The 203,704-nt window shown below is 48.9% G+C and overlaps 3 protein-coding genes and 1 non-coding gene across 13 annotated transcripts; 2 read left to right on the top strand and 2 right to left on the bottom strand.

Moving 5' to 3' along the window:
- Window positions 1-56,144: 56,144 nt before the first annotated feature.
- LOC121475871 lies at window positions 56,145-56,251 on the bottom strand. The gene has a single exon (XR_005983822.1). It is a non-coding gene; the product is annotated as a U6 spliceosomal RNA (small nuclear RNA).
- Window positions 56,252-100,095: 43,844 nt separating this feature from the next.
- RSPH14 (radial spoke head 14 homolog) lies at window positions 100,096-177,499 on the bottom strand. Its single transcript, XM_041729553.1, has 7 exons — window positions 177,377-177,499; window positions 175,052-175,310; window positions 173,905-174,007; window positions 170,632-170,750; window positions 104,134-104,359; window positions 102,070-102,206; window positions 100,096-100,345 (listed from the first exon to the last, which is right to left on the bottom strand). Exons 2-7 carry the CDS (start codon window positions 175,248-175,250, stop codon window positions 100,107-100,109), a joined length of 1,023 nt encoding a protein of 340 aa, XP_041585487.1. The 5' UTR covers window positions 175,251-175,310; window positions 177,377-177,499; the 3' UTR covers window positions 100,096-100,106.
- On the top strand, window positions 110,692-161,746 carry GNAZ (G protein subunit alpha z). 2 transcript variants are annotated; one of them, XM_041729550.1, is made up of 3 exons: window positions 110,692-110,851; window positions 132,606-133,756; window positions 159,900-161,746. In XM_041729550.1, exons 2-3 carry the CDS (start codon window positions 133,034-133,036, stop codon window positions 160,242-160,244), a joined length of 1,068 nt encoding a protein of 355 aa, XP_041585484.1. In that variant the 5' UTR covers window positions 110,692-110,851; window positions 132,606-133,033; the 3' UTR covers window positions 160,245-161,746. The 2 variants fall into 2 exon arrangements, with proteins under 2 accessions (XP_041585484.1, XP_041585485.1); XM_041729551.1 differs by lacking the exon at window positions 110,692-110,851 and adding an exon at window positions 118,739-118,798.
- A 4,909-nt stretch (window positions 177,500-182,408) lies between the features above and the next one.
- On the top strand, window positions 182,409-198,260 carry RAB36 (RAB36, member RAS oncogene family). Of its 9 annotated transcripts, XR_005983678.1 has the most exons (12): window positions 182,409-182,597; window positions 183,302-183,384; window positions 186,428-186,519; window positions 188,105-188,170; window positions 188,598-188,699; window positions 190,872-190,936; window positions 192,473-192,524; window positions 193,036-193,117; window positions 193,429-193,519; window positions 195,043-195,140; window positions 195,658-195,864; window positions 196,550-196,677. XR_005983678.1 is itself a non-coding variant. In XM_041728347.1 (11 exons), the coding sequence occupies exons 1-11, from the start codon at window positions 182,528-182,530 to the stop codon at window positions 196,993-196,995; spliced, it is 1,269 nt and encodes a 422-aa protein (XP_041584281.1). In that variant the 5' UTR covers window positions 182,409-182,527; the 3' UTR covers window positions 196,996-198,260. The 9 variants fall into 9 exon arrangements, 6 of the variants coding, with proteins under 6 accessions (XP_041584281.1, XP_041584283.1, XP_041584282.1 ...); XR_005983679.1 differs by lacking the exon at window positions 196,550-196,677 and having other exon boundaries at window positions 193,433-193,519; window positions 195,043-195,162; window positions 195,658-195,796; XR_005983680.1 differs by lacking the exon at window positions 196,550-196,677 and having other exon boundaries at window positions 193,433-193,519; window positions 195,658-195,680.
- Window positions 198,261-203,704: the final 5,444 nt, after the last annotated feature.

The following is a 203,704-nucleotide window of genomic DNA, read 5'->3' as shown; positions in this document are numbered from 1 at the left end:
GCAACACGCTGTTCTGATCCGTTCTCTTTCAAAATGGACTCAGCTTAGTCTTTCCCCCATTACAAAAAGAGATTCAAAGATTCTTTTACAATAAAACAGAAGAGGGCCCGTGGGCGGCTCAGGCCGTTAAGTGTCTGCCTCCGGCTCAGGCCGTGACTGGGCCCTGGGATCGGGCCCCGTCGGGCTCCCTGCTCACCAGGGACGCTGCTGGTTCCTCTCCCTCCGCCCTCCCCGCTACTCGTTCCTCTCTATCTCTCAGATGAATTAATAAAATCTTTAATAAAATAAAATAAAACAAAAAAGTATAAATAAATAAATAAATAAATAAATAAATAAATAAATAAATAAATAAAAAAATAAAATAAAATAAAATAAAATAAAATAAAATAAAATAAAATAAAACAGAAGAAAAGCATGAAGACGTTGCCAGCACAGCCTGGAGATGGTTCTGGTCGTAGCAGACGTGTGGCCTTCCGGGCTCGGCTGCTTTTCACGCAGACGACGGATCGATGACGGGTGGCGGTGACGGGGCGCGGTGCTTTGTCACCGGACAGCGCGGCCACCAGGGCGGGCCCGCGGTTAGTGGCACTCGCGGCCGGCCCGGGCCCGCAGGCCACTGCTCCATGGACATGCGGCCGCCTCCGCCTCCAGCCTGTGCGGGTCCCACGGGGCCCTTGGGCTGCGGCCGCCTGAGGCCCTGGAAGCCCGGCCCAGACCGGCCTCTGGCAGGCAGCACACCCCCCTCAGGGCCCCGAAGTCCCACCTGGCTCCCGAGGAAGGGCAGCCTGGGGCGGACAAAGGGGCACCCTAGAGCACCCCCACCCGCCCCACCCTGACCTCGGCTCTGCTCTGAGGCCTTCCCCCCAGCTCCGAGGGCACCCACCCCGGGCGGCCCCTCCTCAGGAGGTCTCAGACCCCTCACCCCAGCGCCGACCTGTGTCCCCTTGGCAGCACCGGCCCCAGGAGGGAGGGGAAGGCTCAGGGCTGTGAGCTCGGCCTCCGGCTGCTCTGGGGGTGCTGGGAGGGTGTGAGTGCTGGAATCGGGGGCTGTGGACCCACATGTGTGCAGCTGCGGGAAGGCACGAGAGGCCCTGCCGGAGGTCCCCACAGTCAGGGCCCGAGGAGGGGATTTGGCCCCCTCTGCCCCGGATACCACATGGCAATCAGTTTCTGAGGCCAGAGACCCATCTGGGCTCCCCGGGGCGGCTGCCCTTGGTGTGGAGGTTGAGGGGGGACCTCCGGCCCCAGCACCTCCTGCAGCAGGGCCTGCAGCCCCCACCCTGCGAGGGGGTGGTCTCAGAGCCTGGGTGCCAGGCCCATGAGGGGTCCTGGCTGCCCCAGGAGCCAGAGAGGAGCTGGAGGTGGAGGTCACTGGGCAGGAGCAGGGACCTTAGAGATGGGGCTCCACCCACTCAGCTTTCACAGGAGAAACTGAGGCCTGCAGGGGGGCAAAGGGCTTGCCCCGGTCACTGTGAGCCCAGCTACCAGCCTCAAGGCCAGGGCTCTCCTTCACATGGCAGCCACATGCCCTTGGCCCTCAGGGGGCCCCCTTTCTACTGGGCTCCAACCCTGTGACCTGTACTTGAGGCTCAGCATTAACTACTCTGGGCTGAAGATCCCTCAATGTCTGCAGTCAAGTCCACAAAGTCAGCCTTCCCCCTTCCAGGCCTCCCAGCCTCAGGCCCCAGCCTGGCCTTCACGCAGAGTCGGTGCCTCCCTGCCTGCCTCTGGGCCGGTGGAGCTGAAGCACACTCAGGAATGAACCTCACAGCCCAGTCTCTGCGGCTCACTCAGGATCCTGCCAGCCGGGATCCAGTCTCAGGGGAAATGCCCACAGGGAGCCACATGTGATCTTTCTGTAAGTGGGTCTCTGTCCCACCTTGAGCAGATGGCACACGGGGGGCACCACAGGGTCTGGGGCTTATGTGCCGTGAACAGTGTCTGAGAGCAAGAGCAGTCCCCTCCTCCAGACCTTTCTTCCAGGCCTCAGGGAACCACACCACCTCACACCTCACATCTCAGGTCCCTTCTGACAGGCAAGCACCCCACCAGCACCACCACCACTGCCCAGCATTCCCCCAGCCCAAGGAGGGTGGTGCCACTGCAGAGAGGAGCTCAGGCCTGTCAGGAGCTGACCTCAGAAGCAAGATGGCCGAGTGGTTGGGAGCCCAGCCTGGCAGTCACCATGCACAGGGCAGAGGCGTCACCCATACAGGAAATGTCACCACCTCTCCTGACATTCCTCCATGGGCCATAAGGGGGGTGCCCTGGCTGCATTTCTGGTCAACATATTCTGAGTATCTCTGTACAGTGCAACACATACACTGTTGACCACGGGTTAGCTTGTGTTGCTTCTGTGTGGCAGGTCTATGTCAGTGTTCTTGGTACACACTCACACTCATGCATATGTACATGCACACACGTCACACACCCTCACACTCACACATGCTCCACATTCAGTCACTTGATATGCACCAAAGCTCGAACTGAGGCCACCCTCTAATGGCTGCTGTGGTCACTTCTCTAAAAGGTCAGTCAAACCAGGAATAACCACAGGCATGTTCATCAGAAATCCCAGATGCCCAAGTCAGGGAAGAACATTCTGTCCTTTCTTTTTTTTTGTTTTAAGAGTTTATTTATTTATTCATGAGAGACACACACAGAGAGAGAAAGAGAGAGAGAGAATGAGGCAGAGACACAAGCAGAGGGAGAAGCAGGCTCCATGCAGGGAACCCGACACAGGACTCGATCCCGAGACTCCAGGATCACTCCCTGGGCCAAAGGCAGGCACTAAACCGCTGAGCCACCCAGGGATCCCCCATTCTGTCCTTTCACAGAGGGGGATGTCACTTGTCCAAGGCTATACAGCGGATAACATGGAGGCCAGGCCCCTGACTCCCAGGCCAGTGTTCTTGCCCCCTCCCACAGGGCCTAGGTGTTCAGATTCCAGTTCATTCCAGTTCCCAGAGTCCTGCTAGAGCCCAGAGGCAGGGTCTTCCCCCAGGGGAGGGACTGGGGCAGAGGAGTTGAGGGTTTCATACCCCCACTCCCTCACACAAAGGGTCCATGGCCACCCATGAGAGAAGAAGGTCCCTTGGGGGAAAGGAATTTCCAGACCAGAGGATCCCTGAGAATGGTCTGCTCTGTGCTAGTTGGGAGGGAGTTGGGAGGGAATTGGGAGGGGAGGGGGCTGCACTTTCTGGAAACATAAAAATACCAAGAACACTGACATAGACCTGCCACACAGAAGCAACACAAGCTAACCTATGGTCAACTAGCTCACATCTTTCACTAAGAGAACAAAAACAACTGGTCACTTGTTTCCACCCACAACCCCAAGTCCAATGTTTTCCCTACTTCCTGGAAAGAAAACGAGCACCATTCATTCCCCAGGTAGAAGCTGATCTGCTCCAAAGCCTGGCATTGCTTTATGACCTGGGGACAGGACTGTGGCCTCAAAGGCCAAGTCCGAGGCAAAGTTCCAGTGGGTCACCAAGGCCAGAACAGACACGTTATGCTGTGATATGTGGTGTGATGAGTTCCTCCGGGGAAGGAAGGGGTTAAGGGGAGAGGGTGACAACTGTGGGTTTAGATGGATGGTCAGGAGAGGCCACCCCTGAAGGAAGGGAGAGGACCAGCCCTGGAGGGTGCTTGGGGCAGGGCGCTCGCTGCAGGAAGCACAGGAAGTGCAAAGGCCCTGGGAAGGGATGACCCTGACAAGTCGCAGGAGCAGCGAGGCGGCCAGTGCGGCCCCACCAAGGAAGGGCAAGGAGGCGGGCCAGGGGCCAGTGCGTCCCTGGGGCCTCGCCGCTCCTGCTGAGCACCTTGCCCTTTGCTCCAAGTTGTCAGACGCGCGCGAACATCGCGTGGACAGGGCTTGCTCCTTCTAGCTTCTGGGGGTGCTGGGAGGGTGTGGGTGCTGGAACGCGCGCATAACGGCTGGATCCCACCGCGGAATCCTGGCTCCGTGCGAATCCACAGGGGGCCTGGCCCTCCCGGTGGGTGCACGGACCGGGGGCAGATCCGGCTCCTCCTCACCCACACGCGCGGTGCGCACGCCCCAGGCCTGGAGCCGCAGGGGCGCGGGGCGCCTGTCCTGCTGCGGCGGCGGGGACGCGGCGTCCGTGCGCACTGTCCCGCCGGGCCGCAGCCGCGGAGGCCACCGCCCGGGGGCCCATGCAGCCCGCTCGGGGCGACCCGGGCGCTCCAGGTCCCTGCTCCGCTAGTTGGGGTCCGCGCGCTTTTTATTGGTGTTCATTTGCCAACATATAGCATCACACCCAGTGCTCATCCCGTTAAGTGCCCCCCTCAGTGCCCATCACCCAGTCACCCCCACCCCCGCCCTCCTCCCCTTCCACCACCCCTAATTCGTTTCCCAGAGTTAGGAGTCTCTCATGTGCTGTCACCCTCTCTGATATTTCCCACTCATTTTCTCTACCTTCCCCTATAATCCCTTTCACTATTTTTTATGTTCCCTGAAAGAATGAGACCATATAATGCTTGTCCTTTTCCGATTGACTTATTTCACTCAGCACAATACCCTCCAGTTCCATCCACGTCGAAGCAAATGGTGGGTATTTGTCGTTTCTAATGGCTGAGGAATATTCCATTGTATACATAAACCACATCTCCTTTATCCATTCATCTTTTGATGGACACCGAGGCTCCTTCCACAGTTTGGCTATTGTGGACATTGCTGCTAGAAACATCGGGGTGCAGGTGTCCCGGCGTTTCACTGCATCTGTATCTTTGGGGTAAATCCCCAACAGTGCAATTGCTGGGTCGTAGGGCAGGTCTATTTTTAACTCTTTGAGGAACCTCCACACAGTTTTCCACAGCGGCTGCACCAGTTCACATTCCCAACAGTGCAGGAGGGTTCCCTTTTCTCCACATCCTCTCCAGCATTTGTGGTTTCCTGCCTTGTTATTGTTGCCCATTCTCACTGGTGTGAGGTGGGATCTCATTCATTTGGGGAATATAAAAAAATAGTGAAAAGGAATAAAGGAGAAAGGAGAAAAAATGAGTGGGAAATATCAGAAAGGGACACAGAACATGAGAGACTCCTAACTCTGGGAAAGGAACAAGGGATGGTGGAAAGGGAGGTGGGCGGGGGGGTGGGGATGACTGGGTGACAGGCACTGAGGGGGGCACTTGACGGGATGAGCACTGGGTGTTATGCTATATGTTGGCAAATTGAACACCAATAAAAAATAAAATTTTTAAAAATAAATCCAATAAGACAGAGGCTAGCTGACAAAAAAAAAAAATCCTCTCCTTCTTCCAGTAATAGGTTTTAATAATTTTGTTTTTTGGTTTTTTTTTTTGTTTTGTTTTGTTTTTTTGTTTTTTTTTTTAATTTTTATTTATTTATGATAGTCACACACAGAGAGAGAGAGAGGCAGAGACACAGGCGGAGGAGGAAGCAGGCTCCATGCACCGAGAGCCTGATGTGGGATTCGATCCGGGGTCTCCAGGATCGCGCCCTGGGCCAAAGGCAGGCGCCAAACCGCTGCACCACCCAGGGATCCCGGTTTTAATAATTTTGAATGAAGTTGTATGTAGACTTTTCCCCATATACAAATGGCTTGGACATCTCTTTATTTTTTTTTTTTAATTTTTATTTATTTATGATAATCACACAGAGAGAGAGAGAGAGGCAGAGACACAGGCAGAGGGAGAAGCAGGCTCCATGCACCGGGAGCCTGACGTGGGATTCGATTCGATCCCGGGTCTCCAGGATCGCGCCCTGGGCCAAAGGCAGGCGCCAAACCGCTGCGCCACCCAGGGATCCCCTGGACATCTCTTTAGATTAATCCCTAGTTAACTGATATTTTTAATGCAGTTGTAAATTTTATCTTTCTTAAATGTCATTTTCTATTCATTGGCTGATATATAGATATATAATACATTTCTGTATTTGAAATTGGATCTGGTAAATTTGCTACACTTTTTTAAATAGGTTCTACCAATTTATCTCTACATTCTGTGGGACTTGCTACATACTTAAACATACCATCTGTGAATGACAACAATTTTGTTACTGTTTTCTCAATTCTTAGACATTTCATTTCTCTGCCTTGCTTACTCCCTCTGCTGGTAGCTACGAGTGCAACAGCAGGGAAAATAATCTGCATCCTTGTCTTGTCACAAAGGGATGTTTTTAAACACTTCATTATGAAACATGATGCCTGGCATAATTTTCTTTGAAGATTCTCTCATAGATCAAGAAGGTTCTGAGGACACCTAGGTGGCTCAGTCAGTTGAGCATCAAACTCTGATTTCTGTTCAGGTCATGATCTCAGGGTCATGAGATCAAGCCCCGCATGGGACTCGCACTCAGCTCAGGGGGAGTCTGCTTGAGATTCTCTCTCCCTCTGCCCCTCCCCCCACTCATGCTCACACTGATTATCTCTCTCTCTAAAATTAATAAGTAGATCTTAAAACAAAGTTCTGTTATATTCCTTGTGTAATGGGCCTTTTAAAGTCATTTGTTGGATTTTATTCAAAAGAAAAATACTTTTTTTCTGCATGCTATTATACAGTAGCTTCTTTTTAATGTTGCAAATTTACATAGATTTTTCTAGGGTCAAACCAATCTTGCCTTCTTGAAATACATGAACCAGACTTGTCCTTTATGTAGTGTCCTGCACTATAGCTGGACTTCAGTGTGCTAATAAAAATATTTGCAAGTTTAAGATGTTTGAGTTTATATTCCTGAATAAGAGAGAGCTGTCATCCTTCATTTGCTGCCCTTGTTGGGTTTCACAGTCAAGACTGTGTTCATTTAATAAAGTGGGACAATATTTATACTGCATAAGAATTGTTTTCTTCTCTGGAAGAATCTGGGTAAGGTTAGGATTGCTCACCAGTGAAGCTCCCTGAGCCAATTTTCTTCGTGGGAAAATTTTTGGCTACTGATTCAATGCCTTTAGAAGAACTGAGATTTTCTATCTCTCCTTGAGTCAAAAATACGTGTTGGGTTAGATTTTTCTAGGAATGTTCTTATTTCATGTCAAATGATTGTCATCATGCTGTAATAATCGACTGCCATCATCCACTTTGGTTATGCATGTCCAGAAAAAAAAAATGTCCCCTTTTTTGTTCTTGATTTGGGTAATTTTTGCCTTCTTTCTGCAGTTCTTAAGAAATTCACCAAGTCTTTTTTTTTTTAATATTTGGTTTATTTATTCATGAGAGACACACACACACAGAGAGAGAGGCAGAGACACAGGCAGAGGGAGAGGCAGGCTCCATGCAGGGAGCCCGGCGTGAAACTCGATCCCGGGACTTCAGGATCACACCCTGGGCTGCAGGCAGCCCTAAACCGCTGGGCCACCTGGGCTGCCCTCACCAAGTCATTTTTAATTTCAGTCATATCATAAAGCAAACAATTCTCTACTCTCTTGTTTCATCATACCCACTGGATATTTATCATCCATTTCTTCAGTATTTGTTCTCCTCTTTGTATCTGCCTTCATTCTATTCCTCCTTGAGATTATTTTGTTCTTTTCTAGCTTTGCAGAGTATTTGCTTGGCTCATTCACTTTCAGCCTTCTTAACTTTCTATCAAATTTCAAAATACATTTTAAGGTTATTCACTTCCTCTTGTGTACCACATTAGTTGTATTCCTTAAGGCTTTATGTAGGGATTTCATTATTGTTCAGTTCAAAATGTGGTCTTATATCCAGTTTGGGTCCTTCTCTAAACCATGAGGGGCATATTTATTTATTTCTGAACATAAGAGGATATGTTTTATTTATTTCTGAACATAAGAGGATACCTAAACATCATACTCAGTGGTGAAAAACTGAGAGCTTTTCCCGTAAAATCAGGAACAAGACAAGGATGTCCATTCTAACCACTTTCATTGCATATAGTACAGGGAGTCCTAGATAAAGCAATCAGACAATAAAAAGAAATAAAAGGCATCCAAACAAAAAAACAAACAAAAAAAAAAAAGGCATCCAAACATATAAGGATATCTAGTATCTCCTTGTCATTGATTTCTAGCATTTTGCTTAGAGAACATATGCTGAATGATTTGTCATTTAAAATTTATTTAGGCTTGTTTTTTGACCCAGACCCATTGACTCAGTTTTTGTCAATGTCCCTTTTCTGCTTGGAGGGAATATACATACTGTAATTTAGGATTCATGTCCCATAAATAAATCCTTTAGGTCAGGTCAGTTAAGTCTTCCAATCTGCTATCTTCTTCCTCAAGTTTTTCCAGTTATTTCGAGTTATCACCTAGCCCACCATGCCTGAAAACGGAAGTTCTCCTCTAAATGACTTTCTTCAGGGATGCCTGGGTGGCTCAGCAGTTAAGCCTCTGCCTTTGGCTTGGGGCACAATCCCGGGGTCCGGGGTCGATTTCTGCATCAGGCTCCTTGCAGGCAGTCTGCTCCCTCTGCCTGTGTCTCTGCCTCTCTCTGTGTGTCTCTCATGAATAAATAAAATATTTTTAAAAAAATAAAAAATAAATGACTTTCTTCATGCAACATTCATTTGGGAAATGTGTACCAAGCATTTACATTGTACAAGAGTAAATGTCTGGGCTCCTTACATTTCCAACACTTTAGTTGCCTTTGTATGATGGAACCTCTTGGCCTTTTCTCTGCTATATTTGAGGCTGAGGCATAACTACTGGGCAGCTCTCCAAGCTTCCAGAGCATGTGTGGGGACCTCTACTCTAGGTGGTGTTGGTCAGTGATCCTGTGGAGCACATCAAAAAGTAGCCTCAAGCAAGGAAGGAATTATCAGCCCATATAATTGGGAATCCAGACACGGGACGCTCAGGGCTGCCTGAACCCAGAGATCCTGGCCCTATTCTCCTAGAATTCTCCCTTCTATGTCCTTGTCCCCCACATTGACGGGGTTCCCTCATGATGCAAAACAGCTCCAGCAGAGCAGGACTTCACCCCTGCATATAACACATCCAAGGAAGGAAAAGGTCTTGAACCTGGTTTTTTTATGGGTCTGCACCATATGCTGGTACCACTGGAATTGGACAGCTGCAGCACCACAGTCCCACTCAGGGGTGACCCCGAAAGACAGCAGTGAAGGACAGCTTTCCCAGGAACAGAAGACTGAGAGATACATTTCAGGTCTTGGCCTGGATTGAGAGATGGCAAGAAATATGGGTCCATGGTGATTCATAGGAGTTACCAGTGGTTTGGCTGATGGTCTGTGTTATGGGCTAAATGTTTGTGTCCACTCCCAAATTCATATGTTGAGGGCCTAACCACCAATATGATAGTCTTTGGGAGTTAGGTTTTGGTGAAGTCATGAGGGGACCCTTGTGTTACAATTATAAGAAGAGGGAGAGAGGGCTTGCATGCTCTCGCTCTCTCTTCTTTCCCTCCACACATACATGCACATACCAAGGAAAGGCCCTTGTGAGCACACAATGTGAAGGCAGGTGTCTGCAAGCCAGAAGAAAATCCTCACCAGGAACTGAATCTGCCATAGTCTTGACCTCTGGCTTACCAGCCTCCAGTAAGACATAAATGTATGTTGTTTAAGCCACCCAGTCTATGGTATTATGTTACAGCAACCCAAGCGGACTGAGACAGTCAGGGACTCAGAAGGATCAAGTGTCACTATTTGAAAATTATGACAAGGAACGAGTGAGAAGCAGTATGGAGATAGGCCTTTTAGAGTGGACCTTGTGAAGCCAGTCTCATCCCATATCACCAAGTGACATGTGAACACTCTCTGCAAAGGAGAGCTCAATAATCATGTGGACAAAATGACACACTTCACAATGTCAGTCAGCTTCATTCCCAGCCATCCCAGTGTTTGCCCAAGGGGCTTATAAACAAATGGGCCCTGGTGACAGGCTTGGAGGCTGGGCAAGAGCACAACAGGGTCTATCAAGGCTGACCTGGCTACTGCTGCCACCTAGTGGTTAATTTGTTGAGACCAGAGACCAACATGACAGCACCTTGGCCTGGGGAACCAGCCAGCCACCTGGTGGCAGGTGGATTCTATTGCACTTCTTCCATCATGGAATGGGCACAAATTCCGGATATGGATTTGCCTTCCCTGCCTGTAATCCTTCTTCTAGTAACACCATGCCTGGACTCTTGGGATGCCTTAAATACCATCCTGGCATTCCCTTACAACAATGTCTAATCAAGGAAATTATTCCACTGCAAAAGAAGGGCAGCATGGAATTACTGGTCTTACCTCATACTCCATCACTCAGAAGCAGCTGGCCTGTTTAAAAGGGAGTGGCATTGACGGGATGAGTACTGGGTGTTATATGTTGGAAAATCGAACTCCAATAAAAATAATAAATAAATAAATAAATAAATAAATAAATAAATAAGAGTGGCTTGTGGGCTCCTGGGTGGTTCCTGGGTGGTTGGTTAGGTGTCCAATTCGATTTTGATCTCAGGGTGGTGAGTTCAGGCCCAGTGGAGTGGCTTACAAAAGACTCAGTTATGGCACAAGTTGAGAGAGAGCACCATGAACTACGGGCTTCTGTCTTATAGGATGCAGCTTATGCTTTGAATCAAAAACGCTTATATGATTCAGCCTCTCCCTGGAGCCAGAATACACAAATCTGGGAATCAAGGGATAGAAGTAAAAGTCGCTTCTCCCACAATTAATCCTAATAATACACTCAAAGAATGTTTTTCTCTATCCCAGAAGCTTTTAGCTCTGCTGCTTTAGAAAACTGAGCTCCCAAGAAGATAATGCTTCCAGCAAGGCACACTACAATGCTTCCATTGAATTAAAATCCAACAGGCAGAAAAAGGAGCTACTCTACTAGTTGGACAGATTGGCCTGGATTTCTAAGGAGAGATCAGGTTGGTGCTACACAGTGGGGGCGGGGAGGGCTTTGTCTAGAACCCAAAGCACTAAGCATCTTAGTACTCAGAGACTTTAAGAATGAAGGTTTAGATCTCCCCCCTAAACCACCAGGTGAAGATCCGTCACCAGCTGAGGTTCTAGCTACAGACAAGAAAAATATCGAATTGGCGGAGGAATAATCAAAGATATCAACTATGGCCTCATGTCTAGGGTCACCAGACTTAGCAATTAATGTCCATGCTTGGTTACATTTGAATTTCAAGTAAACAACATATATGTGTTTTAGCATAAGTATATCCTGTGCAATATTTGGGGCATACTTATACTAAAGATTATTCATTATTTGGGCATCCTGAATCTTATCTGGCAACCCTGTTCATGACCAATGGAAAAAAAACTGCGCTTTTTTTTTTTTTTTTTGCTTGTTATATGTATTTGCATTAACCATTTTCTCTTTTCTGCTTCTCATGATCATTTTATATACAAGTTGTTGGAGGTTAGCAGAATATTCAGTGGAACTGTGATTGATTTTGAGGAGAAATTAATATAATTATCTATGGATACAATGTCTCTTGGAGGTGTATGTCTCCTCATTTGGGAGAGAGACTATAGAATAGCTGCGTCTTAATTGGGTAGAAAGTTCTTTTGTCAGCTGGTGCAATGCTAAAGTTTGCCAATAGAGGGTGCTGGAGGGATGTTTCAAGGCTGTAGCAACAAAAGGGCACCTCACTCATCTACCAGATTTCCTTCCTTTTTATGGAGTACAAATGTCACTGGGTGGATGGGTAGATGGCCCATTTTCGCTTCAGCAGCCCTGATGACCAGCTCCAGCCTCTCGAATTTTCTGGCCAAGGTGTGCCACTTCCAGAGCCCTGGCCCAGGCCCTCTGGCAAGATTCCAGCTTGCATTGCCTGAGACCAGCCGATATTACACAGCCTCCTCTCTCAGACTACATCTTTTCCCTCCTGAAATATTCATTCGTTCATTCAAATATTTAATGATCATTTACTACTGCCAGGCAGTGTTCTAATAAACACTTGTGTATGAGTCTTTGTATAAACATGTGTTGTCTTTTCTCTTGGGTATATCACTAAGGGTGGAATGACTGGATAATATGGTAGATGTAGCTAGTTGCTTAACTCTTTTGTTTAGGGTGGGGAGGGGCAGAGGGAGAGGGAGAGAGAGAATCCCAAGCAGGCTCCATGCCCAGCACATAGCTCGACACAAGAGCTTGATCTCACAACACTGAGATCAGACCTAAGACAAAATCAAGAGTTCAACAATTAACCAAATGAGCCACTCAGAAGCCCCAGTTGCTTAACTTTTTAAGCAACGAACCAATTGTTTTCCAAAGTGAATGTGCAATTCTACTTTTCCACGAACAGTGTGGAAACAGAAGTGGACACAGAAATGAACACAACAAAATGCTTGCCTTACATTTAAAAGAGGGAGAGAGATCATAAACTTATACACTTAAATAACAATAGGTCATGTTAAGCTGTGATAAGAAATCTGAATTTATTTCCAAGTTTTAGAATTTAAATGAATGGATTTATGCAGTATATATTTTTAAAGATTTATCTTAGAGACACAGAAAGAGTGTGTGCATGAGCAGGATGAGGGGCAGAGGGAGAGGGTGAAGGGATGCAGGCTCCCCGCTTAGCCCCACAGGGGGACTCAACCCCATGACCCTGAAATCATGACCCAAGCTAAAACCAAGAGCCAGATACCTAACCAACTGAGCCACCCAGGTGCCCCTGTACATGTCACTAGCCATATTTTTTCATTCAAAGTTATGTTCTTGAGATCTACCCATGATAGTAATATAAACACATCAAGTTTATACATCCTAATTGCTGAATAGTCCATCATATTAATGTACCACTATATATATATATATATATATATATATATATATAATCTTTTTTAAAAAATGTATATACCTTTGGGGGGTGTTAAATAATAAGATCTTTTTTAAAAAAGATTTTATTTATTTATTCATGAGAGACACACAGAGAGAGAAGCAGAGATACAGGCAGAGGGAGAAGCAGACTTCATTCAGGGAGCCCGATGTGGAACTCGATGCTGGGACTTCAGGATCATGCCCTGAGCCAAAGGCAGATGCTCAACTGATGAGCCACCCAGGCATTCCCTGAGCCACCCAGGCATCCCATAAGATCTTTATTTATTATCACACAAACTAAAGCAACATGAAGCATAATTCTCCAGGTTGCATAACTGGAGGCTAGAAAACCTGTAATGAGCATAACCTAGAATGAATGAATATATATATATATATATCACTATATACATATATATTGCTATATACATATACTTGACACTATATACATATATATCACTATACACACATATGTATACCACTATCACACATATATATACATAGGTATATATATACAATACTAGTATACATGGCATATAATATATATATATATATATATATAAAGTATATACTAGGCATTTAGGTTTCCAACTTTTTACTGCTACAAATAATGCAGCAGTTAGCAAATAATGCTGTTCCAAATATACCCAGAGGTGGAGCCACTGAGTAAAAACAGAATGCATACTTTTCAGTTTCACCGCCCCTCTTGTGGCTGCACTGATTCCACCAGCAGCAGGGAAATCCTACTTCCCTAAGTCTTTGCAACAGAGGGTACTGCCAGGCTTTTTCGATCTTACCCCCTGTGCTCTTACAACAACCCTCCCTTACAGCTCTGAAATAATGCAGGCAAAATGCCACTGGTGTGCCAGATGCCAGGTTAAGGACCCCACCACAAGAACGTGTGGAGTCTTCCTCTTCAGACTAGGCAAGGGTGAAGGACTCATTCACTCTTGGCTTCTCCAAGCACACCTAACACAGGGCTTCACACACAGTAGGGTGCTTTAACAGTTGTGCCACTAATAAACTCTCCAAGCCTCATTTTTGCCGGTTCGTGCCTCTAAGCTGTCACTACACCCGGTACTGTGCTGGTAAATGTTGAACAACCAACTCAGAGGGTGTTTGTAGACGAGGGGCTGGGGAGATACCTAATTTGCAGCATTTGGCAATTTCCATGGTGTAAATACCCCCATCATGGTAGATTCTGAGCTACTAAGTTGCATCACTGAGGAAATATGTTCAATCAATAATTCCCGTGAGCTGGTGCAAGCAGTCTCTGACACACCACCGACTAAGGCTGCAGACGCCTGGTCCTTCACTCTCGAGTCTGGGCTGGCAAAAGTCAGCTTCTGTGCTTCTGTACGAGTCTGACAGCGACATCTGGTGGTAGAGCCAAGCAAACCCCAAACCACATAGAGAAGGATCTAGAGTGTGGGGAAAGAAATAGGAAACCCCATCCCCACCCCGCCTCCCAAAGGTTTCCCCCTTTGCCATGTTCTGCCCTGGGGCCCACCATCTCCAGAAAAGACTCAATGCCTGGGAGGAACCATGATGGGGACCCCTGCAGATCTTCCTCCGGTTGGGTGGAAGTGGCTCCAGGGGTCGGAGTAAGAAGCGACTTTATAGGGCTGCCAGCAGGTCACCACAGCAGATCAGCAACCTACCCCTGATGGAGGATTATCAGAACAGCATATCACCCCGAAGCAGTCACCACAACATCCCTAGAACAAGAGTAACCCAGCTAGCATACTTGGAAGCATTTGCTCATGACGGGTCTTCCCTCCAGGGACCTGGAATTTGGCCCCATACTCCAAGGTTTTTTCTTTGCCCCAAGACTTCCCTGATTTCATGTGTAACCCTTGGCTCCCAGATCCTAAAGCCCTATAGCCCTACCTGTGGTAGGAAAGGTGGGAAAATGAAGGTAGCATCTGGAATAGGAAAACCATTACACTTAACCTTTGGCCACCCCAAACCCCAACAGATTGCTGACCACTAAAGGTTTATATTTGAATCCCTTCAAGAGTGTACTCTTTTTTTTTCAATAGTATATTCTTTTAGAAAGCTTCTGCTAAGTGCAGAAGTCCACTTTTTTCCAGATCCCTGGAGGGTAATGGGGAGGAAAACTATTAATTCAAACATAACCCTGTCTGGTACAGGTAGAAATCAATCACCATTCACTAAAAAGAGAAATCCACTTCATAAGAGATAAGGCTGATCATTTGGGGGTAATCTTGATCAAAGACTTCTTGAGAACACTGCCTTCCTGCAGGATACAGTCCAATATTTTGCATCTGGATTTCCCCAGAATTCCTGGGCTCACTCTCTCCACTCCATTCCATGTCCACTGAGTTCTAAAGGGTGAGGCCTCCAGGCACTGGGTCCTGCAGAATGCAAACAGCCAGCTGCCACAGGGAACAGCAAAAAGCAAATGTGATGACCAAACAACCCAATTGCTGATCAGCCCAATCCAAACTGGGGATAAACCGGACAGGACAGATGAGCCAGTAGGAACATAGGCAGCTTTCTTTGGAAAGGTCATTGCAGGGCCAGGGGGACAAAGAATGGATGCGGGCATTTTCCCCCTCTCCAATGAGCAAAGTCAAGTACAAGATCTCCTAGGATTTATGAAATTTAATTCCAGGAAAGCTAAGTTAGAGCAGCCTTCCAGGAGTGTATAAAAGAAATCAGAAATTTCTGGTGGACCTAGATGCTGTGGCAGCTTGGGACCAAATATAAACACTCTTGCAAATGCCTCAGGCCTAGCTCTAGTTAAGGACGCTGGGCTGGGCATGCTTCCCAGAGCACACACAGGCTGTGTCGCATATCAAAAAAAGCAAACCAATTTTCTTTTACCCTTGCTCCTTCCAGAGGCTTCATGTGATGAGCCCAAGACTAGATGTTCAGCTACTCTCTCCTTAAACATTTCCCTTCAGGGATCCCTGGGTGGCGCAGCGGTTCGGTGCCTGCCTTTGGCCCAGGGCGCGATCCTGGAGACCCGGGATCGAATCCCACATCGGGCTCCCGGTGCATGGAGCCTGCTTCTCCCTCTGCCTGTGTCTCTGCCTCTCTCTCTCTCTCTCTCTCTCTGTGACTATCATAAATAAATAATAATAAAAAAATTTAAACATTTCCCTTCAGAGTGTAGAACTTCTGACCTCAGGGACAGCCTCCCACACGATGGCCCCCAGTGTCATGTTTTCAAAAATGATTATCAATCCCAGTGTATGCCTTCTCTGTTGGAATCAAATGGATGGGAATCACTGGCTTCCAACCAATACAGTGATCCCCTGCTGCTCTGTAGGATGGGGGAGAAAAGGTCTAGAATCATAGGAACCCCAACAAAGGAGGGATACGGATGTGTTGCGTCCTTTGAAGGGCGAGGTGTAAAACAGTAAGCCCCAGATCAGCCTCTCTTCTTTGTCTTTTCACTGCTGGCCAGCAAAACTGTGACACTGCCATTATTATCCTTCCTAGTTACTGCAAAAATCTGCTGAACTAGCTTCCTGAATCCAAAACCATAGAGTAACTCTGGACACTGATCTGGCAGGAATACTAGACTGCAGACCTAGGGAAGTACATGTCTTAAATGTCCTCATAGTGAGACCAAACCTGACCCACATCCAAGGGAAATGCCAGCCAGCAGCTTGTGGACATGCATATAGGCTGCTTACTTTGGCCTTTCAGCCAACAAACTCCAAATTTGCTTCCTCAGTGATCCTTTGGGTGATCACACTCACTAGGTCAAAAATCACTTTACAAATTAAATATGATCAAATGACTAGAAATCACTGCACTAATATGTTTTGTCACTGGAGGGTGCCAGAGACCACTAAATCTAATCCAGGCTCAAGGTAGTCCATACAAAACTTGCTCACTGGGTGGCGTGAATGCTGGAAGAGGACTGGCACCCTGAGCAGTCCTGTTCCCCATGTGCCCCAGTCCCTTGCCAGGTGGAGAGAAGGAATCCAATCCTAAAAGAAGACTCCCTTAGGAGCTAGCTAGCTTATGAGTGCCCTTTTACACCAAAGAGGTAGGAAAATTAAAATTCAAGATAATAAGAGTTTTATTTTGCAAATTAATGTGTGACCAGCAAAAAAAATTTTAATTAGAAAGGTGAGATGTTTGACTCACTGGGGCATCCATCCTCAAGTCTCTTGTGCAATGGAAGTTGTGTAAGCATCCAGCTGGGCATCCATTTCCAGAGTTTCAAAAACCATTAAGTGAGAGGAAAGTTTCAAAGTTTTTGAAATGGCAATATGAAGAGCTCCACAGATCCATTCCCCAGCAAAACTGGTAAAATGTTAAGCTTATATGTAAATTTATATTTATTATACATGCTAATTCTTAAAATACACCTAAATTCTAAGAAATAATACACATTTTAAGGGCAGCCCGGGTAGCTCAGCGGTTGAGCGCCACCTTCGGCCCAGGGCCTGATCCTGGGGCCCTGGGATCAAGTCCCATGTTGGGCTCCCTGTATAGAGCCTGCTTCTCCCTCTGCCTGTGTCTCTGCCTCTCTCTGTCTCTCATGAATAAATAAATAAAATCTTAAAAAAAAGAAATAATACATTTTATATATAAAATATTTAAAGTACATATACATATATGTTTGTGTATATATACATATATATAGTCCAGAGACTATATATATGTATGTGTATATATATATATATATATATATATATATATTCTCTGGAAACAGACCTGAAAGCATACAGCTAATGAAATATTTATTCAAGAAAATCTACTAAAATGTGGCAAGAAAAAAAAATGTGGCAAGAGCAGAGAATCTGTGGCATTTCAATCATAACCTGTTCCCTTCTTCCCCTCCCCAACCCAATGTGATGGGAACTCCACTCCTAGCAAGTGAAGCCAAGTAACACAGGGCACTTAAAGTGATAGTATTTCCCAGAGAAGGGCAGTTCATCAGTATTTTTCCCACCACACACACACCCAACTAGGGAAGTACATGTCTTAAATGTCCTCATAGTGAGACATAAAATGTCCTCATAGTGAGACGTAAAATTCCAGGTGAGTGTGGCAGGGGGTTGGGCCTCTCTCCTGCTCAGCATTCATTGTGACACAGAAGCTCTTCCTTGGAGATGGCACACTGAAAATACTGGGATGCACATCACTCTTGCTGAAGCTTACCCATAACGTGGAGATTCCATGCTGAGAGCAGCAAGCCAGGAAATTCAAAGGCCCCTGGATGAGTGCCCAGTTCCTAAAGCAGAGCTTTAGAGAAGAAGAGCTTCAGAGAAGAAGAGCTTCAGAGAGAAGCCATCATTCACCCTGCCCCAGGCTCAGAGCTATGGCTTAGAGATTTTACCCAGGGGGGAAAGCAGGACAAAACAAAGTTGTCTGAAGCCCTTCCCAAGTGAACTGGCTTTATTTGCAACTGAGTATGAGGAAGCTCAAACCTAAAGGCACTCTCACAACAATGGAGCTTGTGGTGAAATGCAATTAAGAGAATACTGTTAACTTCATTAGAGACATAAACTAAACTGTAATTTACCAGGGAAAATAGGGAAGAAACAACTAAGAAGAGCCCTCCTAGGGTCAGAACAAATCTCAAACACTGACCTCAAAAAGTATCCTGGCAAATGAGCCTAAATTTAATTGGATCAGTCTGTGAAGCAATGCATACCCCCTGGGCATTGTTGAAAATGAAAAAATAATCAGCTGTAATGAGTGAAGTTTATCAGATGGGCTTGGTCAGGGAAAGAAGTTGTAGCCAAAGCAATTAGGCAAGAAAAAGCAAGGAAAGGCATCTAGACTGAAAAAACAAGAAGTAAAAACTACTTCTATTCACAGATGACATGACTTTGTATATAGAAAATCCTAAGGAATCCACAAAAAAACAATACTAAAGCTAACAAGAAGTACAGCAAAGTTGCAAGATATAAGATCAATATACAAAGAATTAGTTGTGAGATGTTGGTCAAAGTGATGAGGGAACAGGGCTAGCTGCGGACAAAGCACAGCTGGTATCCCACAAATGACCCCCCACTCAGGGGTGGGATATGTGTGACATTCTTCAAGAAGCTTCCAATCATCTTAATGTTAATGCCTCACTAGAGGGAAAAGCAATCTTTACCTTGACAATGGCAAGGCCTCCAGTATCTTGTAGGTACTCCTTAGCATATGAAAATCCTTTTGGAATCTCCCTTTTGCTTACCTCCCTCAATTCCTGGGTATATAATCAGCCCAGGGCAGCAGCTCTTCCTGACCACGGGTCCTGTTGCTGTGTTTTAATAAAACCACAGTTTTGCACCAAAGATGTCTCAAGAATTCTTCCTTGGTCGTCAGCTCAGAACCCCACCTATATTCCAAAATTTCATCAAAATGGTACAAAGTTTCAGTTATTCAGGATGAATAAATTCTGGATGTTATTCAGTTATTCAGGATGAATAAATTCTGTATATCTAATATACAGCATGATAGCTGTAGTATACTATATCATATACTTAAGATTTGCTAAGAAAACATCTTAAATGTTCTCACCACACACAAAAAAATTACAGCTATGTGAGGGGATGGATATGTTAATTGGCTTGATTGTGGTTGCCATTTCACAATGCTTACATGTATCAAAACATCACACTATACACTATAAATATGTACAATTTTTAAAAAGATTTTTGAAGATTCTATTAAATATTTTTTAAAAGACTACAAATAAAGATAGATTTATTGATTTGTTGATTTATTTTAGACAAGGGGCACAAGCTGGGGGAGGTACAAAGGGGGAGGAAGAAGAAATGAATCTCAAACAGATTGTGGGACCCAGGAAATCTAACAAAAATCCCCTACCCCTGGACAAGCAGAGCAGGACTAACTCCATTTTATGCTACACCCGCCATCTCATGTAAAACCCCCCATACCACCTGCCTATTGTTTAAGGCACTCCCTCACCCTGGTTTAGCTATTAAGCACACCCTTATCAGAAACTAGCACACAGGGGATCCCTGGGTGGCGCAGCGGTTTAGCGCCTGCCTTTGGCCCAGGGCGCGATCCTGGGGACCCGGGATCGAGTCCCACGTCGGGCTCCCGGTGCATGGAGCCTGCTTCTCCCTCTGCCTGTGTCTCTGCCTCTCTCTCTCTCTGTGACTATCATAAATAAATAAAAGTTAACAAAAAATTAAAAAAAAAAAAAAGAAAGAAACTAGCACACATTGGAATGCGGGACCTCTGACCTTTAACTGCCAAGGAATGAAAACCCCTCTTTTGGCCTTCAAATCTGTGCGCCAGTTCTAACCAGAATAATAGGCTAGTTCAAATGGTCACTATAGGGTGAATCGTAATTCAGCTGGCCACCTGCTTGTGGACAGACATGACTGTGCAACTTTCTACGTATGTTACAATCTCATTGGCCACGGACCCCTATAACACTACTATGCTTCTTAATCTCAGGGTCAAGTCTCTGCTCTGCTGTATGGAGTATACTTGGACCCAAGCTCAAGCTTGTAAATAAACCCTCATGTACTTGCATCAGTGTCGGCTCCTTGGTGGTTTCTTGGATTTGCAATCTTGGGCACAACACAGATCTGGGACTTGATCTTGCAACCCTGAAATCATGACCTGATCTGAAACCAAGAGTCGAACACTTAACCAACTGACCCACAAAGGCATTTCAAATACATATAATTTTTGTTTGTCAATTATACACAATAAAACTGGAAATATAAAATTGTATTTCTGCACACTAGCAATGAACAATCCAAAAATGAAAGTTAGAAAATAATTCTATTTACGGTAAGATCAAAGAGAGTATATACTTAAGAACATATTTAACAAATGTGGTGGAAAATTTATACTCTGAAAACCACTAACCATTCTGGAAAAAAATTAAAGAGGATCCAAATAAATGGAGATATATCCTATGTGCATGAATCAGAAGACTTAATATTGATAAGATGACAATGCTCCCCAAAGTCTATAGATTCGGCTCAATCCTTATAAGAACCCCCATCTGGCTTCTTTGTAGAAATTAGAAAGCTGCTCCTAAAAATAATATGAAAAACTCAAAGGATCCAAAATAGTCAAACAATCTTGAAAAAAAAAAAAACAAGGTTGAAGAACTCACAATTCCCTATTTTAAAACTTACTACAAAGCAACAAATCAAGACAATGAGGGATAGATATATAGGTCAGTGTAACAGAATTAGAAGTCTAGAAATACACCCATATTTCTATTGTCAGTTGATACATGATGAGGTGTCAAGACCATTCAATGGGGAAAGAATAGTCTTCTCAATAAATGGTGGTGGGAAAACTGTATCCACATTTAAAAGAATTACACTGGATCTTTAACTTACCCCATATACAAAAATTAATTCAAAATATGTCAAAAGTCTAAATGTAAAAGCTAAAACTATAACACTCTTAAAAGAAAACGTATGGGTAAACCTTTATGATCTTGGATTAGGCAATGATTTCTTAGATATAGCACCAAAAGTATGAACAAATGAAAATTATACATAAATTGGTCTTCATCAAAATTAAAAACTGTTGTGCTTCAAAGATACCATCAAGAAAATGAAAAAACAACTCACAGAATGGGAAAAATATTCACAAATCATACATTTGACAAGAAATTTGTGTCCAGTATATATAGAGAACTCTTACAACTCAAAAATAAAAAGACATCCAACTAAAAAAAAAAGTACAGGAGTATCCCTGGGTGGATGAGTGGTTTAGTGCCTGCCTTCGGCCCAGGGCATGATCCTGGAGTTCTGGGATCGAGTTCCACATCAGGGTCCCTACATGGAGGCTGCTTCTCCCTCCTCCTATGCCTCTCTCTCTCTCTCTCTCTCTCTCTCTCTCTCTCTCTCTGTCTCTCATGAATAAATAAATAAATAAAATCCTTTAAAAAATAAAAATTTTAAAAATGTACAAAGGACCCAAATAGACATTCTCTGTGAAAGATACACAAATAACCAATAAGCAAATGAAATGTTCAGCATGATTAGTCATTTTTATGTTAGATTAAAACTATAAGATACTACTTCAAACACATTAGGATGGTTATAATCAAAAGACAAATAACAAAAAGTGTTGGTGAAGATATAGAGTAATCAGAACTTTCATATACCACTGGTGGGAACAACACTGTAAAAACAGTCTGGTATTCCCTCAAAATGGAAAACATAGAGTTACCATATGATCCAACAATCCCACTCATAGGCATATACTGAAGAGAAAGGAAATCATGTGTACACATAGAAACATGTACATGAATGTTCAAAACAGTAGTAGTGGGACACCTGGGTGGCTCAGTGGTTGAGCATCTGCATTCAGCTCAGGTCATGGTCCCAGGGTCCTGGGATCAAGTCCTGAATTGGGCTCCCCATGGGGAGCCTGCTTCTCCCTCTGCCTCTCTCTGTGTATCTCTATGAATAAATAAATAAAATCTTAAAAAAAATGTTTGTAGGAATACAAAAATACCTAGCACCCAACAAGATAAAATTCATAATGTCTGGCATTCAACTGCAAATGACCAGGCATGGAAGAAGTAGAAAAACATGATCCATTTCTCCTTATTTCTCTATAATAAGGAGAAAACTAATCAAACTGATGCAGAATTGACATTGAAAATAAATGAATAGACAAGGACATTACAGTAGTGGTCATAACGCCATTCCAAAATGTGCAAGAAGCTTGAGGAAATATCAAATATATTGGGTAAATACAAGAAGGTTTTTTTAATTAGTCTTTAAGAACTACAACATCTCTGATGAAAAATACACTAGATAAGGTTAATGACAGATTAGAAATTGCAGAATAATTGAAATTTGTAATTGAATTTAGATTGAAAAATAAATAAACAGAACATCAGTAACCTGGGGAATAGGTTCAAGTGATCTAATGTGCATATATTTGGCATCTCTGAAAGAGGAGAAGAGAGGCATTTCAAAAAAAAGGCAGAAATTTTTCTTAATTTGATGAGAACTATATACTAACACATGCAAAAATTCAACAAACGTAATCACAAAAAGCATGAAGAAAACCCTATCAAGAAACAGCATAATCATCACATTTCTTAAACCAACTCACTTAAGAGAAAATCTTAAAAGTGGTGAGAGCAAAAGTACACATTATGTATAGAGAAACAAAGATAAGGATGACAGCAAATGTCTCATCAGAATTAATGAATCTAGAAAACAGTGGGCAAGATCTTAAAAGTATTGAAAGAAGAAAGTGTCTTTTACTAGGAATTCACCTAGTAAAAATGTCTTTCAAAAAGAAGGCTAAGTTAAGATTTTTCTGATGTATAAAAGCTGAAAGATGTATCATCAGCAGACTTGCACACAAGAAATCTTACAGGAAGTCACTCAAGCAGAAGACACAAGCTGGAAGTCTGGATCTACACAAAAGAATGAAGAATGCCAGAAATAGTAACTATGTGAGTAAATATAAAGATTTTAAATTTATTATTTAAATCTCTTACAAGGAAAACAAACTATACTAAAAAGAAGTAAGATATAGAAGTTAAACTTTAAAATTTATAATAAATCTAAAGTACAATATATGACAGTATCATAAAGACTAGGGAGGAGAAATGGAAGCATACTACTGTAAAGTTCTTATACCATATATGAAGTGAAATAATATCACTTGAAGGTAAAGTGGATTAAGTTAAGGATGTATAGGACAGCCCCGGTGGCTCAGCAGTTTAGCGCTGCCTTTGGCCCAGGGTGTTATCCTGGAGACCCAGAGTCCCACATTGGGCTCCCTGCATGGAGCCTGCTTCTCCCTCTGCCTGTGTCTCTGCCTCTCTCTGTGTGTGTCTTCATGAATGAATAAATAAAATCTTTTTTTTTTTTATTTTTATTTATTTATGATAGTCACAGAGAGAGAGAGAGAGAGAGAGGCAGAGACACAGGCAGAGGGAGAAGCAGGCTCCATGCACTGGGAGCCCGATGTGGGATTCGATCCCGGGTCTCCAGGATCGCGCCCTGGGCCAAAGGCAGGTGCCAAACCGCTGCGCCACCCAGGGATCCCCCGAATAAATAAAATCTTAAAAAAAAAAGTTAAGGATGTATATCATAAGCTCAAAAGCAACCATTGAAATAACACATCTAAGAGTTCTAGCCAATAAACCAACATGCATGAACATGAACATACACACACACACACACCATTTAATCCAAAGAAGAAGAGAAAAAAGAACATATGAGATAAATAGAAAACAATGACGGGATGAGCACTGGGTGTTATTCTGTATGTTGGTAAATTGAACACCAATAAAAAATTAATTTATTAAAAAAAATAGAAAACAAATAGCATGACGGTATATTTAAACACAACCACATCAATGTGCACATTAAATGTAAATGACCTAAACATGCTAATTAAAAATAGAGATTATCTGGTTAAATAAAAAAGCAGGACCCAATATATGCTGGCTACAAGAAATTCACTTTAAATATAAACACAAGTATCCTAAAAGGAAAAATGATAGAAAAAGATAAATCATACTAACACTATTTAAAGGAAAGTTGAAGTGATTATAGTAACATAAAAATAGATTTCAGAGAACAAAAGGGGTCATTTCATAACAACAAAGGGATCAATTCACCTAAAGGACTTAATGTTTACGCATCGTGCTATGGAAGAGCTATTTGTTGGGTATGTAAAAAAGTTTAAATAGAGTAAACACTATAAGAGGGATTTTCAATCACTACATAGTGAATTTTATTTTTTTGAAGTTTAACCATTGAAAAATGCTTTTTAAAAAGTTGTAAAATTAGTTACCTGAAATCAGAAATAAATATCAAAAAAAACTGTAATTGTTTTTAACAAAATTTGAGTTTTCACTTTTTGCCAACTTTGAAACAGCTTAGATTCTTTCCTTAGAAAGAAAAACATTTTAGATGGAAAGATGACAAAGAAATTATTACTTTAGTTATGGTAATTTTTTAGAAAACTATGAAGAAAAGTTTTTAAAATATATTTTACAAAAAAAGTGAAAGATTTTTCTATTAAGCCCTGAAACAATTGCCCATAGAAGGCCTTTCTAACAATGCCAAAAATGAATGGATTCAAAATTTTAAAAATTTAAAAAAATAATTTTTTTAAATTTGCAAGTACCTTTCCTTAGGTTTAGTTAATCCGTGTGATATGAAACATTGTTCAATTGATAGTTTGTGTTTTTAGGGTTTGGTTTTGTTTTTTAAGTAGAATCCATGCCCAGTGTGGAGTCCAATGCAGGGTTTGAACTCACAACTCCAAGATCAAGATCTGAGCTTAAATCAAGAGTCAGACACTTAACTAACTAAGCCACCAAGTCACCCCTCAATTAATATTTTGAACACATTTTGTCTCAAAAGATATCAAACCTATAAGAAATGTTGCCAATTAATGACCCAAAAGATCAAACTTGAGACATAGATATTTTTAACTTTTTATATTTATCAAAGAAGAATTTCAGCTAAATATGAAAAAAAAAAGTTAATATAATAGACAGTGCTCCAGCTCTGTTAGGTCAAAACTCCAGATTTAATGGGATTTTTAAATAAGAGATGGATGTTTATTTTATTGCTTTATTCCACTCCATGATACAGTTGTTAAAATCATCCAATTTATATGTGCAAATAATATAAATAATCATTTTATACAACTGTTGAAGGAAAAAGAAAGCAATAAATTTAATGATGTGCTTTTGTCAATGCTCATTGGTTGAGTCTTGGAAATTTTACAAGAATTACTGTAATGTCAACTGTAATTCAAGATTTTCTTAAAAGGAATGTTTATATTCCATATTCAGTAATCAAAGACCAAAAAACGGCAGTCTGTACTTTTCATTAGTATGTACAGTATATGAGTTAGCTAAATTTGAATAGTCAAAGACAGGAAAAGCTTATTTGTAACCTAGCTAGCCAAATATTAAAATTTATGTTGCATAAAGACTCCTAACTCTGGGAAACGAACTAGGGGTGGTGGAAGGGGAGGAGGGCGGGGGGTGGGGGGGAATGGGTGACGGGCACTGAGGGGGACACTTGACGGGATGAGCACTGGGTGTTTTTCTGTATGTTGGTAAATTGAACACCAATAAAAATTAATTTATTAAAAAAAATTTATGTTGCATTGGAACTTTATGATACAAATCAATAATAATGATCTTGGGGCTCCTGGGTTGCTCAGTTGGTTAAGCATCCAACTCTTGGCTTTGGCTCAGGTCATGCTCTCATGAGGTGGAGGCCCATGTCAGGCTCTGTGCTCAGCAGGGAGTCTGCTTGAGGTTCTCTCTTTCCCTCTCTGTCTGCCTCTCCCCTCTAAAATAAATAAAATAAATAAGCAAATCTTTTAAAAATAATAATAATAATGATCCTATGCATTCTCCTAACATGACTCAATATATCAAAGATTTTAATTGTAAACTGGCTGTGGTGTGTAACTGGCAGCAAAAACTATAAAAAAAATTGAAGAATGCTTTGTGCTATCCATCAGTTTAAATGTTTTTCAAGCTATATTAATGCCTGTTTGAATGCAACATTAATAATAGTGAGTTGACAACAGAGTTAGTGACTTACTTAACTTGGACAGATATAATTTTGAAAATGATATCCTTTTGCTTCCAAGTCAAATTCTTCTAAAAAGATAAGCCAGTTTTGTCATTAATTTAAAGCAAAATGAACTTTGGTACTTAATTCAGTTACTGCAAAACTTTTAAGTAGGTTTAGAACAACTTGGTATGTGAATCTACTTTTTCAACTGTAAATTTTAAATCTAAATACAGATCAAGTACTTCTGGTGAAAAGTTAGTGTGTGAACTGAGATGTGCTGTAAGTGTAAAATATATATCAGATGTTGAAGACTTAATGTAGGAAAAAGAACATATAATATTTCAACAATTTCGACATTGATTATATTTTTATATGGTAATATAAAAATAGGTAATATTTTGGACATAATGCGTTAAGCAAAATGTATTATTTAAGTTAATTTCCCCTGTTTCCTTTACTGTTTTTAATGTGGCAACTGGAAAATTTAAAACTATATCTGGGATAAATAGCAAAGGAAACAATAAAATGAAAAAGCAACTTACAGAATGGTAGGAAATATTTGCAAATCATATACAGGAAAACCTCACGTTTTTGTGCTCCACTTTATCGCACTTCATCATAGATACTGCATTTTTTGCAAATTGAAGGTTTGTGGCAAATCTGAGTTGAACAATTCTATCAACATCATTTTTCCAACAGTATTTGCACACTTCCTGTACCTATACCACATTTTGGCAATTTTCACAATATTTCAAATTTTTCATTATTATTATATTTGTTATGGTGATGTGTGATTAGTAATTAAGACTCATTAAAAACTCAGATGATGGTTAGCATTATTTAACAATAAAGTAGTTTTGATTAGGTTATGTGCATTTTTTTAGATGTAATGCTATTGCACACTTAAAAGACTACAGTATGCTGCAAACATAACTTTCATATGCACTAGGAAAGCAAAGAGTTCACTGGATTTGCTTCATTGCAATTTTCACTTTATTGGAGTGGTCTGGAACTAAACCCTCAATATTGCCAAAGATATTCCTATATCTGATAAGGGGTTAATATCCAAAAGATATAAGGAACTCATCCAACTCAATATCACAAAAACAAATAACTCAATTAAATATTGGGCAAAAGCCCTGAACAGAGATTTTTTCCAAAGAAGACATACAAATGGCCAACAGGCACATGAAAAGATGCTCAACATCACTAATCACCAAGGAAATATAAATCAAAACCATGATGAGATATCGCTTCAAACCTGATAGGATGGGTATTATCAAAAATACAGGAGATAATAAGTATTAGCTAGGATGTGGAGAAAAGAGAAAACACTACTGGTAAGAATGTAAATTGGCACAGCCTCTGTGGAAAACAGCATAGAGGTTTTTCAAAACATTAAAAATAGAACTATTACATGATCCAGCAATCCCACTTCTGGGTATATATCCAAAGGAAATAAAGTCAGTATCTCAAAGAGATATGTGCACTCCCATGTTCATTGCAGCATTATGCAGTAGCCAAGATATGGAAGCAACCTAAGTGTCCATGAAGAGAGCATGGGTAAAGAAAATATGGTATATATGTATACAATGGAATATTATTCCACCTTACAAAAGAAGAAACCCTGCCATTTACAACAACATGGATAAACCTGGAGGACATTGGGATGCCTGAGTGGCTCAGTAGTTGAGCGTCTGCCTTCAGCTCAGGGAGTGATCCCAGGGTCCTGGGATCGAGTCCCTCATTGGGCTCCCCACAGGGAGCCTGCTTCTCCCTCTGCCTGTGTCTTTGCTTCTCTGTATCTCTCATGAATAAATAATAAAAAATAATAATTAAAAAAATGAAGGACATTATGCTAAGTGAAATAAACCAGGTACAGAAAGACATGTTATGATCTCATTTATATCTGAAATCTAAAAAGAAGAAGAAGAAGAAGAAGAAGAAGAAGAAGAAGAAGAAGAAGAAGAAGAAGAAGAAGAAGTCAAATTCATAGTAACAGAAAGTAGAATAGAATGGCTTATTACCAGATTACCAGAACCTAGGCAGGCCTGAGGGGAAAGGGGAGATATTGACCAAAGGGTACAAACATTCAGTTATAAGATGAATAAATTCTAGAGACCTAGTGTATAGTCCTAGCTTAAGTTTAATGCTATTCGGGACACCTGGGTGGCTCAGTGGTTGAGCGTTTGCCTTTGGCTCAGGGCGTGATCCCAGGGTTCTGGGATCGAGTCCCACATCGGGCTTCTTCCATGGAGCCTGCTTCTCTCTCTCTGCCTCTCTCTCTCTCTCTCTTTTATGAATAATTAAATCTTTAAAAAAAAGTTCAAAGCTATCCAAAAGAAATATACTATGAATCACAGACGGTATTTTATTTTTTTCCAGCTTTATTGAGGTATGATTGACAAAAATCGTATATATTTAAGGTGTAGGTGATTTTGATAAATCTCTATATTTGAAATAATTACCATGATCTAATGAACATATTAATCACCTCACATCATTACCATCTTGTGTGTGTGTATGATAAGAACCCTTGAGATCTCTGTTAGCAATTTTCAAGTATGCAAAACATTAGCTATACAATTTGTGTCAATCATACCTCAATAAAGCTGGAAAAAATAAAATACCATCTGTGATTCATAGTATATTTCTTTTGGATAGCACTGAACTTAAACTAGGAATATATAATTCTGTTCCAGAAGCTGCAATCATAGAACTCTGGCTGGTTACTGGTAGGTACAAGCCTCCCCCTCCTCGTGGTCATAAATTCAATTTCCTTATTGTGGGAATCAAATGGATTAACACGTGCAAAGTGCATAGAAGGAGGTCTAGTACCCGGCAAGTACTATTATGCTAGCTACTATTATTGTTATCATCATTTTTGGAGTTATTAGTATTATTAACCAAAATTTCTAAAAAGACACTTTTTTTTTAAGATTTTATTTATTTATTCCTGAGAGACATAGAGAAAGAGGCAGAGACACAGGCAGAGGGAGAAGCAGCTCTCCGCAGTGATCCTAATGCAGGACTCATCCCAGGACCCTGGCATCACGCCCTGAACAGAAGGCTCAACCACTCAACCACTGACCCACCCAGGTGCCCCCTAAAAAGACAGTTTAGCAGAAAAACACCTTTTGCAGAGACAATAAAGGAGAGTAATGCTTGGCCCAGATTTTAAAATGCTCACATCACCTGTGAAAGATCAGTCACCTGGCCCCCACCTCAGGTCCCGCCCCAACCCAGGACCCTCTCATCCCTGCCTCCCGCCTAGGCACAGCCCTCGGCAGAGACATCTCCACCCTCCCTCTGCTTAGCTACTCCCCACCTTCCAGACAAAAGTAAATAATAAATGCAGGTCCCCAGTAACGGAGCCATCCTTGACTAACCCCACGTTTCCTCACCACCCTCCCCCAAATAAACAAGCAGGCCCCCATCCCCCTGCACCTGCTTGGAACCTAAGCGGTGTTTGGTAAGCAGTCGTTGTTAGGATCATCATGATGATGGTGGTGATGATGACAACTAGTGCTGATGAGGCCCGTAAGCACCAGGTCCGTCCTGAGTGCTTTAAGTCCATCACATCCTCCCAACCGTGCTGTGGATAACATGATGTCATTCCCTCCAGTTTCACAGTTGAAGACTCTAAGGTTCAAAGAGGTTCAGTAACAACCAGGGAATGAATGATTGGGTTCAGTTTTTAAAAAAAAAAAAAAAGATTTTATTTATTTATTCATGAGAGACACAGAGAGAGAGAAAGAGAGAGAGGCAGAGACACAGGCAGAGGGAGAAGCAGGCTCCATGCAGGGAGCCCGACGCAGGACTTGATCCCGGGTCTCCAGGATCAGGCCCTGGGCTGAAGGCGGTGCTAAACCGCTGAGCCACCTGGACTGCCCATTGGGTTCAGTTTCAAACCTGGAGCTGCCTAATCTGACTCATGAGGTTAATTAACCCCTTTGCCTCGTTAGCAAAATCCCAAAGGTCACATGTAACTTGGGGCTCTAAGCATTCCCTTCAAATTTGACTGAAAAGTTTGTATTTTTTGTCTCTTCTTAAGAGGTTGGAGACCATGTCTCCTTTACTGCCATCCGCCCACTAGAACTTGGCATGTAAGCACTCATGTCTTTTCACCGTACTACCCAGAGACAGGCCCTCCTCCCTGCCTAGGAGGAGCCTGCCTCTGTTCCAGTGAAAGACCAGATGGATACGAAAGCTTTGGCCCGGTGTCATGGTATCACCCCTCCGGTAGGCTGTTAACCGTCAGAAGCCTCTGCCTGGCCCGCTCCACCAAGCAGGAGTGGCTGTGACTGCCACCATTCACTAACCAGGGGGAAAGTTCTCGTTCTGGGTGGCCCCCACCCAGCTGAAGCTTTCATGCCTATGTGTGTGACCTTTACTTTGGGACATTTCACCAGTTCATGAACAGGATCTTACTGTGCAGAGTCTGGCCTTTCAAAGTGCGATCATTGGACACTCTTTTTGAAGGCTTACAGTAAGTCATTATGCTGCTCGTAAGCAGACAGAGCAATGAAGACATGGTCTCCATCCTGTTAAGAGAATTTTGTACCAGAAGAGAAAATATAGGGCCTTTATGCCATACATAAGGGAGAGATTTGGGGGTATTTTTCCAGATAATTCAAACTGAAGATTTTTTAAAGATTGGCCTCAATTATGAGAAACATCCTTCCAAGTGGCCGATAGATACAGGGGCTCTGAGTAATGAGTACTTGCTTTGGGATCCTTCCCCTAGGGCTTTTATTGAATTAGGAAGCCCCCACCCAGCTTTCTTCCAGGCTTTGTTGGGGCCTATGTCTGGCCAAGGTCAGAGGACTAGTAAGCCATCTGGTCATTTCCAAAAGAAACCTGCTATACTTTCTGTTCATCTGGGAGCCATAAGATGTGCCCAGCTATCTAGAACACTTCAATCTTTCTCCTTTTTTATATTATTATCTTTCCATTTGTTCTTTTTGAAAATCATTATTTTTAATTAGGAAAATATTACATGCTCATTGTAAGAAGTAAAAGATGCATAAATAAGGAATAAGGTAGCCATGGGTGGCGTATCCTTCCTCCCCTTTCTCATTGCTTATGCAAACATGCTGATACATAATGAGTTTTTGTCTCTGGTCTTTATGGAAGATGTGATCATATCATACACATTACTCTGCAGCTCACTTTTTCCCCACTTACTATATATGGAGAGAGTCTTATAGGTCAGTAGATAGAAATTCAGCTTATGTTTTCATTAGCTGCCTAGTATTCAACTCTTCCCTACCGACACTGATTGTTGCCAAGTGTTGTTTTTGATATGTTGGTGCTTTTAATCTGTGTAGCATGGCTTCCCAAAATTAGAACTGCTGGGTCAGAAGTATATGTTTACTTGAAATTTTAGTAGATATTACTCAATGCCTACCTCCAAAGCTTATTGAGATTTACTTTTACTTTTCTCACAAGCAGTATATGATCATGCTTTTTTCCCCAAGACTTGGTTGTTACTGCTTGTGCATGTATGCGTGTGTGTGCATGTGTGTGTGTGTGTGTGTGTGTGTGTGTGTGTGTGTGGCCAGCCTGATGGATGAATAGTGGTTGTCATTGTAGCTTTGATTTGCACTTCCTAGACTCCTGATGAGGTTGAGCATCTATTTATGAGTTTATTGTCCATGGATTTTCTTCTTCTGTGAGTTGCCAGTTTGCCATTTTGTATTTGGGTTATATGACTTTGCTTTTATCAACTTCTTTGTCATTTGACTTGCTCATATGTTTTCCCCAAGCTATCATTTGTCCAGACCAGTATGTACTGATATTTGGAACCAGATTGTGGTCATCTGTCCTGTGTGTTATAGGATGCTTAGAAGTACCCTCAACCCTTACCCATTCACAACCCAAAGTGTTTCCATCCCCTGGGTGGATGGGGCAAAAATCACCTCTGGTTGAGAATCACTGGTCTGAACTGTTAATGGTGTCTGTCATTTGAGTTTTTGTTAACTTTGAAGAAGTCAGCTATCCCTCTTTTCCTTTGTATCTTCTAGATTTCCTGCTTTGGTTAGGAAAGTTTTCTCCCATTCCAAGGTCATACAAATATTATCCTAAATTTTCTTCTAATGCATTATAGTTCTTTCATATTTAAATCTCTAGAACATCTGAAATTTATTTTTATATATGATGTGATGGATGAGTCTAGCTTTATTTTTTTCCAGTTATTAAACCACCCTTTTCTCACTGAACCAATTGCCCACAATTCGCACAGATGGGACTCCTTTCTGAAAACATTCATCAATTCCTGTCTGCCGAGCCCCCCAGAGAACTGGTGCCTTGGCTCTTACAGGATGGTAAAGGGGGAAAAACTTACACTTTTTTTGGTTTGTTTTCTCTTTTATCAGTCTGAGCCCAGAGATCTTTGAGAAAGTGTTGGATGTATCTTCTTCCCCACCAACCTGGCTGCTGTGGTTGTGTTATTATTCCAGAAAGACAGCAGGGAGGAAGGAAGAGGCAGGGACAGGCGCTTAAGCCACCTTCTTTCCAGGATCTCCTCTTCTTACTGTCTGATCCTCTCTTTCCATAAAGAGAGGATGCTTTTATTCATCTGAGGACATTTTGTAAATTCCTTTTAAAAGTTTTACTGCTGATACCTTCCTTAGAAAAGCTCAGCTCTGCACATAGCAGCCCCTAGATAAATTTAGTGAATAGATCAAGTGAGCCTAATTTAAATCTGATCTGGAGAATTGTTTCTTTGGCTTAGGGCTTTATGATGGGAGGGGCCCCATTATAATGCAGATACCTTAAATGACAGAAACAGTTCTGTCAACCAGCTGTCATCCTTAGGTCCGTCTGGTCCCAGGCAATCTAGGCAATCTGCAGGATTGTCTTTCATTCACCTCGGGGTTGGGGAATCAGAGCTGGGAGCCTGAGGAAATAGGAGTTGGATGTGTTAGAAGGACACCTTAGTAACGGCAGACTGACTGCTGTCCTGGAAGATGATGCTAGGCGCATGTTCAGGTCTGCCATTCCCGACTGATCCATACATTCACTTATCTCCCAGAATCTGCTGGAGACTCTGGCACTGATTAACTAGTTGGGGAAAAACTAAAGCAACATTATTTTCCCAAGAGTGTAGAGAAATGGAAATGTCCATGCAATCAGAGCTGAAAGAAACTGTAGTCTCCAGCCAGGCAGCCATGAGCCTTCATTGTAACTCAGTAGGTAGGGGCTTCTACTCCTAAAAAGAAAGAAGGGGAGAAAGGATTTAGGGATCTCTGCTAAAGAGATTTACCCATAAGTGAAGGTGATGGTTTGAGAGATCTGTATCTTTGGAACAGTTTATTTCTTGTTTTCCTTTGTTTGTTTGTTTTTAAGGCTATCCTGTCAAGCGTCTGTGGGACAGTAGAAGACTTCTTCCTGGCTGGCCACAGCCTAGCATGGTGGCCGGTGAGTAAGCCTTGCATGTGGCAATCCACTCGGGGGGCCACATGTTAACTTGTCTGTTACTTTAATGTAGAAGTCTTATACCCAGAATAATTTGAAGTTGCTAAATCTGCAAAGTCATTCCGTTCAAGTTTGCCTAGCTCTGAAGTAGTTTCTTACTGACATGTTTCCATTCAACTCTGTTTAATTCACTAACCATTTATTAGGTGTTTCATATGTACAAAGCATTGTTCTAGGGTTCCAGGATACAGGTTGGAAATAGACAGTTTTACCCTCTGGAAGCACCCAAGCTAGAGTGGGAGTTAAATGTGTATCCAGCAAATTATAGCATTAATGATGCAGTCCAGTGAGTCTGGCAGGAGGTACACGGGCCAGGTACAGATGATAGGTAAACTCAGGCTTGCTAGGTGAAGGTGGTGCAAGACAGGAAAGGTCTTACAGAGACAGGGTTGTTCAAGCAGGATTTGGAGGTGGAATGGGTGTTTGGCAGGTAGAGTATAAGGGTGTTCCAGGCAGAGGGAAGAGAATATGCCAAGGCTTAGCAGTGTGGAACAGCATGATGCTGGAAACATTTTTTGTCTTTCATGTATTAAATAATGTATTCTTATTCAGAATGATTTCATCCAAGAGAAGTGCCTCAAAACTCCCGCAGCAGGAGAACCAGCTGGCTGTGCATGACCCTATACTATACCATGATGGAGTGGGTAGGGGTGCCTCAAGGAGGAGGAGGATGTAGGTAACCAGCAGGGCCCAAGGTCTGAGGACCCAAGTCAAGACTGAGCCAGGGCTGCTTTATAACTTATTATGTTAAAATGTGCAGGTATTTCCTACATAGGAGTATAAGGTACATTTGGAGCATTGTGTAAGAAGCAGGCCCTATTCACCAATATTCTTTGCCTTCAAACATTAATCAGTCTTATGGCAAACATTGGTCTTTCACACTGGGGTAACACTTCAAAGAGAGAAGTCTTGTCTCACGAGGAGAAAGCGCCTTTATTCAAAGGGATGAGGAAAGTACACTTATTAACTCTGGTGGATCAACAACCTAGCAGAAATGGCTTTGCCTCTTAGCTGGGAGATTTGGGGAAAAGTGGTTTCCTGATGTTAACTCTCTGAGTTATACTTGAATCTTCCTTTCTTTCTTTCTTTCTTTCTCTTTTCTTTTCTTTTTTTTTTTTTTAACTGGTTTAGAAAGAGATTGAATGCTGCAAAGAAATAATTTGCAACGTGCCTCTCCCTTGTTTATTTTTCTACGGCTGATTCTAACAACACAATCTCTTCCTGGGCTGTGAGATACCCAGTCTTTTGCCTGAGACTCTTAGGCCTTGTAGTCATGTTTTACGTACCCAGAAAAATGGCAACCTGCTTCCCATGTTATTTTGTGTAACTGACACTTGTAATGGTTTTCAGGAGACAGCCCCCCAATGTTTATGTATGTTATGATTTATTAATTTCTTTGCTGTGAATTCTCTTTTCATTGTTTGGATTGTTGCCTAATGAACAAAATATATTACAGTATTATTAAAGGAAATTGTAGTAAAAGAATGATTTTTGCCACTCTGATTTTGTTAATATTTTTATTCAATTAGCAGATATCTGATGGATACCAGTTGCTCTTGTCAAGGGCCTTCCACATGAGTTATTCTTTTCTTTCTTTCCTTTTTTTTTTTTCTTTTTTCTTTATTTGTACATGGCCTATTCTTGTGGCCAGCTGGCTTGGCCGTAGTGAATTTCTGAAATGCTCAGTCCTCCCTCCCTCCCTGTTTTGTCACCTTGCTCCCCTCCTTTCCAGTTGCCTCCCCAGCTGCTCATGGGCAGTCTCCCTAACTGGGTCTCCTCCATCTCCCTTGCTTAACGCTGGAGGTCCCTAGGGCTTACGCCTGGCCACCTCTCTCCAATTAGACTCACACACGTGGCAACTCACCTAGCTCATGGCATTGAATACCAGTTACATGCTAACAAATTTCAGTTCTCTCCCGTGAACTCCCAGACTCACTTGTGACACCGGCACTATTCAACACCTGCACTTGAGAGGTCTCTCAGGGATCTCAAAGTGAACAAGCCCCAGAGGGAGCTCTGGACCTTCCTCCCCAAATCTACTCCTCCCACCATCTTCCCTATCTCCTGAATAGCAAGCCCATCCTTCTAGTCGTTCTGGCTGAACAAACATGGAGTCTTGTTAGACACTTTAGTCTCTCTTATACCCAACATCCTATCCATCAGGAAGTCCTGTGACTCAATCTAAAGAATATATTTCAAATCTGACCACTTCCCATCAACCCTCTAGGTTTGGGCTGTTCTTATCTCTCACCTGGATTAATTATAACAGCCTCTTGGGCTCCCTCTTTCTACCTTGGCTCTTCTTTTTTTTTAAGATTTTATTTATTTATTCATGATAGACACACAGAGAGAGAGAGAGGCAGAGACACAGGCAGAGGGAGAAGCAGGCTCCATGCAGGGAGCCCTATGTGGGACCCGATCCCGGGACTCCAGGATCACGCCCTGGGCCAAAGGCAGGTGCTAAACCACTGTGCCATCCAGGGATCCCTACCCTGGCTCTTCTATATCCAATCTCAGCAGAACAGCTAAAGGGAGCCTATTAAAACACAAGCCAAATCATGTCACTTTTCTGCTTAGAGCCCTCGGGGGGCTCCCATGTCACCCAGAATGAAAGCTCCACTTCTTATGATGGTGTGTATTAGGGCACAGAGAATCTGCATCTTGTTACTTCTCTGACTTTGCCTCTCAGGATGCCTGTCCCCAGCTCTATCCAGTGTCCTTGAACAACCCAGCCGTGCTTCTGCCTCAGGGCCTTTGCCCCTGCTGCTCTATCCAGATGGAGCATTCTCCCCAGAATGTCCTTGGCTTGCCCCTCTACTTCTTCTGGTCTTCCTCAGTTCTTCTCTTAGAGTCTACTCTGACCACCCAATTTCCCAGTACTTCCTATATACTTTCCCACCTTTTTTTTTTTTTTTAACTCTATAGTACTTATCCATGTCTATTATGCTATAAAATAATCCTTGGAGCACCTGGGCACTTCAGTCGGTTAAGTGTTCAATTCTTGGCTTAGATCATGATCTCAGGGTCCTAGGATCGAGCCCTGCATTGGGCTTAGTGGGGCATCTGCTTGAGATTCTTTTCACTTCTCTCTCTCCCTTCTCCCTCTGCTCCTCCCTGCACTCAGACAAACCTTCTCTCTCTCTCTCTCTCTCTTTCAAATAAATAAATAAATAAATAAATAAGTAAGTAACTTTAAAATAATTTCCTAATTTATTTTGTTTATTCTTTTTTCCCCAAAACAATGTTAGCTTCATGAAGGCAGGGATTTTCATCTATTTTACTCACTAATATATCCCTAATATCTAGAAAAGTGCCTGGACATAGTTGGCAATCAACATTTATTGGTAGTTATTGAATTAATGAATGATGCCTTTTAAACCGACCTTTTAATTTAATAATGTGCTAGTATCTTCCAACATCTATATAAACATAAATAGGTGGATTTATTTTACATTATATACAATCACATAGTGTTATATCATATGGACATTCCACCATTTATGCATCATATTGTTGGGCAATTTAGACTGTATATAACTTTTCACTGTTATGGTAAATATAGTGAACATGCTTAATAATAGAAATGACTAGTATTACTTGAGTACTTACTATGTGCCACTTCTAAGACTTTTATTGCCTTACAGTTGTCACTGTTAAGGTATTTGGTGTCAGTATGTTTTCTATTATGTCTTATTAGTGCATTTTTACCTTTTACAGTTATAAAAAAAAATCTTTGTTTAATGCCTTTGGTCTTGAATGCTACTTTTTCTTACATTGGTATTGTTAATGCTGAGGTGTCTGGTGTTTCTACCTAAAGAGGTTTGTTATTTGCAGCCTCTCTTGATAATTTGGTTTTAAATATATCTCATATCAAAAGCATAATAGTTGGATTTTGGTTTTGAATGGAGTGGATATCTCTACTCAACTGAAAAGCTGTTATTGGTTTAGGAGGGATTTTGCTCATTTAAATACCTCTAGGATTTTTTCTTCTGAAAGTAACAGATGTTGATTGTAAAAAACCCAAAAGTTACAGTCTAAGTATAGAACTTGAAATTTTCTCCTCATTCCATCTCTATAACTATCATTCCAGAAATATTTTGTTATATGTGTATGTGTATATATATATACATATATATGCATATATATATGTATGTGTGTGTGTGTGTGTGTGTGTGTGTGTGTGTGTGTATAGCCAGGATCACTCCCATGCATATATCTGCACAAGTGTAAGGTGCACAAATAAAATTTTAATGAGATTATACATACTGCCTACCGCATTGTTTAATGAAAAGCTCCTTTATTCTTTTTTTTTTAAGCTCCTTTATTCTTTCTGCATTCTACATTATTTCAGCATATACATGTGCCTTAGTATTTTAACCGATGTCTTATACCTAATCAGTTAAATTGTTGATATTTTTAAATTATTTGGAACAATGGTGAAATCACCATCCGCTAATATTTCTGCAGTAGGGAATGGCAAGGAAGTCAGTGGGGCAGGTGAAGGGTGGCTCCATAAGAACGGCCATCCTGCTCTTTTGACTTTCTCCCTCCTCACTGAGCTTGTAACTTATGGTTAGGGTTTGAGTAGCAGAAACACAAATGAGGGGACTCCTGGGTGGCTCAGTGGTTGAGCATCTTCCTTCTGTTCAGGTCGTGATCCCGGGTCTGGGGATTGAGTCCTGCATCGGGCTCCCTGAGAGGAGCCTGTTTCTCCCTCTGCCTGTGTCTCTGTCTCTTTCTGTGTGTCTCTCGTGAATAAATAAATAAAATATTTTTAAAAATACAAAAAAAGAAACACAAATGGGAATTCTGCCCAGGGAATAATCCTTTTTGAGAAAATGTGAAAATCAGTTTGAGTTTACATTTGTGAAAATGATTTCTTGGAGTTGGTCTGAGAGTTCTGATAGGTGATCACCTTTTGGTTTTCAGATAGGTGCCTCTCTTTTTGCCTCAAATATTGGCAGCGGCCACTTTATGGGCCTGGCTGGAATAGGAGCAATGTCAGGGATTGCAGTTGCGGCCTTTGAGTAGAACGTAAGTAATACCTCATACAGCCACCAACCTCCCTCTCTACCCATTGTGCCAATAAAACTCACACACATAAAAACTGCTTCCAACCTCCAGTCAATACTGAAGACTTCTGGAGAAGTCATGGAAGAAAGGAAGCAAGTCTTTGATTTCTCAAAAAGATGGTGTCAGTTTTCATTGTTCTTAGTTACTGAAGTTAATGAAGAAACAGAGAATGTTTACATTTTAAGGGCCATACAAATGCAGTGAACAAAGAACTCTTAGGAGACTAATCAGGTAGGGAAAAGAGAAAAGATCATGTTAACATTTAAATATACGTTCACATAGACATTTGTGCTTAGGTATACATACAGATATATATAATTGTATGTGTGTTCGTGTAGACACAGATATATATATACACATATGTGCCTATATGTACACGTATGCATGTGTGTATATATATATATATGTATGTATATATTTGCAGTATGTATTGAGAATGGGATCAACTGAGCTCTTCAAGATATTTAACTAATTATAACAAAACTCCTAATTGACCTCCTAAGAATACCAGGTTTCAACTATAAAACTTATGAAATGGATTATTTATTTAATCTGTGGGATATATTTACTATAGGACATGGAATTTGTTCACTATGTAAGTTCATTATAAGTGAATTTATAAGTGTTGGGCTTATTAATTTAACTCTATATAAATCAGCTGACTTTTCTGGATAAATCAGAAAGCTCCCTACTTTCTGAGTCTTGTCTTTCTACAAAAATAAAGGATACTTCTAACAGAGTCAACTTCAAACCTACAAGATGCCCTGATTTTTGCCACAATATACCTCTCAGAATTTACTGGCATTGGCTTTATATATTCAGCTTGCCTTATCCCTTCTTTGTAGGAAAGCCAGAGCCAAATTTATTACTTAATTTCAATAACTTCCATGAAATTTTGGTAAAGCTTTTCCCTTATTTCTCTGAATGGTTTCTGACTTTTTTAAACTATCTTTTATATATAACCCACCTTTACCCAAATTTGGAAATAGGCAAACAAATTAAAAATAAATTCTCTGAAAACTGGCTCAGTTAACCCCTCAAAATTGAGAATGCACTCTTTCATAAGCAAAGATCCAATGCCTGTAAGTAGTTTGTTTCACTGAAAGGTGTGCACTTGGGCTGTTGTTTGTAAGGTTCCCCAGTATTGATATATTTGTTAGTCTTAAAACAGATAGTCACTGAGATTGCATCTCATTTAAGAGCATGGCCTTAGATGGGACCCTAATGTAATTCTTTTTGGATTCAGGTTCCATTTCTGCTCTGTGTTCTTGGTTGGATATTTTCTCCTATTTACATTAAGACTGGGGTGAGTGTCCATTATCAGGTAATCTCTATAATATTTTTTCTTACAAATATTGCATGTGTACATAAAAACATCCTGGAGGACAAGTTAAATTTCTCAATCTTTTGATCCTTGTACTGACTTCCCTAAATCCTGAGAAATGCCTGAAATGACATCATTCTATGTTAGGTACACAGATGCCAATAATTGCCCACTGTTTTACTCCAGGCCTCATTCAAGGATCCACTTTTTATTTTATTTTTTTAATAAATTTATTTTTTATTGGTGTTCAATTTGTCAACATATAGAATAACACCCAGTGCTCATCCCGTCAAGTGCCCACTTCAGTGCCCGTCACCCAGTCACCCCCACCCCCCGCCCACCTCCCCTTCCACTACCCCTAGTTCATTTCCCAGAGTTAGGAATCTTTCATGTTCTGTCTCCTTTTCTGATATTTCCCACTTATTTTTTTCTCCATTCCAAGGTCCACTTTTTAAAGCTTTTATAGAAAATGTTTTAAAACTTTATCTAAAAATAAGACCCAAATAAATGAAAAGAACAAATATGTTAATGACTAGAGGACAATATCCTAAAAATGTTATTTCTTTTCAAATTGGTCTGGGCTTGGAATGAAATTCCAAACAAAACCCAGACAGGATTTTTTAGGAACTTGACTGATTCTAAAATGTATGTAAGAGATAAGGGGACAAAGATGTGTCAGTGTCCAGCTGAGAGACACAGAGACCATCTAGGCTGCATATCTGTGAAGATATGTGGACTGACATCAACATGGTGGAATAAGAGCTTTCTACCATCTTCCCTCAAAGAACACCAATTTAGACAATCACCCATAGATAAGAGGGCTTTTGTGGAAGTCCACTGGAGAAGTTCTAGCACATTCTTGGAGAAAAAGAAAATCCAAAATTGGATGTATTGAAGAGAGTGAGAGGAACAATTTCAGTGTACCTATGTTACCCTTCCCCCAAGGTGGCATAGCTTACTGCCAAGAGAGATGTTCTCAGCCTGAGATTTCTCCCACAGGGGAAATTGAGAGCATAGGAGTAAATGCCCAGCTATCCAGTTGCACTGGAGTCAGCCAAGAAAACCCACTTCTTTCTCACTCCATCCAGAATATAGAGAGTTATGCTGTACATTGAGGGTGAGGGAGGGGGAAGATAGGGAATGGCTGAGAAAACAGTGACCAGGGCTCTCAGATGGCATCAGAAGGACACAGATCCTACTTTGCAAACTTATCAGGAAGCCTGCCAGTGAGCCACTGGGGTCTCCTCACCTACAGATCCCCCCAGTTGGCCCAAGGGCACTTCAACATGCCACACACCTCACCCACATACACCTACATCTGTGGCTAGCTCCTTTTGTGCACCCCAGATGGTGTAAAGAGCAAGTCTTTTTTTCTGCAGAAAGTTAGTGAGCATTCACAGAAAACCAGACTGACTCTGTGGAATTGGGAGAAAGCATAAAACCTTGAGCATTCAGCAATGCCCTAGGAAAAGCTAGCAAAAGAGAGGCTGTCAGAACTTGGCCTGGCTTGCAGGATCAGGAGAAGATATATAATCTTAAAAATTCCCACCAAAAAGGGAACAGGAAGTGTGGAGCAGGTATATCCACAAAAATGTTCTGAGAAAACCTCAGAATTTCTGGCAAGGCTTACAGAAGGTATTTCTCTCCAAAAGCCAGTCAATAAAGATGAGGAGATGACTGCTTTCTCAAATACAAAGACAGTAATACAAAATTTGAGGAACATGAAAAATCAAGAAAACATGGCACCACCAGAGGAATACAGTTTTCTCATAACCAACTCCAAGGAATTGGAGATCTGAGATTTATTTGATAAATAATGCAAAATGGTTGAAGGAAGCTTAGTGAGCTACAAGAAAACACAGAAAGATGATTCAATAAAATAAGGAAAACAATACATGAAGAAATGAGAATTTTTTTTTAAGAAATGAGAAATTTAACACAGAGATAGAAATCATGAAAATCAATTCCAGGATGGGAGAATACAATGACTGAAATGAAAAGTGTAATACAGAGCATAAATAGCAGACTGGAGCAAGCAAAGAATCTATGAAGGAGAAGACAGGTCATTGGAAATTATTTAATGAAAAAGAGTTGTGAAAGCCTACAAGACTGTAAGATACCATTACGATGCAAAATCCACACACTATTGGGCTCCTAGAAGGAAAAGTGAGGGCAAAAGGAACAGAAATCTTATTTAAAGAAATAATGACTGAGAACTTCCACAATCGGTGTGGGAAGGAGGGGAAGATTTGAATATCCAAGGACATGAAGATCATAGGCCCCCCCCCAATTTCAATCCAAAACTATATTCTCCAAGACACATTATAATAAAATTGTCTAAACATGAAGAGAAATTTTTAAAATTAAAAATTAAAAAAGAGAAAAATCCTTACATACAAGGGAACCCCCATAATGCTATCTGCAGATTTCTTAGCAGAGTCCTTGTAGGTCAGGAGAGAGTGGGATATGTTCAAAGTGATGAAAGAAAAAAAAAACTACCAATCAAGTATACCTTATATGATAAAGTTGTCCTTCAGAAATGAAGGAGAGATAAAGACTTTCCCAAACAATAGATGAAGGAGTTTAACACCACTAAAGCTGTCTTACAAGAAATGCTGAAAGGAGTTCTTCAAGCTGAAATTGAAGGGTGCTAACTAGTAACATGAAAACATATGAAAATAAACAATGGCCTGATAAAGACAAGTATATAGTCAAATTCAGAGTAGTCTAATACGGTAAAATGGTGGTATGTTAGTCACTTAAATCCAGCTTAAAGGTTAAAAGACAAAAGCATTAAAAATAACTATAGCTACAATTATTTGCTAATAGATAAAAATATAAAAAGAAGTAAATTATTTCATCAAAAATGTAAAATGCTGGGCGAGGGAGTAAAAGGATACAGTTTTTGTATGTGATCAAAGCTATCACCTTAAAATAGACTGTTATATATATGAGAAGTTTTATGTAAACTCCATAGTAACCAAAAAGCAAAAAGTTACAGTAGATATACAAAAGATAAATGGGAAATGAAAGCATACTGCTAAGGAAAATCATCAATTCAGAAAGGAAGACAGCAAGAGAGGAAGGAAAGTAACAAGGGAATTACAAAACTACCAGAAAACAATTAAGATGGCATTAGTAAGCCCTTATGTGTCAATAATTACTTTAAATATAAATGAATTAAATTATCCAACCAAAAGGCATAGAATGGCTAAATGGATTTTAAAATTAGCATGGTGACTGTCATTGGCAATACTGTATTATATACTTAAAAGCTGCTAAGAGAGTAAATCTTGAAAGTACTCAGTATTAAAAAAAAAAAAGGTAATTACATGAGGTGATGGAGATATTAACTAACCTAACCGTGATAATCATTTCACAAGTATATTTGTATCAAATTGTGTTGTACACCCTAAAATTAGTGTTATATACCATTATAGATCCATAAAACTGGAAAAAGAAATGAAATATATGTAAAAAAGCAAAATCATTAGAATAACAAAGATACTCCTATCAAAGAAAAATAAGAAGGATTTGCCTTGCCAAATATCAAGACTTACTACAAAGCTATAGTCATCAAGACAGTATGATATGGACACAAGGATAAAAACATTGACAAGTGGAAGAGGAAAATAACCCAGAAACATTCATATATATGGATACTTGATTTACGACATCAGTAGTACTGCAGATCACTGAGGAAAGGAGGGTCAATTGATTATCATATAAAAAAATCAAATTGGATGTCTGTTCTACACAAAAATAATTTTAGGTTGATTAAAGACTTAAATAGGAAAGGTAAAAGATTTTAAACTTCATAAGAAAGTATAGGATATCTTTTATGTCCTTAAGATTGAGAAAGATTTTAAAGTAAGATAGAAAAAGCTCAAATCCCTGGCTGACCACCAATGTATACGTGCATGCATGAGAACCAAAAAAAGGCAGAAACTACAGGGAAGTAGTTTGTGGAGACAGAACTAGACCTGTTAGATCTGTGACTTTATAGTGCCTAGGACTGAGTACCTTCCACAGCCCACACAATGTAGGCAGTAGATAGCAGAAAGCTTACTCATAACAGAAGAGAGAACAGAGGGCTGACAAAATAACAGGAAACTTCTGTGGGAGCTCCAAAAACAAGGATACCAAAGAGAGGATTAACCTTCAAATCTGAGTATAAATTCTGCACAAAACCTTAACTGACTGCCAGACCACTCAAGGGCAGGGAAAACCTCTAGACTGGGCTAAGCAGCAGCTAAAAGTGTAAAGAAAACAACCAGAGACATCAGCTGCTACATACTGAAGGGTGAGGGCAGAAGGTGGGGTGACATGAAAGATGTTGCAGTTTGAGTCCAGGCAAGTCAATTGCCTACAAAAACAAGAAACAGCAATCCTCAGAACAAAACAGATTCTAGAATGCAGCATCATGAGATCAATGATGGCCAGTCTGCAACCAAGAATTATTAAACTTACAAAGAAATGGAAATATACATGTGACCCACACTCCAAAATGAAAAGTGATAAATAGAAACAGACTCTGACAAGGCCCACATGTTTATTTAACAAACAAAAGACTTCAAACCTACAACTATGAATATATTCAAAGAAGTAAAAGAAAGTGTAATACTAATGAATAAGCAAAGAGGGTCTCTCAACAGAGAAACTGAAACTATAGAAAATAACCAAATGGAAATTCTGGAGTTGAAAAGCACAGTAGCTAAAATGAAAAATTCACAAGAGGAACTCAACAGCACAGACAAGATGGCAAACAAGAGAGTCAGTGAACATAAGTGTAATAGGAGTTAACTAGGAGAACAGAAGGGAAAATTTTTGAAGAAAAAGGAAGAAAACCTCAGAGACCTATGACACAATATCGAACAGTCCAACATGCATGTACTTAGTATCCCAGAAAGAAGAGAGAGAAGCAGAAAAATTTTTTTTGAAGAATAACTGAAAATATCCCCAAGTTTCATGGAAAATGTTAATGTACCAAGGTAAAAAGCTTAACAAATACCAACAAACACACAAACAGCTACACTTAAGTTTACATCATACTCAAACTGCTAAAAGCGAAGATAAGAAATTTTGAAAGACGTAAAAGAAAATACATTATATGCAGGGGAGGAATGATACAGTTAATGGATGACATTTCATCAGATACAATGGAGGCCAGAAAACATTTGAATGACATATTCAAATGCTGAAAGGAAGAAAAATCTGTCAACCAAGAATTCCATATCCAGCAAAAGTACTCTTCAAAACTGTAGATGAAAAAAAAAAACAAAAAACAAAAAACAAAAATGTAGATGAAATGTATATAAATTTCAAATCATTTGTGCACCTAAAACTAATATAAGGTTATATGTCAATTTTACCTTAATTTTTGATTGTTGCCAAAAAAAGGTGATGAAGGAGGGAAAGATTTTTCAACTAGGACACAAAAAACATAAATTATCCACAGAGGAAGAAATTGATAGGACTTCAAAATAAAACTTTTAACTTTAACTCTATGAAAGATATTTTTAAGAAAATGAAAAGGCAAGCTAGAGACTGGGTGGGGGGAATATTTAGAATATATTTACAATAAAAGACATATCCACAATGTATATTTTGTTTAAAAAAAAAAACTCCCAAAACTCAATAACAAGTTTGAACAGCTGTTTCACCAGAGAGAAGAGACAAGTGGCAAATAATCATGTGAAAAGATGTTCACTACAATTGATCATTGGGAAAATGCTACACCAGATAAAATACCACTGAGAGCCATAAGAATGGCTAAGAGGAGAAGCACTGATACTAGCGAGAGCTGGAGAGGGGGTGGGGCAACTGGGACTCATGCATTTCTCAAGGGAATGCAGAATGGCATAGCCATGTCAGAGAGGACAGGTTGGCAGTCTCTTCACAAATTAAACCTGACCACCCAGCCAGTATTTCCCTAGATCTAGATTTTTATCTAAGCCCCAGAGAAATGAGGACATACATCCACACAGAAATTTGTACATGAAGCTTCATAGCAGCCATGTTCCTACTAGCCAAATCTAGAAATACATCATCTCAATTGCACTCCAAGAGTAGATAAACGGTACATGGGATCCCTGGGTGGCGCAGCGGTTCGGCGCCTGCCTTTGGCCCAGGGCGTGATCCTGGAGACCCGGGATCGAGTCCCACATCGGGCTCCCAGGTGCATGGAGCCTGCTTCTCCCTCTGCCTGTGTCTCTGCCTCTCTCTCTCTCTCTCTCTCTGTGACTATCATAAATAAATAATAAAAAATAAATTAAAAAAATATTAAAAAAAAAAAGATAAACGGTACATGATGTGGTACCAAGCAGCACTAAAAAAGAGTCCTGGAACCATGTGTCTGAGTCTTAAGAAAATCAGGCCAGTGAAGGAAGCAGGCCATTAAAAAAAGTACATAGCATATGATTTTGTTTAGTTAAAATTCTAGAAAAATCAAATCTGTGGGAACAGCTAATACTGGTTGTCTGAGACCAAGGAGGGAGTGGAGGCCTTGACCGTGAAACCTTAGGAGCTCTGTGGGGGGGTGTTAGGAATGCTTAATATTTCGAGTATGGTGGTGATTACATATAACTATACATTTTTCCCAAGCTCATCAAACTTTACACTTAAAATAGGATAATTTCACTGAATAGAGCTACCCCACAGCCCAGCAATTACACTACTAGGTATTAAAGAATACAAATGTTGTGATCTGTAGGGGTACCTGTACCCCAAAGTTTATAGCAGCAGTGTCCACAATAGCCAAACTATGGCAAGAGCCCAGACACCCATCAAAGATAAATGGATGAAAAAAAAAAAAGATAAATGGATGAAGACGGTGTGAGGTATATATATATATGATATATAGATGTAGATATATACACAACCCACAGTGGACTATTACTCAGTCATCAAAAAGGATGAAATCCTACCGTTTACATCAACATGGATGGAACTGGAGGATATTATGCTGAGTGAAATGAGTCAATCAGAGAAAGACAATTATGTGGTTTCACTCATACGTGGAATTTAAGGAGCAAACAGAACCATAGGAGAACCAAAGAATAAAATAAGATGAAATCAGAGAGAGAGAGAGAGAGAGAGAGAAACCATGAGAGACTCTTAACCATGGGAATCAAACTGAGGGTTGCTAGAGGGGAGATGGGTGGGGGGCATCAGGTAACTGGGTGATGGACTTTAGGGAGGGCATGTGATGTAATGAGCATGGGTGTTATATGCAACTGATGAATTACTGACCTCTGCCTTTGAAACTAATGATACACTATAAGTTAACTAATTGAATTTAAATAAAATAAGTTTTAAAAACTAAAAATTTTAAATATTTGTAGAGGCATTAAAAAGGTGAAAGGTGGGATGCCTGGGTGGCTCAGTCAGTTAAGCGTCTACCTTCAGCTCAGGTCATGCTCTGAGTTCTGGGATCAAGCTCCCTGTTCAGCAAGGAATCTGTCCTCTGCCTGCCACTCCCCTGCTTGTGCTCACACATGCTTTCTCACCCTCTCTCAAATAAATAAATAAAATCTTATTTTAAAATGTGAAAGGCTTGTCATGCAGCCTAGCATCTGCAATGGTGAAGCCATAGCCCAGGAAAATTACCTTGGATGGTGATTATATTTTGGGATAAGATCTTTTAAAAAGTAATTAAGTTAAAAGGAGGTCATTAAGGTAGGCCTTCATCCAGTAGGACCTTATAAGAAGAGAAAATTTGGACAGAGACATGTATAGAGGCAAAAGGATAGGAAGACACAAGGAGATGACAGCCTTCAGCAAGCCAAGGACAGTGGCCTGAGATGGATCCTTCCTTCACAGGTCCCAGAAGGAACCAAGCCTGCTGACACTTTGAACTTCCAGCCTCCAGAACTGTGACATGGTAACATTTCTATTGCTTAAGCCCCTTGGTCTGTTGCACTCTGGGACAGCAGCCCTAGCAAACAAATTCAATTATTAGCAAGTGTAAAAGAGCTTAGAATGTCACTGAGAAAGAGCCATATGTGGCAGTATATGATTAACAGAAGGTGAAAATATTAAAGCCACAGGTGTTTAGGAGAAGACACGTGGTCCCTATGAAATTTGTAGATAAGTTTTCATAAAACAGATGGAATCTGAAGTAGAACTTAAAATAGACACATGTGAGCAGCTGGACAAGAGTCCGTGAGGATACTCAGGACAGAAGATGGGACAGTATACATTTAGCTCTTACTTGTTCACCTACCATGAGCCAGGATCCAGGAATCTAATCAACAGAGGCGCACTCCCTGTGGCAGGGTGCCCACAGCCTGAGACAATGGAAGTCAAAGTGAACAGGATTGTTGGGGACAGCCAACATGTGCACGAGAGCATGGGTACTGAAGACCAGATCGGAGAGCTGTTGAGTCAAGTTCTGTCTCTCCTGAGCACTTGTTATATTTATAATATGTGATAAGGCATTTGATTTTGCTCTGTGATTATTTCATTAAGGTGATTTATCATCATTAGACCGATTCAATTAGCCACATTTCCTTCTACATTCAGGAAATTACACAGGAAGCTGGGTTCCAGGCTTCTTGAAGGCAGCACTATTGCTTCTCCTTTCTTATTTCCCCCATACTAACAAGTGCCACGGAATGCAAAGCCAGAGTGGGTGACCCTGCTGCACCTTATATACTTGGGCCACTCCTGCCATCGGCTATGTCTCTGTGACAACCAGCATATTGTGCGCAAGGCACATCCTTGCAGGTGTGCCTCTTCTGGCACTCTGTCTGGTGGTGACTTCTCTTATTGCTTGTGCAGGTGATGACGATGCCAGAATATTTGAAGAAGAGGTTTGGTGGCTTTCGGATTCAGCTCCTCCCTGCTATTCTATACTTATTCCTCTATATCTTCAATAAGATCTTGGTGAGTTGTGTAAAAGCCAGCCCAGAAAACAAAACAAAAGACAACAAAAATTCAGTAGGCGGGACAGTGCTAGATTGGTCTCAGCAGTTCACTCTGAGGCCCCATAAGTTACTTCTGGCCTCTGCTGTCTGAACGAGAGTAGAGAAAAAAATAACTCAATAATACTTTCCAAAAAGAAAAAAAGGGTGGAGGCATCTTATTTGTGTCCCAAGCCTAGGTTTCAGGTCCCTCCTTTGTATTTCTAGAGAACCGTGGGCTTACCTGTGTCATGCCATTAGACGATGTCACTCCTCTGATTAAAATAGTCCAGGAAAAAAAAAATAGTCCAGGAGCTTTCTACTATCCTTACAAGAAAACCTAAGCCCCTTATTATGATCTGTAAGGATGGCCTCCTCCCTTGTTCTCAGCAGGCTTTGACCACACTGCCTGCCTTATTGTTTCTCAAACCTAACGAGCTCGTTCCCACTTGAAGCCCTTGACACTTGCCTTATGCTGTGTCTGGAATGTTCTTTCCAGAACATTATTTGCTTTTCAAATATCACCTCCTTGAAGAGGCCTTTGATGAGTATGCCCGTCAATCTCTCTTCTATTACTGGGTTTTAAATTTTTCTTTGTAATATTTGTTATCATGTGAGAGGAATTTTTCCATTTCCTTGCTTATTATCTGTCTCCTCCACTTCAGAGCAGGCTTCTCAAGGCCCAAGGCCTTGCCTGGCTTATTCACTACATTACCCACTGTGCTGAGAAAATGATCAGCACTTAAGGCACTTCATAAATGGTTTTGGGTTTTGTTTTTGTTTTTAGTGACCAAATGAGTGTCACTTACCACACTGCATAGAAATTGCCTATTTAGTCTCTGTCACTAAATATAAGGTCCCTGAGGACAACAGCTGAGTCTTAGTAACTCTTGTGTCTTTTAAACTCTGTTGAGTATCTACTATATTGGTGCTCAGTAAACATCTGGTGAATAAATGGATAGATGAATGTTGGGAGGATCTCTGCCATTATAACCCTGCTTTGGAGACCACAATAACAGAATAAGAGACCAGCTGGCTGAATGATGTGCACATGCTTTAAAGTCAGTACCACCTAAGCCAAGGATCAACAAATCTGGCCTGCAGGCCAGTCAGCCTAGTGTTCTCCTTTGTATTGTCCATGAACTAAGACTGGTTTTTTACAGTCTTTAATGGTTGTGAAAAATAGAGACAGTATGTGGCCTGCAAAGCCTACAGTATTTACCATCTGGTCTTTTAAAGAAAAAGCTTGCCAGCCCCTGATGTGCTATCCCCTTTACCTTTTCCTAATGGCAGAACTGTAGAAATGGCTCTCTCTGAGCACACTCCCTGCTCCAGGTTTCCAGGGAGTAAGAGGCCAAGTTTCTATGAACTGAATTAATTGGATTAACCCAAACCCTGAAGGTGCTAATCTTGCTGAACTCATGGGGCACAAACCTTTTTGCCCAACAGAACCTGGGTAGACCTCAGTCCATGTCTATTAGTGATAGAGTGGATGTGCTAACTATAGACCACTTCCTGCAGATGGCTCTAGGGTCTTTACGATGTTGCTGTTGAATGAGCTGGAAATGCAAATGCAGCCTGTCACCTTTTACTCATTTCAGGTAGAGATCTGTACTGGTGCCATGTTCATGAGACTGGTTTTGGGGTTAGATGTCTACCTGGCCACCATAGTCTTGCTGACAATTACTGGCATTTATACCATCACAGGTGAGGTTACTGTAATCACACATATATTTATATTGGCACAAAAGTTCTTCTCATAGTGGAGTGCTAGTAGACATTTAGGCAGGAGTCTCCAGATTTTGCATTTTCCCTAAGTCTATAGATCACATTACTAGGCCCAAAGGGGTGGAACAGTGAAAATAATTGTGGCAGGGTGCCTAAGTGGTGTCCTACCTCTAGAAATCAGGTCAGGCCAGTGGAAGGCTTTCTAAGGACACTGGCGAGGATGGCAGTGATCATGTTTGGGGTGGGCCAAGGCCTGACACTGCAGACTGCTAGCTAATAGCATAGAAACAGAAAAGGAATGAGGAAGAGGCAGCAGCTTGAGGAAGAGCTCAGGCATCTTGGTCACCTGGTAACCTGGGCAAGCCATCAGATGGGATCTTCTATGTAAGCGGTCCTGTCCAAGAGGCTCTGCCTAGATTTTGAGAGTAGGGGCTCTCGTCACTTGTTTTTTCTACTCACAGTGCAAATCTTGGACACTGTTGAGTGTCCCTGGCAGTTCATCACTGTCTGAATGGGGAGAAACAGAGTGGGGAGTGGAATGCACTCAGTCAGTGACTGTCAATGCACCAGGGAGTGGGAGTGGGGGTTTCTTCTCAGGGGACATTTGGTAATGTCTGGAGACATTTTTATTTGTCACAACTGGGCTAACTACTGGCATGGAGCAGATAACAGCCAGAGATGCTGCTAACCATTGCTTCCAAACTGAGATTTTGTGATTAAAGATGTACTTTTTTGTTTAGGAAAACTACCAGCTTTTCATTCATCAAAAAAATGGGAAGTAAAGGGAAATTGGGATACAGAAGGGCAAGATAAGAATCCAGCAAAAGATCATGAGGTATATTAAAGAGAGAAAAACCGTATGTACAAAGACTAAACATTGTATTGTAAGACCTACTGACTTACAGGTACAAAAGGTGTGAATGGAGCAATCTTGGAGGAAGCAAGCATGTAGAATAAGGATACAGAAGTGACTTTCAACAGAGTCTCAAATGTGGTTTTTGTTTCTCTTTCTCCTCTCTATTCAGGTGGTTTTGCAGCTGTGGTTTACACTGATATCTTACATGCTATTGTTATGGTTCTGGGATCAATCTTGGTAATGGGCTTTGGTAAGTCAATCTTGGCAGACTGGACACCATGAATGGAATCTTTGAGTCTGATTGTTGCCTAGGGCCACTTCAGGACCTTCATCTCACCAATGAAAAGACTGAGGCCCTCAGAACCCAGGAACATTGTCTCAGATCACCTGAAAAGTTGAGGGCAGGCTGAGGGGGAAATTCTGCTCACTTTGAAAGACAGAAGAGTCAAGAAATAGGAGTGGCAATGATAAACTCTAGTCCTTTGGGACAGTGTCAAGTGGCCTGCCACTCTCATCCCCATCTCTATGCCTCTGTCAGTGCTCTTCCTCTCTAGTTAGAAGCCCCTTTCCTTTTCATTCACACAGTTAAATCCACCCATCAAGGTCAACAGAAGGCACTTCCACCCTCTGCCAAAAGTGTGGTTTATATTTATTCCATTTACATGTCTTTTTTTCTGTGGACTCACATCACTACTACATATGACTTAATATTTTTGTGATACATACCCTGATTGTTCATTGATTGTATCACATAAATAACTCATACCTCCCAGCTCCAAAACTTCTCAAAAACCAAAACCATTGTATCCTGAGGCACATAATAGTTGCTTACTACTATTAAGTAGTAAGAATGAAAATGGTAGCTAATATGAATCAAGTATCATGTACTACCAGGTAGCCATTTATCCATATTTGCTTCATTTAATCACCATAGCCACCATGATGCATAACTGCAATGGTTATCTCCATTTTACAGATGAGGAAACTGAGTTATTCAGCTAAGTAACTTGCTCATGAGACACACCAAGAGCAGAACTCATAGCTGAGTCTCTAAACACCAAAGCCCAATATGTGAACTAACATATTACAACACCTGTAATGGCAAGTACACTTACTTAAAATGGAAGATTCCTTCCACTAGGATAATGACCTTAGTGATAATAACCTTAGTGAGGTTGGTGTTATGCACTGTTCCACGGGTCAGAGATTAGTCTTACATAAATCTAGAAGGAACAATTGTTGGCTCGGGTATTGAAAAATTATTGAAATAATATGTGAATACAGTTGAAGGACTACGGCTCCATAGAGCATGTTGTTGAGCCCCACTGAATGAGAAATTATAGAATCAATCAGAGTCACATAATCCTCAGTCTCACCATTTAGTAAGCATTAGTGTGCCATCGAGTGCACTCAGTGCTATATTACTGGAACACAAAATACATGTCAGACATGAGTCAAGGAATTTTTTAATAAGCTGGGAACCAACAACTAATTTGAGTGACAAAACTTTATAAAACACACTAAGCCATTAGTGTGTTTAATGTTTATTAGTATTAAATATCAACATTTTTTCAACCTGTCAAGTTCACCTCAATAGTTGCAAATGACATCCAATTAAACTTTTGCAGCAGGTGGAATATTCCATTTAATGTTAGCAACTCTACCTCTAAATGATTATATATTCTTTACTGTTAGACTGAATGTTTGTCTGCCCCCACCAAAAATTCACATGTTGAAATCTTAACCCCCAATTCTGATGGTATCCGGAGGTGGGACTTTTGGGAAGTGATTAGGTCTTGAGGGCAGAGTGCTCATGGATGGCATTAGTACTCATAAAAGAGACTCCAGAGAACCCCTTCACGTTCCCACCATTTGAGGACACAGTGAGAAGATGGCCACCTGTGAGCTAAGGAGATCCTCACTAGACATCCACTCAACCAGCACTTGATCTCAGACTTCCTAGCCTCCAGAACTGTGGAAGTAAGTATTTGTAGTTTATAAGTCACCCAATCTATGGTATGGTATTTGATAGTAGCCCAAACAGACTGGTATTTTCTGAGAAAAGTAATGATATTTTTAAAATTGGAGCATTCATGCTCCTTCAGTAAGTAAACTATGTTAAAGTCATGGAATAATGGTTTTCTTTTCAAAATATACAAGAACTTGTACATCCAAATGAGTGTTGTTGTAACTAGTCACCATGAGACCCCCCATATACAATATACAATTGCAATTTTTGATTTTTGATTTTTAGGTAAACAAAACAAAAATGAATGCCATAAAATACTCATTGCCCTCAGTTTCTCAGTTGAACTCCCCAAAGACAACCATTATTAAGAGTTTCGTGCATATCCTTCCAGAGATATTCTTCATATATACAATCATTTTTTTAATCTATGAAATAGGTATATAGATAGAAACAAAACAAAATGTGTGGCCTGTTTTTCCACTTATGGTACTAAACCTTGGGCAAATTTCTATGTCTGTGAATAGAGATCTACTACGTCTTTTGGGTTGTGTACTTGTAATAAACTTTATTGAAAAGTGCACAAGTCAAAGTGTGTAGCTAGATGAACTATCACCAAGTGAACACACTCTGGTAACAAGCATCCAGGTCAAGAAGTTACCTTTTTGTTTCCTCACTTTCCAAATTTTTACCTTTTGTATCTTTTTCTTGACTTAGTACACTGGCCAGGGCCACTGGTACAGTGTTGAATAGAAGTAGAGATAACAGGCATCCTTGTCTCATTCCCAATGTAGCGGGGAAACCTTGGATATTTCACCATTAAATAAATTATTTGCTGTCAATTTTTTGTAGATACTCTGCCAGACTAACAAGTTTGCTTCTATTCCTAGTTTGCTACAATTGTTTATCATGAACAAGTTTTGAATTGTAGCAAGTATGTTTTCCACTTCTACTGAGAAAGGTACATTATTTTTCTCCTTCATCCTTTTAACACAGTGAATTATATTGACTTGGTTTTGAATGTTAACTCCATCTTGCATTCCTGGAATAAACCCAGCTTGTTGAGGAATACCCCAAATTTTTCTCCAAAGTAGGTATATTAACTTATAGTCTCAGAAATATATGTGAGAATATGTGTTCCCTAAATTTGCAGCCAAAAATTGATGTTTTAAGACTTTCTAAAAATTTGCCAAATAGGTAAAAAATAAAGTATCTCATTCTTGTTTTAATTGGAAGTTTACAGACTGGTGAGGTGGAATATAATTTCATACACTTGGTGGCCATTTGTAGTTCCTCTTTTGTGAATGACCCATTCATATCCTCTACCATATTTTTTCTGAGTGGTTTCCTTTGCCTGTTGGTGTATAGGAGTTCTTTATACATGACACAAATCTCATCTTTTAGTCTGACAAATTTTTAACTTGATTTCAGTCATATAAATTTTAGATCAAATTTATCAAGCATCCTTTTCTTTTTTTGTATCTTGTCTAAGAATGTGCTGCCTAACTCAAGTTCATAAAAATATTCTGGGTTTTTTTTCTGTTAACTTTGTACTTTTGTATTTTACCTTTTTTTAACCCACATGAAATTCATTTGTAGAAGTGCCATGAGGTGTCTTATTCATTTTATAATCAGACAGTATTCTTTCATTGACTAGTTTTGACTTCAAATGATTCTGAATGCATTTCAAAAATCAAGTCTATATCAAAGGAACATGATTTACTATGCCAAAATAAAAGGGCTTAAGTTAAGTAACTGGAATTATGGGTGTTTTGTGCCCTTTAAAAAATATTTTTCTTTAGGGACACCTGGGTGGCTCAGTTGGTTGACTCCTGATTTTGGCTCAGGTCATGATCTCAGAGTCCTAGGATCAAACCCTGTGCCAGGCTCCACGGTCAGCAGGGAGTCTGCTTGAGATTCTTTCTCTTCCTCTGATCCTCCCCCACTCACGTTCTCTCTTTCTCTATCTAAATAGGTAAATCTTTTAAAAACTACTTTTTATTTAATGTTAAAATTGTATAACACTTAGGATATTGAGAGATAAATGTCATAGACTATGAGGAAATTTTCAAGTATGACGTTTTATAAATATTTTATTGGCATTGCAGGAAAGTGAATATTAACTTTTATTTTAATCAAGATTATTTAGAGAGCTTGTGATAGCACTTTAGTTCGAAACCAATATAAGCAAATAAGTACCTTCCTGGCTCATGTAAGTATGGGACAGATTCCAATTAGCCCGTATCCATTCCTGACACACCAGTTGCTGCCCATGGGTCAGAGAGCATTGGCCAGGCCTAGGGCACACACCAGATTGGACTGGTGGACAGTTTGACGAGGCCCACCTAAGCCACACAGTATGGCATTCAAGTGGGAAGAGGGACTCTGCTTCTAGAAGTGAGAGGAGGGGTGTGGACACACAACCACCAATGTCCACTATACTTTTGTTTCTCTTCGGAAGACATGATGTCTTTTCTTTTTGTTGTCATTGTTTGTTTTTGTTTTGTTTTGTTTTTGTTTGTTTTGATAGAAAGGATCAAATCTTGATTTTATTCTTTTAAAGCTTTTATTTTCTTTATTTTTTTAAATTTAAAAATATGGAATGTTTCATGAATTTGCATGTCATCCTTGTGCAGGGGCCATGCTAATCTTCTCTCTATCATTCCAATTTTAGTATATGTACTGCCAAAGCAAGCACAAGATGATGTCTTTTCTTAGGCACATATCGTCTTGACTATTGTTTAGTCCATTGTGCTTTTTATACTAGGTACAGACAATGAAACTGGGCCTCACTTCATAATCTTGGGTCTTCAAACATGTATTACTGTGTAGTTTAAGGTACTGATAAATTTTATGATGTTTTAAGCCTTTCAGGAAGTGGGAGGATACCAGGAGCTACTGTATAAATACCCAGGCAGTAAGCCAAACCTAATCCATGAAGGAAATTGGACTGCCAAGCCAGAATGTTTTTTGTCTCACCTGGAATTTTTCCATATCTTCTTTCCATATCCCATCACTGGAGACTTCCCATGGCCTGGAATGTCTTTGGCGTCCTTACCTTCTCCTTGTACTACTGGTGTACTGATCAGGTAACTAGACAGTGCAGTTGTAGCAACCGCATTGGAAGCTGGTGGTTCTCAGTACATTCCAGACTTTCCCAGTCTCTTTTTTTTTTCTTTCTTTCTTTTTTTTATAATAAATTTATTTTTATTGGTGTTCAATTTACCAACATACAGAATAACACCCAGTGCTCATCCCGTCAAGTGCCCCCCTCAGTGCCCGTCACCCATTCACCCCCACCCCCTGCCCTCCTCCCCTTCCACCACCCCTAGTTCGTTTCCCAGAGTTAGGAGTCTTTATGTTCTGTCTCCCTTTCTGATATTTCCCACACATTTCTTCTCCCTTCCCTTCTATTCCCTTTCACTATTATTTATATTCCCCAAATGAATGAGAACATACAATGTTTGTCTTCTCCGATTGACTTACTTCACTCAGCATAATACCCTCCAGTTCCATCCACGTTGAAGCAAATGGTGGGTATTTGTCCAGTCTCTCCAACCACAGGCAACAGTCAGCCTGTCTGCGCTCAGTGATCAGGTGTCCTTTCTAGGCTTTATTTATTGCATAAAGAATTTGATAAGAAATTCTGTTTAAAAGGAATTAACAGGTTAAACCTGTTAAAAGGAACTCACAGCCCCATCTATAACACATCAGCTATTTCCTTTTTTTATTATTATTTTTAACTATCACTATCTATAAAACACAATCCTTTTGGGCATGAAAAATATGTCAGTTCTCCCCAACTGAGCTTATAACTTAAATGTAACCAACCAGTATTTCAATTGGATTTTTAAGGACTTAAACATATTCTAAAAATTATATATATATAACGAACACTATATATATATATATATATATATATATATATATATATATACTATTGATGGTAGATCATTAAATTAATTGTGAAATATATGGTAAAAAGGCAATGAAAAATAAAAAGGAAGTACAGCTATACACAATAATATGGATGATCTTCCATCTTGATGCCAAATTAAGGAAACTAGACACATAAGGCTAGGAACTGCATGATTACATTTTAAAAATTAACCACAGGCAATGCTAACTTATGTCATTTAGGAATACACAGTAACTGGCAAAAAAAAATATAAAGAAAAGCAAGAAAGAAATAAAATAATCATGAAAGCAGTCATTTCTGGAGCAAGGGAAGGGGTTCAGATAAAAAAAATTCAATGTGGCAGCAGTATTTATAACTACCACAGGGTGGAAACAACCAATATGTTCACTCATGAATGAATAAATAAATAAACAGAATGTATATCCATTCATTGAAACATTACTCAGCCATAAAAAGGAATGGAGTGCTGACATATGCTATAACTTGGATGGATCTCAAAAACATACTAAGTAGAAGAAGCCAGACACAAATGATCACCTAGTGTATGATTCCTTTTATATGACATGTCCACAGTAGGCAAATCCATAGAGACAGAAATCTAATTAGTGCTTGCCAGGGGCTAGGAGAGGAGGAGTGGAAGGGGGCAGCTTAATGGATATGAGTATTTTTCCAGGGTGATGAAAAAGTTTTGAAATTAGAAGTGATGATTGCATAAGATTGGGAATACACTAAAGGCTACTGAATTGTTTAAAATGGTTAATTATATATTACATGAATTTCACCTCAATTTTTATTTAAAAAAAAGAGCCACAAAAAGGTTTCTGGGGTACCTGCAAAGTTCCATCTGAATTTGGATGATTGTTACAGTATATGCTTTTAATGCTTTTAATGTGCTATAGTGTACTTTCATGTGTTATATCATGATTTAAAAAAAAAAAAGATTTAAACATTTTGTGGAAGAAGAAAATCCCACAAATCACTAACCCAAGTTTGAAACTGAAGAACAAAGAGGGGGAACTTGCCAAACCAGATTTTAAACATCTGCAAAGTAGCAGTAATGAAAACAGTTTGAAATAGCCAAGAATAGACACACAGACTAGTGGAGCAGAATAAAGAGGTCAAGACAGATTCTTGTACTTGTAGGAATTTAATATGTATCCAAGAAGGCTTCAGAAGTCAGTGGGGAAGATACATATTCTTTGATGTTGTCAGAAAACCAACTATTTGGAGTAACAAAACTTCACCTACTGAACACTTAGTATAAAGGTGGTCAGGGAGGTTAAAGATTTAAATGTGGAAGGATGCCTGAGTGGGTCAGTGGTTGAGCGCCTGCCTTCAGCTCAGGTCATGATCCTGGGGTCCTGGGATCAAGTCCTGCACTGGGCTCCCCACAGGGAGCCTGCTTCTCCCTCCACCTATGTATCTGCCTCTTTGTGTGTGTGTGTGTCTTTCATGAATAATAAGTAAAATATTTTTTTAAAGTACCATAGGCAAAGTTGACAGATGACAGATGAGAGAGGTTATTAGAAATGTTTATCATAAACAAGAGACTAGTAGCAAATCCACAAGAAAAAGAAGTTCCAGTGGAAATGTGAGTAAAAATAATGACAGGCAATTTATAAAAAAGGAAATTAAAACAAGCATAAAATAAGCATATAACCCAGAGTTTTGAGGGAAGTGCAACTTCAAACCACAAGGATACTGGCAAAAATTAAAGACTGATAATGCCAAGTGTTGGAGAGGATGTGGCTGTGGATATGAAACTCTTGTGTACTTCTGGTGGACATATAGACTGGTGTAAATCCATTCTGGAGGATAATCCAGCAGTATTTGATAAAAGTAGGTATATTGTACTCTGAGCTAGCAGTGGTGTTCCTCAGAAGCTACCTAAAATATCCTCATGCAAGTTCATGAGGGACTATACCATCAATCACAGTGTTGACTGTGCTTGTGACTCCAGAGTGGGCAAATGAAATGGCAGGGGGGGCAGTGATACTATGGAATACTATGCAGTCATAGAAGCGATGGACTAGATGAAATGTAGCAACACTAAGAGGTCTTTAAAATGTAGTGAGTGGGCAGATAAGAAACAAGATGAGATCCAGAGTACAACATATGGGTATTCTCTATAATGTAGCTCTGGGTTTTTAAAATTTGTATTCTTGCCCACTTATTTATTATATGTTTAATGATGCTACTTAACCTAAAAGATAAGAAAAATCTTTCTATATTTTTCTTTTCAATTTCTTCTACAGCTTTAAAAGTTCTCCCTGGCCTGCCACATCTGAGAGTAGGCAAACAATTTCCTGAACTACCTTCAAAAACAAAATTTTCTAGTTATACTGGGTAAAATGTAACAAGCATCTTTTTATATTCATAGGAAAGCTCATAAGAAAGGAAGAAAGTCTCCGGAGATTGAAAAAAACAAAGAGAACTGAACTCAAGAGAGTTAAACTGACAAGGACACTGGACACCAATGGTCCCCTGACAGCATTTACTAAACCGGGATTTCCAAGGCTTAGATTTAACTGGCCAGGCAAGAACAGGAGGAAGGCCTTGAATTCATGAGCAGTGAAGAGTGAAGGCTATAAAAAGTGAAAAGATAGACCAGTAAAATAGCTGGCCACCAGCAAAGAGAAACAGCAGTAAAACAAAATGCCTCAAGTGGAGTCCCAGGAGGAGGAAAAATGTCTCCCCTGAAAATTCACAAGGGCAGACCAGCTTCCCTGTACATTTAAGGTTTTTATTTATTTTTTATATAAATTTATTTTTATTGGTGTTCAATTTGCCAACATATAGAATAACACCCAGTGCTCATCCCGTCAAGTGCCCACCTCAGTGCCTGTCACCCAGTCACCCTCACCCCCCACCCACCTCCACTTCCACCACCCCTAGTTCGTTTCCCAGAGTTAGGAGTCTACCTTTGAGGTTTTTAATTTAAAATTTTAATTTAACTTAATTCCCTGTATGATCAGGGAAAACTTGTGGGAAGAAATGAACATACATTCATCCAAAATTTGCTACACACTGACCTCACGGGAGTAATGGCAGATTCTCCCTGGAGGGTTGCACCCTTGACTTAGATCTTGCAGGATTCCCATAAATGCCTGTTCAACATGAGCCCCTTAGCCAAAATGGAAAGCATAGATGCATCAAACCACCTTGAGCAAGAAACAGCAGAATTAGTACCCCCTAAACTTCAGAAAATCAAGGTATTAGATGCCAAATACAAAAAATAAAGCGTGTTTAAATAACTAAAAATGGAACTGAAAACCTTAACACCATTCTATCAAAAATAATCAGATTTGAAAACTCAAACTTCTGAAAGTGAAAAATATGCTCATTGAAACGTGAAACTTAGTAACTTAAAATAGCAGATTAAAGGGGCACCTGACTGACTTGGTTGGAGGAGCATACAACTCCTGATCTCAGGGTTGTGAGTTTGAACCTCACGTTGCATGTGTAGAGGTTACTTAAAAAAAAAAAAAAAAAAAAAAAACTTTAAAAAATAGCAGATTAAATACAGCTGAAGGAAAAAAAATAGTGATATGAAAGTGAGAACTGAAGAAATTGAAAGCACAAAACTGGAAAATGTGAAAGAGAAACCAAGTGACATAGAAGAGAGAATCAGGATTAAAATATATTTCATTAGAGTTCCAGAAGGAAAGGAGAGAGAAGCACTCTTTTAAGAGAAAATGGCTGAGAATTCTTACAATTGCTGAAAGACAGGAAGCATCAGATTCTAGAATCATGGTGAATCTCAAGCAGAAATAACTTACAAATCCACACAAAGAAAAAGAATGAAACCATAATGAAAGTTCAGAATATCAAAGACAAGGAGAAGACTTTGAAAGGCACCTAAGAGGAAAGACTACCAATAAAAGAAGACAGTTTGGGGGTTTTTTTAAACATATTTTTATTTTTTATTATTTTTATACTTATTTTATTTTATTGGAGTTCAATTTGCCAACATATAGAATAACACCCAGTGCTCATCTCACCAAGTGCCCCCTTCAGTGCCCATCACCCAGTCACCCCCACCCCCCACCCACCTCCCTTTCAACCACCCCTTGTTCGTTTCCTAGAGTTAGGAGTCTTCATGTTCTGTCTCCCTTTCTGATATTTCCCACTCATTTTTTCTCCTTTCCTTTCATTTTTTCATTTATTCCCTTTCACTATTTTTTATATTCCCCAAATGAATGAGACCATATAATGTTTGTCCTTCTCCGATTGACTTATTTCACTCAGCATAATACCCTCCAGTTCCATCCATGTCGAAGCAAATGGTGGGTATTTGTCGTTTCTAATGGCTGCGGAATATTCCATTGTATACATAAACCACATCTTCTTTATCCATTCATCTTTCAAAGGACACCGAGGCTCCTTCCACAGTTTGGCTATTGTGGACATTGCTGCTATAAACATCGGGGTGCGGGTGTCCCGGTGTTTCACTGCAACTGTATCTTTGGGTAAAATCCCCAGCAGTGCAATTGCTGGGTTGTAGGGCAGATCTATTTTTAACTCTTTGAGGAACCTCCACACAGTTTTCCAGAGTGGCTGCACCAGTTCACATTCCCACCAACAGTGTAAGAGGGTTCCCCTTTCTCCACATCCTCTCCAACATTTGTTGTTTCCTGCTAAAAGAAGACAGTTATACCAAAAACAGACTTCTCAGTTCCAACAATGTAATCCAAAGATAGAGGAGTAAAATTTTGAGTCATTGAGGATAATGTCACCTCTAAAGTACATGCCTATTAAGGAGAGCACGTGAGGAGATGAGCACTGATCGTTATACTATTTGTTGGAAAATTAAATTTGAAAAAAAATAATAAATGAAAAAATAAAGTACATGCCCAGCTAAGGTATTATTCATGACCAAGGGCAAAATCAGGACATAACCTTCCCTAAAGAAGGACTGAAAGAGGTACATAAAGAAAAAGGAAATACTCATGAGCAAGAAGGAATAGTTAGCAAAGATATTAACAGATACATGAGCAAATTGGTTGAAGAATAACAATTACAAATACAAGAAGTGAAAAACAGGACAAAACTAAAATATTGGACCTCTGTTTGGAGTTAAATCTGTCCATGGACTCAAAATTATTCAGAAGGGTGGGGATGCTGATTTACTTTAGCCTTGAAGTTGTGTCTTTGTCAAAATTTGAAGGGCCAAAAAAAAAAAAGAAAGAGAAGCAAATCTTAAACATCTTGAAGAATACAAAGAGTTTCTCACTGGTTTCTCATGAAATCAAGACAATGGAAAACTCTTTACAAAACTCTTTATATTGAAAAACTAGTTAATGACTGACCTCACTTCAGAGTACTAAAATTTAATCAGTTCACAAAGAAAACCCAAAATGCCCAGATTATGGGTATTATCACATGCTGATAGAAGCTCAGTAAAGAGTCTGTCCCACATATGACAACAATCTCAAAAATTTAGATAGTGTCACCACTGATGACACGTGACACATCCCTTTCTAAACTATGGCTAAGAAAGAACCAATTTCTCTCTTCTGTGTAAGAAGGAAGCTGAAATCTATTTTACTTGTTCTATAGAACATATTAGAGGGACACCTGGGTGGCTCAGCAGTTGGGCTTCTGCCTTTGGGTCAGAGCATGATCCCAGGATCCGGGATCGAGTTCCACATCAGGCACCCTGCAAGGAGTCTGCTACTCCCTCTGCCTGTGTATCTACCTGTCTCTGTGTCTGTTATGAATAAATAAATAAATCTTTAAAAAAAATTGAAGGGCCATGATTAAAAGCATAGAAATAGTGGGGCTCCTGGGTGGCTCAGTTGGTTAATCATCTGACTCTTGATTTCAGCTCAGGTCACAATCTCAGGGTGGTGAGATGGAGCCTCAGGTCAGGCTCCATACTCGGTGTGGAGTCTGCTTGAGATTTTCTCCCTCTCCCTCTCTCTCTGCCCCTCCCCTTCCCCTCTCTCACATAAATAAATAAATAAATCTTTAAAATAAACCCACAGAAGTAGAATATAAAACTACTAACTGGTAAAGAAAATGACTAAAGAAAAATTGTTAATTAAAAGAGGCAAACAAACTGATGGAAAATCGTTGACTTTGGCCCCCTGCCATTTTGAAACAATAATCCTCTCCTTGCCCCACTTTGTAATATATGACAACATACAAAAATGCTTAGGGCTTTCTACATGGGATTTCTACGTGGCTTTTATGATCACCCTTCCCTCAGAATGAGAGTCCAATTTCTGCCCTTGCCATCATCGTTCATCCCCTCCCTTGAGAGACTGTCTCTTCTGTGCAGAGGGCTAACCAAAAGCCAGGAAATGCAGCGTGGCTGCCCACCCACCTGCTCTGCAGGAGCCCATGTACACTGAGAGGTTAGCAGCTGGGTGACAGTTGCTAATCTCTCAAGAAGCAGGACCTGTTGCTTGAGGAGGACAGCTTTGGAATTCCTCCTCCTATTATTAAAATGATGCATTTGGAAAAGAAAGAAAACCTAAAGAGGAAAATGATAGTCCTGCCTGTTAATTTTACCATGCCAGCATGAATCACTATTACCGTGCTGGTTTATTCCTATGCACTTTTTTCTTGGTGTAGACTCACAGTATATATGCTGCTATTGTATCCTGTATGCCTCTTAGTTACCATCACACTGTGAGCATTTTCCCCATTATCTAAATGTTCTTCAGAAACATACATAGTACATACATAAAACTGCATTGTTGTGATGCACTGGACCATATCTTTGTTTGCTTTCTTAAATGCTTCTCCACCTGCCAGCTGTACTGCTCTGTTCGGCTTGAGTGCACACCACTTCTTACGGCAGGAGCACCATGAAATGGGTTGTGAAACATCTCCTAGGAGATTTTGCATTTGAAAGTTCTCTACTATTTCATTTCAATTTAGATGAATGAAATTGGCCCCTGTTCTGAAAACTCTTTTGGTGCCAGGAACCCACCTTTGCTTTAATTGATGTCACAAGGGCCCTCTTCCTTCTGCCTGGCAGGGGCAGTCTGTGGCCTCCAGGAGGGAGGCTTGTCCTTGCCAGGGGACAGCTTGTAAGCACTGTGCCTCCATAATTGGCGTGCAGTGCTAACAATGAGGCCAAGGTCACACACACCATTCCTGTCCCCTCAGGCAACTGTGCGCCGAGCAAAACATGCTCATTGGTCACATGCACTTCCTCTGGCCCTGGATGCCCTGGAGATGCCTGGATGATTGGGGCGAGCAGCTCAGCAGAAAACCCACCAGAGGGCACATCCTGCTGCCACAACAGGGTCACAATTGTCCTGTCTGCTGTGCTGAGATGACCCAGGCTGGATAGACTCCAATAGAACCATCACCCCCACCTCACCCATCTGTGTTAACTCGGCAGATTTTTGTTCAGCGATGCCTGGCAGGGAAGAACATGTCTCACGTGAAAGGTGGCTGTGTCCTCTGCGGGTACCTGAAGCTGCTGCCCATGTTCAGCATAGTGATGCCAGGAATGATCAGCCAAGTCTTGTTCCCCAGTAAACCCTTAATGCTGATGTGTTCACACGGATCGCCTTCTCTTTTCTTAGAGACCTGGAGAGTACTGGGGGGTGTTGAGATGCCCCAGATTGCTTTCTAGGGAGCTAAGGGGTTCAGATTAAGGGTGCAGCCAAACAAAAGTCTGGCAGGGACCATGGACGTCCGTGGCAAGAGAGAAACCCCACGAGAAAAGCTCAGCTAAGGAAGAGCCAACCAGGGTTCTATACACCCAGAGCCCAGCCTCCACCAGGGCTTGGGCACATGATCCATGGGAAGGCTTATTTGCTCCCCTTGAGTTGTGGACATAATCATGGCACACATGCCTGTGTGCCAGGTGCTGTGCTGGAGACCTGACAGCTGTTGTCCCTGCTCACTCAGACCTGTAGCCCTCGTGAACAGAAGAGGATTGTCAGAGGGGGAGCTTGATGTAAACCCCCAAAGTGGGTATGACTCAGGCCCATGCTCTTTCCATTAAATGCTATTAGAAATCTCTGTTTCCGCCAGGACACCTGCACCCCGCTGTTTCTAGCAGCAATGTCCACAATAGCCAAACTGTGGAAGGAGCCTTGGTGTCCATCGAAAGATGAATGGATAAAGAAGATGTGGTCTGTGTATACAATGGAATATTACTCAGCCAGTAGAAACGACAAATACCCACTATTTGCTTCAACGTGGATGGAACTGGAGGGTATTATGCTGAGTGAAATAAGTCAATCGGAGAAGGACAAACATTATATGGTCTCATTCATTTGAGGAATATAAATAATAGTGAAAGGGAATAGAAGGGAAGGGAGAAGAAATGGGTAGGAAATATCAGAAAGGGAGACAGAACATGAAGACTCCTAACTCTGGGAAACGAACTAGGGGTGGTGGAAGGGGAGGAGGGCAGGGTTGGGGGTGACTGGGTGACGGGCACTGAGGGGGGCACTTGACAGGATAAGCACTGGGTGTTATTCTGTATGTTGGCAAATTGAACACCAATAAAAAATAAATTTATTATTAAAAAAAAGAAATCTCTGTTTCCCTTAATGAGCTACGATAGATAGCTCTGTGGACATATCTCATTCCTATTTCAACCTAGTTTTACTAGCTGTGCTGTCTCTCAGGGTACCAGGTTTGTTTATTCATAGAACCTACATGGGAAAAAAAAAAGAACCTAAATGGAGAACTTTTTCTCCTAGGTGCAGCCACTGGAACAAAGCAGGTGGCTTCCACGGGAGTCTGCTGCTGCTGAACTTTGACAAGGCCAAGCAGAATCTAAAACAGTTTTTATTGCTAAGTAACAAGTGTAGGAGATATCTCTAAGCCTTATTCACCTTTCGGTCTGCCCCAAGACGTGCCTCTTTTTAAAAAAAAGATTTTATTTATTTATTCATTCATAAGAAACACAGAGAGAGAGAGAGACAGAGAGAGAGAGACAGAGAGAGAGAGGCAGAGACACAGGCAGAGGGAGAAGCAGGTTCCATGCAGGGAGCCTGACGTGGGACTTGATCCTGGGACTCCAGGATCACGCCCTGGGCTGAAGGTGGCACCAAACCGCTGAGCCACCCAGGCTGCCCCAACATGCCTCTTTTTTTAATCCTAATTCCCCTCCAGCTTTAACAGAGAGAAAGGCTTTGCTTCAGCATTCCCAGATTTGGTCTTTGGCTGCAGGTGGCGTTTGGGGGTCTCAGAGGCGATGCCTCCTCATAGATTAGGAAATATGCCGCTGTGCTCTCTAGGACCCCAGAGTGCCCTGGGCTTTGCAGACTTGCCTCTCCGTCCCATCCCACTCCACAGCATGATCACCTTGCTCACTGAGGAAGAAGACCCAGCAGAATCACATATATCTTGGACTCTAGAGAGGAAGCAGCTAAGGGAGAGGAAGAAAGAGTACAGAATGGCCTCTCCCTCCAGCTAGAGTGGCTTCAAGAACCCAGACTTTCTCCAGCCTTCTGACCAAGGGGTAAATAGATTTGATGGAGCATACTGGTAGAGAGCCCTTGGGGTGAGAAGAACCTGGAACCACTTGTCTCTAGCTCTCAGAAGTGGCCAGACTCACATATCCATTTGCACATGCCAGGCGCATAAAGCCAGGAAGCCATTTATCATAGAAGCTTGGCACCTCTCCGTGTTCCTGGAAGAGTATACCTTTCCAGTAACCCAAATGCTCTTGGCCCTGGATTCTGGGTCTCTCCTCTGGCCAGAGCTAGGGGCCAGACACTGCCAACCACTAAGGTGTGATTCTCAAAATCTGGTTTTCCATGTATACCACTGTATTATTTGGGGTTCTTGATGGAACATGATGTGTACCTTTTTAGCTCCTCTTCCTTTGGAGTTAGTGTTACCCTCAAGCCATCTGGTAGCAAAGTGGTTGCCAGCAGCACCAGGCCTCTAGCCCACCAGCTCAACAACTCCTAGAAAATGTTTCCTTCCCCAATAGTTCCAGTAAAAATCCCAGATGTGTCTTAGTGAACTCAGTTGAGTGATAGGGACCAGTCATTGTGGCCAAGGAGAAGGAATTTCCAGAACAGCCAGGCCTGGCTCCTGGGTCCTTCCTATACTACCCTGACTGTCATGGAGGTTCTGTTACCCAAAGCAGGAGGCAAGGAGAGTGGGAAGATATAAATGGATGCAGCTGCCCCCCAAGTTTTTAGTCTCAAGATGTTTGGTAACCAGTGCTTAAGCTGGAGAGCTGTCCCCAATCAAATAGCTTGCTCTGCCGATAAACTGGGGCAATATCCTGCTTCTTTGTCATCTAAGTTGATTTGTTGTTGTTTTTTTTTCTCAGATGGTAGCTACTGAAGGACATATCACATTCATTCCCTTTACATCCCTTTGTCCAGAATTTCTTCCCAAATGCTCTGAAATAACACCCCCATGAGGGTTAAAGCAAGTAAGGTTATGAGCTGCTCACACATTAGTATGTGGGGATGAATAATCTGTCTGCTTTCCTGACACCTAGTGGCGGTCCCTGGAAGGCTTGTCTAGGTCACACTGATGTGCTTGGAGGTCAAGCAGTAAATGGTAGAAACACTGATTCATCTGTCTCCTAGGTGCCTAATTCCCAGCCCCAAGCTCCTGAGGAGTGTGTAGGATCATGAATTAGAACAGTCACCAGTAGATCAAGAATCTGACATCCACACAGTGTTACCTAATTTGCTCCCCTTTACCTCAACTCAGATTTTAGAGCTCTGAGGCAGACACATTGGTGTGACTGTTATCTCTCTTACAGATAAAAGTGGCATGTGATGTACCTTCAATATGTAAGAACTCTTGTGGCATCAGAACTGGCTGCAGCTCCATTGCCCACCCAGTGCTGGTGTTGAGCTGCTGCCCAGAAGTAAGAGGTAAACCTGACATAGAAACCCCACCATCTGTGACCCCATTGGAGGCTGTGCCTTCAGTCTTTAAGTGGATGGTTAGTAGCAAAGATAAGGTGGCTTATCTACCAGGCAGCCCATCTTTCTGAGTAGAAATGTTGGCCGTTGAGGTGGGGGGGGGGGGGTATATTAGTGAGATAGAGGGAGCCTTGCTGGCCCTGAGGGAAGGAGCCAGGCCTCCTCTCTCTTCATTTCTCACACACTCTTCATTTCATTTCTCCTCTTCATTTCTCACACAGTTATACGAAGTACACACCCTCTCAGAGGCACAGCCTGTGCCCATGATTTGCATTGTTCGCTTCCATGGCTTAGCTGGTGCCTTTGCTCATTCATTCCACAGGAGGGCTCCACTCTATGCCAGCATCGCCCTAAGCCATGAGAGTGCGGAAATGAGCAAAACCCAGTCCTGCTCTCAAAGAGCTCATTTCCAGTGCAAGGCCAGGGAGGTGGGCAGTTCACCAAGAGGGAGATGGCTTTCGCCTCAGCCATTTCCCCAAATCCCCGAAAAAAGGCCAAAAAAATAGTACCATTTTTTAATGGTACTCTATTAGCTCAAGATCAATGGGAGCTTTGGAGATCAAAGTTGAGACAATTCCATAAAATCCAAGAGAGATGGAATCTGACCAAGGGAAATCCTGACCATTCCCACAGTTCAGGAAGGAAGTTGTCCAGGTTCTGCAGCTGAGTCTGACCTAGAGCACCCAGGGCTTCAAATGAGGGTAGGCTGCAGGGCACCTGAAGGGAAGTAGATGCAAGGATACCAGCCTTTGCCTGGCCAAATAGTGTACTGAATACAGTAGGAGTCTTGCTGAGGTGGGCCTCCAGCTCAGGCTCCGGTTACCTTCAGGGTCTCCCATCAATACATAGAAATGTCTCTGTGGAACAAAGTCCCTGCAGTAAGACAGTCTTTCAGGTGAAAATACTAGACTGTTATGTTTATAGTTCACACTTCAGGAGTGCTTGCTCTCTGTTAGGCATTATGTTAACCCATCTGCTTAATTTAACTTAATAACAGTCCTGTGTGGTAGGTACTTTTATGCCCACTTGACAGACGAGGACACTGAGGCACAAGGAATCACATCCCTCGCCTCCATTCCAAACCTTCTCTGAGCTTCTGACTTCTTATCTGTACAAGTGGGACAGCAGTGGTGTCCATCTCACAGGGCTGTAGGACGATCCAATAGGCTAACAATGCCCAAGGAAATAGACTGGTACAAAGTAACTCAAGAGATGTTAGATCTCCAGGGCGCCTGGGTGGCTCAGCGGTTTTGTGCCTGCCTTTGGCCCAGAGCGTGATCCTGGAGTCCCAGGATCAGGTCCTACGTCGGGCTCCCTGCATGGAGCCTGCTTCTCCCTCTGCCTTTGTCTCTGCCTCTCTCTGTGTCTCTCATGAATAAATAAATAAAATCTTAAAAAAAAAAAAAAGATGTTAGCTCTCCTATGACATAAAGATACAGGAAGAAACTAGTAAGTCTCATCACAAAGGAAGACAAATGTAATGCTTTAATCTATCTTAGACAGAATGCCACTCCAAAGAAAATTTGAATGTTTTGTAGGAGAAAATGTGGTATGCAGAAAAGTGCCTTGGGAGGCCTAAGGCATCTCCTGGCATGGCCAGAGAGCTGGCGGTCCTGGAAATATCCCTTCTCTTCCAGGCATACGAGGCTTGATGCTGTCCGCACTATGTCTTCCCTGACTTCTATTTTCAACTGTGCCAGTGCCTTGTTCACAATGGACATCTATAACCAGATTCGGCCTATGGCCACTGAAAGGAGCTCATGGTAACAGGAAGGTGAAAGACTCTTCTAACCACTCTAGTTACTGCTGTCAAAGAAAACAATGCCCACCAGAAGTGGGCAACATTTAGGTTGGGAAACATTTAGGTTATCATACTGTATATAGAATTATCTTGTTTAAATACAGTATAGTTGTACCTTTTTTGCTGCAGTTTTGTGATGAAGATGTATTGTTTTTATAACCACAAAGAAACACGTTTCCATTTGGGAAAAAAAAAGTTATAATCACGATGACTTAAAAAAATCTAGCATAGTTTAATGTATCCCCCAAAATAGTCCTTGCATGGAAATTTACATATTTCATTGTCTCATTTAGTCCTCGTGACAACTGTAAAGGTAAGTTTTACTGTTCTTTTTCTCATTTGTACCAATGTGGGGGAAGTGGCTCAGAGAAGGAAATCCACCTGAGATCACATAATATAAGTAAAAGAATGTGTGCATGTCAGGGCCATGCTGTTAACCATGATACCACATGGCACCATGATAAGCACAGGGTAGGGGATGCATACGTATAAAACATGGTTCTCATCTTTATTCCATGGGATTTTACATTGGCTGCCCACAAACCACACACGTTTAACTTCACCTACATTATGTCTAACATATTTCTTTTATCTCACATCAGCTTGCATGTTGTTCATTTATTTTATCTTTAGCCCCTGCACTTGATTTTGCTTTTAAATGTGATTAGCATTCCATAGGGGTTTTTTTTTAAGATTTTATTTATTTATTCATGAGAGACACAGAGAGAGAGGCAGAGACACAGGCAGAGGGAGAAGCAGGCTCCATGCAGGGAGCCCGATGTGAGACTCAATCCCAGGACCCCAGGACCATGCCCTGAGTGAAAGCAGATGTTCAGCCGCCAAGCCACCCAGGTGTCCTGCATTCCATAGTTTAAAACCAGTTTTTAAAAATAAAATAAAAATAAAAAAATAAAACTAAAACCAGTTTTCTGAGAAATTTTAAGGAATAGATACTAGGATACTAGTTTTATTTAAATTGTTATGACATAGAAAAAAAAGGAAGGCTTAAATTCATTTTATGGAACTCAAGAAATTTATGTACCCAAACCTAACAAATATAGCATAAAAAATTTAGAACTAAAGACTAATCTTACTTTTAAATACCAATGCAAAAATTGTAAATAAAATATTAGACACAGATCCAACAATATATAAGAAGAATGTTAAAAGAATGATATCTCATTACCAACTGGGACTTTTTTCCAGAAATACAAGATGGTTCAATATTAGGAAATCTAGAATTATAATGCCCCATATTAATAGATCAGAAGAGTAAAATTATGTGTATCTGTTCTCTAAATGATGAAAGTATTTGGTAAATTTCAATGTGATAAAACATGTCTATTTTACCCTAAAAGACAACATTATACCTAGTGAAGGAACTAAAATGGAAGAGGCAAGAATGTCCTCACTTACCACTATGTTTATACTAATAATATATATAATAAGACCAACAGGTGAAGTTAGCTATCTAGGACTTTAAAATAACCATGATTAACATATACAAGAAAATACAAATGTGTACAAAACAGATGAAAACCTTGAGAATTTCACCAGAAAATTAGAATTCATATAAGTTAAAAAGGCTTTTCTAGAATTGAAAAATAAATATCTGAAATTAATAACTCAATGGATGGGCTAACAACTGATTGGATATAGCAGGTTACGTGATTAATGGATTGGCACTGGATCGAGTGACAATAGCAAAACTGAAACACACACAAAAAGAAGATATACGTGGTGTGCAATCAGAAGAATAATATATATGTCATTGGAATCACAGAAAGAGAAGAACAATTTGGGTAGAAGCAATTTTGAAAAGATAATGGCCAAGAATTTTCCAAGACTGAAGGATAGTTGGCCAGAGATTCAAGAAGTTCCACAAATTATGAGTAGGATAAATACAAAGGAAACTACTGGACTACATTGTAGCGAAACTGATAAAAATTGAAGATAAAGAGGAAATCTGTAGAGCAGCCAGAGGAAAATAAATCACATTACTCTCAAGAGAGCATCAGAGAAACTGATAGAATTTCCAACAGAAACTGTAAAACCTAGAAGACAATGGATTGACATCTTCAAGTGCTAGGGGGAGAAAACCCTGCCAACCTAGAATCCAATACTCATCAAAAATATTCTCCAAAATGAAAGTGAAGTAATATATTTTCAGGTAAACACAAGTTGAGAGAATTTGTTACATTAGATTTTCAGCATAAGAAACACCAGAGGAAGTTCTTCCAGCTAAAGGAAAATAACCCAGATAAAAGAACTGAACTTCAGAGAAGAATGAGGAGCACCAGAAAGAGTAAATATGTGGGGAAATACAAATGTAGATTAGCTGTTGAAAACATTAATAAGAAAAAAAACTCTCTGGGATTTATAACATATGGAAGCAAAGCATAGCAACAAGAATAGCAGAGAAAATGAGCAGAGGCCAAATGGAGCTTAAATATTTGCAGGTTCTAGAGTTATTTGGGATATGGTAAAAGATAAAACTTGTACCAGACTATGACATATCAAGGGTGAGTGCAATCTGATCTCTAGACTAAGCAGTAAAAGAATAGTTCAATAATGTTTAACTGACAACTTGCTTAAAGGAAATATGGAATAACTCCAGTTCTGTTGAGATATAATTGACATATACTGGATTAAGTTTAAAGTGTATAACATAATACTTTGGTATATGCATATATTGTGAATTGATCACCACAATACGTTTAGTTAATATGCATCACCACACATAGTTACAATTTTTTTTCTGGTGATGAAAATTTTTTAAACATCTTAGCAAGTTTCAAATACACAATACAGTGTTGTTAACTATAATCACCATGCTGTACATGACATCCTCAGAAGTTATTTTCCTTATAACTGGAAGCTTTACCGTTTAACCTCCTTTGTCCAGCTCTTCCATATATGCTTCACCTCTGGCAGCCTCCAATCTGCTGTCCATTTCTAGGAGTTTGTGATTTTAGATTCCACACGTAAGTGAAATCATATGGTATTTGTCTTCCTCTGTCTGATTTCACTTAGCATAATGCCCTCAGGGTCCCTGTATGTTGTCACAAATGGCAGAATTTATTTCTTTTTGGGGGATGAATAATAATCCACTGTATATACGTATCAGCTTCTTTATCCAAACATCCGTCAGTGGACACTTAAGATTGTTTCCATGGCTTGGCTATTGTAAGTAATGGTGCAATGAACCTGGGTGCACAGATATACTTTCCTAACGGTAATTTTTTTCCTTTACGTATATACCCATATGTGGTATCACTATATTATGCTAATTCTATTTTTAATTTTTTGAGGAACTTCCATACTGTTTTTGCATAATGGCTGCAAAAATTTACATTCCCATCAACAGTATACAAGGGATCCCATTCCTCTACATCCTCATAATACTTAATATTTGTTATCTCTTGCCTTTTTGGTAATAGCTATCCTTAACAAGTATCAGATGATAGCTCACTGTGGTTTTAATGTGCATTTTCCTGACTATTAGTGACGTTGAGCACTGTTTCGTATATCTATGGGCAATTTGAGTAACTTCTTTGGAAAAATGTCTATTCAGGTCTTTTGCCTAGTTTTTAATTGGATTATTTGGCATTTTGTTTTGTTTTGCTTTTAAGTTGTATATGAATTCCTTATATATTTTGGATATTATCCCCTTATCAGACGTGTGGTTTGCAAATATTTTCCCCCATTCTGTGGTTGCCTTTTCATTTTGTTGTTTCTTTTGTTGCACAGAGCTTTTTAGCTTGACATAGTCCCTCTTGTTTATTTTTGCTTTTGTTGCTTGAGATTTTGGAGTCATATCCAAAAAACCATTGCCAAGACCCATGTCAAGGAGCTTATTCCCTATGTTTTATTCTAAGAGTTTTAAAGTTTCAGGACTTGTTTTAAGTCTTTAATCCATTTTGAGTCTTTAAGTTTTGTGAGTGGTATAACAGAGGAGTCTAGTTTCATTCTTTTACATGTGAATATCCTATTTTCCCAGAACTGTTTTTTGAAGAGATTGTCTTTTCTTTATTGAGAATTGCTGACTCCTTTGTCTGATATTAGTTGATCATGTATGCATAGTTTATTTCTGGGCTTTCAATTCTGTTCTATTATTTTATGCACCTGCTTTTATGCCAGTGCCTACTGTTTTAATTACTATAGCTTTGCGATAGTTTGAAATCAAGAAGTGTGATACCCTGCTGGGGATTTAACCCAAAGATACAGATGCAATGAAACGCTGGGACACCTGCACCCCGATGTTTTTAGCAGCAATGTCTACAATAGCCAAACTGTGGAAGGAGCCTCGGTGTCCATCGAAAGATGAATGGATAAAGATGTGGCTTATGTATACAATGGAATATTCCTCAGCCATTAGAAACGACAAATACCACCATTTGCTTCGACGTGGATGGAACTGGAAGGTATTATGCTGAGTGAAATAAGTCAATCGGAGAAGGACAAACATATGGTCTCATTCATTTGGGGAATATGAATAATAGTGAAAGGGAATAGAAGGGGAAAGGAGAAAAAATAAGTGGGAAATATCAGAGAGGGAGACAGAACATGAGAGACTCCTAACTCTGGGAAACGAACTAGGGGTGTTAGAAAGGGAGGAGGGCGGGGGTTGGGGGTGACTGGGTGATGGGCACTGAGTGGGGCACTTGATGGGATGAGCACTGGGAGTTATTCTATATGTTGGCAAATTGAACACCAATAAAAAATAAATACATTTTTTTTAAAGTGTGATACCTCCAGCTTTGTTCCTCTTTCTCAGAATTGCTTTGGCTATTCAGGATCTTTTGTCATTCCAAGCAAATTTGAGGATTATTTTCTCTATGTCTATAAAAAACACTATTGGGATTTTTTTTTTATTTTTTGCTATTGGGATCTTGATAAGGAGTGCATTGAATCTATCGATGGCTTTGGGTAGTATGGACATTTTAACAATATTAATTTGTCTAGTCCATGAACACAAAATATCTTTCTGTTTATTAGTGTCTTCTTCAATTTCTCTCATCAATGTCTTACAGTTTTCAGCGTAGAAATCTTTCACACCTCCTTTCTTAAATTTATTCCTGAGTATTTTATTGGTTTTGATGCTATTGTAATTGAGATTATTTCCTTTATTTCTTTTTCAGGTAACTTATTCTTAGGGTATAGAAACACCAGTGATTTTGTATGCTACTGTATGTTGATTTTATGTCCTGAAATTTCATTGAAGAGAAACATCTTTAAAATAAGACTGAGGGGGATGCCTGGGTGACTCAGTGGTTGAGCATCTGCCTTTGGCTCGGGGTGTGATCCCGGAGTTCTGAGATCAAGTCCCACATCAGGATCCCTGCATGGAGTTTGCTTCTCCTTCTGCCTGTGTCTCCACCTCTCTCTGTGTGTCTCTGATGAATAAATAAATAAAATCTTTGGGATCCCTGGGTGGCGCAGTGGTTTGGCGCTTGCCTTTGGCCCAGGGTGCGATCCTGGAGACCCGGGATCGAATCCCACATCAAGCTCCCGGTGCATGGAGCCTGCTTCTCCCTCTGCCTATGTCTCTGCCTCTCTCTCTCTCTCTCTGTGACTATTATAAATAAATAAAAAATTTAAAAAAAATTTTTCAAAAAAAATAAATAAATCTTTAAATAAATAAATAAATAAATAAATAAATAAATAAATAAATAATAAGACTGAGGAAAGCTTAAAGAAAATGTGGTGAAATGCATATCATAGCAATAGAAATACAGATGCAGAAATTTTTAACAAAATATTAGCAGGTCCAGCAACATAGAAAAAGAAAAATACACCTTGACTATCTGTGGTTTATTCCAGAAATGCAATAGTTGTTTTTTTTTTTATTCAAAAATCAATCAATGTCCTTGACCATAAACTAAAAACTTGAGAAAATCATATACTCATCACAATAGATGAATTTATAATTTAGAATGTTTAATACCTCTTTTATTTAAAAAAAATTCTTAGAAAATTTAAAAGAATTCCTTTACACTGGTTCTTTTTTTTTTTTTTAAGATTTTATTTATTGGGGAATCCCTGGGTGGCTTAGAGGTTTAGTGCTCGCCTTCAGGCCAGGGCGTGATCCTGGAGACCCAGGATCGAGTCCCACATCAGGCTCCCTGCATGGACCCTGCTCCTCCCTTTGCTTGTGTCTCTGCCTCTCTCTCTCTCTCTCTCCGTGTGTGTGTGTCTCTCATGAATAAATAAATAAAATCTTTAAAATAATAAAATTAACAAAATTAAAGATTTTATTTATTTATTCATGAGAGACACACACACAGAGAGAGAGAGAGAGAGAGAGAGAGGCAGAGACACAAGCAAAGGGAGGAGCAGGGTCCATGCAGGGAGCCCAACGTGGCCTGAAGGATCCCCCTCTGGCCTGAAGGTGACGCTAAACCGCGGAGCCACCAGGGCTGCCCTACACTGGCTCTTATATATTGAAAAACCTGTAGCGCATATCATACCTAATGTTTACATCTGAAAATCTTTTCCTCTGAGTTTAGGAACTAGACACATATGTCCACTATAACCACTTTTATTCAGCATTGTGCTGGAGGTGCTATGCTACACAAAAGGTAAGAAAAGGAGACAAATGGCCTGAGAATAGAAATAAAATTATCATAAAATACTTTACAGACAAACTGTTAAGAGTTAAAAGTGAATTTAAGACTCATATCAAGACTGATATGTCAATTATATCTCAACAAAACTGGAGTTATTCCATATTTTCCTTTAAACAAGTTGTCAGTTAAACATTCTTGAGCTATTTTTTTACTGCTCAGAGATCAGATTACTCTCACCCTTGATATATCATAGTCTGGTACAAGTTTTATCTTTTACCATATCCCAGATAACTCTAGAACCTGCAAATATTTAAGCTCCATTTAGCCTCTGCTCATTTTCTCTGCTATTCTTATTGCTATGCTTTGCTTCCGTATGTTACAAATCCCAGAGAGTTTTTTTCTTATTAATGTTTTCAAAAGCTAATCTACATTCGTATTTCCCACATATTTACTCTTTCTGGTGCTCTTCACCAAAAAAGAAAAGCCAAAGCAATTCTTCAAGATGAGCCAAGCTGGAGAATTTAAGTTAAGAGATTCCAATATCTATTGTAAAGTGACACTAATTAGACAGCATGGTTTTTTGGCACAAATATAGGCAAATCAATGAAACAAAATACAGAATACAGAAGGCCCACAGGTATACAGTCACATTATTTATGGCAAAGATTTCAGTGTAATACAGTAGGAAAAGTGAGAAGGATTTTCAATAAATGGTCCTGGGTGATTTGGCTATTTATGGAAAGAAGAATGTTGATTCTTACCTCACAAAATCTGTTTCTGTTGTATATCAGATTGTGAAAGATAAAACAATAAAGCTTTTTTAAAAAGAGATGTATTTATTTATTTATTTAAGAAAGAGAGAACACATGTGAGTGGAGGAGGGGTAGAGAAAAAAAAAATCTCAGGCAGACTCCCTGCCAAACAGGGAGCCAGATGCAGGGCTCAATCCCATGACCCTGAGATCATAACCTGAGCCAAAATCAAGAGTCAGCCACTTAACCTACTGAGCCACCCAGGTCCCCCAAACAATAAAGCTTTTATAAGAAAAAAATGGGGGGCACCTGAGTGGCTCAGTGGGTTAAGCATCTGCCTTCAGCTCAGGTCATGATGCCGGATTCCTGAGATTAAGCCCCATATTGGGCTCCCTGCTCAACGGGAAGCCTCCTTCTCCCTCTTTCTCTGCCTCTGTCTACCACTTCCCCTGATTATGTGTGCTCTGTCAAATAAATAATTAAAAAATAATAATAATAAGTGGTCAGGATGACACTGGATTGCCAATCACATGTCATTTGTATCAACTGTACCTTTCCTTACAAATCAAAACCACAATGAGATACCACCTCACAGCAGTGAGAATGGGGAAAATTAACAAGACAGGAAACAACAAATGTTGGAGAGGATGTGGAGAAAAAGGAACCCTCTTGCACTGTTGGTGGGAATGTGAACTGGTGCAGCCACTCTGGAAAACTGTGTGGAGGTTCCTCAAAGAGTTAAAAATAAATCTGCCCTGTGACCCAGCAATTGCACTGCTGGGAATTTACCCCAAAGATGCAGATGCCCCGAAACGCTGGGACACTTGCATCCCAATGTTTATAGCAGCAATGTCCACAATAGCCAAACTGTGGAAGGAGCCTCGGTGTCCATCGAAAGATGAATGGATAAAGAAGATGTGGTTTATGTATACAATGGAATATTCTTCAGCCATTAGAAATGACAAATACCCACCCTTTGCTTCAACGTGGATGGACCTGGCAGGTATTATGCTGAATGAAGTAAGTCAGTCAGAGAAGGACAAACATTATATGGTTTCATTCATACGGGTAAGATAAACACTAGTGAAAGGGATTATAAGGTAATGGAGAGAAAATGAGTGGTAAATATCAGAGAGGGAGATAGAACATGAGAGACTCCTAACTCTGGGAAACAAACAAGGGGTAGTGGAAGGAGAGGTGGGCAGGGGGTTGGGGTGACTGGGTGACGGGCACTGAGGGGGGCATTGAGGGGTCACTTGATGGGATGAGCACTGGATGATATGCTATATGTTGGCAAATCGAACTTCAATACAAAAATATACAAAACAAAAAACAAAAAAAAACCCTGGGGACACCTGGCTGGCTCAGCGGTTTAGCACCTGCCTTCGGCCCAGGGCATGATCCTGGAGTCCTGGGATCAAGTCCCACATCGGGCTCCCTGCATGGAGCCTGCTTCTCCCTCTGCCTGTGTCTCTGCCTCTCTCTGTGTCTCTCATGAATAAATAAATAAAATCTTTAAAAAAAAAAAAACTGTACCTTTTTTAACATGGCTTAAATAAATTTTTACATCATCTAGAATTGTGGTCACACATCAGAATACAAACTCCAACATCTGATTTATGACTTTTGACTTGTATATTCTGTAATGTCAATACCGTTAAGGATTTTGCCGTCATCCGTGCATCTTTTGGCATGCTCTTGGGAGAAGCCATCTTGCCAGATTGTATCTGGTAATCAGACTTCTCAAGCTAAATCACCCCGTTAGTGTATTTCAGTCCTGATCTTGGTGCAGGTTATTTGTCTAGCTTGTTTTTGCTGGTATACTTAATGAGTAGGATGTCCAGAAGCATCTTCACTATGATGGCTCTGTTCATCTCCCATACTTTCATTATCCTTTCAATATCTGCAATAATGATCCATCTCTAATTCTTGATATCAGTAATTAGTGTGTGGAGGGTTATCTTTATTTGATCAAACTTGCCTAGAGGGTTGTCAATTTTAATAATCTTTCCAAAAAACCAACTTTTTGAATTGTTATTCTTTTGATTTTTGTCTGTTTTCCTCCATTTATTTCTGTTTTTCTTTCTCATCTTTTCTTTTCCTTCTGAATTTACTCTACTCTTCTTTTTTTCCATATTAAAGTGGAAATTCAGATCATTGCCTTAAAGCCTTATTTTTTATGATTACCTTTTAAAGTTATAAATTTCCCTCAAAGGCCTGCCTTAGCAGCATCCTACAAATTTTGATATATTGTGTTTTCATTTTCATTCAGTTCAAAATATTTTCTAATTTGCTTGTGATGTTTTTACTCTATTCATGGATTATTTAGAATTTTGCTGTTGGATTTCCAAGTTTTTGGTACTTTCCTTTTTTATTGTTATTGATTTCTAAGTTATTTCTATTGTGATCTAAGAATACACTCTATATGACATTTTAATCTTTTGAAATTTGTTGACATTTCTTAATTTTTGTCTGGAATTTCTGTTATATATTGTATATATAGCTTTATATATACACACACACATACACATACATACACTCAGTATATTCTATAATGAGCAAGGGGTATTAAACTCTTCAGTTATGCTTGTGTAGTTGTCTATTTCTCCTTTGCTGCAATTGTTTCTGTATTTTTGCTTCATATATATTGAAATTCTCATATTAGGTGCTTGCACATTTATGCTTGTTATGGTTTACTGAGGAATTAATGCTTTCATCATTATGAAATGTACCTTTTTGTCTCTAATGATATTCTTTGTCTTGAGGCTCACTTTGTTATTAATATAGCCCATCCTGGCTTTTTAATGCTTAGTGTTTGTAACATCTTTTACTTTTAACCTTTAAATATATTTAAAGTGAGTCCCATGTAGTTGGATTTTAATTTTTTTTATCTAATCTGACAATCTCTGCCTTTTGAAAATTAAGTCCATCTGCATTTAATATTATCATTAATATGATTGGAAATAGTTTTTAATATTCCATTTTAATTTCTTTTGGTTTCTCTAGGCATTATAATCAGCATTATTAATCTATCTTAGTCTACTTAAAGCTAATACTGTATCATTTTATGTAAAATGTAAATATCTTAGAACAGTATATGTCATTTTTCCCCTTCCATTTTTTGTGTTATGGTTGCCATATATTTTATACATTGGTGCATAATACAGTGATAGCAATATAATTTTTGCTATAAGCAATTGCCTTTAAAATAAATTAAAATAAAAAATATACATACAGCATTTTATATTTACCCATATGTTTTATATTTTTGGTGCTCATCATTCCAACCTTTAGGATGGAGTTTTCAATATGTGTTATTTCCCTTCACTCTGAAGAATTTTCTTCAGCATGTCTTATAATGCAGGCCTGCTGGTGACAGATTCTCTCAGTTTTTGGTTATTGGAAGATGTTTTTATTTTGTTTTTATTTTTTGAAGGATTTTTTGCTGGATATAAAATTCTGGGTTGACAGTGTTTTTTCCCACCACTTTAAAGATGCTCTTTCATTCTCTTCTGTCTTCTTATTTCTTATAAGAGAGAAGTCAGCCATAGCTCATAGTGCTGTTCTTGGTATGTAATGTCTTTTTTCCTATGGCTTTCAAGATTTTCTCTTCATTTTTGGTTTTCACCAGTTTTGTTATGATGTGCTTAAGGGTATGTGTGCATGTACTTATGTTTATTCTGATTTGGTTTTGTTGCACTTCCAAATCTGTAAATCAATGGCTTTCACCAAATCAGGGGAAATTTTTTATCATTATTTCTTTGTATATTTTTCCACTCCATCTCTCCTCTTCTTGACTTTATTTACACACAGATTAGTCCTTTCTACATTGTCTCACAGATCACTGAGGTGTATTTGCTTTACATTTTTAAAATTTGGGAACACCTGAGAGGCTCAATTGGTTAAGTGTCCAACTCTTGGTTTCAGCTCAGGTCATGATCTCAGGATCATGGGCTTGAGCCCCATATCAGGCTCTGTGCTCAGAGTGGAGTTTGCTTGACATTCTCTCTCTCTGCCTGTCTCCCCAACTCATGTGCACACTCTATCCCTCAAATAAATAAAATCTTAATAAAATAAAAGTTAGAGAACTCTATTAAAAATTTGTTTTACATCAGGCTCTCTGCATGGAGCCTGCTTCTCCCTCTGCCTGTGTCTCTGCCTCTCTCTGTGTCTCTCATGAATAAATAAATAAAATCTTTAAAAAAAAAAAAACTGTACCTTTTTTAATATGGCTTAAATAAATTTTTACATCATCTAGAATTGTGGTCACACATCAGAATACAAACTCCAACATCTGATTTATGACTTTTGACTTGTATATTCTGTAATGTCAATACCATTAAGGATTTTGCCGTCATCCGTGCATCTTTTGGCATGCTCTTGGGAGAAGCCATCTTGCCAGATTGTATCTGGTAATCAGACTTCTCAAGCTAAATCACCCCGTTAGTGTATTTCAGTCCTGATCTTGGTGCAGGTTATTTGTCTAGCTTGTTTTTGCTGGTATACTTAATGAGCAGGATGTCCAGAAGCATCTTCACTATGATGGCTCTGTTCATCTCCCATACTTTCATTATCCTTTCAATATCTGCAATAATGATCCATCTCTAATTCTTGATATCAGTAATTAGTGTGTGGAGGGTTATCTTTATTTGATCAAACTTGCCTAGAGGGTTGTCAATTTTAATAATCTTTCCAAAAAACCAACTTTTTGAATTGTTATTCTTTTGATTTTTGTCTGTTTTCCTCCATTTATTTCTGTTTTTCTTTCTCATCTTTTCTTTTCCTTCTGAATTTACTCTACTCTTCTTTTTTTCCATCTTAAAGTGGAAATTCAGATCATTGCCTTAAAGCCTTATTTTTTATGATTACCTTTTAAAGTTATAAATTTCCCTCAAAGGCCTGCCTTAGCAGCATCCTACAAATTTTGATATATTGTGTTTTCATTTTCATTCAGTTCAAAATGTTTTCTAATTTGCTTGTGATGTTTTTACTCTATTCATGGATTATTTAGAATTTTGCTGTTGGATTTCCAAGTTTTTGGTACTTTCCTTTTTTATTGTTATTGATTTCTAAGTTATTTCCATTGTGATCTAAGAATACACTCTATATGACATTTTAATCTTTTGAAATTTGTTGACATTTCTTAATTTTTGTCTGGAATTTCTGTTATATATTGTATATATAGCTTTATATATATACACACACACATACACATACATACACTCAGTATATTCTATAATGAGCAAGGGGTATTAAACTCTTCAGTTATGCTTGTGTAGTTGTCTACTTTCTCCTTTGCTGCAATTGTTTCTGTATTTTTGCTTCATATATATTGAAATTCTCATATTAGGTGCTTGCACATTTATGCTTGTTATGGTTTACTGAGGAATTAATGCTTTCATCATTATGAAATGTACCTTTTTGTCTCTAATGATATTCTTTGTCTTGAGGCTCACTTTGTTATTAATATAGCCCATCCTGGCTTTTTAATGCTTAGTGTTTGTAACATCTTTTACTTTTAACCTTTAAATATATTTAAAGTGAGTCCCATGTAGTTGGATTTTAATTTTTTTTATCTAATCTGACAATCTCTGCCTTTTGAAAATTAAGTCCATCTGCGTTTAATATTATCATTAATATGATTGGAAATAGTTTTTAATATTCCATTTTAATTTCTTTTGGTTTCTCTAGGCATTATAATCAGCATTATTAATCTATCTTAGTCTACTTAAAGCTAATACTGTATCATTTTATGTAAAATGTAAATATCTTAGAACAGTATATGTCATTTTTCCCCTTCCATTTTTTGTGTTATGGTTGCCATATATTTTATACATTGGTGCATAATACAGTGATAGCAATATAATTTTTGCTATAAGCAATTGCCTTTAAAATAAATTAAAATAAAAAATATACATACAGCATTTTATATTTACCCATATGTTTTATATTTTTGGTGCTCATCATTCCAACCTTTAGGATGGAGTTTTCAATATGTGTTATTTCCCTTCACTCTGAAGAATTTTCTTCAGCATGTCTTATAATGCAGGCCTGCTGGTGACAGATTCTCTCAGTTTTTGGTTATTGGAAGATGTTTTTATTTTGTTTTTATTTTTTGAAGGATTTTTTGCTGGATATAAAATTCTGGGTTGACAGTGTTTTTTCCCACCACTTTAAAGATGCTCTTTCATTCTCTTCTGTCTTCTTATTTCTTATAAGAGAGAAGTCAGCCATAGCTCATAGTGCTGTTCTTGGTATGTAATGTCTTTTTTCCTATGGCTTTCAAGATTTTCTCTTCATTTTTGGTTTTCACCAGTTTTGTTATGATGTGCTTAAGGGTATGTGTGCATGTACTTATGTTTATTCTGATTTGGTTTTGTTGCACTTCCAAATCTGTAAATCAATGGCTTTCACCAAATCAGGGGAAATTTTTTATCATTATTTCTTTGTATATTTTTCCACTCCATCTCTCCTCTTCTTGACTTTATTTACACACAGATTAGTCCTTTCTACATTGTCTCACAGATCACTGAGGTGTATTTGCTTTACATTTTTAAAATTTGGGAACACCTGAGAGGCTCAATTGGTTAAGTGTCCAACTCTTGGTTTCAGCTCAGGTCATGATCTCAGGATCATGGGCTTGAGCCCCATATCAGGCTCTGTGCTCAGAGTGGAGTTTGCTTGACATTCTCTCTCTCTGCCTGTCTCCCCAACTCATGTGCACACTCTCTCCCTCAAATAAATAAAATCTTAATAAAATAAAAGTTAGAGAACTCTATTAAAAATTTGTTTTACATCAGGCTCTCTGCATGGAGCCTGCTTCTCCCTCTGCCTGTGTCTCTGCCTCTCTCTCTCTCTCTCTCTCTGTGTGTGTGTGTGTGTGTGTCTCGTGAATAAATAAATAAAATCTTTAAAAAATAAATAAATAAAAATAAAAATTTGTTTTAAATTTTTCCCTGTGTTCTTCAGTTTAGATTTCTATCAGTCTGCCTTTGGGATTATTGGCCCTTATACCATTTCCAATTCATTTAAGCCAACCAGTGAATTTTTCATGTCTTATACTGAACTAGAATTTCAGTTCTAAAATTTTTATTTTGGTTCTTTTTTAAAGTTTTTATAGTTTCCAGTTTTCTGTCATGACTTCCCATCTATTCACTCACAACCTTCATTTCCTTTAAGTCCTTGAACATAGCTATAATAGCTGCTTTGAACTCCTTGTCTGGTGATCTTAATATCTGATACATTGTGGGATCCATTCCTATTGATTACTTTTCTTTTCTTGACTGAAGGTCATATTTTCTTATTCCTGTACCTAGTAAATTTTATTGTATACTGAATATTATGAATAATACATTGTAGAGATTCTGATCATGGTCTCCTAAAGTATACAAGCATGCAGGTAAATTACCAGTTGATCACCTTAAACTCGTAGAGTCCTGGTTTTATACTTTATTAGAGTGGGTCAGTTTCTGTCTCACTTAGTTTTATGGCAAATTCTTAGTCTTGGTATTTAGTCTCTACTTCTAAGTCAGGCTCTTTAGAAGTTTCAGGGAAAAGCCTAAGTTAGGCCCTCTAATTCAATGAGATTCAAACTCCCAATTTCTATCTTTCCCACTGTAGGCAGCCACTGAAGTCTTTGCTCAACTTTTTCTACTTTCCAGCAGGTGCTTGTTGGTAGATTATTTGGAGATTCTCCCACACATGAATAGTCCAGGGATCAGCCAAAGGCATAAGGGAAGTTTATACACAGATTGGATCTCCTTGCTCTGTGGCTCCCTCCTTTCTAGAATTTCTCCCCAACATTCTCAACCCACAATTTATCATTGTTATCTGTGGGAGGGTTAGTCCCAGGCAAACTATCCTGTCATTGCTTGGGTGGGTATTCACATCTTGTATCTTCTTTGACTATCAAGGAATTAGTCCTTTATAACTTAGAGTCATTCACTCTGAATAATAATGTTTAAGCCCTTGTTTACTAAGAGCTAAGATTTATTCATCTTTGGGATGATATTTGATTTAGTGTAATTTTATATATGAACACATTTTAAAACTTTTACTTAGAAAAAGCAATGAAAAAAAAAAAAAGAAAAGAAAAAGCAATGAACATTTGGAGCCTCAACTCAGTTTCATAAAATTTTCAGCAAAATTTAAATGAGTTTCTGAACTTGTTGAAATTCTCAAAATCATGTGCTTACTAATCTGTCTGAACTATCTTAAAATGTGTTACCCTGAAGAAATTAACACTCTAAATGTGAAAATCTATCCATGATCTAGTAACAGGCAAATGGACACTCAGTTTTATTTGTCCAGAAGTTAAAGAATTTTTATTTGCATATATGTGGCTTTCTTCTCTGCCCCAAACTTATGAATGGGCATTTGAATTTAACCTAATGAATAAATGAGCTAATAGTTTATGGCTTGTAGATATTTTTATTGACAGGGGGAGGAAAGCTCATCAAATTGTCTTTGACTATTGGTTTAATTTACAGGTTTTTGTTATAATATTACTTGCTGTCACCATCATGTGGGTCCCTGTTATACAGAGTACAGTGAACGACTGTTTGAATACACGCATGCAGTTATGAGTTACCTGACCCCACCCATTGCTGCCATCTTTCTGCTTGTCATATTTTGCAAGAGAATCACTGAACAAGTACATAGGTGTTGGCATGTGCACTGCATGACACAGTGTGAGGGCTTGCCTACATATCATAGTTGTCTTTGAAAGACCTGCCTTGGGCAGCCCTGGTGACTCAGTGGTTTAGTGCTGCCTTCAGCCCAGGGCTTGATCCTGGAGACCCAGGATGGAGTCCCACGTCAGGCTCCCTGCATGGAGCCTGCTTCTCCCTCTGCCTGTTTCTCTTCCTCTATTTCTCTCCGTGTGTCTCTCATGAATAAATAAATAAATAAATAAATAAATAAATAAATAAATATTTTTTAAAAAGAAAGAAAGAAAGACCTGCCTTAGAGGAATCTCTTGTGCTTCAAGAATTCACACCATTGTATCATTTGCTTTCCAAAAGATAATTTCTTCCTGGGCAGATTTGGTCTGAGCTCCCTTATGCATGCAGGAAAAAGGCAAGCTCTGATTTGTTTTCCTCCTTTTGCAATGTAATCAACTTTCAACTATGCCATAGATGATGCAGTGTGCATGCTCCTCCCTCACACATATCAGAGTGTAAGAAAATATTATTCTGTTGCCTCTGTACATGGATGTGTCATATTTAGAGATTTCATACCCACAGGGAGATGTACAGTCACAAGCTCCTTTTGCCTTTCCTTCAGTGAAGACCATCTCTACCAAGCATTCTTAAAACTGAAGATTCTGAGGTGCCTGGGTGGCTCAGTCAGTTAAGCATTTCCTTTTGGCTGGGGTCATGATCTCAGGGTCCTGGGATGGAGCCTTGATTTGGGCTTCCTGCTCAGTGGGGAGTCTGAGTTTTTTTTTTTCTCCCTCTGTCCCTCCTCCCACTCATGCTCTCTCTGTTTCTGTCTAAATAAATAAATAAATAAATAAACATCTTGAAAAAAAATAGGGGCACTTGGGTGGCTCAGTCGGGTAAGTGTCTGCCTTTGGCTCAAGGCATGATCCCAGAGTCCCCAGTTTGAGCCCTATGTCTGGTTCCCTGCTCAGTGGGGAGTCTGCTTCTCCCTCTACCCCTCACCCTGTTCATGCTCTCTCTCTCTTGCCCTCTCTCAAATAAATAATTTTTTTAAAAAAGCCTAAAGATCCCAATTAATGATTCAATCATGTTATACATAAGACTTTCTTTTTTAGAGAGACAGAGGGGGAGGGGGACAGAGGGAGAGAGAATCTTAAGCAGGCTCCATGCTCTGTACAGAGCCCTTCACAAGACTGTCTCACAACCCTAATATCAAGACCTGAGTCAAAATCAAGAGTCAGACACTTAACCAAATGAGCCACCAAGGTGCCCTTATCCATGACTTTGAAAGCATAGTTTGCCAGAAGGTTTTTATTTGTTATTTGGATCATATCTTAATTTGTTTCCCCTAACAACACTGAGTAGTTGGGCCTGATAAGTTCCTGAGTACAGTGTATGAGATGCTGTGTGATCTGGCCCCTGCCTAATTCTTGGCCCTTGCCCTCTTGATGCACAGCCCCAGGGCTCCAGCCATTCCTAACCGTTTACAGTGCTGATTGCCTAACTGCCATATGCCTTCTCTGGCCTCCCTTCACTTGCATAAACTGTTCACTTTATCAGGAATATCCTTTTCCTCTTCCACCTGGCTGGTGCTTCCTAAGGGCCCATATCAGGTATCCAGTCCTCTAGACCAATCTAGTGCTCCCTGCTCTGTTCAGCTCACCAAGACTCAATTGCACACCAAGAATGTAGGGGGAAGGTGACTGGCTTCTGCAGATGCCAGAACTGCTTCTCTCTGCTGAGAAGTGGCAGGGGCAAGAGGAACAGGCTTGTGATAAGAATCTGCCTCCCACTGATGACACCAACATTGAGGTATTAGGGCCTATTGCCAAGGAAAACTGGGGATCTGGTCAGTGGTTCTCTGCCCCTGGTCCAAGGTTACAAGGACATTGAAGGTACCCTCTTTGACCTAGAGAGTTTCTCTAGGCCCTCTCTCCCCCACTCTGTTTCAGATGGCATTCTCATGTGGCTTCTGCTGCCCATCTGTTTCTAGATCTTCCCATTCAGCACATCTCCTTCCTGTGGATTGTCCACCTGTCTTTTGGTTTCAGGTCTTTCTCCAAGATATTTGCCCACATACTGTATCTTCTGTCTCCTCTGACATCCATCCTCATCTAAGTCAGGCTCCAAGTACAGCTCCAGAGACAAGGTGATGTTCTTACTCTAAAGAGTAGACAGTCTGGTAGGAGACAGATGATACCCAATAAGCAGATAAAGATTTCTGATAGTGATGCAGTATTACTTAAAAGATAAAAAAAGGATTGTGAGAAAAAAAAAAAAGGATTGTGAAGGGTATCAAGGCAGGCTCTGGGGGCAGGGGGTATACAAGGACCTTAGCCAAGATGGTAGGGATAGACTTCTAAGAAAATGACCTTGAATCTGAACCCTGAAGGGTGAGCCAGAAATACCAAGATCTAGGGAGACACCCAAGCAGAGAGAAGGGCAAGTGCAAAGGCCTGAGCCAAGAGCAAATAGGCAGGTTCAACATGCAGGAGGAAGGTTGCGCACAGGGGCTAAGTGGAATGACCCAAGGGGAGACTGGCAGAGCCAGGTGAGGGCAATTCGTGGGCAGGGTTGAGATTTTACTCTGATGGCAGGCCACGAGAAGCCATTGGATAGTTTAAGCAGAGGCATGGCATTTTCTTTTTTAAAAAAAATTTTTTTAGATTTACTTATTTATTCATGAGAGAGAGAGAGAGAGAGAGGCAGAGACACAGACAGAGGGAGAAGTAGGCTCCATGCAGGGAGCCTGATGTGGCACTCGATCCCGGGTCTCCAGGATCATGCCCTGGGCTGAAGGGAGCCCTAAATCACTGAGCCATCCAGGCTGCCTGAGGCATGGCTTTTTCTAATACATGCTTTGAAGAGCTCACTCTGGCTTCTGTGAGGATAGTGGGCAAGCAGGAGGCCAGGAAGAAGGTCACCTATGTGAGAGAAGATGGTGGTTCAGGATTAGGGTGGCAGCCATAGGATTCTGGACACATTTTGGAGGCAGAGCCAACAGGATTTGCTGATGGGTTGGTAGAAGGACAGGATGGAAAGAAAGGGAGTAGGGATGACTCCTGAGGTTTCAACCTGAGCAACCAGGGGGATAGAGGTATCACCCACAGCCCATGTTGGAAGACTGGGGTCTTTTTGAACACTTGACATTTGAGATGCCTATTCATTATCTTACTTAAAAGTGTTTCCAATGTTTCTTAAGTTCTTTGATTGGCCTAAGAGAGAGTGCAGGTGTCTTAGGTGTTTTTTCAACCCAAGAAGGTATGGCCTCCTCACTGGTGCTTACATTCTGCTTCCTTCCACAAGGTATTTAAAACCTTTGTTGTGATGAGTTTAACTTCAGAACTCAACTAGTGGGGAGGTGAGGCTGAAGGTTTGTCTCACCACCCATCTCCCTCCAAGTGACTCCCTTGTGGCTCCTCCTTTGGTAGGGTGCCTTCTGGGGGCTGACCAGAGGACTTCTGATTGGCTTCTCTCAAATGTTGTCTGAGTTTGCCTACGGACCTTGGAGCTGTGAGGCAAACAGCAAGTGCCCCCTGATCATCTGCGGCGTGCACCACCTCTACTTTGCTGTAATTCCCTTCATAATCAGTTTTTTCACCATCCTGGGGACTCCTTATTCACAGACCTGATTCCAAATAAACATGTAAGTGTGGCCATGAGATTGTTCTGGGGTCAACCTTCAGTCCCAGCGTCCCAAGGAGCAATAACTTGGTTCCACTAGTTTTGAAGAGTTATTGAATTCCTGCATTCTTTTTGAAAGTGGGAAGGCTGGGGGCTGGGAGTCGGGGGGGGGGGGGGGGGGGGGCAGAAATAGGCAAATAATGGAGAAAGGGCCCTGCCTCAAAAACAAAACTCAACTGAAAAGCTTCTCAACAATCTACTATTTAGGTAGCCACTTAGAATGAGAAGTCTGGCTTTTAAAATGCAAATTTTCCTTAGAAGTGTTAAGTTCCCTAACCTCGGTATGAATTAATGTAATCAGGGCAGTCCCAGCTGCCACCTACCCTCAGGGAATTAAGCCAGTAGGAAGGGGGAGGGGACAGGAATACAGGTGGCTGCCTGTGGCCAGCTCAGGGCTGGGTGCCTCTCAGTCTTCTCCTGCAGGCTCATTCCCACATCCCAGGAGGTAGGTATCAGTCACCCCAGTTGGAATATAGGGAGTCTAAGCTCAGAGAAATTAAGTCACTTGTCTAAGGTACCAAAACTAGGTAAGTGGCAGGGCTGGGCCCCACCCTGGCTCCACTACATCACTTCCATCAGCAGGACCAGCAGGCTTCACAGGGGACCTGGCCCAAGCCAGAAAGCCCCGTCACCTCCCAAGTTTAAAGGGGAGATGGGTTTGTGAGACTATTTGCCTGTCTGGTAATTTTTCCTGGGGTCGGGGTAAAAGCCATAAATGTGGAAGGCTGCCTCCAGTTTCCCCTCTCCTCCCCCGCCTCAACTTTGTGCTTTCCCTATGGTTACACTTCCTGCTCCGCAGTTTCTGTTTGATTCATTCCTCTCCTGTGCACAGAGCCCAGTTGGAAAAGGGATGGAGCACCTGGGGAGCACAGTCAGGATCATCTGGGATGTGCATACCGACTACATCAGTGACAGCAGAGAGACTTCCCTGATCCCAGTACCTTGAGAAACTGGCGGTGGGTGGTGAACTTGATTTCCTGTTACTCAGGGTCTTAATCGCTTAGATTGTCAGCTGTTCTCTTCCTCTCAACTTTTTGGTTGTGCCCACTTCTCAGGCAGCCAAGTACCTGTTGAGTGTTTCCCACCTGCCTCCCAGTATGCCAGGTGCTCTGGAGAACACAAAGCAGCTGCCAGTAGGGGAGGGAGAGATAAACAGGAAAATGAAGCTTCTGGATCAATGTCAGTGGACCAGGCCCTCTGCTCACCACCTACCCGGGGAAGCAGGACAGCAGGCACACAAAGCCAGGCTCTTCCAGCGCACCCAGCAACCTCTTCCTCAGAGGTTGATAGTGTCGTTGGGAAGGCAAACGAATACATATGGCATCACAGGAAGCAATTAAAGGCTAAACCCAGTCTCTGTCATTAACGCAACAGAATGTTAGTTTTGACATTTTAGTCTGAGAGGTGGGGCTGGGGCAGGTCTCGGAGTGGGCTGGCTGGGGAGGGGCAAGCCCAGCCCACTCACCTCCCTGCCATATGTTGGAGGTGGGGGTCCTGGGATTCAAATATAGTGAAGCTAGTATAATAGATCAAAATCTGTTCCAGGATAGGCTTGGTGGAAATGTTCACCTAGTGGACCCTTAAAAAACAAGCAACAACAATTGGCTGGATTTTGTTACTTCCCAAAGTTTCCATGTGTGTTTTCAGAATGAGAACAAAATCACAAAGCAGAAAGGAAAGGAAATCCCTACAACATCTGCAAATGCCTTGTTGAGTTTGAACAACTCAGCTTAGCTGGGAGGCCAGGTAAACCTGATAAAGCCTCTTCTGGGCTGGGTTAGTGCTCAACTCTGACAGCCAGGAGGACCTCCTTCTCCACCAGAAGCAGCAGACCAGAGAGGATGGGCAGCTACTCCCACCCTGAAGGGCACAGTTCCTAGACCCACAGGACTGGACAGGGCCCAGAGCTCATTGCCTCCCACCCCTTACTATACACCTGAGGCCCAAGCAGGTTGTGTCACCCTGTGCCAAAGCCATGGAAGCACATGGTACCAGAGCCAGAACAGAAACCCAGGGTTCCCAAGTGCCATGCTTTTCCCCACTCGCCTCTGTTCCTTCCGTCTCATGTTGAGGTTGAACCACCAGGTCTTGTCTCAGTCCTTGGAGACCCTGGTGTCTAGCTGCCAGCCGTGGCTGGCTACGGTCTGTGACAGAGCCCTGGGTGGCGACGTGCCCCTGCTCTCCCCCCAGCTCCACCGTAAACTCCAACAGAGTTTACGAGATAGCCAAGACGAAAGGATAGATTTGAATGCAGAAATACAAGGAAAGAGACCCACACCCAGAGCACAGCTAGGTGAGAAGGAAGACCCAAAACCTGCAGGGGGGTCCTCTTTAGAGTGTTCTGGGTGGGTGTTGCCTGCACTGTCACCCTAGCACCCCTGCTCCACAGTCACCCCTCCCAGAAATGTTCTTCCAGGCTCTTCTGCCCCTCTGGGTGTTGAGGTTGAGGTGTCTCTGGACTTCTGTGTGGAGTCTTCTGGGCTGAGGAGAAGCAGCAGATGCAGTGAGCCACCCTTGGAGGGGCAGGGTAGGGCGAGGAGACAAGGGGTTGGGCCTGGGGGTTGGGCACAAGCATGAAGCAAAGGGCACTGCAGGAGATGAGGAGCCGGTGGAGGGAAGGCAAACAATGATGCGCCCAGCAAAGTGAGGCCTTAGGACTAGTCACGGGATTAGCCTCACAGAGATGATGCTGTACCTCAAGAGCAGTCTGGGGGAGAAAAGGGGGAGAGGGCTCTGGGGAAAGAAGTCTGAGGACAGTTAGCTTTGAGTCTCAGCAAGCAAAGAGACAATGTTCCATGAAGGGGCTCCAGAAGGCCCAGAGGAAGGTTTTCAGCAGATGGGTCAGAAAGGGAGTGTTGGGGCCACAGGGGAGGGTGACCTGAGTGTCTTGGGGCCCTGACGCAAATAGGGATAAAAGCCTAATGAGATTAGTCCTGAGTCTCAGGCAGACAGTGCCTGGGGAGCCTGTGAGTTTAGGGGAGGAGGCAGCAATCTGCCCCCCCCCCCCCCCGCCCACTCCTGCTAAGGAAGTTCAGAGCCCAGAGAGGCCTCAGGCTGCCTCCTGACATCTGTAGAGGAGGCCCTGGGCAGGTGCAGAGCAGAGGAGTAGACTCTCCAGAGTAAGGCTGCCCCACATACCTCGTGGATGCAAGGCTCCCTGCAAATTTCTCTTCTCTGCATGGGGGGAACAGGCTCACTGGGGGCCAACAGTGTGCTGGGGGCTTATTGTTGGTGCACCTCCTAGTTCCTCTTCTCCCTCCACAGTCGTGGGAGGAGGATGACAACAATGATAATGACAGTGGCTAATATTTACTGCCCACGTGGGATGTTCCAGACAGTGTTTAAATTATACCTTTGTGTGATAAGTACAATTATTATCCCCATTTAGAGATGGGGAAACTGAGGCACTGAACAGTTAAGTAACTTGCCCCAGGCTTCACAGATAACCAGGCAGTAGTGGAGCTGGGACTTGAATACAGGCAAGTCTGACTTCAGAATGTGTGCTCGTGGCCAATGGCCCTCCCACTCCCCATCACACACCCCGTGGGCTGTCGTCAGATGATCAGTTGCTTTTTACAGACAGAAGCCTCTTGGGGTCTGGCAGCTGCATGACTATATAACATGAATGTGGAGAGTGTGACACTCAGGACTTCTCAGCACTGACAAGAGATGGGTCCCTGGCTTTGGAGTCCTCTGGCTGCAGCCGCCCTCCCCTTGTAACAGAGGTTTCTCTATCCCTGGCCGACGGGTTCCATCATCCCTGGTGCCACCTCAGCCTCAGGTCACAGCTGGCATGGAGGCTGCCCAACAGAATGAGAGAACAGGTCACAGCGAACACTGCCGGGTGCCAGCTCTGGGACCAGGCGGCCGCGGCCAAGGGACCCGCTTCAGCGTGCGGGAGCTAGCCGTGGTGCTGATCTGCGCCTCCGCAGGCCCCGCAGCAGCCCGCAGGAGCTATCCTGACAGACTCAGCGACGTTTCAGCCTCACAAGGCGTTTTCGCTAATTTGAACGGAAGCGTTCCTGTAATTCAAGTGCCCAGAGTGACTTACTTTGGGACAGGCCGTGAGAGTGATACATTCCCTGAGAGGTTGCCATGGAGAGCAGTGTCTGGTTCCAGAAATCAGGGGTTTCTTACAGCTTCTGGAGAGTAGTGACTGGGGAGGCAGATTTAGAGGAGCAGCCACTTGCTCTAGACCTGTCTAGCTGTGTTCAGCCATGTGCCTAAGACAGAGAAGGGTGGGTGCTCCAGGACCGGGACCCAGCTGAAGGCTCTGCCAGTAGAAGGCAAGCATGGCCCCAGGCAGTTCCCACCCCACCACCACCGCACTCCCTGAGCCCCCATCCCATATCCCACTCTCCCAGGTCTCTGAGGATGGTGGTAGGGCTTCCGTAGCAAGGGCTGAGGACTGACCCTCATATTGGAGACAGTCTTTTGGTCTTCCTGTGGGACTGCCCGCTAAGATGGGGCACCATAGAAAGTCCTCCTTCTTGTGTCCTCCTGACTTTTGCCTGTTCCTTCTATTCCAGATGTATTGGAGGAGGCCGAGGGCTGCCTCTGGAAGGTGTGGGATGTGTTCTGTGGACTGGAGCCACAGCCAGGCCCCAAACTGGCCCCAAAAGAGGTAGCCGAGAAGAGCATGGAAAGTGCTGCCATATCTGAAAGGATAGAGCACTTGTTGGAAGGCACAAAGTGCCATGACATATCTGAAGGGACACAGCGCGGTGACGTGTTGGAAGAGACAGAGTATGATGACATGTCAGAGATACCCTTCTGGAGAGAAATTGCCAATGCCAGCGGGTTCCTCTTGATATCGACTATAGTCCTGTTGCACATCTACTACTACTAAGGCATCTGGGGCCCACGGGCATCTGGGAAGGGCAGGCAAACTGCAGCCTCTTCCAGACTGCCTTCTCATCCAGTGGAGAAAGTCTTTCCTACAAGGAGACCCCTGGATATGGGGCCAGAGATTATACTAATGTAAACACTCCTTCAGTGTCACAAATCAAGTGCCACCAGCTGCAGGGCATGCGTGCTGAGGGGACAGGGTGAAGTCCATTTGCGACTCCAGAGACTATGCAAATGAGAACATCTGTTCCTCTAAGAAATGAGTCATTTTCTCCAAATGGCTCTACTGCATAAACACTGACTTTCACTTTAAATTTAATTTTGGCTTTTTATTTCTAGATATATTTGGGATTTTTGCTTGTGTTTACTTCCATGTAACCATTTCCTTTCTATATCCAACCTCCATTTGCTTTGTTCTCCTTTTTAAAGGTATGCCCTGCTGGCAAAGATGCTATGTAGTGTAAGCGCCATCCCCATGCAGGGTTCCCACCCACAGGTGCTGTGCCCACTGCTGATGACCTCACAGGCCAGCTGGAGCCAAGGCTGCCCATGGGTGGGACTTTGGCTCCTGCCTGGACCAGTGGTGGAACTGAGGCAGTCTCTGCTCAGCGGAACAAGCCTCCCAACAATTCAGCACTGTCTGGCTACAGTCAAACTGCACCCTTGAAGGACAGGTGGAGAGGAAAACTTCCTCCTTGCTGAGCTCTTCCTAGTCCCTTCCAGTCTACCTGCGATAGGCATGTTTTGGGCATTGGGCCCAGAGCTAGACTCCCTTAGCTATCAAGTATAGGCCACCCTGGGCTGTGTTTCTGCAGGGACTCCCTAAGCTGTTCCTTCCACTTCCTTCTTCTCAAAAATAAATCATTTGTATCTTTAGAGAAAGTTCCAGGTGCGTTGAAGTGATTTGGCAGGGGCCCACCCAGCATCACAAAAATCACATTCTGAAGGCACATACAAATGCGGTCTCTTCTCCCTAGTTTATCCCTTCGGCTGACATTTTTGAGTGCCTACTATGTGCAAGCTCCAGCAAGGAAATAGCTGCGAACAGAGCATAGGCAGCAGACAGTGAAACTCTAGCCAGGACAGTCAGCATTTATTGTGGCCTGCTGTTTTGCTGCCCAGGGTAAGTGCATTATCACATTCAAGCCACAGAACCGCCCTTTGTGGAAGGACTAGAATTAACCACATTTCACAGGGGAGAGGACAGACCCAGCAAGGAAACTGAGTACACTGAAAATGGGCATAGGGCCCAGAACAGCCCTGCCTAACACCAAGGCCACACGCTGCCCTATCACGTACTGTGTATACAGCAGGGAGGCCCACCTAGTCTGAAACAGGGGAAGCCTCCTATGACCAAAGGAGAAGGTCAATTAGCTGGACAACAGAAGTGACGATGTGCAGAAAGACACAAGGCAAGAGTGCAAAGCATCTTTAAGGAAGCCAAGACATGGCTTGTGAATAGGAGAGTAGTGGGAGATGGGGAGAGCAAGGTGAACAGGGGCCAGACTTGCCTTATATACTTTGGGATCTTAAGTTCCTGGGAGCTTCGGCAGGAAAGGACAGGATCACATTTGCTGGCTGCTGCTGGAAAGATGAAAGGGAAGCAGGAACACCCACCAAGAGACTGTTTAGAGCAATCCAGGCAAGTTGGTATCAGAGAGGAAAAGAGAAGGGAATGGAATCAAGAGAAGCCAGCAATTAGAAATAACAGAATTTGACTGATTAGACTTGTGGAGAAAGAGGCCAGAGTGACTCTCTGGGTTGAGCATGTGGGCAAAGGGTGTGCCAATTCCAAAGATAGGCCGTGTTGGGAAAGGAGTGGACATTGGAGAAAAGTTGAGCACCACTTGGGGCATGTTGAGTTTGAGTGGCATGAAGATACTACTGCCATTTTGACAATCGTACACAAATAATTGTTGTACATGACAATCTGATCCATGAACATGTGGTGTCTTCCCATTTATTTAGGTCTTCTTTAATTTCTTTCAACAATGTTTTGTTTTCAGTGCTCAAGATTTTTACTTCTTTTGTTAAATTTATTCCTAGGTATTTTATTCTTTTCGATGCTATTGTAAATGGAGTTTTGTCACCTTTGCTAAACTTGTGTCTAGTTCTAATACTTTTAAAGTGTATTCCTTGGTATTTTCCATATATAAGATCACACTGTCTGCAAAAAGACAGTTTACTTTTTTCTTTCTAATCTGGATGCCTTTTGTTTTTCTTTCCTAATTGCTTTGGCTAGAACCATCAGGACAATGTTGAATAGAAGTAGTGAGAGCAGACATTCTTGTCTTATTCCTGATCTTAGGGGGAATGCATCCAGTCTATCACCATTGAGAATGATGTTAGCTGGCCAACAAGCACATGAGAAAATGCTCTGCATCACTTGCCATCAGGGAAATTCAAATCAAAACCACAATGAGATACCACCTCACACCAGTGAGAATGGGGAAAATTAACAAGGCAGGAAACCACAAATGTTGGAGAGGATGGGGGAAAAAGGGAACCTTCTTGCACTGTTGGTGGGAATGTGAACTGGTGCAGCCACTCTGGACAACTGTATGGAGGTTCCTCAAAGAGTTAAAAATAGATCTTCCCTGTGACCCAGCAATTGCACTGCTGGGGATTGACCCCAAAGATCCAGATGCAATGAAACACTGGGACACCTGCACCCCGATGTTTCTAGCAGCAATGTCCACAATAGCCAAACTGTGGAAGGAGCCTCGGTGTCCATCGAAAGATGAATGGATAAAGAAGATGTGGTTTATGTATACAATAAATATTACTCAGCCAGTAGAAATGACAAATACCCACCATTTGCTTTGATGTGGATGGAACTGGAGGGTATTATGCTGAGTGAAATAAGTCAATCGGAGAAGGACAAACATTATATGGTCTCATTCATTTGGGGAATATAAATAATAGTGAAAGGGAATAGAGGGGAAGGGAGAAGAAATGGGTAGAAAATATCAGAAAGGGAAACAGAACATGGAAAACTCCTAACTCTAGGAAACGAACTAGGGGTGGTGGAAGGGGAGGAGGGCAGGGGGTGGGGATGACTGGGTGATGGGCACTGAGGGGGGCACTTGACAGGATGAGCACTGGGTGTTATTCTGTGTGTTGGCAAATTGAACACCAATAAAAAAAATTAGTATTACAAAAAAAACATTGAAGAAATTGTGGTAGGAATTTTGAATAAGTTGAGTTAGCAATAAAAAAGAGAGAGAGAGAGAATGATGTTATCTGTGACTTTTTGCAGATGTTCCCCTCTAGTTTGGACTCCTAGTTTGGACTTTTTGGATTTATTTTTTTAAGAAATGGATATTGGATTTCACTAAGTGCTTTTTCTGCATCTATTAAGATGATCATGTGATTTCTGTCCTTAATTGTGTATGTGTGTGTGTATCTATCTATCTATCTATCTATCTATCTATCTAATCTATCTATCTATATTGGTATATAACATTGATATATTACATTGATTCATTTTCAAATATTAAACCAACTTTGCATTCCTGGAATAAATTCCAGTTGGTCATGGTATATAATGCTTTTTTTTATGTAGCTGGATTTGGTTTGCTGATATTTGGTTGAGATTTTCCTTCTCTATTCATAAAGGATATTGGTCTATCGTTTTCTTATGATGTCTTTGTCTGGCTTGGATATCAGATAATTTTGAGTAAAATTAGCCTCATAAAATGAGTTGGGAAGTGTCCCTTCCTCTTCTATTTTTCAGAAGAGTTTGTGAAGGACTGGTATTAATTATTGCCTGGAGACATTTAAGGGTAGATATTCAGTTGGATAGAAGGGTCCAGAACTCAAGAGAGAGGATGGGGCTAGACACCGATTTGGAGGAGACAAAACAGTGGGCAGGCCTAGCTAAGAAGGGAACCTGCTAGAGGAGGCCCATAGCCAGGTAGGTGAGATTGTGTGGGAGAACAGGAGGAGAGAGCACCTAGACAGAGCTGTGAGAAACACGAAGGTTACTGGTCATGTAGAGAAAGAGGGTTTTACAAAGGAGACCAAAGAGAGTACAGCCAGATTCTTGAAAGGAAGCCCAAGACAGTGGCTATGGGAAGGGAACATCCATACTTGGGCCACAGCATGGGTCAAGAACAAAGAGCACAGGGTCTCGGCAGCAAGATGATCAGGAACCTTGGCCAGTGACTTTGGCCACAGCCCTTTGGTGAGGCAATAGAGGAACCAGCATACTATGGGTTGAGGGGAGATGGGTACATGAGGAAGTAGAGGTCTTCAAGCACTTGTTTTACTGAAGGAGGAAAGGTTTCCTCTTTAGGTGCCTGTTTTAAGAATGAGACTTACCTGAAATCCCAGCTGGGCTTAGCAGCCAGTCCCTTTCAGAACATGAACATTTACTTGGGCTAATCCTCTAATTCCAATGATGCCAACTTCTCTGTTTCTTTTAGGAAAGGGAAAGCCCCAGTCACTGAAAGAACTATAAGAAGGTGCTCACTTGAGGATTCTGGTTATGCTGATGCTATTTACTCTGGATGGACTGGGCATCGCATAAGCCTGGGAGGTTCTGTCCCATAGGAAATACTGCTGTTGGTTGGTTCTATACAGAGGAAAACCTCATTTGAGGCAGAGAGCCTCAAAAAGCTCCCCTCCTGAGCTTTTCCAACAGAAGTCAGGACTGGTTTGAGAACTAGCATCCTGCCAGACCAGATAGGGAAGGCTGGCAACAGTTAAAGGGTCCCCGAGCCTCCTACCCTCTACAGCCTGGATTTTCCTCCAACCCCTTCAAGCTCTCCAGCCTCCTTTGCCAGTTTCATTTGGGGGAGAAGAGAGGCAGGTGGAGGCCTACATGGAAGGCTGGTCAGAGAGCTGCTCCAGGGCTGGTGTAGTTGGCCTCAAGCCAGCTGGGAGCTTACTCTTATGGCTTCTCTGTTCTAGGGGAAGATCCCCGTTCTGGGCATGCATTCCTAGGGGGCCTCATACAGTGCATACTCCTCCTGAAAGAGTCCACATGGGCTGGCACTTTGACCTTCCTTCCTGCCACCCATCATGAGAGAGGGGCAGAACTGGCTAAGCAGGGCAGTGCTCAGCCACACCCAAAGGCCTGGTCACTCAAGTGTCTAAAGTTTGGGTAGTGCCTGGTCCAGCTGTGTTCCTTCCCCCAGTATAACTTCTGCCCTCTCCTTTTCCCTGGAGAGCTCAGCCCTGCTCTCTACCTTCTCAGGGGACACTTGGTCCCAGCAGAGAGCCAGGATATCACCCTTCTATCCCTGGGCCTTGGATTTAGCCCATGCCTCCTCACCTGGCCACCATGACCCAGTCCTTTGGGGCTGGGTGCTTCCCCTTTGCAGGAGAGAGGGGAGATGTGACCACACTCCAGGAACCTAAAGGGCCATTCAGTCCCAAGATAAAGAGATTCAGCCATTTATTAGGTGGGGAGCTTATTAGGTCTGGCCTAGCAAGAGGCTCAGGGTTTCCACTCGATGACTTTGATAGCAGTCCGGGCTGCCCGCCGCACCGCCTCACTGGTGTCTTCCTCGAGGGTGCGGAAGACGGGCACGTGAGATCGCAGAAACTTGCGGCCCTCAGGGGTCTCGGCCAGCATGGTGAGGGCCTTGGTGGCGTTCAAGCGTGCCTTGCTCAGGGATGAGCACAGCAGGTTCAGGAGCGGGTGGATGGCTTCTGCATCCAGGGCAGCATATTTCCCTGTGGGCCACCAACACCAAGTGTCCCTCAGGGGGCTGTCTGTTCCATCTCTGTCACCTCAGCCCAACCCTGGCCTCTGGTCTGTGTGGCTGCAGGAGAGGTGCCTTCTCTCACTCCCCTGTAGGCCCTGACACCTTCCTCTGGCCCTCCAGCCCCTCAACTGGCTTCACACCACCCTGATGCCTGTCCTGCAGTCCAGTTCTCTCAAGGAAACACACAAAAATTAAAATCCAATTGACGTGGCAAGTATTTCTGGAATACCTGCTCTGTGCAAGGCACAAAAACTCATAGGTCTTTCCCTCCTGATCCTTACGGTTTATTGGGGGATGCAGACATTAATCTGTAAAGGAGATGCCCCCTCCTTAACCTTTGCCACCTTCCTGCTGCCCTGGCCTGCTAAAAGGCCAGGTGATTGCCCCCTGCTCCCAGCTTCCTACCATGCTCAATGCACTCTGTGTGCTGAGATCCTGGTGGCCGCCCTCTGCCCTGCTGTTTCCCGCTGTCCCTTGGGTCAACACCCAGGCCCCTCCCAGAGGAGGCTTGGCCGCTGTCCTGTGCCCACTGCATTCCATGTTAATCCAGTAGGTCATCAACCCTTTGCCACTCCTACCAAACTGTTCTCCAGAGGCTGAGACCTGAGGGCCAAGTCCCCACCACCCAGCACAGGGTCTGCCCCATGGCAGGGGCGTGGGGACCCTTGGCTGGAGTGCCAACTTTGTGAAAAGTGGCCTCACATCCCAGCTGTTGCCTGGACCTGTGGTCACCTCTCTGGTCCTCCAAGAGCTCCCACAGGAAGCCCAAGCAAGACACTTCACTGAGTATGCCCTGTCTGAGCAATATGCGTACAAGAAGATGTCCTGCCCTGGAGGTCAGCATCCTCACTGCACAATCAAAAGGGGACTGTGGCTCTGGAAAGGCCCCAACCTCTCCTCCTCTGGTATGTCTCAAATACCACCATTAGTGTCAAGTGGGGAATGGCTGAGAACCCCAGTTCTGGGGGACTTTGCAGCATGCTGATTGAGAATCAGAGACCCAGTCAGTCCTCCGTGGAACACCAAGAAGGCACAAGGCATGGGGCTGATGCAGGCATTTGTGGGCACAGGGAAGGATAGACAGCTTTCAGAGGTCACGTGGGATGGCCTAACCTGGCCTCCAGGTGAAGAAACTAACCCCAGTCATTCCTGTGGCCAGGACTGGAGGACTTTGCATGGAAGTCTGACTGTTCCCCAGGTGGGAGAGGTCATCTCATACTCTTATTTGCTCCCCACCCCCACCCATTGAAAAAAATAATTTCGATAAAAAAAAAAAAAACACCATGGAAGCAAGGGCTCCAGTGTTTGCTTAGGTTTTAGGATAACCAAACCAAGGATGGCAAACTACATAATTAATCCCAGAATCAAGGCTTACAAGGGGCCTGGGTCGGAAGCAGGAATTCCAGGCCCAGGGAATAGCCTGGCATGAAGGGACAGAGGTCCTAATGGGAGTGACCAGGGAGGGGCCACAGGTAGTCCCCCCATGGCCAGGAAGAAAGAGGGTAGAGCATGGGCCCAAACTTGAAGGGACTTCAACAGCAGGCCAGGAAAAGTATTTTGGTAGGGCAGGGAAGGGGCAGTACTGGGATGTTGAGCACAAAATGAGCGTTCTGGAAAGCTTGCAGGAGACCCCCACTGCCCAGTAAACTACCGCCTGCATAGGAGATGCACTTGGCCAACAGGCCACCTCACCTTGGGTGGTCATCGTGGCATACATGAGGGCCCCGGCGGCATTGGCCTGCACCTCCTCCATCTTGTCCTTCAGCAGGTGCACCAGGATGGGGATGACGTCATGCTGCCACACCTGGTTCTTGCCCTCCAGAGGGATGCTGGGCCAGAGAGGGGACAGCTGTGTGGCTTCGCTTGGCAAGGAGGTGGGCAGGGCCGAGGACTACCCCAGGGGACACCAGGAGTTTGTGTGTTGGGACCATCGCTGGTGGTCTGGGCCTGGCCAAGGGGTGCCAGGGTACAAGAGAACACTGGTGTGAGGTTTGGGTCTCACCCCCATGCTGGGATGACCTAGGAGCACAGCTTGGGGCCACTGAAAGCAAAATCGCAGAGAAGCCAGGGGCTGATGGACCCTTGCCCTAAGGTAATACATGAAGACACCAGACGTATCACCCCAGCCCCAAAATGGGGAGCAGCAGGGCCCAGGGGTGCGACCCACAGGGACACATGTTTTGACTCCATGCAAGAGCCAGAGCTGCCAGAGATGGGCTAAGACCCAGGAGCTGCACCAAGCCGCCAGGGAGACATCCGTGCAAATCCACCCTCATGGGAGAGAGGTTGTAAGTCACTTCTAATCCTGGCACTGTGTGAAGCTGTGAAAATAAATGTGATGGACTCCCCACGAGCTCCCTTTGGGAACTTGATCAAAGATGCAGAGTCCTGGGCCATGCCTGCTGGGATTCCATGTGTTTGTTCATTCCCACGGCCAGGGCTGACCGAACACTGTGGCGGACCCTGGCCCAGACGCTGAGGCCAGTGCAGGGTTGCTCTAGCTCAGCACGACTGACACTGGGGCTGGATGATTCTTTGTGGTGAGGGCTGTCCCATGCATTGTGGGATGCTAAGCAGCATCTCCGGCTACCCGCCCACCCCTCGACACCAGGAACACCCTTCTCCCTCAAGTTGGAACAACCAAAAATGTCTCCAGACAGTGCTGCCTGTCTCCCGGGGGACCAGAGCTACACCGCGCCCCCCCCCACCCCCATTTTGAACACCTGCTCTCAAGCAGCGAGCAGAGCAAAGTCCTGCCATCAGGAATTCCCCTCAAAAAAAAAAACCCCTCAGGGGTGACAAATGAAACAGCAGGGAATGGTGAAAAGCACAGGCAGGCCTGGTGGAGGCCGTCGTTGTCTAGAATGGGTATGGTCCTCAGAGGCTTCACTAGAAGGGGACCTCTGAGCAGAGACCAGGTGGTGATTGGTCTGGAGCAGGGTCCCGAAATCTCCATGTTCACAAGCTCCCAGGGGTCTGGATCAGGGGCCACACTCACAGAAATGCTGGCCCGGGTTTCTAGAGAGAATCCCAGCTGGAGAGACAACCAGGGCCCAGGGAGGCAGGAGGTGCCAGGACGAAAGCAGGTGGCCATACCTAAGGCATGGACTTGGGGGGACAAGGGACCATCGTCCTGGGGAACCGTCTTTGTCTGGGATCACACACTGCCTCCCTTCCTCCCTCCCAGCTCTGAGGCATCACGTGCTCCCTCAGGTTCCAGGCCAGGATTTAAACTGTGATCCCCTGCGACCCTGGGTTGCCAGTGACTGGACACATTATGCTTCTGCTTCCTTTCCTGTAAAAAGTAATCAAGCACCTTCGGTGGAGGACTGCCGTTTGTAGACAATGCCTGGCACCTACAGAGCGCTTAGTGACTGCTATCACCGCCACACTTCTGTGTTTGCCTTCTTCACGGGGAGGTGGGCGGGGGGGGGGGGGGCGGGGACCAACCACCTCATTTTATCCAGGACTTGGGGGCTTCCTGGGATACAGGACTGTGAGTGCTAAGCTGTCGGGCCAACAGGACAGAGGCCCCTGCCCAAGAGGACAGGGTCCTCCTTCCACAAGGCCCAAACAGGCTGGGGCGGGGAAGCCAGCCCTGAGGTGGATTCCTGGGAGCTCCAGGGCAGCCTGGCTTGCTGCGGGGCTGGGGGTGCTCAGGTGCCTCTCTGAGCCTCGGCAGAAGTGGAAGCCTGGGGAGCCAGCTGCTCCTGCCCTCCCTGCACTGTCCACCCTGTCCACGAGGGCCGGGCTCACCTGACCACAGTGAGCATGCAGGCAGCTTTGCTGCGAATGTCATCATTGGTGCTGAGGAGCTTCTGCTTCAGGAAGGGCACCACGCGGTTACTCAGCGCCTCAGTGGCATCCTCCAACAGGCAGGCCGCCAGTGTGTCCAGGAGGAGCCCTTGGATCTCTTCCTCCTCCCTCTGCAGCTTCCACACCAGGGAAGGAATCAGGCCGCTGTTAACAATGCCCTGGGCTCCTGCGGGACAGGAAAGGGCACAGAGGGTGGGCCAGTCCTCCCTGCCCATTCTGGTGGCCAGTGGGAGAGGGGAGTCCTGCAGAGCTGGTGGGGGACGGGGGTTGCAGATGCCCCTTGCTGCCAGACCCTGGAGCAGCTAGCTGGCCTGTGGATGACAAGCTAGGGTGGGAACCATGCGGCCCTGGAGGACCCCCAAACTTTGGTCACCTATAACTGGTGGCGGGATATCAGCCTTCAACAGGTGCTCAGGAGCCTGCGGAGCAGCAGCCATCCCTTGGAGAGCACAACAGCCACCCCTGCAGGGCCCAGGCACAGAAGAAAGTCCCTTCCCTTTGCCTCCTTGCACCAGAAGGAAGGTGGCGGGGGGAGGGACAACCAACCTCCTCCTTCTCACCCACGACATCTTTAAGCCACTAGAAACCCCAGGCCAATCTGGCCAGCCTTTGGGAAAGGAAAAAGAGCCAGGTATCAGGCCTGAGGCAGAAGTGAACAGGCCAGCATCTTACAGACAAAAAAGAGCCGTGCCTCTAAACAAAGGAGATAGGAAATCCATAGACTCTTGTGGTGGTAGGGGGGGTGGGGGTGGGGGGGGTGTCTCAAAAACCTGCAGGAAGGGGGCTCCGCACAGCTGGGGCACCAGGCTGGGAGAAGGTGGTGAGGTAAGGCTCCCCAAGGATACGTTCCCCCTCCCTCCTTCCAGCTCCTCCTCTCTTCCTGAGGGATGTCTGGAGGGGAACCCAGAACCAGGCCAGACAGCCCTCCTGAGGGCCCCAACTCCCCTGTGTCCAGAATTGCTTCTGAAGCAGCCATCAATGGGAAGTGAGCAGGCCGGTGCTGGGGAGGGCAGCCCCCCGCCCCATGCCCCCAGCCTTCCTCCTGGCCCTTTTCCTGGCCTCCTCTGTGGCCCACACCACCCACCAAGAAGGCATATATATATATATATATATACAGCCCCCATGGAGGTGGCCACCAGCACCACCTCTCTCTTCCGCCTCCCCAGCTAAACCCTCTAATTTACCCTAGAGAGACAAGTAAACAGGTTAATTAGCCTAAAGGTCTCTAAGTGCCAATTAGCACCAGGGATTTTGTCTTTGAAGACATCACCCCAGCCTTCCTCCCTCACTTCCTGAAGACATCAAATGGCAGGTGCCCTGGAGTGAGGGGGATGGAGAGGCACAGATGCATGTCCAGTGGCTCCCAGTGTCCCTGACCAGCTTCTCATTGGGGTGTCATGGTGGAGCAACTAGCTCTGCCCCATTCTCAGGATACTCCTGACACAGGAAGAGCAGTTGCCCATTGCTTTTAAGGGCACTGCACTTCTTAAGGCTAAATCCACACAGATTTCAAAAAACGCTTAGCTTGGACTCCTAAATGTATCCAGCTGTGTGACCTTAGACAAGTTATTCTACCTCTCCTGAGCCTGGTTTCCTCATTATGGAAACCAGCCTAGTGGGTAGGGAGTTGTGCAATGCCAATGGGTAGTAGGTGAGAACATGATCTCTGTAAAGAACTATTATGGGAGACCAGAATGCTTGGGCCTAGCATCCTAAGGAATTCCACCAACACTGAGACTTGGTTACAAGCAAAGGCCTGTGGGGTGAGGGTGAGAGGTGAGGTGTCATGTACAAAGACAAAAGCTGCACAGTCCCTGCACTGCAGGAACACAGCCCCTCTCTCCCCTTCAGCCTCTCCCTCCCCATCAGGCCATGGCTGGACCACACACCTGGCCTTCGGCTCTAGCTCCACTGTGCACTCAGGCACCTGCCCACAGGCTCCCTACTTGCCCCAGCCATGGGTCCAGCTCAGCTGCAACCTAAGGTGGAAACCCTCTCCCCAGCTCACCATGGAGAGGTGACAGTTGGACTTTGCAAGGATTTTGCTGGCTGGAAAGATTTTGCATAGAGGGAGAAGGTTCCTGGCTGGGGGACACCTGAGCAAAGGCCCCGGGACGAGGAGTTTGCACGTCATCAAATTGGGGCTTGGTTATGGCCTCACTTGCACCTAGGTCTGGACTTTCCAGAGACCCCTTCCTCCCAAATGTGTTGCTGGGCACAGGCTGGGGGGGGGGGGAGGTAGAGTTAGAGAGTCGAAATCAAACTGCCAGAGGTAATCAGCTCCACTACTCCCTCCCTGGGTGAGGAAACCAAGGCCATGAGAGGCAATTCAAATGCCTGAGGTCACACAGCAGACAGGGGCAAAGCCAGGGCCCTGAGCTACTTGGGTTTTCTCAGGCATTTGTCTCGGGCTTCTACTCCTAGAAATGCTGAGCACCAGGACCCGGGTTCATTCTGAGACAGAGGGAGAAGATTAAAAATAAAACGCGTGCCGGGTGTGCCTCTCTGCTCGTTCACTTTGCTTTTCAGCTAAAAGGAGAGTTGCAGGCCTGGCTATTTATAACTAACCCAGATCTGCAATGGTTTGTTCAAGTTGGGACTGGGGGGTTGCACAGACCCCAAGGAAACAAACTGGAGAAACCCACTCAGCCCCACCACAGCCTGAGAATTGGCCAGCGGGGCTTTGGAGAGCAGGTCAAGCCGGGAGAAGAGCCAGACAGGACGGTGCTGTTGCCAGCATCCAGAGACTAGCAAGACACCACCACCCCCATCATCGGGGGGTGGGGAGACCAGCGGCAGAGTAGGCCAGGACCCGGCACCACAACACAAGTTCGTGCGCATGTAGAACGCACATGGAATTCCAGGGTCCTAGGGACTCTGGACTTGAAGGAAGGGAGGCCCAGGGGAGCTGGACCTAATGGGGCCAAAGGGCAAAGGCATGAAGTATGGGGCATACCTGGGGAGGGCCCCGGGTCTGGCATGGCTGCTGTGCCGCGATGGATTCAGTGGTTGAGCCAGAAAGCTCCACCAATCCCTCCAGAATTGAAGGGACATGATGCCCATGGCACAGAATGCCCTGTGTTTGAAGTTTGGTCATTTCCTGGAGGATGGCCTGACACCACCTACAGAGGCCACTCCTCAGCCATCTGTCCCTGCTGGATTGATGAAGTATGAGGCTCAAGCACCAGGGCCTTCCTCTTTCCACCACAGGGCCCCAGCTGTTGTCCTGGTCCTGTTTTTCCGGCTAATAAGGACTGAGGATGGAGCATCTGCATCTCATCGGGACCCACCTGTCCAGCATTAGCCTCGTGTGGTCCCTGTGCCCTGAACCACTGGCACACAGACCCCCCCACACCTGTGCCTACCTTTGCTCATGGATACACATCCCTGTCCTGAGTTTACGTGGCTTCTCAATGGCACATGACATGCCTGACCCCAACTTACCTCTCAAGACCCTGTCTTACCTTCCTGAGGAGCCAAGACCCTCTACTCACTGGTTTTCCGGCCACCTCTCCCACTGGTCCTCCATCTGCTTAGCAAACACTATCCTTCCTCCAGCATCTCCTCTCATGCGGGCCTCCTTGCCCCCCCCCACCAACTCTGCCCCCACTCTGTCCCTCTGTCTTGGCTGCAGCCACCACATGGCCCTCTCCTGGCACACTCTGTCGCTCAGTGATCCTGCAGCCCTACGCTGAACTCGGCTTCATGGAGAATCTCTGCTTTCTTATTTTCTGAGGGCTGACCAGTTGACATTTTTATTATTTGATTCTGCGTATTAGGACAGCATACATTATGGGACCATGCGTACTGCAAATAAATATGAAACAAAAACTTGTCATCCTCCTTCTCAAATTTAAGAAGCAAATCCTAAAACTCTCCAGTGGTTCTTAGGCTGACATCCCCAATCTCAGAGAAGGGCCATTAGCCGGTACAAACGTCCCCACTCCAGCCTTGTATCCTGGCACCCACACCTGCCTGCTGCCTCCAGCCACGCTGGTCTTCCATGGGTTCCTGCAAGGCCTCATGGCTCCTTCCTGCCCAGCACCTTCCCCAACTTGGGATATGCTTCTCTCTTGCCCTAGGTCACAGGCCACTTCCATCCTGCTGTCTCTCAGTGCCCAGTTCTTCCCCTGCCTTGCCACATGTCCCTGGGGCCCTGGTGGGTCTCCTCCATGGGGCCTCACACAATTGTAATGGTGGATTATTGCCCCGCAGACAGGAAGGTCTACCAGGCAGCGCCGGGCGTGTCTAAATCCCAGAACTATCCCTGCGCAGAGGAGGTCATCAGGAAATGATTGCTGTATGAAGAATTACAATCATTGGTGGCCGCCAGGGTCAGGTGAGGCAGGCAGTAGCCAGCCCCATGGGGCTGCTTCATGGGCTAGCCTCTGATCTCACGCGTGGACTGCTGCAGAGGGCCAGCCTACACTAACATCTAGGTTTGCCCCTGCAAGCAACTCCATTCTGATCCCAATCCTATAACAGAACTGCCCTCGCCCATCTCTAAACATGTGCCCACGTGTATTGCCCCTCAGCATCACTCTCCAAGGACAGTCTATTAGTGTCTCCCTTGACAAAGAAGGAAACTGAGGTTCATCCAGGTGAAATAGCCTCCCCCCCCCAAAGGGTGTACAGGTAGCAGAGCTGGGTCTGTGCTTTCCCCCCACACCCTCTCACCTGGAGATCCACACCAGGGCAGGGCCTGTGCCCGCCATCTTCCTGGTATCACGTGAGGCCACTAGCTTTTGAGTGGTCCTGGGAGCAGAAGCCCAGTCGGGGGGTGGTTTGAAGGCATGCACCCAGAGGAGCCCCTCCACTTTTAGCCACCTTCCTTTGGTTCTCACTGGCCACCTCCAGCGAGATTCACCTCAGGATGCCCATCCACCAACATCTGTCCTATCCCTGACAGTTTAGGTAACTTCTTCACAGGTTAGCCTCATGTGGTCCCCGTGCCCTGAACCACTGGCACACTGACCCCTCCCACACCTGTGCCTACCTTTGCTCATGGGTACACATCCCTGTTCTTAGCTTACATGGCCTCTCAATGGCACATGATGTGCCTGATGCCGTCTTACCTCTCAAGACCTTGTCTTACCTTCCTGCGGAGCCAGGACCCTCTAAAGACTCACTGGTTTTCTGGCCACCTCTCTGAGCATGTGTCACAGAGTAGGTAGTACAACAGTTTTGGTCTCACAGCAGAGGTAACATTCCCAGAGAGGTTATGGAATAATGTTGCAATGACACAGTGCCCAGCCTGCAGAACCAGGCCCCCAGCCCTGACTTCTGACCACAAACCTGGGCTGGGATGACCACCCAATCCGCCTCTGTCAACAGTCAATTCCAGTGCTTCTGCCCAGGGTGGGGTGATCCCAGTAATATGACCATGAGGGAGTAAAGTGATAAGGAAGGTGTTGGTGGGGAGAATCTGCACTTTTACCAGGGATGCTCTAGAATATGCAAAGATTCAAGTTACAACGATGGCATTAATGTCTTTGCTCTCTGGCCCAAGTCTTTTAAGCACAGGAGTGAGGGGCTCCTGCCTCTGATGCCCACAGATGGGCTCCCCCCTAAAATTGAAGGCAGAATTTGGCAGACTGGCTCAGGTGCATTTCACTGAGCATCCGATGCCTTCTACCCTCTATCAGCTTCCCCAAGGCGGCAATAGGGGATCCTGGCCTTCACTGAGCCGGCTTCCTCCCACCTCTTTGATGTGGGGGGACAGATCCCGGGCCCTTCTCCCTCCCCTCCTCCTCAAGGCAGCCTTCTGTGGCCAGGATTGCCAGAGGGGGGACCCTGAAGAGCCCCTACACATGGGGGGGGGGGAGCGAGAAGCAAAGATGACTAATGTCCCCCCATCGCTGCACTAACCTCACCGGTGTAAACCTTTAGGGTTTGCATAGCCTTTCACACGTTCTAGCAGATTGTCGCGACAATCCAGGGAAGCAGGCGCCACCAGCCCCAGTTTGCAAAACAGGCTCAGAGGGGTCAGTTGGTTGCCCAAGGTCGCGGGACTCAGAAGGGGCCGAGCTGGGTTCGAATTCAAATCGGGGGCGCAGAGCGGGGGTCTGGGGCGGGGGCGGGGTCTGGGGCGGGGGCGGGGGCGGGGGGGGACGCGGTCTCGGGTCTGCGAGAGGCGGCCCCGCACGGTCCGCGCCGGCTTCGGCCGCAGCCCGGTCCCTGGGCCGCCGGCGCGGGCAGCGCGTGCGGGACTGCGGCGCGCGCGGAGCCGCGGCCCCGCCCCCGCCCGTTGCCATTGGGCCGTACAGGCATCCGTCTGCCGCGCCTGCCAATGAGAGGAGAGCCGGCGCTCGTGGCGGGGCGGCAGCGCCCAGCGCGTGGTCACCGGCCGGCGCGCGGCTCCCCCGCCCGCGGTTGGCCTGGCAACGCGCTGCGCTCCGGCTCCGCCCCCTGCCGGCGGCGGCGCGGCGCGGGGCGGGCGGACCCGCGGGCGGGCGGCGGGCGGCGGGCGGCGCGGGAGGGCGGGCGGAGGGAGCCGAGCCGGCCGAGGGTGTGCGCCGCCCGCGGTCCGGTCACGTCCCCGCGCGGTGCCGCCGCCCGCGTAGTGCGGAACCAGGGCGCCGCGGCCCGCGCTCGCCGCCCCGCCCCGCCCCGCCCCGCCCCGAGCGGCTCGGCCGGGGCTCCGCGCGGCGGCCCGGAGGTGAGTGAGCGGACCCGCGGCCGCGGGGCGCGGCGGGCCCTCGGGCTGGGGGCGCGGCCGGGGCGCCCTCCCCACCCCCACCGGGGCCCCGCCCGCGCCTTTGTGCTGGGGATGCGCCCGGGCGGGGGGCGCCGGGGAGCGGCGGGAGGGATGCCCGGGCGGGGATGCCCGCGAGGTGGGCAGGGGCGGCCGCGGGCCCGGCAGGTGCCGGGAAGGGGCGCCCCGGGCCGAGGGGCGGTGGAGGGGGCGGCCGCGGGCCCGGGAGGTGGGCTGGGGCTGCCGCGTCGGGGGCCCTCCCCTCCGCCGGCGGTGCGGAGCCGCGGCCGGGCCGGGCGACCTGCGGGAGGGGCGCTGCGCCGGGGTCTCCCTCCCGGGGGAGCGGGGAGGAGGCGACCCGGGCGGCTGCAGCGCCGACGCGTGGCCTTGGCCGAAACCGAGGAGCGGGCCCCGGAGGCCTGGGCCCGGGGCCGGGCGGCTCGCAGTTTTCCGTCATCGGTCTTGCAGAGAGCAGGTTCCTTGGAGGCATTTAGAGCAAGAGAGGAGTATCGACCTGCTGCGATTGTGCTGTGTTCCTGGCTCAATATTTTTTTCCCTTAAAAGGCGGTGGGGGTGTTGGGGGGTGTGGGGGGAGGGGGAGGGCCTCGGGGCTGGGGCTCCGTATCCTGCGGGAGATCCAAGGGGGCTCTGCCTGCAGGGCGGTGCTGAGCCTGCCTGGGTGATGATGGCAGGAATCTGCCTAGGCCGAGAACTGGGGTTCTCTGTCACAGGAGAGGAGAGGATGGGGAGGCAGTGCGAGAGCAGGGTTCCCTGGAGTCCCTGTCTCAGCAGGGAGGGACCCGCCTGGTAGGCAAGGGCTGCCTGTTTGGGTGAGGCAGCCCAGCCCCTGATGGGCTCCCTTCTGCCCAAGTGATTTCCCTGCTCTGAGGACTGAGTCCTGCTGCCTTGGGTTCTGTCTGGAGGAGGCTCCTTGGCCAAATTCAATTAAACAAATATTTACTGAGCATTTGCTCCCCCAGAGCTGGCGCTGAGGTGGGAGTGGACTGGGCCTGCCCTCCTGGGACTGACTCACCACCCCCCCAGGGGAGGAATGGCTCTGCTCAGATAACCCAGCCCTGAGTGTGGGTGCCGGGGCGCTGGAGGCACCTCAGAGATGATCTGGACTGGGGTTAGGTGGGCTTGTGGGCCAAGTGACATTTGAACTAGAGCTTGAAGGACAGGAGCACAGCTGGGGTGGGCACTGTGCTGAGAGGAGAGAATGGACCAAAGCACAGAGAGGGCACTCAGGCAGTTGGGGCTTGGCAGGATGTGCTTGGGAAAGCATAGGTGGCATGGTGGGAAAGGTGGGTGGGGGATGCACAGGGCCTGTGGGAGCGGGGCCAGCGGAGCACCTCATTGCTTGTTAGCTGTGGCTGTTCCATGGAGGCCGCGGTTTCTTCCTCTGTGAAAGAGAGCACCTCTGGGACCTGGGAGCTGCGGTGGGCCTGGGGACGAGCTTGAGAGACTCCAGGGGGCTCCTTGTGGCCCAGGACTACTCTTCCAGGCACCTTGTCTCATGGGCAAGGCGGGGATACTGGGTAACCAACAGCCTGGCCCCTTTCCTCACCAGGATGGAGAATGATATTTAGCTGGTGACTCTGTCTCTCTGGGGCGTGGACGTTTGTGAACATCCCAAGGAGGCTTGGGAGCCTCCGTTTAGGGGCTGATCTAGGGGCTGATCGCATGGGAGGCTCAGATGAAGTGGTGTGCCTTCAGCATTCCTCATGCTCCGAGACAAGACGCAGGCATTTGGTTTAAAATTCTGGTGTGTTCCTCTAACAGACATGGATTTTCTGCGACAGGAGGTGTATAAGACATGGTCCCTCCCCCTCAGAAGGCCAGTGTCACTTTCTGCCCTAGATCTGCTTGCTTGCTCGCTCTCAGGGATGTTTTCTCTCTTCCTCTGAAGGGGCTGTTTGTTATTCATCTGTATAGCATACCCTGCGGCCCCCAAACACACACCCACTTTCGGCTTTTGGCCAAGGCCCATGTTGCCCCAGTGAGAGCAGGGCCTGTCTGCCCTCATGGGGGCACGGGCTATGCCAAGAAGGATGGAGCCGCTTCACCCTCGTGCCTGTCGCCAGTCCACATTCTGGGGACCAGCTGTGGGACTCTAGATTTGGGACACAGAGTGAATCCCTCCCTCTACCCCCAACTTCTCAGCTCTTCTGTTTCCTGGAATCTCAGGAATTCTTTGGTCCAGATCTCAGGAGCTTCTAGAGTGATTCCAGAAACTTCTGGGTAACCAGGTGGTCCTGGCAAGGCTGCCCAAAGTCCCCACAGGAGGCCAGTGGGATGGAGAACCAAACGGTGGCAAGGCTGGCCTGACACTCAGGGCGTGGCCTGAGCAGCCTCAACCTAGCTGTGTGGTTTTCTCATGTGCACACGCACATGATGACAGCATGTGCCGGCCGTGCCTTCCTTCCCTGGACGTGAAGATGTGGCGCTTGCTAGCCCTCAGAAGACCTAAAATGCTGTGTGGCTCTAGGGCATTCTCGTGGCTGCTGACCGTGGCTGGGCTTACAGGAACTCTGGAAGAGATAGATTAGCACACTGCTCTCCCACAGCCCCAGGAAGGAAACCTGGGGTAACTGAGCCTCCAGGCACAGGCCTGCAGGCTGTGGTTGGCTGGAAAGAAGGCCAAAGGAAATGCATAGAGGCATCAGGACAGATGCTGAGAATCAGCCCCAGCGTGCTTGCCTGACATAGCTTAGGCACACAGGGGACTGACACGGGAAGGCCCATCCATACTCCCCGAGTTCAGAGGCCTCCAAAGACCTTGGTCAGCCTCTGGCCCTGTCACCCCCGCCCAGCCCCATCCTGACTGAGCTTCTTTGTCTTCACCCATAAACAGAGCCAAGCGTTCCCTGCCCTGTCCCCACAGCATCCCTGCACAGGTCCTCTCTGTGCATTTGGCCCCTTTACACACGTCCGCACTGGCAGAGGAGACGCTTCACAGGAGTAAGCTGACAGGGACTAACCACAGGGACCATCTGATGGCTCCTGGAGCACACAGGAGATGTCAGCTCTCTGTACAGAGCCTGAGGAGACGGAAATGATTCGCACATTCATTCATTCCTTTGGCTGACACTTACTGGAACCTGCCAAGGTCTCGGCACTGTGCCAGATACAGGGAAATGGCAAGGAGCAGGACAGACGCAGGGTCGGCCCTCATGGTGCTTGCAGCAGACCCAGGGAGGCTGGCACAACACCTGTGTGGCTGGCTGCCAGGTAAGGTAGGCGCCATGAAGAGAACTGAAGAAGAGAGTGGGGACGGGGAGGGCCAGGAGGCCGCTCTGTATGGAGGGGCCATTGGCACGGTGCCGCAGAGAGAGATGGGTAAGTTGTGACCCATGGGGAAGAATGCCCGGAGAGGGGATGGCAGGTGCACAGCTACCGGGGGCCCCACCAAAAAGCCGGGTAACCAGAGCCCCACAGGGGGAGGTGGCTTACGGAGCAGGTCAGGTAGGACTGTGTAGGCCCTGGTGAGATGCAAAGCCCTGGGGCGTTTGGAGCAGAGGAGAGACTCCGCTAATTCCACTGTTAAAAGGCCTGTGTGGCTGACTGCCATGGGGGCAAGGCTAGAGGGCTGTGAGGGGCTGCTGAGCCAGGGCAGCATGAGCAGTAGGAGTTAGCAGGAGTGGTTGGAGGGAGATTTATTTTAAAGAGGTCCTGCTGACGGAGAAGAGGCAAGCACAACTCTGGAGGGACGGCAGTGGCATTGGCAGAGAGGGAAGACTCGGACTCCCTCATGCGAGGCAGGGAATTGGGAGTTGGTTTGGCCGCTGGTAGATGTGGCCATTATGTGGTGGTCAGAAGGGAGAGTGAGGCTGGAGGTAGAAATCTGGAGTCCTTGGCACCAGTGTGTGGAAGCCAGGGACTGGTGAAGGTCACTTGGGGATCAAGGGTGGGTGGGACCAGAGGACCTGGGTCAGACCCCAGGTCCCTCACCCCTCAGAGCATGAGCTGAGAAGGAGTTTGCAGAAAGGAGAGATTGAGGATTGATGAGCAAGTGAGGTGGGAGCATGGTCTTGATGGCAATGTGGTGGGGGGCTGGGGGACACAGGGTAGTGCGAAGGAAGAGGGTGTCCCTGAGAGGGCGGGTCTCCTGAGGCAAACATCAAGGCACACGTGGGGTGCGTGGGGACTAAACACAGTAGGTCCAACCACATAATTTGTGAGGCCCTTGTTAAAAGTTCTTAAACCTTTCAAGACAGCAGAGCATTAACCCAGGCATGGGGCCCTGTTGGGCTAGCACGCGCTTGCCCATGAAACCTGGTTATAGCCCAGGGAGGGCAGTGCCTTGGGCCCGCCACCCAGGCTCCCTTTCACTTGCGTGCCTTGGGTAGGTGGGCAGGTGGGCTGTGTTTGGGACTTGGGGCCATTCAGGTCAGTCGGAGCCAGCCTGCAAGCCTCACCCCGGCCTTCTGCGAGTGTCGCTTCCTCCCCCTCTGTCCTTTGACGCCCAGTGGCCTCGAGCAGGAGGCACAACTCAAAGGCTAAGGACTGGGCTGTCCGTTGGCAGGACCCTGGTGAGCAAGGCAGGTGGCTTCACACACAATGGCTTCCTTGAGTTCATCTCTTTTCCAAAGGAACCTGCTACATCACAGAGTTTTTCGTTATTTGCTTCTAAATTAAGGTATAACTCTCTTTTAGAGACATCCCTAGAGAATCCATCAAAAAGTGCTAAGAAGCGAGACTGTTAAAAACCACGGTGCAGGGAGAGGCCTTACAAACAGTGTCAAGCCCAGCGTTCCTTCCTTCTAACCAGAAACACACCCGTCCCTGAGGGCTCATCCAAGCCAGTCCATGCCTCTCCCGGCTGTGCAGCAGTGGTCAGAGCAGACCTTTCAGAGAGAGACCCCGCCCCACCGAGCCGCCCTCCCTGGCCCCTGGGATGAAGTGTACTGCGGACAGGGTTCTGGGACCTGAGCCCCTGACACGCTCAGCAAGGCCCCATACTCCTGTGAATCATAGGGGTCAGGGTTGTGGTGTTGGAGCAGAGGACAGCGGGCTCAGTTGTGCACGTCCCCCACCCCAAGCGCAGACACAGGCATTCACTGGGACAGCAGCAGGATCTCTGCTGGATTACAGCGGGGAGTGCCTTCTGGGGGCAGAGGCTCACTTGACCCTTCCACTACCAGTCCCTCCAAGAAGGGGCTGAATTTCACCTCAGTTGTCGTCACAGCTGAGGAGACGGAGACATGGGGAGATGGGGTAGCTTTCCCAAGTGGGCAGTTGCCTCTATTTTTCCGCTTAGCACTGGTCATGATATAATCTACTACCTGTTTTATTTCTTTGTGCTTGTTTACTATCTGTCCTGGATCTGAATGTAAGCTCTGTAAGGTCAAGACCATTGTCTGCTGTTTGCCACTGACAGTCCAGTCCCCAGAGCCTGGTCTGGCCACAGTAGGACCTCAACAAATCACTATTGGAGGGGGAAATGAATATTGGCAAGTCGACCACTTTCATGCAGAGGGCTAGGCTTCGTGGTGGCTCTAGCCCTCACACTGGCAAACTGCTGCTCTAGCTCAGCCCTCTGCTCCCAAAAAGGCTTTGGGTCTCCAGAGGGGTGTCTTTGGGCTCTAGGTTTGGCAGACAGATACAAACCACCTACAGGTAGATACCACTGGCTGGGGGCCAGTGAGGCCTGACTGTGGTTCACTCCCAAGTCAAGGCAGGTGGCCGCCTAGCTTCTCACACTGCCATTGCAGGCACAAGCCCCTGCCACTGGAAAGCAGATGCCTCAGGCAGACACCTGGCCCCTCGGCGACATGGTGTGCCTGGGCGAGGCCTTGGTCAGACATGAGGGTTTCACATCGTCGTGCCATGAGGTGTGTCCACAAGAAACTGTCCTAAGAGAGCAAGACAAGGAAAGGAACACGGTATCTGCACTGACCATGTGATGGCTAAGTGGCCTTTCCAGATAACCCCTGTGTCCCCAAGATTAACTCAGCAGAGCGGCTGGGTGCAGAGGAAGAAGCACTAGATGGGAAATCAGGAGGCCTGGGTTCTAGTCCCGGCTCTAGTTGCTGAAGTCTCTTCACCTGCCAGGCCTCAGTGCTCTCACCTTTAAATTGGCCTTGGTCAAGGGTACAGATAGTTCTCGGTCCTTGTACCACCTCTGGAGTGGCTGCCCAAAGCACACAGTGTTGAGAAGGATCCCGAGGCTCCTTGATGGCTAGAGGGAAAGTGGTCGTGGTTGATGAGCGATGTCTACCGTGGGTACTGGGGAGGAGGATTTCGCCTTACACAGGTTTGCCAAGGACTGGACGACCCCAAAGACCATGCCCTCACTCTTGCCTAGAAGTTTCTGCTCATCCTTCATCACTCTTTATGTGCCGTTTCTTGACACAGACTCTGACAGTTGAATGAGCCTCATGCTGCACTCCAAGAAGGCTACCTGGAATTAGGACACCGGGTGACCACAGAAATGTTGTTGTAGCAGTGGGGGCAGCACAGGCAGAGGGGTTGAGTGACAAGGGAGGGGCTACGGGACAGTCTCATGGGGCCCAGTGCTCCTGTCAGACCTCAACCATAGGACGGCTCACCAGGCTTCACTAGGGTGAACGTGGAAAATTGATCCAAACTACCTGGGGGGACTTCTGAAGACCCTCTGTGACTAAGGGTCAGAGGACTTGACACCTCCAGCCTGCACCCCAGCTCCATCGGGTCCTGGTGACCTGGGCTGGCGGTGCTCTACTCCATGCCCCCTGGCCTCCACGGTGCAAGCACCCCTGCCCACCCCATCTTCTGTGACCCAAGCTGGCTGTGTGTGGCTCCCGACTATGCCATGTGTCCCCCCTCGCTTCCCATGGCCCCATGGAGTAACCACCAGGACCCCTGCTGGCCAGGCCGCTGGCCAGGCCCCATCGGCACATGTGAGGTGCAGTGGCCCGGTCCCCAAGCTGGGCTTTCCTCCAGCTCGGTCACCCCCCTCACCCACTCCGTTACCTCTGATATGCTGTGCAAACATATTTCTCGATAAAATGCTGGGAAGAAAAATAATTAGAGTGTTGCTTCCATTATCCAATTTTTGATTAATCAAACTCTCTTTGTCCTCGGCCAAAATCTATTCATTTCCCTTAAACACTGGGCCAGTGCCAGGCATCGATTCCCTCTACGATAACACCACGCACGGACGCATGCACATCCCCAGCCCTGCCCCACCTCATGGCAGGGAGGAGGCTGCCGAAGCACTGACGGGGCTGTCCGGTGCCCCAACGCCGCCCGCCGCCTCCGGGAAGCCCCCAGGCACGCTGCCCCCCACCCCCCACCCCAGCTCCTCTAGCCCCTCAACTGGGCTCTGCCCCTCTGTGGCCAGATCCCTGGCTGTGTTAGTCTTGTCTTGCTGGCTGTTCGGGGGCTCTCCGGGGACAGACAGGGATGGGGCCCCGTGTGGAGGGTCTGGCTGCTGAGGGGGGCAGAAGGCGAGCCGCAGCCCCAGGCTGTCTTGTCACTGGCACAGCAAGGCTGGGGCGGGGCGGGGAGGCCAGGGGTGAGGACTGGTGCTTGTGAGGGAGCCTCGGGGCCCTGAGCAGAGGTAGAGTCAGGGTAGGGGCGGCAGGCTTTCAGTGGTGGCTGCGGAAGCCCCGTCCTGATGGGCTACCAGATGAAGGGACGGCCTGGCCCGAGGGCCCAGAGGCAGAGCAGTATCAGGGCTGGCCAAGGTGAGGTGGGAGGCGGCCGCACATCTGGGGTGTCCATCTGCAGGAAGGCCAAGGGCCTTTCTAGGAAACTTCCCAGAAGGCCCTGCCCGTCCCCTCCCTGTGATGAGTGGGCCCCTCCCTCACTCAGTACAAAGGGCTGAGGTGGACTTATCAGCAACTGCTTCCTGCCGGGTACTCCTGGGCCTGCAGGACACAGCAGGGACACAGACCGACAGCCCCTGCCCTGTGAAGCTGGCATTCTGTAAGTGTGATGGGGGCTGATAAACACGATAAGGGAGTCATGCACCATGTTAGAAAACAGTTGTGAGACATATGGGAAGTCGTAAATAGGATGGGCAGGGTGGCCTCTCGAGGAGGGGACCTCTGAGCCATTTGGGGAAAGGATGGATTGGCTCTGTGGACAGAGGGTGTTCCGGGCAGAGGGACCAGCCAGTGCAGAGGCCCCGAGCTGAGAGTGTGAAAGACCGTTGAGAAACAGCAGGTGGGCCAGTGCCCGAGGGTGGAGGGCACAGCCGCACAGCGGGGCAGGGGAAGGCGGGGCACAGTCTGGCCCAGAACTGAGGTGGCCAGCCGCGGGGAGGTTTAGAGCACCCGAGAGAGGCTGTGCCTCATAATTTGACAAGGATTCCCCTGGCTGCTGGCGGAGCAGAGTGCAGGGGCGCCTGAGAGGTCACTATAGCAGTCCCCAGTGAGAGGCTGGGGCGTGCGGGTAGGTGGCTGGATTTCAGGCGCAGGGCTCCCGTGAGGCCAGGCAGGCCTAACCCTGACCTGAGGCGCCGGGTTCTGTCAGGAAGGGGGCCAGCAGAGGGAAGGCATGTTGAGCACGGTGCCCCCCAGGTCCCCTTTCCTGCCTGCACGCTGCCCCCCACCGCATCAGCGTTGCCCGCTCACAGCTGCACCCCTTGCTGGAGAACTGCCTCGGGCCCTGGGAGGCCCTGTCCTGTCCCTCAAGGTGGGACAGCCTTGATTTCATGCAGACTCTCGAGTGCCCCGGGATCGGGCCACAGCCACAAGGCAGCTGAAAGCACACCTCTGCCCGGTTCCCTCACTGGTCCGGTCCTGCCGCCCTCCCTCCTGAACTTGGTCCCTGGAGCAGCCATGAATCCCCATCTCAGGCTCCGCTTCTCTAGATCCCCATCAACAGGGTCGGAGGCTGTGGCGGGCTTGGGGCCTCCCGGGAATGGCCCTGCATAGACAGGAGGCCAGGGGCCCCAGGTTTGCAACCTGGAGGCCCAAGGGGGTTCAGGAGGCTGGGGAAGCAGGCTGTGGGGAGGGGCCGGGCGAGAAAGGGAACAGATGTGAGTGGTGCTCACCTTCCAGGTGGGAAAGACTAGAAAGGGAGCTGCAGGGAGGCAGGAGGGGCTCAGGGAAGGAGTCGTGCACTTGCCTGGCCTCAGAGCCCTCAGCTAAGAGGGTCTGGCCTGGGGCGTAGCCAGCGTGGGGGGAGGGATCTTGGGACTCCACGCTCAGAGGCAGGAAATTGCAGGGCAAGGGACCCAACGAGGTTAAATCAGAGTCTCCACCCAGGTTCCTCTGGGCCGGACTGAAAGTCAGCAGCAGTTACCTTCGCTATGGAAACTTGGGGAGCCCGGCTCCACCCCAGGCAACAACCCCTTCCGCTTGGCAGCGGGGCTGCGTTTAGTAAAGGCCACATGTCTTCCCTGCGCATCTGGGCCTCCTTCCCCCTCGTATGTGGAACCTTTCCATTTTTATTTATCTATTTACTCCTGGCTCAGAGAATCTCTGGCCTGATTTCCCCCTGAGTCAGTGTTCCTCAGGCCCTGCTATCGCATCCGGTCTGGTCAGCCTTAGCGGCGGTGGGCCAGAAGGCCGGCCACGGGGCCACGGGCCTCCAGAGCCACAGGACAGTACGGGGCTGCAGGGCAGGGCGTCCCTGGCCCTCTCCAGCAGTACCCTGAGGCCAGGAGGCTGCCTTGCTGGGGTAGAGCCATCTGTTGGGACCTCTGTGCAGCTGGGGACACTGCGCCCCCAGCCTTGGTCCTTCTCCCGTCCGTCTGCTGACCCTGGCTCTGAAATAAGCAGGGGACAAGGAAGAGGCCAAGGAAGGGGGACTGCTTTTAAGGGGAGACCTGCTGAGGGTCTCTTGGTGCCAGGTCAGTCAGGCGGGCTGGGGGGACGTGGATAAGCTAGCCCAGCGGCCTGGGCCCCGGTGGCTGTGGAGTGGCTGCAGAGAACCCAGAGCCACGTTTCCCTAGCTCGGAAGTGTCTCACGTGTGCACATGCTACCGTTTTGTCACAGAAACCGTTGTGATAAATGAAACGCAGAGTCGTTTACAAACCTTATAGAAATCTTGGTGCTGAGAAACCCTCTTACCCCCGTCACCAGCACTCACCAACACTCACTGGGTGAATGGGTGTGCTCTGTTCTCGAAGAAGAGCATACAGGACCATGTCCACAGCAGGCCAAATGCTCCAGGACAGCAGGCAGCCTGTGCCTGGCACCTTGGCACCGGCCCCTTGGAGTCCGTGGTGTTTGGCCCGAACCTGTGTGTGCCAGCCGTATTTGTCATTGTGACGACGTCCTTGAATACCATATAAACTGATGAAATAGGAATGTAAGGAGGACTTCTGTGGAAATTCAGTGAATGTTTTGGGAACCACAGTAAACGCTGTGGTTGGGTTTGGTGTGGGCAAGGCACCCGTTAAGCCTGGGGACAGAAGCCATGACAACCTAGGATTCGGGTCCCCGTTACTTTGCCACCATACGCTGCACGGAGAGTCAACTGGAGATGTCACACCTGGCGCACTGTGGTTTGAGAAGGAACAGTGACAGCAACTCCAGTAAGCGAGCCTATGTTCCGAGAATAGATGGCCCACCCCCAAAATTGGTGAAGGAGTGCATGAGTATCTGTTTTAAGTTCACATTATCATTTCTTATGACTCCCTGTGTTAAGTCATGTTTCAATATGCCGACCAGCCAGCAGTCCCAACTTTGGTGACAACTTTTGGTCATGAACAGATCTTAAAAATACACCTATGATAACGGTAGAGTCTATGGGGTTGATTTTTTGTTGTTGTTGCTTCTTTGACATTAGAACGGGAAGGAGGAGATCCCTCTACTTGGAAAGGTTGTAAAGCACGGGTCGGTGGAAGCGAAGGGCTAGGGAAGGGGCTGCTTGGCCACACTGTCGAGCTCCCTCCTGACAGGCCTACCTGGAAGCCCCTTCCTCAGGACCACCCCAGGAGAGGGTCCAGGAACCACTTGCAGGGACATGTGGGATTTCTCAGCCTCAGGGAGACCAGGGGATGCCAGTACACAGGCCAGGAGCGTCAGGGTGTGGAGATGCACACTGTCTCTGCCCACAGGCTCCCCCAGCTCCTGTCTCATTTTCAGTAGGATGAGAAACGGTCAGGTTAGGGTTTGGGGTGGGGCCCAAGCTGACTGCGGCAGGAAGGGGCAGGGCTAGTTGCCAGAGGCAGGAGGGCTCAGGGGGATCTTGCCTATGGCTTGGGGAGCGGTGGTGAGATGCCCTGGGGCGTCTGGGGGCGGGGGGAGTGGGCACAAGCAGAGGCGTCTGAGTCCCCGGCTGGGGTCCAAGTGGCCCAGTGTGGACAGGAGTCTCTCCATGCAGGCGCCCAGACAAGGTCAGGTGAGGTAACTCACTCAGAAGGGAGTGCTGGGAAGCTTGGGAGCTGTGAACCAGTAATTTTTGGTGTTCGTCCATCTACCCATCCATCTGTTCTGCACATCTTTCCAGAGCTGGCAATGGAGAGGGAGGGGAAGGGTATGGTGGGCCTCGAGGGCACGGTGTGTGTGCTCAGGGCAGGCGCCTGCAAGGCAGCCAGTGGCCCGGAGGCCGAGGAAGGGCAGCCCTGCTGGACTGTCCCTGGGTGAAGTCCAGTCCCGTGTGGAGCCAGTGGCACTCGACATTTAGCTCAGGCTCACACAGGGCCAGGCGGTGAGTCCCCACTGAGGCCCTTGGGCTCTGAGGGGGCTCCCTGGTGCTGCAGCGCTCGTGTGGCCCTTCCAGGGAGGGAGGCTGTTGCCTGGCCTTGGAGAGAGACGTTTCCAGTGGGGTGGGCTGGGGCAGGGCACTGTGGTGTGGGGAATGGGAGACGCAGCCAGGGAGGCAGGGAGCAGGCTTTTCTGGCAGGGGTCATAGGAAAAAGGAGGTGGCCTATCCCCGTCCCCACCCTGTGTTACTGGCACCAAGGCAAGCAGAGGCTTTTATCTCCTCAGGAGGATGCGGCTTTTAAGTCCAGAAGTATGTGTTGTTGTGTCAAAACCCATCCAAGCATTTGGAATGGGCCAACCCAGATTCTGCTGTACGTGATGCTGGTCAGCCCCACGAGCTCTGATGTATGAGGGGACATGGTGCATTGGGCCCCCCTCCCTGGCCTTGCTTTGCCAGCCTTTCCGGGGAACCCACACATCCAGCATCCCACATAGGGAGTGGCAGCAGACCGCCCACAGGTCCACCCCCAAGCCCCCCATCAAAGGCTCTTCCACAGGAGAAATAGGGTCTCGATTGGGACAGTTTCTGCCTTCTGGCCCCTGGGGGCAGTCCCTGCCATGGCAGCTGTCACTGAGCTACTCCCTAGGGAACCATGGGAAGGCTGTTGCTTGGGTGGGCCTGCTCTGAGCTGGGCCTAGGCCAGCAGCGTCTTGCGCTGCCCAGCCAGGCACCTGGGGCAGTGTCCCCTTGGGTGTCCCCACCCTGCCTGCCTCCTGCTCTGGCCGCCTCTCCCACCCTTGCACGATAGTGGCCTCTTGTAATCGTGTCTTATCTGGTGTCCCCTCCCTGGACCTTCTGCCACATGCCTCTGCACCCTCACCTCCACTGTGCCGTGCTTTTCTCAGAAATGGCCTCGCAGACTTAGGTGCTCACAGTCTCCCCAATCAGAACACAAGCTCCTCAATGCAGACTCAGCTTGTCCTACCCTTCCCCCACCCAGGTCCCCAAGTCCAGAGCAGAGCCTCCTCACACCAGGCTTGATTCCCAGAGGGCACAGTGATGCTCACTCATCTCGGGCCCAGTGGTTGATTGACTGACTGTCCGTTTGGATCTGAGGGTAGAGGGCCTCGGGCCCTCGTGCAGATGCCCACTGCACCTCGTGCTAGGTCATTTAGCAACAGGAGAAGCAGCAGAGGGTGCCCTGATGAACAGGCAAATGGAACTGAGCAGAAGAGGGGTGACAGGTCGGGGTGATGCCTTTTTCTGAGACGAGAGACAGCCTCTGGCCTGAGTGAGGACGAGGGATACAGCGCTGACACTCCAGCCCCGACACTCCAGCCCCATTGCCTCCGCCCCAAGGGTTCCAGCTAGAGGACCTCTGGACCCAGGCTCCCTGTGTCCCCATCTGCATCCCCAGATCATACAGGGTGGCCTGAGGCCACAGCTGTGAGCGGCACCCAGCCTTCCCGTGAGGAGGGTAATCCTTTTTCATTTCTCTCTCAATCCCTTTCCTTCAAGGAGAAAATCTCAGTCTGGTGCCAGTGTGATTCTCACACCCTCTGGTGCACTAATCCCAGCTGTTGAACAAACAGCAAGCCCTCTGCCCACCCCTCCGCAGGCAGTGTCCCTGCGAGCAGCAGCCACACCAGTTCATGGGTTAGGGGACTTCTGCCTGTGGTGACTCCAGCTTTCTGTGTAAGTAGGAAAATGAAGTTTTTAAAATACATCATCCATTTACGTAAAAAGTGCCAGCCAGTGTAAAGCGAAGTCACAGCAGGTAAGCAGGTTGTACTGTGGGCAGGGGGTCAGGGGAGCCCCGCAGGCCCAGTTCCCCCTCTCCTCAGACCCCAGTCCCTACATCTGTATGGTCAGGCCCCTCTCCTGGGGATGCTGTGAGGCAGACGCAATAGGACACGTGAGCATAAGGACAGGTAGGCGCCTGGACAGGGCCGACCCACTTGTGACAGAGGTGCCTGCCATGTCCCCCACCGTGCCTCTGGCAGCACCTTCCCCTCCTGTGTCCCCAGCAGCCTGAGGCAGCACAGTGTAGACAAGGAAAGGGAAACCAAGCCCTGGCCCTGATCCCACTCTCCCCAGCTTCCCTGGGACAGACCCTCCCCAGGCACAACCCAGCTGTCCCTGGTTGTCCGAGGACACAAGGAAATGGTGCCACGAACATTCTGTGGGGGCCCTGATGACTGGACCATTAGGGTGACACGTGTGGACGGGGCCAAGGACACATCACTATGGGGAGCTGGTGGGTAGGTGCCGGAGAGGCAGGTGGGTGCTAGAGAGGTGGACGCACCAGGTCGGGCCTCGCCTTGTCCAGACTGGGGAGAGGTGGAGAGTCCGAACCAGTAGAAGAACCGGGCAGGGGAAGGACATCAACTTATCCAAGACCACCAAGGGGCCACCAGGAAGACCCCTGCAGGTCCAGTGTGACCTAAAAGAAGACCTAAAAGGGGGGTGCAGATAAGGAACCCCAGGGCACGATGTTCAGGCAGGAAAGAGGGTGCACAAACGGCCAAAAATGTAGAACACCAGATTCCAGGACGCCAGGCATGAAAGGGCAGTGGGAAACATCTTACGAAGAGGGGAGGAAGACCGATTATCAGTGACCGTGCAGGCAGAGGCGTTTCCGGACCTGATGTTTCTAAAATAGAGCCACGGTGGGAGCTGACACAGGGCTGCAGTTCCGGAGGGCAGAGAGGGGGCCCACCCTCTAGAGGAAGACAGAAATGACATGGGCGGCTTTGGCCCCAGGAGGCTGTGGGAACCCCTTTGGACCTGCGAGCTGAGGCCAGCCCAAGGCCAGCAGCAGAAGCGTGCGGAGCCCAGCATGGCAGGGTACCCCCACGTGCCTCTCCTTCTGCCAGCACCTGCAGACCTGCGATGTGGGCCTGCTGGGACATGGGGTAGGGCCTTCCCTGCTCGGCCCAGACGCCCTTATGTGAGGAAGGGCCTGAGGTCACAGACACCTAGCCTGAGCCTCCACCCTCCTCCCACTCCAGGTCGCCATAGGAGCAGCTGCTGGGTGCCAGGGTGGAGCTGGCAGGTAGGAGAGCCACTGCTGCCAGAGCAGAAGGTGTCTGAGCAAGCTGGGGCGGGGTGTGGGGCAAGGGGACAGCAGTGCTGAGTCATAGCTCTGCCCTGGCAGGCTGATGCTTGGCCTGCATGGGGGGGCAACGGGCCGGCAGCTCTTGGGGGGTGGAAAGGCCCAGGACCTCAGGCTGATGATCCTCACGCTAGGGGCTGAGCACTCCCCAGGGAGCATCAGGCTGGGTGCATGTGTCACGTGTGCAAGAAGACTCAGGCCCACCAGTGCCCTAGGTGTGTGGTCTCGCCCTGCCTGCTGGCCCTGAAACCTGAGTTGCCCTCTGCCTCTGGGGTTTTACCTGTGGTCTCACACACACACACACACACACACACACACAGCTGGCCTCTGAGTGGCCTCTGCTTGGGCGCCAGACAACCTTGCCTCTCTAGCCATTCAGTCTAGGCATGGGCCTGCCTCTTCAGTGGGGTCAGACTCCCCTCCCTGGCTCCTCCCTTTCTGATGGTCCAGGACTCTGCGTGGAGTGGGCTTTCCTTGGGTGGGGAGGGAGTCCACAGAGTGAGGGGTTTGGCTTCTTGTTTCCACCTCCCTCCAAGGAAGTGGGTGCCCGGTGACGAGCGAGCCCCGCCCGCCGAGGCCAGGCCTTCTCCAGCCCGGTAAGCTGATAAGCCGTCTTCTCTCCTTGGAGACCCTCTGGCTTAGCCCGGCTTGGGCAGCAACACTTTGGTGACCTTGGCTCTGGGCTCCCTTCCTCGGGGCGGGGGGGGGGGGTACAGAAGGGGCTGGTGTCGCACAGCCCTGGTCTGCCCTGCTCTGCCCAGGCCCCTAAGTCAGCCGTTAGTGAGGACCATAGCGGACGTGTTACAGTGCCGGGGCTCTGTGCCAGATCACGAGGGGCATGCCTGGGGAGAGCCGTGGCCTGCATGGTGGGCATCCGGGGTACAGGGCAACAGAGTGTGGAAAGGCCCCAGAGAGGTGGTAGCAGCACTGTACTCCACCATGTCCCCACCCCTGGCTCAGGACTGTCACCTGGCATCTGTGACGTGAATGGAGACTTGAGAGGGTCATGTCTGGGGGGAGGGGGCAGTGAGACGTGAGGACGGGCTGGGCCTGTCAGGAAGTGAGCAGGGACCAAGGTCAGGGGCCTGGGGGGCAGGGCAGGTCTTAAAGAGCATATGTGGTGTGTGTGCTCAAGTATCTGGCCTGCACGCTGCGGTCAAGGGGTCCCTGAGTAGGCTCTGGGTTTGGGGATCGCATCCTGGCAGCCTTTATGTACACAGGCAAGTGGGTAGGTGAGTCAGGGAGACCGTGAGGGGATGTGATGGAGCTCATCAAGAGTCATGGCCACGGTGGGCCACATGTCTGCAGAGCCCACCATGGCACACCTGCCACTTCCTCCCAGCATCCCCTCTCCAAGGATGGCCCCACTTCCAGCCTACTGGCCAGACCCTGGGGTGCCCGAACCCTACCACCGCTCTGCCACCAGGCACTGCCCATCATACAGTCCGCATGTCACCTGGATAGCTGCACCCTGTTCTAGTCACACACAGGGCACTCCTTGCTCAAACCTTGGCTGGCTTCTAGCTCACTCAGAGAGAAAGCCAGAGTTCTTACAGTGACCCCCTCACATTAGATGCCAGCTCCCCACCTTCCTTCCTGACCCTCAGACTGGCCAAGCACATTCTCAGCCCAGAGCCTTTGAACCAGCTGTTCCACTCCCATCACCATCCGCTCGTGGTCACCTAGCACCTGTCAGGGCCCTGCCCACCTCCATAGACCTGGAGCCTTAGGTTAAGCAGCACCCCTGACCCTGCTCCTGTGCAGCTTGGCACCTTCCCCATCACAGAGTCTTTGCTGCCTTTGATCTGATTCTCACTTCCCTCCACCTGCGTAAACTCAGGCGCCCGTCTTTGATTCATTCAGCAGTCGTGTGTCCCCCGCCCCCCAAGCCCCTGGTGAGTGGTTAGTAGGCCCTGACTCCTCCCTTTGGTCCCTCTCACGCACCTCAGCCCCGTTCCACACTGTAGCTCGTACCTCCTCTGCTTCAGGCACACCACAGGTAGCCACCCACAGGCATGGGCGTGCACTTACATATTCCCATGCACATGCGTGGACCTACACACAGGCACATACCTAGATGGGTGCATACACACATACACAGTCCTGCAAACATACACAGGTGCGTGTGTGTAACCCCAGACGCGCACACACACAACCACATGGCCACAGCTCTGCACCCACACAGTAGGTGCCCGTGAATGTCCCTGCCTCCTCCTCTCACTTGTGACTCCCTCCTCTCTCTCTGTCCAACCATTCTGACTGTCCTTCAGCTCCCCAGGCACGCCATGGTTCATCTCTCCCTTTGCCCACAGGGCCTTTGCACGCGTCCTTCCTCTCACTGGTACACTCTTTCCCTCACCCACTCCTCAGTAATTTCCAGCCAGCCCAGCAGTGCTGTGGTGGTGGTGGTGGTAAGGGATGGGGTTTGTGGGTGTCAGGCCCCAGGGACCTGTGAGCAGTTACTGAACCAGGTAATCGTGTAGTCATCCAGCCCTTGGCTCTTCATCTCCAGGCCAAAGGCGGGGAGGCCCAGTAAAGCCCAGATTAGACTGAGAGAGAGAGGACTGGCAGGAATCGCACATAAAGGCAAAGAAGCCAAGCCTCAGGATGGGTCCAAATGGGACCTCAGCAAATACTCTTGTTCACAGGCCCCCCTCCCTGTGTCCGTGCACAGCCCAATCCCCAACATTGAGCACCGATATACCCTGGGATGTGGCTGAGCCCTGCAGAACCACAGGGGGAATTCTGAGTAGGCCTTGCCTCTTTGGATCTGAAAGATGAGGGTGCCTCTAAGAGAGGGACCCACCTTGGATGTGTCTGTTGGTGGCTGCCCCATGTAGGTGGCAAAAGCTCCCAGGCTTGGCCTGGTGCACACAATTGCCTCCTAGCTGTTTCCTTCCCCCTTACTCCCACGTTGCCTTGTGGATGCACTGGTCAGGGACCACCCAGCCAGCCCCAGGCTGCCTGCCTACTGCCCCCAGACTACTCTCCTGATTCTCAGAAGCCCAGCCCTTGGCCTTGGGGTTGTGGAGCACGCACTTGCCAAAACACAAGTCATGCCTTCTTAGGGTGGCTTTGGACTTGAAAGCTGGGTGGGGAATCTTGGTCCCAGCAGGGGGCCATTAGGTCAGGGTTCCAGCCCACGGAATGGATGATGTGCATCCCAAGTGGCCCTCCACTGGTGGGTGAAGCCAGGAGGCAGGGGGCCTGCTTCTTTCTCTTGTACCACGTGGCCTCCTGTTTTTATTTTGGGGGTAACTCACCCACAAGACCTTTTTGTGGTGTTAAAATTGACATACTATAAAACTTATTACTATTTTAACCATTCTTAAGTTTACAGTTTAGTGGTATTAAATATATTAATGGCACCGTGCCTCTGAATTTAACGACTCTAAGGACCATATATGGGGAATCACACAGTACTTGTCCTTTTGTGACTGGCTTCTTTCACTGAGCATAAAATCCTCAAGGTTCATCCGTGTTGTAGCAGGTGTCCTTCCTTTTTAAGGCTGCATAATATTCCTGTGTGTGTGTGTGTGTGTGTGTGTGTGTCTGGCATTTTACCTGTCCGTTCATCTGCCAGTGGACCCTGGAGTTGCTTTCACCTCTTAGCTATTGCAGATAGTGCTGTTATGAACACGGGTGTACAAAAATCTCTCCCCAGACCCTGATTTCCATTCTTTTGGGTATATACCCGAAGTGGAATTGCTGCTAATTCTATTTTTAATTTTTTTGAGGGAAGAACCACCCTACTGTTTTCCATAGCAGCTGTACTATTTTATATTTCTACCAAAAGTGCACAAGGGAGCCAATTTCTGCTCATTCTTCTCTTGTTGTTGTTTTAAATACAGTACTCATCCTTCTAGGCATGAGGTGGCATCTTACTGTGGTTTTGATCTGCATAGTCCTGACAGTGATGTCAAGCATCTTTTCATGCGCTTACTGGCCATTCATTTATCTTCTTAAAGATTTCTTCTTCAAGAAATGTGTGTTCAAGTCCTTTACCCAATTTCCAGGCAGATTGCTCCTTGAGCTGCTGAGGTTTACTTCTCTGTATATTCTAGGTATTAACCCCTTATCCAACATATGATTTGTAAGTATTTGCTTCCATCCTGTAGATTGCCATCTTAGCTATTGATAGTGCCTTTTTATGCACAAAATTTTATAATTTTTATGCAGTCTGGTTTGTCTCTTTTTTTTATTTTGTTGCCTGTAGCCTTTAGTGTCATATCCAAGAAATCATTGTCGAATCCAATGTCATGCAGCTCTTGACCTGTGCTTTCTCCTAATACTGTACTTTTAGGTCTTACGTTTAAGTCTTTGATCCATTTTTAAATTAATTTTATGTATATGATATTTGGTAAGAGCATCACCATTTTTCTAAGAAAACCCCAGCCCTGGCAGGAAAGACCAAAGAAAGGAAGGATGCAGTGGAGAGGTACAGGCCACAGGTGGGACAGGACACCCTGCTGGCAGGGTGGCAGGCACGCATGAGCTGGCCTGTGAAGAGGCAAAGTTCTGGTACAGGAGCAGGTGAGGGGCCACTGATGAGTGGTGGCTGAGCTAGCCCCCCCGCGGACAGCCCTTTGCTGAGCCTGGCAGGCTCCCCCGGCCCAAGCTGTAAGAGGAGGGATTTGGGTTTGAGAAGGATCTGGCTACAGGGAGGTCATGCGAGGAAGCAGCCAACGTCTTGGTCTGTTTGGGTGCAGCTCTGAATGGAGGCAGGGGACTGGCCTGCACAACCCCAGGCCATGTCACGTATCAGCTAGACCACATCCCAAGAGTGGGGTCACTGAAGGGTGCCTCAGGGCATGGAGAATTGGTGCCTGGTTGCTGCTTGTCTAGGTGGCAGTGACCACCCGAGGGAGAACTGGTCGCTTGGGGCCTGGGTGTCCCTCAGATTCTCAAACACAAGTTGAAGGAAACAGTAATGACAGCATGGGTCACCCCTGGCATGGCTGGCATTGCCTTCAGGAGGGAGAACCTTGGCACTCGTGCAGGAGTGAAGGCCCCAGGAGCCCTGGGTGGCTGCTGGGGATGTTGGACTCTTTCCTACACCTTGAGGGGCTGCTGGGTCTTCAGCAGGGGCCCCGAGAGCAGCCACTGGGCCCCCGCTCCACACACTCACAGCCCGGGGAGGGAAGAGGCAAGTCTCGGATAGCATGAGAGACAGGGCCTCATCCATGCCCTGACGCTTGTTTACAAACCTCTCTTAAAACAAAAGTTAAAAAAAAAAGAAAAATTCATTTAGGAAGATACAGGAAATACGGTAAAATGCAAAGAAGGAAAAAATCCTTTGAAATTCCACAACCTAGAACTCACTGCTGCTTGAATTCCTTCCCTGATCTCTCTCATGTGGTGGTTACATGGCCAGCATGTCCCCCACTCATGGTCCGGTGGGACCACGGAGAAGCCACCAGGTCCTCAGCCTCTTCATGCCTGAGGCTTTCCCTTCCTCTCTCCCACCAGCCCTCACCGAGTGCCCACAGCTCCCAGGCCCTGGGCTACATTAGCCCACAGGCTATGCTTGGTTCTGAGGGAGCACCCACAGGTGATGAGGACACGGGGGTACTAGCTGCCACTGCCTGGGTTCCAGACGCTGCACTGAACGCTCTACCTCTAACAGATGCTTATGACCGGTGAGGGACAGGCTCTGTGATGTGGAGTCAAGTGCTCAGGCCACACAGCTGGGATGAGACTCATCATCCAGGGAGCACTGGGGACACATGAAGGCTCAACCGAGGGGGAGAGGTGGCATGAGAGGTGCTTGCAGGGCCCCTGGCTACAGAGGCAGGTGGGTCCAGGGAAAGAACGGGCCTCAGGGTCCTTGCCATCCAGGGCCTGCCATGAGGGAGCATCGGGGGTGGGGGGTGAGTTCTGGCCATGGCAGAGTGAGGAGGCTGCAGGGGGCAGCCAGGCCAGGATAGAGGTTGTGGGCAGGCTCCCAGATGGGAGCAGAGCTGGAGCTCTGGGCCTGCCCTGGTGGGGAGGGCCCAGGCTCAGCTACTCACAGGTCATCGGGGGAGGCCTGGGAAGAGCTTGCAGGTATCCTGGGTCAGCAGGTGGCTGGCTGAGGGCTGGGCACTGAGGTGCTGACGCCCTGGCCAGGGTGTGAGCACAGCTGTTCCTTATTGACCATCAAGGTGGGAACAGGGACATGAAAGACCTGGCCTAGGACCAGGGAGTCTGCGGGCTGCCCCCTTGCCTTGCCCTGGGCTCAGTGGTTCCTGATGCTCTCAGACATACTCTGGCTCACCTGCCTCCCACACCTGGCTGCTGTCCTGTACCCCCCAGCCCCTGCTTCCCCGACTCAGCCCGCCCAGCCCAAGCCTCTCCTCACTGACCCACCTCACCCACCAGGAGCCAGGCTGCCGTGTTCCCCGCCCGAGACCTCTGCCTTGCTCTGCTCCCTGCCTGTCTGTTTACTGCCAGGCCTCGCCAGCCTCCTCCTGGTGAATGTCCTGCCCTGAGAGAGCAAAGGAATGACCCAGCTCCCATGAGAGGTGGTGAGGGGAGATCATCCAGTTACCCTGGTGTCGGACCCCACTGTAAACCAAGGAGGGGCCAAGGCCCATTGATGCTGTGACACATGTGGGTACACCCCCGGCAGCCACAGGAGAGGGTGAGGGAGGTGATGGTGAGGGGAGGACATCAGAGCAGGTTCTCTGTATGGAATCCTAAAGAACAACAGACCCAGAGACTGAGGCTGCGGTTGGCCGGATGCAGGTGGGGAGGGAGGGGCGGCAGGGCCCCGGACTCCCTTCCTCGCTCCAGAAACCCTAAGGCTAACGTCCCAGTGTGGCTCTGGGCACGTTTCCTCAAGTACCAGGCTTCAGGCACACTGGCTGACCAGGCAGGGTGTGAGGCGTGGAGTGGGGTGCAACTCAGTGGAGTCCCAGGGAGGGGAGCGGGTGTGCTTCACGGTCCCCCAGGCTGCTTCCCGAGGAGGCCCGGTTTCCCTCTTTCCCACCCAGCCTGCGGCGGGGGGAGGCTCACCCTCTTCTCTGTGTTGGCAGGTGAAGGGCGGATGCCCAAGGCAGGGGGCCCGCAGGAGCGCGCACGGCACCGCCCGGCAAACGGCGGCCAGACGGCAGCAGCCTAGGCAGACGCTGGAGTCCGGCTTCCCACCGTCGGGAGGACAGAGCATGACGGCGGCAGATCGGGCCCCACAGTGGCCCGGGCAGGTGGAGAGTCACTAGAAGGAGGGCTCGGCCGCCTCCTCGCCCCGGGCGTTCGCCATGCCCGCTGGAGCAGAGGTGCTGGGGCAGGGGCTGCAGCGTGGGGTGGCCTTGCCCCGCCACCCGCGCTGAGCGCTCCGAGGGCAGCCGCGCTCCGTCTGCCGGGCACCGCGGCCCGCGTCTCGGCATCCCCCCCCCTCGCTCGGCGGCGACAGGGAGCGGCGCCCCGTCCCGTGCTCTGCATCTGGGCCCGCCGCTGCCGGACCATGGGATGTCGGCAAAGCTCAGAGGAGAAAGAGGCGGCGCGGCGGTCCCGGAGGATTGACCGCCATCTGCGCTCGGAGAGCCAGCGGCAGCGCCGCGAGATCAAGCTGCTCCTGCTGGGCACCAGCAACTCGGGCAAGAGCACCATCGTGAAGCAGATGAAGATCATCCACAGCGGCGGCTTCAACCTGGAGGCCTGCAAGGAGTACAAGCCCCTGATCATCTACAACGCCATCGACTCGCTGACCCGCATCATCCGCGCCCTGGCCGCCCTCAAGATCGACTTCCACAACCCGGACCGCGCCTACGACGCCGTCCAGCTGTTCGCGCTCACCGGCCCTGCCGAGAGCAAGGGCGAGATCACCCCCGAGCTGCTGGGCGTCATGCGGCGGCTGTGGGCCGACCCCGGGGCGCAGGCCTGCTTCGGCCGCTCCAGCGAGTACCACCTGGAGGACAACGCCGCCTACTACCTGAACGACCTGGAGCGCATCGCCGCGCCCGACTACATCCCCACCGTCGAGGACATTCTGCGCTCCCGGGACATGACCACGGGCATCGTGGAGAACAAGTTCACCTTCAAGGAGCTGACCTTCAAGATGGTGGACGTGGGCGGGCAGAGGTCGGAGCGCAAGAAATGGATCCACTGTTTCGAGGGCGTCACGGCCATCATCTTCTGTGTGGAGCTTAGTGGCTACGACCTGAAGCTCTACGAGGACAACCAGACGGTGAGTGTGCCGGGCTTTTCCCCTGCCTGTCCCCGCCTCGGCTGGCTCCTGGGAAGTGGGTGGGCTTGAGGGGGTGGGCAGGGCAGGCGAGGCTGAGACATGGTGGCTCCAGCCAGGGGCCGTCTCTGGGAGCACAGCGTGGTGGGTGGTGGGTGTCTCGGGCACCGGAGGGCCTTGGGATACCGTCTGCTGTGGCGCCTCTCTTGGGGGCCACTAGCACAGACAGGTTCCACTCTGACCTCAGGGTCCCTCACGGGCCTTCAGGGTCTCTGCATCCCTCTGAGTGACCACCACACCCTCGGGCCCCACCAGGTAGGGATGTCCTCACCCAGCTGCTGACAGCACTACCCTCAGGATGCTCATAGACCCCAGGTACCCAGGTGGCCCCTGCCTCAGTGCCACGAGCAGCCCACACCCATGCCCAAAATGCCCAGGGCGTAGAGAGCCATCCCTCTGCCAAGTGGGGCCTACTCCTTGGCCCCAAGACCATTTTCCTTGGAGCCCAGAAAAGCGGCCCTGGGGCGCCCGGCCCACAGGGAAGGCTCACTGGGGAGGAAGAAGGGGGAGCTGGGCCCTATGAGGGACTCTGCTCTGGGTGAGTTTGGGGTGCAGTCAGGTGTGTGGGGGAGTAGCCCTGGAGGCTGGGAGGGAGGTTGACAGCTCGGCAGGACATGAATGGGGACAAGACCCAGGCCAGGCATCCGGTTGCTGGTCTATGTAGCAATCCAGGAAATACACAAAACCCCTATGATTACAGGCACTGTTATGGGTGCTGGGAACTGTAGCCACGGCCCCACAGCCCCATTGGGATCCTTAGAGTCTGGCAGCAACAGGGTTAAGAACTGTTTCTGAGGCTTAATCCCCAGGGGTCGGGTGGGTATGGGGTTTTTTTCAGGCCCTCAGCCTGAACACCGTGGTTCTCAGCGTGGAGAAGGGTGCTCAAAGGCAGGGGGTGGATGGAGCCCCCATAGAGGGGACACAGTGCAGGGAGGTACCCAGGAGCACCCAGGGATGGTGCTGAGCCAGTGGGGGCTCGAAGGGGAGAGGGTGGGCAGCATGATGCAGGTGCAACCAAGGCAGAAAGCCCAGTGCACAAGGCACCACAGGGGCTTTGGGTGCCTAGGAGTGGTGGTGGAGGCTGAGCAGCCGGATGGGGTGGGGGGTGGCCCAGGCTGTCCTACAGAGGACATTTTGTGTCAGGCAGGAGCACTGAACAGAGACTCGCAATCTGCCCTTGAGGCCTTTGACGCTGGGGGCAGGAGGTATGGGGGCAAACGGGTCCACAAATAGCCATACATGGTATGGAGCTGTGGGTGCCAGCGGCTCAGGGGGGGCAGTTGTCTGGCAGGGGGAAGGGTGATGATGGTCCTGGTGGGGGACCCACTGTGCTGGGAAATGGGGTTGGGGGGTCAGCCTCCAGGGCCTAGGGGACCAGGGCAATGGCAAGGAAGGGGCTTGGCCCTTCATTCAGTCTTTTTTAAGGCAGGTGGTGGCTTTGTTCTTTGGGTTCAGTTGGGAGTCTTAATTGGGCTGCAGCCCCAAGAAAGTATACAGACGGCCTTGGGCTGCGGCCACCATGCTGGGTGCCTGAGCGTTTTTCTGGATGGAGAGAAGGTCTGTGTCTTTCAAGGTCTCCAAATCTAGCCGTTTGGAGAAGGGGAAAGAAACAGCTGCAGGTGATCGTGAAGACAGGAGGCAGGGCTCCCCCTCTGTCCTGTGTGCACCCAGGGGTCTCTCCAGGGCTGTGCCAGGCAGTGATGGTGTCAGGGGCCTAGGCTAAGGACACTGTATCCACGGGACAGGCCTGCCTTGCTCCCAGCACTGTGTGGTTTCTAGGGTTTCTAGCTCCTCTTGTTCTGCCCACACCCACTTTGGTGCCGTGTGAGGTTCTGGGCAGAGGGACATCCCAGCCAATGGGAAAGGTCAGGCTATTTGATGAGGCATTGCTCTGAGCAGAAGGCTCGGGGCTGACCAGGCTGTGACACAAGGCCCAGGTCAGGGGCCCGGGCGAGGCCCCAGGACAGTGGCGGAGCACGTCTGCCAGCCACATGGTGCTCCTGTGGTCAGCTCTCCGGCCTTCCGCCTTTTTCTGCCATGTCCTGAGGCTGGTGATAGCCTGTGCTCTGGGGCCTTCCTGAGGCCAGGATCTCGGGCTGCTAAGTCTGTCATCTCCAGGGCAAGGTGGCAAGTTCCTTCAGCATTGGGCTGGGCTCCCAGACCATCTGTTGGCAAGCTTTGTCAGCCCAGCCTGTGCCCACAGGTGTGGCAGGATGTGGGAGGCGGGATGCCTCAGCCCCGAGTTGGTCCCGTGTTTCATGGAGGTATTTAGCTATCATCTCTGCTATCTGAACCTGTCAACTAGGAGGTGGCCCAAGTGTCCTCAAAGATGGGCCCAAGGAAAGGCTTGGCCTGTACTCCCTCTCTTCCTGGCCCTCCCTGCCTCCCCCCTGCCTCTCTCCTCTCTGTTCTGGCCTTCCTGGCCTTGTTTTCCTCACACGCTCTGCTGTCTCTGGCCTTAAGTGTGTGACCACCCTAGCCCTGCCTGTCCCCGCCCTTCAGGTCTCATCTCAGGCATCACCTCCTTGAAAGACCTTCCTTGACCCCAGCGCCAGCACACCCCTCTATTGCAGCCTGTCTGTCATTACAGATGGGTCCCCACCTGTGTGCTAGTGAACGGCTGACTAGTTGGACTGGGGGCATGAACGGCAGGACAGGCAGCCCCACGAAGGCCCTCATATCTCTAGGCTGCTCCCAGCCCTCTCCCCAGGGTGGGAGGTGCACAGCTGGCAGCCCTGGGTGGGGATGGCACCGCCCAGCCTGGCTGGGGAGGGGTTCTCTGGAAGGCCTGTATTTGCCTCCTGGAGGCAGCTGGGCTCTGGAGCTGCTCAAGGCATTTTCTAAAGGGAGGGGAGAGCAGCCAGGCCTGCACCCCACCGCTCCCGCCACCCTGGTCTCAGCAGGCCCAGGGAGGTGGTTGTTCCCCAGAAAAGGAAATTCTTCATGAGAAACTCTAGCGAGGCTGGAAATTCACTGGATTCCAAATAGTTGTGACCTTTCATGCTCTACCAGCAATATCTCAGGATGGAAAACAAACAGGCTGCTGAGGAAAGACAATAGCCCCCGTGGTTCCTCCGGCCGCTGGCCGTGCGGTGGGCTGGCCGCCCGGGGCAGAGCCGGGCCAGGCGGAGAGCAGAGCCTGCCCCTGCGGCGCCCGCACGCAGCACTGCCCCCCTGTGCCCGCCGGCCTGCCCCCCTGTGCCCCTGCCCTCCTCCCGCCTGACCGAGCGAGCGAGTGCAGCCATCGGGATAGGACAGGGCCGCCCCGGTGCCTTCTTTTCAAGGGCCCTCAACTGTCCCTGGGCCCCAGCAGAGGCATGAGAGCCAAGAGCCAGCCATGCCGAGTTTTACAGAAACCAAGGGAACCTGGTGGCCCAGTGCCAGGCTCTGGACCGGGCTCCTCGAGATCTTTTTTCCTGCTCGGCTCCTGAGGCCTCCAGGAGCCTCGTCTGCTCTGACAGCGGGCTGGTGGAGCCCCCCACCCCCATGCCTGGCAGACGAGCCACAGCCACCGCCACCACCTCCCCCAGCCCCCCCGCCCGCTGGCATCTGCGTCAGCACGTTGCCAAGGGTAACGTCGGGATCTCTAGGCTCCTGGGTGTGGAGGGCTGCAGAGGGCTGCAGGGAGCACAGGGCAGCACCTGGGCAGGGGAGGCCGATTCTGGGGTGTCTGTGGACCATGGCAATGAGCAGATGCACGGGGCCACGCCCAGCCTTCATAATGATTCCCCGCCCTGATCCTGAAAGGATTTAAGGGGTCCTTGGGCCTGCCTGGGGCCCCACCCCCCTCTACAGTCCTGGCAGGTGCCTGGGGACTCCAGTCAGGTGGGCATCTACTGTTCCTACAAGGGGTCCCCTCAGAGAGGCCAGGAGGCTAGAGCACAGCCCATGGATGTGTCACCTGCCCCATCATGTGAGGTGGCAGCTGTGCCTGCTGTCCCAGTCACGGGGCAGGCGGGACAGGTGGGGGTGCCTGGGCTTAGGACGAGTCATGGTCCCTCCCTGAACCACACCTGCTATCTGCGGCCAGGCCTCCCTGCCTCTGGCTGCCTTTTGTGGGAATGCCACTTCCTGGCAGCTCTGCCTGCCTGTGGGTCCGTCCCATGGCCTCTTCCAGGAGTAAAGAGAGACAGAGCTTTAGACTCAGAGGCTCAGCCATGGCCCCACTCAGGCACGGAGGCCCACTGGCTAGCCACCCATCCCACCGTGTCAGCAGGTGGGGCCCCAACACCCTGCTGGAAATCTCAGATGGCAGGGGGGTGGGCACTTCCCCCCCCACCTCTGCCCCTGCAGATCTGCTAGTGGACTGCATGGCGGCTTAATGGTACAGGCACTCTTTAGAAGGGACAGATGAAAAGGCCAGGCTATAGAGCATCACAGTGTTCTCACATGAAGACCCACAGGGAGCTCCCTAGTTGCCCATTTTCTGGCAGAGCTATTGGTGTTCTGAGCTCTGTAGAGGGCCTGCTGTGCACCTGCTGTAGACGTGCTGTGCAGATGCAAGGCCCGGACTAGAGGCCAGACGCTGAGGTGAACCCAGGTTTCCCGAAGGCACAGGTTGCTGGGGCGGGGGGGGGGGGGGGGCAGGGGGCACACACCCAGCACAGTGGTGGTATCATTTCTACAAACCTCATGCCACCTAGGGACACCTGCCCCCTCCTTCAGAACCTGGCAGGGAGCAATTCCCAGGGGTGTCCCCTGCTTTGCTTTCATGCAGAACCAACTGTGGCCACAACAGGGTATGGTCTGGGCCACAGCAAGTTTCAGTGTGGGAGGCCTGGAGTCCCCACTCTTCTCTAACAGATAGCTGGCTGACATGTGTGGAAGAGGGTCCCTGGGGTGATGAGTTGAACACGAGGACATGCCCTGTAGGGAGACAAGTTCTGCAGGTGACGGGTGCTATAAAACCAGACTGTGGTTGTCACCTCTGCTCAGCCCCAGCCAGTGGCCCCTCCTCATCCTGGGGCCCTCAGCTCCCCTGGGACAGGTCACAGCTCCACCACACCATGAGGCCAGGCCCAAAGCGCCGTCATTCACCCACCGTCTGTGGCACGGGCTGTGGACATTAGGCTGGCACACACTGGTACTCAGCAGACTAGATGGAGCAGGAAACATGCAGGCTGGGGAAGAGCCAGGGGTCAGGGCCCTGTCTTCTGAGTGTAGCTGCTGGGACACTCAGCCTTTCTGGGAGCCCCTGCAAGTGCCAGGCCCTAGGGGCAGAGGTGTGCAGTGTGCCCCAGAGGAGGGGGCTGCTCAAGGCTGTCCTACAAACTGTGTACCTGCACCCCGGCACTGCTTTGTCATTCAGCCCTAACAGGAGCTTGTCTTAGTGCCTTTAAAAGTGGCGTCGTGTCACAAAATGGCACGTTGATGGTGATGCACTGGATTGCAGTGAGATAGGTAGGCATTTACTGATGGTTAGCAAAGCTAGAGATCCCAGAGCTGGGCCAAAGGAGGAGGTGATTAGAAAGGGCAACAGCCAGATGGGGGTGATACCCCAGCTCAGATTTGGAAGGGATCTCACATGTGTCCTAACCAGCCAGCTTTGCAAATGGGGAAAGTAGGGCCTATGGATCAGCATCACGTGTCCCAGAGCTGAGTCTGGCTCTCAGGGGATGGCAGGCTGGCACTGCTCCCTCAGAGATTCCAGGGGACTCTGGAATCCCCATGTCCTGTAGGTACAGGATGCTCCAGGGAGGGCCTGGGGGCATGGGCGCTTCCCCCCCCACCCCGGGCCTCAAGAGACTTGAGTAGTTGTCAGGGTGGGCACTGCCCTCACCCCATCAGTGGCAGGACCACAAGCAGCCTGAGCAGAGTACATCCACACTCTGCCTCCTGCCCCTGATCCAGTCGAAGACATAGATCCAGGAATTGTACCGTGGAGACTTGGGACAGTGCTGGGAAGGCATGTCACTGACCTGCACGGAGGCCGGCCCTTCCCCACCCCCACCCCAGCACTGATCTCCCTGAGCACCTCCTTCCGATCTCAGGATGTGCCAGGGCCACATCCAAGTTATTACAACCTCCACAAATCATGGATGACCCTGGGACATCAGAGACCTCCTGGACCAGAGCCAGGAGGCGGGCCTGCTGGCAGAGGGGCCTGGGTTCCTTGGAGTGGACAGCCCCAGGTGCAGATCCGAGCCACTCTGTAGAGACAAAGGCACTAAGGGGGCCAGGCCATGATGGTGCCTCCCCCTGCAGGTACAGGGGGACACAGGGCTCAGCTGGCCACAGCTCTCCCCAGCGGCATCCCCTTTACAGCTTAGACCAACTCTTTCTCTCTGTGGTTGGCTATAAGGGGGACAGGCACATGTGCACTCACAGCCAGATTGCTGTCGGCCCAGAGGCGCTGTCGGTGCTTGTGAACGGTACCCTGCCACCTCCATGTGAGCTCATCAGGCTCTGGGCCCATCCAGGGTCCCTTGCTCTGTGGCCCAGGCCTTGTCCCAGCCCCAACAGGGCTAAGGTCACCTGGTTCTCAGCAAGCCCCTGGCTGTGAGCCCATGGCCCCCACTCAGAAAGTAGCCAGTGTATCCGCCTAGGGCCCTGGCCTTCACATTAGTCCCCATGGGGTGTGTGATGGGTGACGGCAGAGCGGAGAAAGGGTAGAGAATGCAGCAGCTATCAGCTGTCACTCCCCCTCAGTACAGCCTGATGCCTATATGTGGCCCCTAGCACTTGAGCCAACTGATATTTCCATTCCTTGGGCTGACACCACCTTCCCTCTGCTCCCAGGGAGACATGCAGCCACTGAGGCCGTTGTCAATAGCAGTTTCCTCCGTTCCACCTTCCCTTTTGCCCTGGAAACTTGAAGGGCTCCCATTTCCTGTCTACCTTGGCACTTGACTCCTTGCCCTGAGTCAGTCCTCCATCAGACATCTCCTGAACAGAAGGACGCGGCGGGGCACTGGGCTCAGGGCCCCCCACCTCCCTGCTGCGCTGTATGACCAGCCCCTCCATCCCAGCTCTACACTGCATAGTGGAACTTTGGGATCCTAATACAGCCTTTTCATTCCTCCCTGCCTCCTCATCTTTGTCCCCCCAGCGCCGCCATCGAGCATCTCAGCCACTCTTCCATGCTGGTCGCCTCCTGCCGTGTCACCAGAGGCCCCTTGCCCCCCAGGCACAGGCCATTGCTAAGCACAGCTGGGACGCCATCCCCGTTCCTCGCTTCTCCCACCAAGACAGACTTTGCCACGCACTTTGGCAGAATCTGCGTGGGGACGTCCACAGTGTTCCAATCTCTGAGCCAGGCGGCCCTTCCAAAACAGGAAGTCAACCAGCTTGGGCTCTGGTGGGGGCCTCCCTCGGAGGCAAGTTGGGGTCAGCCTCTTGCCCTCGTGCTGGCGAGCCTTGAGGGAGGGGAGCAAGCAGGCGTTCTCTGCACTGTGCCGGCAGAGCTGCCCCCCACACCTGCCTAAGGGGGGCACCGAAAGCCAGGTTAGCAGCAGCAGAACCTCCCTCTCTGCACAGCAGCCCGCTGGAGGGCCGCAGCTGGCCGGTATCAGCTCACAAGTGCCAGTTTTTCCATTTTTAGAAACTTGGTGAGCTGTTTGACATCATGCTGGTAGCTCAGAATCATCCAGGAGAGGGTATTCACATCACAGAAATTGGCAAATGGTGCACATCAGCCCTCTCCCAGCCGGCTGTTAAACATTCTGCAACCTACTGCAACCAGTGACCCTGGCCCTGACCAGGAGGGCCAGCACCAGGGCAGGCTCACTGAGAGGTGATTTACAGGATTTGCCGTCCGCATCATTTTGGAGAGCTGGGCAGTGTCCCTCTTTCTGAGACTCAGCAGTTCCCTGTTCTGGCCCGGTGACCGCAGGTGTTATTTCTGTTCACGCTCATCCCGTTCGAGAACAGTAATTTGCCGGAGTGGCTCCACGCTCGCCCTGGGTTCCCCCTCCCACTCTCCCCAGGCAGATTTACGAGAAGCCTTTCTGTGCAGAGAAGCAGCCTGGGAGCTGGGTGGTTCTGCTTTCTCTTTGTCAGCACGTTAGCAGACTAACATGAGCCCATCTGCTCAAGCTCAGGCCCGTCCTGTATTCTTCTCCATCTGAGAGGACAAGCCCTGGGATACTCTCATTCAGGAAGCATTTCTTACACACCTCCTGTGTGCAGTGAGCTCCCCGTCTAGGCACAGAAATGATGATGTCCCTTCCTCCCCTGAGGTCAGATGAGAATGGCATCATTCAGCCCCTGAAGGGCTGGGGTAGCCCTGCCAGCACCCACTTCCATTGACCCCATCCTCACTGCCAGCGGCTTCAAGGCACTTCTGTGAAGCAGCTCTTTGGGTTTCGAGAAGCCAGGAAGGCCTGCTCTGCCCCAGAGACCAACTTGCTGGAGAGAAGGGGGCTCACATATCAGGGGCCGGGATGGATTAGGATGAAGGTGGGAGTAGTAACCTGCACTCAATGTGGACCTTGTAGAGTCCAGCCTGGCTGTGGGGGCCATGGGAGCAGCCAGCAAAAGCAGGACCGAGGGGCTGTCAGGGGGTGGGGAGTGGTGGAGAGCTAGGTCACTGGCTGCCCTACGGAAGGGGCAAGGTTCCAGGTACTGCATCCAGTCCTCAGCATTCTGGGGTGCTGGGGGTGGACATTGGTGCACACACACCCCGGGATGGTGGAACCAGGGTTCTCTGGATCAGCTGCATCTCCTACCATCTGTACGCTTCCCCCTCTGCCCCCTGACCCGTTCCAGAGGATTCCCCTTCCACTGGCCACAGAACATCTCCATCCTGTGCTTACCCAGGATCTTCACAGTGGAACTTCCCTACCTGCATCCCACCCGGCGCCCCCAGGCCAGGGGGGTCATTAATTTCCCCAGCACCTTAGTTCTGTTCCCTATGCACACATTAGAACAGCTCTGGGTTTTAAGGCACAGATTATTATTGTTTTAAGCAATTTCTATAATCCGAGAACTGAAAAACAACTTGTCTGAGTATCAAGAACAGACTGCGGGGAGGAGTCTGAGAGCAGTGGGGGCCACACTGACCTAGGGACGCTCAGGAACCGGCTAAATAGGGCCTGGAGGTCTGCCATCTGGGGGAGTCCCACAGCTGCCCTGAAAAACATCAGAAACGCTAACAGGTTCCAGGCAGGACCCCCTCTCTGTGCATCTGTAGGGCCCCTGAGGCCCCACTGGCTCTGACGGTCTAGAGTTTCTGGGGAGATTGGAGTAACAGCTGAGGGGAGGGGAGGGGAGGGGCCGTGGGCATCTGAGGGGGACACTGAGGATGTAGCAAAAGGCACCCCTACTCCCTGTGCATGGCTCCCAACTGGACACATGTCCTCAGGCCCAGAGAACAAGCTCTGGCTGGCCCCGGGGCCCCGGGCTGCAGCTCCCCCTGACCCTGCCTTCCTCACCCCCAGTTGGCATCGCTCGGGCTCATGCACCTTCTCTAATTTCATTAATAAAGCCACAGTCAGCCAAAGGCCCTGGGCCGACTGAGGCAACCTTTAGTTCTTGGATGGCTTCCCACCCTTGGGCCAGCAGGAAAGGTATTAGGGGGAGACTTCGACTCCATGGCTCTTTATTCAGTATCCACCAGGCTCACAGGCACACCCCCCATGGCTCCTCTCTTAGCCTTGTCTGCCCAAGGACAGGACCCCAGGAGGCGGGAGGGAGCAGTACCTGGCCACATGTGGCCCCTGGTCCTGCACAGCCTCTGCTTGGATGATTGGGTCTGACCTTGGCTTCCTCATCTGTAAAATGGAACAGTCCCTCAGCTCAAGGACAAGACCTAGTTTTAGTGATACCTGCCTTTACCTGGGCTTGGTGCCCACGGGGCCTGGAACCGTGGGGCTCGTGCTCTGATGGAAGGGAGTACAGGCATTGGAGTTTAGACCCTGGGCAGCTCAGCGGGGCAGTGAACCTCTCCCGGCCCCCCACGGCCTCCCCTGTGCCCCTGCCTAGTACGGGTGACAGGGAAGGCGGTACGGGATTCAGCACAGGCCTGTGGGGAACACAGTACTCTCCTGCCATTTCATTTCCCTCTCACAAAAGACAGCCATGAGCAACCCCTGGACCAGCACGTGGGCTGAGCCAGCACACGGCTGAGGTCCCCCAAGACCAGGGCCGGCCCACCGCGGAGTGGGCAGGGGCCACGTGATTCTCCAGGGTGGTCTGTTCCCCACCTCTTGGAAGCCATCCCACCCACCTCCCGCTCAGTCCCACGTGGGCCTCCTAGGGCCAGACTGCCATGTCCCCCAGGACATGACACCACAGAGCCATCAAGATGTGGGCAGTGCTGGACGGGCCTGTCACGCATGGTCTGCTCTGACACTCAGACGCTCTGACCAGGGGACCTGGCGTAGAGCTCTCAGAGCCAAGGCAGTGGGGCACTGCCAGGCCTGGGACAGAACATGTTCCATCCAGGGGCATCCCGGTCCCCCAGCGACACTGGTGCAGGGAGGGCGGGAGGTCTCTTTGCTCAGCAAGGAACCCGTGGAGGTTGGAGGCCTGATGACCCCCTGTCTGTCACACTGTGAGTCCAGCCTGTAGTCAGTGAGACCATGGCCATACCACTGAGTAGCCAGCCTCTGACACACCCTTCCCCCCAGGAAAGAGGGTGTCTCGTCCCCGCTCCCGCCTGGCGCTTTCTGCAGGCATAGCTGCTGGGGCTCTGGAGCCCCACAATCCAGACTGTCCTGCCCACCTGTATCCTGACCTGGGCATCACCTTGAGCCACCCCATGCTCTCTCCTGACACTGCCTATCCACGACAACGGGCTTGCACACCCCTAGTGAAGCAGAGGGGGACAGGTAGAAGGGGTGAGGTGTTTGGGGGCCCACCCAGGGAGCAATGACTCCTCTGCTGCACATCCTGAAGACAGACGGTCTCCCAGGTGAAGACAAAGGCCCTTCCTACTTTGTCTCACCTCCCCACCTCGCCTGTAAACGGGCCGAGAGGCTTGGCCAGAGCCAGCACGAGGAGAGCTGTGTCTGCTGCTGAGAACCTAGCAAGGTATGGGGTGTGCTGATGACAGTAACTGCATCCTGGGCAAGATAAAGCCTGCAGCTCCCGCCTTGGGCAAACTCAGGGATGGGCACTGGGCCAGCAGCAGCCATTCCTAGGCTGGAGGCCCCTGTCGTGGCAGTGCCTGGGATCTGCGGAGGGTCCCACGGCCTGCAGAGTTCCCTAAAGCATGTCCCGATTATGTGGCTGCACCAGCACACATGTAGGTCGTCCCTCTGTGGGAGAGGCTCTGCCCCCAATCAGATTCTTACCCGGGCTGACACCCCGGAAGACTACACTAGCCCCTTTCACCCCCTGCAGATGGAGAAGCCAGAGTTAGGGCAGTAATGGCCCATAGGTAGAGGCTCCCCATTAAGATGTCCCGTCCCCAGTGTCCCATGTCCCTGCAGGAACTGGCTACAGTGCTTTCAGTAGCCTTTGCCCCTGGAGGCGTGGCACAGGGCTCGGCCTGGGAACAGCAGCACACTCCTTGCTGAAACAGGGTCAGGCAAGGGTGTTAGGCTGGTGGGCTCCGGGGGGTCCCCCGGAGCTGAAAACGCAGAGAGGTGTTTGCACTCCAGTTTCCTCTGTCAGTGACAGTGACGGTCCGCAAGCCCCGGGCCAGCCTTGTAATCTGTGTTGCCAGCTTCCAGCCTGCACGCACCTGCGTCCTGCTGTTTGCTAATTTCCCGTCAGTGACTGACAGCAGGGGGACTTGGATCAAGCTGGCAGGATTTAACACGAAAACAAATAGGAAACAGTTCTCATTTCAGCTGCAGCAAAAGTGGCTGGGGCTCTGAACTCTGAAAGGATTCCTCCCTAGGGTGGGGACGGTGGGGAGCAGGCAGGGCCACGGCCTAGACTCCAACCAACGCTGCCAGTGGCCTGCTGGGCGGCCTGGGCCCCTGCCCTCTCTGGGCCAGAGCATGAAGGAAGGGAGCAGCAGGTGGGAGCTCCAGGCCCTTTCTGAGCACATGCTTCCCACGTTGCCCTGAGAATTTGCTGCCCCAAATGAAGAAGAGTCGTTTCTCATGCCTAAGCTACCCCTCAAGTGACAGGACGCTCCTCACTCACATCACGCTAACCCGGGGGCTCTCCCTCCCCAGGGCTGTGCCGATACTTGTGGGAGCGGGACAGTCCTTTCCATCTCTAAGATCCTATACATCATTGGTTCTGAGGTTTAGGGACAGCAGAAAGCAAAACCAAACGATTGTATATTCAGGGTGCTGGTTTCCTGGTTGGCCCCCTCAGGCTCCCAGGGGGACAGCTCTGGTCAGCCGGGGCCTCCGGGGTGTTGTGTGGCTTGGGCTGCCCAGGTCCAGGACCCTGATCCCTTGTGCAGCTCCTGGAGTCCAGGCAGTCCCCGGGGCTAGGGCACAGCATGGGCTCTCAGCTCGGATGGCTGTGTGGGCTGTGGTTGGCCACAGAAAAAAATGGAAGGAGGCAAGCTGGGCCGACCACACTTGCCTCGAGGCACTTGGCTCTCAGCCCTGTGCCAGGCATTGTGGGAGAGTCGGTGGTGGCCTCAGCCCTTCTCCAGGGGCTGGCATCCAGGGGAAGATGAAGGTAGAGGACAGAGACGAGGCCCCCAGACGCAGTCACGGGGCCCTGCATGCAAACCTCTAGGCCTCCCACCCTGTCAGGGTGTGGCCCCCACCACACATGTGGGAGAACTCAGGTTCTAAGAAGAAGTTCCCCAGGTGGCCCAGTTCGGCCCTCCGTCACCTTCTAAGCAGAACCCTTGGCTCTCCCCTGCCATGGGGGGAGGGGCGGGGGTGAGAAGCTGCTACCCTTGCTATTACTTTGGGTCACTCTAGTCCCATCCAAGTACACATAGGGAAACCGGGGACCAGCAAACAGAATGGCCCATGGAGGGTGGGTGCCAAGCTGGATGGGAAGCATCAGAAGCCGGTGGTCTGCAGCTGAACTGCATGAGGCAGGAAGTGGCTCTCCCCTATCTCTAGCAGGTTCGGAAGGTTTTGGGCTATTAGGACCCGAGATTCAGCTTTACCGGCAGCCTGTTATCTTGTTTAAACAGCCTTTGCTGTTTGAAGTGGCAGGCCTGGCCAGTGCTCTTACTACAAGCGTTGCAATTGTCACTGGACCGGGGGGCATGGGGACTGGCAGGCAGTGACTGACTTCTGCACTGGTTGGAACATACCCCCACCCCCAGAGAAGCCCCATCTGTTGTTGGCCCGAAGCCTGCAGGGCTGAGCCCTTTAAAATGGGCCACTCCTGATCCTCCTGTCCCCTTCCCTCCCTGCCCAGGGGTGCAGCAAGGAGGGCAGGAGAGATGTGGGAAAGAAAAGGAGAGAAGGTGGTGGGAAGGTTAAGGGCCTCATGAAAACCCGGGACCGTCCAAGGGCATGAGGTGTGCCACCCTGAGTTGCTAATCTTTCTGGGCCACATGCTAATCTCCACTCCTGCCAGGGAGTCCTGTGGCCTCAGGGCTGTTTGTCTGCAGGTGTCAGCAAGGCTGGCGGCAGTGGGAGCAGCAGCCCGGCAGGCCCACCCCCAGGTGCAGACAGTGACACTGTGGAGTCAGGGCCTGGGGCCACCACACAACCCCCCCCCCCGCCCCCGTTGGCCACAGGGGACTGAAACAGGAAAATAAAACCCGAGACTGCATCCCCCAAGACACAGGTAGTTCCTGATCATTGTAAAGCCGGAAGAGCTCCTGCTTATCAAAAGCCTTTTCAGCTCATTCTGCCAGATTGATCCGCTGAACAAGAGCTGAAGTGAGGACATAGGCCAACTGTCAGTGAAAGACCAGGGCAGCGCAAGGCCCGTCTCGGGGAGGGAGGCCGGTCCTGCTGTCCGCGGTGGCCCCTGCCACACGTTGGCCGTCCTGGGCCCGGGAGGAGGCTGGGGGCAGTGCGAGGCCCGCAGGCCATCTGTGGGCCAGGCCCTGGGCGGTGCACCTGTGCGGGAGGGCAGGGCAGGGGCCCTGGGCACCCGGGGCCCCTCCCACCCCACCCTGGCCCCCGCACATGCACCTGCCACACCTAACGCATGCCCACGGCGTGCGCCTTCTGGCCCTGCTGTCCTCACCCCGGTTCGGCAGACCGCCCTGGCTGGGCGCTGGAGAGACCAGTGCGCCTGACAGACGGGGCACTGTGCTCACGGCAGATGATGAGCAGGACAAGAACAGGGTCCGATGGCGCCGCCGGAAGCTGTTTCGCAAATTAACAGTTAAGGTCGGGACTAGGAGGTGCTTAATGTGGGGGTCAGGAAGGGCATGGGAGAGCCCACCCTCTCTGTGGGAACCCCAGGGAAGGACAGCACAGTGGCGGCGGAGGCTCTCGCGCAGGGAGAGAAAGATGAGTCCGGAGCCTAGTGGAACACGCCAGATCATCTGCAGCCATAGAAGCGACTGGGAAGGGTTCGGGAGACTCAGAGCAGAAGGCCAGGAGACAGTCTGGCAAGAGATAAAAGTGGGAGCGCTGGGACGGACAGGTGTGGACAGATCCCAGCTGCGTCTGGAGGTACCATCAGTGGGACAGGGTGGCAGCAGAGCCACAGCCTGACACTGGGCCCTCTACGGGCTGTCACCACCACCCCCCGCCCCAGCCTCAGCTAAGGCTGTGCCCACAGCCTGGGATGCCGCTTGCCCCGGTGGCCGAAGTCGGCCCCTTCCAGCCCAGACTTGGCCCGTCCCTCTGTGCCGCCTGCCCTCAAGCTTGCATGGTGTGGTGCCGGACAGTTAGTGGCACCTGTGTCCTTCCCCTAGGGGGACTCCGTTCGTATAAGCTTCCACTGCTCTTTGCTCTTTGTCCGTCCCTTGTCCCTCAAGGCAGGAATATGCACGACACTAAGTAGGAGCTTAAGGTGTATCCAGGTGACCGACTGGGGTCCAGAGCAGAGGAACGAGAAGGGCAGCCAAAGCAGCAGCAGGGAGAGGTTGGGCCTGCATCTCCGCACCGCACTCAGACAGTGGTGCTCAGTGAGTGGGGTGCTGGGCCTCCAGCCTCCTCACATCATCGCCTATTGACCACGTTTCTATTGTGACTCATTGCATGATAGCCTAAAATAACTGCTGTCTCCTGACTAGCAGGACCCAAGGCTGGTAAAGTTCAAGGAGAACCAAGGCGGCCCTCCATGGGCCTGGCCGCACAGTGGGTGGGCAGTCGTGTTGGAGCAGACAGGAGTCTGAAGGCTCCTTGCCCAGGCCCCCGCCCTCTAGGGTCGCATCTTGCCTTGCTAAGGGATCAGCCGCTGACCCTCCAGAATGTCCCACATATGCCTCTCAGGGAGCCCTAACGCTGAAATAAGCCAGAGAGAGAAGGGGGTCAGATGGAAGAGGGGTAGATGCTGATCTGAGTGGACAGCCGACCAAGGCTCAGAGAGCAAGGTACTTGTGTTCTACACTGGGGAGACCTGGGGCCACAAGAACAGAGTGGGATAGGAAGGCATCGAGTTGGGGGTGGGGGTGGGGGTTGCTAAGCAGAAGCAGCCCCTGGTGGCTGTGACAGATGGAGGGGAGGGAGGGACATGAGCTGCTGTCCCTGCGTGTGGACAGAACTGTGTCTGTCTGTCTCGGCCTGGGCATCCTGAGGGCTTGTGCCTCATGACCTTGAGGGCCTCAGTTTGGCAGGGGGTGTGGGGGTTGAGCGACGGACCTGAGCCTGGGCAGCAGTGGGAGGCAGGGGCTGTCCTGAGGGAGAATGCTCCTCCGCCCAGAGGCCCTGAATGCCATGAGGAGGGGAGGGGGAGCAACAGGGCTTCCTGGCTCTCCCACATTGCCTTGGTGGCTCTCCTCTCCGCACTGTCCCTGCACATTGGCTCCAGGGACAGTCAGGGGCTCATCAATTCATTAGCCTCATTAATCCAGCTCTCCAGTCTGGCAAGGCAGCATTTAGGTTTGTGGGAGGAAGAAGTGGGAAATGCTAACCAGATAGATCTAGAAGTGACCCTGGTCATCTAAGCTCTGTCCCCAGGCATGTCCCCCTTTCCTGAGGCCAGTAGCAGTGAGGGGGATGACAGGCCTGGGTGGCTGTGGCTGTTGGGGGCTCTCCTTGGGGTGGGGTGGTAGGCCTGGCAGCAGGGCCTAGGCAGGCCAGGTCAACCCTCTGAGCCCCACTTTCCACATCTCTAGAATGGGAATATTGGGAGGAGCCCCTTAGAGCCTCTTCTCTGAGATGAACAGAGCTGGACATCTAGGCATCATGGTAGCCCCCACACAAAGGAAGGAGCAAGGCCCAGAGCCATCAGGGCCAGTTGTTGAAGATGACACTGCCCAGGGCAAGGCACTATCCGGTGCTCCTTCAGTAACGCTGCCAGCATCTAACCTCCTCTCCCATCGGGAGGCCCCCTCTTCCCTGCCTACTACCCTGTCTCTCAGGAAATGTGGAGTCCCCTCAACTCCCAGAGACCTTCCCCTACCAACAAGTACTCAGTGATGGACAACATTTCTCAGGCCAGCCAGCCAGGGCCAGGCCCGTGTGCCCCTGTGAAGGGACGCCTGGCCCAGCCTGAGGATCAGCAGCCTCCTGCCATCGGTCTGTGTTGCTGTGTGAGGTGGCGCTGAGGGTGGAGGCTTGCTCGTCAGTTGTCATGGAAACAGCAGTGAGTCTGCTGAGCATCTGAGTACTCAGCTCAACGGAGGGAGGGGAGCAGCCACCCTGGGTGGCAGCTGCTATGACAGACTCTCAGCAGCTCAGCATTTGGAGGGCCTGAGGAGCTGCTGCGCTCCTCAGCCTGGTGAGCAGAGGGCCACTCGAGGCCACCCTGCCCACCCGCTCCCTGTGGGCAGCCAGACCACAACCACATCTGCCCTCTTGTCCGCACAGGATCGTGGTGATTTCCCTCCAGGCCTGGGTGAGCCAGCACACGGGCCCTGCCCTCCAGGAGACGCTTCCAAAGACGGGACACACGCAGGGGAAGGGGGTGGAGAAACACGGATTCCAGCAGGCGACAGCCTTGAGCTGGGACTGCCTGGGGAGCTCCAAGCATCCTGTCCCCATCCCCGCAGGCGTGAGCCAACATGACTCAGGCCTCCTCCACCTGCTCCCACACTGGGCCTTTGCCGGGGAGCAGCCCTGCTGCCTCCCTGCGTGGTTTCTATCTGTCTGCCCATCCCTTTCTTCTACCGTCACCCCCCGAATGCATCCCAAGCTCCTCGAATCTAGAAAAGCGTGTACAGTGGCTTCCTCCTCAGGCTCCAAAGGAGAGTGGCAGGGCCGGGGAGAGGTCGCCCCGGAGCACAGCCACCTGTCAGGGGCACAGCCACAAACCTCCAGGCTCGGGCCAGGTCAGGCAAGGCAAGCTCAGCCCAGCAGTCAAGGGAGACCCCAGAAAGTCTCAGGCGCTGCCTGTTATCTGCGTGGGGTGTGGTAGGGCATGGAGACAGACGCCAGGCTGGCAGGAAATGCTTCTCTGCAGAGGTGAATGGTGAAGGAGCCCAGGAAGGCTGCTTGACCACAGTTCCTCGTTGTGGCCGTAGCTCCTCTGAAAGGAGAGCAGAGTATCCTGTCTTTGTGACAACAGCACAAGGCCTTGTGCCCAGGTGAGGCTCTGCAGGTCCTAGCATCCCTCTCGCCCCTGGATCCCACCCTGTCTCCTGCTTCTACCAGTACCTCTCCCTCCTCCACTGCTTCCCTTAGGGATAAGCCCCCAAGGCACAGTGTGAGGAGGCCTCCAGCCTGGTCTGGGGCTCTCGTTCTTCTTGCCACCACTACCCTGTTCCCACGGGAGCCCTCCTACCTACACTCTTCCACCTGAGGGTAGATACAGGCCAGGGTCTTGGACCTCCGAGCTCCTCCTGGACAAGCTAGAGCCCTGAAGAGAATTGCACCCTGGAAGAATGAGGACCCTCAGTGGACTGGCTCTGAGCCACCAGGCAGCCTGCAATCTGGGCCCGACTTGGCCTCTTCCTCACAGAGCCTTAGGCTGGGGCACCCAACGGTCAGCCTCCATCTGCTTCCCGAGGCCCCCCAGCAGGGCCACCTGAGCACCCCCAGGCCATCCTAGACTTCTCTGCAGCTTTACATGAAGAGAAACACACACATACTCCTCTCACCCCCCAAAGACCTGCCCCCTGCCCCCCCTCTTCTTTGGAGACTAAGAATAAGCTATTTCCCTGAGTGATTGACACCATCCTTGGAGTGATTTTACTCTGGAGGCACAACCCTGTCTTGATACCAGTCCGTAGCTACAAATGCATCTAACACATGTCACACCCACCCTGTGAGCCTTCCTGCCAGGAGGTCAGGGCACAGGTCTGAGGGCGGGGCTCACTCGCCCTCCTCCCGCTGGAGAAGTCTGGGGACCCCAAAGCCCACTTTGCCTTGGTAGGGCTCAGGATGGGCCAGGGAAGTAGAGGCTCCTCCCATCCTCCAGGCCCAGGGCACAGGATCCTGCACCCCACCTGCCTCCACTGGTGATGCAGGGGGGAGGGGCAGTTGGCACTGCCCACTGGGACATGCCACTCACTGGGTCAGCTCTCCCCCACCCCAGACCACACCCTGCCAGCTGACAGGCAGCCCCCAACCTGGGTGCCCCCAAGCTTCTGCCACAGAGGGAGCCCAGAGGGCCAGAGACATGGCTGTTACTTTGTGAAGGGTACCAATTTGATGTCCAGTCCCAAATGAAGCCTCCCCTTTGGCCCATCCAGCCACGGCGCTGCCAGGCAGCCTCAATGCCCTGGTCCCGCCCTCAGCACCCTCGGAACCTGGCACCCTGCTGCTTGGGGCCAGGCCCCGTGGCTCAGCTGTGGGGTGGACAGCCGTGGGGCTGCCTCCATCCACAGTGAATGGAACTCATTCATGTGCGTGGCCCAGCCTCCCAGCCCTCCTTCCAGTGTGAAAAGCTGAATTCACAGTTCCCATGAACAAACACTCCAGGCTTCACTACAATGGGCAGACTTGAGCTTAACCAGGTTACAACAAAACTGAGGCCTCATCCTAGAGATGAGGAAACTGAGACCCAGGAAAGGACAGAGCCTCCCCGGGCTCTGGAACCCCAGCTGAGCCAGGGCCAAGGCCTGGCCCCCCGCTGCATCCCCTCCACCACCCTTCCCAGCTTGCCTATGCTGCAGCTCCGTGCCTTTCCCTGCCCTACCCACCCCCCTCTAAGGCCCAGTAGGGAGGCCCTCTTTTCCAGGAAGCCTCCCCTTTTATCTCAGTCATGCTCACAATGGCTACTTGCAGCCACAGTGCCTGGCCATGGGGACTCAGCTTTCTCTGCATGTCACACTTTCATCCTCAGCCACCCTGTGAGGAGGCACACTAACAGACCTCATTTTATAGGGGGATGGGGGAGACTGAGGCTCAGGGCAGCTAAGAACCAGTGGCTGGCAGATCGAGTTCACCCTCATCGGCCACTCCCCAGCCACCACATCACCTCATTTATTTCATCCTGCCCAGGATGGGCTCGTTGAGAACAGGGATGTTGGCTCATCTCTCCATCTCCCTTAGGCTTAGAACAACATCGCACATAGAAGGGCCCCTGGAGCAGGTCTCCCAGGGAGATAAGGAAGGAGTGAGGAATGCACGGGCTCAGCAGTGAAGGGTGTTGAAGTATTGGCAGGCTGGGGTTTCCAGGTCCCGAGCCCCAGGGTTTAGGCTGGTCCCGGGAAGAGTTGAAACCTTGACATCACCTGCATTTTATGTGAGGTCTAAGGCTGGAGACCCCTGTGGACGCCTGGTTGGACCATCTGGCCTTACCCTGTGCTGTGACCACAGTGAGCCCTCCACCAGACCCTGGGGGTGTGGGAACCTGGTGGAGAGGGAGCAGACAGGGAGACAGGATGGGTCAGTACAGGGCAGTCCCCCAGTTGGCCTCCCCTGTGTTCCGAGGGTCTGGTTGATGGCCTGTTCAGCATGAGTTGGCATTTGCATATGGCTGCCCCAAACCAGTGTGACCTTGGAGGGTAGGCAGGTACTGGTCCTGTCACCCCTGGAATGTGTGTCCACACAGGAGAGGAGGGCGTTGGGAACAGGATGAACTGGACCAGTGTCCTAGGAGGACTATAGAGCTGGGAGCTGGCATGGAAACCAACGCTAAATGTGCCCAGACCCAGGGGGCCCAAAGGGAGCAAGGAGCAGCATCTGCACAGCCTGCTTTTTCCTGGAACAGGACAATGGGGGACCCGTGTGATGATAGCAGGGCAGCGAGGTTGGCTGAGCATCTGCATCAGGTCGGGCACACCTGGACAAGTGCCACACAGCCTGTGGCTCGCCCACCCTACGATGGGGTCCTCAAGGGCCAAGAGGTAGGTGGAAGACCCAGGGCCCCACAACCAATGACAAAAACAGCAAGTGTGAGTCCGTGTGCATTTTCACCACGGAAAGCCACCCCGCTTTGTGAGGCTGGTATCCCTGCATTCTCCCACGTGAGGGGCTGAGGCGCTGAAAAGCGAGCATCTTGCCCAGAGTGACACAGGCTAGAGGCGGTCCATGCAAGGCACCTCGGAGCAGGTGAGGGCCAGGAACAGGGAGTCACATGGAGGGAGAAAGATGAGAACACCCAGATCATGAAGGGCCAGTGTGCCCCTTCTGAGGGGTCCAGATTTTGCCCCAGGAGCTCAGTCAGGAAATGTGGGGTTAGAGAGGGTTTCAGAGTGTGCCCGTGCCCCTTCCCTATCGGTCCTCAGTCCAAGGTAGTCAGTGAATCACCACATACACGACCTGGGTCCTAACAGAACACCTGTGGTGGCCTGTGAGGAGAGAATAGTAAGGACCCTGCCCCCTGGCACCCTGAGCTACAGGGTGTCTGTCAGGAAGGGTGGGTGCAGTGGATGGAGGTCAGAACTGGAGGCTCTGAGGCCCAGGCCTCTTTCTCTTGCCCACCTGCCCACAGTTTGGTGCTGCTGGAAAGTGATGAGTATGTTACTATGCGGGTTGGCTAGGCTATGGTAAAGAGATAGGGCCCCCCACCCCTAGTCCACCCCAAAGGCATATTAAGCTGCAGATATGCTGCACACCAGACCCCACACTCACAGATTTTGGAAGCAAGCTGCATGACGCTCAAGAAGCTGGCGCAGGCTTTGGGAGGGAGGTGGGGTGGCCCATAAGCAGGGAGGGCTAGAGGCTGAAAGGAGCCCCCAGGGGGACAGGTTAGAAAGACTCAAGGCAGGCTGGTAGCCTGGTAGTCATTAGGTAGCACCCTGGGCTGGCTGAGCCCAGGTCTGCAATCAGGCCTCTTCAAGCAGCCCACGGAGCTGCTCCTGCAGTGGGGCCCGTGGCATCCCCACTGAGAGGAGACAACAGACACCCCTGTGCCAGTGGCATGGGAGGGTACCTACTGCGCACCAGCAGCCACAGAGCAAGGCCCGACAGACCCAGGCTCTTCTTGCACCGTGCCTTCATTCCTCCTCACGGTGGTCCTGGCATTAAATGCCATGACCATCCCATTTTATAGATGAAGAAACTAAGGCCCAGAGCAGAGAAATGACTTATCTAAGGCACATCAAAAAACTGATGGTGACAGTGAACACCAGGTCTCTGGCCCCAGACCCTGACTGTACCTGTAACTATGGACAGGGAACAGCCCTTTGGTGACAACAGGAGAGCCTTTGTAGAGCACCAGAACCAAAAGGCAACATTCCCCTCACCACATGCAGGCTCCCCTTCATATCGCAGCTCACCCTGGCATGGGCCTCAAAATGAAGCTAGTCCAGGCCACCATGGCTGCTGTCACATGGTATCCACGTGTCAGATGAAGGCCTCCTCCAAGTTCAGCATGGAGCAAAGACCCCAGACTCACAGGCCAGTGAGCTCCTTAGGAACAGCTCATTAAGGGCCCCTGGGTGGCTCAGTTAGTTGAGCATCTGCCTTCTGCTCTGGGATCAATCCCCACACTGGGCTCCCTGCTCAGCGGGGAGTCTGCTCCTCCCTCTCCCTCTGCCCTTCCCCCCCCCCCCCCCCCATGCTCACTCACTCCCTCCCTCTCTCGAAAATAAATAAAATCTTACCGGAAAAAAAAAAAAAAAAAACCTAAACAGGTCATTAGGTCCAGCCTGGTGACATCCACAGGCCACCTGGGGGAAAGTCTGTTCAGTGGCATTGAGCATATTTGGACCCATCTGAGTAGGAGCTTTCAGCTTTCTTTGCAAATGGCCAAGAAATGACTTCTTTACCACCCAGGGACTACATGCAGCCACCCAGCTGCCTCCCTCTGTCTGACATGCTTTGTGACAATCACTGATTTCTCACCATTGGGCAGTTAAGACTCCCACCATTGCCCAAGCTTCTGATGGGAATCATCTGTTCTGCATTATTTATATAAATGAATGTGCAGACAAACCCCAGACTCCTAGAAAGTGCTGTCTTGCTGGTGAACAGGCCCTGGGGAGAGCTGGTGGGCATCAGAGCCCCAGGCTGGCACTGCTGGCAGCTGCTAGTGGGTGTGCTTCCTCCTGGGTGAAGCACCCATGACCACTGCTCCACTGGCAGCTGGAGCAGTAAAGGCAGGGAGGGCTTCTTGCTGGAAGAGAACACCTGGTTGGTAGACACCAGACTCTTAGCTGAGCCCTGGGATCAGCCTGTCCAGGCCTCCATCTCTACATGTGTGAAATAGGTAGCCCCCCTGCTTGCAGCACAGCTGTGGCCTGCAGGCTTCTCGGATTCTGGATCCAAGAGGATGTTTGTGTCTGGCTAATGGAAGTTTCACAGCATAAGGAAGTGATCCGCTAGCAATGATTCCATAGCTACTGCTGGCTGCATTTGCCCTGGGAGCCCAGCAGCCCAGCTGGACCACACGAGGATGGTGACCAGTCCTGTCTCAACACCTCTGGGGCCACCAGCAGCAGCTCTGACCCACAACACCAAGTGGGCAGGGTCACAAGGGAAGTGGGTGGCAGGGGGAGACGAATGAGGCATAGTTGGTGTCCAGGCTGTGCACAGCCACCAAGGGGCCAGGGGGTAATGCCAGGGGAGGCCCTAGAGGTCAGACTGGGGGACTGGGACTTTATCCTGGTATGGGGCATAGAGCCAGACATGTGCTGTAGGCAAGTGAACAGGAATATGGGGCGGAAGAAGTCACCGGAGCTTCTAGGAAGAAGAGGCCTTTAGCGAGGCCACAGAGGGTGTGCGGAGCATGGAGAGAGGAGGAGGGAGGCCCCGTGGCACTCATCCCTCCCATACTCACACTCGTGTGTGCTTCACAGTTTCCAGAGTGATAGCCCAAAATAGCACGTTCCTTCTTCAGTGATCTGTGCTTTGAGGTGCCAGGACACGGCTCTGCCCACTTGGGATGGAATGCAGGAGTGCACGTGCCACAGTGACAGCACCATGGGCACCGAGGCAAAGGGCCCCACCCTGCCCACGCATCACCTCCTGGGCTTGGCTCCTCCTCAGCAGAGGGGCCTCATGTGCAGTTACAGGGGGCCCTGGCATGGTGGCACCCCATGTGGGCCATGAGCACCCAGGGAGCAGTAGGGGATGACAGGTGGAGTACAGCATCTAGCCCAGGGCTTCTCGAACTCCAGTGCTCACGTGTGTTTCTGCAAGCTGGCACCTGGTCAGTGTGTCCCACAGTCTGCTGAATCCTGCCTGGCAGGGCCCATGCAGGCAGGATATCTACACAGATAGAGGTCTTGTGGTGATTCTTTGATGCTCATCATCTCCCAGGTGTGTAAATAGTGGCCAGTGTGGTTACACATGCTTTGTCCCAAGGAAGAGAGAGAAGCCAAGCCCCAAAAGCCAGAAAAGCAAAAGGAGCCCAGGAGCAGGCAAGGGCCCCACGATGAGGGAGACTCCTGCTAGGCCGTAGCCATCATATGAGCGTTTGCAAGACACTGCCAAGGACATGGCTGCCGTGTAAGGAAAGTGCCTGAGTTCCCAGACTTCCAAGTAAGGAACGTGAGGCTCAGAGAGATGTCTAGGGTCCAGAAAGCCTGCCAAGAGCTGTCTGTGGGACGGAGGTTCACATGAGACAGGAAGGACGAACCCAGGGTGTGTGCTGAGCAGCTGAGATGGCCACGGGGAAGGAGGGGCCGTGTGGCCTGTTGGCTGCTCCAGTGCCACACAGGGCCTGCCCTCAAAGGACTGACCAGCAGAGGCCTTCGTGCGAGCACTGGCTGGCACACAGGCACTGTGTCAGCCTGTGGAGGATGCCCTCCTGCCCCTCTACTTCCAGACTCCACAGCCTGTCCAGAGCTGCTGGCTTGGACCAGGTATAAGAGCCACCCTGGCTCTCCCCCAGAGTGGCCCAGCAGATACCCATTCTAGGACCCTGGCCACGCCCTGTCTCCTCTGCCTGCCTCCCACGCTGTGAACTCCCAGCCCTGGGCACTGGCCTGCTGGTGCCCACCTTCCTGCTGATGGCCAACCCATCCCCCTCTACTGAGTCCTGGGCCCCTGGCATGAGAGCTGGACCTGTCACTGGCCCTTAGGGCATGCTCAGCAAGCGTTTGCTCAATGAATTAATGCATGCGTGCTAATAACCGCATCTGTTATTTATCTGATGTGAAATTTGGGGTCAGAAGCACAGCCCCTGATTATGACATCATTCCTAAGAGAATTGATAGCTCTGTTAGGCTTTACAGTGTGGCTTCCAGGAATCCATTAGAGCTAATTACTCTCCAGTAGAATGTGACATTCCTAGACCACCACTTATCTCACATTTGGGAACATTGTGTGGCTCCTCCAGGCTCTACTGGGGTTGGGGATCCTGCATCTTATTTCCATAGAAAGGTCACTCCCCTCCCTTCCCTCAAGACCTGAAACCACTCACTCTCCAGAGTTTCTGATACTCCTGAGCTCAGTCTAAACAAGGCACATTGGTTTTGGAAAACATGCTCTCCAAGGTGCTACACGGAATCTCAGGGCAGCTTCTTGGACAGGTACCCCCGAGCATCCTCTCCCCCACGTAACCCGGTTCCTTCTCCGCACCGATGCTGTTAGACTGTGTACCTAAGACAATTTGGGATCTCCAGGAGAGCAGGGCTTCACTGAGGCATCCTCCTGGACACTCCCACCTGGGGTGACCTCACTTAGGCCAACAGTGCTGTCCATCCACACTGCAGGGAGCCTGAGCTCCTGGCTGTGGAACTTGGAGCACATTTCCTGCCTCTCCAAGTCTCAGTTACTTCATCTGTAAAATGGGACTAGGAAGGTGCAAGGTTTGAAAAGCTGGCGTGCCACGGCCACATCATATGCACCAGCCGCGGCTTCCTTCGTCATTATCACATGACTGGTGATGTTATCTGGTCAGAGTCCTTAAATCCGCCTCAGATCTAAACTAAACTAGCTCTGAGCTTTGTTTGGACATTTGGCTCGTGCATTTTATTTTAAAATGGCAGCTTTCAAAAAAAAAACAAAAAATAAAAAATAAAAAAAAAATAAAAATAAAATGGCAGCTTTCGCCATAGTAACTCAGCAGCAGTCCTTTTAGAAGCTAGAGTTGTCAGTCCTCTGTGGAAACGGCGGGCTTGGGAGTCAGATGCGTTATGTTCCTTAAAATCTCAGTCACTACAACCCATTTAAGGTCCTCTGAAAGAAGAGGTGTGAATAAAGGGCAGTGCCACTGGGGTCTCTGAGCCTCCTGGGCCGCTGTCCTCACTTGAGCCCAGTGGCGTGGCAGAGGCAGGGGGGTCCGGGCCTTCCTCAACTCTCTGGACTGGAGCCTTGGGCCTTGGGGGCGCAGGCTCTCCACTCAGAGATCGGGCTGAGGACTGACGGTACCGGGTGACAGGATCGAGACTTGGAGGACAGGCCGATGCCCAAGAGGGCCAGACTTGCCGGCAGGGCAGGAGCCTGGCCACACTCACATAGCGAGAGAGACGTGATGTGATGGCAGCTCCAGGCCCGAGCTAGCACGGGACAGCAGGAGATGGGGCCCTCCGCGTGAGTATGGAGTTGCACAGGTCCCTACAGCGGTGGGGAGGCCATGCAGCAGCACCACGCCACAAAGGAGGGTCCAGCTAAGCAGGACAGCCCCTTACAAACAGGTGTCAAGGTGCCGAGGACAGCCCCTTACAAACAGGTGTCAAGGTGCCAGCAACTTTAGGGGCTCGAGAGCCCAGGGGACGCAGGTGAAGACAGACCTGGCCTGGCAGAGAAGGACTGCCCGGCAGAACGGTACTAGGGAGACCCTCCAGGGGGCCTTCTCCCGGGAGGGCTGCGGGCCTGGGGCCTTCCCACACTGCACCCCCTGATTAACACCGGAATTGTCCTGCCCGCAGAGTCGAATGGCAGAGAGCCTGCGCCTCTTTGACTCCATCTGTAACAACAACTGGTTCATCAACACTTCGCTCATCCTCTTCCTGAACAAGAAGGACCTGCTGGCGGAGAAGATCCGCCGCATTCCGCTCACCATCTGCTTCCCTGAGTACAAGGGCCAGAACACGTACGAGGAGGCCGCTGTCTACATCCAGCGGCAGTTCGAGGACCTGAACCGCAACAAGGAGACCAAGGAGATCTACTCCCACTTCACCTGTGCCACCGACACCAGTAACATCCAGTTCGTTTTTGACGCGGTGACAGACGTCATCATACAGAACAATCTCAAGTACATAGGCCTTTGCTGAGGAGCCGGGCTGGCCGGCTGGCCTGTGGCGAAACCCCCCGGGGTGTCACACCCCCCCTCGCGCTAGGGAGACCCAGCCCAGGGGCAGAAGACGGGGGCCTGAGGAATGGCCCCCCCCGTTCCCGCAAACATAAATATATATGGATAGATTGCTAGGTAGGTAGACACACACACGCGCACACACACGGTCTGGAGATGGCAGTTCCCCGAAGCGCTGGAGCCTCTAGGAGACTTCGGCCGCTGTCACCAGGTTCACTACAGGCCCTTCCTGCCCCGTCACCTTGCCTTCCCGAGTCGGCCCTGCTCTGCATGGGGGTCCCCGTGGGACTCTGAGGAGACGCGGCTGGGTCATCCGGAGGAAGCCGGCTGCGCCCAAGCGTCGGACTGGGGACCTTGCTGCTGACCCGGAGGGAGGACCGGAGCAGGGTCCATGCGCCTTCCCCGCTGGCCCGCCCTGTACCACGGCTGTTCTGGAACCCGGGTGCAAGGCCAGACGACAGCACTAACCAGACCTCTAGCCACTCACAGCTCTTTTTAAACAGCTTCAAAATATGCAGCAAAAATCCACACAATAACACGAGTGGCACCATTTGTCTCAAACTAGGCCAGCTGGGTTCCAGCTTTTCTTCTACTAGTCTGATGTTTTATAAATCAAAACCTGGTTTTTTCTTCTCCGACATCCTTTTTTTTGGCCAAATCTCGTGGTGTTTCGCAGAAATACGGAAAATTTCAAATGCAGTTGAGTATTCTTTTTTAAAATGCAGATTTTCAAAACCTATGTTTTTTTTTCAGGTGGTCCTTTTTTGTGTCTGGCTTGCTGAGTGTAAAAGTTGTTATCTGAATGAGTCTGTCCCTCTGCTCCCGAGCGACACTGGGGCGGACAGCCGCCCTACGGCAGCGTCGCGGGGCCGCGTTGTACATAAGCCCGTGCAGCGTCCTCTTGTTACGGTGCGGTTTCTGCTTCGTTTTTATTTCAGAAAAATAAACGTGATGTATTTAAAGAAGGTTCTTCACCTAGGAGCGAATGAACAATAGCTAATGTCTTGGTATCTAAAGAGTAAATTATCCGTGGCTTTGCAAGTGGAGGAAAGGGGGAGCGAGAGATGGGGCCCCAGCCCCCACATGCCCTACACCTGAGATGGGCTGAGAGCCACGACAATTCCTGTGAAGGCTCAGCCGGCGCAGCCTGAGGGAGGCCCTGCTGGGACCTCGCACTCTGGCCCTTCCTGTCCCAGGGCCTGTGGCACCCGCCACCACCGAAGGACCTTGGCCCAGGGCCGCATGTAAATATGAACCCCCGCCGTCAAGAGGGAAGGCACCGCCAGAGCCCTTGCCAAATCTCCTTTGCCCTCAGCCTCTGTTCGGTACCTGTATGTCCAAGGTCAGTGCGTGGAATCACAGCCAAGGACTTTAAGAGATGTACGGAGGGAAAGAGGAGCTGGTGATTGTATGAAAGTTAAAGATTGTCTACTTTAAGAAAATAAAATATCCTGAATGAGCTAAGCTTTGTCCTGGCGTGCTGTGAGTGTGTGCAGCTGGCCTGTGGGAGCGTGCCCGGAGACACACTGTATGCCCAGCTTGCTTTCTCTCCCCCAATCCACACATTCATGCAGAATCACTTGGAAATGACCATCAAGAATAAACAACCTCAAGCAAAGAAAGAAACTGCAAGAGATGGGGGCCCTGTCTGGCCCATGTGTCTAGAGAGGCTGAGGTTTGGGGGCGATGATGGCTGCGAGACCCCGCACCCAGCACTGGCCCAGGCTGCACTGTCACCCAGACCCCTCACACCCCAAGACACCTCTGCCAGGACGCTAGAGGTGGGAGGGTGCTGCAGGATGTGGGGAGAAGGGGTACCCCACTGTCCTGTCTGCTGACTCTGGCTTGTGGGGTTAGAGGCATCTCCATGTGGTGGAAAGCACTACTGAATAGTCCAGCAAGTTTGTTCAGCCTGCATCGGGCTCCTTACAGATTGTTTGAACACTTCTACCGCAGCAGGGTGTCAGCTGTGACCCATTTTACAGACGAGGAAAGGTGCCCAAGGTCCAGGTCAGGGACTGGTGGGGCAGAGAGGCAAGTGCATCCGGAATTCTGGGGTTCTTGCCTGGCTGGCTCTGATGCTGATCACCCTGCCCCCAGACAGGATCCCACGGGGACCACAGAGCCACCCTGCACCTCCTCCTCGAATCCAGGGCCCACATAGAGCCCCGAGTGAGGACCAGCAGGTGGAGACACACCCGCGTGCACGCACGCGAATACACATCACACAGACACACATCCAGATTGGGCTCTCTCCCTCCCCCACCCCTGAGCCCTCGTGGGGATTCCCTTCACGCCTTCCCACATCACCAAACAGCAAAAATCCAAGGGGACTTTTGTATAAGAAGAAATAGCGTGTGACTTAAAATCTTTGAGACTTATTTTACGCTTTTAATGCCAACTGTGAAAAGAGCAGTAATTTCACCGTGAGCATCCTTCACCTAAAAATACACAGCTAGGAGGAAAATAGGAAGACTGTGCCTTCTCTCCTGATGTGCTCAGGGATGGGAGGTGCTTTCCCAGGCCAGTGCTCCGGTGCCCAGAGCCCAGTCAGCCAACTTCCAGGGCCCTGCTCTCCACTGCAACCTGTCTGTACGGCTTTTTTTTTTTCTTTTAAACTTATTATGTGAATTACTACATGAACCGCCCCTCCTTGCCTCATTTCCCTGACAACTCTGATAGCTATGTTTCCTGTATTCTCTTCTTCCATAACATGATGCGTTCAGTGTTTTATTTTTCATTTCGTATGTTGCCTATTTTTATTGAAGTATAATTGACATACAATCCTGTCAGTTTCAGGTATATCTCAGAGCGATTCAGTATTTTCATATATGCTATGAAATGAGACCCACGATAAGTCTGGTCACCTGCTGTGCTGGTTCTTCCTCTCGTGGGCCTGCTGCATCCTGCTTTTGCCTTGCTAATCACACTGACATGCTTTTTCCCATTCCCACAGTCCAAGACTGTCTATCTCTCAGGGCTCAGCCCGCTGCATGTTGGATGTCCCCTCCCTCCCACACTCCTCTGCATAAAGCACCCATGCCAGGGCGAGGTGGGAAGGGGACCTGGCACAGTCTGACCCACTTTCTCCCTCCACTGTACCCAAATAGTGCCCAGTGTGGAGAAGGCACCTGCTAACCTAAAAGTCCAGGAAAGGTTCACCTATGGTGGCATCAGCCAGAGGAAAATGAGCTGTGGGACCAGCAGCAGAGGGACAAGTGAGAGAAGACCAGAGTTGGCGGGAGCGCGATCCTAAGGGGAGAGGCTCTACCCTGTGCAGGAGGAGCTGGCCCAGCCTCGCCCTCTGCACATGACTGACCACAGCCAGGTCCTGCTATGTGGCCCAAGACTCCCTCTCATAGGGCACACCACCGTGTGGGCTCCAGGGTATGCCACCAGTCCCTGTAGCTCTTGTGGTCACCTGGGATGGAGCGATGGCTCAGTGACAATAATCCCAGCTTGCCTCGGCGACTGCTCACCACATGGCCCTAGCTTAACCTGGTACACACTTGTCTGATTCGACCCTCCCTGACTCCTGGGAAGCCAAGATTACTGGCTCTGTTTTATTGAGGAGAAAGCAGAGACCCAGAGGGGAGATGACTTCCCAGCATCACATGGTGTAACAAGTGGCCCGACCAGGCCTGGGTCTATCTTCCCTGGAGCCCATGCAAGGCCCTGGCCATCTAAGACAAAGGGGCAGGAGGTACAGGTCTGCTGACTCCGGGGCAAGTGCTGGAGAGGGCCGTGGTCCACCATGAGGACAAGGGGACCCCACCAAGGCTGGACAACAACTGGGGCACTGGCCTCACTAAAAGGTGAGCTGGGCGAGGGGCTTCAGTGCTGAGGTAGGTGAGGCCAGGCACCAGCTGCTTCTGCCCAGAGCATGCCCAGAAATATTTGATCTTTGTGTAACAAGCTATCCCAAACCTCCTGGGAATATGAAAACCTTGTGGAGGGGCTCTTGGTGGCTCAGTCGGTTTACCGTCTGCCTTTGGCTCAGGTCATGATCTCAGGATCCTGGGATACAGCCCGAGTTGAGCTCCCTGCTCTGCAGGGAGTCTGCTTCTCCCTTTCCCTCTGCCGCTCCCCCTGCCCATGTATACATGTGCACCCGTTCTATCTCAAATAAATAAAATACAAAAACCACATAGAGAGAGCTGAGAAAGACTGCCCGCCCCAAGAGAGCCCACGAGAATAGCTGCTGGGGCTCCCACCTTCATTGGGCCAGACAGGGAAAGGCTCTTCTGGCTGGAGCAGGCCACTGGATGAGGAGGGGGAAAAGGTGAGGGGGCATCTAAAGCAGGTGCACCAGGCTGGGAACCAACTGGGCAGTGCCACTGTTGGTGGGCATTGTCCTTTGCTGAGTCTTGGAAGGGGACAACTGCCCACCACAGGCTGAGGACAGGACATGTGTGGGACCTGCTGTACCCCGTCCTGAAGGCAGATGAGCAAGGACAGGGCCACCCCTCTGGGGCAGCCAGCCCCATCCCTGCACTCTGTGGTGTCAGAGCCAGGAGGAGCAGGGGGTTGCTCTGGGCAACCACACACACAGCCCCCAAAGGGTAGAGGGGTGCAGCAGCTTTCCTGCTCAAGGCTGCCTGGCTGAGGCACCTTGCAAAGGGGCAGAGCACCTTGATTTGCTCCTCCCGCAGCCCCTCCCTCTAGGCTTCTGCTCCTCCCACTGCTTCAGCTTCCATGTCCCCCGCACCTCAAATTTACCAGGATCAAAACTGTACCTGACATCAGGCCTGGTAAGGCCTGTCTCTCCCCAGGCCCATGCTGCTCCTTTCTGAGTCTGAGGAGTCCGTCCCCATAGGAGAGGCCTGAGCACAGCCTCTCTGCCTCCCTCTCCACTCCCTGGCCGGTGCCCTCCTGTGGGCAGGGAGGGGCACCTGTTTTGACCCCCACGGCCCAACCCAAGCCAGGCTGCACACAGGATGTAGGAGACAGAGTGGTCCCTGCACCGTGCTGCTGCCATAGCTCAGTGCAAACTCACAGGTGCCCCAAGTCACCCTGGTTCCAGGCCACAGTCTGAAGGTCCAAGGGGCCTGGCCATGGCCAGTGGGACCCTGATGCTATTCAGCAGCACCCCAAAATCTAGTTCCAGAAGAATCCTCAATGTCGGCACTGGAGTTCTCTCCTATAATGCCTGGCCACAGAACAAGACCTGTTTCTCTGTGGGGTTAGCAGAAACGAGGGAGCAGGGACACCTGGGTGGCTCAGCGGTTGAGCATCTGCCTTGGGCTCAGGGCGTGATCCCGGGGTCCTGGGATGGAGTTCCACATTGGGACCCCACATGGAGCCTGCTTCTCCCTCTGCCTGTGTCTTCTCTGTGTCTTTCATGAATAAATAAAATCTTTTTTAAAAAGAGAAACAAGGGAGCAGACAAGAGATTCTCCCAGAATTCCCAGCAGTCACCCAGCTGACAGGGACCCTGGGCTGGGGGCTTCTGCATGGCGATAGCCTCTACAATCCTGGTTTCTGGTCCCCTGACTAGCAGCACCCAGGGGGGCCTGAGAGTAGAGCCAGGCCCTGCCAGGCAGTCATCGGTCCTGTGGCACCCCCTGCTGGTCACTCTGGGAAACCACACAGCCGGCCCCAGGGGGCCGGGGCAAGGATTTAGGGGGAAGACCTCTGTTCCCCTACAGGTACCGCATACTACAGACAAGCAATTGAGGCACAGTGGCTGGAACAGATCAAGGGCCTCACATGAAGCTGTTGAATTAATGAAGGACGGATGGAGTGAATTGCCACAAATAACTAACAAATGATGCTTTAAAATATGGCATAAAGCTGGCTAACTCTAATATTTCTTTTGAGTGCCAGGCACTGTGCCAGGTGCAGAGGCTACCTTCTGGTGTGGCAGTGGGTAGAAAGCCCATTCTAATGACCATCAGTAGGTGAGCCAGCTGAGTCCAGACTATGCCGGGCCCACAGGCACACGTACTGCGGTGCTCCGTGATGAAGCCGAGGCTCCGACCCAAGGTCACACGCTGGTTAAAAGCACAGCCACTGAAGTAAATGCACTCACCCCACTCAGAGGTCCAGCAAGGAGACCCCCTGGGACCCAGCCACACTGACCAACCCAGAAGCCACAATACTCAGAGTCCCCCCAGGGGGACCTCTTGGGGGCATCCGCCACACCGTATGTCTCCCTCTCTCCCTCCAGCTGCCACGCCCTTCCCCAGCCCTGCCATCACCCCCACTGCTGCATATCCCTCACCCGAGTGTCCCTGGCCTCCCCTCCCGGCACACCACAGACAATGAGCAGCACCCGAGAAATCCTGTGATAGAAGGTGTGGCTCACCACTAGGGAGCTTTGTCAGAACCATGCACCCCCCTACCCCTTATTATGCACCCCGTGCTTATGGATTCCAGAACAATTCTGCAGGAAGGAGATAGGACCCTCCCCACCATAACACAGATGACTGTAGAGCTTTTATTTTTTTTATTTTTTTATTTTTTTTTCTGTAGAGCTTTTATAACTAAGACAGTGTCAGCCTGGCAAGGGCCAGACAGAGAGAACTACAAACAAACAAAAATCCAGGCCAGGTACCTCCACCAGCTAAATGTGAAAAGCGAGACTCTTACACTTTTTTTTTCTTTAACCCAGGCTTTATTTGTATTTCTTTGCTTTCACATAAATTTTCCTCAACATGTTATTACAAGGTTGATAAAGCTGAAAGAATGACACAGCAAACATTCATGTCTACAACCTAAATTCTACATTTTTGTTTATCTGCCATGGATTCAACATTTTTAATGCACTTCAACTTTCAGAATATTTTACCTCTGAACAGCAGCTCATGCATATTATCAAAAGGCATTTACTTGTTTAGCTTCAGCTAAAATTCATATACAGTGCAATACATTTGAAATACATAGTAAGAAAACTTGAAGGCCTATGTAACTCAGACTCCATTTGTATTTCTGTTGTGACTAATGATTTTGAGCATTTTTCATGTCCTCATTGGCTGTTCCTATAGCTTTGTCAAGTTTCCATTAGAATGTTTGGCTGAGTTTTTATTGAGTCTGGAGTTTGAGAATTCTTTATTCTGGACATTAGTCCTTTGTCAGGCATGTTTTAAAATGTCAAGCCTGTAATTTCTCCTAGTTTATGCCATACTTTGTTTTCTTAAAAATATTCTCATCAGAAGAAATTTTGATGTATTCTAATTTGTTTGTTTTTTTTTAAATGCTATTTCATTCTGTTGTCCTTATTTATTTATTTGGGTCTTTTTTTAAATTCAGTTTGTCAACATGTAGTATAACACCCAGTGCTCATCCCATCAAGTGCCCTCCTCAGTGTCCCTCACCCAGCTACCCCATCCCCCACCGACCTCCCCTTCTGCAACCCTTTGTTTACCAGAATTAGGAGTCTCTCGTGGTTTGTCTCCCTAATTTTTCCCACTCAGTTCTCAGTTCCCCTCCTTTCCCTTGTAATTCCTCTTACACTTTTAGAACAAAATAACGCAGAATATCTTCATGAGCTCTTAAGCAGCTCCAAATACATACACACACACACACACACACAACATTCAGTTGAACAACTACTGGGCTAATGAATAAACAAATAAACAGTGAAAAGCCACACAACAAGCCAGAAAATGGTATTTGCGATGTGTGTGGCCAACAAACGATTGGAATCCAGGATGAATGAAACACTCTCTCAAATCAATAAGAAACGGAAAAACAACTCAAAAGAATATGCTCAGGCTCCTGGGAGGCACTGGGCAGGAGAGGGGAGCCAGGGGCCTCTCCCAGTCACAGGGGATGGCAAAGCCACCCAACAGCGAAACAGCACAGCACACACCACCCGGTTGCTGGTGAGGATGTGCAATGGGCTCTCTGCAGGGGGAGGAGGGTGGGCTGGGAGGCAACTGCAGTATCCGGCCAAGCTGAAGGCCGTGCATTCTCTGGCCCCCAAAAGGATGCTCTCCTCCAGCAGAGGCCTTGGAGGGACTCCAGGAAAATCTGAGCGGGAACGCTCAGGATCAGAAACAAGCAGCCTGCCCCATCAGCAGAGCAGGGCTGAGTGCATTGAATGTGAGCGTTACGTTCAAGCTCCAGAAGGGCACGCCACAGTTAAAATAGTAAAACAGAGCCCATGACGCATGGATAAATCTCAAAATTATAACGTTAGGTTCTTTAAGTGGCAAGGGACTTCAAGTGGATAATTCAACAAGATCCATTTGCATAGAGTTTAAAACATGCAAGGCAAGATCTCTATAAGACTACATTCATGGTCACTACATTCTATAAGACTACATTCATACAAAGACCCGCATTAGAGATATAGTCAGAAATTACTGGTGCCTCAGGGGAGAGCAGGAGAAGGGGTGCTGGGTGGGGAGGGTTCACAGGGTGCTTGGAGGGTTATTACTTTTTTAAAAACAAAAATCTCAAGCAAATACAAAACATGGTAGAATGTGAAAACTTAGCAAAGCTCTAATGGTACTTGATGTTTACTATTGTCTCTGCACTTCTCGGAATGGCTTAAACAGGTGGCAATAACAAAAGAGCCTGCTGGGAGCTCCACATCCCAAGGAGGAGAGTTCCTCCGTGGTGGGCGCAGGGCATTCATTTTGCTCAGCTCTGAGCCCTGGGACTTCACCAATACCCACTGCCTCAGTGGCCCTCAGTCATGTGGTCTCAAGGGAGAACCAGCCAACGCGTGTTTGAGAAAGATCTGAGCACCTGATCCCAGACACAGATTCTGTTGGCCTAGGGCAGGACCGGGGATAAGTGGGTCCTAAGACCACCAAAGGGTTCTGTTGTCTGGCCTAGCACGCTCCCCAACACCCAGCCCAGCCCAGCTGGGAGAAGGTGTGCTTCCCAGACGGGCAGCAGCGCCAGGTCACCAAGGGCTCTGCTCCGTGTGACCTGCCTCTCTGCACCTGAGCCCACAGTCCTCTCTCTCTGGGGTCTCAGCTTAGGGAGTGCTTACACGTGGACTGGAGCATTTATGGCGCATGTCATGCAGGGCAATACCCTACATGCTTGGCAAGGATCTTCTCACTCACCCTCACTTTCGGCCTCTGAGGCAGGTAGTATCAGCCTTGCTTCAGAGATGAGGAAATAACCCATCCAAGAGCATGCAAAGAACCAGGGGAAGGGCAGGGGAAACCCAGGGCTGTCTCACTCCTGGGCTGCAATGCCTTTTGACCACCTTCAACTTAAGGCACCTCCTTTAAGGCCTTGACATCATGCCTTTCGGGGTGAGCCCTCTGTTTAAAAATGTTCACTGCACCACGTGACAGGGCAGATGTGAGTCTGACACAAATCTCAACCCTCTAGCTACGGTGGGCGGGTGGCTGTCACCCTGGACTCCGCATCTAATCTAGGAGCACCCAGCTGAGGGGGACCTCAAGCCTGGGAGAAGAGTGGCCTTTGGGGCAGGCCTTCTTTCGTCCCTAAACATGCTATGGCACACTTCCCAAAAGATGACATTTACAGGGCTATAGCCATTAGGGAAACACAAATTAAAACCAAAATGAGACACTACCACACACCCACCCACCCAAATAACGAAAATAAAGAGCCAGGAATGATCGAGTGTGGGTTGAAGATTGGGAGCATGTGGAATTCTAAGACACTGATGGTGGGAGTGTAAGTTGGTATAACTATTTTAGAGAACCATTGGTGGTACCTTCTAAAGCTGAACATAAACTTGTCCTATCCCTGGCAATTCCCTTCCTAGGTACGTCTTAAAAGAAATGCATCTATATATCCAACAAAAGACACTCAAAAGAATGTTTATAGATACCCTATTCTCGGTGGCCATACACTAGAAACAATCCAAATGTCCGTTGGCAACAAAGTAGACAAAGAAACTGTAGTATATTCATATAATGTGAATACTGTACCCAGTGCAAACCAGCAAAAAAAAAAAAAAAAAATCATAATGGATCTCAGAGGCAAAACATCAAGCAAAAAGAAAGCTAGAAACCAGATATTACAGACTGTACGTTTCCACTAAAGTAAAGCTTAAGAAGAGGCATAAAATAATCCATAGTCTTATAAAGAAAAGACAGTTTACCTTTGGGTCAGAGGTAGTCACTGGGGTGGGGCACATGGGAAGTCTTTACAGTGGTGGCGCTCCCCTATAAACCTCTTCATCTGGGTCGTGGTGCCACGGCATGTTCGCTTAGTATAATTTAATAAAACGTTAAAAAAATTTAATAAAACGTTCATGCGTTATTTGCTCCTTTTTGATATGTGTATTGTACCTTAGTAAAAAGCATAGTTTTTTTTTTTAAAGCAGGCTCTAGACAGCGATCTGCAGCATGGCATGTGAGTGACCTGGAGTGGAGACCAAGGGGCCGCCTGAGTGCCCACGGAGAGCCTACCTGAGGGAAGCTGGGCCACGTGCTTCAATGCCAGGTGCAGGTTCTCTCGACAGGCTGACTGAGGGTCATTCAGCAGGTAGGCCAAGGCAAGGATGACATCATGCTTTAAAAAGCCCTCTCTGGGGAAAAGAATACAGATTTAGATATAATTAAGCCCATGCCTGGAGAGAATTCAGTAAGACAAAGAGGAAGTTGTCCACCCAACACTCCTCCTGGGGCTTGAACTGTGTTGGCTGTCACAGGCCACATTCCTCTGGCTTCCAGGGAGAAAAAAAAGATGGGAGGTGGACTATCGAGAGAATCCCTACAGGCATGAGAGCAGTGTGGCCTGGGTGGCGTGGGAAGAACCACACACTGGAATGACACATCTCTGCCCCTTCCTTAGCTAGAGCCCTGGATCCTTCTTTCACTCTTGCCTCCTCAGCCCTCTTATCTGTAAACTGAGGATGAGACAGTAGAACCTCACAACTGAACTACCCTGAACTTTGGGGCTCCACCCACCAGGGCACACCCCCACTGAGGCTCCAGGCTCTGCAAGCCCTGCCCCTCGAAGCCCCTGCCTCTTCTCCCACCTGAATTGTGAGCCTGCCAACAGCCAGATGCTTGCCTCCAAACCTATGGATGCCTGGTATGCTTGTTGTTATAATTATAGAAGTCAATTAACTATTAGGTAAGCCAATTAGATGTGAGAAGAGGTTTTGTTTTATTTTGTTTTCTTATGAAAACAAAATTGATTGCTTTGGGAAGATTCAAAAGTGATTCTCAAAAAAAAAAAAAAAAAAGTGAGATGACTGTAAAAGATTCTAGAAGGTTTTTACATGCAGATTACTCCATTAATGTCTTTGAGTTCCCGCTCTATTTGAAAGAAACCAAAGCTGCAAATTAGATGATATTATAGGTGTGGTTTAAGCAAAAGAGATAATGAGAAACACCAACCAGTGGGCCCACCCCCAAGAAGAGGCCTGGGGGGCAAGCAGGGATTGGTGAATGCCTGATTATTTGTGTTTGGGGTTAAAATGAAGCAGTGTAAAGGGAATGTACAATTTCTTCAGTTAATGGCTTGATAACTATTTCCTTTGATTAATCGCTGGGCCTGAACACATCTGGTGTAAGGGCTTCTGAGGTCATACCTCTCAGGGCTGGAGTCAGAAAGAAGTGAGAAGGGACATCTGGATGGCTCGGCAGTTGAGCATCCGCCTTTGACTCATGGCATGATCGCAGGGTTCTGGGATTGAGTCCCACATCGGGCTCCCTATGGGAAGCCTGCTTCTCCCTCTGCCTGTGCCTCTGCCTCTCTCTATGTGTCTCTCATGAATAAATAAAATCTTAAAAAGAAAGAAAGAAGTGAGAACTCGGGGTGATGCCCTTGCCCAGTGCCTGGCACATGGAAGTGCCCAGCCAATTGTGCTCTTGCTGTGTTGGCCAGGATTTAACATTCGGTGAGTTCTGAGTCATTCTGGGGCAAGAAAATCATAGTGGGACACCCAGGCTGCAGAGGACTTCCCTGATCCCCCATCTTGAGGTGTCGGCCTCCTCAGTCAGTCCCTGGTCACCCACTCATTCCCTGTCACTCCTGCTTTGTAAGTCTGCTGTGTTTGCCGTGAGGCCATTTGTCCCACTCACAGCAGGCGAGCAAGTGGTGGGCAGGGGCTGCTAGGCCTCCCAGGAGGCTCTTCCGTGTGTGGCCTGTCATGCAAACTGACTCCTCAAGGCTGCTACCCTCATCCCTTCTTCCTGTTGCTACTTGTGTGGGTACAAGAGGCACAAAAGTTTCAACATGAGCAGTTATTTCGAGCCTGACCAACTCCACGAGCTACTGGCTTTAAGTTATAAGATCACCACCGAACTCCAGCAAACTTCAGAAATGGGCCTCCGTTAACTTTCGGCCCTTTGCATTCTTGGTCTATTGTGGTGTGGTGGAGTGGGATGGGGGCGGGGGGGTTCTGGAATCCCCGACCCTGGTCACTTGGTTCTCCTCCCTATGCCTGGTGGTGGCAGTGTGAGGAACAGCGGACACCAGAGGAGTGTGCGGGCCAGGCCATAGCAGGCCCTTGGTCAGTGACAGTTTCTTCACCGCATGTCCCCCCAGCCCCTGCCAACGTGGCCACATCCAGGAACCCTGCCTCTCCTCCCAACCTCCTCCTGCTGCTAAACAAACCTACAGGCACCCCCACTAGGTTCACAGTTCCCTTGTACTTGCCCAAGCTCCAAGCACCCCTCCACATAGCGTCTATCAGCCCTTGCTGGGGGTGAGTGCTTAATATCCACATCAGGTCCAGAAAGAGAAAAAAGGAGCAGGAAGGATGAGAGGCGCTTCCCTCCTCCATGCTCCTCAGTATTAAAGCACTTTCCATGGGTCTGTCTCAAATAAGCACAGCCAGACTCCACCAAGGTCACAGCAGGAAAGGTTGGTGTCCCTGCTTACCAGGGCTCCTGCACCCCTCCTCTGTCCCCATGCCCTTCTCTCCTTCTGGTGTAAAGCATGTGAACTGGGGCTCTCACTGTAGCATCACCTCCCCATTCATTCATAGCGACCCATTGGGCCAGGACTGCACATGGTGTGGGTTAACCACATACCCTTCTGGGAACCTGGAATTAGACCTCAGAGAGAAGTCAGAGAGCGGCGAGGTCAGGGGGACTAAGGGACTGAGGCCACCATCTGGAGATGGCCCTGAGCAAGTGGGTGTGTGAGTTCATAGACACTATCTGCAGGGAAAAGGAGGCAGCAGCCCCCAGAGAGACGAGCACCCAGTGGCCACCCAGGCCGACGTGAGGCAGACGTTTCTGGGCTGAGGGCTGCACATGCACCAACCCGTTTAATTCCTGCCCCCACGAGCAAGTGTGAAGACACTGAGGCACAGAGAGCTTGAGGAGAGGCGGGATTGAGCAAGCTTACATTTGGTGAGATGCCCCAATACCCCTGAAAGGATCTCAAGCTTCCATACAGGGGCATGTGTTGTTTACATCACACAAGTTGGAAGCCAGTGAGCACCCTGCCCCTCTATTCCTTCTTTCTGGGCAGCAGCCCTTGGGCAGGGCCCCAGGGCTTTTTGTGATTTTCAGTTCTGTTTTCAATACCAAGTAAAACTGGGGGTCCCAGGTCAAGAGTGTGAACTGAACCGATATGGGAAAGCACCCCCACCCCCCGACATACGTACACACACACACACTGGCAGACAAAAACAGAGTATTCAAGGTCATCCAAGGGTGCTCCACCCAGGAGAGGGATGTGGCTCCAAAGCATGATACTGGTTTCCAGAGACAGCTGCCCACCTGCCCACGTTATGGGTCGCCATGATGGAGAGCACCTCGGTGGCCTTTATCCGCACTATATCATTATTATCCTTCAGCAAAGCTTTCAGGCTCTCCAGGCAGCCTGCAAGGAAGGCACAAGAACCTTTGAACACTGACCAGTCGCAGAAATCAACTAACCCAGAAGTCAAGAGGTGAGGCAATATTGGGCAACAAGAAACTACCAGAAGCTTTGCTGCTTTGGGGCCTTGGGGGATCACATCAGTTGCAAAGTATTTCTGATTCACTAAAGGAGTCTCTGCGTGCTAGAAAGGCTCACACAGGGGACTTTTTTATCTAACTCCCTGCATGCTTCCGACCAATGGCCTTATCTCTCCATCCACTTCAAGATTTTTAAAAATGGCCTTTACATCTGGAGAGACTGAGGGGTAATATTCTCACCCCTGTCCCAAAGTAGTCATGTACCCTGGAACAGGCTACACCTGGGGATGCCAGGTTGAGCAAATAAAAATCGTGCTGTATTTATTTATCTGGCTACCCTAGCCTCATACCCCTCCTTCCTCTGAACCTCCGGTTTTCTTATCATCTTCCCTCCCAAGGCAGGTGCTATTAGAATTAAGATAACATGGGCACTGCACTGGGTGGTGCTGGCCCAGAGTCAGGCTTATTAAACAGCAGTTTTTATTACTGAAGCTCCACCCGGTGTCCTAGGCCCTGGTTCTAGGAACCACAGCCAAATCTGGAATTAACTAGCCCTTGAGCCAAGGCTGGAGGGAGAAGCATAGTTCATCCATCCCCATCTGAGAAATGTGTAACCATGTCAGAAAAATCACCTCAAGCCTTATTTTGATCATTAGAAGGATGGGACACAAGGGTCATAGCTCCCAGAGACACGTGTGGTTTTAGTAAGGCGTGTGCCTATCTTTTGTGATAGCCTTGTGGTTGAGATAGATAAACAGGGCTCTTTGGTGGATTTATGGCCAACTAGTTGAGCCACAGCAGAGAGGGCTGATTCATGGCTCTGGGTAGGACGCTGGTGTTGTTTGATTAAGGACTAACTAGCTCGGACGGATGCAGTGAAGGGGCCAGGTCGCCTCAGCCCCTCCCATTCCAAGCCACTGTGCTGTCCATCCAGACCCCAGTCATCGTCACCCGGGCTGACACTCACCTATGTCAATGGCCACATAGACATGTTCAGGGTCGTGCATGAGGTCGCACAGAGCCATGAGGGCTTTCTGTCTCGTTAGCAGGTCCTCCGACTGCAGCTCCTCATTCAGCTTGGGCAAGGCCCTACAGCCATAGGCAATGGAGGCCTGAGCAGGGTTAATGTCAGGGGGCAGGTACATGGAGACCCGGGCATGGGACATCTTTTCCACGCCTGCAGAGGGCAACTGTCTAGCTCTCAAAACAAAGCTCTGCAGAAACCACTGATTAAAAGAAACCAAAAAAATTGTTGTTATTACCACTGGGATTTAGAAGCTACTCCTCATTTAATCCTCAAAACTATAAAAGCAACCAGGTGGGGGTATCTTTACTTCTATTTTGCAGGTGAGCAAACTGAGGCTGAGAGCAATGAAGGGATCTGCTCAAGGTCACAGTAAAGATAAATAGCAGCCCAAATTGCAAACTCCAGAGTTCTTCCATGCTTAACGGCAGAGGAAAACCACCAGTACTTTACAGGCTGGGCCTTGGTCAAAAGCTCCAGAGAGACAAAACAAACCAAAGAACCAAACAGGAATATGGCCGCCACATGTAGTACTTACCTAACACCAGCAATACCTAGTATCTAACTCAACTACCCCAGAAGGAGGGGACTTGTGTTATCCCAATTTTACAAAGGAAGTAGTTGAGGTCTAAGGGTAGGAGTTGGCTTCAGGTCATAGAACTGATGAGGCCAGGCCCCAGTGTTTAAATCCAGGTCTAGCTCATCATCCATCAGGGACCCATATTCAGATGCTTCTGATACTTCCACAAAAAAAGGAATTAAGGTTAAAGCATGATTTATTTTTATTACACACATGTACACTTGGAGCAACTATAGGCAGTGTGGCACAGTATAGCTGACCCTTGAACAACACAGGTTTGAAATGCACGGGTCCACTTATACGTGGATTTTTTTACAATACAGAACTTTTTTTACATAATACTTTGTGCATACTTTTTCACATAAATACCGAATGCGGGATCCCTGGGTGGCGCAGCGGTTTGGCGCCTGCCTTTGGCCCGGGGCGCGATCCTGGAGACCCGGGATCGAATCCCACATCGGGCTCCCGGTGCATGGAGCCTGCTTCTCCCTCTGCCTGTGTCTCTGCCTCTCTCTCTCTCTCTCTGTGACTATAATAAATAAATAAAAATTAAAAAAAAAAAATACCGAATGCATTCTCTCTCCCTTATGCTTTTAATAACATTTGGTTTTGGGATCCCTGGGTGGCGCAGCGGTTTGGCGCCTGCCTTTGGCCCAGGGCGCGATCCTGGACACCCGGGATCAAATCCCACGTGGGGCTCCCGGTGCATGGAGCCTGCTTCTCCCTCTGCCTGTGTCTCTGCCTCTCTGCCTCTCTCTCTCTCTCTGTGTGTGTGTGTGTGTGTGTGACTATCATAAATAAATAAAAATAAAAAAAAAACAAACATTTGGTTTCCTCTAGCTTCCTTTATTGTGAGAATACAGTATATAATAAATACAACATAATGTACATGTTAATGAATGATGTTATCGGTAAGGCTTCTGGTTAATAGTAGGCTTCCTAGTAGTTAAGGAGGGAGTCAAAAGTTAGAAGTGGATTTTCAACTGTGGGGGAAATGTAGTATGGGCTCTCCTAACCCCTATGGTGCTCAAGGGCCAACTGTAGTTAATAATGAGCCCCAGAGGGACGCCTGGGTGGCTCAGCAGTTGGGCGCCTATCTTCCAACCAGGGCGTGATCCGGGGGATCAGGATCGAGTCCCACATCGGGGTCCTTACAGGGAGCCTGTTTCTCCCTCTGCCTGTGTCTCTGCCTTTCTCATAAATAAATAATTAAAATCTTAAAAAAAAAAAAAAAAAAAAAAAAGAATGGTTTCCAGACCCAGGCCATGGGTGGCCCTTCTACCTGTGTCTTTCTGAAGTTGCAAAAGGCAGGTGATAATAGCACCTCCTTCCCTCACTCCCAGAGTTGTCATATGAACTGCTACTCATGAGTCTGGCACACTACTGTCACAGTGGTGATTACCGCCATTAGTCCAGTGACAGTCCCAGCCCTGTAGAAATGATCAACTCCAGTAGAGTAGGTGAGCCAAACTCTGATTCTGGGGACTAAGTGACCGGAGGAAAAGAGGGGAGGGGGCCTGGCTGGGAGGGGCCTTTGCCATTTCTGTGCTCCCCCTGCAAGGCAGTGGGTGCTGGGGACAAGGGCCTGACCTCCTCCTTAGAGGAGCATGGGTTAGGGAGAGCCTTGGGGTAAGAGGACGCGAGCCCGCTGTGAGCCGGACTGGGTAGATCTGGGGACCCCCTGTTACCTCTGGCAGCCGCCGCTCACCTGCCTCGGCTCGCGGTCCCGGAAGCGCACGCCCGTTGCCAGGCGACTGGGTTGCCAGGATACCTCGCGGCGTCCGCTGCACCGGCTGCGCAGGCGCGATCGGCCTTGGGCCCGGACCAGCTGTAAAGGGGAGAGAAGGCTTTCCTGGGTTACTGTGAAGAACAAAGGCGGCTCAGCTTTGTTCATGGTACAGAAGGGAAGCGAAGTGACTGTACGTCTTTCTCTGAATAGAACATTGCAAGTCTTTAATCCTCAGGGTAAACTCGTGAAGTGGTAACATCCAGTTTACAGACAGAAACTTCAGAGAGGTTCAGAAGCTCCCCCCAAATCACACAGGCCTGATCCCTGGACTGTCTAGCTTTGGCTCAGGCTCCTTGATAGGCAGTGGAACGGCCTGCTAATGACACAGATCAGCCCCGAGGTGGACCCAACACACGGATGGTTGGAGCGATTGTTCTTCAAAGCAAGTCAGACCCAGCCATCGTCACCTGCCTGAAACCCTCCTGTGGCTTCCCAGTGGTCTCAGGACAGGTCCAAACTCCTAGCCTGCCATCAAGGTCCCAGATCATGGCCTCCAGGACCATGCTGGATTCTTTTAATTTCCCAAATGGTCAACTCTTTCATGCAGCCTGAGCTGCTTGTAACACTAACCACTTCTTTTCCTTCAGGACACAGTTGGTGTACACCTCGACCATGAATACTATCCTCTCCATATTAATAAATGACCCCATAGCTTAATTATCCCATTGGCACTCTTCCTCCTCCAATTCTCTATTCCCCTGCTTCCCCCAGCAGACTCCAGCTTCTCTGAGGGTGGAGGCCATGTCAGTCCTGTTTACTTGCCTTTGTAGTGCCACGAATATACTAGAAGGTTTTCAGTCAATGTAAAATAAAAGAATGGGTAATGGACTTGAATCAAGATTTATAATCTACAAAGCACTTTCACCATCTTGTGTGACCCTCGCATCAAACCCTTGAAGTTGATAGGCCGGTCCATTTTATAGCAGAGTAAACTGAGGCAGAGGAAGAGAGCAACTCATGTAAGTCCACCCCTCTGCCTGAGTCCTTAGCACTGAAATTTAACTAACAAATGCACCAAGCATTAGCCTCCAGCACAATTAGCTTTGAAATGAAGATCACTTACTTAGATCTTTGTGCCCAGGACCCCATATTGTGATGCAGAGATGTGTCCCCTACTGTGGTTCTTCAAAGGACCCAGTCCTAAAGGATCTCTCTAACCCAGAGCCCCCTAACTTTTTCAGGAAGGTGGTGTGGAGAGCACTGGGCTAGCAGTCAGAAAATCTGGGTTCCAATTCTAGTTCTTGATTCTTTTGATTTTGTGAGCCTTAGGTCCCTTGTCCGTGAAACCAGGGAGCTGAATCAAGTAAATTCTCAAAGCTGGGAACCCCCAGGGCACCCCCTGGGCACCTGTTTTAAACAGGTCTTGGGATTGAGTCCCACATTGGGCTCTCCTTGGGGAACCTGCTTCTCTCTGCCTATGTCTCTGCCTCTGTCTGTGTGTCTTTCATGAATTAAAAAAACAAAAAACAAAAAAGCTGGGAACCCCAGGCCTCTCAGAATCTGGTTACAGAGTCTTTTTTCTTTTTTAATTATCCTTCAGTTTTATCATTTTTCTTTTCTTTTTTTTTTTAAGATTTATTTATTTAGGGATCCCTGGGTGGCGCAGCGGTTTGGCGCCTGCCTTTGGCCCAGGGCGCGATCCTGGAGACCCGGGATCGAGTCCCACATCAGGCTCCCGGTGCATGGAGCCTGCTTCTCCCTCTGCCTATGTCTCTGCCTCTCTCTCTCTCTCTCTCTCTCTCTCTGTGACTATCATAAATAAATAAAAATTAAAAAAAAAAGATTTATTTATTTATTCATGAAAGACATAGAGAGAGAGAGGCCGAGACACAGGCAGAAGGAGAAGCAGGCTCCCCGCACGAAACCCGATGTGGGACCTGATCCCCTGGATCCCAGGATCATGCCCTGAGCCAAAGGCAAATGCTCAACCACTGAGCCACCCAGGCATCCCCAGTTTTATCATTTTTCAATCTCCTTTTTGTTCCCTTTTAAAAGATACATACAACATAATATTAGTATATGTTAATTATAAACATAAAAATATAATAACCACGTGTGAATTCACCGTCAGAACATTATCAATGCCTGGATCCTCTTTCCCTATCCTATACCCCATCTTCCTCTCCAAAGCTAACCACTCTCTCATTTTGTGATTACACAGTCTTACAAGTGCCTCTAAGGCCATCCAGCTGACATGCCTCATCTTCAAACAGAAACTAGCTTATAGGAGCTCAGTGACTCAGGTCAGCTTTTAAACAGCCATTAATTACAGAAATTAATTTTCTAAAATGACCCCTTTAGAAGCCAGGCATATGATATTCAGGCATCATTAGATTCAGATCTATGCAGATTAAGGTCAATGAGTGGTAGGCCGCTGCAGGGGGCTGGACTTCAATCAAAGGCCAATGCTACAGCAAAAGTTCTTATGCCATGATTGCAGAGAGGAGGAGGTATCTGTGGGAAAGACTAGAAGGAGGGAAGCACACCAAAATACGTTAAGGCTGACCTGGCAGGGCCAGAGATGGGAAATGTTATTTATTCTCTGTATTCTAAATTGTTTATTTTTATTTGAGTTATTTATTGAATAGGCATTATAGGCACATGAAAGGAAATCTAGAACATATGAAAGTAAAATGTCTCCCTCCCTCCTCAGGCCCAGCCAAACAGGTTGTCCTCATCTGTATGTAGCAACCACTGTATCTTTCCAGAGCTAAGCTAAACTTATACAAGTAAACATGATTCATTTACTTTTTACCGTGGCAGCATACTTGTGTTCTTTACCTTCTTTTTAAAAATTTAATTCACTCACTTACCATTCACTAAATGTATGATATGCCTAGGCACTGTTTAGTTAGCCAATACAATAGGTGGATTAAATAAACATCAACAGCCTTGCTCTCCCTGCTGCCAGTGGGGGGAGATAGACAATCAACATAAACAATAAGTTATATAATATGTTAGAAAATAGTAGGTTCCTGGGAAAAACAGAGCAGAATAAGGGGTTGGGAGGTTGCTACAATTGTAAATAGGCTGCTTTTGGGAAGGCCCCATCTAGAGGTGTTATCTGAGCAAACTTGAAAAAAGGGGAAGGAGGAGAGCAATGTGAATATCTGGGGGAAAAGCATTCGGGCTTAGGGAACAGCCAGTGCAAACCCCCCGGGTGCCTGGTGTGTTGCAGGAACAGCAAGGAGGCCAGTAGAGTCTATGCGGGATAGGGGGTGGGGGGGGTGGGGGATAAGAGGTGGAAGAGAGGAAAAAGGCCAGAGCAAATTACGTGAAGCCTTTTGAGCCACTGTAAAGATTTTATTAATCTGAGAGAGATGAGCAGGCATTGGACAGTTTGAAACCAAAGACTGCCATGATCTGATCTGTTTTAACAGGAGAATCCCTGGGGCCACTGAAGGGGAATAGGGTGGGGCTAGGGTAAAGGCAAGGCGACCTGCTGGAGGGAGAGAAAGGTAATACACTGCGCAATACCAGTGGAAGTAGGGGGAGGGGGGAGAGGAGTAAGGGGATATTGGACAAATTTTCAGGGTAGAACCTACTGAGTTCACTGATAAATCAGTTATGGGTTGTGAGAAAAAGGAGTCAAGCTAGGGATCTTGGAGATCCCTCCATCCCAATATATAAAGAAAAATATGAAATATTTAGATAACCAGAAAAAAATCACATTTAATATTATGAAAATAAATATTTAAGCACTTCACATAATCCCCACCCGTTCTTTTGAGCTACCACCTCTGGCCTGGAGGCCAGGTGCTCCAGTCTTTCCACCATCAGCCCCGCCCCGCCCTGCCCCCGCCCCCGCCCCCGTGTTCCCGGCCCCTCCTCCCGGCCGCCCTGCCCCCGCCCCCGGGGTCCCGGCCCCTCCTCCCGGCCGCCCTGCCCCCGCCCCCAGGGTCCCGGCCCCTCCTCCCGGCCGCCCTGCCCCCCCCCCGGGGTCCCGGCCCCTCCTCCTGGCCTCCCTGCCCCGCCCCCGGGGTCCCGGCCCCTCCTCCTGGCCGCCCTGCCCCGCCCCCGGGTCCCGGCCGCCCTGCCCCGCCCCCGGGGTCCCGGCCCCTCCTCCCGGCCGCCCTGCCCCGCCCCCGGGGTCCCGGCCCCTCCTCCTGGCCTCCCTGCCCCCGCCCCCGGGTCCCGGCCCCTCCTCCCGGCCGCCCTGCCCCGCCCCCGGGGTCCCGGCCCCTCCTCCCGGCCGCCCTGCCCCGCCCCCGGGGTCCCGGCCCCTCCTCCTGGCCTCCCTGCCCCCGCCCCCAGGGTCCCGGCCCCTCCTCCCGGCCGCCCTGCCCCGCCCCCGGGGTCCCGGCCCCTCCTCCCGGCCGCCCTGCCCCGCCCCCAGGGTCCCGGCCCCTCCTCCCGGCCGCCCTGCCCCGCCCCCGGGGTCCCGGCCCCTCCTCCCGGCCCGCCCTGCCCCGCCCCCGGGGTCCCGGCCCCTCCTCCCTGGCCTCCCTGCCCCCGCCCCCAGGGTCCCGGCCCCTCCCCCCGGCCGCCCTGCCCCCCCCCTCCGGGGTCCCGGCCCCGCCTCCCGGCCTCCCTGCCCCGCCCCCGGGGTCCCGGCCCCTCCTCCCGGCCGCCCTGCCCCGCCCCCGGGGTCCCGGCCCCTCCTCCGGCCGCCCTGCCCCCGCCCCCGGGGTCCCGGCCCCTCCTCCTGGCCTCCCTGCCCCGCCCCCGGGGTCCCGGCCCCTCCTCCCGGCCGCCCTGCCCCGCCCCCGGGGTCCCGGCCCCTCCTCCTGGCCTCCCTGCCCCCGCCCCCGGGGTCCCGGCCCCTCCTCCTGGCCTCCCTGCCCCGCCCCCGGGGTCTCGGCCCCGCCTCCCAGCAGCTCAGCCTCCCCACTAGAAGCCCGCTCCTCCCGCCCTCGTTACCATGGTGATCGCCCAGCGCGTGCGCAGTGTCCTGGAAGCTTCTGCAGCTCCCCCGAGACGCTCTGGTTGCTACAGTGACCTCTCGGTGGAACCGCGTGTGGACTCTTTCCGCTGTGAGCTCCGCCCAGAGCCCGTCCCTGACGCCAGAGATTCGTCAGACGCCCTCGGGTCTAGCGTGGTGCTGGTTGCTATGGTGATCGCGGCCACCGGCCCCGCCAGACCAGGTCGCGCAGCTCCTGGAGCCTTTGCAACTCCCGCGGGTGAGTCTGCCGCCCCCTGCCCCCCCCTGGTCCTCTCCTGTGCAGGGGCGTCCCGGAGGCCCTGGTTGGGAGGGCTCCGCGTCCCCGCCCACCTCCCGCAGTACGAACCTGAACCCCGGGGCCTCCTTGCTCCCTGAGCGGCCTCCCTGGGCCGGGCCGCGTGATCCTGAAGGGGAGCCGGGTCAGGTCGGGGAGGACGATGGGCCTGTGTAAGACCCCCCTAGCGGAGGGGGGAGGACAGGAGAGGACGCAAGGCTGTGGTGTGAGGGGCCAGGCGCTGGGCGCGGTGCAGGGGTGCAGAGAAATGCCTGTAGGTGTAACCTGAGGTCCCTGACCCACCCAGAGCCTTTGTTGCTTGGAGACTAGGAGCAGGGGACCACCTCAATTCTGCGTCCTCCACCTGGGCGGTGGTGATGCCCAGCTTGGCATTTGTGCCATGCCTCACTCACCACGGTGATAAATTCAGAGAGAGGCCGCTCCTGGTTGGAGGAGCCCCCAAGCAGGGCCAGGAAAGCCTGGTCCCCCCACCCCACCCCAGCCATACTGCCGGCAGATGGAAAGAGATGATCTCTGGTCAGTTTCCCTGTGGGGGAAGGGGGCGTGGACCAGTGTTTAAAGCTACTGAGGCTAAGCATAAACTTAAGGATGAGTCCCCAGGGATTTATGTAGCTCCCTAACCCTCTTTTGCCTGGCTGGGTCCACAGGACACCCTGGAAGGATGAGGTCTTCGCTGACGTCTTTGGGGCCACCTGTGAGCCGGGACCGCATCATCACCAGCTTCCCTAAGGTAGAGAGAGTCGTTAGCCAGCCCTTTAGGTGCATGCTGCTCTCCCAACACCATCTCCACATCCACATTCCCCACCTGCATTCACCACCAGAAACAAAGCAGGAGAATCGGGGAGGTCAGTGGTCAGTCGTCAGTCCCTCTCTAACAAAGCCCAGGAACTCAGTAGACTTCTTCAGAAACAGGGAGACTTGGCACTGACTTGCCCGAAGTGGACCAGCTAATTAAGGGTGACCCCAGGAGATGATGTGGCGTGGAGGTTAAAGGCACAGACTTGGCAGACAGTCCTGGGGCTGAATCCTGACTCTATCATTAAGCTATGTGACTGTGGGCAAGTTACTCAACCTCTCAGCACTGCTGATACGTAAGGATAATTCCTCACATTGGGTGCTTGGCGTTGGTAAACAGGAACTCCCTTACCCGAGTTGTGGTCACTGCCATTCTCGTTGGTATTATTACTATTATCAAAGTAGCAGTCTAGTTTCCTGACACCAAATCCAGGGCCCTCCCTCCTTACCATGCTGCCTTCGCTTCCTGCTGAAAACACGACGGTCTTAAACACGACGGTCTTTCATGCATATCAAAATCCAGTATTCATTGCATCAGGTGTTGCATCAGGTTGCAAATCAGTCCAACCCCTAGAGGAGGCCGTGCGACAATATTTCCCACCTTTGTGTTGCCGCTGCCTTCTGATCCAGCCATTGAAGGCCAGGTAGTGGAGCAATTTGTAAAGCACAAGATCAGACACAGTATAAAATGTCTTCCGGGGGTGGGGGTGGGGGGGCTGCTTCAACAGCAAAATGCTATGTCCTGACCCAGACGGGAGGAAGAGTGAGGCTTCCCTTCAGGAGCAGATGTGTAATGAGACTCAAAGTCAATTAAGTAAAATGTGAGGAATGGAGCATACTTCCACTGGTGGAAAAAGGAGAGGGGAGAAGACAAATGCATGTGTTTGTTTATGTGCCAGAAATCTCTCTGGAAGGACACAGAAGATCTTGCTGTCCGTGGTTGCCTCCATGTGACTTGGGACAGGGCATGGAGGGAAAAATCCTCTCCTTGGAATGACCTCTCTCTGTCCTTTGAATTCTGTGCCCAGGCTGGTACGGAGGAAGGAGGGGACTGCAGACTTCGGGTAATTTGGGCCTGTCTCACCTTTTCTTCCTCTGCACACCCAGAGAGAAACCTGTGGTGCCTCAGACCTGTGGACAATTCTCCCAGAAATTTCCATCCCAACAGATTTCATCCCAGGCAATTGCTTCCCTAGAGAGCTTCACCGTGGTCACCAGGGATGATAGACACTGATGTTTAGTGAGCCAAAAGGAAGGGAAGTATGATCGGCACAGAACGGTCCAGGTGTCACGGTGCAGAGGGCTCCATTTACAGAACAGATCAGCGAGGCGCAGAGAGGCGGGGTGGGTGGGTGCTGCGGGGCGTCACACCTCTGGGCGTGGGAGAGCCAGGACTTGACCTGAGAGCCGGCGGGAGGCATCCACCGTGTTTTCACAGAAGGTGAGATTCTCCTCATCCTGTCTGTGGCAATTCATCATACATCACGGGGCCACACCACTTCAGACCTGAGACATTCCTGGTCAGGTGGGGCAAGTCTCTCTCATTACCCTGTGCCTCAGTTTCCCTGTTTCTAGAATCAGCTCACACTTCTTGCCCAGTCCTCCTTGTTACATTTCTTCAGTGCATCCACAGTGGTGGGATGCCTCTAATGACCACAGTGGCCAGGCTGACACCCCCCATCCCATCCCCCCCCCCCGCACCCCATTTGAAACTGCCGTGAAAGTGGATGGGGGAGGGGAGAAGCAGCCTGCTTTCTCATGAGGTAGTGAGGAATGTGGGCTGTGGGCCAAGCTGCTCACCTGCCTTACCCATTTGCTCCTCCCCCCAACCACATGACTAGGTTATGAGTGTCCCCACTTTCCCGATGAGGAAACGGGCTCACTGAGATGCTGTGACTTTACCTTTTGTAAAGCTGCTTCCACTGTCCTTGCCGCCTCCATCCTGCCTGAAGTCCAGGGGGCAGGTGCTCCAGGGCAGAGCCCACCTCCGTGCCCAGGAACTCAGAAGAAATGCTAAGGCTAGGAGGGAGGTGGAGCCCTTGCCACAGGGGAGCTGTGGGTCCCAGCAGTGCCCCAAAGGACATGGTGGGCAGCCTGGGGGTACCCTTGCCATATCACAGCAGGCCACACCAGCAGCTTCCACCAGCAGCTTCCAACGATGCCCCTCTCCCCACATCCTCACCACATGCCATCCTCAGCCTCTGCCAATCTGAGAGCAAAACATGACTGTCACCTTCAGTTTGTTTAATGTCATCTTTTCCGATGGTAAAATATAGGGGCGTGCAACGTGTATCATGACATCTTAATAGCCACAAATATTTGTGCAGCACTTAGTGTATCCACTGATGGCTTTACAAGCATTATTTCATTTTATGCCCCCAGGCTTCTGGGGCCTTCTAGATTAGAGACATTAGACAGCTGCCTGGGATCACACAGCAGCTAAGGGGAGACACAGGTCTCCCTGACCCTGAGGGGGTGCTCTTCAATCTTGACCCGTTCTGCCTTCCAAGAAACGTGGAAGACCCAGAGAGCCCTCCGGGATATTTTCCTTGCACATAGATACACAGTTTCAAAGCAAACGTGGCATCCAAGATCCTAGAAGGCATGGAAGGATCTCGGTGCCAAAAGTGCCCTGATAACCCACCCCTCTTCTCGCCTGGAGAAGTTCAGAGAGGATAGGGACCTGCCACATGCCCACAGCAAGGGCACAGCTGCCCCAGGCAAGACCCAGCTCTCCGAGTTGCCACCTGGGCCCTTTGGTCTGACCCCCACTGCTGCTCCTCAGGACTCACAAGACCTGGGAGTCTCGGGGCCACTGATGGGATAGAGGACGTGTGTGACAGAGGGGTCAGGGAAAACTGATGAGCTGGCCCGTAGGGAATGCTGGCAGGCAAGTCACCACTTTGCTGCCCTACTTGGTCAAGCTGCAGCTTTGTAGGATGAAGTGTCCATCTGTCCATCTGTCTGGCTTTTTCCAGTGGTACACCCCTGACGCCTGCCTGCAGCTCAAGGAGCACTTCCATGGGCAGGTCAGCACCACCTGCCAGCGCAGGAACACAGGGACTGTGGGGTGAGTGACCCCATAACCCAGGGGGCGCGGGATGTGGGGGGAGGCAATGGGTAGGAATGAATGCATGGATGAATATATGAATGGGCGGATGAAACACACATATGATGCCTGTAGAGCCCAGGATGGGCCTAGAGATAACCGGGATCTTCACCTGGCTTTGCTGCCATAGAGAATGTCTGCCATAGAGAACGGCTTCCCCTTTTCTCAAGAAGTCCTGCACGTGACTTCTCAGCCTGAGGTCCTTGGCATATGTCTGCTTTCTCCATCTGGAATGTCTTTCCTACCCTTCAGCTCACAGTATAGTGTTAGAGGACTCCCCACCCCCATCCCCGCCTCCCCAGCCTGGGCTGGGTACCCCTCCTGTGTGCTTCTTGGTCCCAAGCACTTATCTTACAGACTTGCGAGTTTGCTTCTAGATTCAGCACTAGACCTAGCCTGTGAGGGCGAGGGCTGTGTCTGTTCTGCTCCCGCCTCAGCAGCCCCAGCACCTGGCACCACCTAGCCCTGCTGGCTTTGGAAGTTTGCAGCAGTTACTCCCTCCCTTAACACACAGGTACCAGGGCCTACTTTTGCCTCTCCTCCTGAGGAGCTCATGGTCTGCTCAGGTAGTCAGTGGGGCTCACAGGTGTCATACAGGTGTGGGGAGGTGGCTGTGGAAGCCCAGCTCTGAGTTCCCAGATAGCACAGACTGAGGCCGGGCTCAGGTCAGAATGTCCACGGCAGCCATGGTCACAGGATGAGAGCAATGGCCACCAGTTAGGGTGGTATGTCACGTAGGTGACCTCTCTGACACCCTTCACAACAGCTCTGGGAGGTGAGAAACTGAGACACAGTGGGTACCCCCATAATACCTCAGCAGTACCTTTACTCCTTCATCTGGGAAGCTGGAGTTAGGGCCATCCTGCTCCAGAACCAGAGGCCACCTGGGAGCAGAGAAGGCACAGCCTCTGTGCCCCCAGACACGGCCAGGGGAGCTGTATCAGGTCCCCAGGTAACACAGGTGCCTTCTTGCTGTCTGCAGGCAGAGGAAGTACTTGGTCCAATGTCTGAGCTCCTTCTGCATGAGCTGCCAGGCAGTTAGTGACAATAGTGTCCTGGTCAGGGAGTACCTGCTTGCCAAAGCAGGAGCCCTTGCAGCCCCAGGCATGGGTAGGAAGGTGCGGGGGCTCTGCCCCCAGTGCCTGTAGGCCCTGCCCACAGCACTGTGTCTGGTCCTCACATGTCCAGGCTCCTCACTGTGCCACAGCTTCCATATAGCCCCACCTGGGACTCCTCCCTCTAGTCTGTCAGCCCAAGACTCAGCCTCCCTTCGTGCCCAATTCTTATCCTCACCACTTGGGCCCAGTAGGGTCAATGGTACAGCCCCTGAGAGAGTAGAGTCCCTAGAACAAACACAGGCCTTCTGCCCTCTCCTGTGAGTGCCAGGGATGGGGACACACATCCCAGAGTGTCTCAGCAGGTGGCCTGTTCCCTGTTAAGGACTGACACGTGGCTAACAAGTGGGAAGCTCAGGGAAGGAAGGGCCCGTATGTGTGAAGATGCTCTGTGGCCACGCTCGCACGCAACACAGCCATATCCCTCACAGGCTCCGACTCTCCAAGGTGGTTGTCGTTGGCGATCTCTACGTGGGCAAGACCAGCCTCATCCACAGGTGCGCCTGCTGCCCACACCTCCCAGCACGGGCTGTCACGCTTTTCCCTGGGAGACCAAAATGACACTGTCGTCATCAAAACTGTGTGGTTGCTGGGTGCCACACCTCGGAGGGGGTACAAGGAATCAGGGAGATCCAGGTTGGGTGGAGGGTGCAGGGTCCCAGGACCCTGGCATTCATGACACCATCCCCTGGGACCATGGGCTCATGCCTCACTGGCCCTGACCTGCAGCATTTGCCATCTGGGCTGCTGCAGCCCCCTTCCCCCCAGCAGTTCTTATCAGCAGCTCCGTCTGTCTACTGTTTCCCTCTGTGGACCATCATCTCATATTCCCTGTGGGTGTACTTCCCATTGCCTGTAGACTTTGACTGTCATGAGCGAAGCTTCCACACACAGCCTCTCTGATGACTTCCTTAACTCCCACAGGTTTTGCAAGAATGTCTTTGACCGTGACTACAAGGCCACCATCGGGGTGGACTTTGAAATCGAGCGCTTCGAGATCGCTGGGATTCCCTACAGCCTGCAGATGTAAGTGGTCATTGTGTCATGCCATTTCCCGTGTGGCTCATGAGTGGGCTTTGTCAGGGGAGAGCCATGGGAAAGCCTTGGTGAGCTCCTTGACTATGCCCTGTGGTGCTCAGTGAGGACCTGTCGAGATAAACAGGAATGATTATATGAAACTGAGCTGTGCCAGTTCCCAGAGGCCTGTACTCCCTCAGTCCCCATGGGTGTCTCACATTGGTCATCAGACCTGGGAAAGTCCTCACAGACCGATGTGCCCACCCATCCTCATCCTACCCTGATGCCTACCCCTCACGTTCTGGCTCCGGGTCCCCACCCCTAGCTTGCCTGGTGCTCAGTGATCCCCCCACCAGGCCAGCAGGGTGGCGTCTGGCCAGTCACTTCAGACCTCTGAGCATCTGTTCGCATCTGGAAAACGGAGCCCAAAGCGGTCCCTGCCTGCCGGACTCTGGTGGAGGCCCCCTAGTCCATGCACCTTCCTCGGGCTTGATGTTTCCCCACTCCTCCTCACCCCTCTGTCTGCACTCCACTCCCGTTTCTCTCCCTCTGTCTGCTTCCCTGCAGACCCCATGTCTCTGCATCTCAGTGGCCCCATTGGCTTCAGTCCTTCCCGTTTCCCTCAGAACAGCCCAGAGTCTGTTCCCCAGAGCTCTGGACCTTGCCTTCCCTCTCCTCTAGCACCTGTAGGATGCTGCAGGTCTATGTGTCACCAGCTGAACCCTCTCCTGTGTGACTTTCTCCCCACTCCAGTCTCTCCTGTGTGGCTCCTTCCCCTTCCTAGGCTCCCCACCCAGCTGCCCCTACACCACTGTGGCCTGCTGCCTCGGTCCTGGTCCCCTTCTTTCTCTCTCCCTATGAGTCACACCTGCTTCTCTGGTTTCATCCTCAATCCTCTATGCCCTGCCTGGGCTTAGCCTGGAGATCTAGGGTCATCAAGATGGAGCTCTCCCTCTCGTGGACCTCAGCTCCTAACTCTGCCCGCTTCTCTGAGGACAGCCCCAGTGCAATCCTAGAGCCAGATGGCACCACCGCATCCCGCCCAAGAGAGAGTATGGGGCCAGACCAGAGCAGAAGAGGCTGTGAAAATGCAGGGCTGGGGACCCAGGGGCTCTGGAGCCAGGAGAGCTGAAGAGCACAGAGCTGATGGGACAGCCCAGGTGGGGCCAGGCAGAGAACAGCCTGTGCTGGGTTCCCCTTTGTGGCCACGGCTGTATTGACTAGAGTAGAGACGCAGTCCTGGCTCAACGTAGATGAGCCCTACTGGGGACACTGCCAGCCATCCCACTGGCCCCACCTCCAGGCCACCCTCCCTGATTCCCACCCAGAGTCATCTTCAGAAACGAAAGATGTTATGAATGAATTAACAGAAGAACAGTGCCAAAAGGTTCTGCATCATGCTGAATCACTTGAAAAAATTTCAGACCATTGAGATCTTATTCATGGTTTATCTACTTTTCCGTTTACAGAAGAAAGTTAAATTTTGATCTGCTATTTTTAAAAAGGGATGGGTTTTCAGAGTCAGTCCTGCGTATTGACCGCCTGCCTGGTTCTAATATTTTATTTTATTTTATCTTATCTTATATCATCTTATCTTGTCTCTCATGAATAAATTAAATCTTTTTTTAAAATAAAAAATAAAAATAAATAAACCAGAGCAAGTAGATCTCAGTATGTGTCTCCCCCTGTCCTATACTGTGCCGATGGCAGACCTTGTTAATTTTTTTAAGATTTTATTTATATATTCATGAGAGACAGAGAGACACTCCCAGGTCCCACCTAGGGACCTGAGCATCCCCTCTGCTGCAGGGCCAAATGTGAAGCCATGGGCCAGCCACACACGAGCAAGTGGCAGAGCCTAGAATCCCAGGGCCATTCACCAGGCCACGTCTGCAGGTGGACTTCCACATCTTCAAAGTGAGCACATCAGGGGCATACTCTCTTTTTTAATGGCACAGACTAAAGGGACTGAGCTACAACTCCATTCATCTAGACAGTGGAACTAGGTCAGGCCCCTCCCCCACGGGCATGTGACTCCAGCTAGGGAATTCCCCCCTGGGGCCCCATGGGAAGGAATCCTGAAGAATTGCGGGGCGGGGACCACTAGCTGGTGGTTTAGAGCACTGCAGTTGCTTCATCTGCCACCTCTTTCTTTCCCTTTCTGTCTTTGCCACCACACAGCTGGGACACCGCAGGGCAGGAGAAGTTCAAGTGCATCGCATCTGCCTACTACCGGGGTGCCCAGGGTGAGCATCCGGGTGATGGCAATGGTGGGGCCCTCAGCCACATATGGCAGGAGGCTCCCACTGGGCTCATAACAAGTCCAGGTCCTCCGCCCAGGCACCAAATCTGCCCTCCAAGAACCACTGAGAAAATCCCCAGCCAGCCCTTGGGGATGAGGAGACTGCTTTCCAGCCAGCTGGGCCTGGGGTTGGCCTCAGCAGTCACATCCTGCAGGGACCCTGTGCTGGTGGGTGCTCGCTTTGGGGTCTCAGCCACCGTTTCAGCTCAGTAGGATGCTTACGGGGGGGACGGGGCACATGTCCAGAAACCCCAGAAAAGAACAGAGTTGACTCCTGGAGGAGGTGCGGGGAGGCAAGGCTGGAGGGGAAAAGTAGAAGGGCCACAGGAGGACTGCACCTGCTGGTGGGGGGGCGGGGGGGCAGGCCTCTCAGGCAACAGGCGACAGCATAAGATCCCCACTTCAACACTAGCTTCCTGGGGGTTTCGGTGGAAAACCATTCACGGTATCCAAAACCAGACTCAAGTTATGAGACCCAGTTATGTCTACTTGATGCTGGTGTAAAGAAATCACAACATTGCTATTGGAGATTTGAAAAATGCAAAACCAGGAAACCGTGATCACCTTGGTTACAGTCGGAGTTCCAGCTGTGGCTTGTCTGCTCAGGGAAGACATCCCCTGAGGAGGAGGTGTCAGGCACTGGGCATACCCCTGAGAACAGCAGCCCAGCCCACCACCATCACCATGCTCTGTAGCCTCCCTTGCTTCATCCCCCTCTGCCTCAAGGGGCCTCCTGCAGCTTCAGGCAAGATGCAGAGGAAGGCTCTAGCTGGCCCTGATCACATTCCCAGGCCCAGTAGAGAGCAGGCCTTGCTGGAATGTTCTCTACGTAGGACTCCCCTCAGGACACCAGGAGACCCTGGACACCCTGAACACCATGGGACCTGGGCAGGACCAGTGATGAGAACCACCCTGCTCCTCAGAAATGGTTCCCCTAAAGCTGCTTGTCTGTTGCTATTGTCCTCAGAGCCATAGATGCCATTGATCGAAAGTCCTGCATCAGGCCCTAGATCAAGAGCTTATAAAATAGCTGTTCTTGCTTAAACCTCACAGCACCCCTGAGAGCCTGAGGTATCGTTCTCACCACTTCACAGATGGAAAAACTGAGGCTCTCAGCAGTTAAGGCCCTCACCTGAGCTCCCCTAGCTGTAAGTGGCAGAGAGGAGATTTGAACACAAGGAGCCCATGAGCTCATCTTGCCTCCCTGGATACCCCCTCGAGCTGGGCCTCTGGGTATGGGTTGGAGAGGGCGGTGGGTTGGTAGATCGCAAGGGAGCGCCATGTGGTGTCTCCTTCGCAGCCTTCATAGTGAAGACCCGGGCTGACTGCCTGGGAGGCCATCCCAGCAATTCTGCGGAGTCCGGCTCCTCTCTGGGTTTCTCTTGGGGAGCAGGGAGCTGCCTGAGGGGAGCCCCTCCTTGTACACCATGTTTGTCTCATCTGTTGCTGACCAGCTCTTGGCTTCTCCCCATGTGTACAGTGATCATCACAGCCTTCGACCTCACTGACGTGCAGACTCTGGAGCACACCAGGCAAGTCTGGGACTCTGCAGCCCCTATGGTTCCTTTGGGTTCAGGAATGCCCATGAGCTGGGCCCCTAGTGGCGGATGCAAGGGACCAGACTCGCTGGTGAGAACTGACCGCCCACAGGCCACTTACTGCCTCCTCACCACATTATCCCTTAAGATTTGCCCCCATCTGCTGAAGGCAGGGCCAGCTCAGGGTTTGCAGCCAGCCCAGGCTGACAGGGGCCGGGCTCAGAAGGGCCTGCCTTTGCTTTAAAGCTCTGCTGTCACCATCTTGAGAGATTTGGTGATTGCTGGATGAGGGGCCTCCCATTTTCACTTTGCTCTGGGTCCTACAAATTATGTGTAACCAGTCCTCTTGTCTTGGCTGGAGACCTGGTAACATGACCAGCGCCCCTCTCAGCCAGCTGGGGTCTGGGTACCTTCCCTGTGACTCGTGGCTCAGTGCTCCCAGTGTGCCCCCAGACCTCTCTAGGTGGATGGATGCCATCTCTCAGCCTGTCTTCCCTCTGTGCAGGCAGTGGCTGGAGGATGCACTCAGGGAGAACGAGCCGGGCTCCTGCTTCGTGTTCCTCGTTGGAACAAAGAAGGACCTTCTGGTGAGCACACCAGAGCGAGAGGCTCTGGAGGGGCCTCCGGAGAATGCAGCTGCTTTCAGCCCAAGCTTGGGGAATGGAGGGTGGCATTGATGTGCCTAGATGGGAATTTGAAGACCAGGAACTAAAAGTTAGGGGCACCTGAGTTTCCTGTGCTGGTCTCATTGGAGAGGGATCAGCAGGATGTCACCCCTGGGGAAGTGTACCCCAGCCCATGCACCTGCCCATCCCAGGGTGAGACGGGGAGGTGGAGGCACAGGGGGAAGCTCTCCCCCCCACACACACAGGAGGGTCAGGAGGGCTGCTTCTCCCAGTCAGGGGCTGCATGTAAGCAGGCAGAGGTGGAGGCTGTGCGCCTGGCCAACGAGATGCAGGCCGAGTACTGGTCGGTGTCAGCGAAGACAGGTGAGTGGGTGCGGGGCTATCGCCCCAGAGGGTGCAAGAAGTCTCCTTCTGTGGCTCTGTGGTATGCTCAGGTCACAGCCAGCTGTGCTGGTGACCAACAGGGCCTTCCACTGCCTGAGAGGATGTCTCCTCGACTCTAGAGGGAGACCCATGGGCACCAGGAATAGGGACACCTGGCCCTGTGCGTGTGTTCTCTAATGCATCCCCTCCCTCTGTGAGGCAGATCCATTTTATCCCTGCAAGGTCACGTCCAGGGTCACAGGGAGGAAGCAGCAGGGCTGGAATTGGAATACAGCCCTCACCTGTAACCACTATACCATCCTGCCCCCCCACCTAAGAGGCACCTCCTGGCACATAGAAGGGCCCAGTAACTGGGGCTCCCATGTCTTTCCCGGATGTCATCGTGGAAGACACTGCAACATTGCTCATGGCCCCCTGGCCCTCATCCACATCCCAAGTCTGTCCTCCAGGCACACAGGACGCCCAGCCCCTGAGCCGGCTTTACCCACAGGCCCCTGCTTACTCCAGCCCAGGCTAGATGCCTAATGTCTTAGCCTTGGTGTCCTCATCTGGGAAATGGGGTGATGCTGTCCATCTCATTTCATCTTTCTTGCAAAAAAATGTGTTTTAAATTACAGAAGCCATATGTTTTCACTGAGGAAAAATTAGAAAACACAGAGAAGCAAAGGACAGGTTGTTGGGGGTGGTGGTGGTGAAATGAAATACCATGCAGTGACTGGCTCATAGAAGACCCCAGCAGCTCAGGGGACTCAGGAATTATGCCTTGAAGTCCTTGCTCCAGGTGAGAGGCTGTAATAGACATCTGGTCAGGGATGGCGAGGCAAGGATGAGAGTACTAAGGGTGGGTACCACGTGGTCAGGGATGGTGAGGCAAGGATGAGAGTACTAAGGGTGGGTACCACATGGTGGGGTAGCACAACCCCAGCCCAACCCAGTTCCCTCTGCTCCTTCATGACAGCATCCCCTGTACCCTCTGATAACTGCCTCCCCTTAGAGATTCACTGAGAATTCCCTATAGGCCAAGCAGGATTGCCCTGTGCAGTTGTATAGGTTGTCAGCTACACAAAGGGGCGGGGGGGACCTAGCTCTGTGCCCAGATGGGTGGCCTTCTCTGCCTGAAGGAAGTCTATGTGGAAGTTGACCTCCCCCATTAATCCTCATAGCTGTCCACTCGACAGGTGCTCAAAAGTGACAGGAAAAGCAGACACCCTTCTGATCTCCACGCATCCCAGTGGCAGGCCCACAGGAGATACTCAGTGGTGATTAATTGGAAGAGTAGATGCTGGGAAACCAAGGCTCAGAGATTTGAGGTTGCTGCCGGAGCAGGGGGCCCCAGGGCCCCAGAGTTGGGAAGCCAGGCCGGCCAGCACCATCCCTTGCCCTGTGCCACCCCAGGCAGCTCCACAGGTGGGCAGCCCTGGCTCCCATACCTCCTGGCTCTGAAATTCGTCCATGAGTAAGGGCTGAGGTAATGGGGTCAGGGCTGTCTCTTGGGCCCACAGGGGAGAACGTGAAGGCATTCTTCAGCCGTGTAGCTGCCCTGGCATTCGAGCAGTCGGTTCTGCAAGACTTGGAGAGGAGGAGCAGCGCCCGGGCCCAGGTCGGCGACGGAGACCTCATCCGTGCGTACAGACAGTGGGGCCAAAGCTGGGGAGCAGGCTAGCAGCCTAAAATCCATGTCCACCGTCCTCCCATCCCAAGAGGCCACCCCCTTAACTTGTCCCCTTGAGCTGTCCTCTCGGGGGTACCATCTTTGCCATTACTCTGATATCAAGTCCTCAGTCTCCCTGACCCTGCCGCCAGCTCAGACTTGCTCCCTGGCTCTCCCTGCCCTCAGGAGCTTCTTCACGAGCCAGGCTGGCGTCCTTGGCTGTGTGGATGTGTTCTAGCTTTGGCTCTCCCAGTCTGGGTCTTTCCCCCTGCTGTTCCACCATCTGGAATACATCCTCGGCCTCTCGGCCAATGCCAGGTCACCAAGGCCTTGCTTGAGAGGTCTGGGGGTCAAGCTCAGCTCTGCCCAGCAGTCACGAGTGGGTGCCAGTGGCACGGGAGGGTGGCTGCTCCGTGTTAGCTGCAGGCACTTAGTTGATGCCAGGTGACTTCTCCCATCCTTACAGGAATGGAGGAGAGTCCACCCGAGACCCAGGAGAGCACGCCGTCCTCCAGCCTGGGTTGCTGTTAGCTGGGGCCTGCATCAGAAGCCTCTACTCCCCGCACACACATGGGCAGTGCCTCCCATGACTGTGGATGGGGTGACATGAAGCCATCCGTAGCTGCCCACCCACCATGCTGAGCCCCAGAGCTCAGCAACTTCTCTTTAGCAGGTTGGGAGCCAGGAAAGGGTGGCACTGGCTGCCCAGGAGCCCCCCTTCACTGCCCCACTGGTGGGCGCACAGTGGTGACCATCTGGAAGGCCAGTTCCACCCAGATAGTCACCAGACATCCCCCCCTGGCCTCTAGAGGCCTCAGAAGTGCAGACATGAGACACTTGTGCCCCACAGCCTGCATCTCTCAGTCTTGGCACACATTAGCTGCCCACACAGGCCCTCTGACCACTTTGCCGGGCTGGCCTCAGGATCCTTCTCTTCTCAGTGGTCTAGGCAAGTCTTTTCTGTTATTAGCAGGACTTGCAGTTCTCAGTCCCAGAGCCCCAAGGCCTCACTGTCCACTGTCCCTCTGCCATAGACTTGTGGGATCCCAGGTCAGCCTTGCCTCTCTGGAGGAGGATGGACAAGAGGGTCTCTCAGGCCCCTTCTGGCCCAGGGGTCAGCTTTGGCTCCTCTTTGATCCTTGTCCTGTTGGTCAGTGGGTGAGGATGGGAAGAAAAGGCCATCATGCCCCTCTGGCCCACCTGGACAATGAATTTCCCTAGCTGAGCTGCCCTGGGGTACAGTACTGCTGCATCCCTTGTGCATGGTGCTGCCCTGCTGTTACTGGCAGTTGTCACGCAGACACTGTTGGGCTGGTATCTGTGGTTGCCCCCACCACCCCTCTCTCTGGTCTCCACAGGAAAGGGCCTGGAGAACAAGAAACTCTGCGTGCCTGCCTCTCAGGACCTTTGTGGTGGCCTCCTTGACTCTTTGGAGGACATCGGAGGCCCTCCGGAGTCTGGCAAGCTCCTCATCGACACCCCTCCATCCTGCACATCCAGGACAGGCAGGCACAACCCAGGCATGCCCTCCCTAGTGCCCACTCTCTCTCTGCCCTCAGGTTGCTCTTCTATGGGGGCTTTAACTACCCGCACCTGCCCCTGGCTGGGTGCCCACTCCTCCCCACCCATCCCATCCCACAAGCAGGTGGGCACATCTGGGCATATCCTGCCTGCTTCTCATAAATGGCGAGCATTTTGCCAACAGCTGTTCTGGTCAGTGCCCCGAACAGTACAGTACCCCATAACGGTGTTGGGCACACTGTGGGTGCCCGCTGCATATTCACTGGCTGGCAGCAATTGCTAAATGCTGGTTGGGGAAGGACACATCTTTTTCTGTTCAGTCTCCCTTCACCACATTTTAGCTGTTGTTTACAGATTAAAAAAAAAAAAACACCTCTTTATATAAATCACTGTTAAAGGAATTATGTACACGAGAATTTTAATCCAAAATAAGACACTACAAGGTTTTGTATACAGTGTGAAAGTCCCCTTCCTGTCCTTGGAAGTAAGTGCTGCTAACAACTGTAAGAGTCCTTCCAGACTATTCCCATGCGGCACAACCATGTTTGTTGGCTCATTTGCTGCTTGAGCAGAATGGTCTTTCCCCGCACATGCTGCCCAGCCGCAGCCTGCGTTCTGACTGACGCGCAGGAGCCCTCCCTCCACACAGAGCCTACTTGTTCCTTTAGCAACTGCCGGTTTTCCTTCAGGGGATGGACCAGAGTCCAAGTGCCCTGCCCCCCCAAGTGGCACATTAGGCTTCTGTCCAGCTTCCAGCCTTTACCAAAGGTACTGCAGAAACCGTCCTTGGAGTTGTGACTTTGTATACTCAGGATTCCCAAAGACAACGTGCTGGCCCTTCTGTGGATGGGGGCCCCAGCTTGGTCCATTAGACACAGTCATGGGGGGTCAGGGGGCAGGCTGCATTAGGACCAGGTTTGTGGCACACAACAGAAAGTGTCATGGGATGGAGGAGCCTGGCCACAGAGAGCTGGCACTCTCCAATGGCTCCCTTCCCCTCACCCCTCTAGGCCTTGGGATTGGGGTGGGGGGCTGATCAGGAGGTCCTGTTACTAGCTTCTGAGCACCCATTCTCTACAAGTAGCCCTTTATTAAGCTCTCCCCATGTTAGGACACCTGGGTGGCTCAGTGTTTGGTTCTGGTCACTATCCCAAGTCCCAGGATTGAGTCCCGCATCAGGCTCCCTGCATGGAGCCTGCTTCTCCCTCTGCCTGTGTCTCTGGCCCTCTCTCTCGCTGTGTCTCTCATGAATAAATAGTTAAAATGTAAAAAAAACAAAAACAAAAAAAACACACCTCTCCCCATGTTGTCCGCTGTGCATGTTTAGTTGTTTCCCACTGGTTGATACGGAGTCTTCTGTCAGAATCAACGAGTTAGCGAAGACATTCTCTTCAAACACCTCAAAACTGGGCTGTGGTTTCTGGTGCAGAGACCCAGGATCACATGCAAATGGTTCAGAAAAGGTTTGTCCCACAGCCCTTTGTCTCTGCCAAGCAGCCTTGTCCTTGGGACACTGTGTCCCTTACATGTCTATCCCCGCAGCCAGGGGGTCCCAGTGCCCTGTCACCCAGGGTTGTGACCCCAAAAATGGTTTATTCGCATGGACCCAACCACACCCAGCCCTCCTCAGGGTCCCCAGTAGAGCCAGGAAATGAGCTAATCAATCCCTTCCTCTGTTCCCTGGGCCCCCACAATTTCAGTCAGTCCCCTAGCCCTACAGCCACATGACCTGCGATGAAGATTCCCCAGTGACCCAGAGTGGTGCGCTTGCTCCCAGTCTCCTTAATCTTGTGCCCTGGGCCCGTAGATTGGTGGGCAGAGGGAGGCCAAGGATCCATTCAACCCCCACCTCAGCTGTGGGGTGAGATGGGAGCCACCCCCAGATGGATCTCAATCTCTAGAGAGACTCAAGGTTACCCAAAATCCAGGTAACTGGAACAGAGATGGACAGAGGATCACTTACATTCTCACCGATGAGATTTGGCATACCTAGGAAGGTTCACAAGGAGTTCCAAGCCTACAGGGAGGACATGGTGACCGAGGAGGCCCAGAGCAGGGACCACCAGAAGGCATAGGGTGGGGGGAGTCTTCAGAAGAACCAGCACCCAACTCAGAAAGGGCCCTCCTCTTCTGAGGGAGAAGGGGCTCCTAAGGACTGGCAGGGTGGGGGCTGGGTCCACTGTTGCCCAAGAAGCTCAGGGCTTCAGGCGCTGCCCAGCAATGAGACACCCTCCCAACAGCTCCTGGGCTCCTCTGCCATCTGCTGTAGCCTCCCCATGTCACCTCCCATATGTCAGGCCTTCCCGCGAGGGAAGTTGATCAGCAGACGGGCCATGTGGCTGTCACACCGCCTCCACCTCTTTCCAGGCAGCCCAGATCCTTCCCAGCCTCCACCCCCACAACCAGACGCCTCCCCAGCATTCAGGGCCACCAGCCACCTGTCTGAGCCTGCACCCCAGCCTGCTGTGTGCAGGCTCTTGGCTCTGCTTGCTCCCCACCCTGTCTCCAGGGACACATGCTGGGTGTTCAGGCAAGCAAAGCAGTGCCAAGGCTCTCTGGCCCACATGTGGGTGGCACTGGCTGGCCTCTGAGCCTCTCTGACCACTGGAAGCCACAGCCTGGACCGTTTCACAGGCCATGCCTTCAGAAACAAGCACATCCTGTCCCAGCCCCTTCATTCACCATGAAGGCTGGAAATGGCAGCCAGGAACCCCCCACTGGGATTCCCTGCCTGTAGGGCTCTTATCAATAATTGATTCTGCAGAAGGGAGGTGGAATCACAGCCTGGGGGGGGGGGGGGCGCTTGGGAGGAAAAGCTCACACACTCACTCATTCAGAACCCTTGGCCAAGGGCGTCCTGCAGAAATCCCTGCTCCCCACTCGGGGCCTGGGGCTGGTGGCCTGGAGGAGATGCCCAGCCAGGGACCGTCCAACATAGCACGAGCGAGCAGACAAGAAAGCTGTATTGAGGGATCCCTGGGTGGCGCAGCGGTTTGGCGCCTGCCTTTGACCCAGGGCGCGATCCTGGAGACCCGGGATCGAATCCCACATCGGGCTCCCGGTGCATGGAGCCTGCTTCTCCCTCTGCCTGTGTCTCTGCCTCTCTCTCTCTCTCTCTCTCTGTGACTATCATAAATAAATAAAAATTAAAAAAAAAAAAAAAAAAAAAGAAAGCTGTATTGATCGCCCTTGTTTTCTGATCTTGCCTGCAGCTCCCTGGGGCTGACAGATGACAGAGGGTGATAACAGATGACAGATGGGGGCCCATGGCCTCATCCTGCTTGAAGAGATCCCTCCTCTGGCCTCCAGGCCCCAAAGTGGGTGAGGATAAGGGTACAGACAGGGGAAGGAATGAGCAGGAAAAGGCCCAGATATTCAGGTTGGTCTCAGGTGGAAAGGTCTTCAGGCAAACCCTGCTGTCTTTATAATGCCATATCTGACGATCTCGCCTGATGGCACAGTGGCTGGGAACACCAACTTGGGACTTGGGCAGTGCCACCGATTGCTGTGTGACTGAGGGGTCACTGTTCTTCTCTGAGCCCTTTTCTCTGCCTCCTGCCAGGATGATAGCTGTGAGGTGGGGAAACAGGCCATAGCCATGGAGCCCCTAGCCCCAGGCTGGGCAGCTGGCGGGGGGTGGGTGGATGGAAGCCACTCTTATGGGCAGTGCCACTGCGCCCACCCATGCAGTGCCTTTGCATTAGCTAGAAAAAGGTACCCACGCACTTCTTAAAGAGTTAAACATAGAGTTGCCATACGATCCAGAAATCCTATTCCTAGGAATATTCACCAAAGAATTGAAAACGAGGACGAGTACAAGGACTCAAACGAGTACATGCACACACATGTTCAGAGCAGCATTATTTATACTAGTCAAACGTCCACAACGGGTGAATGAGTAAACAGAACATGGTCCATTGGTACAATGGAATATCATTCAGTCTTTAAAAGGGATGAAGTACTGACACACACTGCAACGTGGTTGAACCTTGAAAACCCTACGCTATATGAAAGAAGCCAAATATATGACAAAAGGTCATATATTATTTGAATCCACGAATATGAAATGTCCAGAATAGGTAAATCTGTACAGACAGAAAGGAAATTAGTGGTTGTCAGGGGCTGGAAGGAGGGAAGAATGAGGAGCCACTGCTTAGTGGGTGTAGGGTTTCCTTTTGGGTTTTGGGGTGATGAGAAAAGTATATACAGGGTGGGGGCAGAGGGAGAGGGAGAGAGAGAATCCCAAGCAGGCTCCACACCCAGCGCAGAGCCTAACACAGGGTTCAGTCACATGACCCTGAGATCAGGATCTGAGCCAAGACCAAGAGTTAGACGTTCAATTGATGGAGCCACCCAGGTGCCCGGTGATGAAAATATTTTTGAACTAGATACAAGCTGTATGGTTGCACGACACTGTGAATATATTAAATCTCTCTGAACCATCCGCTTCAAAATGGTTAATTTTGCCATGTGAATTTCACCTCAATTTAAAAATAGAACTTCTTGCTCAAGGCATTTGATATCATTATATTAGAAAACTGCTGTCATAAACGGATTTTGTGAGAAAAGACACCTTTTTACAATTGCTGCCATCACCAATATTCATATCTATCAGGTCTAAGCTGGGAACCGTGCCCCCTTTGATGTGTGCCCTTGTGCAGTGTACATCCTGCCTAACTGTAGCTGGCAGACCTGCTCAGGAAGTCCCCAAGGGCAGGGGTGGCCAGTCCATTTCACAACGAACAAATGGAAATTTCCTACTTTCACATTAGTGGGGCCTTCTGACTTCTGAATGACACAAAGAACATAGGCTGTGGAGCTGGAAGATGGTCTCAAGCCTGCCCACACCTGAGGGCTGGGTGCTGTGCAAACTTGTCTTCATCTGAGGAGTCAGGTGAATCCCTGGGCTTATGGGAACATTAAAATAGATGCTAGAAAAACACTCCTCCTTACTCCTTAGTGAGCAGGACCAGGGGCTGCTGCTTCCACCCAGGCTGGGGACCCAAGGGCTGACTTAGCTAATCCTCCATGATTTATGTTTTTTAATACAATGGATTTATTAAGATATAATTTACATACACACAATTCATCCATTTCAAGTGTATAATTGGATAGTTTTTAGCATATTCACAAAGTTGTGCAAAAATCACCACTGTCAAGTTCTAGGACATTTCTAAAAAGGAACACAATGACCTTTAACCGTCACTCCCCATTTCTCCTACTCCCTTATCCCTGGCAACCACCAACCTACTTTCTATTTCTGTAGATTAGCCTATTCTGGATATTTCATGTAAATAGAATCATACAATATATGGACTTTTACGATAGGCTTCTTTCACTTAGCAGAAGTTTTTCAAGGTTCACGCATGTTGTAGTATGGGCACTGCATTTCTTTTTTATGGCCAAATAATGTTCCATTGTATGGATGCATCACATTCTGAGTAACAATTCATTCGCTGCTGGATGTTGGGTTGTTTCCACCGTCAGTTTTAACACATTGGAAGTTCTACATTCTGTCTACAGAGGGGACTGTTGGGTCCCAGCCTCTTTCAGCAAAGGGAAAGGGCAGCCTTGGGGAAGGGTTTGCCAACATCTTCTAGATTCAGGGATGGCTGAGGGTGCCTGAGAGAGAGAGAGAGAGAGAGAGAGAGAGAGAGAGTTTGATTTTTTTAAAACACCATAAATGTTTTGTGTGTGATTTTTAAATAAATTACAGAGCCACAGAATTGTATCCCAGAAAATGAAGGAAATTGAGGGGAGACATTACCAATAATCCTATTTCTCTGTCCCACTTCGGTTCTCAGATGAAAAAGAAAACCAGTATCTATTGGAAATGATGGAAATGTCTGTTATCTGATTGTGGTGATGGCTTCACAGGTGTGTTACACATGTCTACACTCATCAAGTTGTACACTTTGAATATGTACAGTTTATTGCACATCAATTACATCTGTAAACTTCAATAAAGCTGTAAAAATTTTTAAAAATAACATCTATTTTTTTCATTACAAAAGATAGGCATTTTCATTATGAGACATTCAGAAAAGCATAATGATGAAGAAAATAAATGTAATTTGCTACTCAGGGCTTTGGCCCCTTTTGAAGTCCCCTCCACCTGCTGAACCCCTTGAAAGGGTCTGTGGGACCAGCATCAGCTTCCAGCCTGTGTGGCCAGGCCCTGGGGCCCACTTTGGCTCTGCTGGCCTCATGGTGCCAAACCCAACGTCCTTCCACCTGAGGACTCAGCTGCCATTCACAGGGATCCTGCCCTCCTCATGCAGGATGCCTCCCTCGGGACTCTTGGGTCCCTGTCACTTCCCTGGCGAGTGCTTCTCGGTCTCTCTGCCTCTGTTTCCTTCCTAGTCCAGCTCCTAACCCTTCCTCACCTAGTCCCCCTGGGCAGCCGGGGAGAGTCTTCAGCCCTATGGCCGTAAACACTAGCTGTTCACTAACAACACTCCCATTTCTATCCCTGACCTTGACGGTTCCTTGGTACCCCAGAACCAACCACTCTCTCTCCACTTGACTCCTCTCTGTACCTCCTCAGGTACCTGAAGCCTCCTCACATGGGGACTCCAGTTTCCCCATCATAACCAACAACCCACTGTCTACGTCATAGCTGGTCCTTCTTCCTCCACATCTGATCCATCTTTAAGTCCAGAACCAACCTGGAACTTGACTCCCTCTCTCTGTTGCCTCGCTTCCCTCCTCGTCTGGTTCTGGGTCACCAGCACCTTTCATCTGGGCCAGCAGCACAGCTCCTGTCCACTTACCCTGCTCCGGCCCCCTACCTCCCACCTGTCCACAAAACAAATCTGAGCCAGTCCCTCCACAGCTTATGGCAGATACTGTGGCTATTTGAATTCGAATTCATTCAAGTTGAAGTAAACTAAATTGTATTTATTTATTTATTGTTAAAAGATTTTATTTTTAAGTAATTTCTACACCCAACATGGGGTTGGAACCCACAACCCCAAGACCAAGAGTTGCAT

Source organism: Vulpes lagopus, chromosome 14, assembly GCF_018345385.1.
Source record: "Vulpes lagopus strain Blue_001 chromosome 14, ASM1834538v1, whole genome shotgun sequence".
In the NCBI taxonomy this organism is placed as follows: Eukaryota; Metazoa; Chordata; class Mammalia; order Carnivora; family Canidae; genus Vulpes; species Vulpes lagopus.
Note: the sequence above shows the minus strand (reverse complement) of the source record. Positions and strands in the feature narration are given on the sequence as shown.

Coding starts and splice junctions, on each gene's coding strand:
- GNAZ (XM_041729550.1), top strand. CDS start 133,034: ATGGGATGTCGGCAAAGCTCAGAGGAGAAAGAGGCGGCGCGGCGGTCC. Junction 133,757..159,899: donor TCTACGAGGACAACCAGACG/GTGAGTGTGCCG, acceptor TCCTGCCCGCAG/AGTCGAATGGCAGAGAGCCT.
- RSPH14 (XM_041729553.1), bottom strand. CDS start 175,250: ATGTCCCATGCCCGGGTCTCCATGTACCTGCCCCCTGACATTAACCCT. Junction 104,360..170,631: donor CGTGGCCCAGCTTCCCTCAG/GTAGGCTCTCCG, acceptor CCTGTCCCGCAG/GAGCCCAGGGCATTGTTAAC. Junction 102,207..104,133: donor TGCATGCTCACTGTGGTCAG/GTGAGCCCGGCC, acceptor TCTCTGGCCCAG/CATCCCTCTGGAGGGCAAGA.
- RAB36 (XM_041728347.1), top strand. CDS start 182,528: ATGGTGATCGCGGCCACCGGCCCCGCCAGACCAGGTCGCGCAGCTCCT. Junction 188,700..190,871: donor ATTCCCTACAGCCTGCAGAT/GTAAGTGGTCAT, acceptor GCCACCACACAG/CTGGGACACCGCAGGGCAGG. Junction 190,937..192,472: donor CTACTACCGGGGTGCCCAGG/GTGAGCATCCGG, acceptor CCATGTGTACAG/TGATCATCACAGCCTTCGAC.